General features: G+C 36.1%; 1 protein-coding gene across 5 annotated transcripts; it reads left to right on the top strand.

Annotated features, from left to right (window-relative positions):
- Window positions 1–4,492: 4,492 nt before the first annotated feature.
- KCNJ3 (potassium inwardly rectifying channel subfamily J member 3) lies at window positions 4,493–155,355 on the top strand. 5 transcript variants are annotated; one of them, XM_036080510.2, is made up of 4 exons: window positions 4,493–6,010; window positions 7,119–7,876; window positions 17,196–17,412; window positions 152,009–155,355. In XM_036080510.2, the coding sequence occupies exons 2-4, from the start codon at window positions 7,175–7,177 to the stop codon at window positions 152,593–152,595; spliced, it is 1,506 nt and encodes a 501-aa protein (XP_035936403.1). In that variant the 5' UTR covers window positions 4,493–6,010; window positions 7,119–7,174; the 3' UTR covers window positions 152,596–155,355. The 5 variants fall into 5 exon arrangements, 4 of the variants coding, with proteins under 4 accessions (XP_035936403.1, XP_035936404.1, XP_077926935.1 ...); XR_004913523.2 differs by lacking the exon at window positions 4,493–6,010 and adding an exon at window positions 64,189–64,300 and having other exon boundaries at window positions 6,688–7,876; window positions 152,009–152,125; XM_036080511.2 differs by lacking the exon at window positions 4,493–6,010 and adding an exon at window positions 148,853–149,025 and having other exon boundaries at window positions 6,688–7,876; window positions 152,009–152,106.
- The last annotated feature ends 133,003 nt before the right edge of the window (window positions 155,356–288,358 follow it).

Consider the following 288,358-nt stretch of genomic DNA (forward strand, 5'->3'; position numbering starts at 1 on the left):
ACTGATAAATTCTATTTCTCTACTCTGACTGGCAGCCATGGAGTTGTGCTGCTTGATCTCCCTTCAAGAAGAACTTGCCCTTCTGCTGGCAGAAGTGTGTTTAGCTGATGGTCTCCAGCTATAGCACCTTTCCAAATCTGATGTAGAATTCAGCAGAAGTCATGTCCTTCTGAGAGTAGCCCCCAGCCAATGACAGCTCAGCAGGCCCATTAGGACAGGGCCATCCCTGCGCAATATGGTACTACTCCAATGGGTGACCTTTGCTCTGGAGCTCCCCATTGGGTTGGCCAAGACTTTATCAAATTGGCACCATAGTTAGAGCGTCACTCTACTCAATTCTGCCTTCTCCGGCCTTTCCTTTCATTGGAGTCCAATCAGAACCACAGTGTATGGGCTCTTTCTACTCTATCCGGTTCCTTCCCTTTTATCTTTCATGGAGGTTCCTCCCTAAGAAAACTTTTGCCCTCCTAGCTTTGTCTCAGTATCTGCTTCCAAGATAAACTGTATTGACACAATCTGTCAATCTTTTTTAACATTTAAAAATAAAATTACAAAATTTGCATTTTTATTTTCCAACCTTGGAAAATAATTCCAATCTTTTCTGTGTATACCAACACAAAAAATTAGAGTGAAAAATCTACTCTACCCACTCGAAAATGTTACTGGTTGTATTTTTTCTTCCAGTATTTTAACCTATGTTTGTAAGTTTCTATAAAATGAGTACAAATTATTTCTCTTCTTGGAAATCTTGTCATTAAAAACAAATCTGCAGATTTCTAAAATAAAGTCATTTGGACTGCGTTAATTTAATGCTCCACAAAATGTGAGTAATGCCAGTTTAGTAGTTTTGGAAAATTCATATTAGCTAGAGAAGTATTTCCTAAAAAGAATTGTTTCTCTGAATGTTAACAGCAATCCTCTTCAGGCACTTGCCACGTTGTATTAACTATTATTGTTGTTGTTAATATTTTTGTTGGCATGATGTTTTCCTAATTTCTGACCTGTACAACCCTTGGCATGGTGCTAGGCACATGGTTTGTGCATGTTGAGTATTGAACTAAGCAACATTCTTGTACATATTTTGATACCTGGGACCTCACTGATGTTCTCAGGGAAGAGATCCTTAGAAATAGAACTTTGACTGACATGGATAAGGACGGGAATTTATTATTTTTCCTTGATGCCCTGCCAACAAACCCTTGGGGCTGACAAAACAATCATCATCATAATTTTTTTTTTTTTTTTTAACAGATGTTGAGTTCTGGAAGGCTCTTTTAAAAGTCCTTATTCTTTCATAAACAAGAGTACTCCTATGTACAGGGTTGGAGTAAAGAGAGGGTTTAAATCAGGAAAACCTTGTTAAATAAATGGCTTCTAAGTGACAATGGCGCTTTGCCTTTCTCTGAATCCTCAGGCAGAGGCCAGGGTTTGGAGCCAAGATTAAGGGCTAGATGAGTCATCCACCATGGTATGGCAATGCCTCTCTATTCCCAAGTCTGCGCAATCAAATCTCCAACTGATTTCTCCTTTTCATTTTTTTCTCCTCTTTTTGGCAAGAGAGAAAATAACTTCAGTATTCTTTTTTAGGAGGGTTAAAAAAAAAAAAAAGTAACACCATTCTATTGCCAGAAATTGCATATAGAATTTCAAAGGGTGACCTCTTCCCAGATATAGCAGAACTTATGGTGGCAATGGAATGTGTCACCTTTTGAAGCATAAGCACTTCAGATCCCCAGGCCTGCCCATGTCTTCATTGTACCTTGGAGAATGATAGGATTAGGAGTAAAGAGATACTAAATACAATGTCATTTTCACCTGAGAGTAATTAATGTTTCTGGCCACGCAGACTATCACATGGTAGGAGTCACAGTGGCAATAAGTGAGTGATGAGAAGAAGGATCCAGGTATACGGAGATGTTCAAAGCCTTGCTTTTTTCACAGTTGGCCGATTAAGTCATTTTTAGAATTTGGACTTCTCAGGGGCAGAGGGTTTTTTTCCTTTTACATTAAATATACTCTTCCCTACACTGTTCAGTTACATAATAGGGTGAATGCCTGTGCAAAGTCATGCCTTTTTAGTATTAAGACACAGAATCATATCCTTTATTTTTGAAGGTCTAGTTCTTGGTGATACTACTCATTCTGGACACAGCAAATGAGATATTGCCAGAAGCACTTTCTGGGCAGAATAAGTATGAAGCTTGTTCTTAACTGAGTTTGTTGTTAAATATAGCCTTGATTCCCCTTCCCTGACCCGTCTCCTCCCCCCAAAGAACTGTATGGTAGTCTGTTTATAACCTACCACCCTATCTTTAAATGTTAGACTCCAAATGATTGTGTATTCTGTAGTTATATATTTTCCAGATTTTTCTGGCCTTGTGGCCTTGGCTGAAATTGTGTGCCTCTCCTTCCTTTGACCCATTCTGTTTACAGTGTTTCTACTTCAGTTCATCAAACAGCACCTGATTAGGTGGCCTTCTGTCATCTATTCCCCACACATCCTGCCTGGCCTCAGCACAGTGGGGCTGGCTGCCCTCCAGAACGTCATCACGGAAGCAGCTATCCTGACAGGGGAAGATGAGTTTGGTTCATCTTTAAACATTTCCAAGGAGTGGACTCAATGTCACAAACAGGTCAAAGGCTCAGTCACATTTAAAGTGGGATGTGATGGCATCCCGAAAAATATGTAACTTATCAGGCAGTACTGTTCCTCTAAGAGAATAAGGACCTTGAAAATGGGCACACATGTTTTGAAATCCCTACTCCACCATCTTTCTAGCTATGTAAATACTAACTATAACGTTCCAAGCACATTGCCTGACACATTAAAGTAGGCTAAACACATTGCAGTTCTCTCTAAAGTTTTATTAATTATTTACCACGAGCAAGGAAAAATTGGAGAGCCAGAGTACTGGGCAGTGTCAAAATATTAAGAGGTGGATAGTCAGGGTGCTTGCCATTTTATGGGGGAAATCTTGGTGAATTTTGAGCTCAAATACAGACTAGAGAGTAAAAAATAAATAAATAAATAAATAAATGCCACATTGCAAATCTAGGGGAATGAGAATTCAGAGAAGAGGTAGATTACTCTTAGGGGCAGAATAAAATAAAGCTTCATGGAGGGGGTGGCCCTTGAAATAAAAGCTGAAGAAATCCTTCCCTTCCTTGCATGCTAGTGATGGGATTTGGACTTCGCAGGGATAGAAAAAAGGATATTTATGTGACAAGAAAGAAGGTGAATAAATGAAGTTAATGTAGAGTATGTTTGGGAAACTGCTAAGAGTCAAAGTTGGCTGGAGCAGAGCCCACATTAAAGGGAAGGTGGGAGATGATTCTGGGAAGATAGATTAGGCCATATTTTGGAGGCCCTTTGATTTCAACGCGTATGAGAAGATGGCAGAGTGGAAGGAGACCCTGGTTGTCGAGCAGGAATCCCACACTCCTTTCTAGGCACCCGGTAAGGGATGGCAGAGCACCCAGATTCTGGAGATGCATTGTTCTGGGTTCAAATCTCAAGGTTTCCACTTATCCATACTGTGACATTGAGCAACTTTATTTTCTCTTTCCAGCTTCGAGTTGCTTCTTTGTTAAGTGAGAAGATTAGACTAGACCATGTCTCTCGAAGTATAAAGTTATTTGTTTATAAATTTGGTTCTTGGAAAATGACAAAGGGTTTTTCATAGAGAAGTGATTTTTGAAAAGTGGGAATGCATAAAAGTTTGGAAATGAAATAATCAAATGAAATAATCAGAGAACTCTTTGGTTTCCATTCCACTGCTAAGCTTATATGATTCTAAGGAGATAGATCTAGTAATATTGTCTAGGACAGTTTGAAGGAGCAAAAGACTGAGGACAAGAAAATCATTGTCCTCAGTCTTTTGCTCCTTCAAACTGTCCTAGACAATATTACTAGATCTATCTCCTTAGAATCATAGGAGATTTTTTAAAGAGGGAGAGGGAAATCATGAGAGATATTGCAGCAGTACAATCAAAAGGATTTGGCAGCTCATTGAATATCAGTTCCAAAGCTAATAAGGATAGAAAATATTGCTTTTTAAAAATTGACACATTCTTTTATATTAAATCATATGGTTGATTTGGTGATGACTTTTAATTCTGTATTATTCAGAGAGAGTTTCAGTGTACATGGAGTTTCTAGTGATACAGATTGGTACATTTGTTATAGATTGGTATATCTGTTGTTGATCCAACAAATATTTATGGTGGCCCGAGTATGAGACTGGTAGTGTCCCAGGTGTTGGGGATGCAACAGTGCACAAAATAGACAAAGTTCTTGCTCCTGTAGAGCTTACATGCCAGGAACTGCGATGGAGGGGGGAGAGAAACAATGAACAAAGAAAACAGCAGCTAGGAAAATAAAATGAAGATGAACCGAGCTGTGTGATGGGGGTACTTGGGGGGCAGCCAAGGCCTCTCTGAGGAGGATGCTTTCAGGTTGAGAGCGGACTGACTGAAGGAGCCAGCAACACGGAACAGCAGGGCAAGAACACTCCAGGAAGAGGGAACAGATAGGGCAAAGGCACAAGGATGGGGCCTATGCCTCTGTGGGTTTCAGGAATTGAAAGAAGCCAGCCTGGCAAGGGCAGAGGGAGTTAGGGGGAGAGTAATCAGGAATGAGAAGGGAATATATGTGTTAGTAACAGCATGGGGCCAACCCCCAAAACTCATTCCTAATCTCTTGGCCTTGTTGCAACTTTACAGCCCAGTATATAACATCCTTCACAGCAAAAATAGTTAATAAAACCAACATTGGGAAAATGTTAAGACTCTGCTTTTCCAGAGCCAAAGACTGGGGCTCAAAGATGTTTAGCTACTTGCTCAAGGTCACAGAGTTTGTAAATGGCAAGGCCAGGACTCAAATCAGGTCTTATGATTGCAGACCCACAGCAGTCTCCACTTCCCACAGTGTCACTTTCCCTTCTTATGTAATCCTAAAGAATAACAGAGTTACTGACCTCTTATCAGAGAGCCTGCAGGAGAACACTCTGTAACTCGGGATAGATGACAAATGACAGTGAGAGACCAAATGACAGTGAGAGTTCTCTACTTATGGTTGACAAGGTGCAAGGCTTACCTGCAGTAGGGTTTAGGGCTAGAGAGGTAGAAGGGGCTACCTATTGGCAGAGAACTAGTAGAATGATTATGTACTAATTTTCATTTGCATGGGAGTCTTACAGCAGCCCTTTGCTTTTATAACACCACGATTTGATGATTTTCCAACAAAATCAATTTCACGTATCTGAAGGGAATATGCCATAATATACAATGGCATTTTAAAACGAACATGAAATGTGGTAAATAAGCTGGTATTGACACATGGGCACTATATTAACTATTTCTGCACTTTGCCCCTCCATTAAGTTAACTGCCAGGCCCCGGGTCATTAAAATCCAGCTTTCTTCCCTCCTTTACAGCCACACATTAACTGTGTTCATTCTGAGCATTTCGAATAGGATTGTGAATTTTCCTATTAGTGTCTCCCCTCCCTTCAGTTCCCATCCTAAGGCCCCCTCTGCTACTTGCAACTCTGAGTTCTGAACATGCTCATTGTGGAGCCAGTTGGTTTTTCTGTTTATGGTGCATCCACGCATCGGTTTAAATGAGAGCCCCAGTTACAGGGACGTATTGTTACTTCTCTCGGAGGGCAGCATTTGCTGCTTGCTGGGCGCTTTCGGACTCGAGGCAGGGGGGCCAGGAAGGAGAGTTGGCTGGCGTTCGGGAGCGGATGTAGAGTTGCTCCTCATTGGAGGGGTTCGCTTTTTCCTCAGCTGTCAGACACTGCGGGCTCAACTAAGGCGCGGAGGTGCAATTCAGGCTGGTGGAACAGCGGGGGAAGGCAGGGACAGGCGGGGCTAGCGCGGCTCTGCAGCTGATCACACGCACCAGCGCATACACCACTCTCCCGCCGCCCCTGCTCGCGCCTAGCATCTTACCCGGAGCCACCGAGGCGCGGACAGGGAGTGGGGGACCGAGGAGGGAAGAGGCAAAGGTAGGCACCGTGAAGCAGAAGAAGGGCTGAAGCGGCGCTGGTATTTAACCTGAAAGTCTGACCGGCAGCTCGAGGCTCGAACCCCTTACAGCAGCGCAGCTGTCGCCTGCTAAGAGAGCACGGCGCCAAGGAACCCTCAAGTCCCGCGCCCAAGTCAGTCCGTGCGGGCGCTCCAGGATCCTCCTGGTGGGGGCAGCGTGGTGCCCTCAGGGAGGTGCGGAGCTTGGGGGACCTGCATTGGTGCCCACCGTGGTACACCAGGAAAAGTGGGGGTGAGGAAAACAGCCTTGAGCGCGGAGTGCGAGGCCAGGGTGCCGCTGCCGCCCGCCGCGCCGCCTCCTGCCCTCTCCCGGTGGGTGAGTGCTCGGGTTTCGCTCATCGCCGCGTCTCCGCTGGGCGCGGGGGCGGCCTGGGGGCCCTTGAGAGTCGGCGGGAGGGCCCTGGGGGCGCCCGCGGAAACTCTGCGGCCCGCGGACGCCGGGCGAGCGCGTCTCTGGAGTCCGGAGCCGGGGACTCTGAGCCCGGAGGGCGTGGGTGGGGGGTGTTGCACCAGTGCCCGGCAGACATGCCTCTGGGCGGGATTTTGGCCAAAAGATAGGAGGCGGGAGTGCCGGGGGGGAGCGGGGATCTGTTCCGGGGAGCGGGCGATCGGGGAGCTGCGGGGAGGGGGGGGGAGGGTCTGGTCCGAGCAGGTAGCGCAGTTTCGGCAGCCTGGCGAGTTGGCAGGTGGGGTGGGACTCGCCCGTCAACTCGTTAATTTTAAAAGTCAGTTTGGGAGTGCTGCAGCGTAGTCAGGAGGGCTGTGGCGAGGCGAGAGGTGGCCCGGGATGCCGTTGGTGGGGGAGGAAAAGAGAAGCCTCGAAAAGCTTGGAGGCAAAATTGCGCTTGGGTTCTTGGTCCTTGCATCCCTCTTACCTTGAGTGCGGGAGAACACTTTTTTGTTTTAAGACTCAGCTTGGAGAGAAAGCCTCCGTCCCAGGGGAAGAGAGGAGTCAGCAGGGGGCAGAGACCGCAGCTACCTGCCGGGTGCGCCCCCCACCCCGGGCGCGCTCGCTTTTGTCCCCCCTCACTCCCCCGCCCCCACCTCCTTATTGGTGCTGGTTTGCAGCGCTCGGCCCCTGCGCCTCCGCTTCGCGTTTTGAATCTGGCTCGCCCCTCCGTATTATGTCTGCACTCCGAAGGAAATTTGGGGACGATTACCAGGTAGTGACCACCTCGTCCAGCGGCTCGGGCTTGCAGCCCCAGGGGCCGGGCCAGGGCCCGCAGCAGCAGCTTGTGCCCAAGAAGAAGCGGCAGCGGTTCGTGGACAAGAACGGCCGGTGCAATGTACAGCACGGCAACCTGGGCAGCGAGACGAGCCGCTACCTCTCGGACCTCTTCACCACCCTGGTGGACCTCAAGTGGCGCTGGAACCTCTTCATCTTCATCCTCACCTATACCGTGGCCTGGCTCTTCATGGCGTCCATGTGGTGGGTGATAGCCTACACTCGGGGCGACCTGAACAAAGCCCACGTCGGCAACTACACGCCCTGCGTGGCCAATGTTTATAACTTCCCCTCCGCCTTCCTCTTCTTCATCGAGACCGAGGCTACCATCGGCTATGGCTACCGCTACATCACCGACAAGTGCCCCGAGGGCATCATCCTCTTCCTCTTCCAGTCCATCCTCGGCTCCATCGTGGACGCCTTCCTCATCGGCTGCATGTTCATCAAGATGTCCCAGCCCAAGAAGCGCGCGGAGACCCTGATGTTTAGCGAGCACGCGGTCATCTCCATGAGGGACGGAAAACTCACGCTCATGTTCCGGGTGGGCAACCTGCGCAACAGCCACATGGTCTCCGCGCAGATCCGCTGTAAGCTGCTCAAAGTAAGTGTTACCCGCCCCTTCCCCTCCTGGCTACCGCCAACCCTCAACGGCGGAAGATAGCTCACCGGAGGACTCTCCCCCGGCTTTTAGTCTAACCTTACTCACAGGTAAACGTCCCTGAGGGCGCGGGGGGGTGGAGTGGAGTAGGGTGGTGTGGAGGATTGGGCAATGAGAGGACAGCTGACAGTTCTGTTCCTTTTCCACTCACTCTCGTGCTCTTATTTATATTAATTATTCGAATGTGCTTGTATCACTTTCTGATTAGTAACACTTACGGAGTGGTGTTGGCTCCTGGAGCCTTGAGGTAGAGTGCCTTGTTCTCCCTACCCTTGCTGCTTTGCTCTTTAAAGAGTTTCTGATTTGTTGTCAATACACTGCTCCACTAATCTTGAAGTACTAAAACTGAGCAGCTTTTATTTTGAAGAAATAGGTGCTGAACTTGCCTTAACTTTCACTTAGGGTTTTACTTTTTCTTTATTTCTTTTTTTCCTCCTAACAGTATTAGCAGGTGGATGATTTCTTTAGACTCAATAACATTAACTGTATGGTCATCTTTTTAACAAGCGCAGTGACCCGAAAAGCAGTTAATAATGTGGAAGAAACAACACCTGGTTCTTTTAAATTTTTATTTTTACTAAATATTTTCCTAGAGAAGTATTCTGTGAAAGCTTGAGTGCTTTTTCTGTAAAGCCTCTTGTTACTTTTATTCTTAATTGCCAGTTACTATGAAGCCTTTGTCAATTACAGATTTCACTTGAAGCTTTTCAGCATCCATTAAAGAAGATTGCTTCTTACCATCAGCAGTGTAAATGCTAAGACAGCTTGCACATGGAGTGGTTATTAAAGCAAGGTCCATCTAGTCCTTAAAGGGCACCACTATAAACAAGAGAAGCCCACCCTAATCATTCACCCAATTAGAGCCTGGGAATGAGAAATAAAAAGTTCAGTTCTCTATGTGTCATTTACAATTCAACTTTTTTTTTTTTTTAATTCAACTTTTTGAGGCATTTGCCTTAGGTAGTTTTCAAATGTTCATAAATTGAAAAAGATGACCTCAAATAAAATCTTAAAAATTTATCTGAGGTTGCAAAGAGAACCATAGCCATATTCAGAACTTAGCATTAATAAAATGAAAATCTGATGAATATTTAAGTTGAGATTTTGCCTTTGAAATTTCAATTCCACTCTGCAAGTATATTGTCTTTCACAGCCTCAACTTATATTGTAGTTAAAAGTGCTTTAAAAAAGTTTGGCTCTTCTGTCATTTTCATTATTTATTTATATGATTTTACCCTAATTACTCTTCATCATGTTGCTCAGTAAAGTGTTAGACTTAACATAATTCAATTGTCCTGTCACTCCACATCATACACTATAGACAGGAAGACACACTAACTTCTGTAGAGCTTAGTGGCAAATTTTCAACTTAGTTTTGATGTGCATGTTCATTTAGATAACTATGGATAAGTAATTTGAGGTCATGTTCTTCATAATTAATTTCAATGAGCTGCATACTGGTTTTTATGTAACTTAGCACATTGTGTTATTGACCACTATTTGAACTAAGTGAGTTGTTTGGATTAGGCTAAGCAGTTGTGTCGTGGACATGTTTATTGCTTTGGTGCTAGTTGTATGTGCCTATTTCTATGAATAGATCAAGATATATAATCTCTCTTTTTAGGTCAGGCCTACGTGAAGGAGAGGAACACCTCGTTAATATAGTGCAAACATCTTTGTCAAGGAACTCATGTTTATGTGTTACTTTGAGATTCTTACTGAAGAATAGTTTACGATAGTGATTGGATATTGGAAATTTAAAATTAGGCTTTAAAGGTCATTTATTGCTGTTCTCTAGTTTTTCAAATATATAAAGTCATTTATTAAAACAAGTATCTTTTGAGGCAACATATTCTAGATGCTTCTAGACTTTATTAAATTGTGTTTTAACAGAGCCAGAATAATTAGAATTAATCTACATATCAGTTTTTTGTTTGTTTTGTGTGTATGTGTGTGTGTGTGTGTGTGTGTGTGTTTTGTTTTGTTCTGTTCTTTACGAATGTACAATGAATCTGAAGTATCCAGTCTAGTGGTTCAGGACACTGATAATGATTTTTATGCAAAGGCCATGTACCACATATACCGTAAGGAGTGTCCTGATTAAAAACAATAAAAGATTTATGGTGTTGACAAATTTGGAGCAGGGTGCTATATTAACACAAGGTGTTAAGACAACATCTAATTAAAATGATATATATAATATTCTTATAAAAGTCTTTACTTTTGTTAGAAGATGTCAGTGCTAGGAGTAAAAATAATTGACATGTGGTGTCAATTTATATTTAAACAGAACTATGGTGAAATGATGTCCTGCTGTCTGTGAGGTAAGAGGGTTGGTCAGTGGCAGCCCTTCACCAGCCAGTTGTTTGTTTGAGTTGATTTTTCCTGTAGCCATAGTAATTAAAGTGAATTCTCATAGCTCTTGTCATTTCCTTAGACTTCATTAAAAAGGAGTCCTGTTTTATTAGGGAACTAATAACATTCAGCAAAATTAGAGGGGAGATCTGCCTTTAATAAGTTACTCTCATGTTCTCTTAGGGACTGAGATTGAAGTGACCTGAAACAGCCACCTGTATTTTGAAAGAGGAGCTGTACCATAATCTTAAAGTAATAAGTGGAATGTTTTGATATCAGTCTTATGCAGTCTTCTTGTTAAATATTATTACACATAGTTAGCTCCCTCTTTTAACCCCTGTTTGACATTTTAAATCTAAGATTGATGTATTTTTAATATAGAGAAATATTTGGAATTTTATGGCAACAAAAACATATTCAATGATAAATATAGGCTATGTTCTTCCTATTATCTAATTTAATTTCATTTATATTTTTCTATTATTATTTTCTTATTTTTTGAATAAAAGCTTATCAGTATTAATGTAAGAGTTCTATTTAATAATTATAAAGTGCTTTCTATTCTTGGGGGGACAGTAAGAACATGGATATGGCTTTCTTATCCTTGCTACTATGAATTTTCATGCATATTTATTTTGAATTCTCTAAATTTTGCTAAAAGTTTTTTTTATAACTTCTCTGCCTTATTTTTAATTATGTTATTGACTTATGTGAAAGCAAAATTTTTTTTTTAAGGAATCTCTACAGCCAACATAGGGCTTGAACTCAGGACCCTGAGATCAAGAGTCACATGCTCTACCTCCTGAGCCAACCACACACCCCTATGTGAAGGCAAATTTTATTTCAACTCTATTCCTGTCTTTCAAGCTTGCAAATACTGAAATTAATTTCGATATTCAAATATAGATCTTCCAACCTTATGCCTGGAGTGGTCGGTCTTTTTTCTGCCCAGAAATAAAAAATTAAAGGATATAATTGGAAGTTATTCTTTGAAATTTATAATTTGATTATAAATAAAACTACAGAAAACTCTTTTATTAAAATGAATATTCTTTCTCTTTTCCTCTTCTCATCCCCATATCGATGTTTTATTTGGATTTTCAATTTATTTTAGTTACCTTCTTTTTTTAAAATTCTAGATGCTAGGAACTAATGAATAGCATGGTCGTGTTAAGTTAACGTATCATCTAGCTGAAAGTTTTAATAAAAATGCCTGAGACATGAGGCTAATGGCTCAAACTCTGGACCTTGTCATTTAGTGGTGGGTTTAAAGGATCTGGAAATCTTACTCCTTTCTATAAATCTAACAGGAATGGTTGACTGCCCTAGATATACATCTTGTTAGGGAAGATTTAAAGAATCTTTCTTGATACATTGTTCACGAATTTAGAAGCTTATTATCCAGAAGCCATCATGTATTTATATAGGCACCCAGGCAAACTATAGTTACTTACATAAAATAAATTTAAAATCAATTATTGTTGGATCCATATTTTAAAAGATAGAAATAAGGATAAATTTTTCTCATGGAAGTATAATTGTACTTCTTCATATTGCTATTCATTGCAAATAGTTATCTTTCCTTCCTAGGAGTGCAGCTTTGCAACCCTTAACTTTCACTTATTGAAAGGTAATGGTGTGCAGTCACCTTTTGATGTATCATATATATTCTTTTCGTATTCACGTCTTTTATTTTCTGTTTATATGGATACTCATTTTGGATGCTATCTGGTTTTCCCATATGAATGTGAGCAAGTGCAGAGGCAATAAAAAACAAAATTATTGTTTTTGAAACCAATAATCTCTTCATCCTCTTCATATGTCCTAACCTTTTGTTAATTTTTTAACCACAGTGATTTCTGGACCACATGATTCCTGATTTTTTTTTCATATATTTGTTTGTCTTCATTTCATACCATGCACTGAAATGCAGTTAGGTGTTTGATTCTATGTGACTTTACTTTGTATGACTCACTCTTTTTACCAATTGGTCTTGGCCAATTTAGTTTTGATCTTGAGATAATTAGTTACCTCCTTAAAAAAAAATTAAATCCACAAATGGATACTTAATAAACACCTGTTCTCAGTATCATACAAGCTGTCAGTAAAAATGTTCAAGGAGCCTAAGACTGAGTTCCCCAGAACTCTTGGGGCTAGATCCTATAACGTTCAGTGATTTTTCAGGTGGATTCATTATGTCTTTAAAGAGAAAGCACAGTTCCTACTTAGTCTAGCTTTGCTTTCTTTGACACAAGTACAGTTCTCCAGTAGGTACAGAAGTTTTTTTAAAAGTAGAATTCTCATTCTTTTAAAAAATCATAGTAACATTTTTTTTTTTTTAATATGGTTCCTGAAAAATGCAGGGTGGCTTGTGCTCAGGGGAATACAGTGTGAACAGAAATAAGGGACATAAAGACCTACTAATAAACAGCAGTAGGTAAGAACAAATGATAAAGAGAAGTAGGAAAAAGCATTTGATGGATTTGAGGGTGTTTGGTGAGTAGGAGGAAAATGTGCACGTAGGGTTACAAATCCTGTCCACAGTTATTATAAATTCCGTAAAAGACCCTCAAGGAATTATAAAGCTGTTCTTTCATTTGAAAAGTATAAAAGCCTTACATAATTTATTACAAGATAAATTACATTCCATTCTATAAGGTACTTTGTTTTCATAAAAATAAACATATTTTTATGGGATGATTATCTTAGCATTACATTTTTTATTTTAGACTTGATGTTGGTCATATTTTTTCTACCTGAGTATTGACAGAATTTCAAACTTATGGAGTCAGAAGAAATGTACAATTTAATTAAAGACAGCCCAGATAAAATTCTAGGTCCATACTCTCCTCTACCTAACTTGAATTTTGGTCTGAGTCCCAAAACCATTGGCAGAACTGCTTTGAGTCACAGGGCATTTCTTGTTCCTTATTCTAGTACCTGCTTTTGACTTATTTCCTAATTTTCGCTTGCAGATAGCACTCCAACCTCATTTCATTTGTGATTTTCTTGGTGACTTCAGCATATATTCAACACACACACACACACACACACACACACACACACACTGCACATTTAAAGAGGAGAAATGAAATTACAGATAAATGTAAAATGGCGGGAGGTGGGAGTCAAGGAGGGCTTGCCCTCTCCATCTTAGTCTCCTTTCCTGTCTTTTCCTTTCCTGACCACTGGCCCTCAGCACCCTTTTCCAGTGGACACTAGTGGGAGGTGGTGGGGCACAGGACAAGCCTTAGAGTATGATAGAGGAACATCTCATGAATCAGATGGTAGTGATTAAATGTTCTTTTCAACATTCCCTTAGCCTCCCTCCGAGCTAGGAAAGAGCACAGTGGTTATAATTAGAACACCGTTATGGGCTAGAGAGATGGGAGAAAGGCTGCAAAGAGATTGATTGTATTGGTAGAGTGTGTTTCTGTTGAATGAATGTGGACAACTGGTCACAAATCTCAAAGAAGGAGCATATGCCCGGGCAGTTCTATATGTGCATCCCAGAGGGGTGTGTGTGTGTGTGTGTGTGTGTGTGTGTGTGTCTTTGGAAATGTACTCAATAGTCTTTCATCTGTAATATGAAAGCTATTTATCTGTAAAGTCCATGACATTGATAATCCCTTCCAGGCATCTGTGACTTTTGAATCTTTTTCCACCTTTAGTCAGAATTTGTAATTGATTATCTGGTAGGCCTCTTTTAGACTTTAAGGGAGTTCAAAGTCATCTGATATTAGCTGCTTCTTTGAAATCAGTACATGCGACTGTAAGATGAGGCATAAGCCTTAAGTTTTACACATATCCACATTTACATATAATTAAAATGTATATAATTGAAATACTACTTTTAAATAGCAATATTTTTATAATGAAGAATAACTTAGAAATTATTACCACATTCTAAATTGTACAAAACCATTTCAAAAATCCATGATGTTCTACTTATAATTTTTTATACAGTAAATTTAAATTTTAAGCCTTAGGTTTTTAAAATTGTTTTTTTATCTCCCAGGAATTGCTATAATGCTATCAACCAGAAAAGTCCTTATTTCCTTCTCCAAATTCCATACAATTGAAAATAAAAGTCGTATGGAAGTCATTCTCAGGTCCTATTGTTTTTAAATTGTGTGCTAAATTTTTAAGAATTACCAATTTTCCATAACTCTTTTGTTTTTGTGCTTCTTTCTCACTCTCTTATTCATTCAGTCATTTTATGATTCTAAATGATTATTTCGCCAAATAAAGTCAACCTTAGATTTTTGGCCTAACATGAAGGAAGAAGACCCAGAAGATAAAATTGTGGATATCTGTAGTGTCTCAGAATCATTTAAAGAAAGGTTAAATTATATGGCATCCACTGGAAAATAATTTTCAGTGAATATGCAGAGAATTTTACTCATCTGAAAAATATGTAAGCATGGAAAACATCTTTTAAAGTAATGAAAGTGTTACTTTCCCCATAGTGTCACATAATACGTATATGTTTCTGCTAAGACTTGGATAGGGTATAAAGCATTTTTGGGAGGAGGAACATAGGTATAATTTTGAATATATAGAACAAATTTTTAAAATCAGAGGATGGAGTCTGAATAGAACAGATTCATATATATTCAAGTCTAAGTTACCTATATATGAGTTAACTGCTTTGCTAAGAATGAAACGTTTCTTATTCTAGGTTGGCATTCTCCTGATAGCTTGTTTCTAGGCCACTTCTCTTCATGGTTTGATGAATGATCAGGAAATATGAAAGTTAATAGATTACAGCCTTTTAGAATGAGGCACAGGTATAAATAGCAAATATATAAAAAAGGAAGATTAATTTTAGTTTTGATGTGTGTATATATATATAAAATTAGAAAAATACATCTTTTGGGGGGAGAATTATTTTAAAATAAATGGGAAATTGAGTTTTTAAGGAATTACTTTTATCATTTTCATTTAGTACAGAAAAAGCAGACCTTAGAATAATTAGTGAAATGACCCAAATTCTGTTCACTAATTATAAACATCAGAATACCACCTTGTGTTTATATAGCACCTGTTTCTTACTAGGTGAGAGAACAATGACACAGGGTTTTTGTTTTTATTTGTTTTTGTTTTGTTTTTGGCTTTTATTTTGTAGTATTAATCAATACTTGTTATACAGTTTTCTAGTTGGAAGGATGCTGGTCTCATCCATATTTTACTAATTTGAGAATAAGTTATAAATATAGGTTAACTTCTACTGGCTTCGAAATGTCTAGTTTTCTCCAACATTGGTTGTTAGAGCTACTGTTTTTATTTTTGGACCATCAGGTTTTTCCATGGATTTTTTTTTTTCTTGTCACTAATCATTGTTTTCTCTTCCTCCTCCTCCTTCTTCTCCTTCTTCTTCTTCTCCTGCTCCTTCTCCTTCTCCTTCCTCTATTTTCTCTTCCTCCCCCTCCTCCTCCTTTCCTTCCTCTTTTTCTTCTTACTCTTTTTTAGTCAACTACTCACAAGAAGAATAGTCTCAACATTTTCATTGGATTTTTTTCTACACAAATAAAATCCCTGAGTATCACTAATTACAAAGTAGCCTGCCTAATTGATTCTGCTGTTAAGACTCTGCAGTTGCTGCCATTAACAGTCTACCACTAACTTGGTTCAGTTTTGCCATAGAGGACAGCTTACTAAACCATATTTCCTAGTGTTTTCAGACTCATTTACTCCACTTAAAAAGCCAAGGTATTTCTTGGAACCCTAACCTTACCAAAAAGTAAGGAGTTTGTCTTTAAACTATCACTTCATTGGACAGACCAGTGTTACAGATTCAGGTTTTGTTTATTAAATGAACTTTGCAGATTCTGTTAAATATATTGGATTCTACCAAGCCCCATTTGAGCAGCAACAAGCTCCCACCCCTGCAGATTTTTCTGTATGCAATTATTTAACCCTTATTTTACCAGCACCATCATTTAAATCAAACAAATATTTGCTTATATGATCCTTATGAGGAACCGATATGGAAAATAAAATAAGAATGAATAGAAAAGAAAGAGGTTAACTTGCATGGTTTGCTAATTGTTAATAGTCATTTTTAGGTAATTGTTCAGAGTTTTAGCATGTAAGCAATTTAAGTTTTATAATAATTTATACTGATACCCAATGCCACTACCTTATGAAAGTTTTAGGAAACTGAAAGTTTACCCAGTATAGATTCTTAATTGTATTTTGATTAAAAAACTTCGATGTAGCACAGTTTTTACACTATGTTTTAAAATTCATGAGATAAATAGAGAGCTAAACAACTTTAATGCAGTTTATTATTGGGAGTTTGAAAGCCATCAGCTAACAGCCTTTTCTTTGTATTATGTGAACTGTTGTGTACATAACATAATAGGATATCATCTTCACTTTTATATTAAAGTTTATATCTATCTGTTACCTTTCAAAAGCCCTAGAAAAATTATTGGTTTGCTTTGTAACAATGCAGTAAATCTTTTCTGAAATTAACGATCAACCTTTTTCAGCTTTAACAAACTCCCTAAGAATTGCCTGCTTATTTGCTTTGTGGGGAAAACAAATCTGGCATGCAATGAGTTATCCTGAAGTGATTTATGTCAAGCAGTAGCACATGTACACTCAGTTCCACAGTTTGCGCTAACAGCCATTGTTGGACCAGGCATTTCTCCAAAGCTCATGAGTTAGGGAATGCTAATTATAGTAAGTCGTATATTATAAATAATGCATGTATGTTCCCCATGAGCTATGTGGGATTTCGGCCCGTTTGCTAGAACATAGCTGCATAATGATTTGTTTGGATTTTGTTGCAGATGATTGATAGTGCAGAATGTTGGCAATGATGTAAATTACTGTTGGGCTGCCTTGAAAATTTCAGTACAAGTGGTGATTTCTTCTCTTTTTCTGTGTGCTTGTCTAGTCTCGGCAGACACCTGAGGGTGAGTTCCTTCCCCTTGACCAACTTGAACTGGATGTAGGTTTTAGTACAGGGGCAGATCAACTTTTTCTTGTTTCCCCCCTCACAATTTGCCACGTGATCGATGCCAAAAGCCCCTTTTATGACCTATCGCAGCGAAGCATGCAAACTGAACAGTTCGAGATTGTCGTCATCCTAGAAGGCATTGTGGAAACAACTGGTGAGTAAAAACATAGATATGTCATCAAGTTTCTTTATTCTATAATAACATTATATTACATGCACAATATCTTTCGTGAATTGGTCGAAATGTCTCAGTTCACAATATTGAAAGTAATGACTTATCTCTTATTTCTTTGTGACATTAAGTTGATAACACTTTGAAAATGAAGATTACTGTTGTCATAATTGCATATGTAATGTTAACTCAGGAATACAGCAAAAAAAAAAAAAAAAAGAAGAAGAAGAAGAAAGGAAACCCTAGAAATGATTATGATATTCTAGTCTAATTGCAAAGTTGGATTTCCTATAATCATATATTTTATTAAAGATTTAAGGTTAAAATAAATTCAGGGTAATTAGTGAGCTGCCTAAACTCAGCGTGCGTATTCTTGCCTTGGGGATGGTGATTTGGGGTGTCATTGGGAGAGCTTTGATATGCTACTATGTGCAGCCTCAGTGGAAAATTCCCTCCTATGTGTGTCTGTGCTAAAGCAGCATTTTAATTTCAAAGTGGGTCAGTAGATTTCCTCAGCTGAACCTTGACCAAAAAAATGTTTTAAAGAGATTTTTCTTCTCTTTCTGCTTCGGTATAGCTATGTGCTCTATGTTATTCCTCAAGATGCACTATAACATTGGTATGTTCCAAATATTCACAGTTTGCTACACTGGGGGGAGATTAAGGTTACAAAGGAAAGAAACAATAAATCAGAGTATATTATTTGGGGTCTGAGTATTGCCCAGTTGGTTTGGAACCTGCTAGATACTTGAGACCAATATAATATCTATACATCTCTACTCACGCGTGCGCACACAAACACACACACATATATATACAATAAATGCATATATAAATGCATGTATGTGTATCTTGAATTTTGCCCTTTCTGCGAGGAATGAAAAGCAAGAAATATTTTAGCTCTCCTTTTTTTCTACCAATATCATTTCAATCTTAAAATGCTAATTATTATGTAAAACTATAGCAATTTTGAAAGTAACATTGGCAGTAACATGGACACGTTCAAGCTTTATACTAAGATGGGAGATGTTACATAATGAAAAACCTCCCACCATGGTATAAAGTTTTGTCTAAGGAGCAGGAAAAGGCAAGCCTTTTTAATCTTTGTACATCTATCACATACCAGTGTTTCAATTTGGGGGAAGATACTTAATCTCTATAAGGTTCTTTTCCTTCTCTGTAAAGTAAGAATGATGTAATAACCACCTCAAAGCTGCTTGCTGTATTACTATTATTTTTATTATTATTAGTGCTTCAGCTTAAAAATTAAGATTTTTAAGGACAGTGAGTAAAGATTTAAATCAGCAATCTATATCTGGAATTCGATTTCTGTGGACTATTTTATGGTTTAAATCCTCCAATTATATTTTTAACAAAATTGAAATGATGTCATTGTATATTTCTAACATACCATCTATTGATAAGTAATGAAACCAATTACAAAAGTTTTTAGTTCAATAAATCTTTACATTTCATCTTTAATTTTTATTCATCTCATTTAATGAAGTAATAATATATTGTTAGGGCTTAAACAACAGATGTAATTTTTATTGATTTATTTCTTATAGCATATGGTTCTATCTTTGACACATCTGTTTACTAGTTACTTATTGTTATTACTAGTTACTTATTGTTAAACCTCACATGAGTGAGGTTTCTGTTTCACTTGATGGCCTTAGAAATTTTTCATTAGGCCAGTCAGTCGATAGATTGATTCATCTATCTATCATCCATCCATCCATCCATCCATCCATCCATCCATCCATCCATCCATTAATTTTTCCTCTTTATCCCTAGTTTGTTTTTCTTAAGAATGAGAAAATTTTCCTACAAAATCACAGTGCAATTAAGAAAAAAATTAGGAAATTTAACAATGATAGAATACTACCATTTAGCTCACAGTCCTTGTTCAAATTTCATCTGTTGTCCTAGTAATTTCCATTGTAGCTACCCTCCACCACTACCCTGACCCCACCAGCCCCATTTAACATCAGTTTAAGGATTATGCCCTTCACTTGTTTACTTGTCTCCTCAGTCTCAAGATGGAATAGTTCTTCAACCTTACTTTGTGTTCTTGACCTTGATGTACTTGAACAGCATAGGCCAGGTATTTTGTAACGTCTCTCAATTTGGATTCACCTGAAGTTTCCTTATTCATTAACCTTTTGATTTTTGGCTTCTACATGGGCATCTTAAGAGAATTCTGAAGTGGGCTATTTTGAAAATATACCTGTGTATGGACTTAATTGATACATCTTCATCAGATTTCAGAGGATTTTGGTTAATAATGTCCTACATAAGGTAATTAGGAGCTTTGTACATAAAATTGTTCATTAAGAGTGCAGATTTTAACATTTCCTACCCCCTCTTTTTTTTTTCTTTTTCTTCTTTTTGTTTTGTTTTGTTTTGGTAATAATGAACCAGCAGAGAATACTTTCCACAGAAAGTGTGAAAACTTGACTGGGGACTGAATGTCTTATTTTGAGATTGCCATTTATGGAAAAAAGATTAAAGTCTGCTTCTTCTTAACCTCTTACTTAAGCCTGTTTCTAGCTATAATATAGCAAGACAAACAGCAAAAACATTACTCATAATTTATAGAATTATTTTGTGGAAAATTTATCTGACATTTTGTTTGTGTATGTGCCCTAACTAATTAAATCCCATACTGTTCAAATTCTGTAAAATCTGTCTATATTTCCAGACCTCTCTCAGCCTGGCAAAAATAGCAGAAACATTTTTTTGTCCATTTGATCATTTATATCTTTACTGAGATATATTTAGATTCATCTTCAGGGAGGTTTCCTCCTTTATCCTTCCATTCACAATTAAGTTTTCTTTCTCATAATATTTATTGCTTATAGGGGCAACTGGGTGGCTCAGTTGGTTGAGCGACTGCCTTCGGCTCAGGTCATGATCCCAGGGTTCTGGGATCGAGCCCCGCATGGGGCTCCCTGATCTGCAGGAAGCCTGCTTCTCCCTCTCCCACTCCCCCTGCTTGTGTTCCCTCTCTCGCTGTCTCTCTCTCTCTGTGTCAATTAAATAAATAAATAAAATCTTTAAAAAAATATTTATTGCTTATAATAAGACAGATATGGTATTTGGGGATGTTTTGAGATAGCAATAATAACCATTTTTAGCTCTCATGTTTTTTGGTACACAGTCTTATGAATGAATATATACACAGTGTAACTTTCCATCATGTTTAACATTAAAATACTAAGTTCATTATCATTCATTCATTCATTAAAAAAATAATTGAATGTATGCTGTGTGCTTGGTAGTATTGGAAATGCTGACAATATGGTGGTGACCAAGACAGCCAGAATCCCTTTCCTCATGGAGGTCTTATTCTAAGTGGAGGAGGCAGATGGCAAAACACGAAAAATAAATAAGCAAGCTATTATCAGGTAAAATATGTCAGGAATAAAAAGCACTACAAAACCAGGTGATGGGATAAAGAGTGCATCTCGGGGCACTTTAGGTTGACAGAAGAGTTCTCTCTGAGGTGACATGTCTCTGAGGTGACCTGACTGCCAAGAAGGTCCTCCTGGGCCTGTCTGGGAAAACAGCATGGCCGGCAAGGGTCCCAAGTTGGGAATCAGCTCGATTGATTTCAGAAACTAAAAGAAAGCCGAGGTGGTTGGAGCAGAGTGAACAATGTGGAGAGTGGAGTGAGAGGTCCGAGAGGTGGACAGGCCATCTCTGCACTACAGAAGACTCTATTGAGCCAATGGGAAGCATTGGGATTTGATTCAAAAACAAAGCCTGTATTTATATGGTAGAAATCTCAAATTGTGTATAACAAACAAAATACAGTTTTTTTCTTCTAGTGGGTTGCCTTGTAGTTTATTTATAAATGAGTGACCCTAATGCCTTAGAAATGCATAAAACTTTAGACAATTACCAATTTTTTTGTATTAGTGGTAATATCCATCCCCCCCTTCCCCAACACACACACACACACACACACACACACACACACACACACAAACACAGAGTTGCTCACTTCACAGTAGTCCTCTGGAAAAAAAAAAATTCCTATCGATAGACATAAAAAAGAAAAAAAAAGAATCTTCTGGTCTCTTAGATTTGCTTCTTCCCATTCCTCCAGTCTCAGCAGGAGTGATAGTGGTAGTGATGGGAAATGAGAAGCTTTCTAATTTCCTTGAAAGTTTTAGCTTTCAGCTCAGAACTCACAATAATTACTTTCCCTACTTCCTTGGAAATACTCCTCAGTGATTAGACTTCGGCACTGGTGCCTTCCTTGCTTCAGATGATTTTGGATTTTCACTCCCAACAAGGAGCACAAGCTTTGCCTCTTCATTAATAACCTTTGCTTCTTTACCGGTCCAGCAAATTCCTAAACCTTTGTTACCTCTAACTCTGGCTCCCTTTGCTTCTTTTCCCCGGAGAGAGAACACTGCTAGAGGCAAACAGCATTGCAGATTTGGCTCATTAGAACTGGATGCTTTCAAACTTCAATCTGCTCTCTGCTGCTATTTGGCAGTCTTTTTAATTGTCTTTTCTGTACTCCCAGGCTCTCTCCCTGTGGGAGCTATTTTAGACCTTTTCTCTCTTTCCATGCCCCCAGTCCCAGCTGTCCTATCCTTTCCTTGGCATATCATCTCCACCTATCCTATCAAAAAGAATGTGACACTTCAATTTTTATACATTTTTTTTTTACTCTCCTTATCCTTTTCTCATAATTATCTTCTCTTTCCCTTTCCGGGTGTCTGTGGGGAGAAAGTGTCCTTATTCTTCTCCAAACCCATCTCCTTTATAGCTAGTTCTGTTTCCTACCACCCGTGGCTTAAGCTCCTATACTTAACATACCTAATACCTAAAATCCTGTTGACTGTATTTGCTCTCAAACATTTCGAGCTCTTTGAAAAAATACAAAACCTATTATTTGTCCCTTTATACTCCAGGTTCTTCCCTGGATTCGGAGACATCACGTTCTCCCTGTCTTTCTTTTTCTGCTTCTTCTAATTTATGTTTTGCAAATGTTCTTTGTATCCTGCATCACTGCCTCTTCCTCTTTCCTGTAAATGTAAATCTCTGCCATTGCCTTCTTTCTTTTCAAATCTAGATATCGCCCCCCCCCCTTTTTTTAATGAATTAACAAAATACAAGTCCACCATTCCTTTTATCTTCGGCTATGAAATCTCTCACCAGTTATGGTCTTGGGCACTTTCCTTATTCGGATACCACTGTTTCAATTCAGAGTCAGCTTGTCCAAATACCCAATCATCATCTTACATTCAGATTACATCCTCATTTTGGAAAGTTTGTCACTATTAGTGTTTGTAGTTTTAGCTCAGACTCCCCACCTCTTTCCCTTTTTAGATCCAATTGTTCATTCCACAAATTCCTATTGAATAACGATTGTAGGTTAAACACTATTCTGACCCTAGGGGACACATTAGTTAACAACAACACCAAAAATTCTGGCCCTTGTGGGTACATCTATTCTTATGTAGGAAACAGAAAACAAAATGAAGTGTTTCATCTGGAATGTCGAAAGTAATCAGTGCTGTGGAAGAAATAAAGCAAGGCAAGAGGGATTGGGAGCCTAGGCCAATCAGGGTGGGCTGCAATGAGAAGGTGAACTTTGAGACCAAACACCAGATCATAAGTAGAACTTAAGAGAAGGGCATTCCGGTTATGGGTATTAGTAAAGGCTCCAAAGGAGCAAGATACTGGCTGCCCCTCTCTCTTACTGATGTCTCTCAATTCAATTCTCCTTTAAGCCCAGATAATAATACTTCTAAATCACAGTACTTGTCTCAGGAATGGATTTAGGATCTCTGCTTACATGCAGATTACACACTATTGCCCAGTAAATTTGCTTACAACACTACTTTCATGATACATCTGTGCTCAAAAATCCCTAACGACTGCCATATCAAAATGCGTGTATTTCTTCCTGAGAAAATTAGGCTGCTCTTCTTTACTGTAATGTCCGTATACTGATGCTCACTCTTGGCTCCCATGTCTGCAATAATGCAATTTTCACTGCCATATATATTCATTCTTCCCTGTATGTGTTTTTCTTTAGTCTCTATTTTTCTTCAATAATTCACTTTAAAAAGCTATTCTTGGCTATGAAAGGGCTATTAAATAAAGCTCAATATAGAACAAATAAAAACCACAAATATGCAAAATAAAAACTACTCTTAATTTCAACCACTATACTGTTACCTTATTGGTCATTAACCTTTCAAGTGTCTGCATTCAGCTATATTGTTAGTATGCTACATGTGCTGTTTCATAGCTTACTTTATTGTATATTATTAACACCTTTCACATCAAATCATAATTCTACACCATTAGTTTTAATGGCTTTATTATATGCTGATCTATGCTAGTCTGGGATTTTTAGGCATTTCCTTTTAATAATGTAAATATTTTATAGTTCATAGTTCTAATTTATTTACCACCAACTTCCTATAAATTCCTAGAGATAGGATTCTTAGATAAAGAGGCATATAAATCTGTTAGTTTTTAATGCATATGTTAAGATTGCTATCCAGAAAGTTGGTAACAATTGACAACTGTGAAGGTGCCCATTTCCTCATACCCTTGCCAACGATGGATATTACAATTGATTTTTTTTCCCAATTTGACATTATTTTATTCTTTTGGATTACTAGTGAGGTTGAAATTATTGTATCTATGGGCTACTAGTTTTATTTCACGAATTCTCAGTTCATATTGCTCATTTGCCTGCATTTCCTTTTATGTATAAGTTGCTTGCATAACTAGAACATTATGAGCAACCATGTCCCCCGTATACAGTAGTCTGTGTACTATTGTAAAAATATTTTCTTTATATATATATATATATATATGTATAATTTTTCACCTTCATCACTTATGTGCTTTACTATATCTACAGAGACTGATTGAGGACTTTTTTTTATGGCTGTTTATGTTGTATTTCATAGATCCCAGTAAACACTTCTGATCTGTTTGTTGTTATTTTTAACTGATTTTAATAGAATTGCTCTCTTTTTATAAGCTTGCTTTCTGGGTCACAAATTGTTTCTTATAGGAAATCAATCAATGCATGCTTGTTGATTATCCATGTTATATTAAGTGTAAGATAGTATAGAAATGATTAAGGGAGAAGCCCACATCCACAGGGAGGAAGAAGTTGAGTAACACTGAGTATTAACAATGTATGCTCAAACAGATGTGTGTCAGGCCTGTGTAGGGGCCTAGAATAGTGATCACTGATGGATTTGTTCTTAAGAAGGTCTGAGAAGGCCCTCCCTAGAGGACATGGCATGAGCTGAGACAGGAAGCGCAAGCAGAGGTCATCAGGAGGGTAGACTGCTGGGCATTCTGGCCAGAGGGAGAGAAAGTGAGACTTCATTTTGTTGAGTCAAGTAATTTGGTATGGTCAGAGTATAGAACCGGTGGAGGGGAACTGGCTGGAGAGGAACATATCTGTGAGTTATAGTTTGGGCCTGATTCTACAGGCAATAAATCCCTTGAAAGATTTTAAGCAGTAAAATGCCATGATCATATTTTCATGATTGAAAGGTCCTGGTTGCAGGTGGAGGATGGATTGAATGGGGCTGAGACCGGAGACAGGCCAGTTATTAGTTACAGTAGGGCCAGACCAGAGGTAATTGGGTCCTGCATGAAATTGTCTGGCTCAGGCAACTATGTGGAAAATAATGGAAAAAAGCCTCTGGTTTCAAAGCAGTTAGTTGTGATTAAAAGGAATGGGGAAAAGAGCCCCAGGATCCTTACCACTGAAGTTCTGCAGGCTACTTAGAAGCCGAGGCACCCAAAGAAACAAAAAGATAAATGGAGAAAAATAAATAAAACAGCACAAATAAGACACTGACTCTTCTCCTTACTAGTTAAAAACAGTTTGAAATTTTCTAATGAATAAATCACAGAGCAGAAGTTCAACTTTGAATAATTGAGATGTGCCTCTAATTTTCCCCTACACTATTTAACTTTATTAATTGTAATTAATCATTGCACTATTTAACTTTATTAATTGTAATTCATCATTACTCCTCAGTGATCTGTCAGAAAATAGTGATCAGCAGCCCCCCCTAGTCGTAACTGTAAATGAGGTAGCTCTCTTCTGACCATTGGAAATTTTATTTCTCCTTCCTCATTGCAGGTTCTAAATCATTAGCATTGAGCTCTTCATAACTGTTGCAGCCAGGACCTAAATCAAGGGTGATTTGTTTAACTCTTTGGTTTTCTTGTTCCTGCCCAGATTGCTGTTACCTTTTATTTTTTTATTTTTTAAGTTTTTTTTAAATTTTTTAATTTTATTATGTTATGTTAGTCACCATACATTACATCATTAGTTTTTGATGTAGTGTTCCATGATTCATTGTTTGCACGTAACACCCAGTGCTCCATGCAGTATGTGCCCTCTTTAATACCCATCACCAGGCTAACCCGTCCCCCCACCCCCCTTCCCTCTAGAACCCTCAGTTTGTTTCTCAGAGTCCATAGTCTTTCATGGTGTTACCTTTTAAAGTAATTGTTGGTGTTTCAGAAGACTTTCTATCTTATCAGCTAAAAGTCCATGATATTTTGGATCTGTATATATTGGAAATGTCAAAGTACATTCCTCCTAGTAACTTCTATGATTATATATTTGTTAAGTATTTATTGCTTCTTAATTGTGATTTTTTTTTTCTTTTTTAGAGACCCTTTTTCAGTGACCCTTTTTTGTTGAATCAAAGTAAAGCTCAAACTTTAGGGGTGCCATGGTTATTTTTTAAATCTAAAGCCTTAATTTTCATGAGTAATTCCTCAATAAAATCTTACTTTATCAGGATTTTCTTTTGATAGGCCATTGTAGGGATTTTTAATATGCTTTACAAATTTTATGCCTAAATACTGAAGCATGAAGTAGAGTGGCCAACCAAGACAATTGAAAGCTTTATGAGGTATGGGTCTTTCAGTGCTAAAACCAGGAGTCCTGGGATGCCTGGGTGGCTCAGTCTGTTAAGCATCTGCTTTCGGCTCAGGTCATGATCCTAGGGTCCTGGGACTGAGTCCTGCATTGGGCTCCTTGCTCAGCGGGTAGCCTGCTTCTCTCTCTCCCTCTCTGACAAATAAATAAATAATATCTTTAAAAAAATTAAAAAAAACCCGGAGTCCTGAACAAAATGGGGTATTTGGTTATCCCAGTTAATAGTCAGGAATGTTAGTTAAGCCCTCCTAAATGCCTGCTTCAATTGAACTGAGAAGTTTACTTTATAATTAGTGGAGTAGGTCTTTTCAAACTCATGATTGGACTTACTCCACCATTTTCCTTACTCCACCTTTGTCAACACTGGAGTCCCAAAAATACTTAAAAAGGGTATTTTCACATATGTTCTTTTCTTGAGTATTTTCACTGCTGTATTTTATAGAACATTTCATTAATACAATCCTAGCATCTTAGGATGGAAGTTTCTCATTTGTTTTGCAGGAGGTTGGTCTGGGTCAATTACTGGGGGTGGGGTGGGTTAGGGAGGGTAAGACCAAATTTGTCAAAATCTGACCTTTGACTGATATGAATAATGTAAGTCAGCAAACTTGATAGATAATCTAGCTAATTGTTAAATATAGGCATAGGAGAATTGTAATTAGGTAAAGCAGTTTTGGATAAGATGTGGCATAGTCCGATGACTGGGAACTTCACAGTTTAAATATTAACTCATTCTCAGAGATTTTTCAATGTGAAGTTTTGGGACTTTGTGTGTTGAAATCCCATGGTATACTTATTAAAATACTGACTTCTGGGCTTTTACCTACATTTGCAGTGTTAAAAATGTCTGGTGTTTGTGGCTCAGGAAATTTGCATTTTTAATAAGCACCCAGGTGATTCTTATTAAGACCATTACAGTTTGAGGATACCTCAATCCAGCGACTAGAAAAGCCACTTATAGCTACTGAATTAACTACTCAACTACAATATCTTGGCCTAATCTACCACATCGATATGTTGTAAAAATGAAAGAGAACTTAGCTCTTTGAATTTCTGAAGTCTTCAGAGATGAAGCTTTGTGTCAATTCAGACTGTGCCGATCAATGTAGCCAAATGCAAATTAATATGGGTAGAAAAGCAGCGAAAATCAGGAGTATGAATTAAAATGCATTGCTATTCATCATCATAAGCAAGAACAAGATGTGATAGCTATTGTGGAACATTGTGTGAAGATGTAATATAAATGCCAAGCAAAGATGTTAGTGCCACTCACTGATGGAGAGAATTCTGATCACTGAAATTGCAACACATGCATTATGACCAGAACACTGTCTCTGGTTATTTATTGTTTCATAGGAGAGAATATCATTATGCTTACTGTAAAGCTCAAAAGAACAACTTCACAATTGTGTACTAAGACTAACACTGGCTCTTAGTCCTTAAAGCTAAAGTATTTGAGAGTTTTCTTTTCTGGGATAAATTTTGTAGAGATTGCAGAGATTAAACATAAATGTAAATATGTTTCTTAATAAAAAGTGATAATGAGAGAATAAGACTTGAGATCCAGATAGACTGAGTTTATTTTGACAAATCAGGATCATAAGCGCAACTTGACCTTGCTTCATTTTGATTAGTTGTTACTTTGTGATTTCTATGCCATAGGCTCTGTCTGAAAAAGAACTAAGATCATTGGCTCATTTAGCTCAGGAGAGCTTAGAACTGAAAATCAAGTATAAAGTCATTGTTGCTGTTGAAAATAAATGTTGAATGAGCTAAAAATTATATAAAGTTATTGTATAAATGATGGTATTTTAATATCTATTAATGATGATACAGAGTGCCGTCACAAAATTGAGAAGGTCCTGTATGGGGCAGAGGAGTAAGAGGAAAATAATTGTTTTGTTTTGTTGTTCAAAGGTGACTTACCCTTGGAGCATTAATTGTGTTGATTATGTATGGGATGTATTTGCTGAACCTCCTGTGCCAAAAATATACTCCCAAGCCTGAGAGTAGCTCATGATCCATTCCTGCTGCCTAATTCAGAGACGAGTGATGTCTAGACCATTTCAGAGAGATAATCAGATCTTAAAGGCTTTTGGAGAAAGAGCATCTTAGTCTCCCTTAAATTACTGTCAAACAATTTTTGTATGTCTCTAAATTAATTTTTAATATAATATAAGCCCTTTATTTTATTTTGTTTAATTTTATTTTTATTTTAGATTTCTTGTCATTTAAGATGGAAAATGTCCTGCCATTAGTTTTCGGAGCCATCTTTAGTCACATGTAGTACTGACTCTGTGCTGTACCTCAATATTTAGGTACAGGTATAATCTGGTTTCTTGGAAGGACAACTTTCTTCCAGATACACATAATATGAGGGGATCGTTTGGGAAGGGAAGAGTGCATGGTGCTTTGATGACTAGAGAAGGTTTGGACCTTATGAACTGAATGTCTGTTTGCGTATGAGCTCTCAACATTTTTTTTTTTTTTTTTAGTACTTTCTCTGTGCTGAGGGTTTACTTTCTGACTCAGGCTCCTGATTCAGCAGTTCCCCAGAAATGGCTCCAATCCTTCCATATTTGGCAGCACTACTTAGAGAATGTAGAAAGAAAATGATGTAGCCTCTTTGTATATGTGTATTTATTCAGATTAGCATTATCGGTTCCAAAAATGTCTTCACATGTGTTATCTGTTTCTTCCTGGTTTTGCTTTGCTCTACATTTCTCCCAGTGGCCTTTTTTTCAAATATGCTTCATTACTTTCCATTTTGCATTTTTATACATGAAATGCAAAGCTTTCTTACACGTATATGGCTTATTTTCTTCATGTAGTTAAGATTTTAATATGTTATAGCCTGTAAATTGTAGACTGGTAATGCTGCACAATAGTCCTTTATGATAAAGTTTAGGTGTCTTTTTTTCAGGCTAACTTGCTAAAATTGGGGACACACTTTGGTCCAGAGCTTTTTATGTCCATTCTATGCAGTATACTGATGTTTTTTTGTTTTTAAGTCAGTTATTGAATATTGTTTAAATTCAGTCTAGCCAAGCTGAATTTTGCTTGTCTTTAAATGTGTCTAAAATGTACTATGGGAAGGCACCGAGTGCCTTTATAGAGTGCCCTCCTTATCTTCCAAGTTCTACTAGACCAGTAGTACAGATACCAGTTAAAATATTATTTCTTATTCGAATTGGTCATTTAATTATATGTGCCTGATACGATGTCTTCCCTGGTATGGATACACTTTGGAAAATCTAATATGCTACTTTTAGCTTTGAAGAAGCATATTTCTTCCTTTACACTGGAAATCATAATATCATTGGAACCAGAAAAAGTTGAGAGGAAGAAGAAAAGAGACACATTCATGATTTTTGAAACAACTGCCATATAATTGAATAGTAGAATTAGAATGATCGAATTATAAAGATAAAATGCTTCTTAGTGATAATCTAGTTAAAACTTTCCATTTTAGGGAAATGGAAAGCATGATTCAGGGAGGTAAAACAACTTGCTTATCTTTTCAGAAGCAGTTGGTGGAACAGTCTGGAATATGCTTTTGTGCTTTGACTCTTATTCTGGCATTCTCATTACTAACAATGATTCAGTTATTTAAATGCATTTCTGGCTTCTCTAATTTAACATAATTTATAATGATGGAGACTATATTTTGTTAAGACATGTCAAGGATTTTGGGTCGAAGTTTTTGATCAGATCAGCTAGTTGCTTAGCTGAGCAGAGGGGAAGGGCAATCAAGAGATTTATGCCTTATAAATCGGCCTGGGCTTGAGCAGCATTTCCAAGTCCATTTTTAGTCAAATACAGTAAGAGAAAGGTAAAACTTGCTATGTTTCAGGTCCTGAGTAATATTCATATGGCTAAAGACAGAGTACATATGGGGTAATGGGAAGAAGAGGTTTCAGATGATGGTAGCAGAAAAGTGAAGGCTGGAAAATGTAGTACCTTTAAGTCATGTGTGTGTTGGCACTTAATTGTTATGAGTAACTGGGAGTCACAGATGGCTTTTAAACAGGAAAGTGACATGATCACAGTTGTGTTTTAGGAAAAATAATCACTCTGACTGACCATGGGCAAAATCAGAGGTTGGTGGATCAGTTACGGTGCTATCGCAGTAATTCAGATGAGAGGTGGTAATCTGTCACTTAAGGAAATTTGAAGAAGCATCCACTTTTGGCTGGATTATGAAGGAAGATTTGTTGAAAACTTGAAGTATGTAAACTTTCCTGTTGCCCTTGATGAAGTTTGATGCCTCAAGGTGAAGGAGAAGTTACTTATGAAGAAAGAGTCCAGGCCTGGCGTGTGAAGGTGGAGGGACTACCGAGCAGAAGAGCTTCTAAATTCATATTTGGACTGAAGTGTGTGATGTAGGAAATGTGGGTTAAAGGTAAGGCCAGAAAGGTACTGAGAGAAGCTTGTGGATGGCCAAGCGTGCCAGAACTTTAATTTATCGGACAGAAAAGAAGGTAGTACATGTTTCTGAGCAGATGATCCAAAACTACAATGAGATTTGTACTTTTATAATGTATAAAATAAATGATACTGTATATAATATTGTCTTTCTCACTTCATTTAGCTTTTGAAAAAAACACTTCACATCAATGTGATAGGTACATTTTACATATCAGATGAGATTTGCTAAATTATGATTTTTTTTTTTTTAAAGATTTTATTTATTTATTTGAGAGAGAGAGAGAGAGAGCACATGAGAGGGGGGAGGGTCAGAGGGAGAAGCAGACTCCCTGCTGAGCAGGGAGCCCGATGCGGGACTCGATCCCGGGACTCCAGGATCATGATCTGAGCCGAAGGCAGGCGCTTAACCAACTGAGCCACCCAGGCACCCTAAATTATGATTTTTTTAACCAGCATTTGTTGCACAAATTTATTCTTTTAAAAAATGTTTAGATACTTAAAATGAATTTGTCTTTAACATGATCTTTTGAAGATCCTGTACATAGTGATATGAAAAATAGTGTTAAATTAGAAGTGGAATTTAAAAACATTATTTAGAAGAAATCTGTGAAGATACTTGAATTCATTCAATTATGCATTTGTACTCTAGTTTAACATGAAGTTCTAGATGGTTTTGAATCATGCCCCAGTTGTCTTTCAGAGTTCTTTAAGAAATAATATTATGACTCTGTGAAGAAAAAATCTCAGAAATTTGATATATGTTAAAATTAGATGAACACTTTGAAGATAAAATGACAAATTTTATCGTTATGGAGATTAGTCTATTAGTGATAATATCCAATTAAAAGATACTATGAGTATCTGAAATTACAAAATGTCAATGTATGTGTACATATATGTCTTCTGATGAACACACCTGAGGTTAACCAAGAGTTGCTATTATGACTATTATTGCTATTATGTTATTATTATTTTGATCTGTGTTGTTATAAGAGTAACATTTCAGTAGGTACTGAATATAGACAAATTCTGCACTATTTTTGAAACAAATACATTTCAACTTGATTTTGGGGAAAAAAAGCATAGGTAAGTCCATTTTTTCAAGGGCTGAAGGATTTTCTTCTGATGTGTTACCAAGGTCAATCTAAGTTGTTGTACAATTTCCTGGTCATGCAGTGGCTTTTGCTCTGCAAGCAAAAGTTAGAAGAGAGCATAACCTGTTGAAAAATGCCTCTTCTCTGACTCATTTCATTTCCTGAAATAATGCCAGCAATTATGTGCCATAGGAATGGGTTGATTGCTTTTGTGCGTTAACTTTGCTATGCTCCTGTATAATACTGTTTCAGATTGGAAAACCAGGATCTTAACTGGTTGGGAGAATAAAACTAATGTAATGGGTGAAAGTAAATTCTATGTTACTGTTACATTACCCATGAAATGCTTTACTTCATATTCTTCATAAATATAAATAAAGTGTTACTTTTTTTTAAACATATGTGTATATTTTAATGCAGAGCTGAGACATGGAGAAGTATTATCTTACTCTGAAGAGTTTTTAATGACTCATCTGGGCTTTTAATGTTTCCCATAGGAGATTGTTTTGCTGCTTAATGGTCCATGTTTCAAAATAATTTTCTTTCATTTAAAAATCTCCTTTGAGAAATGTAATTTCACTGGTAATAATATCCTCTATAGTCTTTTTTTTTTCCAAAAATCAAATCTTTCAAATTGTTACTAGTTTGATCACATTCCTGCCCTGTCATTCACTAGTCACACAATATATGTTTCTTGTTTGTTTTGTCTTCAAAATTATCTTCTGCTTGTTTCTACTTTTTATATCTTGCATCCTCTATCAACTAACTGGGTGTTTTGGGCAGATACTTTTTTTCTTTGAAAGTCTCCCTTTTATTTTGGAAATGATAATAATACATATCCTCTCCTCTCCACTTACCACTTAAACTTATCCTAAGAGTTCAAAGACCTGATGTATAGACCATGCATTGCAGAATTTAAGCCCTGTAATAGGAAAACATCTTCAAACTCACTGTGTCTGCTATTTTTCACTCCCCCCCTCCACCCCTGTGCCACTTATTTAAAGACATGAATTTTCCTGGTTCTGTTTTCAATATTTTTCTTTAGAAATATTTAATTAATTTTCTGTGTCCAACTATTTCACTAGCTCTTGGCAATACTCTTGACTTTCTGTTTTTATTAACTGTTTGTTATTATCTACAAAGATCTACCAATAATCTGAAAATTAATGTATGGAAAGGCATAAACTACATTTATTCAAAAGCTGTATCTTCCAGTGTTTAGAGAATATTATAGGTCTTTTTATATGGTTTCTCACCTTGAGAATTTGGTTATATTGAAAACTTCTGGGGTACAGAGGTTATACATGGTACTTTGTAAAATAGCATTTCGAATAGTCTTATACCTACATGACTGGCTACTGTGGTAGAAAGAACTCTGAGTTAGAAGCCAGTTCTGTCCCTAACTGGCCATGTTATGTTTACTAAGTCCCATAATATTCTTGAGTAAATTCTTTTATTTATAATCTATAAATAATATTCCTTGTCTGGGTTTTGCTAAGGCAAAGGGAAATTAATATTTTATGAAATCATAAAGTTCCACAATATGTAAAATACTATGATTTTGATGAATGAAAATGACTTAAATATCATTTTTTCATGTCATTTTTTCAACTTATTAGTATTTCATTTATGTCATTATTGTTCAGGTGTATTTCTTTAACTCGTTTTGTTGTACCAAAATTTCAATAGTATTTGTCCTTGCATATATGTTTAGTAAAAATACAGTCTTGGTTATTTATTGTGACCTCATTTTTTTTTTTTTAACGACAGTGTAGTTATAGCCAGTAAAACCAATGGTGCCCTTGACATTGTTTATTCTCTATAGAAATAGCCTTGTGGCTTACTTTTGTCTACCATGTTATATGCTCATCTTTATCTATTTTTTTTAAGATTTTTTTTATTAATTTATTTGAGAGAGAGAATGAGATAGAGAGAGAGAGAGCATGAGACGGGGGAGGGTCAGAGGGAGAAGCAGACTCCCCGCTGAGCGGGGAGCCTGATGCGGGACTCGATCCCGGGACTCCAGGATCATGACCTGAGCCGAAGGCAGTCGCTTAACCAACTGAGCCACCCAGGTGCCCCAAACTCATCTTTATGTATTTTAAAACACTCTGGTCTGATGTTGGAGTAGCCATATAATTCTCTGGACCACTTTTTATTGATGTCAGTTTGGAAGGAGAATATAAAAAAGATTATATATTTTCAAAACTTTGGTGATGTTACAGTAAACTTCTTCTCTATTAATTTACCACAGGTTTAACTTCACTTTCTGGGAACTTGTATAGTGGGTTCCTGAAACCACTGGAACAAATCTGTCATGCTTAGTAAAAAGATTCAGTATTTGAAGAGCTGATTTACTATAGAAGAAGGTGTTGCATGATATTTCAACCTGCTGATTTTAAAATATGTCAGGTGTTAGAGGAGATTGGGTTATTGAATTGAGAGAATAAGTGTACACAGTGATTACAGGTATAGACTTCAGAGTCAGATTGTCTGGCTTTAGAGTCTATACACCATGTATTTACATGATTCTGGGCAAGTTGATTAATTTCCCTTTCCTCGGGATCTTCATATGTAAAATTGTGGTAGAAATTATTTCTATATCTTTTTTGGGGGTGGGGATTAAACTAACTATATTAAAATAAGATACTATAGTGAGTGTGCTTAGTATATTATCTAGCACTTAAGGGTCACCCAATAAAATTAATAAGTGTTATTGATATTATCAAAAGCATTATTAATAGAGAGTTCTTAGTTGAACATGTTTTTGAAGAATAATAATGCATTAACATACGTAATATATACCAATATCATTGGACTAGTTCTCTTAAACTGTTGACCAAAGATTGGCCCTTATGTGAATTACATTGCAGTTTTATTAGTAAGTACCAGAAATGAAGGCTTCCTCAGTTCCAGCAGGTTTTTAATGGACAAGTGCAGGTTTAGCATGACTAGAATAGTTGAAAATTGTATTTGTTTATACCAGGAAGGATTGCATGCAAAATTTGTAGTTTTTACAATTACCTTTGCCAGCCAGACATAGAGGAATTTCACCTGTCCTTTAATTAAATGCTATAAAATGTCATAGAGTGCTAACGAGAGTAAGGGCCTTTCCTTTAACTAAGTCATGGTCATTTAATTAAGTTCCTTTAGAACTGGTCCATGAATCTAAATATAGTGTCCAACATTCAGAATATTTCTCTGAGATCTTATTTTATTTTATTTTATTTTTTTTAAAGATAACAGACTTTTATTGTTCTTATCAGAGCAAAAAGACAAAAGTTAAAGTTCCTGTAATACCATCACCCATAAATAACCTCAGCTATGGTTTTGGTGACTAACTTTTCCAATACAGGCCCACATGTGTAGGCTTGCATGCCCTTGCGCACACATGCACACCCATGTGCACAGATACACACATCTGTGGTAAAACTAGACATGCTTTTAGTGCCCTTTTATTTTTCCTTAATTTTCCTTAATTTATTTTGTCTTTGTTTTTTACTTAATTTATTGGTGAACAGCTTTCCACATTTTTTTAATTTTTAACAAAATAGCTTCATTTTCAATTGCTGTTTAGGTATTCTTTCCCCTGGACCCACCATAGTTTGTCTATTACTTAACCTGTCCCTCTGTGGCTGGACATTTCCCCTGATCCCTCACTTTTATAATCATGTCACACTTAACCACATTGGGTAAACTGTTAAGTCCATTTTTAGTAATTGCGTTAAGATAAATTCCTAGAACAGTCATCTTAAAGGTATTACCAAATGGCCTCCCAGGAATCCTATACATATTTTGGAATCTTTTTTTTTTTTGTCTCTTAAGTATTGTATTTTTTTATTTTATTAGGTTATGTTAATCACCATACATTACATCATTAGTTTTTGATGTAGTGTTCCGTGGTTCATTGTTTGCGTATAACACCCAGTGCTCCATTCAGTACATGCCCTCTTTAATACCCATCACCAGGCTATCCCATCCCCCCACCCCCTCTCCCCTCTAGAACCCTCAGAGTCCATCGTCTCTCATGGTTCGTCTCCCCCTCTGATTCCCCCCCCTTCATTTTTCCTTTCTAGTTTACTATCTTCTTTTTTTTAATATATAATGTATTATTTGTTTCAGAGGTACAGGTCTGTGATTCAACAGTCTTACACAATTCACAGCGCTCACCATAGCACATACCCTCCCCATTGTCTATCACCCAGCCACCCCATCCCTCCCACCCCCCACCACTCCAGCAACCCTCAGATTGCAAAGAAAACAGTCAACAAAACCAAAAGACAACTGACAGAATGGGAGAAGATATTTGCAAATGACATATCAGATAAAGGGCTAGTATCCAAAATCTATAAAGAACATATCAAACTCAACACCCAAAGAACAAATGATCCAATCAAGAAATGGGCAGAAGACATGAACAGACATTTTTCCAAAGAAGACATCCAGATGGCCAACAGACACATGAAGAAGTGCTCAACATTGCTTGGCATCAGGGACATCCAAATCAAAACCTCAATGAGATACCACCTCACACCAATCAGAATGGCTAAAATTAATGTCAGGAAACGACAGATGTTGGCGGGGATGGGGAGAAAGGGGAACCCTCCTACACTGTTGGTGGGAATGCAAGCTGGTACAGCCACTCTGGAAAACAGTATGGAGGTTCCTCAAAAAGTTGAAAATAGAGCTACCGTATGGCCCAGCAATTGCACTACTGGGTATTTACCCCAAAGATACAAATGTAGTGATCGAAGGGGTACATGCACCCTGATGTTTATAGCAGCAATGTCCACAATAGCCAAACTATGGAAAGAGCCAAGATATCCATCGACAGATGAATGGATAAAGAAGATGTGGTATATATATATATATATATATATATATGTATATATATATATATATATATATACATACATACATACATACATACACACAATGGAATATTATGCAGCCATCAAAAGGAATGAAATCTTGCCATTTGCAACGACATGGATGGAACTGGAGGGTATTATGCTGAGTGAAATAAGTCAATCAGAAAAAGGCATGTATCATATGATCTCACTGATATGAGGAATTCTTAATCTGAGATCTTATTTTATTAGCAGCTGTGTGTTTAACTCATAATTGACTTAGGCCTTTTTTTAAAAATTCTGTTATACTATGTTTTTTAAAGTATTTTTTGATAGCTTAATCCTTTTATCAACTATCACCCATGAAACAGTATATTGGCTTATAATGACTGACAAAAAAGGTTAATTATTGTGACTTCTCATCATCCATGAGAAGCAAGGACTGGGTACTAACCCACTACATATCTGGAATAATATGCACTATATAAATTGGTTTTTAAAAACAGGTTGAATAAAAATAATATTTTATTATAAGGCATATCCTAATGAAATAATTCTAATCAGAATAACTTTAAATCAGAAAGCTTGATTTATATTTGCAATATGTTTCCTCCTAAATAAGATTGTATGAATTAGGCATGCATTTGATTGCAAATAGTAGAAAATGCAACCAACAGTGACTTCAACAGTTAGAACTTTATTTTTCACCCATGACAATACGTTCAGAGCCGGCAGTCAGGCTGGTCCAGCTGCTCCAGGATGTCATCAAAGACCCTCCTGGAGTACTGAGATGCCTCCAGTCTTCCTGCGCTGCCATCTTCAACATTTGTTTTTCCTACTAGTGGTCGTGAGGGCTACTCAACCTTCAGATGTCATTTTAATTTCAAGTGGAAAGAATGGGAAAGAGGAAAGGGCAACAGAGCTTTCTCCTAGGGAGGTTGCGATGTTGTATTCAAGAAAGACATTTCCTAGGAAAAGTTCTCTCCATTGCATTGGTCTGAACATCCTCTGACTCCCTTGCCCCAACCAGAAGAGTTTTAGGAATTGATAGCTTTTAGCTGTACATAATTTCTTGATTTAAGTAAGGTGGGTTTGTTTGTTTGTTTTTTCTTTTTGGTAATTTTTGGTAAGAATGATGGGATGGGAGAATGGATCATCTCAAAAAAGGAAATCCTTGCTTAACCAAATTTTAAAGGTTGTATGAATAGGCAATATAATGAAAAGTACTGATTTTAAATGATACTTCTTCTACTTAAAAATGCAAATAATCAAATGTAAGAGTTTTATATTTTTCCTGTAAAAGCTAATGCAAAGTAAGAAAAATTAGTGGTAGAGGAGTATTAAAATTATTCAGTCTAGTATTTTCATGTTACCCTACAATTATTTTTTTAAATATGAATAAGGCTAAGGTCTAAGGAAAGAAAAGTAGCATAAACTTTTTTTGCAGTCTCATTAATTGTACAGCAATAAATGTTAAAGCCCATATAAAATATTATGGAAATATCCAATTTTATGTTATCGTTAATTGTGCATTCATACAAGGAGCTTTTCCCCCTTAAACATATTCTAGTTTGAATCTCATCACAGATTAAAAATGTACTTTCAGTAGATGGTTCTTTATCTATAAGGCATTGTTAAATCATATCCTCCAATAAGCTGCAATTACTCCCTACTTGAGGTGTGGTGCAGTGGGTCTACTAAAACTTTAAATCATATTTAAAAAGTAATTTAGCATTTTTTTTTTCTGCAAAGGGAAAAATGTGTAATTCATTTAACTCTGTGGTGTGGTTCATATAATAATAGGAGGACATGGAATAAAGAAGTGTCCTGTAAAGGAAAGTATGATTAAAAGCTCCTGAGAGTTCGAGGTCAAGGCAGCCTATTCAGATGAAGTGTCACTACTTCACTAGGATTTTAAAAGACGAATAGGATTTTACCCAGCACCAAAAGCAAAGGCTTAAAGGCCTGAGGCAGTGTGGTATCATTTGGGTAGCTATGTGCTCTTTTGTAAGGGACACGAAATAAGAGATGGGGTTGTCAGATAATGAAGCCTATTCAAATAGCATCTTTGGGATTAGCAGAATTCTGGACTATTTTAAAAATTCAAATGTATATGGTAAAAATTTTTATCTTAAAATTACTAGCTTCTGTTGCCTATTTTCTTTGTGCTTTCTGCCAAAGTTCCTATACTAGTTTAGCTATTTTGTGAATAAGAGAATTTACCCAGTTAATTCAAGAAAATTTGTAAAAATACTTGTTTTATATACATACCTGACTTGTTCTGAATAAGCCAGATAACTTCTTTGGGTATCTTTTAAATATATATAACTCGTACCTCTTGTTTATAGAATTAGTGATCATATTTATGCATTACTGTCTTAAATAGTTGTTGTCAAATGAAATTACCTTTTCAAACAGGAGATAAAGATCTTGCTCTGGGGGGGAAAAATTGTCTCTCAGTACTTTCTCAAACAAAACGATTGAATTCTTTTTTTTTTTTTTTTTTTTTAGTGAAGGGAATTCCTGGATCACCCATGCATTCTCAGACAAACATTTTTTTTCCCTACTAAATGAATTGTCAAGATGAAAATGCTAATTCATTTTAGGGAGTCTTTGTGTGCCAAAAAGTCAGCATCATTCTCTTCAGACATGTAGTGCTAGTACAGTTATAGTATATTGATTATAATGTGCCAGGAAAGAGGTTAAACACATCAAAATATGCCTTTTGTTTACTCAACAACCTCCACATGAGTTAGGCAGTATTTTTCGCATATCTGTAGATGAAGAAACAATCTGAGAGTATTGGCCTTTTTTATGTCAAAGTCTTCATTTATACCTTGTGAGATAAGCCAAGATGCCTGCTCAGTAGGTTAAAAAGTGCTAGTCGTACAATTTATGCATTTTCTCCTACCGTAGTGAAACTATTTGTAGAGGCACAGCTTGTTAAGAAGTAAGTTTTGCACCTTTTCTCGTTCTGCATATCTTTGTATTTTACATTTCTAAATGTCCTAGCTATCCCAGGACAATTTTGTTGCTATAAAATTTGTCATTGTTTCCTAATTAGCATAGCATTTATGTTTTGTTTTTTTCCTCTTTTTCAACCCTCACTTCCTTTTCTTCATGGCAGTCCATACTTTGCTTACCCACTGGTGTTTAAGTAAATGAAGGACAATTCCAGACTTCAATGGACTCTTCAGAAACATAAAAACATCTTGCAGGGTCATATTTTAGAATAGGATTCAAAAGATTTGTGGCTTTAATCATTTTTTTCCTTTGTATCACCACTTGGTTTGAAGTTTTTCCTGGACAAAATGCCAGGTTGGCATCCCAAGTACCTCATTAGCTGTTCATCTTCACATTGTTTCACTAACTGCCCATCAAAATTCAGTGTGTGGCTCTGGGCCTGCTAAAAACAAAAGGGCAAGATATCATTCAGAAGCATTATGTGATCTGTATTATTTACAGATCACTTGAAAGCACTAGGGATTAATCAAGGATGGAAAGTACAAAAACACATTTAGCTTTTATCAGTAATTTATTTTAAAAAGTGGAAAATAAATCAGATGTTTAGTGCATTTCCAAGAAATAGAGGCCTAGTCTGCCCAGCACAACATTGGAAAAAGCAAACAAATGAAAATTTCAGTATTGATTTTTGGTTTAGCCTGTTACTGGTATGTATGCATTTTTGGTTTTCAAAATCTGTTTTCCTTTATTCAGACTTAGAGATTAAACTAGCCAGTTTACCTGTGGTAAAAACCCATTTTGAGTACTGAAACAGATTTTATTTTTAGCAGATTCCACTTTACCTTTTCTTTTAATTGTAGAATTAATTTTATTTTTTTAGTTACTGTATTATAACTTTTATTGAATTGGCTATTTCAAACCCAATTCTTAAGTGATTTTGTCTTACTCTATATTAATTATAAATTTAAATTTAAAAACCATAGATTCTTACCGTCTGCAAAATAATCTACAGTGTTTTGCTTTTCATTGAGATATAATAACCGTTTTGGCGAACTGTCAGCTTTGTTTCCATTGTCCCTTAAAGAGAAAGTGTTTTTTCTTTTTTATTCAGGAAAATAAAATAAAAAATGAAATATAAATATATCCTCCTGAATAGTTTTATCATTTTTATTTTAAGTGGAAGATGTTTTAGATGGCCGAGGAAGCTTGAGTCAGTGCTATCCACCCGTGCTCTCAGGTGAATGCTTATGTAATAGGGAATTACGTGGACATTTCCTTATTGCCTTGCATTTTAAAGCTGAAGCTCCAAAGCTGAAATTTACTAAGTGATATGTCCCGTTTATATATAAAGGAGGTGCTCCATATATTTATGTAGGATTTAAAAAAAAAATAACAAAACTGGTTCAGTTACTATTAAAGCCCATTGCCAACTTCCATTTTGAAGAGTAGTATTGAAATTTATTAATGTAGAGTGTCAGCCTCCTGGGGAGTTTGTTATCCTAGGGCATTTGGCCACCCCTATCCCGTCGAAGGTTGATGAGGAAAAATCCTAATGAGAGTTCCTAGAGAAGTTGATATGTGTTTGTCCCTCTTGCAGTTCAGTGAGCATAAATGAATATAGAGAAGACCCAAGTTTTGTGGGACCTGGAGCTTATTCAGTATGCAGTTTAATTATATTACTCTTTACATTAGTTTTGCAAATTTTACAAACCATTTAATCATACGAACACATTGTTAAGGCCCTTTCCAGAGATTTAGATAGGGCCCATGCTTGGGGGCGGGGGGTGCTAAGCTTAAACCTCCTTGTTTTTATGATAAATCCACCTCTAATATAAAGTCATACTTGCTTCTCACTTACTGAATTCATGGGAATTCTTGGAAATTTCCTGGAGATGCTTGAGGTGACAGAATCCTACAAGACTGGAAAGAGCTAACGTATCTAGCATGTTGCATGGCAAGGATGCCTTAGTTTGCCATAAGCTAACTGCATATCAGAGGAAGGAGCCAGGCTGCAGCCGTCCTGAGGGGAATCCTGCCCAAGAAGGCTGCCTGCTGGAGGGGAGGAGACTCTAACATAAGAAAATCTGGGATGATTCCCCATGGTCTGAAATTACTCTCTTTCTTTTTAAAAGATTTATTTATTTATTTGAGAGAGAGTGTGTGATGGGAGGGAGCGGCAAGGAAAGAGGAAGACAAGCAGACTCCCCGCTGAGTGGGGAGCCTGACACAGGGCTCAATCCCAGGACCCTGAGATCATGACCTGAGCCGAAACCAAGAGCCGGACGCTTAACTGACTGACTGAGCCACCCAGGCGCCCCGGACTTCTTTCTAAGTCATTATATCCCACCTGTCTGCCTCAACAAAGAAAGGGAATTAGTGAAATACCAATCATAAGAAATGGTAAGGTGCCTCAACCTGCCCCCCCAACATACACATACATGTGTCCTATAAAAGAACCAGCAGCTAGTGGTTGCCAGAATGGAGAACGTGCTGTACGAGCCGGAACCGGAGTTGCCAGGGTTTCACTCCTCTCCCTCTGATCCCTCCTCCCACCGCCCTTTCCAGTTCCACAGAAGCAGCAGACGCAGAGGGTGAGGGAGGAGACAGAGAGTGCAGGATCAGACCACATGCCCCTGCGGATGCGGACTAAAAAGAATTATGTAGGAGATGGAAGTTTGATTTTAGATGAGACCGAACCATTTAGTAGTGAAAGTGAATTGTAATGATCAGGAAAGGACTGCTCTTTACCCAAAGGCTACCCAAAAGCTGAGATGTTGTTATTTACTGAAGAATTGAGATCCCACCGAGTGAATTGAAAGGCGGTAAAATAGAGAAAAAGAAGGAGATTTTTCCTATCCACAACAAGTTCAGGCTGCTCTAGAAACAAGTTCCATGTACGTTCAGTCAAGGAATAGTGCGGGCTTTAGCTAGCTGCGCTTTGCGTCCCTGTTGTGGGCCTGTCTCCAGGTCACTGGTGTGAGCATAAGTCTGTGTTCCTGGTGACACAAACCACCTGAGATGGCAAGACAATCCGCCTCCCGGGGTAAGAATAGGTTAATTATGTGGCAGCTTTTCTCCCAACATGAAGGGAAAACCCTGGAAATACACTTAGTAAAAATCCTACATTATTCTGTTTTCATCTGGGATGTAGTTAATTAAATTTGCTTGAATTATTGATGTGAGTACAAACTGTTTTTGAATATTAAGAAGGCCAATTTAAAAGTAGAACTAGGCATCTATAGAGACGTTGCCAATTGTTCTGAAGATTTAATTTTTCCTTTATATCTTATCATAGATGACTTCATTTAATTACCATTTTAATATTTATTTCCTTCGGAATTGTCAGAATTTCTGAAGAAAATCATCCTTGGTGTATATTTCACTTTTTATCTCCATTAATATCCTTGAGAAGAAGCAAAAGAGAACAGAACTGAGAAAATTTGATTTTGAGTGATTGGCTTTGGTCTGTTTCATAGAAAGATGCTATGGTGTGGCTTAAGCAGTTTTAGCTCTATCCTTCTAATTTGATACAATAAAATATGTAGTAAATTCAACTTTGAATTTTATGTTATAATTCTTGGCTATAAGAAAAAGGCTGCTATGTTTCTGTTAATGCCCCAGGGCACAGTATACAATGTATTATTATGACATTAGTTTCTGGAAACTCAGTATCTCCTGAATCCTTCTTGGAGTTTGTTTTCTTTGTTCCTTCCTTTTTTCTCTCATTGCTGTAGACTATATATGGTTTTCCTGAACTTGTCATGCATTGGTTGGTATAATAAATCACAAATGTAAGTATTTTAGCTCTTGATGCGGTCATTTTAACATCTAGAACCTGAGTCTGTTTCAAAACAGACATCAAACCCTTAAGAAGTCTCTTACCTTCTTGCCATTGTTTCTTGCCTTTTTAGTGTGGGAGAAAGTGACAGGGAGTCACTAGTCCTAGGTAAGAAGCAACAAAACAGAAACAAGAAGACCTAACATTGTATTCTGCTGTGGACACCCTGGTTTAACTTCTTCTAGTACTACTTCCCCACCCTGAAGGTTTACAATGTGCATATTTAATGAAGCAATAGGAATTATAAAGGACAATGAATGTGGGGAGAAAAGAACAGATCTTACTCTTTATTCCTATTTTTTTAAAGATTTTATTTATTTGAGAGAGAGAGAGAGAGCATGAGCAGGGGCTGGGGGTGGGGTGAGGGAGAAGCAGACTCCCTGCTGAGCAGGGAGCTCCACACCAGGCTCCACATGGAGCTGGATCCCAGGGCCCTGAGATCATGACCTGAGCCGAAGGCAGACGCTTAACCGACTAAGCCACCCAGGCGCCCCTAGATTCTGACTCTAAATTATATATCCGTGAAAGAAAAAAATTCCATGAAGCAAAGATGGCATAACAGGGACAAGGTATACTCTCTCACCTGACACATCTAAAAAAGGACAAGCTGTATTAAACAACAAGTTTCAGGACTTTGGCTATCAGAAGAGGAAGGGCAATGATCCCTAAGAGACAGGAGACAAATGAAGTGAGCCCTACGACTGCCCCTAAATAGCATTGTGTCATATCAGTATGGTGTATATGAATTTCCTTTCCTGTAAATAGAAATGAGAAGCCGTGAAGTATAGAAATGGAAAAGTCTGGCTGAGGGTAAGAAAATTTCCTTATCACTTTTCCTTAGAATGAAATGAAGCGAAAGTGGGTAATAAGGGTTTCCTGGAGTGAAGTAGCAGTTGAAATTGATAAAATATTCACCTTTGGTAGTCCTTATATTACTTTTTTCCTTTGGTATGTTTTTATTTGTGGTTTTTGTTTTTACTTATATATTAAAAAGGAGAAAAAATGATATATTTATTTGAGTCTCTTTCATTAGAGTTGTATTTAGTGGTTCATATCTCATTAAAACACAGTCATTATTCATGATTTTATTTTCCTCTGAAACACCGAATAAGCCAACCAACAACCAGACTGGGTTACATTAGTGCTTATTCTTACCTGAAACACAAATAGAAATTTACATTATTCTTTTTAAAAAAAGATTTTATTTATTTATTTATTTGAGAGAAAGAGAGAGAGCACGAGTAAGGGTGAAAGGCAGAGGGAGAAGCACACTCCCTGCTGAGCAGGGAGCTCCATGCGGGGCGCAATCCCCAGACTCCAGGATCATGATCTGAGCCGAAGGCAGACAGCTCAACCAACTAAGCCACCTAGGTGCCCCAAATTTATATTATTCTTTTACCTTTTAGAAATAAAGCAAATAACTGCTATCTTTCTCTCATTTTCTTTTGATTTCTTGAGAAATCTAACATTACTTCTGATATTGGGGTGCTGAATAAAGCTTTATAATCTTGTTTTTCTTAGCCAGTTTAGATCTTTTGTATACACACATGCCAAAACTGAACAGAATTTGCAAATCACAGGCTTTATCTTCGTTTAAAAAGTCGTATGATTTTTTGGGGGCATGTATGGTTAAATCATCATACTCCCCAAACAAAGTAAAACAAACAAAACAGCTATATTTACCCTTATGAGCTTTAATTATAATGGAAACCCTTCTGAGATTACCGTCTGGTAACCTGTGTGTTGGATTTAGTTTATTGTCGTATTTGGCACCCATAGTTTTAAAATAATGCATAGTTTTAAAATAATTTTTCTTTCTTTCTTCCCCCCTCCCTTTTTGTCTTTCTTTCTTCTTTCTTTCTTTCTTTCTTTCTCTTTCTTTCTTTCTTTCTTTCTTTCTTTCTTTCTTTCTTTCTTTCTTTCTTTCTCTTTCTTTCTTTCTTTCTTTCTTCTTTCTTTCTTTCTTTCTTTTTTCTTCCAACACTTACATAACTTGGAGATTCAAATACAAGTGTGGATTTTAAAACTTTCGCTTAGAAAATGGGATTTGACAATACCAGGCTTGCTTTCTAGCATGCTGCTAAATAGCATCCATCCCCTGTGCTTGTGGCACCCTCTCTCTGGGTTCCCACAGTTCTCACACAGTTGGCTTCACTCATTCATGTTACCTGTCTGGCACATGCTTTGAGCTTGCAGCCTCTGCTTTAGATAGTAAAGCTACAAGTACACTTTCAGATTCAGCCTGGCCAGAAAACAGTTGAAGACTCTCAAATCTTAAAAGCCAAATTTCTTCTCTGATAGAAGTGAAAGTCTAATGGGAGTGAAAATCCAAATTCAACAGTTCTTGAATGAGCACGAAATATGTTTTGCTGAAGGATATCTGTTTTTCTGGACCATTGATTCCCCATGTAATGTTGTTAATTATAGATTGTTTTCCATTTTTGATGCTGAATGCAATCTCTGAGTTATCAGTTTTCATTATCAGGTCTTAGCGTATTGTTAAAACAGCAGGAGAGATTTCCTTATTGTTTTTCTTAGACTCTGCACTGTCATGGAAATTATTTTTGGTTATGGCTTCTGTTATTATTTTCCTTATTGATCATATGTTCCCTGTTGTTGCCAATAATTAAAAAAAAAAATACCTCCTGGTCTCTTGGAAACTAGCTCAATACAGATTTTACCTCCCATCCCACAAACCAGTATGTTCATTTTTGTTAATAGAATTTTAGTAGTGTATCTACTTAATGGAAGCCATTCTTCGTTAAGGAGGGTGGTTTTGTTTTCTCCTTAATGCTTTGTTACTGTGTTGGTGACTGATGCTTTTTTAGAGAGCAATTATAAAACTCTGATGTCACGCCCTAGATGAGACTTTCCAATTTTAGCATCTGTCCCCTTGGCACATTTCCCGGTGTTGACAGTTGGGTAAGAAGACACCCCTGGGTTTTATGAAGTCCTCCTGCTACAGATGGTGGGTTTTTGCGTTTAAAGAGTCTGCTTTAGCACTGACTCTTTTTAATCTTCTTCCTATATTTTTTTGGTGAAAATTTTATATAACAAAAAATGACAAGTTTCTCATCTAAAATCATTTTACTGTGGTACATGATATAAAATCAAAACCACAAATTTTGTATTGGCAGAGTCTACAAGTTCTGGCTCTGCATTCTGCCAGACAGAAAATAATACAAATTACAAATAAGACCAATACAAAACACTTCAGTCATTTTTCTTGAGCTTTTGTACTAGGTACCGCATAGCTGAATATTTTACTCACTACAACACAGCTTTCTAGAGAATCTTGTAACTGGAATTAATGTTGTAGTACTGTTTCGAGGCAGGACTACATCCGTACTTTCTGAGAGAAACAGCTTTAATAATCTTAGGAAGTCTTAGGGTATATTTATTGAGCAATTATGTACTAGTCCTTACTTTAACTGTTTCATATATTATTTAAACCTCTCATCACCTTGTGAGGTAGACACTGTTATATTTTACAAACAATGGATGAAACTGATTATCAGAGAAGTTAAATACTTGCTCAAAGCCACACATCTAGCTAGTGGTGCATTTGAGCTAAGAGCCCTTCCATTCCGACTCTAGGCCAGGTGCTGGTAAGCAGTGGTACTGCACTGCTTGATTATCTCCAGGAGACTCTACGAACCCATCTCGTGCCACATTTGCCCAATAAGTTTAATTCAAACTCTCCTACAGGGAAATAAAAATATACTTTTTTAGCTTTGCTATATCATTTTCCAATTTTGTATTTTAATAGAAGTTTTGCTTCCTCTGCCCCCCACCCCGACTCAGGCTTTTTATTTATTTATTTGATTGAAAATGGGTGGCAAGGAATTGATTGTGTTAAAAATTATGAGAATTGAATTGTTTTATTGATATTGGGACATGGAAATTTCTTCGTTAAAATCTTCTGGGATATGGAAGTAGTTAGAATTGGATAAATTTGAGCAAAAAATTTTTTATTTCCCAATATCTATGTGGAAAATCATAGCTGAAAATGTAATTTATAGTATTGACCTGAGGTTCAAAAGGGCATGTTACACGTATGAGTTTAAGCCCCCACCCTTCCCCGAATTTCATTGAAATGACACAAAAATGTATGTGCAGAGAAAGGAAGCTCTAAGAATCTTGGTAAGCCAGAAAGGATACAATCAGAAAATAAGACAGTTTGACGAATTTCTAAAATGTGTTAAACAAATGGGGTGAGGGAGAACTCAGAGCAGAAAAATTTAGAACACAAAAATTGAAGCTGAAATTTGCTTCAGAGCAAAGACATTACTCACTATGGAACTCACAACAGAATTCTTCCCCCCAGAGAAGAATCTGCTAAAGCACTGGTACACTTGGACCCCTCTGCTGGTTTCAGTGTTTGTAACCTTGGTAAACCTGGGAGAACAGTTGTTAAGGTTAAGCGAGAAATTCCTCATTGGAGATTGAGGGAACGATGATATTAGTAAGGACTAAAAGAAGAGCAAAACAAAGCCCATTGAAACCTCAGTACTTGACATCTGATAAATCAAATCAGAGGTACATTTTCTGTTTGAATGGGGTTCTTAGATCAGTTCATAACCCAGCGCTATAATGCTTAACATAACAAAGAAAGGTCAGTTAGAAAGATGAAAATATAACAAATGGATAGACAAAGAAATACCAGGCAAAAGGAACTCAATGATTAGAAAATACCAGATAATATATAGAGACTAGTGCATTCAATAGAAAAACAATTGTCAAAAAAAGGTACAGTATATTAGATGATAGTGCTGTTACCTTTTAGGTGATAAAATAGAAGAGACTCAAAAACAAATAGAAAAGAATAAAAAGTATGGAAATACAAGGGCAATTTGACAAATCTACAATGATACAATATTTCTGTCCAAAGTAATAAACAACAACAACAACAAAATCTAAGTGGGATATAAAAGATATTATTCACAAAGTTTAGAAAATTTGGTTTATTAGATACATTGTAAAGTGACTGCTATGCCCTACTGAGAATAACTAATTGCAGACATCATACATACATTAGGTCATGGAGAAAATCCCAATATATTTCCAGAATTGATGCTCATTGGCCGCATTTCTTGCTACCATGAAATAAAAATAAAAATTCAGAGCAAAAAGATACATTCTTTACCTACCTAACCCGAATCTGTATCTCAGAAAGGAAGCACTGAACTGCAAGCTTGATTTGTTCAAATGGGCAAGAAAACTGACAAATTATTGGCAAGCCTAAGAGAGAGGTGGGGAGGGAGAAAGAGAGAAGGATGGGAGGGAGAGAACACACTGTGCAAAGTGCTCTTTGGGAAGAAGGGTGAACAGCAATCTCGACATCAGCAACAAATCAAAGATGAAGAATGCATAGTACAATTTTGGAATTAAGGTTTGCTAGTCACAAGATGCACTTACATGTCACCTGTTCGTTTAACTTACTTAGAAGTCTCTTAAAATTGAAATCACAAAGGATTTACTGAATTACTGATTTCAGATTATAAAGCTTCCTAAGGAAAAATAAAGACATTTCTGTATGGCAACATAATATCTTCAGATGACTTTGTTTTCTAAAATAACATTGCATTGGGGCTCCTGGGTGGCTCAGTCATTAAGCGTCTGCTTCGGCTCAGGTCATGATCCCAGGGTCCTGGGATCCAGCCCCGCAGCTCCCTGCTTAGCAGGAAGCCTGCTTCTCCCTCTCCCCCTCCCCCTGCTTGCGTTCCTGCTCTCGCTATCTCTCTCTCTGTCAAATAAATAAATCTTTAATAAAATAAAATAAAATAACATTGCATTAATGAAAAAATACTTGAATATATTCAGATTACCAATTAGAATCTTTTATTTGTGGTATTTTTGTCATGAGATGAAGTTTCTGTGTGCATTAAATTATTGATAACTATATCCTATAGTTATTTATAATTATAGATTTCTAGGATAGTTTTATTTTTGCTAAAGTGATCTATAAAAAAGTACATGTCTATAAATAGAGGCTTATGTATATGACAGTAAAAGTCTCATGATTTTTATAGCAATGAACCTAAGTACCATAAATAGATACGTAATAATAGTGTAAGTATGCCAATGAAAGGGCTTAGAAATTAACATGAATACCTCTTTGGTTCTTTATAGTATTGAGCTAGAGTTAAAAAATCAAAGACTCAGTCAACTGCTTTATAATCATGATTCCTCATTAAGGACACTTTTCTCTTTAAATTTCTTATTCAAATTTGTAGTGGAAGTATATTTGATATTTCCATCAGGAAGTCCAGTATATAGTTTAGGTTCAGTTCAGCCAAGTCCACAAGATCTGGATCTGGGCAAACTCATGAATTTCATAAGCATTAATTAGAACACTCATTAAAGAAAAAAGTGTATTTACTGTTTTCAAAAAGCACAAAATCATATTTTAGGGTAGAAATACGATGAATGTAGTTGTTTATTTTTTAAGATTGTAAGGCAATTTAAATAGATTTTTATTCATTTTTTTACAAGCAATCAATGTCTGTTATCTCATTTGATCTTTATAAAAACACTATGTTTACAATCTTCTAGTTTTATCAATGGAGAAGCTATGTGCAAAGGTACATAGCTAGTAAATGTTGGGACAAGTCCTTGTGTATGCGGCTGACCTGTTTACTCTTGAGCTTAATGTTCATAATGGTATCATTTATGCACTTTCTTTTGTAATTGTATCCTTTTTACATTTTTAAATCCTTCTGGACAGATTTGATGCAAGGTTTTTCCCAAGTACTGAATATTTCTTATGAGTCCTCCATAAATATTCATCAGCTGATTTCTGGTCCAGATTGGTCCCTGGAGGGAGAGGGGTAGCTTTGTCATGTGGGAGTTAACCATAGAACCAGTGAAAATGCAGAAGTGCCATCAGGAATAAGGTAGCCAAGTATTTGAAACTCCCAGGCAATTTTCTCTTCCTTATTGTCCACTATTTTGGCTTCCGGTAGTCTAGGCAGAAATCTTAAAAATTTGGTTTGACCTTTTGATGATCTATTCTTGACCTTGTTTCCAACTTGGATTTTTCTCCTGATCTGCCTTTTTTAGAACCAGTCAGCCCTTGCTTTCTGATGACTTCTTTCATTTCAAGCATTTATTTTGATTCTATCCTATCTTTTTACTCTGATTAACTCAGGCAGAGTGACTCAGTAGAAAGGGTGTGGGCATATTTCTTGCTGATTTCAGGGCCAGTTAACATTTTTGAGCTTTGATTTCTTAATTAAACTTTTTATTTTGAGATAATTGTTGATTCATATGCTCTTACAAAGACATACTAGAGATCCCATATACCCCTGACCCATTTCCCTTAATGGTGTCCTCTTGCAAAACCACAGTTCCGTATCACAACATACTGACATTGGAACAATCAAGATACAGAACGTTTCCATCACTACATGGCTTGCCCATTTTGCCCGTTTAGAGCCGCACCTACTTCCCTCCCACGTTCTCCCTTTCCTTAACACCTGGTAACCACTAATCTGTTCTCAAAATCTCTAATTCTGTCATTTCAAGAATTTCATGTAAATAGAAGCTACAATACATAACATTTTATGCACTCAGCATAATTCTCTGGAAATTCACCCTGATTGTTTTGTGTATCACTAGTGTGTTTTTTTGTATTGGGAGTACAGTTCTATGGTATTGATCTAGCAGACTTTAACCGTTCACGCTTTGGATGATATCTGAGTTTTTTTCTATTTTTTGGCTATTTTGAGTAAAGCTAATAAATATTCATGTATAGGTTTATGTCTGAGTATGTTTTTATCTCTCTGGATGACCAAGAGTGCAATTGCTAGGATAGATGGTAGTCATATGTTTATTTTTTTTAAGAAAGTGCCAACATGTTTTGCATAATGTACCATTTATATCTTTGCATCTTTGCTAGTATTGGTGTTGATGAAATTTTTTATTTTAGACATTTCTACAGATGTCTCATTGTGGTTTTAATTTGCATTTACCTAATGGTTAACTATATTGAACTGATTTGCCATCTATAAATCTGTATATCTTTCTCAGTGAAATATCTATTAATTTCCTTTCCCCGTGTTCTAATTGTATTTTTTTAATTCTTGAGTTTTAAAAGCTCATTATCAATTCCAGACACTAGTCTTTTGTTGGATACATGGTTTGCAGATATTCTCACCAGTCTGTAGCTTATCTTTTTATCCTTTTTACAGGGTCTAAAATTTTAAATTTTGATGAGGTCCTATTTATCAACTTCGCCCTTCACAAATTGTGTTTTTGGTGTCAAGTAGAAGAACTTTTTCCCTAGCTCTAGATCCCAAAAAGTGTCTATTTTTTTCTAACAATTTTTAGCTTCATATTTTACCTTTAAATCTTTGATCAATTTTGAATTAATTTTTATATAAAGTGTGAGATTTAGCTCAAAGTTCATTTTTTCGTGTGTGACAATGGATATTGAATTGCTCTAGGAGCATTTGTAGAAGAGGCCATTTTTCCTACATTGAATTACCTCCATACCTTTGTCAAAATCGGGCATATTTGTGTGCGTCTGCTTCCAAATTCTCTATTTTATTCGACTGATCTATGTGTTTCCCTTGACAATACCAAATAATCTTAGTTCCTATAGCTATATAATACATCTTAAAGTCAGGTAGACAGATTCTTTCCACCTTATTCTTCCTTTCAAAGTTGTTTTGAATATTCCAGGTTTGTTCGTTTGTTTTTTGCCTTTTCATATAAATTTTAGTGTAATCTTACCATGTCTATAAAACATCTTGCTGGGATTTTAATATAAATTGCTTTAAACGTATAGTTCAATTTGAGGAATAATTGAGATCTTTACTATTTCAAGTCTTCCAATTCAGGAACAGGTATGTCTCCCTTTATGTAAATCTTCTTTGATTTATTCTATCACATTTTGTAGTTTTTCAGCATACAAATCCTGTATATGTTTTGTTAGATTTACTCCTAAGTATTTTTTAATTGATCATAAATGGTTTGTATTTTTTATTTGGGTGTTTATGTGTTCATTGCTAGTATATAGAAATAAGATAGGTATTTTTATATTTATATTCTACCTTGATATAGACTGAATGTTTGTACCACCCCCCATGTTGAAACCCAATCCCCAATGATATGGTGTTTGGAAGGGGCCCTTTGGGAGGTGATTAAGTTATAAAGGTGGAGACTTCATGAACAGTAGTATCCTTTTAAAGAGACCCTAGAATGCTCCATTGCCCCTTTTGCCATGTGAGGACACAACGAAGAGATGGTCATCTGTGAACCAAGAAGTGGGTCTGCACCAGACAACAAATTTGCTAGTGCTTTAATCTTGGACTTCTTAGTTTCTAGAACCATGAGAAATACATTTCTGTTTGTTTATAAGCCACCCAGTCTATAATAATTCTGTTAGCAGCCTGAGCAGACTATGACATACCTGTAACCTTGCTGGTGTGGTTGGTTCTAAGAGGTTTTTAATTTTTTTTTGATTTGTTGAAATTTTCTACATAGAAAATCATGTCATCTATGAAAAAATAGTTTTATTTATAAATTTCTTTCTGATGTGAATGCATTTTATTGCATAATTGTACAGGCTTGAACTTCTAGCACTCTGCTGAATACAGGTTATTGGTATGGACTTTTTCTTTTTTTTTTTTTTAGAGAGAGAATGCACATGAACAGTGGGGGGAGGGGCAGAGGGAGAGAGAATCTCAAGCAGACTCCCCACTGAGAGGGGCCCAATCTGGGGCTTGATCTCAGGATGCTTAGAGCAGCATTTAGTTGTTTTAACATTAAATATAGTACTACCTATGGATTTTGTAGACATTCTTTATAAAGCTGACAAAGTTCCCCCTGAGTGTTTACTGAGTGTTTTTATTATGAATGGGTATTTTGTCAAATACTTTTTCTGTATCAATTGATATGATAAACTGACTTTCCTTTTTTAGTAGGTTAATATGGTAGATTATATTGAATAATTTTTAAATATTGAACTAGCCTTGCATTCCTAGAATAAACCTCACTTGGTCATGGTTTAGAGTTTTCATTCTTTTTATATGTTGCTGAATTCTATTTCCTTATATTTGTTAGATATTTTGGCATTTATAGTTATGAGGGATGTTAATCTGTAGATTTCTTTTGATTATACTGTTTTTGTTTTGCTTTCAGCATGATACTAACTTCATAAAATGAATTTTTTCTTTCTCTTTTATATTTTGGGAAGGGATTATTTGGATATTGGTGTTAATTCTTTTTAAAATATTTTGTAGAATTCTATAGTGAAACCAGCCTGAAGATGTCTATTTTAGGGGTTTTTAACTAGGAATTCAGCTTCTTTACAGCTATACTACTACTCAAAATTTCTATTTTCTATTGTATGTTATTAGTTTATTTTTTAAGGAATTAGTCCATTTTATCAAAGTTGTCAAACATTTATGTGTAGAATATTTGTAGTATTACCTTACTAGCTTTCTAATGTCTACAGGGTATATAGTGGTATCCCTTGTTTCATTACTGATATTGGCCATTTGTATCTTCTTTTTTTGTTAGACCTTGATAAAGATTTGTCAATTTTATTGATCATTTTAAACAACCAGCTATTTGTAACATTTATTTTTTTGAGTTTTTCTGCTTTCAGTTCATTGACTTATGCTCTTATCATTATTATTTCCTTCCTTTTGGTTTCTTTGGGCTTTTTTCTTTCTTTTCTTTCTCTAGGTCCTTGAGGTAGGGTTTTAGTTTATTCATCTGAGAACTTTCCCCTTTTCTAATGTGTGTGTTTAGTTCTGTAAATTTACCTCTAGCATTGCTTTAGCTGTCTTGCACTCCATAAGATACATTGTGTTTTCATTTTCATGAGTTCAGTGTACTTTTTTGATTTTCCTAGAAATTCCACTTGACCCATGAATTATTTAGAAGTGTGTTGTTTCATTTACAAGTGTTGGGAAATTTTCTTGTAATCTTTCTGTCACTGATTTCTGGTTGTGGTTAGTGAACACATGATGCATGATTTCAAACTTCTCAAAGTTGATGAGGTTTGTTTTATGGCTCAGTATATGGTCTATATTGGTATAGGTTCTGTGGGTACTGGAAAAGAATGCATATTTTGATGTTGATTAGTAGAATATTTACTAAATGTTGATTAGATCCTGTTGGTTAATGATGTTTCTTTTTGTTCTCTATCCTTCCTACTCTTCTGTGTAGTTGTTCTATCAATTGTGGGAAGAGGGGTTTTGGAGTCTCCAACTATACTTGTTAATTTGTGTATTTCTCTTTTCATTTCTATCAGATTTTGTTTCATGTAGTTTTCATCTATGCTATTTGGTACATACACATTTAGCATTGTTATGTCTTGGTGGATTGGCTCTTTTATCATTATTTGATGTCCTTCTTTGTTCCTGAACATTTTTATTTCAGTTAATTGTGTTTTTCACTTCCAAAATTTCATTGTGTTTATATTTTCTGTATGTTCATTGGGACTTTTTTTCATTTTTTCAAGAATGTTTACAGTTGGTCATTAAAGCATTTTTAGGATGTCGGCTTTAAATTCTTTCTCGGATAATTCTAATATATTTGTTTCTTGGTTTTGGTATCTATTGGTTGTCTTTTATCATTCAGTTTGAGAACTTCCTAGTTCTTGGAATGACTAATGGACATTTTATGAGACTTTGGACCTTACTTAACCCTTCCTCTTTAGTGGGCCTCTTCTGACACCATTTTGGTAGGGGAAGGTAAGGTGGGAATTAGAAACCTGGGTTCTCACTCAGCCTCCATTGACATTGGCATGCCCTTCTGCTAGACAGGGGTGGCATTTCTGTCCCCTGCTAGGCCTCCACTAATGCCTACATGGCTGGGAAGTGTAGGAATGCCACTTTATTGCTCCCAGGTGGCTTCCACTGACTCTATGAGCTGAAGGGGTCATCATGGTTACTGATGAAAATCCTTTCTTTTGAGTAGGCCTCCCCGACACTATGACACACTTGACGCTATCACAACAGAAGGAAGGAGGGCACCTTTTTACTACCAGTTGATGATAAAGTCCAGGCTCATCATGTGATCTCCACTGACACAGCAGAGGTGAGGGTGGGAGGCATCTACTCAGTTTTCTCTGAGACTTCTCCAGCAGTAGAGTTAGGGGTACCTTGTTAGAGTCCAGTGAGGACGGAAATCTAGGTTCCTCACTTAATATTTGTAGGTGTGGATGGGGCAGGGCCAAAGTTTTTCTGTGGAGTTTGACTTGTGTGGAGTGATTATTGCCTAAAACCTTTCTATCTTGGTGGACTGCCCTTCTCCTGTCCTTTGGCTAGAGAAAGCAGGCTTTTCTATCTGTGCCCATTGGAGTTTCTCTGTCACCAGTTCTTTGCTTCAAGTCTGGAATAGATGAAGCAAAAACAAAACCCACTGAATTGGGGCGCCTGGGTGGCTCAGTGTGTTAAGCATCTGCTTGTGGCTCTGGTCATGGTCTCAGGGTTCTGGCATCCAGCCTCACTGAGCTCCCTGCTCAGCGGGGGATCTGCTTCTCCCTTGTCCTCTGCCCCTCCTCCCACTTGTGCTCTCTCTCTCTCTCTCTCTCTCGCTCACTCTCTTTCTCTCTCAAATAAATAAATAAAATCTTTTAAAAAAGCCATATCACTGAATTAATTTCCATGTCTTGCTTTGGTCCCTGAGATCCACTGCCATTTTCCCTTTTTCAGTTTCTCTAGCTTTCAGTTTTCTTATGTTTGCTTTATATATAGTGTTTAGAGTTTTCAGTTATACTCAACCAGAAGAACAGAAATAAATATATCTAGTCTGTCTTCCCAGAAGTGGAAGTCCCTCTGAACTTTTTTTTATTTATAAAATGTATTTAGTGTAATCAATTTGCTGGCTGCCTTCCAGGGAAATTTATGAAATTTTTGATTCTTAGGCAAACATATACTAAAATGATAAAGGCATGTACTAACATTACTTCCATTATCATTACTGGTGGTAAGGATATACATACATACATTATATATATATATATTTCTGAAATTTATTTATTTTGAAGATGATCACAGTGGATACAAGAATGTTCATAAAGGGTTCTGAAGCATTATAGGAAATTAATAGGCCACAGACTCTTCCCTTGGATATTTTCTTGGTATAACTTCCTGGAAAATCAAAATAAATTTCCAAAGTAATTACACCATAATTTTTATGAGCAAGTTTTTATCTAAATGAGCAATAATAGCACATTGCTCAGATCATAACAATAAAATCTAGTCTGTCTATTGTAAAATGACAGTAAGAGCTTCTAACAGGCAAACTACTTCCTGCTGTTGTTATTGAAAATCAGGGAAGCCCCAGAATATTACTTTTTGTACAATAAATGGTATGTACCACACTTGTAGTACTTTTTCATTCCTACTTTCATTGGTACCACTTTGGAGTTGTTCTATATAGTCTATGAAGTAATAAGTGAACTGAAAATAATGTCTCTCTTGAGAAGTCAGTATTATACTTGTCATCAAACAAACCTTTTGAGCTATTAACAGTTGTTCCTTTTACTCATTTTTCAGTGTGATTAGGACACTATTCTCTAGTTCTTATAGAATTATTTGCAAAATAGAAAAGTTGTAAGAGATAAGACTAAAGAATTCTTGAGGGGGAAATTGAGAAAATTTAATTAGTATTCTACTTCACTTTTTATCTTTTGCTTATTTTTTAAAAATAAAACTTATGTAACAAGGTATATTTTTAAGGAGAAAACTGGCGTACAGGTTTTTTTTTTTTTTTCTTTTTTCTTTTTGCTGTGGACCATTAAGCAAGAATGAATCTAATCTGTTTTCTACTACTATTCTGGAAAATGGGGGTGGAGTGAGGTGATAGGGCACAACATTAGTGTTGCTAAAAGCCTGAGCTTTCTTTATACTACTCATCTGCCCTCCTACAAGTAAAAGGCTTTACAGTTTCATTCCTGTTTCAGAGAAGAGAAGGGAGAGGTTATTGCTGTAATTTGAAAAGGACAAGTAGCCCAACATGGAGTAATTTCCCAAGAGAAATGGGCTTACAGCTGTAGGTCATAGCAGTGGCAAAACTTTGAGCCCAGAACCCTACAGAGCCCCAGAGGAAGGCTAGATGTTTGATGGAGTGATATGTAGCTACTGGGAGCTGAATACCAAGGCTCACGGCTTTGGGAAATAAAGTGAAAGATTCTAGTGCCCAAGTCAAGAAAGCAGTTCATCTTCAAATGAACTGCATGAACATAGAGAACATCCCCACAGTGACCAATTCTCATTAAACCCAAAGTTATTCAAATTTTTCTGGACAAAATATGCCTCCCTGGGACTTTAGTAAAACCCTAGATACCATTGAGGGTCCTTAGCTCTACCATCTCCTATCCCAGAATACAATGCATGACTAAGAATTTCCTGTCATCCCTGTGTGACAAGAAGAAATAAACCATATTAGATTATTTTGATCTCTAAAAAACTTATGAAATATGGCTTTTCTTCCACTTGATTGCCATTCATAAACCAAATTCATGTTGCACACATGCCTATTAAGCAATATTCTTTAAGTGTAACGGACCTCCTGTTTTTAAATCAATTTAAAGTAGTTTGATTCCCTGTTTTTTTCCACGTTCTCTTTTATGGGCTAGAGATATAGCACTCTTTCAAATAAAAATTTGTAAAAAATAAATTTGGCTCTTCATTTCAGCTCACGTCATGATCTCAAGGTCCTGTGATTAAACCCTGAATCTGGTTCCACATTCAGTGGGGAGTCTGCTTCAGATTCTTTCCCTCTGCCCCTCCCTGAACTCATGCACACGCTCTCTCTCTCAAATAAATCAAGAAATAAAATCTTTAAAAAAATAAAAATGAGTGCATTGAAAACTATCAGTTATACAATGATTGACAAATTTCTTAGAAACCTGTACTTTTCTTCAGTCAGTTGTATTAGGCAAATAGAATAGGTAATAACATGCTCAAGAAGCAGTGATAAAATCCAAATTTTCTTTTCCTTTTTTTTTTTTTTTTTACCAGACTGTCAGAGGAACACTGGTAGACATACTAAGAAAACACAAATTGCTTCATATGATCTTAAGAGATTAGACATTTGATAAATAGACTACAGATATGAACATATTAACAATTATTTGTCAGCTACTTGATTTTTCCCTAGCTCAATAGTGAAAAATGAAGTAACTTGCAAAGCGCTTTGCAAGTTTCAGCTGACCAGATTCACTGCAGTGGAGAGCTATTAATATTTTCATTGTTCAACATTAGCAGAGATCATTCCCATTTCATTTTTAAAGGTACCAGGTGTATCACATAATGAGAATCACTGCTTTTATTTTTAAGTGGAATGGGCAGTTGGTAGGGTGAATTTGTGTCAACAAAGAAATCAGGCTGTTCTTATAGAAGCTATTAATTTTGTGTAAATTATCATTTAGGAATTTAGCCACTGAACAGTAACTACTAGATTCACCAACAAGTAAGAAACCTTTCAAATGCATTTAGTTGAGATCAAGCAACCCTTAAACATTAAGGTTTTTCTCAGATATTCACTTTTGTAGCAGGCTCATCTCTATCTCCATGGAAAAGTTGGATTTGCGCAGAAGTTTCAGGAGATCTGCCTCATCATGCTTCATGAAGGTAGTGAGTTTGCCAACCCCTAGGATTGTAAACCAGTTCTCTGTAGATCTCAGTGTTCTACAGGTGTGCTATGGACAAATAATCAGTGCAATTTTTGGTTGTATCTGTCATATTGCATAAACGTAACTCAAAATTGTTGAACTGTGTGACAGTGTAACTCATTTCAGAGGGTTGTAACTCAAGACATTTTGTCTTTTGCTTTTCTGTATTTTAAACTGTGCTTGGGTACTGGTTATATCACTTAGTTTTATGACCTTGGCAAAGAAATGTGACTTCTCTGATACATCTCTCATCTGTAAAATGGGAACAGATTATTTCTGAGGGAGTGGTAATGAGTGTATATTAACCACTAAATACTTACTCATTTACATTTGTATAGACTTGAAACTGTAAATTATGCCCTCCAATTAAGATGGTACATTTCCAGAGTTATCTTTTTCTCATATTTCTCCCATCACACAATATTTTTTTAAGATTTATTTATTTATTCCAGAGGGGGGAGGGGCAGAGGGAGAGGGCGAGAATCTCAAGCAGACTCCCCACTGAGCAAGGAGTGCAAAGCAGGGCTCTCAATCCTACAACCCTGAGATCATGACCTGAGTTGAAACCAAGAGTAGGACACCCAACCGACTGAGCCACTCAGGTGTCCCTCTCCCATCAAAAAATATTAAACTATAGACCTATATAAACATTATGTGCAACTTATAAATGAAATAGGCCCATGTAAAGGGCTTTTTTATATTTTATTTGAACACATTTATATTGTGGTGCTATAATCAATCAGGTGATTAATTAACAAAAGCTTTTATTTTAGTTTCAGTAGTTATAGGTTTTGGTCATAAGCTTTGCTAATTCATAATAATATTGTACTATTAACTATTGTTAATATATTTAAAATATCAACACTGAAAAAAGGTCTTAGATAAAGCAAATATATGTAAACCATGGAACTTTAAAAAATTTGATGTTTTGTGGTTTATTTTGTTTTAAAGATTTTTATTTATTTATTTATTTGTCAGAGAGAGAGCACAGGCAGGGGGAGCAGCAGACAGAGGGAGAAGCAGGCTCCCTGCTGAGCAAGAAGCCCGATGTGGAACTCGATCCCAGGACCCTGGGATCATGACCTGAGCCGAAGGCAGACACTTAACCGACTGAGCCACCCAGGCGCCCCATGTTTTGTGGTTATTTAATACAATGGTGACTTATTTCAAAACTGATTAGAATTCTTTATCTATGGCTGTCTATCAATTTTTATCTTGAAATTACACCATTTATTGGAATAGTTTCTGAACTGTGGCATGATTCCATTATTTCATGTCATTCATAAACAAATAGATGAACACATAAGCAACAACAAAAACACCACTTTATTAACTTATCCTCAATCTTACAGGCGCTGTGTCTCCTATATACAATCTTATTACAAGATGGAACTAACAATGAAAGATATGGTTTTGTTTTACCTTACAGATTTTTTTTATCAACTAAACTTTTGCTAGTTCCCTCTTCACTGCAACTCTTTTCTTCACAGGTCATGAATAGAATGAAAAAAATGTATAAGTTTTATAACTAGAAGGACAACAAAAATCTTCATAATTGCATGTATTTTCCAGTAAGAAATTATATTTCTTATATATATTTTATATATATTTTGCCTTTAGTCATAAGGAATTATTTTCCTTCAAATAAACTGAAAAATTGTATTTGGGATTTGGCAAATTGAGCTTTGTCTATGATCATTATAAAGCAAAAAACTTTATTATCTATATCATTTTAAAACTATAACACTTGGCTGAATTTTTATTTTTCTAATTTTTTTGAAATAGTTTAGCCTATTGGCTTTCAGCCCTTTTTCTTTTCAGATATATGCAATAAGTTTCCCCCTAAGATACAAATTCCCTTAATTAGCTCTGTCTCATAGGATAGTAAGTTTTTATTAAATATAAAAATATTTTTTTCTTTTTAAAAAAATCTTTTCCTTTATTCAGTCAACAAACTTTTTAAAAATGATTTTATTTATTTGAGAGAGAGGGAGAGAGAGCGCATGGGGTGGGGGTGGGGAGGAGGGGCAGAGTGAGACTGAGAAAGAGGAAGTAGACTCCCTGCTGAGCATGGAGCCAGACCTGGGGACCTGGGGCTTGATCCCACAAGCCATGAGATCATGACCTGAGCTGAAACCCAGAGTCGGGCACTTAGCAGACTGAGCCACCCAGGTGCTCCTAAAATTATTTTCTAATTACTGTTTTAAACTAAGGTATTGAGAACTTTATTGCATAATTTCCCCCAATTTGTGACAATTTAAAGCTCATTATTAATGTTTCCCTTAACTGATTTCCAGACAAAGAATGTGCCCTATATGATTGGTATCCAGTATATTACAGTTTATTATTATTATGTGATCCTTTTTGCATATTAATTACATTTCACTGTAAAATGTTAAAAGACTAAAATGATCTCTCAAAACATGTCACAAAATCATAGAATTATACCTTCCAGAATAAAATAAGGGACTTCATTGTTGCTTCTATTATATTAGTTTGCTAGGTTTGCCTTAACAAAGGCCAACAGACTGGGTGGTGGAAACAACAGAAATGTATTTTCTCACAGTTCTACAGGTTGGAAGACCAAAATTAAGGTGTCAGCTGAGTTGGTGTCTTCTGAGTTCTCTCTCCTTGGCTTACAGATTGGTGTCTTCTCTCTGTGTCTTCACATGGTCTTTCTTCTGTGTCTGTCCATCTTATCTCCTTTTTTTATGACAGCAGTCATATTGGACCAGGGCCCACCCTGATGATCTCATTTTTGCTTAATTACCTCTTTGAAGGCCCTATCTCCAAATACAGTTACATTCTGAGGTGTTGGGCCTTAGGATTTCAGCATATGAATTTTGGAGAAGCACAATTCAGCTTATAACATCTCTTAAAATCACTTTTGAATCATTTAAAGAAATGTTGCTTCTTTTATTTTCATTTCAATTAATTTCTTCTTATAACTATCCAGGTAAGTGAAGTGGCTTGATGTTATCTTGAGTGCAGAACAAAAAAAAAATATTACTGAATACAGAAAGAACATTTTGTGTACTCAAAGTGATAATGTTTTTTTCTTTTAAACTGTACAGTTGTCATTATAAAAGTAATACAACAAAAATCATTACTTTTCCTTTGCAACATCAATAACCAGTTAGGAAATGTGATGGGAAAAATTAAATCCATTCATAATAACAACATAAACTATAATACAAACTACAAAATACATATGAATAAGTCTAATGTAGAAGGTACACAAAAAGCATAAAGCTTTATAGAAGGATATAAAAGACTTGAAGAAATGGAGGAAGACATGTTTCTAGTTAAATTAAAATTCTATATGTAAAAGAGTAGTTTACTAAAAATATTCTATTTGGTGCATCCTGAACTATAATGTTAGTGATAGCTTACTGCTAGCTTTTCCTTAAATATTTACTATTTATTAGTTTCTAGAGTTTCTCAAGTATGTATTATTTGTTGGGTCTAGACGTTTCTCAATTATTTACTTTTTGTAAGATCTTTTGTAATCCTTTGTACTTCTCTATACCTTGGTCTTCTCAACTGTAATATTGGGATAATTGTTCCAATAAGACATGAGGGGTTAGGAATTCTATTAAACTATTGAACATAGAGATATAAAACTAAATAAGTAAAAATAGCTATTGATAATATAACTAGATGCAGATTAAATCTTTTGTAACCTAAAAATGTCATGAATAGAGTTAAAGAAGAATGGCAGGCACAAAGAAAGCATACATGAAATGTAACAAATTATCATGTCTAAAACAATAAATAGATATAACAATCAGTGTATGAGACAGTCTAGTAGAAGTAATATTAAACAATTTTTATGTACCAGTTATTGTCCTAAGACAGCAATCCTATTTGGTTGGTATTATTATTGACCTCAGATGAAGACCCTAATCCTCTCTACTGGACAGAAATTTTGTCTAGTGAATTATAATGTAATAACTATTATTGTAGCAAGCTTTTTTGGGCTATTGAAATACTTCTTTGTAATGGATTGCTAAAACTATAATTATGAGATCAAAGGCCCATAATATGACAACTCCCTATTGCTTTCAATACAGGTTATACCAATTATGCCCCTCCTCTGAAGTATAGTAATGTTTATTAATAGCAGCATTTATGACTGATTTGAAATTCAAAATGACTTGCCATTTAGAAGAAGCATGGCATGTTGGTTTATTCAAATTGTGTTGATGCTAACATTAGGAAAATTTTCTCCTTTATTTCATTTATTGTTTATTTTTGCCTTCACCCAGATTTAAGATGGTAAGAGTTTATCTTAATTGTTGAACTTGTTCTGGGTCTTAGCACTGAAGCATAAATGTCTTGTCCTTCACCCAAGTTTTAATTTCCAGTGGGAATTTCCTTATTCTCATACTTAGTCTGTTTCTGCAAACTGCAGTCCACAGTGTAAATAGTTTTTTTGGTTTGTTTTAACCATGTCACTGGCTTTTACTCCCAGTTTTTAAATTGCATTTTGAAAATAGAGTGTATCTGAAACTCTGAAAGAATGCAAGTGGGAAACGTTTCCAGAGGCTATGGTGGGAGTGCAGGAGAAGGACTTTTTGGCATTAATATATGACAGATTTTAAATATCATTCAGATGATATTTCAAAAAAATTCTGTATTTACTTCATATATAAATAGATTTACCCATAAAATTTGCCTTATCTTTTCTTTTAAAAACCTTATTATTTTGAAATAGTGTTATATTTATAGAAAAGTTACCATAAGTAATACAGAGAATTTCCACTTAAACTTCACCTAACTTCTCTTGATGTTATTTTTCATAGCTATGGTATAATTGTCAGAACCAGGAAATTCGTATTAACTCAATAATTCTTTACTATATACCTTACTTGAACTTTCCAAGTTTTCCCACTAATATCTTTCTTAAAAATAAACTTTTAAGTTTATAGTAGTGTTGGATTTATAGAAAAATTGCAAAGATTAACAGTGTTCCTTTCTATTTTTAGTTTCTTTCATGAATAATTGTTGACTTCTATCAAGTACTATTATTCCATGGATGTACTAAGATACATTGATTTTGGGGTATTTAATCAACCTAACATTCTTCAACTACCTTGAGTAAGCATTCCTTCAGTAAATGCTTCAATATCCTTTTTTTATATAATGGTGAATTTGATTTGGAATTAACTTAGGAGTCTTCATCAACTTATATAAGATATATTAGTCTACAACTTGTTATATCTATGTAACAAGTATATATGTTATATACTATATTGCAATATATATATATATTGCGCCTGCCAAGTTTAAGACATTTTCTCTTCTTGAATGAATTTAAGATTGATATTGTTTCTGCTTTCAACATTTGATAAAATTCATTAGTGAAGTTATCTGGATCTAGAGTTTTTATTGTAGCAGGATTTTCTTTTTTTTTAACTTTTTGAGGAATACAGTTGACCCTTGAACAATGTGGAATTAAGGTCATCGACCCCTCCCACAGTTGAAAATCCATGTATAACTTTTAACTACCCCCAAACTTAACTGCTTACAGCCTACTGTTGACTGGAGCCTTACCAATAACATAAACAGTTGGTTAACACATATTTTATATGTTCTATGTATTATATACTATATTCTTACAATAAAGTAAGCTAGAGAAAAGAAAAGGCTATGAAGAAAATCATCAGGAAGATAAAGTACATTTACAATACTGTGGTTTATTTATCAAAGAATATCCACGTATAAGTGGACCCTCACAGTTCAAACCCATATTATTTAAGGGTCAACTCTGTAATTGACAAATATAATTGGGTATATTTGAATTGTAGAATGGGATGATTTGATATAAGTATACATTGTGGAATAGTTACCAAGATCAAGGTAATTAGCACATCCATCAACTCACAAAATTAACAGTTAACTTTTTTTTTCCTTTTTTGTGGTGAGAGGGCTTAAGATCTATTTTTAGCAACTTTCAAATACACAATACCATATTATTTTCTTTAAAGGTTTTATTTATTTTTTTGACAGAAAGAGACACAGCGAGAGAGGGAACACAAGCAGGGGGAGGGACAGAGGGAGAAGCAAGCTTCCCGCTGAGCAGGGAGCCCAGTGTGGGGCTTGATCTCAGGACCCCGGGATCATGCCCCGAGCTGAAGGCAGATACTTAACGACTGAGCCACCCAGGCGCCCCCACAATACCATATTATTAACAGCAGTCACCAAGCTGTACATTATATCCCCAGAACTTCTTCCTATAACTGAAATGTGTACCCTTTAACCTACATCATCCCATTTTTCCCTCCCACCTGCCACTGGCAAATACTGTTCTAGTCTCTGTCTCTATGAAATCTGCTTATTTCACTTAGCATTAATGCCCTCCAGTTTCATCCATGTTGTTGCAAATGGCAGGATTTCCTTTGTTTTTATGGTTGAATAATATTCCTCTGTGTGTGCATGTGTACATTTTCTTTATCCATTCATCCATTGTAGGACATGTAGTAGGTGTTAACTGCAAATATAACTTCTTTAACAGATATAGCACTATTCAGATTTTGTTTTTTCTTTTATCAGTTTTAGTATTTAGTATTTAGTATTTAGTATTACTAAGGAATTTGTGTATTTATTTTAAGTTGTCAAATTTATTGATGAAAAGTTTTTGTAATATTTTTGTATTATCTTTGTAATATCTGTAAGATCTATAATGATGCCTTTCTTTTCCTTCCTGTAATTGATATTGTGTCTTTTCTCTCCCTTTTGTTCATCAGTCTTGCTTGAGGTTTTTCAACATTTTTAAAGCTTTTCAAAGAATAAACTTTTGGCTTTATTGAGGTTCTCTATTGTATGTCTGCCATCTTTGCCATTGGTTTCTTCTATTAACATTCTTTTTTTCTTCTAATTTTTCTTGAGGTTGATTTGTCATATTTTTGTACATTCTTGAATTGAAAGCTTAGATTACTGATTCTTGACTTTTCATTAAATTCAAAATATTACATAGTTTTTATTCTGACAAATTTTGTCACATAGACTTTTTTTAGAGTTTTGTTGCTAAATTCCTGATTAGTTGAATATTTTACTTAATCTGATATTTTATGTATTTAAGAACATTATTCTGTCTAAGAAATTCATATCCAAAAGATGAAGAATCCCTGTGAATATATGTGGCCATTGAAAGTAGTCAAATTCAAATAATTTTGATTTTTATTATAGTATACTAAATTGTTTCTCATCATGCTCAGCATTTTATGTTCATAAAGCTTGTGAGGGCAAACATAGACATTTATTTCATCCTAAGATTCTCATTCACATTTTTCTCACAAACCTGCTTTTCTTTATTGTTTGATATTGAATCTAGACTGACATGTTCTTTATTGCACTTAAGTTTAACAGAAATGAACTTACACAAAAAGAATATAAAAATATAACAAATAATTCCATCTAAAGGTTAGTGTGTTAGATTGGACAGTTGGGTTTGGAATTTGGTTCTGGCTTTTACTAGCTTTTTTATATTAGGTAAGTTAATTAAACTTTCCTGCACTTTATTTATTTATGAATTGGTGATAATTAATATAGATGGAGATATCTGGAAGATTCTATCACTAGTTTTGTTACATTTTAAGTATGCAGGTGTTTTTCCCTACCATCTGCCCTTGAAGATGCCACTTTGAGGCCATTCTCTTTTTCCTTTCATTCTGATAGTCTTCATCATTTTACATTATGGTTCCTGTATTTCTGGACAATTTATATAAATCTATATAAACAGCATATGTGGCACACTTTTTCTTATTATCAGCATTTGACCAATCCTAGAATCTAATCTCTGTTGTCCTCAACTGAAATCAATGGGAATTTCATGTTTAGATATGAATGCCACCTTCATTCTACAAGTTTCTTATTTTCCTCATTTTGTGTAAATGCAGTAAGACTTGATACCAATACCAAAGGGAGTTAGTGATTATCCATGAATATAAATACTAATGGTGGTGACTGTAATTATCAAATGTATATTAATTACCTCCTATTTGGAAGGTTCTATTTTAAGAACTTTATGCATGTCATTTTATTTTTCAGAACGACACTGTATTATGTACTCAAGCACTGATATCCTCTAGCCTAGTTGTGACTCATGTTTGACAATTCAATGAATATCAAATTCATATTTTTGTATATTAGGAATATCTATATTAGATTTCTATAAAATTGGTGCTCTAAGTAGCTATATTTTCATAATGCCATTTTCATTAAATATGATATGTGGTATAAGAGAACAAAGCCCTTTCTTTTCAGTCTAATTTAATATTTAGGACAAAAGTAAATTTGTGAATTTTAACATGTAAGACATTTATAGTAGAAAGTGTTCAAGATATGTGTGAGAGGATTTTGATTCAGATCCCCTTTGGGGAACTACATGATCTTGGAAAAAATTACAGAACTGAAGATCTCTAGGCTTCTATGTCCTTCCAAGTGAAATAGGTAAAAAGAAGAATGATAATGATAACTTCATAGGCCATTACAAAGACATTAATAATGAATTTAAAAAGTACTTCCAAATGTCAAAATATTATATAAATATTTTCACAGCAAGTATGGATTTTTCAGAGTGAACTACAACATATTAATAGATAAAATAGTATAAATCAAGATATATTTAAATGCAACAGAATGTTCTTTCCATTCCTCTTTTTTTTTTTTTTGGCTCTTTCTAGATGAGCAACTAAGGAAAGCTGCTGATTTTGTATTTGTTAGCAGTAGAGCAGTATTATAAGTGAAGGGAATATTTTTGGGAGGAAGGTTTAGTATTACGACAGCTGGTTCAGGCTGTTCCCTTATCAGAAATAGTGCTTCTAGACTATCAAAAGTAGGAATAGGAGCTTAAAATATAATTTTCACTCAACCAAGTAAACTCTTTGCCCCTTTTCCCTCCTTAAATTCTTCTCTGTATCTCCCAACTTTGTGAATACACACATTTTGACTTTTCTCTCTCCCTGTGAGATATCATTATGGAGTATGAAGGAGAAAAAAAAAATTAGATACTTTGCTCTATTTTGTAAACTTGGTTTTAATCTATGATTTTGATGACATCTTAAAAAATTATTTGCTTAAGATTGGAGAAATACTCAGCATTTCAAGCCTATTGAACATAATCTTAACCAAGTGACGTTCCTATAAATCTCTTGATGATAGAAAATCTCTTGACAATTATTTTTTTACATTTAAGCTGAGTGTATTTACAGGACTTTTGGTGGAGAATCAGAATTCCAGAATAAGGATTGTTTTTAGTGTGGTAAGTGAGGATGGCACTTGGTCAGCCCATTGTTCAGAGTTTATACCCAGTGTTGACTTCCAAGGAAGTGGTAGATTAGGGCGCCTGGGTGGTTCAGTTGGTTGGACGACTGCCTTCAGCTCAGGCCACAATCCTGGAGTCCTGGGATCGAGTCCCACATCGGGCTCCCTGCTTGGCGGGGAGTCTGCTTCTCCCTCTGACCCTCCCCCATCTCGTGCTCTCTCTCTCAAAAAACTAAATAAAATCTTTAAAAAAAAAAAAGAAGTGGTAGATTAAATGCGATTACTACACAGGGTAGTGATGTAAGAGCTGCGCCGAACCAAGTACATTTGCATACTAATGTTGGGTGTCCCTGGAGGAATTGCCATCTTGGACAATAGGTAAGATGCGTTAAGGAGAAAAGCTTCTTTTTTGATGTGAAACAAATGCTGATCCCTTTATTGGATTACATAATAAGCTGGATATATTGGGAGCCCAGTTTAAAGCAAAAGGGTGCTTTGAAAGTATTTGTCATGACAGTTCTTTTTTAGCTTTTTCTTCAGGGCATTATGCTTAGTGATTTTAAGTTTGCAGTTTACACTGTTGATTGGACTCTTGGGTTTGCCCTAGAGGCCTCTGACAACAGTAAAACAAGTTTCATAAATAAAGAATTAAAATGCTTGATAGAAATTCTCTGTTTTTGCTGACTCATGAACAGATGGTGCTCCTAATCCTTCCATTAAATTCCCTTTTATAATGTTTGTATCTGTGCCCAACCCAGAATGAGTGTCAGGGCTGTAAAGCACAGGTTTGTGTGGAGTTGGATTGAACCTTGGAACAAGCTCACAGTACTGGGACATTATTGTCCATTCTTAGTCCTTCGTGGAGTTGAACAGACACCTCAGTCCAGTGTTTGAACTGAAGATGACTTTCAGATATACCAGGATTTTGCACTTTTGATATCAATGTGGTTCTAGAAGTCTGCTTATTTGCCATTTGAGCTAGTTCTTTTTGCAATATACCTAAAAGGGCCTTTCTTCATATTGGTTTTAATTCAAGTTAATTTAATTTTAAAATATTTCAAACATATGGGTAAAAAGAAACATCTGTGTATCTTCTATTCAGAATCTAACAGTTGTTTACCTTAGGAAATATTTGTTTCAGGTTTTGTGTTTTAAGAACACAAATCACTGAGACCTAACTATACTTTTCTTTCCATTTCTTCCTTCCCCCAAGGAAATTACAATTCTGAAATTACGTGTATTAATACCATGAACAGTTTTAAAAAAATGTCCATCATATTTATACGCATCCTTATAAATAGTGGTTTTTCTGTTGTTAAAATGTAGGCAAATTATATCATTTGCAACTTGCTTTTTTTTTTTTTAAACTTTGTTGTATGTTCTGGAAACTTAGATTTTGTTCATGCATTTAACAGCTCTGTAGTCTTCCATGGTATGAATAAAATGTTCATTCATCAGTGTTTTATTGATGGATTGTTCATTTCCAGTTTCATGTACTATAAGCTTTGCTGAACTGAGTATTATTTTAGAAAGATAAGACAGTTGTACAAGCTACAGAACTGTGGAAGGAAATGAGGGGTGGTAGGGAGTGCACCTCAACAGATTTTCTAAATACTGTAACACATTGCCAAAATTGCCTATTATTTTTTGATTTGCAAGCATACTTTGGATATAACCTTTTATGCAATATGTGTTTTATAACTATTTTCTTCCAGTTTTTGGCTTTAAACACTTATGGAGGAGTTTTTGTTATACAGTAGGTTTCAATTTGTTGTTAAATTTGGTCTTTTTCTTTAAAGTTAGTTTGCTTTTATCTTTGGAATCTGTTCTCAATCTAATAGTCTAAGGGTATTCTCTTTTATTTTTCTAAATATCATAAAGCCTTATTTTTCATTTTTGGTCTGTAATCCCTTTTGAATATAGATAAATGATTATCTGTATTATGTGAAGTAATGATTTAACTTCATCTTTTGTCCATGTGGATGGCTGACTTTGATCGAAGAAATATCAGATGTTTTCTCCACCAAATTGAAATGCCACTTCCTGCTTCATAAGTTTCTGTTTATACCTGCATCAATTTTTAGTCTTTTAGCTTATTTCAGAGTTCTTTCTATCCCTGTACCAAATCCCCACTATTTTAATTACTAGAAATTTAAAATAAGTCATGAAATCTTTTAAGGCATGTGTCCCTATGTTATTTTTGGTTGTTTCATCTTTTCTATAATTTCAGGATCAGCCTATCAAGTTCTAAGAAAAAAAATTTTATTGGAATGGTGATCAGAATTTCATTGAACTTTTAGGTTTATTTTGGGAGACTTGCAACTTCATAATCTTTCCATCTTTATATGGTTTACATTTTTCTTGTTTTATTATGCTTTCTAGGACACCCATGCATATTGAATAAAGTAGATGACATTCACTGACATTGCTATTATTCCTATTCTGTACTTTAAAGGGAATGCTTCTAGTTTTTATCAAATATGAATTAGATTAGTTTTGTTTTTGTTTTTACTTCTTGAAGTGACTATGTCAGAGCCTGTGAGAATTATGTAAAAAGTGATTATTTTGATACTTGCATTTTAAAATTTATCTTTGGTGGTAGGCAGAAAAATGACCCCTCAAAGATATCTGTGTCATAATCCTCAGAACCTGTGAATATATACTTTACATGGCAGAAGGGACTTTTCAGACTTATAAGTTAAGGATCTTGAGGGGGGAGATTATCCTGGCTCATCCAGGTGGACCCAGTGTCATCACAAGGGTTCTTATAAGTGAATGAGACAGGTAAGAGGCAGAGAAAAAGTTGGAACTGATGCAAGTAGAGGCTAGGTTGATGTGGCCACAAACCAGTGTATGTGTGTAGCTTCTAGAGGCTGTTAAAGGCAAGTGATGGCATCTCCCCAAGAGCGTCTAGAGGAAGCTCAGTTCTACCAATACATTAGTTTTATACTTTGACCTCTAGAAGTGTAAGATAATAAATTTGAGTTGATTTTAGCTACTAAGTTTGTGGTTATTTGTTACAGCAGCAATAGGAAAAAAATACGCCTTCTGATGAAATTGTTTTGCAAGGCTCTGATCAGATTCAGGGTTAAGAAGAAAGTGTCTTTAATATTATCTATCAAATAACAAATGTATCTATTTTAAAAAGTTTGTTAATTTAGTGAAGTTGATCAAGGAGTTTAGGCATATAGAGATGGGTCATCATTACCAATTGTTCATCTGTGATGGATCCACAGGCCCCTGCAGAGTAGGCCAGGGCTTAAGCCTGTTTGAAAATATGAAAGGCAGTCATTTGTAATAAGTGATATCTGGAGTAGATGTTTGAAGACCTGATAGTCACTTATTTACAAAGTGTTCCCAGCCAGTTCACCTCTTGGGAGCGTGTGTGTGTGTGTGTGTGTGTGTGTGTGTGTGTGTGTGCACATATGCAAGCAAATTTATAACATCCCTTACCTCTGGGAATTGTTAGGAAAAACAAGTCAGATCTTGTATAGAAGCTGTCAAGTGATATACAGAGGCATATGGTAAGAAAGACTCTATTTCCCAAGGCCTATACAAAGGGAGACAGTAAGAAAGAGGAAACAAACTGGTAATCAAAATAGAATAGATCCCTTTTAACTGTGGCCATTATATTACATTGGATATTGACTTGAAAATATTTTAAGTAACCTCTCTTGATTATTGCGAGGACTGGGAAGCTTTAAGCTGTTTGACCTAGAGAAAGATAGGGGTGGGATATTGAGTGGGGATTGGGGATGGGGAACAGTGGCCCACAGGTGGTTTGCAGGAAAGTGCAGAGAATTGTCCATTTTACCATCCATTATCCATTCAGGCCAATTACTTAATTTCTCCAAGACTTAGTCTCTTCCTCTGTAACATTGAGACAATCCTAAAGCTTTGCAGAGCTGTTGTGGTAATAAAATAAAGCAATATAATGAAAATACTCATCAGTCCAGTATGTTTGTATTTGTAACTTTGGGATTTAAATTTCTGACAACAAATTTTATGAGGATTTCACCTAGTTATTGAAAGTTCAAATACATTAGAGTATACCTTTTTAATTTGTTTTATATATGCTATCAGAATGAATATAGTCCCTTGCCTGTGGCTACCTACTAAGGCTTAGAAGCCAGTGCAGTGTGGAGAAGAAATAAATGGAATCTTTTTCACCCCCATTCGACTTTTTCTATGTAGCCCTCTTATTTTGTCCTTTTCAGGTGATTCTGCACAGGTCTATGCTGCTAGGAGTCCCAGTATTTCTTACCAACATGATTATATATTCCTTCTCCTCCAGCCATTTCTTCTGCTTCTGAGTTATCCAAAGTTATCACTCAAATAATGAGCTTTTCTCCCTCTCCTCAGTTGTGGTATCAATCTTTGTTGTCAGCTTACTACATCATTGACTTGTTTAACTATTAAAAATGCTGTAACTATCTCAATTATATGCTGGGTGAAAAGAAATGTCAATGTCAAAAGTCATGGAAGTAATGTATAGTGCAAGCCAAGGAATGAAAACATCTCTGATTATAAAATGCCCTCTCTTTTCCCCTTCAAGTTTTTTGGCTTGATCAAGTTATACTTGATCAACCTGCAGAATCTTACAGCTGTTCAGTAGCCAACACAAGCCATGATGCAGCCATTTAATGACTACGTAGGCCTTTGTGTAGATCACTTACTTTGCATGCTGTGTCACAATTTACAGCAGAAGGAAAAGTTGAATACTATATATAGGCATTTGCTTAAATAATTAAAATAACAAACACTCCTCTTTGTCCTTCTACCCTAAGGATTATTTAGGTGAAATCTCCTTTTTGATTACATTTCCTTCTAAGTTCCTTGAGTTACTTTTGAGAATTATTGCAATTGTCTACACTAGCCTCCATCTACGGTAGCTTTCTGTTGGTGCATTAGATGTACTGTATTCTTACCCTTTAAGAGTCTTTGCATGTGTGGTTCCCTTTCTTGGAATGTCCACTGATGCCCCCTACCTGCAAATGTACACCCACATATATACCTTTGCCTATTTAAATCCTTCTCAGTATTATTAATACTTTGGGTCAGAAATTATTTGTTGGGAGTGGTAGTGCTTGGGGACTCTCCTCTGCATTATAGGATGTTTGGAGCATCCTTGACCTCTACCCACTAGAGTGATTATAGCATACTTCCCATTCATGACAACGAAAATGTCTCCAAACTCTGCCAGATGTCCCATGGGGGACGAACTCGCCCTCGATTGAGAACCACTACTTTAGAGTTTATTGCAAATATTATTTCCTTATTGAGGGAAGACTTATGTCCTAAAATAAGTTGGTTCCTTCCACCCATTATTCTAAAATCAGTCTATCCTATTTGTCTATTGGTTTCCTTTGTAAAACTTATCACAAATAAAATTATGGAATGAATACTTATTTGCATATTTTGCATTAATTGTTTTAATTGCTATAATGTAAATTCCAGAGAGGAAGTAACTTTTGCTGCCTGGTTCTACCCTACATTCCTAGTGCCTAGCATACCACCTTGCATAGATCTGGCACTCATTATGCATTTGTAAACTTAATGAACTTTGATTTGGGTTCTCTTTGTTTTCTACTATATAACATTAAAATTTTTTGAAATTAGTTATTCTTTGCAATCATTAGGGTCTCAACATTGAGTTTTGTTGTTGTCATTATAATAATCTTTAGCCCTGTGGTTCCCAAACCATGTGCTAAGGTGGCCCAGGGAACTCACAGAAGCTGTGGACTATTTTAAATTCTTTTTCAAGGAAACTAGAGTAATATTTGCCACACACCTTGCAGACTACTAGCTCAAGCTAGTTCAGTTTCAACATTAGATTGTATTACATTACTATTGATAATGTCCTATTTGCAAAGCTAGGTTTTTGACAGTTGCTGTGATACAAAGCAACTACCATAAAAAAAATCAATATGGAACAGATTATGAGGGTCATGATCAAACTGATTCTAGGATTTGAGAAATGGTTTTGTGACAACAGGTGCACACATGCCATTAGCAAGTAACTGTGGTCATTTGAAAATGGAATAAAATGCCATTTCTCTTTTGATTTCTGTTACTAGATTTTAAAATGACTACCAAGTTGTTAAGGACATAAATAATTAGTAAGTTGTTTGAACTAACTCTCTAATGAATAGACAGTTAGATAATTTCTTTGGGGCAAGGACTACAGAAGACAATGGCCAAGGCAAACAGGGAGTGACCAGGAGAGACAGTTTGGAAATCTCAGCATTACCCAGTTTAACCATTTCCATGCGAAATGCTTTCTTTTTATAGACACTAGTTTCTAGTTCCTTATATAAGCAGTAACATATTTTAAGCGGTCTGACTGTAATGTATTTATGATGTGATGCATCATGATGATTTGGAAAAGAAAGTATGATAAGAAACTTAAAATGGTTGTGGGCTGCAGGTCTTCTCCTGCCATTATGTTGAAGCTCAATTCTCAAAGAAAATAGGGTTGATTTTAGAGGATTTTGGGGTTACTCAAAACAAGAAATTTTAGTTAAAAAACCATTGTTATTTATATTTTCATTTTCACAGTGTCTGTCTGTCTGTTAAGACTGAAACTAAGCTATTGTCTTTAGTTAGACCTTAGCACTGTATCTACCAGAGGGGTCCTGAGGTACTCATAAGTTATTAATACCTTGGTTGTACTGGATAAGGCTCTCAGAAGAATTCATTGAAATCAGCCTTAACTATCACTTTTCATTAAACTCCAAATCTCCTTGCTTTTGCTTTTTCAATAACTTTCACTAAATTGTGCCATAGATGGAGTAAATGTCATTAATAATGAAATCAAATTTATTAGCTGAAAATCCAGCTCTTGAGTTAATGCTGGGACATTCTTTACATTTGTAATGGACTCTGTAGACCAATCCCAACATCCTGGGGTGATATGAATTACTGTAGAGATGGGTGAGAGGGAAACTATATGAATCTTGAAATTATTAATAAACTTTGCTTATTGATATCCTTTCCCCATTGATATATTTAATGCAGAAATTTTCAGTAATAAATTCAAACCTTTTAAAAGACTTCTTTAGTAAGGTGATTATATCTTCAAACTTGTATTATTACTAGTTCTGGGAAAGTACTACAATGATAGATTAAATTTCAGAATGAGTTCCACACCTTAACTGTGTCATTTAGAGAAAATTCAACAATCTGCAATTCTTAGTATTAAACATACTTACAAAAAATACGTATAATAATGAGCTTTCTTTTGCTTTCTCATGCCCTGTCATATCTTTGCATTGCACTGCTCTCCTCAACAATTCTCTTTGAAATTCCAGATATTGTGTACCAAACCAGCTAGTTAGGAATCTGTATACCAAAACTTCTTGGAAAGATGAATAGAAGTCATGTGGGTAGAAGTTGTCCTAGTCCTCAATTCTGTTCCAGCATAGCTCTTGGAAGCGGGATGCAGCATATTTGGCAGACTGAAGAAACTGAGAAATAGGATTTTTTGCCTCAATTTTTTTTTCTTTTTCTCTTTCTTTCTTGCCTGCAATGTTTTGAAAATGTATTATTGTGTAGTATCTTGATCATTTCATGCCATTGCTAATGAGATGATTTTCTGATATAAGGGATTGTCTTCTGTTTCAGTCATTCCATTGCTTGTTATTTTTAAAGTATTTTTTTGGTTATTTTCTTGGAGTACTGGGGAAGTAGTGAATTGGAGGTAGGTTAGGAATCATAAGAATCAATAAAGATACTATAATTTTCATTAACTAGTTTATCAGAAGCAGTTTTGTTATTCCTTACTCTAGTCCCTGGATGTGTTCTCTTAGAGCAAAACACGGAAACCATTATTTTGAAAGTGCCAACAGAATTTGATTTATGTAATTTTGTAATGGTTAAAATATTAAATTTCCTTTCATAAACAGTAAATTTCAAAAAGATGATTTTTTTTTTTTTTTTAAGATTTTATTTATTTATTTGAGAGAGAGAGAATGAGTACATGAGAGGGGGGAGGGTCAGAGGGAGAAGCAGACTCCCTGCCGAGCAGGGAGCCTGATGCGGGACTCGATCCAGGGTCTCCAGGATCATGACCTGAGCCGAAGGCAGTCGCTTAACCAACTGAGCCACCCAGGCGCCCCTCAAAAAGATGATTTTTAATAGTTATTTGTTAAAAATAATTTGTTCAGAAGATGGAAAAAACATTAGTGATTCTATCCCCCACGAAACAACAACAACAACAACAACAACAAAACAAGACTTTTTGATAAATAATGTTGAGACAAGTAAGCAGTCATGTGGAAAGAAAAATAAATTTAGACCCATACCTCACATTACATGAGATAAATTGTAAAACTATCAAATATTCAAATATAAACACTAAAACATTAAAATACTAGATAAAAACATTGGGGAAATTACTTTGTAAATATGGAATGGTACTGTGAAAAATTAATTTGATGGTAGTGAGAAGGAATCTATAGGAAAGTCTGGAACTACTGGGCTGGGATAGTTGAAAAGATAAGGGTGAAAGGGCAGAATAGGACAAACCCAACCACATGGTTGATAGATTCTGTATTTTAAAAGGGTAAACCCATTATAACTTGGGCCAGCTATCAAGAAGTTGTGCTCTATGAGTCCAATGGAAAAAGAATGGACACTGGTCAAAGGGGAAGTAGATTCTAGGTACCAGGTGACAGGACCATAGGCTTAGGTTGAGGTCAGGGGTTGGACTCCAATTCCTTAGAGGAGGAACTGATATTAGTGAGGTGAGCTATGCATGTTACTAGATCAGGAATTTGGAGCCCAATATTAGTGGTAGCTTTACACAAAGGGTGGCTTGTTACTAAATATCTAAATAATATAGTAGCTTGAATTCCTCTTGCTTATGCTTGGAATTAATCAGAGAAACCACTTGGTGTTTAAAAGTTTAGCGCCACCTGTGCTGGAACAGATGCAGAGATGGAAATGGAAGATCTGGTGTCAAGCTGCTAAAAATACACAAATCAATACTGGGAAAGGGGACTGGTTCTGAGTGAGGCCTTAAGCTGACACTGACATTCAATCATCTGTAATGAAAGTTTGAATTTAAGGAGAAATCTAAACAGTGATAAATATTTTTCTGATCATTTGCAGAGATGCAGGATATCTTTGTAATTTATGTAATATACTCAGGGGATCAGTCTCATCCTCCCATCTTCATTGCCTTACACTTATTTTCTCAATGGGATTGAGAGAGAGAGCAAGAGACAAAAGATGAGAATGACTATGGATAACAGTTTCTTATCTCAGTTCATTTTTTAAGTTTGTTACCAACTGCTGGAATAAAGAAAATTCTAATGTGCAATTCATGGGTATTAAAAATGCATCATGGAGTTTGGAATGGTTGTAACACAAGTAATATAACATCTACATCTACATTAATAGTTGGTTTTGTTCTCAAAGTGTGATTTTTGACAGTATGATACTGCATGGTCACCTCAATCTAAAATATTTTCAATTTAAACATCAACTCAGAAAATCAGAGCAATTTGAAATCTGAGGTTCATTATGAATTATTATCCTTAAACTTTTGCTTTTAGAGGCCATTTCTTATAAGCTGGATCAGAAATGGCAGTGGCAAACTTTTCAAGGCTTCTTGCCTTTACCAATCTCAGTGTGACTTGGATGGAGCTACAGAGTATTATGCTAAGCGAAATAAGTCAGAGAAAGATAAATACCATATGATTCCACTCATATGTGGAATTTAAGAAACAAATGAGCAAAGGCAAAAAAAGAGAGAAAGAGAGAGGCAAACCAAGCAATAGGCTCTTAACTATAGAGAACAAAATGATGGTCACCAGAGGGGAGGTGGGTGGGGGGATGGGTTAACTAGGTGATGGGGATTAAGGAGTGAACTTGTCTTGATGAGCACTGGGTGATGTATGGAAGTGTTGAATCACTAAATTATAAATGTGAAACTAATGTTACACTGTATGTTAATTAACTGGCATTTAATATAAAAATAAAAAAATAAAAAGCACAGAAAGTTTTAATAATTCAAGCTGTGCAAGTTTGATGAATTCTTTTTCACAAAAGTGTTTTCACTAACCCAGTATTGCCCTAAAATAACAGTTGCAAATTTAAATTCACCTTATTATTATTCCATGAAAATCATTGGAATCTTTGTTTTCTTTTTTTTTAAAGATTTTATATATTTATTTGTCAGAGAGAGAGAAAGAGAGTACACACAAGCAGGGGGAGTGGCGGGCAGAGGGAGAAGCAGGCTCCCTGCTGAGCAAGGAGCCCAACTCTGGACTCAATCCCAGGACCCTGGGATCATGCCTTAGCCTCAATCCCAGGTCCTTGGGATTGATCTGAGCCCAAGGCAGATGCTTAACCAACTGAGCCACCCAGGCATCCCATCATTGGAGTCTTTGATGCTTTGTAATATATAATCCATTAGTCTTTAAGAAATGGGTGACAAATTCCAACAAACAGATTAGGACAGGGCAGTTAAATGTATTAAGCATGGGACCTAAGAAGAGACCCTGGATTAAAAGTTATCACATTTAATATGGGGGGAATGGCATATTTTAACTATTAAAATTAACTTTTAATTTACATTAATTGTTTAATTATTTTAATACATTTAGTCTTTGTTTTTAATCTATGAACACCTCCTTGAATGGCTTACTGTATTTCCTCCAAGCATGATACCATGGGATTACTTTCTTCTTCATAGCTGCTGAGATTAGCACCAAAATATGATTTTTAAGACTGTGTGTGTGAAGGGTGGTGTTAAATCTGGGATATCTTTGGACTATGGCTGTTTTACTAAGTGGTTGGCTTAAGTGTGATTTTGAAAATAGGAATTTGAGGGTAGTTTGAGGACAGCCTGAGGATATGAGGTACGTAGAATATGGGGACAGATTTTATGATCTGGAGATGATTTTTGCCTTTGCAATATTTTTCAGTTTTGAGCAGATCCATGGTGCTGCCAAATTGATTTTTTTCTCCCAAATGTCAAGAACTGTTGAGCTATAGTCATGTGAAATTGTGTTTCAATTAATGCCTTTTTAAAAATTTTATTATGTTATGTTAATCACCATACATTGCATTATTAGTTTTTGATGTAGTGTTCCATGATTCATTGTTTGCGTATAACACCAAATGCCTTTTTATTCTGACTTGGATAGCACTAGTATTCTTTTTTTTTTGATGTTATTTTAGTAATTCAGACCTATCCCTTTTTTGGTTGCACATTTTTCCTTTATGCACTTTTAGAAGTTTTAAAGAGTTGTTAAGGTGATTTAATATCTAATATTCATACTTGAAAGCATGTCTGAATATGTAAATTACACCTGCTAAAAAGATTTGTGGAATCATTATGATATTACATTATTTCTTAATACTTTGTTAGAGAATAAGTTTTTAGATACAAATTCATTAGTCTTCAGCTATTTTTAAACTTACTATGCAACTATTAATACCACCAATACATGATTGCTAGAATGTTTTTCTTTAACTCTGTCCTTTCTTATGAGTTCGTATTTCTATTTATGGCATCGCAGTGGGCTGCAGGAAAGGTCATCAGATGTAGTTTTGACAAATTAAGTTGGCCAAGGATGGATGTTGATCTCCTATTTTATTAAATTAAAAAAATTAGTCAGTAATGCTTTAAGATTTTAATTACCTCCAAGTAGACTAACTTTCATTTGCCAATCATAATTTGCTTCCAGCAAATAAGGTTTAAAATGACACATATCTTCCCAATGGAAAAAAAAAACAAAACAAAACTCGCTGGTCCAGGACAAATGCTTTAAAAGAAAGTAGAACTAGTTCCCTCAAATAGAAACTAATTTCCATGCCTGTAAACTCTGTCTCATTTCATCTCCAAGAATGGCTTAACAACACTCAAATAAAAGAAGGCTGCGTTCCTGTACTACCTCTTGGTTACATGCATTGCTTCAGCGTTTCAATTTAATGTAGTGATTTGTGGTCAGATGAGTCAATGTAATATTTTACATCAGATAATTTTACACATAACAATATTTATCCTACCCCAGTAATACAAGTATCCAAAGTAAGATAGTTGATTGCCTTAGTGTTTTATATTTAGAACTGACTCATGTTATAATTTCTTGCAACATCTTCAACTTACTTTAGGATTTAATTATTTAAATTCATCATTATAGGGGCACCTGGGTGGCTCAGTCTGTTAAGCATCTGCCTTCAGCTCAGGTCATAATCCCGGCTTCCAGGATCAATCCCCCACGTCGGGCTCTCTGCTCAGCGGGGAGCCTGCTTCTCCCTCTCCCTCTGCCTGCCGCTCTGCCTGCTTATGTGGGCTCTCTCTTTCTCTGTCAAATAAATAAATTAAAAATAAATAAATAAATAAATAAATAAATAAATAAATTCATCATTATAGTGAAAATATTTTTTTAGAGCAATAATGTGTTCTCATTGGTTCAGAGATTAATTAGTAATAATGAGGCAAGTATTTTGATAAAATGGTTAAAACTATAATGAGCAGTTGATGGAAACCATGCACTCCACTTAAAATGATCAGTATTTTTGTAAGTAATGTTTAGAAGCAATTTTGTATTCATGGAAAAAACTTAGAATTATGAACTTGTTAGAAAAAGGGAAAAAGTTTTCTTAAAACCGTGTTTAACCTTTTTGGATGTCACTTATTTTAGCTTTCATAATGACAATATAATAATTGGACACTTTTTTTATTTATTAAATTCAGATAAACAACCACATGTAGTTATTCCTCTATTTTTTTAACCTCTTCCATTGAATTTTATTTTTGCTTTTATTTTTTTTTTCAAGATAGAAGAATGGCCTTCTTCATAATATTTATGGAATATCACAGAAAATTGTATTTCTTTCTAGTTGGGTAAAATTTAAAAAAATCATGAAGAAACTTGACCAGTTTATTTTTGCTATTCAGGAACCGATATTTTGCAGAACAGTTTTTGCTAGACCACTCATCTCTGTTTTTTGTATTCTATTTATGTAATACAGTGCTGTTTGCTTCACAGAATTTGGGTATCTGTCTTATTCTATGTTGAATGTTTCCCTAATATATAATTTGTTTTGTTTTCCCCTTTTCTAAATATCACAGACTGCTAAAGTATAAAAAATTGAGTTTACAGCACATTTTGTGAGATAAGTCAACATCAAAAACAATCAAATAATACTATTTAATTAGATACATTATTGAATTTAGAACACATTTTTACAAATGTCATTATGTGACAACATTCATTTTAGAATCAAGGGAATTCACTGTACATTTTAGAATCAAGGGAATTCAGTATACAGTATACTGCTTTTTAAAAAGTTTGCTTTTCAAAAGTTCACTTTATACCACTTCACTTCTGTGAAAAACCTACGTTAGTACCTGTTTTCACTGAAATCCAAAGAGGTTTTTCTCTTTTACTAAAGAAGGCAAAAAGCAAAGACAACGAAAAGCAAAATGCTAAGCATAGTTTGCAACAAGCCTTTACAGAGGCAGCACTCACCTGGAGCAGGAAGAATGGCGCCACCCAGTCCCGTCCACAGGAACTACACTCAGCATCTGAGCATCAAGCCACCATAGTTTTTGAAGTGTATCTGTGACCATCTTTTTTTTTTTATCTCAATTTATTTTGTGCATCGTTAGCAAGATGTGTCCTAAGGTATCAGAAAAGCCCAAGAGAGTTTATTTTTTGGGTCTGAGAATGCTCAAAAATTTTCAATATAAATTAATGATAATTGCTTCTTTGCTTTACACCATTTTGGCTTATGAAAGATTTCATAAGAATGCTTTACTTTCAGATAGCAAAGGACACCTGCCTGTCCCTTTGAGATTTTATAGAACAAATCAGCTAAATGATTTGGGCATAAGTAATTTCAATGAACATTGAAAAAGCAAGACCCAGGCTAAGGCAAACTTGGGAGATAAAAGTACCAGGAAGGAGGGAGAAACCAGAGTTTAGATAAACCCAGTTTGTCTATGAGACAAACAAAAATTCCTTCCAAAATACTGAGCTTGCTTTTTTCTTATTTTATTTTGTGTTCATAGTAGCATCTTTATTTGTCAAACCATGGGTATTATACGCAAACAATGAATCATGGAACACTACATCAAAAACTAATGATGTAATGTATGGTGATTAACATAACAAAATTAAATTAAAAAAAAAACCCATGAACATTTTAAAAAGAAATTCAGGAGAAGGGATACTTGGTGCTCTGCTCTTTTACTCTCATGGTTCCCTTTCTCACCCTCCCTATCTGCCTGAAAGTTTGGAAAATAAATAGGGAAGGACCTTAACAAAAGCGGTGGTTCACTATTGGTCATGATAAAGACTTATAGGTACTGTGGGGGAGGAAATGTTTTCTCTATCCTTCAAGATTCTTCTAGCTGAATTAAGAATTGGCATGAGGGATTAATAGAAGAAAATCAAATTTCATTCCGTAGGTATGGAAAATCCACACAGACATGAGATTCCAAAGACAATCAAACAAAATGAGGTATATATGTCATCCTAAACTAAGGAGAAGAAGGGTAGTGGTCTGGAACTTCATGGGGAATGACTGCAATTCATGGGAAGATGAAAAAGAGTAAATGTTTGGTTAACAAATGTTTGCTGGTTCATATGGAAACAAAGGAACAACAAAGGGGACTTTGATTAAACAGGCCGTGGGAAGTTCCTCCCTGTCTACCAGACCTAGTTCATATTATAATGTAGTTATCTGTGTTGATAGCTCTCTTCCTGAAGCAGGTTCTTTATTTAAATCTTTTGGGCAGTTGTGGGGAAGAGAACAGTATCAAGAGTTTCTTCCTAGGACTTCTGGGCCTTGATTCTTTTCAGTCAGCATAGAGTGCATGCCAAAGTGGCAAATTTGGGAGTGGCCTGCCTTGGCCCCTAGAGTATACATAATATATTGATATACATATTAATGAATTAATTCATAAACTATTTAATTAAATTTAGTGCATTTGAAGCTGAAGATTTCAGACATTTCATGGTAATTTTCAAAACACAATATTTTGTAAAACAGGTCATTTCCATTGTTGAAATTGTCACATAACTAATATATGAAACATTCTTTCAATGGCATGGTCATATTTGTACAATATGATTCAATAAGGACAGATAAGTACTTTAAAAAATTTATTCTTGATTACATTGAATTAATATCTTAGTTCCACTAAAGATATATATAATATCAACTTAAAAAATTATTATAGTTAAATGATGATAATGAAAGAAAAAGATGACGGTACTAAACATTTAGCAATGTCCCACAAGATTATTGATATTTTATTATTGTTTGTCTTGTATTTTCACATTTGTTAGCAATCCTTTGGCAATAAATAGAAAAAAAAAAAAAACTCTCTATATTTAAAAAAAAATTCCACAACAGTGGAATTATATTCTAGTATTCTTTTTTAAAATGGCATCATCACATATATCAATCACTTAGTTTCTAAATGTTCTAAAGAAATCTTTTTGAGAAATCTCTCACCTGATTTTTCTCCCTACCCTTCTCACTGCTCCCTGCCCCCCCACCCCCAAACACATGTACACACACAGGTCATCAAATTGGAAAGATGCAGTTGAAGCATGAGCTAATTTGTCTGATGGAACAAAATAGTAAACCCATGCTAAAAACATCTATTCATACACAGCACACATAAATAAAAATGTTTTGTGTAAGTAGGGTCTTTACAAATAGTTTTCCTTGAGAATGTGTGGATTGAATTGCTATAGCCCTTGTTAGTTCACTATGACTACATCATATTCCTGTATATTCCTGGGCTTTTTTTAAAATATATGGATGTGGGTGTGTATGTACGTGTGGGTATGTCAGACATACATACATTGTCAGCAAGTGCTTTCTTTTTTTTTAAATTTTTTTCATTGTTAGTGAACGTTACATGCATTTCTTGGCTTAGCCGGGTTGGCTTTGTCTGACCTGGTGCGAGCTATACAGCCATCAACAGTCCTGTGAAATTCATAACTTATCTTCCTTCTTTTCTATCAAATTCTATTTTTTTTTTTTTAATTTCACCCTTTTCCCCTCTTCCATTTCCTGCCAGTGAACTGATACTTTTTATAGTTTTGCATAGTGTAGAATATCAGAAACTGGTAATTTCATTAGTTGAATCAGCAACCACCCTTCTTCTGAACCCCACTGTTTGGCATATTCTCTTAAAATAGATGTGACTTTGGGAGTTTTTTAACTTTTATTTTATTTTTCTTTTGAAGTGCTGTTTTCAAAGGCTTAAAAAAGATTTTTTTGTATAAACCTGCTGATTTTTTTCAACTTCATCTACTCTGAGTCAATTGAACCAATTTAATTTATAGACTAAGTTGACAGAAGAAAACTGAAGGGATAAAGGTGACTGGCTTTATGGTACCATTAGGAAATAAAACAGCAACATGAATATGGAGCTCTGATGGTGGAGCTTTAATGACAAAGAGCCAAAAACAGAGTTAATGAACCACTGCACCCACAAACTCTGCATGCCATGTAGTAGATATTCCCTAGTGTGTTCAGTGACTTATTCTTTCTTACTTATTCTTCACAAAGAAGAGGAATAAGCAGAAATCATAAAGGAAAGACACGAGGCGTGATACCTATAAAGTTGTGTTACCTTCTGATTCTTTATTGAAGAACCTTTATGTTTATACAGTATGATTACTTGAACACTAAATCCTTCTTCAAAATTTTTACAACAAAGGCTTATTTTGTATTTTCACTGAGAGAATTTGTATTTTGAAAAAAAGTAAATTTCAAAAGATTAATATAAAGAAACAATTCATTTAAAAAAATGAAAACAGAGTTATTGATCAATCACAGCTTCTGGTTAGTATGCTGTTACCAAGATTACTATATTGAATAGTAATATAGATTACTATATTAATCTGGGAGATTGAAATCTCTAGAATAGGAATTGTTTTCTGCAGTATCACTCAGAGAGTATTGTTTTTTGACCTTTAAAGTGTTAATCTTCTCATAGGGTCCCAGCCAGGGCGACTCCTTTTTTTATATGTTAATGAGCCATTGTTCTATTTATCATTACTTGTCTCCATTCCCATTTTCTTCCTTTCCTAGTTCCATGGCCTCCGTTTGTCCTTGTAGGCATCCAAAGTGCCCCAAAGTATGAATTTCACAGTAATGTCTAATGTTAATCTTCTTTCAAACTTTTAGCCTATAATGGGATTTATTATAGAGTTAGGCATGGATAGTTTTCACTTAAAACAGTTAAGTATGTAAACATGTAAATGATATAATAGCTTTAGGAACTGAGATCATTTTATTTGATTGTTAATGATTTATTTAATCATCATAGTATGTATGCATAGGCCTCTTTTGGAGACTGTATAGTTGAGATTGGGTATACTCTCCCTTCTCTTCCTTTTCTGATGTCAGAAAGAGGTTTATCATTTAATTTGTTCAGGTTCATGGGAAATAGATAAGCTTACTGTTTAAGTGCATGTGCTTAGTCATCGGAGGGGGCTAACGCTTTGTGACCTTAGCAACAAGGGGCTGGTGTAATACCCTAAACTTTAGTTTCTTCCTATAAAATAGAGATACTAGTGTGCCTCTCATTAAGCTGCCATAAGGCATCGCTTCTCGGCCTTTTGGCTAAGATCAAGTGTAAGCTGCCATAAGGATTAAATGTGTGTAAATTCCATAGGAAAGTAATAGACATCAAATAAAACAGAATTATCTCTTCAAAAATGAAAGAAAACTTATTACTAATCTATCAGTAGTTTATTTTACTTTTATGTGGTACAGAGGAAACTACAGTATGTTGACCATTCATCACATTGTCTAATTTGGAGATTGATTGAATTCAGGATGATTTGAGATGTTTAAGTATGTCAGTTTGAAGTTACTTATCTCTATCCTGGAATTGGTGTCTGTGAACCTTGTACAAAGTCATTGATAAAAGAGAGCACACCAGGCGATGCCTAGAAACCTGAAGTTGTTGAAGATACTTGCTTTCTACAATGGGAGCTCCCACTACCAACCCAATGGGCTTAAATACTTGGTGACTTATCAAGCCAGTTCTTAGTGTGATAGTTGAAAAATGCACTGGTTAGGAAATCTCCCAAATTAGCTCCCAGAGTCAGACTCCCAAATAGTTTAACTCTTCGTGTAGTCTTCTAGTTAGGATTATGATGAAGTATGGGAATTTTATTTTCTATGGGCTTCAAAATATGCCTCAGCACTATTGTCCTGTGAGGAAAAGTCAGTTTTCTTATGCTAGGGTAACTAAATACTAATAATAACAATATGATAAGAATTATACATAATATACATATATAACATTATATAATAATATATGATATAATAAAAGAGTAACTTGTATTTCACAAATATTTAAGTGCCACCAATAAGTGTGTTACATGTTGAACAGATTGAAAAATGGCAACTGTACAGCCCTTGCCCTCAAAGGGATTAAATCCCAGGCAGAGAGGAAGAGAAAAGAGAGAGTAGCAGAGAGGAGGGAGAGAAGGGAGTATGTGTGTGTGTGTGTGTGTGTGTGTGTGTGTGTGTCCCTGTGTGAGAGAGAAAGAGATGGGAGAATACATATTCAAGAGTAATCTGATAAACTCACTAGTAGAGTAGTAAATGTATCATTTTATTTAAGGGAATACAGAGGAAGAAATATCCCACTTTGGAAAGGCCAGGGAAGAATTTACTTATGAAGAAATATTTGAGCTAAATGATAAAGAGGAACTTCTCTCAGGAAGTTTGTGGTTATGATGTCCTTGTTTTATACATATATTACATATTATGCATATGTCATACAAGTATATGATATGTATCAATTTAGAAACTCTATCTCAGTCTTTCCTCTTGCTTTTAAAGAAAGATTGATAGGAATGATTTCTAAATATCAAAGAAAGAACGGCTTCTTGCAGTAGTCAGGGTATGGTCCCCCAAAAGATGTTCACATATGACTCCCAGAACCACTGATTATGTTATACCACATGGCAAAGGGGAATTAGAGTGGTGGATGAGATAATGTTGGTAATGAGCTGACTTTAAATTAGGGAGAGTATCCTGTGTTATCTGGGTGGGCCCAATGTGACCACAGAGGTCCTTAAATGTGGAAGGGAAAGAAAAGTAAAAGAGTCAGTGTCAGAGTAATGAGATGTGAGAAAGACTCAACTGGCTATTGCCGGCTTTGAAGATGGAATTGGGCCATGAGCCAAATATTAAGGTAGTCATTAGAAGAAGAAAAAGCAAGGACATGGAGCCTGCCCTAGAGGCTCCGGTAGGGACCGCAGCCCAGCCAACATACTGATTTTAGCCCAGAGAGACCCATTTCAGATTTCTGATTTACAAAACTGTGAGATAATAAATTTGTTTGAAACACTAAATTTGTGATAATTTGTTAAAGTAGCACTAAGAAATTAACTAACCCCTGGAACATAGATGAGCCTTAAGACTTTTTTTCTATCATCCGTGCTCAATTATTTACATTAAGATTACAAGTAACACATTAATACTAAAACATCATATACAAACTTTCCAAAGAAGTTTTACCTTTGAATTTTAGTCTTTTGCTAGTAGAAGAAACAGTCTAAAAAGGAAAAAAGAAGCAGCACCCAATGAAACAAAAGCACAGATGCAAAAATTAGCCATGAGGGTCTGTTTAGAAATTTGTACTTAAGTAATGTGCATTTTAATTACTGAATGATAGTAGAATTCAAAAGCATGTAAGATCTTGGCTTCTAATTGGTTTGCTTCTTGGCTACTGATGATATAGTAAGATAAAAATGGATCTTAAAGGGAAAAACATCAATATTTGGTTAATTCTTACTTGCCTGAACTGTTTGATAATTTATACTATTGCTATATCTAATCCATACAGAGATTGATGATGTAAATGTTGGGTACATCTGTGACTTTTTATTTCTTCCACTATGCCTACTTCTACTTAGTAGGAGCTCAGTAGACCCTAAATGAATAAAGTTGCTTTGGTTCAGTGTTGAATTGGGTCAGACGAACGGGTGAGTGCCGAAACAGTATGTCCTGCTGGACAGAATGTTCAGTGGCTTTGAGTGCTGAGAAATGTTCTGAAGTGGGTATATAATTCTCAGTGCATTTTCAGCTCTTCTTATAATTATTTGGCCTGTCAGTGAAATTGAAGTATCATTTCATTTGTCGTTGTTTAAGAGCTTCATTTTGTTCATGCACATCGTGGTTATTAGGAAGCGTTATTTGATGAGGTAGTTTAAAGAAGTACTGGTAGTGCTTGAGAAGAACTGCAGAATCAGCATATGGTTACATGTGGTTCTCCTGCCTGCCCATCATGTGATTCTGGGCAAGTTCCTTATCCTTCCTTATGTGTAGAATGGAGATAGCAATATTGCTTATCTCATTTGCACGTCAAAAGGATTAAATAAGTTAACATAATGAAGGTATTCAGAACAGTGACTGGCTCATAGTAGGTGTTAAATAAATGCTAGCTATAATTATTTACTTTACATGTGATTAAAAATGATTGAAACATACATTTTGAACTGTTATGAAACATACATACATCATACAGATATACATATTCATTTCCTGACAAAGTACGTGCACACCCACACACAGATACACACTTTTACCTCCAGCATACGATTTATAAATCAGAAAATGGAGGCAGACTGACATGATAAAATAACTACTAGTAAAAGTATGTCCCCAGCTGCCTGTCTGGTACCATGCATGGGAACTAATAAAGCCTTTCCTTGCAGTCTGCCTCAGTGAAAAGATCTGGATAAGAGATACAGTTTCTTTGTAGTGTTTTACTCAGATCAAAGCACAGAGCATTCCATCCTTACTTTGTTTACTTTCTCCATTGATCAGGGTATGTAAAGATACAAAAGGAGAATAAGGGTTAAAATTACATTGCTTAAGACATAATTTCATAATTCCTTTGAATAAAGAGCTCTGCATTTAAATCATGAAAGAGTACTTTTAGTATGTTTTTGGTGAAGAAACATCCAGAGGTGACATTGGAGCAACAAAAAGTAGCTTAGATTTTAAGTGTTGGAATAGTCAAGGATGTTTAAAGTTTTTTATTTGCATCTCTTGGTGCATTTTTCATGATTCAGATATTTTTATATGAGTTTTAGTAAAGTTCACAGATCTAGTCCTTGTTTTTTGGATTCTTTGTTTCTCTTGGAATGATACAGAGACAAGGAAAGATTGGGGATGTGGTTTCCTCATGACCATAGTAAGGAAATGGTTCCTTACTACATGTGTTTCTGCCACCACTAACATCTTGGGTTAACTACAAAATTAAAAAACGTATGTAGAAGATACTGTGGCCAAATTATAGTTTTAAGTGACTTATAAATATTAACTGCTTTAATCCTCATAAAAACTCCGAGGTACGCATTACGATTATACACACAGAAGAGAAGACTGAGGCAGCAGGAGGCTAAAGAACTTGCCCAAGATCTCACAGCTACAAAGTGGTAGAGTCAGATTTCAGTTCAAGTAACCTTTATTCTACATTTCTGAATACAAGAGACAGTGTTTCTTTTCCATACAAGAAACTCAATGATAACTATTTCCATTACAATGTCTTTTTTTAAATGCCCTCTTTAAATTCTATGTGTGCTGCAACCTTAGAATGTATTTGGATCACTGTTATTTGATTGGGTTAGATGTCAGAAAACAATTTCTCAAACACATATCATAATGAAATTTAACATTGATTTATAAGTGTATGATGGAAGAGTTTGCTACTCTTTTCATTTAATAAACTTTAAAGAAAAATCTAATTTAAATTTTTGTCCTGCTGGGAGATAAAATTTGAGGTTTATAATATACCTGATTTATATTTTAAGGTAGTGCTTTAATGATATATCAATAATTGTGGCAAGGGTAAATTTGGTTTTCCAATTGGTAGATTTACCAAGGATTTTCAAACAATGTTTAATACTTAAAAGTTATCCTGTATCACAGAAATATTATTTATGACCATTTCTAAACTGAACAAAATTTAGCTTTAGCTTATTTATCTATCTCAGCCAAAGAGCTATTGAAATTATATAAAAGAGAAAAGTCTTTGTGTAAAAAGTAGACAAGACTTGAAATAAAGATTCAGGTTATCCAAGGAGAGTAATTGAGCCAAAATGGAAGACAGTTTCACTTTCTAAATGGCAGAAAGGTGTTTTTAAGCCCTATAAAGTCGTGATTAAGGAATGATCTGTGGTTGGGTTGCTTGGATTTCTATCCTAGCTCTCTGTCTTTGGCCAACTTACCTACCTCTCTAGGTCTGTTTCCCAATTGATAAAATGAGTACAGTAATTGTAGAATCATGAGAATTAAATGGTTTCATATATAAAGCATTTAGAATAGTGCTTACAGCATTCTAGTTAGATTCTGGTGTTGTTGGGGTGATGGTGATAGTGAGGAGGAGGAGGAAGAAGAAGAGGAGGAGGAGAGCTTTACTGGACTGTGATCTAAATATGATAAATAGTAGGTAAGACAGGGCAACATTATGGAAGTGAAATATTACTCCAAATGTTGCAGCTATCAACCTTTCTCTCATAGAGAACTTACGATGACTAAAGAAAATGTGCAATTTTCTTTCATGTGAATGGTGACAATGTGTGGTGAAATCGTTTATTAGTTTGCTAGGGCTACCATAACAAAATATCACAGGCTGGGTAGCTTAAGCAACAGGAAATTATTTTTTTTTAATTTTCTAGCAGTTCTGGAGACTAGAACTCCAAGATCAAGGTGTCGGCATGATTAGTTTATTCTGAGGTCTTTCTCTTTGGCTTGCAGATAGCTCCTTTCTCACTGTGTCCTCACAGAGGATTTCCTTGGTCTGGGCTCATCCCTCGTGTCTCTCTGTGTGTTCAAATTCCCTCTTCATATAAAAACATCAGTCAGATTGGAATAAGGCCCACCCTAATAGCCTCATTTTAACTTACTTATTTAGAGTCCCTATATCCATAGACAGCCACATCCTGAGGTAGTGGGGCTTAAGGCTTCAACGTAACAGTTATGAGAGAACACAGTTTAGCCCGTAACAGTTATATTTGGAGCAAAGGAATTGATGACCAGTGACTAAATGTCTGGACCAACTGGAACAAATGTCATCATCTCTTTTTAATGCCTCAATCTTGAAATTGATTGATATGTGTCTTTTAGGATTGCCTGTTGTGATATGAAGGTTATCCCCTAAGGTAATGTATTGATTATGCTATAATCAGACCAAAACTATTTTAAAGAGTTCCAAATCTGATAGAAACTTTTGAAATGGACTTTTGACTCCATATATTTACAACAGAAATAATCACCAGTTAGAAAATTCAGTGTTCCCTTCAGTGTTCAATTAATTTCTGATGAAATTTTTATACTGTCACTTTGAGAACCGAAGGGAGAAAGTTATAAAAAATTTCCCTTCATAGACCTGTGGGAACATAGCAGACACTGAAGACCAAACATTTCTTGAAAAAAAATTACTCGAGTTTATAAATATTTCACTAATTTCTGGGAATTAGAAATTGGACCTTAGGAATGTTTTTCAAGATCAATGGTGTTATCCACCAAAGCTATATAATTAGCAATTGGTTATTGGACATGTTTGCATGAGGAATGAAATGTCATCCCCAGGTTACTTGCAGTCCAGTTGTTCCTTAGTACTTGAGGCTACTGTATTTTTGTACCATTGGGATGCATATATCTATACATATGTACGTATATATGGAGAAAGAGAGAGAGGAGTCAATATAAATAATAAATAAAGAGAAATATATATTCATATGCATACATACATAAGACTTTGTTATTATTTATTACTTTACTCTGGCCAAAACAAAACAAATCAAAATATTTTCTGGTAACGTCAGGATTGCTGTAATAAAGGTATCATCATAAAAATAACTTCATTTTAGTCAACTGAAAAAGAAAACAAGGCAGTATATATACTCCTTTGTTTAATACAGCATTTTCCAAAAGCTGAATTATGAATTTTATTGTTTGTAATTGAAGAGCAAACCCAGAGTGAAGTAGCCAGAATATATCAGAGGATAATGTCCATGTTAGAGGGGAAGCAGAAGATTTAACAGTTATGTTTGCAAATATACACCAGAGAATATTATTTTGTTGTTTTCAAATGTAGTTTACTATACAATTTAGAGGAATCTTGAGTTATCAAGTGGAGACCTGCTGTTAATGAATGATATTGGTTGGCTTTTTTAGTTGGAATCGTCTAATAAGTGTTTTCTTGTTTTGTTTTGTTTTTGCCACTAGAAAGAATGTGTGCCAGTTGAAAAAAAAGCTCAAAAGTAAATTGAGATGAAAAAGATTTCTTTTTAGGGGCGTCTGGGTGCTCAGCCAGTTAAGCGTCTGCCTTCAGCTCAGGTCATGATCCCAGAGTCCTGGGATTGAGCCCCGCATCAGGCTCCCTGCTCAGTGGGGAGCCTGCTTCTCCCTCTCTCTCTGCTGCTCCCCCTACTTGTACTCTCTCTCTCTCTCTGCCAAATAAATAAATAAATAAATAAATAAATAAATAAATAAAATCTTAAAAAAAGGAAAAAGATTTATTTTTATAATTGGAAAATGAAAGAACACAATGTTTTTTCTTCTGTTTTGGAATTAAGATTCCATTTCATTTTCCTTGTGTTTCTATAACATTAGGTATTACTGACATGACCTTGTCTTCCTCTCATTGATCTTTCATTCATTCATGTGCCAATGGCTTTTTCTCCTAGTATTCTTTCTAAGAAATTGATTTTAAGTGTATATATTTTTTTCTTTTTTGCCATTTCACCCTCTTTTTGAATAAGAACTTCAATAGAATTTCAACATATCTTTATGGAACTTCTCTGCCCCAATGATTGGGTCAACCCTGTGTGCTCTTCCATCCTTTTCCACCTCCCTCGCACCACAACAGCCACTGGGGGCCTCGTGGAAACCCTAGTGAACCAGGAGCCACATAGGAATGTGACTGCTCCAAGCATTACGGAGTTGTTTATTTACCCCTTGTGATTCTTCCTATTTTCTCAAACTTCCCAATCCAATTCTCATAACAAGCAGCAGTAAATAGATGGAAAAGCCATATCTGGGTGGATTTAGATGTAGATAGTTTTGGGTACCATACCCACTATTCAACCTGTGCTTCTCAGCTTCCTTAAACCTACCCTGTGTCCTTCTGCATTCATGATGTTTTTTCCCTATGATTTTCCCTCGAAGTGGAACACAACATCTTTCATCTTTGCCTTTTGAAAAGCTGTCCATCCTTTGCTAATCATTTCAAGTATTCTAACTATCATTCTCTGGTGCTTTCCAACTAAATGAGATTCAATACTTTTTGACAATAATATTACCCTTCTTTGTAATATAGTCCAACATACACTAGTGTTAACTGGCCCAAAACTCCTTGAGTGGAGGGAAGAGTGTTCAGGAAGATACCTAGACATTCATCCACACCCATTTCTACAGTTTGGAAATTTAAGAAATGGAGTGGCCGATATTGCTACAAAATGCATGAAAAGCTAGATGAGAGGTGCTTGGGCAAAGCCTTGAAGATGACCAATATTTAAGATACAGAAAAGGAGGCCAGTCAGAGAGAGTAAGAAGAAACACACACTTATCATGTATCTGTAGTCTTTACCGTATTATAAAGTAAATGTCATCTACATAAATATAGTTTATCCAAAATGTGCACCTGGCAAAGTAGAACTATTGAAATGTAATAAAGAAAATAGTAAAACTTATTTCAAATAATTCTATACCATTGCTTTTTGATAGTAAGGGGCTGCTTCAATGTAAACTTATGAACTGAGCAAGTGCTTCTGGTGTGTACCATAGGTTGCTGGTATTCTCAACTCTGAGCTCAGGTGCTGTACTGCAAGAACTGAGAAATGTGGCAGTCTTTTCCCAATTTGCAGAAGAAGCAAATTTACTGGGTAGAGTTTTCTTGAGCCTAAGTGGATGTTTTGTCATTTTCTCTGTTCCTTTGATACCCACAGCTGCTTGTCTGCTAGCAAAACTAGTCTTTTAAATAAATGTTGATGGAAAAATTTAAAATAGCTAGTAATATTTATTGTAGACATATGGCTTCCATAGTCATCCGTTCTTCCTATTTTTAAAATCTTAATTTCAAATATATTTATGTTTCCTGCAATTAATATTGCTATAGTTTTTAAGATGAATGAAGAAATATCACTATTTGAGTTTGAAATGTTTTTCAACTCAAGTATGAGAACTAGTAACTAGTCAAATGTATTTGACAGCTGATTTTCAAGAAATGAGGTAACATGTTGCATGAAAAATAAAGATGTACTGGAGAAAAAAAAAACATTACCCTAAATTTGTCTTGATGTGGATATGAGAGTTCTGAACAAACCTATGCAATCTGCTCTTGATTCAGACTTATTTGTGATTTTCACTCTGAAGTGCAGTTTTAGGGGGTGAGAAACCTTTACCAGGTGGTCAATAACTTTTTGATATGAGTGTTAACTTTTGCTATTATTGATTATCCTGTGTTATATTAATTCCATAATCCTTAATTTGCTGAGGACTCAGAGATTTGGTGGCTGATATTTTTCTTAGCTGTATAATATTGCAATAAGAGAAAGCACAAGGATCTTTGAGTATTAGATTTCCTTCTAACCAACAAACCCAGAAGTTATGTATCTAGGGCCTCATAGTAATCAGGCTAGGCTTAAAATGAAGACTGTACCCCCAGGGGAAATTAAACCGCTATCTCTTTGAATTTACTTTGTTTTTTTGGAATATCGTGGGGCTTTTATGCAAAGAAAACACCAAGGAATCTGAATTGTATGAGTTTGCTTTATGGAAGGCTTTATAAGGAACTAGCAGGGCCAAGGGAGCTCAGAAACTAGGGTTATTTTCTTTGGAAAATACTAACTCTACATGTTATGCTTCTAATATACTTCACAGAATGGTGTTGACGTCCACTCTGATTACTGAGGTAATACAGTCAAAAGTGCCTTAGCATGTACGAGGCACCTTTCAAATGTTAGATATTATTAGTTTATTTTAACATAAACTCTTCCTGGCAAGACAAAGAGATATCCACAAAGAATATATAGAGAAATTAATTTCCCTTATCCTCTGTCCTCAACTCTATAGATGTGTATTCTCACCCAGGTATTTTGGATTATTATCGAGAATCTAAAATCGTTGACATTCTATGGGGAAATGTGTAACATTGATGCCGAAGCGCCCAAATAAGGAAGGCTTTGGCTATTCGAAGATAAACAGGTAGGTAGGAGAAGAAAGTTTAAAGAAGTTGTGAGGAAGAGAATAGAGATTTGCAACCGAGAGCGTTTGGAGCAAAATAAAGGAATATAAAATGAACATTAATATGATCAGGGTTCTCTAATAAGAATATTATTAATAATACTTTATGATGTTTGAGAATTCATAGAAATCAGGTTCCATCAAGTCTGATCCATAACAAGCAGCTGTTTTATTATATGTAGGGAAAGGGGAAGGCCACTGATCCGATATGTATCATAAATACTACTCTCATTTGGGGGGCAGAACTTTGTTCCCTTTCATGACAGATAGATAACAGATACTGTTTTAACAGAAGTCCAAACATAGCACAACTTTTAAGACATGTTGACCAAATTGTTCAAAGTAATACAGAGAACTGAAAAGATATCCTAGAGTTTGTGTTTTGCCATCACAGGTGAGACAGTCATGTGTAGAACAAACCTTAACTTTAGTAAGTCTTACTCTGACAACCAAATTGCTAGGGAAATAGAACAGCAGATGCCAAACATAACTTGAACCCTCTTCTGACACTTTCAATGATTCCCTAATTATACTGTTGCATGAACTTCAGTTATCTCCTACACTTGCTTTCATTACTCCTCTTACATGCTTGTCCTGAATCTGACACTCTCAAATTACTCTGAGGCTTCCCAAATGAATGACTAGTGAGTATGATGATAGATACATTTATTTATTTATTTATTTTTTATTTTATTAGGTTATGTTAATCACCATACATTACATCATTAGTTTTTGATGTAGTGTTCCATGATTCATTGTTTGCAGTGCTCCATTCAATACGTGCCCTCCTTAATACCCATCACTGGGCTAACCCATCCCCCCCCCCCCCAGAACCCTTAGTTTGTTTCTCAGAGTCCATAGTCTTTCATGGTTCGTCTCCTCCTCCGATTTCCCCCCCTTCATTTTTCCCTTCCTACTATCTTCTTTTTTTTGGATTTTTTAAAATTTTATTATGTTATGTTAATCACCATACATTAATCATTAGTTTTTGATGTAGTGTTCCATGATTCATTGTTTGCGTGTAACACCCAGTGCTCCATTCAGTACGTGCCCTCTTTAATACCCATCACCAGGCTAACCCATCCCCCACCCCCCTCCCCTCTAGAACCCTCAGTTTGTTAGATGATAGATACATTAATGTTTAACGATTTTGTTGTCTTTCCTTTCTCACTGCAGTTTTGTTGTGAGGTTGAAGTGCTTTGAAGAAAGTTGCTCCTCCCCTCAAAGAAATCAAACAGGTTTATTTTTTATTTTTTTTATTTTTTTTAAAGATTTTATTTATTTGACAGAGAGAGACACAGCGAGAGAGGGAACACAAGCAGGGGGAGTGGGAGAGGGAGAAGCAGGTTTCCCGCCGAACAGGGAGCCTGATGCGGGGCTCGATCCCAGGACCCTGGGATCATGACCTGAGCTGAAGGCAGACGCTTAACGACTGAGCCACCCAGGCGCCCCTCAAACAGGTTTATAAAGATTATTGTAAGATGTAAGAGTGTTTCCTTTTTGTTGATGATCAAGATCTTGGGGTTTTTTTGGATGTGTTCTCAGTGGGAAGGCATATGTTTTCAAATCCATGCACCTCCAACGGCTGAGGTGATTCTAGCTGAAAAAAACTATAGGGAATATACAGCAGGAGTTGAGGGAGAGTCCTGAGGAGTCTGGCCAAAGGGCTTTTGCCCCTTCTGCTGAGGAGTGGATAGTGGGAGGACCCCGTGAGAGGAGAGGGAGGCCTTTGAATAACCCAGAAAAGTATCCCTGTAGAGATTACTAGTATTTGGATTTCAACAGCCTTAGTTGAATAGACTTTGATTTTATCCTCACATTTCTCCTCTTCTCCTACAATCTGGAGAGTGAGAGCCAGAAGACGTTTAGAGGTAGAGGCTCAGACAAAGAACTGGGGCTTAAAGTAGAAGCATAGTGAAAAACAAACAAACAAATGAAAAAAGCAACCCATAAGTCTTGTCCCCACTCTTGGCCTTTGGAATTTGTTGGTTGTGCCTGAGCTAGGGTAGTGTGTCAGTTTTAACTGGTTAAGATAAAAATTTTGCAGCTTAAAATACATAGCATAAGATCTGTTTGTTAATTAATTTCTGAAAGTCGTTAAAAATCTCAAGGTTATGCTCCAGATTTTGTCCAGGGAAGAGAAGAAATGGTGCTCCAAAGTGAATTTTAGAAGCCTATAATGTTAAAAAAAAAAAATAAGTGTTTTATTCTTTGTTGAATCCTTCTGAGTCCAGCCTACTCTGCAGACTGGTTACACATGCTTTACCTCATTTGATTCTCATGAAGTGGATTCTATTATTGTTACCATTTTAAAGAATGTGATTCCAAGAGAGATTGCAGAGCATGACATAGCTCCTGCAGCTAGCGGATGACTAAGCCAGGTTTTGAAACTAGATTTTGACCAGACAATCTGCCCTTTTCAGCAGTATGGTTGGGTGTCAGAACCAGTAGAGTAGGAGGTAAGGATGCACAACCGTGGAGAACAAAACCAGGCTAGTGATGTAAAAGCTCCGGGGTAGATAAAGGGCAGGAGAATTAGAGCAAGGGTCTGGGAGCAGAGACTAGAAAGCCTTTAGTGTTAGCTTACAGGAACAAGCCACATTTCTTTTTTTTACAGCAAAGGACAGCAAAGCAGCAAATATACTAGATCCAAGTGATCCATCAGCAGGGTGTCTAATAGAATGCGACAAGTTCACTGGCAAGCAGAATTCATTTATTCATTCAAGAAAAACATGTTAAACCCCTATTATGGGCCAAGGTCCGTATTAGGTCCTGAGCTTACATTGGTCTGAAAAGCAGATAAAGGCCCTGTCCTTATACAGCTTCTTCAGAGGGCAAAGCGGAAGTAGAAGTGGACGGTTTGTTTTTAACTGCTTTTATGTTTCTAGTTAGGAGCATGGGACTTCCCAACTTTGGGTACATACGAAATATTTTTCAGATCTGTTGCAAGACAGTCCACCGTGGTCCACTTGTGCTTTCATGGGTTTTGTAGAGAGTGCCACGTCATTCCTTTGCCTATGCCCCTCTCGGGCTTTTTGTACAGCAGGTGACTCTGGAAGGTGAGGAAATGCATCTCAAGAATGCATCCTGCTTAATATGGGTCTCCCTCTGAGCAGAACAGAGGCTTGCTTACTGCTTGCTGTAAAAGGAGCAGATTCCCTAAACTCAGGGTTCCTCTCTGGCAGCACAACCCACTGCACTTGCAGCCTCCACATAGATCTCTGGGTTATCCTATGGCCCTGGGGGCTCAGGGAACCAGCACCACTATGCTGATGACATCTGTTTCTGCTTTTGCTATGAGAATTAAGTTTCAGTGTCCCTGATCCAGGAGTCCTGTGTTTTCTGTGAGAATCCATAAAGCTGTGACAGGCTAACTTATTAGTTCATGTATGTATTTCAGTATGGATTTTCCTGCTTCTAGCTCTCCTTCCCATAATCACACTTATTTATTTATTTATTTATTTATTTATTTATTTTTTAAGATTTTATTTATTTATTTGAGAGAGAGAATGAGAGACAGAGAGCACGAGAGGGACGAGGGTCAGAGGGAGAAGCAGACCCCCCGCTGAGCAGGGACCCCGATGCGGGACTCGATCCCTGGACTCCAGGATCATGACCTGAGCCGAAGGCAGTCGCTTAACCAACTGAGCCACCCAGGCGCCCAATCACACTTATTTAATTAGTGTAAAATTCCAAAAAAAATTCTGTTAGGAGCAATGCACACTTTGTCTAAATCAGGGAATCAGTTATAAGTGATTGTGTCAGCCTGGAGAATCGTCCTCTATTTTGATCATAGCCAAGGCCAAAAGCAGAGATCTGCAGCCTCACAGCATGGTTGTCCTTGTTTATTTATTTCTCTTTTAGGTGTTCGTGTGGCTTTTAGAGACATGATTATCCTACTTAAAAATATTAACTTAGTTCATCATGCTTTCAAACACACTTCAACCCACTCAAATGGAAAACTGTCTCTCAAACAAAATAAACTTTTATGATTATAACTAAAGATCATAGAAGTAGGAATGAGGTAAAGGAAATCTTTACCATAAACCCCTACCATAAATCTTCAGAAGGGAGATAAAAATAAAAGTTTTATTTGAAATGAAAACCTGGAGTTGTACTAAATAGAGCATTGGGAAGTGCTTCTTAAAATGGTCAGTTTTAAGGGAACAGAATAGATTTAGACACCAGGCTGATTCAAGGTATTTTTTTCCCTCAGAATCAAGTGTAGCTTCTAAGGGTTTATATCACGGCACTTGAAAGGAAAACACTTCAAGTTCTCAGGAAAATCAGTGAGTTAACGAAAACAGCAAGTTAGCGTCATAAGCCTTATATTGGTGAGTTTGCACTGTATTTTCTTTCTCTTTGAGGAAGTCCAATACCTTTAATCTACTTTTTGCTCACTGGAAAATATCCACTCAAGACACTGACCCATTTTTGAGTAATCAAAGCAACTGCATAAACTCTGTCAGAATTGTGCCTTGTAGACACCTGATCGTCAGTGGATGGTGAACGCGGGAAACACAGGCGTATATCTGACCGCAGTGTTGTCGTGTCCTGCCTTTTAACGTCCTCCTTAAAAATATGATTTCCAGAACCATACCACACCACAAAAACTCAGAAAGATGTGATTGAATCACTTTACCGTGACTCCATGGTCCTTAATCCTGTTTTATATTCCTTACCCATATGAATTTTTCTAAAGTGATTTCATAATGTGGTATCTGTGGGTTAAAAACTATGAACAGACATGTTCTGAATGAGAGCATTATATAAGCTTCCCAAATTTTATGTTTGTCTTGTATTAGCTACTGGATAGTTCTTTTAAATACACACCACACACACGCACACACACACACACACACACACACACACACAGGGCTGGGATCGAGATTTTCAGGGATTGCTGACTAACCTTCAGTACATATGTCTGTGAAGTCAGCAACTGACCCAGGGGGCCTGGCAGTTCACAAATACTTGTTGGTTGAATGAGTAAATGAGTGAAAAAGTACCACAAGAAAAATGGCTATGGATTGAATGTAGATGCTTGATTTAATGCCTCTAGACACTCATCTTGCTGATTCTGAGCCCAAACATTATGGTAATTCTCCCCCCCCCCCCGCCCCCCACACACCCCCCCAAGCAAATGCCTTGCTATAGTCAGGGCTTCATGCATTCACTTTCAGGAGTATAAGGTGGAGGAGTCTAGAAACTCCTCAGAGCCAATCTATGAAGAAAGTTTGGTTTTACTGAATTAAAAGCTGACATTTCAAATCGAGCTGGAAGCCTTGGATGAATATATTCTGTAATTTTATATCTTGGGCTATTGAGTAAGAACTTCTGTTGCTTTTTGGTAGGAAGCTTTTGTTCAGATAGTGTTGCTTTTGTCAGATAGGAAATAATATATATTTTGTTGTCATTTCTCTTTGATGTTTTTATTTCCTTTAAGAGAACTGATTTTACTTTAGAAACTTTTGTTCTTATTCAGTATTTTTCTTTCAATGTTCTTTAAAACGTATCTGCCAAGAAAAATAATTCACCTTCTTGCAAAATGTTAACATTTTCAATTTTAAGTAAAAGCCACCTTGCCAACAGTGTTATTTCAAAATGTTTGATTTGTCATGATATGTTCAGTCTATTTTTAAGGTTTTCCAAATTGAATTTTGAAGTTGGTGCTTGTTCCAAGTTAAAGCAGTATGCAATATGTTGCAGTATGACTGAGTGGAGGAGAGAAAGAGATCCAGGAATAAATATATCTAGAAGAGCACTAACAGCTAAATTCTCCTTTCGTTTCCCCAGCAAAGGGGATTAACCTGCCAAATGGCATCTTGCCCTCAAAGTCATAATGAATCTAATTTATGAACAAGTGTGATCATTACTTTTGATGAATATTTCCACTTACGTGAAGCACTAAATGTTGTTGAATAATAAATGAGTCATCTGACTCCTCATCGTTTTCAATCAAAGGTAATTTAGCTCCCAGTTCAGTCCACATAAGGATGTGCACAGTGCTCAGCACATAGTAGGTATTCTAGTAAGTATAAGTGAATGATGACATATCGAACATCCACAAACATTGCCTAGTACTTTCCTTATCAAAGAACAATTACAATGTATTGCTTTCTTTTCTAATACTCAAACTATATGCCAGCCACTGTGTAATGAGATATAAAAATGAGTATAAAACAGTGGGAGTGCCTGGGTGGCTCAGTTGGTTAAGTGTCCAGCTCTTGATTTTGCTCCGATCATGATCTCAGGGTGGTAAGATCGAGCCCTTTGTCGGGCTCTGCACTCAGCATGAAGTCTGCTTGTCCCTCTCCCTCTGCCTAGTCTCTCTCTCTCCCAGATAAATAAATAAATAAATAAATAAAATCTTCCAAAAAAGAAAAAAAAATGTTGTGGCCCTCAGGAAACTCATAGTAAGGAACACAGATCTGTAATTCTAAGAGAGAAATTAAGGAAGCTTCATCAAGAAAAGCTATTTGCTTAGTAACATTTGCAGATATCTTGGAATAATCTGATTAAAGCTCCACTTTTGGACAATCTACCATAATTTCCTTTTATCTTCTCTGTGAAGCTTGTATTTTAAATTTAGCAAATGAGTATGCATTGTTGAACTGTAACATGTCCGTTGTCACAAATCAGTGCTCTTCAGTAAATAACTTTGGTTGACATCATGAATCTTTAGTAGATTATATTCAGACTTACAGTATTAAAAAATAGATATGCTGGTTTCATCTGTGCAGAGCCTCTTTCAGTTTTGCTATTTTTTTTTTCTTACGTTCTATGCCTAAGGAAGCCTATTATGTTGACTTTCTCATTTCTCCTTTAGATGGGCTTAGTGTACATTAATGACGTATTTTCCATAATTTTAAAGGAAAATGAGTTTTATAAAATTGGAGATCACAAATCTGTAATCTGTCACCTAGAAAAACAAAAATCAAGTAAAATTGCCTCTGCAAAAGTGCTGAAGTTATATTTTACTGCCTATAATATGTATGTATATTATATATGTATTCATGTACATATACATATATGTATACTTACACATATATGTGAGTGTATATATATACATTTATATGTATATGTATATAGTGCTTCTCATTTAGTGGACAATCATTTGTTAAAATTAATTACCTTTGGCTATCTCACTATTGTAATAGTAGTTATTAATTTTTATAAATGTTTTAGAAAATTTCAATGCTAAAACTCATTTTTTTACTATATTCATACATAACTTTTTCCCTACTTAAAAATCTTCAAGTCTTTTAGCTTATTAAGAACACCTAATGGGCTAAAAATTTTTTCTTTTAAATGTTTCATTTTGATTTGCTACCTTATTTCTAAATGAAATAAATTATGAACAGTACTTTTGTCTAATATACACTTGAAAAGTAGGCCTTTCTGAGGTCATAAAAGAATAGTTTTAGTTTTGCATTGCTTTGTGAGGTGCTTTCCTTTTTATTCTCCCTATTGAATTGGTGTGGAGCCCAAGGCATCATTACAGAGTAGGAGAAGACTTAGAGAATTAGATTGCTACCTGAGAAATTGGATTGTGAGGAATTGGATTTCCCCATTGGAGTATGAAGGACAGTAACTCAAACTCTAAGAGAAGGGTGTCCTTTGGAATATCCTTGCAGACCAATTCACGAAACCCGGGACCATTGTTATTCTTACTAAATTGCAGCTTTCTTTCATTGGCGTCTCTCCTGCTATTGCTTGCGTAACATGGGTGTTGGATTAAGCAGCAACTGAGTGTCTAAACAAAGGTTGTGGTGGAATGCTAAATTACATAATCCTGTGAGGTTATCTGAAGAAATCAAAGTCTATCTTTAAGGTACAGGATCTACAACAGAGGGATTCATTCTAGGAATGCCACTCAAGGGATACATTCAGAAAAGAAGAGATGCCAAGTAAAGTAGCACTCAATAGAACTCCTGTGGATTTCTGTGGCTTTAAAAAATCTGGCAGAGGGGCGCTTGGGTGGCTCAGTCAGTTGAGCATCTGGTCTTGATTTCAGCTGCAGTCATGATCTTGGGGTCATGGGATGGAACCCTGTGTGGGGCTCCCCCGCTCAGCAGGGAATCTGCTGGAGATTTTCTCTCTCTCTGCCCCTCTGTCCCTCCCCTTGCTCATGCTCTCTCTCTCAAATAAATGAATAAATAAATCTTTAAAAAAAGGTCCCACATAATGTCCTCTTACAAAAGTGAAAAATGCAGTTTTTCCAATTATGCTGTCTAGACAATGTTTAAGTATTCCCATCACCTGCCTTTTTCATTTTCTCTTAGAGATTTCACTGATATATATTGATATAATGATTTGTTTTGTGTTTTTTGAATACTAACTACCTTGTTCAATGAAGTGACACCCTTTGGCTATTAACTCAGTTGAGGCTCCTGGGTCATGTTTTTCTATCAAACACAGACATAGCATTCAACATTTGAAAAGCTAATACAGAAGTCTCTATTGCTCATTAATGTTTGAGTCACTGTATCCAAATCATGTTTTAAAGTTTTCCTTGTGATAATAATTATGTAAAAAAGATACTGTATTACAGAGTTGAATGGTTTTATGCAGGCACCATTTAAAGTAGGTTACTAGGTTACCAAATGATTGTCAGTTTTATTGCTGTTTATTACTTTAAATTTGGAAGGGTATTTAAGAGTTGCAGAATATATTTATTAGGAGGAGCCATAAATTCAATTGTGTCAACTATTCTTTTATTTATTTATTTATTTATTTATTTTTTTAAGATTTTATTTATTTATTTGAGAGAGAGAGAATGAGAGAGAGAGAGCACATGAGAGGGGGGAGGGTCAGAGGGAGAAGCAGACTCCCTGCCGAGCAGGGAGCCTGATGCGGGACTCGATCCAGGGACTCCAGGATCATGACCTGAGCCGAAGGCAGTCGCCCAACCAACTGAGCCACCCAGGCGCCCCTCAACTATTCTTTTAAAAGCAGAAAAGTCTTTTTTTTTTTTTTTTTTAGCAGAAAAGTCTTTTTAAAAGTTCTTGCTTCAGAATCTGGGGCTCTAGCTGGCTGAGTCCTTTCTATCTTTTAGACCCATTTTTGAGCCCATTCAGTGGTAGCATTGCTGACCAAAAGTCTGGCACGTTGCCATTCAGTAGTGTCTAGCAAGGGCCGTAACCTGTTCAGGGAGTGGGAGAAGGAAGAGTCTCAGTCTTGGTGTTCACAGTCCTGGCTTTTAGAAACAGCCTATCTCTTATTCATGTCACTGAGCATTTACTAAGACATATAATGCATCACTTAATGTTCTAGCTGCTTGGCATACAAAGGGGGTTGTCACTTTTCCAGTATATAAGCATTCCGATTTCATTTTATGGAGCATCTCATTTTACTTCTTTTCTTGTTTGTAAAATTGAATATTAATGTATGGTTGTGTTTCACAAAGTTGATGTAAGATAAATTAGATAATAGATATTTTTTTAAAGCCTGAAATTTGATACATGATACATGCACAGATATACATTTAATTACAAAAGATATAATATATAATATGTTCCTTATTTGAAATTTCCAATAATATAAAACTCTAAAACAGAAAGTGAAAAATCTCCCCTTCCCAAACCTCATCATTCAGTTTTAATGTGTTCTCTGATGTTTTTAGCCATGTCCATGCATACAGGCAAACATTTTGTTCTGTTGTTGCTGTTTTTAGTATTATTTTATAAAAATAGAAGCATATTTTATGTGTGTGTATATATATAAATATATATACATATACATACACGTATAGGTATATAAAATATACCTATACACACACACACACACACACACTATATCTTTCTCTTTGTTTTTCTGAAAGTTATATTGTTGACATTCTCCCCTAGATACCATATCTTATGGAATATATGATGATTTATTTAACCATTCTTAAGTTGAACATTTAGGTTGCCTCTATTGTTTTTAACACTAAGTGAAGTTGCCCCAAATGTCATATAGTTCATTTATCCTAAATCTCAGGTTCCAGTATCCACAGACATTATTCTTTTTCATTGAGGTATTCCTGCACTGAAACCATGCTATCCTAATTACTGCAACCTTTTGTATGTTTTAATATCAAGAAATCTGGTCCTCCCTTATTATTCTACTTTTTTTCAGAAATATCTTGGCTGTTCTTGCACAATTTTTCTTCCAGATGGACTTTAGAATCAACTTGACAAGATCTACTCAGAAAAAAAAAAAAAAAAACAATAACAAAAAACTTGTTGAGATTTTGATTAAGATTGCAGTGAATTTCAGATATATCTGGGAAGAGTTGATGTATTTAAAGTACTAAACTTTTGTCTAGAAACCTTTGAAGTTTAACCATGTATCTTGCATTTGGTATGTGGTGAGCAAGACTGCTGTGGCTGAGGAATAGGTTATGGGTGTTGTGGGTGTGCGTGCGTGTATGGGTGTGTATGCGTTAGGGTGGGGGAGAAGCAGGACTGAATATGTACGATGGTGAGTATTTGAGGACTCTGTGTATGATTCTATGAATTTGTGGTAGTTTGGCAGGGAAAGTGAAGAGGGATGGAGAAGCCAGTGGTCTACTCAAGTCCCAGATGTTTCTAAGTCTCTGTCCATTGGATTCAAACACAGCTCAAAATCTAAATCCCATTGTCTCTTGGCCATTTGGATGTCGTCTTCGGAAAAATATCTGTTCATGTCTTCTGCCCATTTCTTGATTGGATTATTTGTTCTTTGGGTGTTGAGTTTGATACATGAAAAAGTGCTCAACATCGCTCGGCATCAGGGAAATTCAAATCAAAACCTCAATGAGATACCACCTCACACCAGTCAGAGTGGCTAAATTAACAAGTCAGGAAACGACAGATGTTGGCGGGGATGCGGAGAAAGGGGAACCCTCCTACACTGTTGGTGGGAATGCAAGCTGGTGCAGCCACTCTGGAAAACAGTATGGAGGTTCCTCAAAAAGTTGAAAATAGAACTACCGTATGACCCAGCAATTGCACTACTGGGTATTTACCCCAAAGATACAAATGTAGTGATCCGCAGGGGTATGTGCACCCCAATGTTTATAGTAGCAATGTCCACAATAGCTAAATTATGAAAGAGCCCAGATGTCCATCAACAGATGAATGGATAAAGAAGATGTGGTACACACGCACACACACACACACACACACACACACACACACACACACACACACACTGGAATATTATGCAGCCATCAAAAAAAAAAAAAGAAATCTTGCTATTTGCAACGACGTGGATGGAACTAGGGGGTATTATGCTAAGCAAAATAAGTCAATCAGAGAAACACATGTATCATATGACCTCACTGATACGAGGAATTCTTAATCTCAGGAAACAAACTGAGGGTTGCCGGAGTGGTGGGGGTGGAAGGGATGGGGAGGCTGGGTGATAGACATTGCAGAGGGTATGTGCTATGGTGAGCGCTGTGAATTGTGTAAGACTGATGAATCACAGAACTGTACCTCTGAAACAAATAATACATTATATTTTTTTAAAAAAAAAGAAGATAGTAGGAAGGGAAAAATGAAGGGGGGGAAATCAGAGGGGGAGATGAACCATGAAAGACTATGGACTCTGAGAAACAAACTGTGGGTTCTAGAGGGGAGGGGGGTGGGGGGATGGGTTAGCCTGGTGATGGGTATTAAGGAGGGCACGTATTGAATGGAGCGCTGGGTGTTATACACAAACAATGAATCATGGAAGACTACATCAAAAACTAATGATGTAATATATGGTGATTAACATAACATAATAAAATAAAATTAATAAATAAATAAATCCATAAATAAATAAATAAATCCCATTGTCTCTAGAACTATCTCCAAATTTCTTAGAATAAAACACCCTTCTTCATGATTTGACCCCAGTCTGCCATTCCAATCACCCTTCTGGTTTTTCTCCCAAGTGTAGGTACTTGAGGCCTGATACTTTTTCTGTGTATGTAGCCTGCCCTCTGTCTCCTTCCTGGGCACTTCACTCCTTAATAAAACTAACCATATCTAATATGTGTCAGGCACTGTTCACTAAGGATTTATCAATAAAGCACACAAAAATGTTCAATTCCTCAATGGGCTTATGTTCTAGACATAACATATGAGAAATTATATGACATATTAACATGTGCTAAGTGCTAAGGATAAATAAAAACTGAAGAGAGGGATTAAGTTGGGAGTGGGTTGTAATTTGAAATAGGATGGTCAGAACAGAGTCAACGAAAAGGTGATATTTGTGCCTGGTCTTGAAAGAGGCAAGAGGACTAGCAGTGCATATAGCTGGACTCTACAGTAAAAAGTTTGTTTTCATTACTCTTGAAACTCCAAAAAAGAAGTCAAGAAAATATGTCCACGTTGGCTCCTTTGTGTTACATTTGTCTGGTCTTCCGTGACTTGTTTTGATCTAGAGCTTTAGATCCTCTCTGCCCCCAGCTCAGGAGAGTTTACAATTCTTATCTTTGAATATAGCTTAGTTTTTTTCTAGTCCTTTCTAAGAGAACTCTTGGAATTTCATCACAATTCAAACAAATAAGTGTGAGAGGTCAGCTTCTCTCAATTTATGAAATCTATAAAAATATGGACATGATTTTATTTTTTTAAACAGATTTTATTTATTTATTTATTTGAGAGTGAGAGGGAGTGCCTGAGCTGTGGATGGGAGGAGGGGAGGGAGAGAGGATCTTCAGTAGGCTCCCCTGCTTAAGCGTGGAGCCTGATTGTGGGGCTTGAGATCTTGACCTGAGCCCGAAATCAAGAGTCGGACACTTAAATGACATAGCCACCCAAGCACCCCTTTATTCTTTTCTTTTCTTTCTTTTTTGGACATGATTTTTGGAAGCAAGAAGTTTTGGGTTTTGAACAGTCCTAGGAAAAAAATAATATTTGTTGAATGAAGGAATGGGGATGAATGTATAGGTTTGCTCTCCATTCTTTTCCCTCACATCTGTCATATTTTTGTAACTTTTCTTTCAGTGATTTTTTTTTTTTGTTTTATTTTCAGAGTACTTCATATGTTTTTCCTCTCCATCAGTAATTTTCAGTGTTTAATTCTGCTTTTCACTGCTTTCAAAACGATTTTTAATTGAGCATCAGTGTCTAGGATATTTTGCATTTTTTTCCTTCTTTCTGCCAACTTCTTTATAATATCTTGTTCATTCTAGTTTGTCTTCTCCTTCTGGCCCGTTGTCTTGTTTCATAGAGCTTGACACTTTTTGATGATACCAAATAATTATTTTCAAAAATGTGTTTTGGGGGTGCCTGGGTGGCTCAGTCGTTAAGCGTCTGCCTTCGGCTCAGGTCATGATCCCAAGGTCCTGGGATCGAGCCCTGCATCGGGCTCCCTGCTCAGTGGGAAGCCTGCTTCTCCCTCTCCCACTCCCCCCTGCTTGTGTTCCCTCTCTCGCTCTGTCTCTCTCTGTCAAATAAATAAATAAAATCTTTAAAACAAAGTAAAAAATGTGCTTTGAATCCTATTTTTAAAATAATTTTTTACTGTTGTGCTTTTCCATAGTGCCTTTAGGACAAAACATAGGAAGGTTTTACTTGTTTAGATTCTGTTTTAAGTAGAAAATATAAAAGCCTAATTGGAAGGTGGCTGTGTGAAAGCAGGACACTTGGTGGGATTCTTCCTCTCAGAGGAACAAGCTTCCATGACATTCCTGCCTCCGGAACCCTCCTGCCTATCTGGCTCCCCCCTGACTTGGACGAGGTGCCCGCTAAGTGTTTTAGAATCTTAGACATTCTCACTTCCTTTTTGTTTTTTGTAAGCCACTGATGTAGAAGATAAAGAAAGTATTAAGCCTGTGTCCTCTGGAGCCAGATGCCTGAGTTAAATTTCACTTTTACTCACTCAGGTCTGCTGCAGGACCCCAGGCAAATCACTTACCTTAATTTGATAAGTTACTTGGCTTCATTTTTCTGATCTAAAAAAAATGGAAATAAAGTGCCATCTGACTGTAGAGGGTTATTATTAGGATTAAATGAGAAAAAACTGTTAAATATTCAAAAGAATGTTTGACAAATAGTAAGAATGATATGTGTTAGCAACTTGATTCTTCATTTTATTTATAATTATTTACAGATCCCAGGGTTTGTATTTATTTGTTTCTGTTTATTCAACTCTAAAAGAGAACACATATATCAGTTGTTAGCTTTGGGTACTGGGAAGGAATTGTGTTTACCTCCCTCAGGTTTTCCAGGCTCCCCTTTTGTGTTACACCTAGAATTACAACAGAACCAAAAAAGGAAAAAAAAAAAAATAGCCTTAGCCCCATTTTCTTTGTTTTTTAATCCTCATTTTCTTAGTATGTATTAATGTAGTTTGGACCCATATGCTGCTGCTTTGGGATTTTCTCCAGTTCTATTGATTCTGACTGTAGTTCAGTGAGGAGTAATGTATAGCTGCTTAAGTGTGTCTTTGATGAAAGAACCTGCTACCAATTTACCCATTATATGATGTTTCCAGGGTTTTAAAGATTTGTTTGTTTGTTGGCAACAGCTCCTCTCTCTCTAGCCTTCTTGTCTTTCAGTTGTCTACAGTGATATAGAAAGTGCTGCTGGGGGGCGCCTGGGTGCCTCAGTCGTTAAGCGTCTGCCTTCAGCTCAGGTCATGATCTCAGGGTCCTGGGATCGAGCCCCACGTCAGGCTCCCTGCTCAGCGAGGAGTCTGCTTCTCTCTCTCCCTCTGTCCCCCACTCCAGCTCGTGCACACTCTCTCTTCTTTCTCTCTCCCTTTCAAATAAATAAATAAAATCTTTTAAAAAAAAAAGTGCTGGTGGGAACAAAAGAGGAGTCGTAACATGGGGAGGCTTGATTCAGTGTGCCTTGGGTGAGGGACCCTAAACAGAGTTGTGGCTGTCTGGTCTTCTGGTCCCTGCTGTGACTTGGTTCTGTCATCTCAAATATAGTTTCAGTTAATATTGCCAGTTTTTGCAGCTGTATATCTACATGGTATTTTTGAGCAAATAGCTTCAGAGAAGGACTAAGAAAATCTAGATTACATATTCTTAATCATGATTGTATCCTTTAGTCTTGAACTAAATTATGTATCTCTCTAATCATAACTCCAGAAACCTAGGATTTAAATCCTGGCTATTAAAATACATGTGTAGACTTGGGGGTATGCTGACATTGTTTTCTCTGTCATGGATTTGAAATCAGAATGAAAAGTTAATTAGACCATCTCATTAACAAGCGTCTATAAAAATAAAGATACGTTGTGGTATGGAAATGAAATGTAGTCAAGATTAATACTGAATTTGAGCCGGAGTGTAATAAAAAATGAGTAATGTTGACTACATTGTACGTGAATTATAATGGTGTTCTTGCTACAGAAAATTGTGCTACTTTAAGTACCATTTTTGAACAGAAGAAAAAAATTAAAAAGAGCACACGAAAGATTACAAAATCTAAGTTGTGAGGGTATCTAATTAGTATTAAAATGCATTCTATATTAAGGTATTCAAGCTTATTTTTAAAAAGCTTTTATATTTCTAAGAAAGATTTCAGGGTTCTGAGGGGCTGTTTCAAAATTTGGAATCCTAGAATTTTATTAGCTATGATTTTTCTCAAGACATTTTATTTTTTGAGCATTGGTTTTTGTTATAAAATAGTAAAAATAGGGGCACTTGGATGGCTCAGTTGGTTAAGCATCTGACTCTTCATAACTAGATTTAAATTATTTTTTAATTGATATTGAATCAACCTCCTTTTAACTGCTCGTTATATTGAAATGATAGTTATGGTGTGAAACATGGGCATGTTAGAATTAGTTTGTTTTGAAAATGTTTATCATACACAAATTAAAGAAAATGATCAGATTTGTCAAATTTAAAGTGATTACTAACTTAGAAAATAGGACTTTGAAAAATTTGATGATTGATGAGTTATAAACAGAATCACATCAAGGAGACATGGGAAAATCACTAAATAAGATGCAAAATGTTCCATTGCTTTTAAACCACATCAACATATAGAGAAATATAGGAGAATAAAAACACACTCTGCATCCATATTGCCTAATTCAAATCCTAGTCCAGCTACTTGCCAGCTAATGTGCCTTTTATTAATTGGAAGGATATATTTAAAAAATTTGGAAGATGATTAAGAGATGTTTAAATAGAATAGAATTCTGTCCCATTCAAAATTCATGTTGTTTCTCTCAAGAACTGTAAAACATTCTAAGATTTGATTTTACCCTACTTGTAAGCCAACAAGTGAGCCAGCCATCATTCCATGCATTCTGGCAGAAGATTCAGGACTCCTGGGTCAGAGACAAAGAACTTTATCACTCTTGGCACAGCCAGAAGCATGAGCATCCCCATATTTGCCGGTCCCTCTTCCCTCCCAAGTCCCACTGAGGCCTTGCCATGGACCCAGATAGATGCTGCACATGCAGTGGGTTTGTTTCACAACTGAGGGACCCAGGGCCAAAGCACTTTTTGAGCAAGAAGCAAACATTATAGCAAATGGCAAAAATACCAGATTCCCCTTCCACAGGAAAACAAGCAGTTACATGGTTGTCACACTCTAGTGGACTTGGCCTACTTAGTTGCTTATGTGACAAGCTAGAAAAACTGCTCAGTATCAGGAGACGGGTAAGCTTTCCAATTTGGCTCACTCAGCAAGAATGTGCAGGGATGCTCAGAGCCCTGGCAGACTGCCTTTCCCAAAAACCACCCCTTAGCCCTACACATTCTTAGCCGAACTCAAATTTTCACATGAGTGTGCCGCTCTGTGGGCCATTCTGATTAATCTTATCAATAGGGACTAGACCTATATTTGTTCAATTTGTCTCAGACAACATTTCATTAAAGCTGCTATCAGTAATTCTGCAAGTGGCAGGATGGAGCCAACCTGCAGTATTGACCTCAATCATGACCCCCAGGGCCCAAGACAAAGCAGGCTGAAGAAATCCCATAAACATAAAGACATAAAGACACGTGTCTTTCTATTTAAGTCTCTGCACTGAACTTGCCGCCTTTTCAGATGAATTAATCCAGGTGTAGCAATGTATAAGTGATTGCACCGGTTTCACCTTGGTCTTGAAAGAGGGATGTGGAGGGCAATTCTGTCTTCCATAGCAGTCTGGCCAGTGAGTTGAAACTCACCTGAATGCCTTCTGTGTCCAAATGGTATCATTGATAATTTCAGCTGAAGTCCGGGGACACATTTCCTACCACATTTTCTGATTGGATGGTTCCTACTGTATGGATACCTACCCAATGAGTGCATATACAGTGAGTGATTTATCCCTTTTGGAACTCCCCACATAACCTAAGGGTACCAGAGGGATCTCCACAGTCATCTGGGAGCCACATGATCTGCTGGTGGTGTTTTCTTAAACACTTGAAGAGCTCTTATGATCACTCCTTAGCTACAAATCAAAGCAAGTGCATACAAGTTAATGTCTAGCTTCCACAGAAGAAGTTCAGTCCCTAGTTCAGTCCCAGAGGCAGCTGGGTGCCCCTGGAAGGAAAGCGTTAATTGCAGTTGTTGTTCACAGCAAATACGACCTACATGAGTCAGGGGACACAGGTTAACAGTCTCTAATGTGCCTTCCTGGCCAGCTGGTAAATATTAGTTTTCCTAATTCTGGTCCAGCCTGTGTCTTTGATGGGATTGCATGAGGCCATCAGTCTGATATACAGTATTTGTTTACACCACCTGCTAGCTGGTATTCATCCATCCCATGTCATGACCCAGAGATAGAGATAGGAACAGAGGTAGAAAGACATTTAGAGGTGCAGATAGCCATTTTGTATGGGAGATGCAGGAACTGGGATCACCCCCTAATATTTCTGATTGGCTTCTCAGTAAAGTTAGAGACTGGATATCAAGTCCTGGTCACCACCATTTGGTGCAGAGTGGCAGATCTAGGTGTCAGTTGAATTAAGCAGCCTGCTATCTTTTGTGAAAGCTGCACCAGGATGTTTTTCTTTGTGAAGAAGTTTCCAGGGTGGTTCTAAAAGACAAGAGATCATTAGTGTCCCTCCCTGCTCTGCACCCAGATTCTAAGGTGTTCCCTCCCAGATGTCAGAGTTGTTGCTCTCCCTATATTCCCCCAAATTAGTATGTCCAATTCTAGTAGCTATAAATACACCTTTTCTCCCTCATCATCCCCCTGTACCCAGACCTCTCAGCTGGAGTGTTACATGCAAAGGGGATAAGAGCGTCTTAGTAAAATCTCTTGAGATGCATTATTACCCTCCCTCCCACCTTACCTCACATGGGTCTCTGTCATGCACTTGAGAATCAATGTACACAACTTAATAATTATTATCTATATGACTGTAACAACCCAGCAAGAGAATTCAGGTGGCTGAACTAAAATTAAGTTTGAATTCTGTCCAGGATGCCACCCATAGTATGTGCCAGGCCAACCTGAGGCCGTCGTTAGGGGATAAAAAGAAGTGACATGGCCAGAAATGGTAGAGTGGAATCCCAAATTTTCAAAATAGGTCAGTACAACTCCTCCACCCTGTGATCCTGATCATTGCTCAGGAGATAACCAGGAAAAGAACCATTTTGGGGAACTGCCACATTTAGTGAACAAACTGCCGTAACTAAGGTATGTAGATCAGGAGAAGGTGAGGAAGTTGGGGTTAGAAATCTTTTCAGTGTGTTTTTGTTTTTGTTTTTAAACCATGCCTCTTCTTAATGATACTGACATTTCAGGATGAAAGAAGTGTAGAATGTCCATCGACTACCTTGACTGTTAACCCAATGCTGGGTGACCTTTGTGACAAAAGGTGCACCATTGTCAGATGGTTAATGGGTAAATGATCTTGAAGGCTGAACATACACATAATTTAGTTTCACAGGCCACAGTGATGTGGCAGGAGGGTGGCTGATGAGTCTGGAATAATAGCAGCTTACTGCTGCCCTCCCTCCAGCATATTCAAGCAGCCCCGCACATCGTAGGTAGCCATGTCCAGGGGTGGGCACCTTAGTGCCGAATAGGGGGGTAGCAGGAAGAATATCTGCAATTCCTGATAAATCCTTCTCCTGATCACACCACTCAGAGAAGTAAGACCCGTGAGAGTTTTCCCAATACCTTTGAGAAATCAGAACTTCATTTTGATAGGCAGAAAACTAGGAAAAGGAGGGCAGGATCTCACCTACAACTGTGCCGTGAAAATGACTAGGCTAGAGTTAGCTAATTACATAAGTTAATCAGGTTAATTAACCAAATTGAGAGGCAAAGTGAATTGGCGACAAAGCAATTATCAGAAACACTCATAGAGAGCTGAGAATAAGTAGCATTGGATTGACGAAATAGTCAGCTTTTTTTGTTTGAACTTCTTATACCTTAGCTTGGTGTTTTTCCTTTATTCACTGGTTTTCCATCAGAAGTATAAAGGGGTCAATTGTGTCTGTTTGTTTATGAACTTTAAACTGAAACCCAAAGCCATGTTGACGATGTCCTCATACAGAGCGGCAACATACTTTGTAGAATAGTGTCTTATCCACAATAATATTTTATTTTTGTCTAGTATTCAAAGAGCCAGCATTGCATACCAAATTTATACATGCTTTATACCTTTGTATAAATCTTTATAAAGAAATAACATTATATATTTCACATAATGCATATGAAATTACACATCATTGAAAATTACAGATATACACACATACATGCATACACGTATTTATTTTACTTACATTTTCCACAATTTAGTTCAGTACCACATATATGGAGCATTTATATGTGCAGGGCACTAACTAGGGTTTTTAAAACGATTAGATGTGTTCTCCACATTAAGGTCAGGGAGTAAGAAAAACAGGCAAGACAAGGACACATTAAAAATCGTATCTTATTAGATAGGATATAATAAAGGCAATTATTAAAGCAATTTATGAGATTAAGAGATTATGTACTTAAAAAATACAATCATAAGACTAGACCAGACAGTTGATCAAAGTAGGAGACTGAGAAACAGATTCAGCACATCTTAAACCTAGTTTCCCAGATCAATTTATATTAATAAAATCATTAAATGATACTATGACAGTTGGTTTACTCTTTGAGAAATATCCAAAAATGTACTAAATTAAAGTACAGATGAATTAAAAAATAAAATTTAAACCAAAATTAACTAGATGGGCATCTAATTTAAATATTTGAGTTTAGTGTGGCTAGGCCATTTACTAGACCAGTGAAAAGAAACTATAATAGATACAGATGGAGATTTAAATACATAAAACTTTCTTTCCTGGCCAGTGCTTTGGTTTCAAACTCTTACAAAACTTTGTCAGAATGAAGACATTTTATTTGCTATTGCTCATGGGTGGCTTTTTCACTATTCCAAGTTCAGTGTTATTTTAGAAGATTTTGTTGTGATGCCTTTCATTCTCTTGTCCAGAGTAGAAATAGGATGACTGGGTTTGTTCCTGTGTGAGATAAAGCCTGGGTAATTTTCTTCACTTTTATATATTCATTACATTTAGTGTATATTTAATAAGTGCCAAACACTACTGTAAACACAGATAAATAATAACCCATTTAAACCCAGCCATAGTCCTATTCAGGTGAGGGACCTGAGTGGGGAAAGGCCATGGTGTACTCATTCAGAGTCTTGTGGTTAAAAAGTGTGTTTTGGGGACATCTCCTCTCCCACCCCTTCTAAATCTGCTGGAATTCATGGTCAAAGGAGAGATAGGAGATATGATAGGCGTTAAATAGGGGGTTTATATATAACACAACAGGTTATGTTAAATGTGAGAGGAGTGAGAGGGTGGTGGCTCTAAATTGGTTCTGTATGTGTTTGGAGTTTTTGCCAATGAAGTAGCTTCCTCAGGAAAGATAAGAGTGTTTGGGGGACAGTTCTGAACTTTATTTCAAGTCCCTCCACTTTCTTGGAGAGTAGCAGCCTTGTCTCCCTTTGGCCCCTGTCAGCTAAGGTGAGATCCCATCCACCACATCATTGTCCGTTCGCATCCTACCAGCGTGAGTCACTCCAGCAAAACTTCCTTCTTCAGAAATGTCCAGGTAAGAAGCGATTGTTAGTGTGCTTTTCAGCCATCTTAGAGAAACGGGATAGTGGAAAGAGAACTGTGGGCTCACAGGAGAGACCAGTGCTATCTTATCCACTTCTGCCACACTTGACTAGTCTGGGGGAAGGATCTAGCTCTGTTGCATGAAGTCCTCTTTAAAACAAAAAATATTTACAGCTTCCTTTGGGTTTTCATAAAAGTTACTCCTCTGGTGTCAATTGTTGGGCAAAGGAAAAAGTTCTGCTCAGCATCTTTTATACTGGTAAATAGTGACAATTAAATAGAAAATTCTATAAGAGGAGAAAAAGATTTAATTTACCAAAAACACAAAATGCTTTGAAATAACCTTGAAGAGAAATGTTAGGACCTTTTTTTAAGAGCACTGCAAAAAATAATTGGGTGGCATTTATTTATTCCTTTCATAAATGCTTATCGACTGTTTATTATCCAAAATATGAATGCCATTGTCCTGGACGAGAAGAATCAATACTAAAAAGGGAAAACTTTGTTCACATTGATCTCAAAAATTAATGCAATTCTAATCAAAAGCACAGTAGAACCAAACAGGCGCTTATATAATCAATGAAATTTTGACAAACTGCCTTGTCCTAGTGTGTAGCACATAGAGTATATCCAAGTTGTTAGCTGAAAAAGAAGAGTAAGGACAAAAACTGTAACAAATAGGTTACATATCTATATATAGTATATATATTTATACTTTTAATTTTAAAGCAACCTTAAAAAAATCTCTAAGCTTTCCTCGTGTATCACGACTGTTGTACTGTGAAAGCTGCAGAATCATTTGAATTCTGTTGAGAAGATAAATTAGAAATTTTCTAAAGTTGTTTCATATTTTTTGAAGGACCTTGATTTCACGACGAGACAGTGGTTCTCTAGGGTAACTGTGAGTCTCCAGGGTAACCCCCTGTTTCAGACTAAAGAATCTTTTTTTTTAACAAAACATCTGGGATCTTTCTGTTTTCTCATTCCTATAGGCACGGTACAATATTGGAAGTTGATGTGAACTCCTGCAAAATGTTGTTTTGATTTATTATGGTTCTCCATAATCTGATGAGGAGATATTAAAATAGTTTGTCTATAATGTACTTTGCCAGATAGTACGTTAGATTGCTTGTCATATGACATAGTTAGTGAAGCTAGAAAAAGGGCAATAAAAGCCTCATTATAGATGTTATGGATATTAATAATAATCTTAACCAATATTTATTGAGCACTTCCTGTGTGTCTCGTATATTTTGGTGCTTTACATTCAGAGTCTCCACTAATCCAGGCAGTATCCACAAAATAAATATTATTATTATCATTCCTGTTTTTCAGATGCAGAAATTGACGTTAGTAAGGACTGGATGTTAACTTATTAACCCAGGTTACATAGCTAGTAAGTAGCTGGAACTCACACTCCTAAGTGGTGTGTTGGATAGCTATGTTTAGTAGTTGGGAGGGGCAGTCCACCCTCTTTTTGTGAGCCTATTTGCCCACATTAGTAACCGCCTTGCAGCCGTGCCCCTCTTTCTGCCTGGCACAATGGTCTTTCCAAGCACAAACCGTGGGAAGCCCTCTGAAGCCTCTAGCCAAGAACAGCTGCTAAGAACCCACTGCCCATGACCTCTCCAAGATAGAGCATGTTGTTCATGGACCTCTGAGATCTGCTCTACTTGTTTCCCCAACAGGCTTTTGCACCATACTTGGAATCATGACCAGAGTCATCTTTCCATTGTCTGATACTTTCTACAGTCTATTTGGCAGAATTTACTTCTTTTAAGATCCGATGTTTAATTCATTTTTTCCCCTTTTTCTTACATGTTTTTGCCTACTGGTAGAGTGTAGGTTTAGATATATAATTAGCCACTCTTCAAGACAAATTTGTTATAATTTGGGACAAGTTTTATAAATTGCTCAGCAAAATATGAAATAACATGTATTTGGTTTTGATATCATCCAGTGAGCTAATCAGATTTCACATTAGAGATTGAAATATGTAACTCCTCCTATTGATCTTGTAAACTCAGCCTTTTTGCCCTAAGGACAAGATGTTAAGATTTGGAGAGGGCTTGAGTTATAAACTCTGATGTTGTCAACATCTTCCTCATATAGAAATAACATAAATGCATTGTCCCTATAATATATTACAAAATTGAACTTACTTGCCCTAGAGGAATACTCACAACTTGTAACCTTTAAAGATGTGTATATTAATTAACCGGTCGTACTGCTGTCTACGTAGTTGCCACTCACTGGGCAATGACCGCATGTCTCTTTAACTAAACTATGTCACGAATTCTGGTCTCATTACAGTCTCTCCCACACTGTCATTAATGCTTTAGCACTTCTGTCAAGATTATTACCTCATACACATTTTTTTTTAACTTGTAGCTTAACTTTTTAAATTAAATGATTTAACTTTTTAAATTTAGTGATTTCTCTTGTTTCTTACTTCAGTGTCTGACTTTTGACCAAAGATGTCATAGCTCCATTCCCAGGGGACAGATGCAATTCCATGCATTACTGGCAAAGCTTTCAAATGTATGGTTCCTGGTATAATAGTAGGATAAGTCACAGTGAATTTGTAGAATATAAAAAATAACATCTGCTAAGGGAGGAAATCCTTCAGTGTAAAGTTGATCAAAATTATTTTTGCTTCCTTTTCAATCTTTTTCTTTTATAATGATCTGAGTGGAAATGCCTTCCAAGGCCTGCAGGTGAAAATTGATAATCAGTGATGGTATGTGCATTATTGTGAAAGATGGCCACCCTGAAATGTTTTGGAATCTTTGTTAAATCCTAAGTGGTAACAAAAGGATGTATTGTAAGGTAGACAATTTAACAAACTACTTGCAGGGCCAGAAAGCCATTCTGGAAAAGATCACAGCCATAAATAGGTAAGAGAGTTAAAGCAGGCACCGTGACTTCGCCAGAAGCGAGGCTTGTGTATTTATGGCATGTTGAGTATACAAGAATAGCTGCAGCTGCCCCCCAGAGTCAGGCAGATAGGAGAGGAGAGTGGCCTGATTTGACTTCTATTTGATATAAACATTTCCTTTAAAGCCACATTTCTATATAAATTATTTCTCTGTATCATTTTTTTTCTCTTTAAGAAGAGATTCTTCTTAGCTTCTTCAACATATGTTTTGAATTTAACTCAGTCCTAAAAAGGTGAATAGACATGGTTCTTAATTCTGCTATAGAGAATACGCAGGAATTAAAAACAAAAAAAAATCTCAACTGCTAACTCTGTTCAAAAGTCAGTGTTAGTAACTGGTGATAGCAGACAGGTTCTGCATCTTTTATTCAGGTCTTTATTCTTCCTCCTCTTTTTTCTTTTAAAAATTGCATTAGATATTAATATTGATTATATATTGTCAGCTTTCTACAGTGTTCCTGTTTATAATTTATTTATAGGTTTATTACAGATGCCTATGTTCATCAGAAAGAGTCAGTGCTGGATAGATGCAAAATGTATGAGTCAACCCAGTATTGACCTTATATGTACTTAGGCATAGGCATATATGAAGTGCTCATACATTTTGACCAAGGAGAGATCCCCTTCCTGTCTTCCTTATACCCTGCCCCTCCTTGCTTCAGTCTAAAGGCCTCTCGAGCAGACTCCCTGATTCAGTTCTTAGTATTCATTGCCTCACTCCCTACCTGTTAGTCACACTGAACTCCCTACTGTTACTCATACTTACCAAGTTTGCATCTACCTCAGGGCCTTTGCATTTACTGTCCTCTTGCGAAAACCCTGTTTTGCCAGATAATTTCACAGCTTCCTTTGCTCATTTTATTTACACATCTACAGGGAGGTGTTTCTTGATGCCTAATATGTGAATGCATTCCCCATCACACTGCTTTATTATTCTTCAGAGAGCATATCACTCCCTGATATGATGTTATTCAATTATTTCTTTATTTTCTGTCACTTTTCCCATTAGAATATCAATTTCATGAGGTGTTCTTTTTCCTGTTACAAAGTGTATTCTCAAAATTATTTATAATTGAAATGATGAAGCAATTCTTTATGAGAAATTCAGAATACTTTTAAATGGAGTAAATTAGTTAACCTAATCAAACAAAACAATCTCTTATGAAGAAGCTACAATGAGTAAAAATTGCTGTCTGTTACGATATGAAAGGGAATATTGATTGTTGGGACTTGAGCAATATTTTTCAAAAGCTGTGCGTTTCTAAAAATAGTTTGCACACTATAGTATGGTTGTCACTGATGAAAAAAAATCATAATTTGTTTTTGGTTTTGAGTTGTTTTTAATTTTTTCCCTTCATGCAACACCTATTTTGGAGTGCCTGCTGTATATACATCACACAATGTGGTATTTGGATGAATGAGATCCTAAGCCAAAGGAGGTCATTTTCTAGTTGGAAATGAAAACACATCTACAAATATTAAGGAGATGTGAACTGTTGAAAACATAAAAGCACTGACAGTGTACTATAATATGTTATACACATACTTTTTAATAAATGTAAATACTTACAAATTGGTAGACCCTCTCCACAGATATGTTTATAACTTTGGGTTAAAAATATTAGAAAATTCTGTATACATCAGCAGATGTCATAGCACATAATGTTTGCCGTTAAATGTTCAGTTTATGTGAGTCTTGGAAAAACAAATTCCCCAGGGATGACATTTTCATATAAGTGTGAATAATTATTCTGTAGGAATATTTGGAAATGTGGATTTAAAGTGTAGTTCCGAGTCCGCCCTTTTATCTGTACTGCAATTTCTCATCGGCCTCTACTTTAGTCACTAATAATAGTTTCGCATGTAAAAGATGAAACCTATGAGAGAGACAGATTTTAGACTGCTCAGGACTTTGTTTTTTGTTCTGCTGGCAAGTCACTCGGCCCTGACGCATTGTGTCATACCCATGCCAGTCCTCGGTTATAAAAGTGATTAATGGGAGGAAACAAGAGAACACTGCAACCATTTTAGTGCATTAATTGCATTCAAGACACAATCTTTTTCTTTTCCCTGGTAATAAGAACCTATGTTTGGTTTTCCTCCCATTAATTTCATATCCCTTTTGCATCCTAATAATAACCTGCAATCTGCAGGCTTAATCATGATAAGCAGTCTCAAATCACTTTATCTCATCACAGTGTTGGATAAACACTTCTGATTTAAATTTCAATAATTCTACATTAGCAGTGCTGGTATGAGCCTTAGATGTCTGATGGAAATTCTGCACAGGGATTACTTAGTAATTATTGGTTTCATTGAGGTTTATGTTAGAGTTGTACTTAGTGCTGTGCCAGAAATCCGAGCCCCAGAGAGCAAGCCAGGCCAAGCTTGAATGATCACTGCTGTTCACCTATTAGATATGTCATAAAAAATGAAATTAAAATCTCTCTACTGGGTGATCAAACTGTCTAAAAAATCTCATAGAATTTTAGACTCAAGGAAATTTAAAGATGAGACAGCTCTATTAGATTATCTAATCAACCTCCTACCCCTGTCTTTCTCTTGAGGGACTGTTCTCTTAATGCCATTTTTGATTATTTTGTCTAGTCTATTTGAAATGACTTGGTCCATAAGACCTCTATACTTCCCCCAGGAGAACTTTCCCTGCTCTAATAGATTTCATTGTTGGGAAGTGCTTCCTAATTGCTACATCTTTTCCCCTTTAATTTCATGCTATTCTCTTATTTTAACCTTTGTTTTACTGTCCATTTGTTTCTGTGCCTTATATTCAGCCCACATGTCAAATAAGTTTTACATTTAACCAATTGAGATTCAAAATGTGGGCAATAAGAAAACTTATGAAGGGTAAAAAACTTGTCCAACCAAAGTCATATTTACTCATCAACTAAGAAATATCCTGATTTCATGTGTGGTTGAAACTGAGATAATAATTTTTATATAATTGTCTCTGCCTCCATGTCCTTATATTAAAAATCAGAGATGTTCCCCGCCCCCCACCACCACCCAGCTCCTCTTTGTGGTAGAGAGAGAGTTAAAACAAATATTCCAGGACATGTGCTGTGCACTGAGTTTTTCCCCCCTCCCCCAAACTCGTATGTAGGAGGCCTAATCCCCAGTGTGACTATGTTTGGATATAGCCTCTAGGAAGTATTTAAGGTTGAATGATGCCATAAGGGTAGGGCCTGAATCCAGTAGGATTGACGGCTTCATAAGAAGCGGAAGAAAGGCAGATCTTTTTCTCACCCCATGTGCACTTAGAGGAAAGGCCCTGTGAGGCCTTGTCAGGAAGGTGGCTGTCTACAAGCTGGGAAGAGAGCTCTCCCCAGGAAAAGAATCAGCTGATGCCTTGATCTAGGACTTCCGGGTTCCAGAACAGTAGAAAATAATTTTCTGTTGTTTAAGCCACCCAGTCTGTGGTCTTTTGTTGTGGTAACCCAAGCCGACTAAGACAACAGATATCAGGAAATGGAGTATGTTTTTATCATACCACGTATGACTTTGGGCTCCTCTAGGTTATGGGGACCAACATATCTTTCCCCAATCTCAGAAATCCCCCTGAATCATGGGTCTTGGATTAGAGTTAACTTTGAAAATATTTTCTGACAGAGATGGCTACTGAGGGAAACCACATACTTTTTTAAAAAAAAGTGAACATAAATTAGCTATCTATATCCTATTATATGACCAGCATTGTTCCAACAGAAACATTTACTTTTCTATCTTGAGAACAGAATTAACATAGCTCATTATTAATGTTACTAAGTATGTAGATGTTTAAGAAACTGTACTTCTTTAATTACTCTAATTCCATGCATGGAATGTTCAGACTTCTGAAAATCATAATGGTGGACAAAACACGGACACATTTGACATTCTGGTTTTTTTTGTTAGAATTCAGTAGCATACTAAATGTAATGGGAATCCTGTAGCACTTGAGCTTTAGTTGCACAATCTCTCTTTGTTTTGTGAAATCCTCCTGCAGACCGAAGAGCAGGCCCAGAGGGTACCAGGCAGCCCTCACCTTAGCAAGGTCTCGAAGCAGTTGTCCCACTCAGCAACACAGAGCAGTGAACACGGTGGGTAGACACTGAGAATAGGCCCAGAACTCTGTTGTAGTGGCATGGCCAAGCAAAAGTTATAGAAGACATACTTTTTAGTAGCTTTTTCTTGTTTGCAAACAAACACAAATGTGAAAAGGATGTTATAATGAACTCTGATTTGCCATCCCCAGATTCAACCCTATCAGTGGAAAATAGCCAACGCTTCATTTTCCTTTTTTTCTTCCTATAGAATTTTAAAGTTAAATTCTTGGCATCATGATATTTATCACTAAGTGCTTTTGTATTTTTTCCAAGTAAGGAGTTTTTCTATAACCACAGTACCATTTTCATACCTACAAAATTCAGCATATCTCATACTAAATTCATATTAGAATTTCCTAGATTGTCTTTAAAAACTGTCTGCTTGCAAGTTGATATGTTCAAATCAGGAACCAAATACGCTGTGCACTTTTGTATTTCTCTCTTTTTTTATACTTTTATTCAAAATAATTTCAATTATGGAAACATTGCAAAAATCATACAGAGTTCCAGAAAAGCCTTCATGTACCCTCCCCTAAGTTTAACATCTTATAACCATGATCAAAATGAGGAAATTAGTATTGGTAGAATATTATTAACTAAACTATGTACTTTATTCTAATTTCACCTGTTTTTTTGTTTGTTTGTTTTGTTTTTTTCCTGGTGCCCTTTTTATTCCAGGATTCAAAGGACTCCTGGTTTAATTTATAGTCCATATTTGCCTGCCCTTATAAACTTATATATAAAAAAAAATGAAGGGTAGAATGTCCTCCATTTTGAACTTGTCCGACTGCTTCCTCATGGTATTTATTGACTATGTACCTGGATCCAGTATTTTTCTTGAGAACTGGAAGTTATATCAAAAGGTTTGATTCATTTAAGTTCATCTTTTTCACAAAAATACTTCAAAGCCTATGCTGTGTACTTAATATCGTATCACATCAGACACACTTGTCCCATTTAAATGATGGAGATAGGCTGGGGCTGCAGGTGCTCGCAGTGAGGTTATTATGTTGTAAATTCCCCCATCAACTTTTCATGTTTTAATTTCATATCCATTGATAATCATTGCCTTAATCATTTATTTTGTTTGGGATTTCAAAATGCTGATATTTTTCTAATTTTTGTGTTCCTTTTATAATTTATTATCTGGAATCACACTGTAAAGAGAAATTTGCCCTTAACAGCTAGAATTATTTAGTTACCCTGTGTATTATCCTCATTTATCAGATAAGGATAATACACAGAGAGCCCTCGGCTCAGTTGACAAGTGCTGCCCTAATAAATTACCACAGACTGGGTGGCTTAAAAACAGCAATTTCTCTCAGTTCTGGAGGCTGGTAGTCGGAGATCAAGATGTCAACAGGTTTAAAAAAAAAAAAAGATGTCAGCAGGTTTGGTTTCTCCTGAAGTCTCTCTCCTTGACATGCAAATGACAGTTTTCTCATTGTGTCCTCTCGTGGCCTTTTCTCTGTGCTTGTGAATCTCTGGATTTTCTTCCTCTTCTAATAAGAACACCAGTCATATTGTCTTAGATCTTCACCCTTATGATCTCATTTAATGTTAACTGCCTCTTTAAAAGACCTGTCACCAAAAACAGTCACATACTAAGGTACTGGGGGTTAAGGCTTCAACATATGAATTTTAAGGGAACCCAATTCAATCTATAACACCGTGAAATTTAATTTTCTCCCTTTAATTACTAAGTTTTAAAATAAGGGGTTGGTGCTCTAGCTACCTCCAATGAACACCAGAGATTTTATTTTTCTCTTTTATTTTGTTTCTTTGAGGACTTTGTCTCTCTTTATATCTATATCTATAGATATGTTTTTAAATATCACTGTGAGTTAATAGATTTGTATACATTCGCTGTTTCCATTCATTGTACCCATTATTCTTTTTCACATTGAAATTCCCCATCTCTCATCAGTCCTAGCTCATGATCTTGTTCTTGTGTTCTTTCCTTACAACCCCATTACACTCCGACACTTTTTTTGTTTTTCAGGGTAACAAAATGTCAGAATCTCATCTTGTGCATTTCTTATCTGAGACCTCAAATGAGCCAATTCTTCAAAAAGCCCAGGATCCTTGTGTGTGTGTGTGTGTGTGTGTGTGTGTGTGTGTGAAATTGGTATTGAGAATGCATAGCCTGGACACCAAGAGTCAAAAACATGGACACTGTTTCCTTAAAGTGCATGATTTTCCTGGGCAGAACACTAGGCGATTGACTATTAGAAAATAACCTACTTCAAAGGTTTAGAGGTTAGAAACTGTGTTTAAAAAATATTCTCCCCGGGGGGCGCCTGGGTGGCTCAGTCCTTAAGTGTCTGCCTTAGGCTCAGGTCCTGATCTGAGGGTCCTGGGATCGAGCCCCACATCGGGCTCCCTGCTCGGCGGGAAGCCTGCTTCTCCCTCTCCCACTCCCCCGCTTGTGTTCCCTCTCTTGCTGTGTCTCTCTCTGTCAAATAAATAAACAAAATCTTAAAAAAAAATATTTTCCCCAGGTGGCTCAGTCAGTTGGGTGTCCAGATGTGATCTCAGGATTGTGGGATAGAGCTCCATGTCAGGTTCCACAATCAGCGGGGAGTCTGCTTGAGATTCTCTCTCTCTCTCTGCCCCTCCCCCTGCTCATGCTCTCTCTTTCTCTCTCTCTCTCAAATAAATAAATAAATAAATAAAATCTTAAAAAAAAAAAAAATTCTCCCCGACAAGGATATATCACCTTACATGTGTCAAAGTGGCTATTATCAAAAAGACACCCTCTAAGTGTTGGTGAGGATGGGAGAAAAGGGAACCCTTGTGCACTGATGAGAATAGAAATTTCTTGTAGCCATTGTGAAAAAGCGCATGGAGTTTCCTCAAAAAATTAAAAATAGAGCTACCATATGATCCAGTAATTCCACTACTAGATATCTATCAGAAGAAAATGAACACACTAATTTGAAAAGATATATGCACCCCTATGTTCATTGCAGCATTATTCACCATAACCAAGATATGGAAACAACCTAAGTCATATATACCCACACACTCACAATGGAACAGCACTCAGCTGTAAAAAAGAATGAAATCTTGTCATGTGCGATAACGTGGATAGACCTTGTGGTTATTATGCTAAGTGAAAGAAGTCAGATGGAGAAATACCACATGATTTCACTTACATATGGAATTTAAAAACAAAACAAAACAAAAAACAGAACAAAACCCAGACTCATAGATACAGAGAACAGATTGGTGGTTGCCAGAGGGGAGGGAGGTTGGGGGAGAATGGGTAAAGGGGATTAAAGAGGTACAAACTTCCAGTTATAAAATAAGTAAGTCCTGGGAATGTAATGTGCAGCATGGGGAACATATTCAATAATAGTAATAACTTCATATCAGGACAGCTGGTCATTGTGATATTGTGGTGACCATTTCACAATGTATACAAATATGAAATCACTGTGTTGTACACATGAAACTAATATAATACCATATATCAAATATACCTCAATAAAAAGCACTGGGGAAATATATGTGTGTGTGTATATATTCTAATATGTAGCTATTTATAACGTACCCCCTTGCTTAGATTAAATGAATTTGTATACAAAAAATAAAAAATTTTTCTCCAGCCCTTCAAAAATCATGTTATCTCCAAATCATTTTCTGCACAGTAACTTTAACAAGATTTTATGAGTTGTATCTTGCACCTTTCTTGGGATGGCCTTCCAGTTTCAAGAAAGCAAAACCTACCTCAGAAGCCTACAGTGACTAAATGGGAATGCTAGCACCAAAATCTTTCCAAAAAAGCAAAAGAGAATATGCTAATTTTTTCAAACAAGTGTGCATCTGTCTGACAGCAGAACTACACCAAAGACTGCTGTCATGCTACTTTCTTATCTTGGACTCAGAATACCTCAGCAGGCCACTGTTACTGCTCACTACCTACAATACTCTTGTCAAGCTTAATGATGATGTTCTACACAAAAACATGAAAAACAAGTAGCAGAGTCATATTTTCCTGACTCCGGTATTTAGGTTTGAAGTATGATATCTGAAGATGTTTGCAAATGAGACTGAGCAGGTTTTCAAATATCTGAGGTGGAATAAGTCATATATACATGATCACTTAGTTTTTTTTTTTTTTTTAGATTTTATTTATTTGTGAGAGAGACAATGAGAGACAGAGAGCATGAGAGGGAGGAGGGTCAGAGGGAGAAGCAGACTCCCTGCTGAGCAGGGAGCCTGATGTGGGACTCGATCCCGGGACTCCAGGGATCATGACCTGAGCCGAAGGCAGTCGCTTAACCAACTGAGCCACCCAGGCGCCCCACTTAGTTTTTTTAAATATGCAAAATTTTAAACTACAATACTAACAGGTATTCATCATGTTTTCATCTTCTTCATCATCATCATCATCTTTGTCATTATGTGCCTCATAATTATCTTGAACCACTGGGGCATTTGAGTAGCTCTAACTGACCTAGGATAACATTTAAATCTGTTTTATTTAGTTTCTGTCATTGCAAAATGAAATAGTGAGTGTGGCATATACTAGAAGGATTGGGCCCATGACAACCTGTCCATTCATTATGATACGGGAAATAGATATCCTTACATTTGCCTTTGCTTCATTGACAAGATAACTGTAATCAGTTTAGCCTGTGTAGTTGATAATTCATGTAGTGTGGTTTCTGAACTTTTTGGTGTAATAATGGACTTTGTGTTTGAATGGGAACAGAACATCCCTAGGAGATTTCAAGAGTAAGGTTCTAATTGTTCCAAGTAAACGAATCTTTATTTTAATTAATATGCTAATAAGATATTGTTAAAAACATATTTTAAATTGCTCAAATTATTAAAATGAAATGTATTTTCTAAAAGCATCAGCATCTGAGTGTACAAGCATACCAATAAAGAGTAGGATAAAGTAATCCGATGTAGTAGTAGATAGAAAAACAATTTATATTGCAAAATAATATTGACACAACTCTAACAAAAAGTATGGTGTATAAATCATGCATATGCAACTTTGAGTTGATTTTTACCCATTTACCACTGTACATTAATGTAATTATATGAATAATAATTGAAAGATAAAAAGACAAGGAACCGTTAATGCTGATACAGAATTAGAAGATAGAAGGAAAACCAAAGGCCAAGGTAAATAAAGACAACTGAGATACCATAGAGATTTCCCACATTCTCTCTTCCCATGTCTAGTCAATGACCAAAGTCCAGTGATAACTTAATGGTTTTATTTAGTCTTTTATTACCTCAACAAATATTTTTTAAGCATATAAGGTGGTGATCTCATAGATCCTAATGCCTACATTACTCACATGTGGCCTCCATCTCTCATATGTAGTCTCACATCTCCCTGCCTTCATTAGTCCATTTATCTATCCCTTGTCTCCTTTTGCTCTTATCAATTATATAAGTTGATTTGTATCAGCTCATTTACTACCTCCTCTTGAATAGTGTCCCTGCTCTCACTCATAACGCCCAATATTAATTAGTTCTTTTTCTGTTATCTTAATATTTATATGAACATTTCTTGTTTTATTCATATTACTTTTTTGCAAGGAATTTGTGTATAATTTTGCCTTTTATATAAGGCTCTGATATGCATGGAGTCAGGGGTTTTGTGTCATTTATTCATCTCTGGTCTATCATTTAGTGGTTGGCATCATGGAATTCTTGAATGTATGAGTAGATTATTAAAGAACTGCCACTTCCTTCAAGTAAAACTATTGGTGGGCAATATTTGTCTTTGTTTTTATTTAAATTTTAATTCCAGTATAGTTAACATACAGTTATGTTATATTAGTTTCAGGTGTACAATATAGTGATTCTACAGTTCTGTATATTACTCAGGGTTCTTCATATTAAGTGTACTTTCTTTGCTTTGGTTTTAAAGGGGTGTGAATTTGAGGAAAGTCTATTTGCCTTAAATTATCCTACACTTGGGTTTATATCACTGTAATATTGACATTAATGTCACACTATAACAAATTTGATTTCTTTCAAAGTCATTTAAAGTCTAGTGTTCTTTGAGGGTCTACCACTGAAATGAAACCAGTGAACAATCTATGAGAAGCTTGAGATATACCTATTGCTTGCAATGGTATCCTTTCTATTGAGAAAAATGCAAATGCATTTGCAATATAAGAAAGCTGTGTATATTTTTAAATCATATGGCATAGGCCATATACACATTTTCATGCATGGAAACCAAGAAGCAGAATCCAGCCACAAAGAAAGGATGTTGCCAAGGGCCAGATGAGGGATCATGTAGCTACAAGATGGCTTATAACAAAAACACATTTATAGTTAACCTTTCAAGGGATGCAGGCCAAAGCAATTACTATAAACTAATGACCATAATGGGGTCTTTTAAAAGGGTTGCTGTGAAGCACATGTAAAACTCCTTTATGGGAAGATAGTCATATAATGTGTTTGGTCCTAGTAGTGCTATACAGTCTGTATTAGGGAGACCTTTGAAAGGGAAAACAAATCTGAAAGGGCAGTGATCACTTGCTAGATATGTGATACATTTAAAATCCTTTGATGCTTACATAGTTCTCTTAAAGTTCAGTGTGATTACTCTGGTTTCATCATTCCCTGTGGCCTGGTCACTGTCTAGTTGGTGTCTCTTCCTTTCCTTCTTTTTAGCAGCCTGTGCTTTCTTTGTCCATGACTGGTTTCCTTCAGCATACTTGAGGTGCCTTCTAGCTTCCCCTCTGGGCATTCTGGTATGCAGGTCTCTTGGGCTGGACCAGTCTTCCTCCAACTTACCTGTTCTTTATCATCCTTCCATGTACTACCCGCCTTGGGAAGCTCACTTTCCCTGACCTCTAATAACCAGGGTGAATGCCTCAACTTTGTGTTCCAAAAGGGCTGGGATGGAATTCATCACACTTCAGTGAAATGTTGTGTTTAAAAATCTACTCTTTGCTAGACTCATACATTCACTAGAGTGGAGAACAAACCTGTTTTGCTAACCAATTTATATTGAGTACCTCGTATGGTGCTTAATACCTACACGTGTGAATGAATATATTGATGACATAACTAAAATATTTGGAGAAATGTTAAGGAGCAAGTGGTAGTTTTGAGAAGTTAATCTCAGGAATGAAGCCTCAGGGCCCCAGGGGCCCATGCAAAATTTTTCATTAGCGATCACTTATTACAAACAAGCTTAATTGTACATTTGCACTCCACCAACAACACAGGGCTGGGATAGAAATTGTATTAGTCAAAGATCAGTGGTGAAATTAACTGACATGAACTCACTATTTGTTTTATTGAAAAATCCTCAGCAATACTTCTCTCCCATTTATTAATCTTACAGGGTAGATATGGTACATATTTGGCTTAGAGGGGAGAATGAGGAAGAGAACTGAGGCCCTGTCTTCCTCTTGTTATCCTTGGTCACTTGGTAGATTGCTACTCAAGATTCATGAATTGTTTATTGAGAGCCAAGTATGTACCAGCCTCAAATAATCATTAGAAAGGGCACAGATGAATAGGAAATAGTCTTTGTCCAATGGGGTATGTCCAAAAGTCCATAAAGAAACAGTTTAGAGAACATAGCATTTTGGCCAGAAACAGTTTTTTTTTTTTTTCTCTGAAATGTTAACCTTTGTATTTGAAAATTTTCAGATACTTATAAATATTTACAGATTTTTTAACCCTTATTTTCTTTTTACTTATACGAAAGGGAATTTAGTGAAGATGTCAGTCGTTTGTAGTGTCGGCTCATGGAGTTTTGCCCATTTAATCTAATGTGGGAGAAACCTTTACTGTTTCCACACAGATGATTTGTTAAGAATTGTCACTAAAATTTGCTTTTCAGACATAATGCTAAAGCTCATTTTATATTGAACTAGAAATAAATACACATGGGTACTTTTGAATAGTTGTTTCTGTTTGACAAGAGCACCCTGATAATCGTGGTAGTTAGATTGGGTAGGATGAGTTCGGGCCACCCACCCTGCGCCAACGTGCTGCAAAATGCTGCATGTCGAATCCAGAGAGCACCGGTTCTGTGACGCGTATTTTGACCAAACATTTTATTTTTTGAATAAAGCTACCTGTATATTTATATGTGTGTGTGTGTGTGTGTGTGTGTGTAGGGGGATATTTTCTGCAGCTTCATTTTCACTGAAAGCACGTGCACTTCATTTAACAGGAATTTGAACTTAATAAATTTGCATATATTTCTAGTGACTGTTCACAAACAGCATACATGGTTTGGGGGCCTCCAGTCATCTTGACAGTTTCATGTTCAAGAGCAGGTTAGAGGGTGTACATCTCCATTGTCTTTCTGTGGCTGTTTATCTGAGCCTCCAAGATCCCCATTTCCCTTTCTTATTGGTAGTGTCTGTCGCTAAGATGACAAATCAAATCCTTCATTCCTCTAGCTCAATAAATCTGCCTTTATTTCCCTTCACTTTCCCATTCCGCTGGTATGACATAAGCATGTTTTTTAACTAATTTATATTCTCTTTGATTTGCTGAGAAAATCTAACTTTTGGAGGCAAAATGTTCTAGGCATAGGCTTGCAATAATTTTTTTTGGGGGGGGCTTGCCGTATTATTTAAAAATATATTTCAATCAAGAAGTTCTCTAAAGAGGCCCTCGTTCCTTTTGATGTGTGTTGATAAAAGCCATCACCATTTCTGTGGCTTAGTGCTATAACCTAAAAAGTCCCCCCCTAGTTCTTCTAAAGGATATTTTTACTAAATTAGCTTAACAGATGTTCTTACTAAATGGGCCGCCCCATGTTGATGAAACTGTCTCTGCTTGGAAAGTATGAAGAGACTGTTGCCCCTTTCTAGTGACGGTCTCTGCTTGCAATACAATTTACAGCAGGCTCTAAATCTCTAGGAGACTCACAAGTTAGTGAGATTTGTAGAACACGGGATAGATGGGGAGGGGTAAACAAACTGAAGACAGGCTTATAAAAGTGCTTTCTATAAATATTCAGAAAATTATCAATTTTATTAAACATGTGCATTTAAAATATTTCCTTCTCAACTAGGCTTTTATTATATTAGCTATATCTGATATATTCACCAGTGTGTATATACACTGGTGTCTATATATTGTATCAGTAACAGTATATATGTATGTATACATACATATATACACACACTAACATGTTATATGTTAGTGTAGTCTAATAATATGTTAGATTCAAGAATATGATTTTAATGCATTTCTGTGCTCTATTACCTTCATATTAAATAGGTGCTACAGTTTTGACATTTGCATTGTAGTTATGCTCAAATTAAATCCTGGAAGATTAAATAAGCAGCCAAAATACAATGAGTCACTACTTAAAATCCCTACTAACTAGTTATCTACTATCGTCTGCATTTAAAAATTATAAAGCATGGCTTTCACAAGATCACTGGATGTGTAGATTTCATTGACAAGAGCCATCATATGAAAACCTGATGTACCTGAACCTTGGACAGCCTGCCCAAATGTTTAGAATAGGTTATAAAGAGCTTTAGATAGCCTACTAGGACCCGTAGTGATCTCTGTCTTGCCCACTTCCTACATGCAAGAACAACCAAGGCAGGGAAAGGTGGATTCCCAAATGCTGGGAGGGAGGAAGGTTGAGTTTGAAGTTTCTAATATGTTCAAGATCATCAGTTTGCTGGATGAGGGAGGAGTGTTGGCATTTCTATGAGGTGACTTGTCAAGACTAGTCAGGGGATTTGAAGTAATCAGTTGACTTAGGACCACCAGGGTTGAGAGACATCAACAGGGAATGGAAATGAGAAGAGCAGATAAACATGGACTCTTAGCTCAAGTAAAACCAGGTTATTCTACTCCAGTGTGGAAAACACAAGCTTTGCACCTAAGCTGTTCTTTTGAGTGGTGATCCTTCTGGCAATGCTGGAAGTTTTCTTGTTACTCTCTCTTCTTGTCCATACTTTGGACATGTACAATTTTATATCCTTCAAAATCAATAAAGTTTGCTCTATATTGTTAGATAGATAGATTTAGGAGTAGAATATTTAGTTTAAGTTTTTTAAACAGAAGACAGTGGAAAATAGATTTTTTTAACCAAATCACTATATCAAAAATATTATTATGCTCTCTCATATAGTAGATTTTATATAATACTTAGGTCTAAAGTAATAAACTAAAAAAAAAGCATCTATTTGATAGTATATTTTCATCCACCACACCATCTTGGTTCTGTGACTTGCCTCCTTTCCCTAGTTGAGTAGGGATTGAAAGGAGCTGATTAGGACCTCAGAATAGGTATACCAAGAACCGAAACACAAATATTATTTTAAAATGACAGTAGAGAAAGAGACAGATGGCTATTCCCTTCATATGTTCTAATAGCAACTAGAGCTGTTAATCAAAATAAGGGGCAGCTCAGAATGTGACTAAACCTATACAGAGAATTAAGTTAATATGGAGAATTTAGACAAAATAACCTTTCTCATTTTAGAGGAAGGATTTAGATTGTGTTCAAATCGTCTTGTCATTGAGCCCATGTTCTCCTTTCACCTCTCTAGTGTTGACATCATCTTTAAACCAAATTGTGCTATAATAAGTGAAAGTAGGTAAAAAAAAAAAAAAGTGAAAATAGGTAAAGTCTGTTACTCCTCTGTACCTCAGTTACCCTCTTTGATACAAGTTAGTGTTTTAGATTGTTTCCTAAGGCCTCTCTAACTCAAATTATTATGTGTTTCTTTAATTGCACTATTCAGGCAATAAGGTTATTTGATTTACAACAGACATAATTCTTTGTCTCAACAAAGCTCTTAATAAAGTACATTTTCTTTGCCTATTTTGCTCTTATATTCCTGAAGAAGAAGTAGTGAATTTGGCTGTACTCCAACAGACTCCTGTTGATTATAAGAAAGTTAAAGCCTTCCATTAAAAACATATTTTAATGTCACCAAATCGCCATAAGATTATTGATACCTGTTTGTTTAGAAAGGAGCCTAGGAAAAACAGTTTCATTATTGATACCTGTTTGTTTAGAAAGGAGCCTAGGAAAAACAGTTTCATTAAGATGCACATCGTACATTTCAAAGACAATGTATTTAATCTGATTAGTTGGCTGAGACCCAGCCAGTGCTCTGTCAGCAGATCAGGAGTAAAACAATGAAGCTATAATTAATGAAATTAATGCCAGATATAGAAACTTGAGATTTGAGGTGACATTTCGGTCATAACATTTCCTTTGAGTTTAGCAGAATGGAGAGACAGTTTAGTTGGAAGTAATTGTTCTTAGTTTAATGGCACATGATTAGAGGAGAATGGTTATTTTTCTCATGCTACGGGCTGCTCGGACTATAAGTTGGCAAGCACGACAGTACAAAACTGTCAGACGAATTTAATCAGAAAGTTCAGAAAATTAAAGGGTATGATTTAATTTACTATTTTTAGCTTCTCTTTTTTATGAGTACAAGTAAACTTTCATGGCATGTCCATGTTCATCATTTTAATAATATGAAATTGTTGGTCGCCAGTCTTTCTAACCCTCTCCATCCGATCAATTGTCAAGTCTTGTTAGATTCGCCTCCTAAAGATCTTTTAGATCTATCTCCACAGCCGTTGTTTGGCCGTCGTCCCTCACCAGAGCTTCCCAGCTGGTCTGCCTGCTTTAGTGTTGCCCTGATCAGATACTTTCTTCATAGAGCAGTCGAGGTGATTTCCAGCAAACACTGTCAGACTGCGCCACAGTCTTTGATAAAACACACCGGTTACCCCCCCAGGGAGTGGACTGATGCATTTTTTCAAGTGATAAGTACAATTTCCCCTCAAGATACAACACCAAATACTCCTTATCCGATAGAGGTTTTCAGCATTATAGTTCTGTATAATAAGATCTTGGTCTTGGTCTCTGAAAGTAGATATTAAAACATAAATAAGAGTAATAGTAATCACAGCCAACACTTACTGAGTCCTTTCTGAAAGACAGGAATGGAAATTGTGAGCAAGAGTCCATAGTCAGGATCATTGTCAGGTGCTGTGGAAGGCCGATTCTTGCACGGCTTTGGGGTGGGAAAGCATGATGTTAAGTTAAGACCAGTGTTCAGTGAGCAATTTGTATGGATGAGATGTGAGTACACACTTGAGGTGAAATAGGAAATGCCTATAAAAGGTATGCTGAATGTGTACTCTCCTTCTGGAGTTAATAAATATTAAGGACAGATGAATTATAAAACGATATCAGCAAGGGAATAGCAAATCTTTCTAACTGCATGCAGTCTGAGTCACTGAGCCTTGTTTGGATTACATGTTATAGCACTTTGCAGGTGCAAATCTATATAGCAGTGGACGCTTACATAATTTGGGGGCTTCTCTTTAAGATAAAAATAATATAAAATTATGACATCAAATGTACGAAAATGTGCTTCACTGTGCTAGTGAAGGTCTCTGAAACCTAAGCTTTCTAAGTGTCATGTTAATTCCACCTCTGGCAGTTTGAACCTTTGAGTGTTTACTGTGTTTGTCTTGAAATATAGTGTATGTACTTTTCCCTTTCTTTTATGGTGATAGGAACATTTCTGCATTAAAATCCTACCATATTCTAATAACGGTGCTAGACTTAGATCTTGTGGTAGTTTATAGTGAGCTCTACTTCTTCCACAGTTTATTAGATATTATACACACTTAAAAGAATTGATGTCTCAAGAAAGATTAAGAAAACAGTATATATTGCTGGAGGCAAGAAGTGGATTTAAAAGAGCATGATAGCAGCCTACACAGTAACTAGGAGCTGTCAGCCTCAGCGAGAATGGAGCCCTCAGAGACGGTGTAAGTAATAATGATGGCTTCGAATCACAGAGGGGAAATTGTCTTTATATTTTGAAAGAATAATTATGTAATTTTATCTTTGTTTGTGGAAACTTTGACATTAGACATGGGTTTTGGAAATTATTTTAGCCTACATAGAAAACATACCTATTTCTTGCCTCCATTCATTTCGTGGGGGTAAAACATAGGTACAGCAAAACAAATGTGCCTACTTATACATATATGAATAGGCTAGATATGGTCTAATACAGAAAGCAAGGTGTTTGGAATATACACATTTGAGAACGACAAAATAGGGTGTTTGATTATATGACTTCTCATTTTAACCTCAAAAGCAATTTTTTTAAAGTAAAATTTTAAAAGTTTTTAAGACCTCTTTATTTATGGCTTCCTAAACTATAATAATCAAAATTTAGAACTTGTTAGAGAAAAAGACAAATTTGGTGGCTAATTTATATGTTAATTGTCTTTTTTTTCACCATATGCATCACGGTATATAGGTCCACATTTATGGCTTAGTGGAATGGTTGAAACATAGCATATAAGCCTGGATGAGGGCTCTTGAGATGCAGCATAGTGAACACCAAGAACAGAAGTAACCTGGCTCCATCACTTACAAGCCATGAGGCCCTGAGCAAGTTACATAATCTCTCTTAGGTACTGACTTCTTTGTTTTTGTTTTAATTTTTTTAACTTTTTAATTTACTTACTATCAATAGACCTTATGTTTTAGAGAAGTTTTAGGCTCACAAATTGTGCAGGAGGTACATACATCCCCGAGCCCAGCAGCAAGCACCTCCCCTGCCAGCCTCATCCACCATTACCATAGAGGCCCAGCGTGGTACCTTTGTTACAATCAATGAACCAACATTGGCACATCATTATCAACCTCAGTCCAGAGTTTACGTTAGAGCTCACTCTTTGTGTTGTACATTCTAAGTTTTGACGAATGTATAATGACATGTAGCCACTATTATTGTATCATACAGAACAGCCTGGCACCTACTCATCCCCAAATCCTGGTAATCACTGATCATTTTACTGTCTGCATAGTTGCATTTTCCAGGATGTCATGTGATCGGAATCATACAGTATGTAGCATTTCATATTATCTTCCTTCACTTAGTGATACGCATTTATGGTTACTTGTGCTTTTTTGTGGCTTATTAGCTCATTCTTTTAATCACCGAATAATATTCCATTGTATACATATACAGCAGTTTATTTATTCATTCACCAATTAAAGGACATTTTGGTTGCTTCCAACTTTTAGCAACTATGAATAATGTTACTATAAACATTTGTGTGCAGATTTTTGTGTGGACATAAATTTTCAGCTCATTTGCGTAAATACCAAAGAGCCCAATTGTTGAATCGTATGGTAAGAGTATATATAGTTTTGTAAGAAACGGCCAAATTGTCTTCCAGAGTGGCTGTATTATTTTATATTCCCACCACCAGTGAGTGAGCAGTCTTGTTTTCCTGTACCCTCACCAGCATTTGATGTTTTCAGTGTTCCATATTTTGGCCATTCAAATAGGTACCTAGTGGTATCTCATTGTTGTTTTAATTTTCAGCTTCATAATGACATATAATGTGGAGCATCTTTTCATATGATCAGTTACCATCTGTATATATTCTTTGATGAAGGGTCTGATCATATCTTTTGCCCATTTTTTTTTTAGGGACTGGTTTATCACCTGAAAAAAAGAAAGGCTAGTAACTACTCCACAGGGATTTTGAAAATAAACTAATTCATTTAGATATCTTAATATAGGCCCTAGAATATAGGTACAGTAAATATTAGATGATATTTTTGTTATGAACTATCTGCTTAACTTCATAACATGTCTGAAACAACATTCTCCCCACTCCACCCCACCAACCAGCTTCTTTTCCCATTAAAAAAAAAATTAGTCTTGGGGCGCCTGGGTGGCTCAGTCGTTAAGCGTCTGCCTTCGGCTCAGGTCATGGTCTCAGGGTCCTGGGATCGAGCCCCGCATCGGGCTCCCTGCTCTGCGGAAAGCCTGCTTCTCCCTCTCCCACTCCCCCTGCTTGTGTTCCCTCTCTCGCTGTGTCTCTCTCTGTCAAATAAATAAATAAAATCTTTAAAAAAAAAAAAATTAGTCTCTCAATATTCTTCTTTTTGATTTGGCTTAAAATATTTCTATTATTCCCGACTCATCACCTAAATGCAGAGAAATTTTGACATTTTTTTCCTATGGAATTTTTGAATTAATGAATGAAACATTCTCAGAATGATACTGGGTACTTCTCTCTCTCTCTCTCTCTCATATATATATATAGGAAGATTTAATCAGACACAGTTTATATATCTTGCATGTTGATCAAATGAAGGATTGCCTTATTAACTTCTGAAATGTTTATTAGGCAGAGAAAGCAACTCCATCATTAAATTATTTTCTAATTTTTTTTTTTTTGGTGCTTGTTCAGAAGTGGTATATCTAAGAATAAACACCACTAATTCAAAGTTTATTAAAATCGGTACAATATATAGGAATGCAGTTTCTGATTATGAATGACACGAAAATTGATACCTGTGGGTATGTACGGCCACAAAATGCAAGCTTCTTCACCAACTATTTATTCTATCTTATGATTCCTTTGTGGGCATCTGGCCAGAGAGCTTGATTTCTATTATTCCAAGTAGATTAACTCACTTGTCTTTTCTTCCTTCTCTCTCTCTTCCTTGTTTAGACCTTAGACATATTGTTTTGTAATATTAATAAGCCTTTGAATATTAGACATTATTATATATTGTTTCTCTTAGTATTATTTATATGATATAAATAATTCTGTTCACAAGTGTCAAAACATTCTGCAAAGATACATAAGATAAAATTTCCCCCAAAGATCACCAGGTCAGATAAGAATTTTGCCAGTACACCGTGGCTCTCTACCATTAACAGAATGTTTGTAGACAGGTCATTTTTCACTTTAAAATCTGGGAGAAAATCTAGGCTGCCTTAGGAGTTCAACTATATTTTAAGATAAACTTTAGGGAGTTCAGTTATCATTTCCTTTTAGAAAATGTCAATCTTAAGGAAGTTTCTGATTGCATCCCATATGCTATCTGCTTCAGCATTTTTATATTGTGGCTTTTTTAAAGTGATTTTCTTTTGTTAAAAAATTAAAGTGAATTAAAATGATATCAAAGAAGCTGAGAAACCATGTGGTTTAGGGAAACTTTTTAAAAAATCCTAGTATAATTCACATATAGTGTTATGTTAGTTTCAGGTGTACAATACAGTGATTCAGTAATTCTCTACATTATTCAGTGCTCATCACAATAAGTGTACTCTTCTTCCCTTCACCTCTTTCACCCATCCCCCATTAATCTCCCCTCTGGCAACCACCAATTTGTTCTCTGTATTTGAGTCTGGTTTTTTGTTTGTCTTTTTTTCTCTGTTCATTTATTTTGTTTCTTAAATTCCACATGAGTGAAATCATAGGGTATTTATCTTTCTCTGACTGATTTATTTCACTTAGCGTTAATACCCTGTAGATCCATTCATGCTGTTGCAAATGGCAAGATTTCATTCTTTATTATGGCTGAGTAATATTCCATTATATATATATATATATATATATATATATATATATATATATACACATATATGTATGTATGTATATACATACACACACACACCACTTCTTTATCCACTTATCTATTGGTGGGCACTTGGGTTGCTTCCATATTTTGACTATTGTAAATTATGCTGCTGCAATAAACATAGACGTGCGTATATCTTTTCAGATAGATCTCTGTTTTTTTCGTATTCTTTGGGTAAATACCTGGTAGTGCAATTATTGGATCATGTGGTAATTCTGTTTTTAATTTTTTGAGGAACCTCCATACTGTTTTCCACAGTGTCTGCACCAGTTTGCATTCCCACCAACAGTGCAGTAGGGTTCCTTTTTTCCACATACTTGCCAAAACTTGCTGTTTCTTTTGTTTTTGATTTTAGCCATTCTGACAGCTATGAGGTGATATCTCATTGGAGTTTTGCTTTGTATTTCCCTGATGATGAGTGATGTTGATAGGGAAACTTAATACTTTAATTTTTAAACACCTGTTTACGTCATGGCAGAAAATGAAATGGTATCATAAGACAGGTATGTACATGTTAAAGCCAATCATTCAGTTTTCTTTTAAAATACATGTGCTAAATATCATATGTTTGTGATTATTACTTCGAAGTGACATTTTCACATCTAGAATAAAAAGCACTTGGTAATAGTGTCCATAAAATTATAGAGACTTTATTTTACATTTCAATAAGTTTCTATAAATAACTTCAGAGCAAAAATTAGAAGCGAAATTCTCTTTTTATTGCAAAGCACGGAACCAGAATAACTGTTGAATTGCAAATATTTATCCAGGTTCTGTTCTAAGCCTGCAAGCAAACAAAAAAAATATTTGAATTTCTGCCAAAGGAGATGTTAAAAAATAGCTATAGTTTGAGACTGAAAAAGATATAGCAGCCTATACAAAAAGTAAGCCTTACAACTTTGGGAGAAAACAAGTTTTCAATTGTCAGGTAAAAATGGATATACTGCATTTTCTAAAATGAACAGTTACAGTGGCATGAGGGATAGAAATTTCACCAAAACTTTAGATTTAACTAGAGGTCAAGTATTCAAGTGTATCAAAATATCCAATTAATTTAATTATGTGGCTTAATGGTTAAATGCAAATAAATCTAACCTCTCTAGAAAATAGATCTAGAAATACATCTGTCCATTATATTTTCACAAAAAGGTGAGGGAAAAACTAACTGGTTACCACTGAATGTGATTTATGAGCAAGTGTCTCTTGCTTCTTTGTGGCAGAAGAGTCATTCATATTTTATATAGTGATTATATATAATTTATTATTATATTCTCCCCTGCCCCACTTCACTAATCAAAATAAGAAGTTCTTAGTATCATTATGTCCCTTGCATTTTTGTTAGTGACCTCTTCTAGTGGATCTGGCAATCTAGTAGATTACTGACCAGTATGAGAGTTCTGTGTCATTCAAAAAGTTGACTTCTCCAGCACCGACATTTTTAACTTTCCTATTCTTCCTGTTCCTCCATTCCTCCTAGTATCTCTCCTGAAGAATGCATTGAGCATCTAATACCTGGCACAGTGTTGGATACTAGAGATGCCAAGGTAGATAAGAGCTCCCTTAAGAAGCTTATTCCAATCTGATATGTGTTTGTAACCGCAGCGAATGGACAAATCGAAACTGTGTCTTAGAGGCGCCTGGGTGGCTCAGTCAGTTAAGCGTCTGCCTTCGGCTCAGGTCATGATCCCAGGGTCCTGGGATCGAACCCCGTATTGGGCTCCCTGCTTGGCGAGGAGTCTGCTTCTCCCTCTCCCTCTCTCTGCAGCTCCCCCTACTTGTGCTCTCTCTGTTAAATAAATTAATAAAATCTTAAAAAAAAAAAAAAGAAACTGTGTCTTAAATTCCGGTGCAGCTGGTTGTGCTTTTGCATATGCTCTTTACCCAGCCCACAATGTGTCTTTCTCACACGGTAGACAGGGACCGTGTAACAAACTACTACTCGTTTTTCGAGACTAGGTTTAAACATAGAGGTTGAGTGGGTTGATCCTTCATTCCATTGCCATAGCATCTTGTCTTTCAGCATGTAGAAGAGTACCTGGCAGAAAAGAGATGTTTAATAAATTAATAAATGTTAAGTGTTATTACTGAATGAAGTTAATTATGCATGTCACTGAGATATTTATAGTACCTAGTGGCTGAGAAATGTGGGTGTATGTGCCTATGCACACATGTGTGTGTGTGTGCATGACAATATGGTATATTGCAAAGACAAATAAATTAAAGTAGAAAGATCAGGGAAGATTTCATACATTTAATGGCATTTGATTTGAGCTTTGAATATGAGGAATTATGTCAAGAGGTAGAGACATGAGAGAGGACATTTCAAGCATTTGATACATGGACCAAGTAATATGTCTGGAACATTGTAATTTTTTTTAAAATTATTTATTTATTTATTTGACAGAGAGAGAACCCAAGCAGGGGGAGTGGCAGGCAGAGGGAGAGGGAGAAGCAGGCTCCCCGCTGAGCAAGGAGCCTGATGTGGGACTCGATGCCAGGACCCTGGGATCATGACCTGAGCTGAAGGCAGTTGCTCAACCAACTGAGCCATGCAGGCGCCCCTAGAACATAGTAATTTTTAATGGGAAAGCCATCCATTCAAGAAAATTGGAGCAAAATAACGTACAGGTTAAAAAGAATAGCATGGAATTGGAGGGCATGACTTTACACCTTGACTACCACCGTGTCTTGTCATGTGACATTGGACAAGCTATTTCCCTTCCTAATACCTCAGTACCATTATCTATCATATGAGAAAATGAAGACTACATACTTCATAGAATGGTGGAGAGAATTACAATATACATAGAAAATACTTTGGATATAGCATATATCTTTTACTATGTGTTGTAGTTATTGTTAAGAGTTTTTAAAGAGATAAAACGATAATGGACACTTAGTTTTTGAAGGAGCTAGGAAGATATGCTGGTAAGTTTTGGGTTTGTTTCTTATTTCTTGTTTAAATTTTATTTATTTATTTTGTTTAAATATCACATAATTTAAAAGTTACTAGGCCCTGCCTCCTAATACTATCACATTAGAGGTTAGGATTGCAACCTGTATATTAAGGGGACACAAACTTTCAGTTCATAACCCCATACAAAGCGGATATGAATGACATTTTAAAATACAGTTCTAGGAATATCTTTTAAAAAAAAACAGGAAATAATATAAGCATTTAATTATTGTAATTTATATGTAACAGTTTTTAAAAGCTGACATGTGTGTTATTGCTTTAGACAATATTTCAAAAAGTTTTCTTCCCTATGACTAGAGATAATGTTCTTCAAAATAATTAAATTCCAGCATTATCTGAAAAATGTTCTTTTTTTTTTTTTAAGTGATAAATGTATTACATTTGCCCTTTGAAAAACATCTTTTCTGATATCAGTCTTATAATATGGGGTGTTCCCCAACAGTAATTTGGTTCCATTATATTTACATCATTAAGATGTTTTAGAAGCTAAAAATCCTATTTTAACAGGAGAAAACTGTAGAAGGAATAGATTTAGGTAGTTATTGTTCTGGTTCTGTAATGGTCAGTGTAAGGAAACATGTTTTAATTGGTGCCATACAGGAAAAGAGAAAGAGATAGTCTCAGAATGGAACATTTCCACTGTTGGGTTAAGGAAACAATAGTCAGTTGAAAGTGTATTGGTCAAATCCTGTAATGCTTCTGTATGAAGTGGGAGCGGATAGCTGAGTGTAGTGCCTTGTCAACACGGCAGAGAGGTTAATTGTATTTCAAGGGAAGTATTTGCTACTGTAAAGCCAGTCACATTTGTGCAGGGTACACCACGTTGACAGTGCCAGGCATTACTCTGTTTATATTATAGGTGCTAATGGGCCTTCCTCTTACTTCAGATATATGTGGACAACATGGTCTATGTCAAATTAATAGAAACCAAATATGCAAAAATTATTTCATTTGCTTGGAGTTATTTCTGAGAAATGGGGTGATCACTAAAGAATCAAAATATATCTAAAATGACCTTTTAGCTAATTGGAACCCCAATAATGATAATGATTGATAATAGCTACCAATTACTGAGCTTTTATTATTTACTAGGTAATATAGTAGACCCATTAAATAGATTATATAATTTGTAATTGCAATAACCTTATAAATTATATATCTTTATCCCTTGTAACTGTCCACGTTTTATAGCAATTAAGGTTCAGATAATTTCAATAATATGCCTAAGGTCTTACTAATTGTGTGTGGTTAAAACCACAGCAACCTCAATATTCAAAGCCCACGTTCTTTGGCTTAATATAAGCTTGAGTCTCTTAAATATGTTTTCAGCAGTATGACCATGAATTATCTGTCATATTTTCTACCTGCCATTAACTGTTCACACCTGCATTTATATTCCTTTCTGGGAGTCTAACATTTTCTTTGTTGTCATTAAAAATCTATTTTCCTTTCTTTTGTTCTTCTGGAAACTGAGAAACCTGAAGTATTACATTTGAAATCTTTGTTGCTAAGTTTCTTATTGACATTTTATTTTCTAACAAATGTAATTGGGTTTTTCTTCTTCCTTTTATCTTTTAATCTTTTTAGAATTTTTTGACCTAGCTTGAGCAATAATGGCAAGCTTATGTCTGCTAACACATTGTAAGACCAAGTGCTGTAAATAATAGAGGATAATATTGGGTTGAATGCATGCCAGAAACTTCTACTCTTCTCTAAAAGTGTCTGAGCAGAATAGATTGTGCTTTAAAGGGATTCCATCTACTTGAAAACTGCAGTTTCTGGAAGCAATTTATATATTCTTAATAGCTTTGCAACCTATATCCCAGAGGAGCCTGATGCCATAACCTTAGTATTATTGAACAGTGGTGTACAGTGTCTTTGTTTTATAAACAAGATAAAAAAAAAAACCCAAACATCATATACTTCCTCAGAAAGTTTATAGTTTAAACTTGGGTTCAGCTCAGTGCACCACAACAGAGAGCAGGCAAAGAATGCCAAGTAAGCCTTACAGTTATGGTAGCTTGGGAGATGGGCAAAATTTGGGGAGTACCACAGGGAGGAGGTGGCTACAGACTTTATTTAGTAATCCTCAGAGCAATAGCGTAGGGCAGTCTAGGAAATTGCTGGGGATAATAGCACATGCTGCACATGCTAAGCTGTTAGTCGATTCATTTATAAAAACTACTGCCAATTTGGAAAAAAAAAAAAGACAAAAAGACAGATTTGATGAAGAAAAACTATATTATTTGGCTAAAATTGCAGGTGTGTGTGTGTGTGTGCATATAAATGAAACTTGTAGCATATAGTCAGGTAACCTCGATTTAGGGACTCTTCTGGAAGAAATAAGCAATATTTATTGCACATGCAATTTATACATGTCACTTAATTTTATTTAATCCTCACAATATCCGTGTAAAATTAGTAGAGTGGGCCTTAATTTACAGCTGATGAAACTGAGGATTAAAGAGATTTAATAGTTGTTTTCAAGGTCACACATTAATTAGTAGCGGAACTGGGGTTCAAGTACTTCCTCAGAGTTGTGAGAAGTCGAGATAACATGTACAATGTGCTTAGAAAGACTCTTGGACCCAGTGAGCCCTATAGGAATATTACTTGTTATTATTGTCACCTATCATTATTACTACAGGCTTAATTAGAAGAGATTTTCTCTTTTTCTCCCTTTTGTTTAGTGCACACATAAAACACAGCCACCCTAATGGGAGTTTTCTCTTTCTCTCTCTCACTGTCTCTTTCTCTCTCTCAGCAACTTCTATATTAAGGTTTAGATAAATCCTCCGCTGTGCAGAAGTTATTGATTACTCGATGTTTTCTGTGTCACAGCATCCAGACATTCCCCTTGGCCTGTGGTTATATTGTGTTTAACCATCTCGTACCCACCTCATGTAGGCGACCGTTTCTGACTAGCAGAAACAATAGAGAATAACTGAATTGGAGGCATTCTGAAAGTTTCATTAAGGACTTGTCAAATAGCAACTCGCTTTGCCATTTTCACTTAAAAAGCTCTCAGACTTGTTATTTGAATGAGTGTTCAGTTCAGTTAAAGAGAAACTTCCAAGTAGAATCAGGAAGGGGGAAAGTCAAAAGGAAAAAGGTTAGACTCCGTTGCCTCTATCATTTTAGATCAACACACCAGTGCTGGAATACAGTAAGCAGCAATATATAGCTTTTTTATCTAAGAATTAATGCAGAGAATAAATCTTTTTTTTCACAAAATGTTTTTCATCTGAGGATCAAAAGTCCCGGCTATTTCCAGTAGCAGCATCTGTTGCTTTACCAGTTTCCACAGAGATGAGCTCGTGTTGATTTTCATCACATTTGTTCAAGTCTGGAACCTGGTTAAAATACACAAACAGCCGCACTGCCGGTTAAGAGTTGCAATCATATAGCACCCTGTGAATAATGCTATTTACCTACCTGCATTTATTTCGATTCAAATGGCATTTGCAATTATGAATCTAAGCATGGATTATTTAAAAATGATTTAGAGTAAGAAGCATAAGGTGAAGCAACCTACAAGGAAGAATACTATGCTACACACATATTCTTAGGAAACATAATTATATTTACTTTAAATCTTTTCAATTGTATTTTATTTTTTTAACATCATTTTGGGAAAACTTTTGTAAAAAGAGGTAGTCTGTCAATTATGTGTTATCTTAGAACATTGTCTAAACTGCAGATTGACCATCAAAGGCATTTCTCTGTTATCCAACTTATAATGCTTTAATATAATTATCCATATGTTAACTTCACATTAATATTCTGAGTTGAAACCAGATTTAAAAGCTATGATGCTGGATACAAAAATACTGATTCAAAGGAGGGGCGCCTGGGTGGCTCAGTCGTTAAGTGTCTGCCTTCGGCTCAGGTCATGATCCCAGGGTCCTGGGATCAAGCCCCGCATTGGGCTCCCTGCTCCGCAGGAAGCCTGCTTCTCTCTCTCCCACTCCCCCTGCTTGTGTTCCCTCTCTCGCTGTGCCTCTCTGTCAAATAAATAAATAAAATCTTTAAAAAAAGAAAATACTGATTCAAAGAGACACATGCACCTTGATGTTTATAACATCATTATCAACAGTAGCCAAATTATGGAAAGAGCCCAAATGTCCATCGACTGATGAATGGATAAAGAAGCAGTGATGTGTGTGTATACATACATATATATATATATTTTGGTCATTTCTGGATTGTATTTTTTTTCAGGGGTTGGGGGGTAAGTGAGGAGTATGAGCAGAGGCCTCAGTGTCCTGGATGCAAAAGGCACCACAAAGAACTGGGTGGAGGAAGACTGCTCTTTCCTGTCTGTCTTGGTCAGTGTCTCCTTGTCCTGGGAAGGGCCTCCCCGGCTTTGACTCTTGCCCCCTCCCTGTCAAGTCCACAATGTCCAGGTCACGTAAAAAGAGGAGCCTGAATGGGGATTAAACCATGAGCAGTTTTATTTTATTTTATTTTTTTAAAGATTTTATTTATTTGACAAAGAGAGACACAGCGAGAGAGGGAACACAAGCAGGGGGAATGGGAGAGGGAGAAGATGCGGGGCTCCATCCCAGGACTCTGGGATCATGACCTGAGCCGAAGGCAGATGCTTAACAACTGAGCCACCCAGGTGCCCCCCACGAGCAGTTTTAATGGTCTGGTTTTCTCCCCCCCCCATTTCCCCACTGTTAGTATTATTATTACTACAAGAATAAAGGATCCCTGAAAGCCTATCCCCTCCTCTCCCTTGGGCCCCCCTTGGCAGGACTTATCCCTACCAACCCCCTGGATTTCTGAGTAAAAAAAAAAAAAAAAGGGTGAAAGGCACTGCAGGGGTGGGGGTGGGGGGCTCAAGTGCCAGGGAGTCTGAGGGGTGGTGCAGGGGCAGGGCCAGGCCCTTGGGGATTGAGAAGCATCCTGAGGGCTGGGGCTAGAATGTATTATGCTAAATAAGTCAGTCAGAGAAAGACAGATACCGTATGATTTCACTTATATGTGGAATTTAGGAAATGAAACAGATGAACATGGGGGAATAAAAAGACAGAAACAAAGCATGAAACAGACTCTTAAATATAGAGAACAAATTGAGGGTTACTAGAGGGGAAGCAGGCAGAGGAATGGGTTAAATGGGTGGTGAGGATGAAGGAGGGCACTTGTGAAGAGCACTGGGTATGTAAGTGATGAATCACAGAATTCTACTACAGAAACTAACATTATATGTTAGGTAACTGGAATTTAAGTAAAAACTTAAAAAAGAAAAAAAAATCTTAAAATAACTATGATGCTGTTGAATTGGAAATGTTTATATTTGTGTGCCTACATCTAATGAAAGTGTAAAAGAAACAGCAGAAAACAAACGAGGGTTAAAGTGCTGGCAAATGTTCTTGGTATAATTACTAAAGTATTGTCATGGTTTTAGTCACCTTGCTGCAGGCCTTTTTAATACCACCCCAAGTTTCTACACTCAGTCTCCCAAGCTATTACAGATACTTAGGTAGAAAATAAGAAACCCTAAAAATGGGGAATGTGAGTAATGCACGTTTTTCTATATTTTAAAACATTTTGAATATTTAACTGACATTTCCAAAAAGGGAATTGCTATCTGATATCTAGCCATTTTTGAATTTAACTTTCTGTATTGCTAATATGGCACAAATTACTAATATGTCAAAATTTCCCACTTATGTTAATGCAGTAACACTAATTTTCAGGGACAACAGGAAATGCAAACGATCACTACAGAACAGTAAACCCAGCAGTCATTATTAAGCACTGCCTAAATACCAAGCACTGTTTTGTGCCCTGGTCCCAAACTCTCTATGCTTTTATGGGAGGATACTACTCTGCTTTGTAGAAGAGAGAACTGAAGCTCAGGGAGTTTCAGGTAATTTTCACAAGCTACTTAAGTAATGGAATTGACAGCCAAAGTTATATACTTTTCAGTTTTATAAAGATGCTGCCTCACAAGTATTACAGTTTGCTATGGAGGGAAGTTAGTTAATTTCATATAGTAGAATAAAATCTCCCCACCATACTTTTCTGTCAGAATCATCCACTGGCTTTGAGTAACAATGCTTACAGGTATTTGTATGTGAACAAATGTTTGAAATACCTATTGACATTGTAGATATCATTGTGCCATATGCACCTTAATAATCGATGGCTTGTTTCCCCAAAGTGAAAGTTTTAAAAAACTTTATTTCCCCCACTTTTCCCACCATTTAAATTTCTCTAGTGTTTTTTCTATGATTTCTGATAACTTCACAGGAAACAACTCAGGGTAAGAATCAGCAATGTGGTATGTTATAATGACAAATAATGGGGACAGAATTTTGATTTCTAATTTCATCTTCCTTTCCCAATGTAAAAAAAGTCACTAAAATGAAATGAGCTAAGATGGTGATAGTAATAAAATTTTGTTTCAATATTTACTCACTTACTGTTACAAGTAATTGAACAAAGTTTAGGATCTGAATTTACTTCAACTATTAATATATACATGGATTTATAGTGACCAAAGGACAAACCTACAGACCTATGTTATACTGTGTTATATTGACTGTGTTTCCTTACTTCAGATAATTCTCTCCACCATCAATTTTCAGTGGAATAATATTTAAAAATTAAAATGGGGTTATAAAGGAAGTACTACTACTTAGCAGTAAATATATATTTATGATTTTTTTCTTAAATTTAAATTAATATCCTGGGCTGGAAAGATCCATAAAGAATTTATGAGAGTGATTGCTTTTGGAGAGAAACAAAAGGGTACTTCTTTAAACAAATATATGGTACTTATTTATTTTATTTTTTGTGACTTAATGGGTAGGTACATTGATAGTTGTCATTTATTCTAGGTACTTTGCTAGATCTTTAAACTATTCAAAATAAAGTCCAGTAACTATATCAGGAAATACATTTTTGAATCTTTTCTGAATAAGTATTGATCTGTAACTTTTTTCATGAAATAGATGCTAGAAAATTGTTTGAAAAGACAGTTGCTACTTTCTAAGACTTACAAATTACTTTTTAAACTAATTTTGTTATCTCATACATAAATGTTTCCGGGAACAATTCCTGATAAGATGTTGACTGTGAAGACTGGTATTTGGCCTGTATCAGATTTTCACTGTGACAGCTAATTTGATAGGTTGTTTCGAATGGGGTTCCTAACTAAAGTAACAGAGACATGATGGCAAAGTAAAAAGAACAACCAAACCACCAGAAATTAGAATAATACGGTATTTTTCCTACAGCCTCCTAGAGCTGTGCCCAAGGAAGGTCAAGGGGTAATCGTTTCTCTGAGCGCTATGTTCCTTATCTTTAAATTGGACATGGGAATATTTTCTTGTTAGGATGATATTGAGAATCAGAAATAATATACAGATAGCACCCACCCCAGTGCCTGAGGTATGATCGGCATTCAGCTTCTACATCAATTTTTTTTAAAACATCTGGAAAAGGATGGTATGTAAGTGTAATAACTGCTTCCTTGGTGATGTATCACCAGTAGTCACAAGGCAAGAGTTTGGAAAGATTCAAGGAAGAAATTATCTTCAATATTGCTTTTCAGTTATGCATTTATCCTAATTTCAGAAATTCTTTGTGTGATCACTAGTCGGGGGAAAAGACAGAATATCCCTTTATCCAGACTATTCCAGGCTTAAACACAATAGAAATTATTTTTTATAGAATGACAGAGGGAGAATAGAAATGTAAGCAGAAGGACTGTCATCGTTTGGTTAAATTATACTTAATTTTACAGAGGTGCATTTTTACAACATGTCTATTATTTTACGCTTTAATAGGCTCTACTAGAAGTCTGATAGTAAAAGTAGAAGAAAGTGAATTTTACAACTTACAGAAAATTATATCTTTTGGCTAAAATAAGACTGAAATTTGATAATATGTTTTAAGTGTATTCATTTATTTCCAGTGTTCACGTCTCCAATGAATAGCAGAGGTTGACTGATTTAATAGTAACCCACTCTAAATATATAATTTGTGAAGAGAATATGGTTGAGTAAAAAAGAGTAGCATTAGGTAAATGGTATCCAAATAACATGTAAATAGCAAAATTTTAGATCTGATATCCAGCATCCAGTCTCAGAGATTCCCATAGCAGGAATACAACTGGAAACATCACATTGTCACAGATTACTGATTTTAGCATATGGATTTCTAAGACTTGAGCAAAAGTTCATTCTGGCCTTAAAGGTCCAGAAGAATAGAACCACCGCGATGACCTTCCATTATCCGGTATAAAAATATTTTCAACTTTCATTAATTAAGCAAATACTTGGGATAGTTATATTTGCTCCCCTTTAATAAGACATTATATGACACATTTTACATTTTTGTATGTTATTTGATTTTGTACTCAGCATCCTGTGATGCAGGTATATTCATGCTTTACAGAAGAGCAAAATGATAGTTAAGTATCTTTCTTAAGTTTACACAGTGGTAAAGTTTGGCTGCGAAGTCAGGTCTGTTTTGTATTATCACATGGCTTCGTGAACAAGGGAAAATGATTTTGTGATTTCTCCACTTCTTCTAGAGACACATATGTTCTGAAATTGGTCTGTGCCATTTTTACTTTTGGTTCATGGATGCAAAGCAATTAATTAGGCCTTGATGTACCGTCCCCCAAACATGTACAGTAAAAGTTCCCTGCGTTTTTCATTGGAAGAAAGTATATGTATCAAAACTATTAACATGAAAACTTTTAACATATTCTTTTATTCAGTCTACTTAGACAAGCAGTTCAAAGCTTAAATAAGAAAGCAAAATGAATTCCTTAGGTCAAACTGGCTTTGTATTTCCTTCTACTATGCATAATTTATCAAAGATTTTCTTTTTGCTTATAGGGATGACTTGTCAAGCTCGAACATCTTACACTGAAGATGAAGTTCTTTGGGGTCATCGTTTTTTTCCTGTGATTTCCTTAGAAGAAGGGTTCTTTAAAGTTGATTACTCCCAGTTCCATGCGACATTTGAAGTCCCCACCCCACCTTATAGTGTGAAAGAACAGGAGGAGATGCTTCTTATATCATCCCCTTTAATAGCACCAGCCATAACTAACAGCAAAGAAAGACATAATTCTGTGGAATGCTTAGATGGACTAGATGACATTACTACAAAACTTCCATCTAAGCTACAGAAAATTACCGGAAGAGAAGACTTTCCCAAAAAACTCTTGAGGATGAGTTCTACAACTTCAGAAAAAGCCTACAGCTTGGGAGATTTGCCCATGAAACTTCAACGAATAAGTTCAGTTCCCGGTAACTCAGAAGAAAAACTGGTATCGAAAACCACCAAGATGTTGTCTGACCCCATGAGCCAGTCAGTGGCCGACTTGCCACCAAAGCTTCAAAAGATGGCTGGAGGAGCAGCGAGGATGGAAGGGAATCTCCCGGCCAAATTAAGAAAAATGAACTCTGATCGATTCACATAACAAAACACCCCCATAGGCATTATTTGCTGTTTGATTTAGTAATAGTCCAATATTTGGCTGATGAGGTAATTCTCGAAGGAATCCGAAAGGTACATTTCTCACCCCCCCAGTCATATATATGCATATTTGAGAACCCTTTCTTCCCAAGTATTGCCACTGTGCAGAAAGCAAAAGTTATGTAAAGGGAGGACATCCTAAGAAAGTTCTTATTAACGGGCATGTATTATCACATCAAGCATGCAATAATGTGCAAATTTTGCATTTAGTTTTATGGCATGATTTATATATGGTATATTTATATTGTATATTCTGGAAAAATACATATATATATATATATATATATATATTTAAAGAGGTGGTACTCTTCACGACATTTCTAACATATGTATTAAGCCAAACATGAGTGGATAGTTTTCAGGGCGATAAATCTATATATGTGTGTGTGTATGTGTGTGTGTGTGTGTGTGTGTATACGCACCCATATGTGTATACACACACACACACACACACACACACACACATACATATATATCCGATAAAATTGTGATGTTTTGTTCAAACTTGTAGTTCTTGTGCATGTTTACTTTATTAGGCTAGGAAGGCTTCTGGCATTAATTATTAATACCAAATATTTTAGCCTTAAATTATTTGTCATTTTAAAATCTGATTTAATGTTTTCTGCTGTTTAAGGTCCTGGGAGGTTATCAATTGTACTTTATATGAGGGAGTCACACAAGTCTTTGCTATTTATGGCCCCGCATAAATATAACCATTATATATTTAACTTGTAAATTTTAGAGCATACCCAATATGCTAAAAATTTCTTACGATTTTTAAAAGTTGCTAGTACTAGGGAAAAATTGGTTAATTTGAGAATTGGTCCTTTTCTGGACTACTTGAAGTCTGGAAATCTGTTTTGTATATGATCTAACACAAACATGAGCTCTGAACAGATGCTGAATCATTGTAATCATCAGTAGCCAACTTACATTGAATATATCAGAATCTGCTTGAAATTACATAATTAATGTTCCCTGTTTCAAACTGAGTCAATTGGTAACATTTCCACTCTTTTTCTGAAATTTCTGTCATTTTAAAAACCAATAATTTATTCTTGAGGAGATACAACAATACAATGAAACAGATGATAAATATTTCTGCTTAAAATGTGTATGTCTAAATGAGTCTCTTTTTTAATGCTGTTCTCTTGTTTGTGGCATTTATGTATCAGGACAGACCTTTTCCCCCATCTGGGGAACCTATCCCACCCATGCCTGTCACTCCATTCAGGAAGAATGTTCTGTATATACCTGAGAGAATTTTAAATTAGATGAATTGAAGATATTTTACCCATGTGGGCTTTTTTGTTTGCTTGTTTGTTTGGTAAACACTGATTTTATGGGTGTCTTGGATCCCTGGCTTACCAAAGTAATTTTAGCAGTACTATTTTTCTAACCCCAAGGTCTGATACTTATTACTCATTAGTGGAAATAAAAAAAAAAACTATTGCTCAGAAGAACACCTACAAAATAAAGATTTGGAATGCAGAGATTTTTATGAAAATTTATAAGTGCTCCTTATCAAAATATCGTGGATTTTCCTATAAAATTTCTTTGGGCATTGCATTGTAAGCCTCTCCAGAATTAAGCTATTTCTCCTTATTAATATCTAAATCCTTAATGGCTGGTTTGGGCTCCCATCATTTCCCATTTTTTAGCAATCCTGTGATGATTTTCTTACTGGAAAATTATTCCATCAACAATTCTATCATAACTTCAATGATACCTTCTGGCTACCTCCATATCAACCAAATTCTGTAGGTGCAGACATATCCCAGGGAATTGTTACTGGCAAAATGATCAACCTTGAGCATTCATCCACTGTGACTAGAGCTAGTTGCTCTACCCCTTGATCCCATTTGCTGGTTATAGAAAATGAAATAATAGCAGAGAGAGAAGGGGGTCTAGGGGGCATGAGACATTTATTATCAGTGGAAGAAACTCCATAGATCATTTAGTCCAAACACTTAACACTAAATAGAGCCATAATTTAATTTGAGGAGTCATTCTATTGTCTTTGGTACCAAGGAGAATATGGGACCAAAAACAAACTCTCTGAATGTATTCACTCATTCATTCAACAAAATTTTTGCATGCCTTTTATGTCCTAGGCAGTTTTAGGTCCTGGAGATTTGGCTATGACTAAGTCAGAGGAGGTCGCTGCCCATTTGAACACTGCATATTGGTAGGAGAGTGGGGAGGGGCCCTGTGGAGACAACACAAATGAGATCATTTCAGATACTCAAAATATCAGTTTAAGGTAAGAAAAACAGGACACCAAAATGGAAAATGACTAGGTGGACTAAGAATTGATTATTTTAGAAGAGGTGACTGGCTTAGGGAGCGAGTGATATTTCAACAGACATCTGCATAATGAGAAAGAACCACTGTTGCCAAAATTAATTTTTCTCAGTGATGCTATTCCTTTATCTTTTCCACATATGTATGGGAAAGGTATGATTTCTGCATGTAATTGCAGTTTAGCGCGTATTGCTAAGTTGATCAGAGGTCCCAGTTTCCTCGGGAGAGGTCCAGTTTATACCTGTTGTACCTGTGTAATTAATAATAGCACTCCCTTTCACTCTTCGAATGTCCTGGTTTGGATGATACATTATATGGTGACTCTATGTTTTTGTTGAAACTAACTAAATTATGAAGTCTGATATATTTGGATAAAAATAAAGAATTGCTTTTTCTTCTCTTTTCGCTGATTTTTTTGACGCCGATCATTCCAAGAAAGATCATCTCCATTTCATGTATTTCAGCCTGCAGGACTTCTTATCAAAGTGATCTCATGTAACATTTGTTCAATCTGTATATGACATGTTTTCTCAGCAGTGAAAAGTAATGAATTTTATTGACTGCATAAAACATAAATCTCTGGTATTTCCATTTCAGGAAGTTATAAGAACTCAAATCAAAGAGAATAAAAGTCAACAGAAGCCAGGATAATTGTCAGCCCACCAATGTGGTGACTATTGGAAAGCAAAATGTAATATGTTCATTGAACTGAGTAACTCCACTTAACAACTGGAAACTAGTCCCTTTTGTGGGATTTTCATAGTATAGCTCCTGTCAGGGTAAAATATTTCATTCTATTTATCAAAATGATGTGAATAAAAGAAATATGATTATTTTAATAATGCCTATCTTCAATTAAAATATTCTTCTCAGCAATATGTGAATAGTTTTGTAAATATATACAAATTAAAAATAAGGATATTTTATCATTAGTTATTTCTGAAAAATCCTTATGTGGTTTTAAATCCATCCATATATAGCTTTAAATCCTAAGAAATGTATTTAGTTGTCTCGGTACTGAAGAGCCTATTTGTATAGAGAGGACGGGCCAAAATGGATTATTTCTGTTGCAGAAAGAATGAGATTATGGAGAAGGTGGCTTATATTCTTTTTTTTTTTTTTTTAATTTTTTTTTTTAATTTTTTTTTATTTATTTGCGAGAGAGAGAATGAGAGACAGAGAGCATGAGAGGGAGGAGGGTCAGAGGGAGAAGCAGACTCCCTGCTGAGCAGGGAGCCCGATGTGGGACTCGATCCCGGGACTCCAGGATCATGACCTGAGCCGAAGGCAGTCGCCTAACCAACTGAGCCACCCAGGTGCCCAAGGTGGCTTATATTCTATCTGTATATCTGTATTATGAAAAATTTCTGCAATTCCATACTATGAAGAGAGTTCAGCTTGACTGCACAGCACCTCTGTGGACTCTACTTCAGAATTTGTGCTTGAATTACATTGTACATAGTATGCAAATTAGAATCAAGCTAATTGCATTTTCTGGCATGCAATTAATTATTTAAATGTGCAAGGTCATTTAGGTTACAAAAATATAAATTCATGTATTCAATACTGCAAGTTCAGTTTTATAAAAACTATATTAAACTTTCAAAACATGATTAGGTTTAATTTTTACAGCGTGCTCATCATTTTTCCACTTTCCAACAGTGAATTACTCTTAGTCCTCGATTCAGTTTATCACGAGACTCTTAACTCCTAAAAGACGATTCAATCCATCACAACTCATTCTTTGAGGGTTACTTTTATTTTTATTCTTTATTGGTGAGATGCTTCAGTGATATGGAACCTGCACATAATAATGCAGACTATTTCCGACCTGCATTTCTTAAAGGAATCTTCGTGACCATCCTGTCCTTCGGTGAATCAGTGTTTCAAAAGTCATAGTAAGTAAAGCAAATACATAGTTCTCCGAATTTTGTTTAAATATCAAATCACCTTTTTAAAAAGTGTTGAGTTATTTTTCCTAAAAATGTTCCTTAAAAAAAGCATGTTCCTAATTTGGCATCAGACGAGATCTGTGGTATGTAATGTGTCCAGCTCCGTGGCACCCCATAGAAGTAATTTTAAAAAGCCAAGTACCTGAAGCTTCTGGCCTAGTGGAGTTCAAAGAATGTGCTCCTCATCATTCAGTAAGTAGAATTTTTTTTTTCTCCAAATTCTGATTTTTTTTACCTGAAAAGTTGCCTTGAAGTCATGGCTGTTTCAGAATATTTGGGCTGCACATGATCAATGGGTGCTATAAACAGCATATACGGTAAGGCCCATTAGCTCCTCACTGCTTATTAAGAATCACATCCTTAGCCCCTTCTTATTCTTTCCCAGCTCCCTGTGTAAATCACTCGCATGGCGATTTACACGCATTATTTGAATCTTTACAATAATTCTGCGGGGTAGAGATTATCCCCGTTTTACGCTTGAAGAAACTGATTCTCAGAGAGGCTGTTGAGCCAGTTTTTAGTTAAATTAAATCCACAAACACGAGTAGTCCCCGCTCTCTGGGTGGTGCTGTTGTTATTTATATGCAAATCTCTAACCACTCTTATAATGTTTCTTCTTGATTTTCCGTTGGGGGGCATTATCTATTTACTTTTTAATGTGGTAGATAAAGATCTCCTTCAGTTTCAACTCCTGCTACCAATACTGTACTGCACCACATCCACCCTACCCTAAATTTCCAATATTGTTATATTTTTTATTAATTATCAGTGTTTTCATTAGTGCTATCGCAATTGAACTCGTGTTTTGATCCTTTTTTTCACCCTTCACAGCATTTTCCCCCATAGGGTTAATAATTGTCTTTTTTTTTCTTTGCTTATTTATATGTGTACTTGCCATTAATTCAGCCACAGTGTCTTTCCCAGTTAGAAATACTTTCCTATTAATTCATCAAACACATTAATATTTGAACAATTTTATCTTCTTGAGGAAATCTCTCCCAAAGCATTCTGACCTCCTCAATTATGTAAATTTAAGTCTACTGTGCTGCTTTTGTCTTGGGATCTCCTTTTATCATCCTTTCCTTACACTCTCTGTTTCATGGAACACAGGTTTTCATCTTTCTTGGTTTCCTCTTTTTAGTGCAGCACATTTTCTAGGAGTTTCTGAGAAAGAAAATATGGCAGTAAACTTTTTGAGTCCTCAAGATCTTGAAATAAATTAATCTTTTCCTCATAATTAATGTTAATAGTTTGACCTCATGTAGAAATTTCTTTCCTTCTGAATTTCAGTGACAATGTTGCTATTAAGATGTCTGATGCCATTCCGAGTTTCAGTCCCTTCTATGAAGCATTCCTCTCCTTCAAGGTTTTAGAATATGCTGGTCTTCCACAGTGTTCCAAAATTTCAAGATGATCCGCCTCAGTATGAGCCCATTTTAGTCCATTGTGCAGTGCCCTTTCAATCTGGAAACTCATATCCTTCAGGGAAATTTTCTTAAGTTGTTTCTTTATTTATTCCCCTCCATTTTCCTCTTTCTGTCTTTCTAGGGTTTTCCTTATTTGGATGATAGAATTCTTAGAATTATGTTCTAATAGTCTCATAGTTCCACTTTTGTTATCTCTGCATTTTTTTCTCTACTTTCTTGAAGATTTTCTTAATTTTATCATCTATGACCATTTATGCCCATCTATTTGATTTTATTTATCTTCCAAGATTTTAGTTTATTGTATAATAACTTTAATTATCAAGATTTTTAAAAATTTTTGGTTCTCCACATGTTTCTTTTTTTAAAGGTTTTTTTCCTTGTATCATGGATAAAGGATCTTAGGTCTTTCAAATTATTAATTATAGTGTATTTTAAATGTTTTCTTTTCTACATTCTGTTTCTACTATTTTTTAATATGTGTTTTTTAGTGTATTTTCCAGTGGACCAATTACAAAGATGATTGAGGCTCTGTGCAAATGTATGGGGTAAGTCCAACCACCGTCTTCACTGTTGAGTGACAGGTTTGTACTATGTACCTGAAGTCAGAATCTTTGGGCTCCGTCTTTAAGGTCAATAACATTGCCCTGATAAGATTCTTTTAATCACCTCTTTGCAGAAGAGGTACCTGGTGACCAATGTTCTGAGAGCCACGTGAGTTCAGGAAAAGATTATCTTTATCCCTGGATTTCAGAACAGCATCCTCATCCTTAATTGTGTGTAGGGTCCTGAATTCTAAATACTGTCTTCCCCTCAAACAAAAATAAATCTTCAGTTTTTTTACCAGGGTGCGAAGGGGCAGCTAACAAGGTGACTTGATTAGAACAAAGGAAAGTGTGCCTTTTCCTCACATCTTTGCTCTGCTATGCCTTTAAAATCCCTCTAAAAGCCTTCTGTTTCAGTGTTTCAGGAAGCCACAGAGATTAATGCTTATATTTGATCTGCCACTTTGAGAAGAAACCCTAGTTAACTCTATTAGTTTTCTATCACTGTTATAATAAATTACCACAAATTTAGCAACATAAATAATACAAATTTATTATCTTATGGACTATCCATAGTAGTCTAGCAGAGGTCTCACTGGGCTAAAATCAGTATGCTCCTAGGGATGCTTTTCTTTCTAAAGGCTCTAGAATAGAATTCATTTCTTTGATCTGTCCAGTTTCCACAGGCCACCCACAGTCTTGGCTGGTTTCCCCCTCCTTCCATCATTAAAATCAGAAAAATGGAATCTCTCTGTGCCTTTCCTCCATGGACACATCTTGTTCTGACTCCTCTACCTTGGTCTTCTACTTTTAAAAACCACTGTGATTACATTGGGCCCACCTAGATAATTCAAAATAAGCTTCCCATGTCAAGGTCCTTAATTTAATCATATATGTCAGTCCCTTTTGCCAAGTAAGTTAACATATTCATAGGTTCCAGAGATTAGGATGTGGACTTGAGGGGTTATTATTCTGACTACCTCACTTTTCTTATTTATCCTCTTTTATATAAAGAGAATATAATTTGAACAAAAATACTTTCCTCCTCAAATCTAAATATATTTTTATGTAGATTTAAAAATAAGGGCAGGCATTTATTTTCATTAATGACATCCTTCCCTGTGAGGAAACATATTTAACAAGACATTATTTAATTATTCCCTTAGGAATCTATTTTTGTCATAGTCTGTGAGCAAATGTCTGACCAGGTATTATTTTATAGTTCTTAATAGAGGAGCAAAAAACAAAAAACAAACAAAATAAAATAAAACAAAAGCAAAATGGTTTCATGAAATAGATTGAAAGTAGCACCCATAACTTCAATGTCTTGAACATTGTATGTCAAGCTTGTATTTGACATCAAGGCCACTGTTTTCTTGGCTGGCCACCCCACCCCATGATCTTCAAATAATATAATTTTAAGGGTTTATTTAAGTTTCAGTAGATCAACCTAAAAGCTGGTGTCAGTATTTGTTGACAGATAAATATTACTATGCTACACAGACCCTTAAAATGTCTGAAAGCTTGTAACCTAGAAATTAATTTTAGAAATAAATCCCATTGTATTTTAACCAAATGATCAATGAACTGCATGCAGAGACTCTGGGTGGGCCCTTGGGCATTGGCACTCTGATCAAGGTTTAAATTTTAGTGGCTAACCAAATAAGAAGGGCAAAATGGAAAATGTCACTTAGATGCAGGTTTATTTTTGTAAATGAAGCAGATAGCCTGTCCTCTACCCTATATCCCATTGTGAAGTCTAATGAGATTTATGGCTTCCTTTCTTATTGAACGTTCCTAAATAAATAACTGTTATTTTTATTATCCACTTTTATTTCTTTCCCCTCTTCACTGCTAAAGTGACTTCTCAGTTTTATATAAAAAGCTATATTAAGGGCAAATTGTGCACAGAATGAGACAATTATGTTAATAGGATCATATTTTTATAAGCCTGTATAAGTTTGACTCTACTCGCTCTCTATTTTCCTACACATAAAATTTGTAGTACGATAATATGTTAACATTACATTCTGGATTCATTTTTCACATTATCCACACCTTTACCTAAAATATCTAGATTTGGATATGTGACTGAACTCTGTCGTCCAACCAGTTTTTTGTTGTTGTTGTTGTTGTTGTTGTTGTTTTAACTAATATAAGACTCATCAATGTTTAACACAGGCATTTTCCATTCTGGACCACTTACAGAGTCGATATTCAGCTATAAAGAAGACATCAAGTGCCAAATATTTGGTAAATTGAGATCTATACCATGATGGGAATATATAGTTTCTTTTAAAAAGTTAGAATTAATTATAAGCTCTAGTCTTGTTAATATCTGGTTAAAGTAATTATTGATGACCAAGCTGGAGGGAAAAAACTGCTTCAGGAAGTATGCATTATATATAGTCTTGAAGAGGGCAGTTTTCTCCAGAGATGAGAATCAAAATGTTGGTTGCCGTCAAAATGGAGCACAAACTGCGAATGACCAGTATTCATATCAGTAATCTATTATTAACCAGTAAGTTATGTTTTAGTCACTAGTTACATAATTTATTTGGTTTCTTTCCCTACTAAAACTTGTCCTACTACACTCTCCAATGTCCTACTAAAACTTTCCAAATTGTCAAATAGGCTTTTTATATAGGGGGAGCTCTTGCTTGAGAGTTATGGACTGATAATTAAAATATAGTGTTCTGAATGTTTTGAAACATAACTGCACAGGATACTGTGGGGGCTCTAGAAAGAAGGTACACCAATTCAGACCTGTGTGGGTGGGATTGGGTGAGGTTAAAAAAGGTGGGAAGATCTTCGAAAGTATTTTGCTGTAAGGAATACTAAGACTGTTTTCAGAGATTTGAGGAAATTACATAGATAATGAAAAGGAGAAGTAAAGGAAGCCGTGTGTACAGATTCATAGGGTTTAGAAACCATATTATGTTTTCCAAATGTAAGTAGTTCAGAAAGACTAGAACATGGGATGTGAGAAGTGGATTAATATGGAAGATAATTAGAAAGGTAAGTAGAACCCATTCATAAAAGATATTATAAGCCACAGAAAATAGTTGGGTTTTTATGTTGAAAACAACTTCTAAAATTTTAAAAGGATGATGGAATCAGATATGTATTTTAGAAAGTTGGCTCTTCCAGCATACACTATGGAAAAATGAACTCCAAAATTTCCATTCCCCTGGGACCAATATATTTTTCATTAAACTTTATTTATAGCTTATATCCTCCAGAAAAAGAATTTATGAGGCTTACAAAATGTTATAGGAAAATATGCATAAAACCAAATACACAAGGGAGATGAGAAAAAAAGCAAAAAATATACTTTAACTGCAAAGATTAATATAGATGGTATAACTGAATGTAATATTTCATTCCTGGCAGGTAAGAAAAAAAAGGAAATCATTTTATGTGGTTTTCCTTATCTGAGAAGGAGAAAACCAACAATTCTCCAAAGAACCAATAATTTCAGATCTTTTTGGATCTCATTAGACTTTCACACAATGTCTCTTTATTCAAGCACTGCAATCAAGCACTCCAAATTACCTGAACCATTCCCCAAAGGAAGGTGTTATTTGAAAGTTTATTTCCTCTCTTTCCTTCTTTTTGTTACAGTTAAGTGCATTAAGTCGATTTAAATAACAATGCTAAAATGTGAATTGTAAAGAAACAAAGATTGAAAACAATTCTGATATTGGAACACTTGCTAATCAGGAGGTGATTTTGAATCAGGTACAAAAACTAATGATGTAATGTATAGTGACTAACATAACACAATAAAATAAAACTTAAAAAAAGTGAATCAGGTACATGTTTCAGAAAAGTAACTCCTATTCATCTCTGCTACAAGATGGAATAAAAAAATACAATACCCAATGTGGGCAAATAAATCGGAGTCCTCTGACATAATATCATAGGTTTTCTATTATTTATATTTTAATAATTAATGATTCACTGGTTAAATTACTAGAGCTTAAAATGTATGCAGTAAAATATATTTTTCCAGTAACTACTTGCATAGACATAAAAACTTGTTATCAGACATCTCACTAAGTAATAAATGTTTACACATTGACCCTTTCCTTCACCTAGGGGTTCAGCATAGTGACCCATCAATGTAGACCACATGTGGACTGATATTCATATATAAGCCACATATATTTTCACCCCTGTAACTGTGTGAGCTTTGACGAGATGAAAATCAGAGTTGCCCCTTTACAATTTTAACTTATAGCTAAGTTCTCACATCTATGGAAAGAAAAATGAAGGCATAGCCAATCAATGGTGTAGATCTCGATCTCATCAAAATCAGACAGATCATTGGGAATGTCAGTAGAAATTGAATTGAATTGACCACCCTAATCAATATCTGGAATAATGAGCACTGATACAGTGTATATTCTTTGAGTTGGTTGGTTAGGTTAGACATGTGCCAACCTCTATTCATTATCTCCATATAACTCAAGTTTAATTTATATCTAGTAAAAAATTAAACATGGCAGATGCATTTTGGTATGATTAACAGGTTTGTTTTCAGTTCTCTCAAAAAAAAAAAATTCCTCAGTATAGAGGCTTTCTTGGAGGAAATTCATTTCTGGACTAACCTGAAAATGCTTACTGGCAGCTGACTTGGCAGAAACCAAAAAAAGAAATAATACTGAAGAAGCTAGTCAGCCAAACTCCATCTCAAAACAGTTTTAAAAAAATCTAAGCTGCCAAATCACTAAGCCAAGTATTTATTTTAATTAGTGTTAGAATTCATGTCTATTCAATACACAAAAAATAACTAGATTATAGTTTCAAAATAATAAATGACCTAATATCTTTTGGTATACATATATTTATATACATTTCCAGAAAGTTTGAAATGTGAAAATTATGCTCTTTGTTTGAGAGGGAAGAAAGAGGCAACAATTATTATTTTAGATGCCTGCATTCACATATATGTGATTTCAAAATAAATATGCAAGTGAAAAGAGGATATGAAAAATAGATAAAATACTCTGATCCTTTTTTTAACACATTAGGAGGACTATTTTGTATTTATCTACAAATGAGACCCTCGGATCATAGAATAATTTCAGTTCAGTCTAGAGGAGGAAACTAATATTGTAATGGAGAAAATTCAGTGACTCTAGTCTGCTCCAGACCTCTATGTAAACAATCTGGATGGTTCAAACCGTTCGCTTCATGCTGTGGCTTAAATTGTCAATAATTCTTTTCGGTAAACGGATGACATCTTATTTGCCAAACTGTAGAACCATTTTCTTTTCCATAATCATTTTCCAAATAGAAGTTAATGTCATGCCAGTGAGGATATATCATATTTTCTTCCAGAACTATGGTAAAAGGAAACATTCCTCAGGTAATAATGGGTGTGTGATTACAGTTCCACCCACCCTGCAGAAGGTTTTAGATACAAGCCCACTGAACTCTTCCTTAATCCTCATTCCTTTCATTATCAACACAATGGTGGCTTCTAACAGAAAATATTCAGTGTAGTTGCTGAATGCTATTTTTCTGATAAAGTTTAATTAAAATGACTCTTGTGATCTTCCATTCTTGGGTGAGAAATATATGGCCCTGCTTATCTTTGATTAATAATTAAGTTATGCATTATAATAACTGTCCTACTTAGAAGTAATATGATCAAGACAGGAAAGAAATATTACTTTCCTTGGGGCTATAGGATTCATGGCAGCTTGCTTCTTTAAAGCCCGGAAAGGACAGAGAGACAGGTGCCACAGTTTTTATGTGTCACATGTATGTAACCATCTAAATCCCATCAGCTTTCCCACACTCATTCTGTTTAACCAGCCACAGGTCCTGCCAACACTCGAGTCTGGGGATTACATAAAGGCATTGATAATAGGAGATGGGGATCACATGAAGAATTTTTTTCTGTCTGCCTAGGAGCCTATGATAATTCTGAAAATAATTTAACAATTTGAGCAGATAAATTCCTCAAGTTCTAGGCCAACAGGAAATTGCCAGAATATGTCCTCTGCTCTTCTCTCCATCTTTAAAAAAATATCAAATATGAAATGTGTAGCACTCCACACAAACCTCCAGGTAGCTCAAGAATTACATTGTTATTCAGTAGTATAGAAGTTTTGAGATTTATAAAATGACTTGACTAAGAGACCTATACCTCTGAGTCAGATCTTACCCATGATGGTAAGTGAGACTTTTATTGGAATACAGACATACATTACATATATATAATATTTCTATATATAGATATATAGATATATATAGAAATATATATATTCACCTAATCACTGCTAAACAGATATACATATATAATTTTCTGTTTATTCTCAAATTAATATGTTCCCTTCCTTATATCCCTTATGAATATCTGCCCCTTTTATTTATTGTGTATTTATTAATTTTTTATTTTACTCTTTCTTCTGCTTTTCAGATTCTTTTTTTTTTTAAAAAAAGATTTTATTTATTTGACAGAGAGAGACACAGCGAGAGAGGGAACACAAGCAGGGGCAGTGGGGGAGGGAGAAGCAGGCTCTCCGCTGAGCAGAGAGCCCGACGTGGGGCTCGATCCCAGGACCCCGAGATTGTGACCTGAGCCGAAGGCAGACGCTTAACAACTGAGCCACCCAGGCACCCCTGCTTTTTAGATTCTTAACCACAAAGACTCTGAGGTAGCCTTTTAAATACAAAGAATTGCAAAATTTAAATAAAATTATTTTAAAAATCAAACACAAGAACACGACCAAACTAAAAGGACAGAGAAATGAAACAGAAATATGTGACTTAAAAGGTCTTACCTTGTGTTTTAACTGGGCTGAGAATTTAGGCTGACTTTGCAGGCAAAATGATATGAGGGATAGTTATTTCATTTATTTTTGTACAGAAAAACTCACAGGAAAATATGGCCTTATGTATTAAAATTAAAGGTATCTCCATCGGCAGTCAGCGTTTTCACTCCTCCATACATACACTAGAGAAACTCAGGCACATCCATGCCAGGATCCATGAAAGAATATTCACAATAGCGTTGTCCATAATGTTGAGAAAACAAAAACCCCACATGTCCTGCAATGGTAGGAAGGAAAAATAAATTGTAAGTCTATGTAATTGAGTTCTATAAAGCAATGAAAATAAAGGAACTAGACCACAGATAACAATGTGGATTAATCTGGCAAGCGTAACATTGTATAAAAAAGAAGAGAAAAATGAAAATTAACTTCCCACATGCATTTTTGCAAAGGACAGCTTGACAGATCCCATAGATGAAGTCGTCAATCATAGTCTGTCTACAACCGGTTACTGAGTAACTAGGCTCACGTAGTTTTACCCCATAGCCCGCCTCTGTAAGTCAGAAAACACAACAGCCACCACTACCCCTACCACCACAAGACCTCACAAGCTAAAATATGAACATTTTAACACCCTTATCCGGATAACAATTGTGATACTGCTTTTCCCATAAAAATAGCCAATAAGATGACAATTTTTTTTAAGATTTTATTTATTTATTTGACAGAGAGAGACACAGTGAGAGAGAGAACACAAGCAGGGGGAGTGGGAGAAGGAGAAGCAGGTTCCCTGCTGAGCAAAGAACCCAAATGGGGCTGGATCCCAGGACCCTGGGATCATGACCTGAGCCGAAGGCAGACGCTTAACCAGCTGAGCCACCCAGGTGCCCAAGAAGATGACAGTTTTTGCTCACATTCATAGGCTAAACATTATCCTGTTTCCCAAAACAAAACGGCATTTATCTTCTATGCTTTGAATTTGTTTTTGGCATCTTCTGTGTAAGTACGTAGATTATACAATGCCTTCAATGATTTTTTCCAAGAATTATCTCTTTGATAACTTAGGCTTTTCATTTCCCCTTAAAATCATACCCTATAGAAGAAAGTCCAGGATCAATACAAGCCTGTGCATACACAAGTCCACTCTATCATGGAATTCAATAATTACTTTCAAACAGCGAGCACTTTTAAAATTGATTTAATCAACAGACATGTCTCTTTGTGGTAAGGTCAAAGCACAATTAAACTTTAAAAGTTCAAATAAGAACAATGTTTAGTTCACTAGTTTTTTTAATGTTATGTATTTCATTTTCAATCTTTTTGAAGTAAAATTGGCACACAATATTATATTAGTTTCAGGTTACTGCATAGTGATTTGACAATTATATATATTACAAAATGCTTACCTGTGAAGAGCGTAGTTACAATCTGTCACCAGACAAAGTTATTATAATATTATTGGCTGTATTTCCAATGCTGTTTTTTTTACCCCTGTGACTGACTGACTTTATAACTGGAAGTTTATATCTCTTAATCCCCTCCCCTATTTCACGCATCCCCCAAACCCCAACCCCCCTGACAACCACTAGTTTATTGTTTATATTTAATGAGTCTATTTCTGTTTTGGTTCTTTTTTTTTAAACAAAACAACCTATGATTGTGGCCTTAAAAATCTTCATTTTTCTGGGTAATAACAAGGGAACTTTTTTTGGTGTTTATATTTGAATGGTGTTGAGTAAAACTGTTGAAATAGGCCATATACATATTTCAGCTTCTGAGTTCAATATTCAAATCTGATATTGAAATTTTAATTTGCAAAATTAAATACAAAAATGTGTATGGAATATATTTAAGATGATGTCTTTTTTTTTTTTAAGATTTTATTTTTATTTATTTGACAGAGAGAGACAGCCAGAGAGGGAACACAAGCAGGGGGGAGTGGGAGAGAGAGAAGCAGGCTTCCCGCGGAGCAAGGAGCCCAATGCGGGGCTCGATCCCAGGACCCCGGGATCATGACCTGAACTGAAGGCAGACACTTAACAACTGAGCCACCCAGGCGCCCTAAGATGTCTTTTATAGTATACCTAAAATCAGTGTGTTCTTTAGATAAAGCTGATTGCAGAATAGTAATACCAGATAATTTTGACATTTGTGTTCTTAAAGTTTTTGATGAAGTAATAATAGTATCACTAAATTGCTGGTAAAATAGTATTCAGTTCTCTAGGGAATGACATTTTAGGCTGTGTGGCAAAAGAGTAAAAGCATACGGTTAAGGATGACAACAAGAAAGGGTGGGTACATACAAGTAACATTCCAATATTGTAGAAGAGAAAGTGGTTTGTTGTTTAGCGGAAATGGAATATATTTAAACAGAAGTTATATTAAAAAGTGAAATGAGGGACGCCTGGGTGTCTCAGTCAGTTCAGCATCTGCCTTTGGATTAGGCCATGATCCCAGGGTCCTGGGATGGAGTCCTGCGTTGGGCTCCTTGCTCAGCGGGGAGCCTGCTTCTCCCTCTGCCTGATGCTTCCCCTGCTGTTCTCTCTCTCTCTGACAAATAAATAGATAAAATCTTAAAAAAAAAAAAAAGGGAAATGATTTGGGATGAATGAATTGGAGGCTGCAAGTCCCTCTGAGAATTAAATCCTTGGGAAGATGAAATGTTTGCCTATACGTTTTGGACTGCACAGCTTGAATAATAAAACCAGTGAAAAGAGAATCCTTTGTTTCAGAAGATGATTTTTGGTTGGATGGTATATATTGACAGGAAAATTATAATAAAGTGAATCAGCAAGATAGAAAAGGAGATGAAATTATAGATTTGAAGTGTACTGTCCTGGCGAATGCAGAATGGCAAGCAAATGCTAATAAACTTCTGAGAACATGAGTCTTCGCTGGCCAATTAGCCTTTGGTTGGCTAAACTCTTTAAGGAATAGGCAGTTGGGTTTTGGTTTTGGTTGTTTTTTAAGAAACCAAATCCAACCAAGTATTCCCTGAATCATGTAGCAAATCATTATCATTCACCATAATTATTAATGTAGTTATTATTAATGGAGCCTTGCTATGTGTCTGGCATAATAACAACTCTTTTTATGTGCATTTTCTTCTTTTTAACCATCAAAGGAATTCAATGGGATAAATGTAATTATTACACTCCTATTAAAAATGAAGATATTGGGGTGCCTGGCTGTGTCAGTCGGTAGAGCATGCGACTCTTGATCTCATGAGTTCAAGCTCCATGTTGGGAGTCGAACTCACCTTAAAAAAATGATGAAAATGAAGATATTGACACACAGAGACATCAAGCAGCTTGACCAGTGTTCTTCTACTGTGGGCAAGGACCTGGTCAATGAGTGAAATGAATGTATTTTCTGAACAAATACATGTTACAGAAGACAAAATGCTCAAAACAAAAAACATTTTCTCACAGAGCCTATATTGCAGTGTTGCAAATATAAGCAATAAATAAAACACATAGGTAAAATATATGATATGCTGAGAGTGATGTATGCTACCCAGAAGAATGTCAGAAGGATGAGATGTGCCAGGGCAGGGACCCAGACGGCCTGAGAGCGTGTGATTTGAGAAGAGCGGTCTAGAAAGTGGGTATGTTTTCTTTTCTTTTTTTTTCTTTTCTTTTCTTTTCTTTTCTTTTCTTTTATTATTATGTTATGTTAATCACCATACATTACATCATTAGTTTTTGATGTAGTGTTCCATGATTCATTATTTGCATATAACACCCAGTGCTCCATGCAGAACGTGCCTTCTTTAATACCCATCACCAGGCTATATATTTTCAAGGCATCAACATGTTTGATGATTTGATTTCAAGAAACAGCAAGGACAATTCAGCTAGGGATAACTGAGGAGGGCGAGATGAAGTAACGGGAGGTGGTGGTGAGTGGCAATGTGTAAAGACAAGTGGATTCATCCCTAGGAATGCATCCATTTCTTCCAGATTATCTCATTTGCTGGCATATAGTTGCTCGTAATATGTTCTTACAATTGTTTGTATTTCTTTGGTGTTGGTTGTGATCTCTCCTCTTTCATAAAAAAAAAAAAAAAAGACGAGTGGAATCTCTCAAAGAATTTACTGATGTGGAATGAGAAGTTATTGGGAGAATTATCTCATTTGCCTTTTACCAGGATCACACCAGCTTGCTTTGTTTAGATTGATAAGAGGCTTCACGAATGACCCGGTGAGATAATTTAGGAGGCATCTGCAAGAATCCACACAGGAGATGTTGGCAGAAGAACAGAGAGACAGCTGTGGATTTAGTGAGAAGTGGTTGCGATCCAAATATTTTTCAAGATAGCTGACTGGATTTACTGGCACAGTAGAATACAATGGCCTTTATAATTTTCACACAGCACATGACAAATCAAACTGTCCATACATATTGTATAACCCTAGCTCTCCCACCAAGGCATCATCTAAATGATAAATATCAACTAAGACACAGATATGAAAAGAAAAATTAAAAAAAAAATGTTTACTTGCAAAGATGAATGCAAAAGACGTATTGGCTCACCAAATACAAATACCTCAGGTATTAATAAAGGGGAAAAAAATCTACAAGTATAGCAAGATTATTGACGGAAACCAGTTGCTGATGAAAAGCTATTTTTCCACATAATTATCATATTTGCAAGACTTGTCAGATTTTCAGACATTTGCCCCCCAAAATCAGTAAATTGTTCCCCCTCACTCCGGGGGAGGGTTCAGGAAAAGCTGAAGGTGTCGTTGATTTAGAGGGCTGGAACTAAGTGGACATAGGGTGGCTCTATTTGGAGGAGAAGTTTATTTATTTATATTGATTTATCTGAGAGAACAAAGTTCTTTTTCCCCGACATGAGTTCTAATACACAGCTCACTCTTAAGTGGAGGTGGGGCAAGATGTCAGTTTTCTTTGACATAACTTATATTAGTTGATAGGAAGTAAACCAATAGTCCTGAACTGTACCTGGAATTTGTCTCCATCCTTAGGCTGGTCAAGGCAGCTCTCCCCACGGTATTGGGTGGTTTGTGCTTTGGCTGGGGGGCTAATGTCCAACCTCTGCACAGTTCACCAAACTGTACACTGTGCTTCTGTATATTGTACATTGTCCACTGTGCCCCAGATGGACATCTTTTTTGTCTAATTGCTCAGTCCAGAGAGGAAATTTTTCTCTAATGTGTCTTTACAGAAAGAGTTCCTTTATCTAATTTTTACAAGGGTGCTGTAATGCTGAGCTTTTGAAAGCAGTATCATATGCTGCAATATGACTGATCTAAATAAAAATATTCTTGTCTACCCGTTCATTCTAACATTTGATGAAAGAAAAAAAAGTCCTATACCTGTGATACCCTACAAAATAATTAAGAGAAACAGAAACGTTAGTGATAGAATTTTTTAAAAATGATAAAGGATGTCATAGCTGTTAGCAGAGGCCATTTTTTTGAAGTTTTATGATTTATTTCAATATAGCATAAACATTTTCCATTTCACTCCATAATGTTGTTGTTTGGTATATTTTTTCCTTTGGTAATATGAATAGTTTTACAGGGGCTTAACAATCAAATAAAAATGGAAATAACATTATATTGGAATAAAAGTTTCAAATGGGCCAATTTTCTCATTAATCTAAGTATCACTTGAAGAGTCCTTTTGAATGTTTTTTAAATGTTCCCTTCCGGGCGCCTGGTTGGCTCAGTTGGTTAAGTGACTGCTTTCGGCTCAGGCCATGATCCTGGAGTCCCTGGATCAAGTCCTGCATCAGGCTCCCTACTCGGCAGGGAGTCTGCTTCTCCTTATGACCCTAACCCCTCTCATGTGCTCTCTCTCATTCTCTCTCTCAAATAAATAAAATCTTAAAATAAATAAATAAATAAATAAATGTTCCCTTCCCCTTCCCTTTCCCCTCCTTTTCCTTCCCTTCCCTTCCCTCCCCCCTCCCCTCGCCTCCCCTCACCTTTCCCTTTCTCATTAATTGAATATTATATACCAAAACGGACTGATACTTAGGTAGACGGGGAAAAATAATAGTAGTATCCCAAAGTAATTAGTTAGGCAAAGAAAAAATTATGAAAGAAGGAAGGAAAGGAAAGGGAAGGGAAAGGGACAGGGAAAGAGACCATTGTTGTGTTTGTTTGTTTGTTTGTTTTAATGTTATGTTAGTCACCATTCATTACATCATTAGTTTTTGATGTAGTGTTCCATGATTCATTGCGTATAATACCCAGTGCTCCATTCAATAAGTGCCCTCCTTAATACCCATCACCAGGCTAACCCATCCCCCCACCCCCCTCCCCTCTAGAACCCTCAGTTTGTTTCTCAGAGTCCATAGTCTCTCATGGTTCGAGACCATTGTTTTTCAACTTATAATTATTGTAAGGATACCTAGAATTGTTCAAAGAAAGTCCAGAAAAAACTGAGCACTTGAAAATGTCATATTTGATTTAAAGGGAAAATAACTGTCCATCTCCTGCTAATGACCTGAAGGTAACTGTTTTAGCATATTAGATACAACTTTGAGTCTCAATATTTTTGGTTAATATTATTTTTCAAGTAGCTGACATAATTTCACAGTATAAAATTCAGAATTTACAATCGACTATATAGTGAAAAGTGTGTCTTCTATACTTTTCTCACTGAACTGCTTTGTTCCCAGCTCCAGAGGCAAAGACTATGGCCAGTTTATTTTTTATGTATCCAGAAATATTCTTTATACATACACACATGTTAATCACAATATTCCAGAGATATTTTATGCAGTTCTAAACATAGAATTCATAGAAAGTTGTATGCGCTCACACTCTCACACGTATTTGTGTTTACATAATTATTTATGACTATATATATTATATAGCTGTCTTTTTCAGTGTGAAGTGATATCTTATTGTGGCTTAATGTACATTTCCTCATAACTAATGACATTGAACATCTTTCCATGTATTTAGTGTCCCAGCATATATTTCCTTTTTTTTTTTTTAAAGATTTTATTTATTTATTTGACAGAGACACAGCGTGAGAGGGAACACAAGCAGGGGGAGTGGGAGAGGGAGAAGCAGGCTTCCCGCCGAGCAGGGAGCCCGATGCGGGGCTCAATCCCAGGAGCCTGGGGTCATGACCTGAGCCGAAGGCAGAGGCTTAACGACTGAGCCACCCAGGTGCTCCCCAGCATATATTTCCTTTGATGAGTTATCAATTCCAAGATTTTTGTCATTTTATTGGGCTAAGATTATTTTATATATTTAAAATATAAATATTTTATTATATCTGAATTGTAAATATTTTCCCTCAGTATATGGCTTGCTTTCCATTTTCTTAATGGTGTCTTTAAAAGCAAATGTTTTTAATTTTTATGAAATTCAGTTTATCATCTGTATCTTTCATGGATCATGCCTTTAGTGTCACATCTTTGAAATCTTTGACTAATTCAAAGCCATGAAAATGTTCTCATGTGTTTTGTTATAAGTTTATAGTTTTAGCTCTTGCATTTAAGTCTGTCATTGATTTTAAGCTAATTTTTGTGTTTGGTGTGAGAGAAGGATAAAGATCTGCATGTGTATATCTGATTGTCTCAGGACATTCTGTTAAAAAGTCCATCTTTTCCCTACCAAATTGCCTTGACACCTTTGTAAAAAAATCAATGTACCACAAATGTAAGGTTTATTTTTGGATTATCAAATCTGTTCTATCGATCTACTTGTCTATCCCTATGATACGACTACACTGTCTAGATTATTGTAGATTTGAAGGTAGCAAGTCCTCAAAGTGGATAAATAATTTAACACAAAGCAAATAGATATTAAGTCATCAGAAGAACACAGATAATCTTTCTACCATTAAAAGGAATGTGAATTAAAATAATGTTAAGATTCAAATAAATTCTTATTAATTAGAACAATGAAATAACGAGTTTTAAATTCAAATATAAACTTAGACTTTACAATTTCATGTTTGAGTCCATACCCTGGAAATATATTTGAAGAAAGAAAAGATTTTTTTTTTTTTTTTTTTGGAAAGAACACAATACCATATACTCCATGAGAGTTAAAAAACAAAAAAAAACAAAAACTGAAAACAAAAACATCTCCCAAGCAACCAACAAAATGAGGATAAATTAAAACAAATACCACACTATCGATAAAATGAGAAGAATGCATACTCTGTCCTAAGTGGAAATACAGTATAAGAACTATATTAAATTGCATAAACAGAACTGAAAATAAAACAGCAATAGTGATTAGAGCTTTTTACCATAGTGCTTTGGATAGATAACAAAGATCAGATATAAATTTGGTATGATTTAATAGCTTTATTTGCCGCCTGTTTATCTTTGTAAATTTGTCCAATTTTCATTGGATGTATTTTTTCTGCAAAACTGTCTAAGGTCATAATTATTACACACAATACATATTTTAAAATAGTAATATAACTTTATGAGAAGTTCTTGTGTGTGTATGTGTGTGTGTGATAACCAGCAATAATGTGTGGGTGATGGAAACCACAAACAGAATACTTACTAATCTTACTTACAGACCTCAGCATTTGTGATACAAGAATTTGGGGACAGGAATACAGATGTCGGGTGATCGCTCAGATTTATTGAGTCAAGAAGACAAATCAATAGCCACAAGATTCTAAAGAATTTTTCCTCAGCAGAAGCCTTTACATTTTTTAATGGTTTCATTATTTTTTCATCTTCCATTTCTTGCACTCTGTGTCACTCCATTTCTTACCCTTCCATTTCCTCTCACTTCCACCTCACTTCCACCACACCGAGTCTCCTACATTTCTCCTTCCCTGGTCTTTCTTATTGTCACCGGACTGTTATTGCTGGAGTCTGGTTGTTTTTGAAGTAAAAGAAGTCACCACAGATCAGGCTCTCAGCACCACAGAGCATCTATTGGGAAGAAGCACAAGAAATAAATAACAAATAAATGGCGTGTTCTGTCTGTTCTATGAAGCGAAGATAGCACTGTTAGCAGTTTTTCCTACTGTGAAAAGAAAGACGAAGGACCAAGCCGGGATGCAGGACAAGAGATTCTAGATAAAATGAGTTCTGTAGCAATGCAGTTTACTCTCCAGCATGCCAACACACACCAAATTCTGACGTGCTCTGTGCAAAAATCCAGCGATCTGATATAAAGAGTTTCCAGAAAGATGCATTGAGATATGAAAACAGGTAGTCCTTTACTGACCAGGGTGAATATCTGCATTGCTCTCCTAATAATGGGCTGCTGCTACCAAAGGGAAAGCAGGGGCATTATTTACTGCTCATGAGATGACCATTATTTAAACAGCCTTGTACAAACAGGTGTGTTCATTGTTGTTTGGCGATTATGATGCGTTTTCTTTTTTCAGATCTTTTTTTTTTTCCCTTCTGTAATCACCCTCTGGCCTGACATTTTAGCACAGTCTTGTGCATTGTTCTAACATTTAAATGCAACCTATATTCCTTTTCCATTTAGGTCATGCAGGTTAATTGGCATCGTGCCTGCTGAGCTATTAACACTAGCTAACATGCAGAGGAGTCTTTGTATGAAACCATACTGCATTCAACTCACGATGCCTGTGGTTCATTATGAGTTTGTAATGAATTTATAAATGTAGGAAAAAGGACTTAATGATCTTGGTTCGGTAAAAGGAAAAAAAAAATATTGCTTAACTTCCTTATGTCAATAAAAAAGCATAATGAGTCTTCCAAATGTGGGCTTTATAATATATTGTAAACCATTGAATCTTTAAATCAATGCCTCTGTCCACGAAAAACTGTAATTGCCTTCTCCTAGTAAATTTAACAATAACCACCAATTTTCATTTTTGGTTGTCACCCCCCAAAGTAAGGTGAGATCCCTGATGGCACAATTCTGGAGTTGTCTTAGAGATTTGGATGTTTGTTTTTATAAAATAATTTAAAGTTTATAAAAGGTATGGTTTTATTGATTGCTCTTGCTGATTACTTGGGGATAAATTCACTGCTTTCAAAAAAGGGTCATTTGATAGACATATTTTTCCACTCATGTATAAATGTTAATGAGTCAAGCGTAGTCATTAAAAAGATTTAATTATAGCTATATGAGTTTATATAGAGGCACTCCCTGGATGTATTTTTGAGAAATTGAGCAGTCCCCCTTCTTCTGCATATGTATACATGAGCATGTATGTATGTGCACATGTGTGTGATACACGTATGACTCTAGGTATGTTTCTATTAGTACAATGAATAATACAGGAAGACATGTACTTATTTTTTAACAAGTACGGTGGGAATGGGGCTCAAATACAGAGTGGAGAAGGAGAAGAGGAATAAGGAGGAATCAAACAAAAAAGAAAAGAAAGAAAAATACTGTCTTAAACTAAAAACATTTTGGTATATGGTTCTATTTATTTGTTCATGTAACTTTAAATATACATGAGTATATATGTAAAAATAAAATAATTATATTTTTTATTTAAATGGCTAAGATAAATCAATTAAAAAACACAAATTAATTAAATGGTGCTTTAAAAACCTTGGTGAGAGGCAATTTCTATGTAAATAATTAGTGAAAGCCAGTGGAATTCCTTGCAAACCTTAATGACACACATAGGATTGTACTACCCATACATTTGACAATCGATTAAGAATACACATTCATAGGGGCACCTGGGTGGCTCAGTCGGTTAAGCGGCTGCCTTCGGCTCAGGTCATGAACCCAGGATCCTGGGATCGAGCCCCGCATCGGGCTCTCTGTTCAGTGGGGAGCCTGCTTCTCCCTCTGCCGCTCCCCCTGCTTGTGTTCTCTTTCTCTCTCTGTCAAATAAATAAATAAAATCTTAAAAAAAAAAAAAAAAAAGAATACACATTCATATGTAGTAGGGTGAAAAAGTTATTTTAATTTCTACCACCAGGAATTCTGTAAAGAAGGAATTTTTAAATATTACCTTGTATTTTTTAGTTTGGGGAGGCTTCTTTGAAAGGCAGCCCTGGGAGGGGATGTCTCCGCTTTGGATAGCTTGGTCTATGTAAAACAAAGAACAGCTGACTCTTTTTTTTTTTTTTAATATTTTATTTATTTATTCATGAGAGTCAGAGAGAGAGAGAGGCAGAGGCAGAGGGAGAAGCAGGTTCCCCGCCTAGCAGGAAGCCCGATGTGGGACTCGATCCCAGGACCCTGGGATCATGACCTGAGCCGAAGGCAGACGCTTAACCATCTGAGCCACCCAGGTGCCCAAGAACAGCTGACTCTTGAACAATGTGGGGGTTGGGGGGCTGACCTCTATGCAACCAACCTATAACTTCCTACTCTTGAAAAACTTAAGTGTAATTAGCCTCACATTGACAGGAAGCTTTACCAATAATGTAAATAGTCTATTAACACATATTTCATATGTTATAAGTATTATATACTGTATTCTTACAACAAAGTAAGCTAGAGGAAAGAAAATGTTATTAAGAGAATCATAAGGAAGGGCGCCTGAGTGGCTCAGTTGGTTAAGTGTCTGCCTTCTGCTCGGGTCATGATCCCAGGGTCTTGGGATCGAGTCCCACATCGGGCTCTCTGTTCAGTGGGGAGCCTGCTTCTCCCTCTCCCTCTGCCCCTCCCCCTTGCTTATGCTTTCTCTCTCTCTCTCTCTCAAGCTCTCGCTCTGTAACACACTCTCTCTCTCTCAAATAATTAAAAATCTTTTTTAAAAAAGAGAATCATAAGGAAGGGAAGATTTACATTTACAGTGCTGTACTATATTTATCAACAGAAATCCACATATAAGTGGACCCACGCAGTTCAAACTCAAGTTGTTCAAGGGTCAGCTGTAACAGCCATACTGTTATTCATAAAACTGTAAAAAGGAATTTGGAATTTGCTACAGGCTGGGAGAAATGGAGTGTGAGAAGGGAAGTAGTCATGTAGTAGGACACATGAAGCTGGGTTTTATGGGGAAAGTTGGCAAGAGAAAAATGCCCAGAGGTGAGGAGGCCAAAGAACTTTTACAAAAAGTAGTAGATGCACACTTTTCAGATATATAAAAAACCTTCACTGTCCCATAAGTGTCACTGAAAGTTGCTGTGCATTAAAAACTTTGAATTAGGGTGCCTGGGTGGCTCAGTTGGTTAAGCGGCTGCCTTCGGCTCAGGTCATGATCCCGGAGTCCTAGGATCGAGTCCCACATCGGGATCCTTGCTTGGCAGGGAACTTGCTTCTCCCTCTCCCTCTGCTGCTCCCCCTGCTTGTGCTCTCTCTCTCTCTGACAAATAAATAAATAAATAAAATCTTTAAAAAAAAGAAAACAACTTTAAAAAATAAATAAAAACTTTGAATGCAATATTTTGGGGGGGAGGAATGAGAAAAAGTGCTTCCACAGTCCATCTGGGTCAGAATTGTAAAGCAGAAAACAAATGCCTAGGGAAGGAGGGGTTGAAGTAAGAATTAGTTCAGCAGAGGCCAGAATTGGTAATTCAAAGTTGCCATGAAAATTTAAACTATCAGAATTTTGCTTATGTTTGAAGGAGGACTTCCCACTGCTGCTAAATGACACAGGGAATCCAGATCATCCCAAGCTTCAATCAGATAATTTTGTGTTTGCAGGTTGCTTCACATGGTCTTTTTCAGTCTTCCCCCATTTTTTTTTGTTTTTGTTTTTGTTGTTGTTATAGCTCCCTTGTTGGTTACCACAGCCCGCAAAACTACCAAAGAGAACTTCATCACTATTGCAGCTACGAGGTCCATATGTCCCTGCTATTGACCAAGGATTTCACAGGACAGACCTTAAAAGCAAGGTCCCTCAATTTGTCCTTGGAGCCTTCTCATTGTCCAAGTGCAATCTCTCAACCAGCAGCATTAACATTGCCTGGAGCTCATTAGAAAAAAAGAATCTCAGGCCTCCCCTAGACCTCCTGAATCAGAATGCATGTTAACAACCCCACAGGGGTTTCTTACGTACATTGAAGTTTTAGAAGCACTGCTCTAAGTGCTGAGAGGCCAAATCCATGCTGTGCTCTATGCGGAAGTGAGATAAATGCTAATCTCCCCAGAGTTGTCATCTGGAATTCTGAGAGCTGTTTGTGTCTTGTGCTTCTTGTGCAAACAGCTTTTTTATTTTCAGTTGAGAATTACTCTCTCCTTAAGCCTCAGGCACAAGTTCATTGTCCCTGCTGGAGAACTATTACCCAAGACAGGTACCATGCTATCTTCCGCAGTCCTTTCCAATTCTCCCAGGCACCTGCACAGAAACCTTTTCTCAATTTTTTTTCAGGTTAAAAATAATGCTTTTTGCAAATAACTCCTGGTGGACTTACCAATGGTTCATCAGACAAGGCTAGAAATAGACTGAGTCAAAATTTTTGGCACTATAGTCAATTATAAGGTTATATAGTATAATGCTTGGGAATGTAGACCTCTAGAGCTACACTGCCTGTGTTTGGATTCCTGCTCCTTCACCTACTTTCCATAAGATCTTGGGTAAGCTACCGAACATGTCTATCTCAATTCCCTCATCTATAAAATCAAAATAATTTTAGCACCTATACATTAATTGAATTAACCTATGAACAATTTTTAGAATATTTCCAAGGCTACAGAGCATTAGATAATATTAAGTATTAGAAATATTATGTATTAGAGAATGTTAAATGATAAGCAGTTGATAATATTAATGTTTCTCTAGCATAGGAACATGATTTAGGCACTAACAGTGACCATGTTTCCCCTTTCCACTTTAACTTTCTGTGGGTACTTCATACTAACTGAGCAGGAGCGGGGTGGCAGCTGTTTACAGGAAAACCAGGTGATCTATGTTGAGCTCCCCCCACCAGATCCATGAATATTAAAAACAAGCACATGGTTGATTAAGGAATGGGCTAGCCATTAATGTACCCAATTAGGATGTGAGTGATAGCCCAGGGCCTTCTTGCATTCATACTCAACAAATATTTATTGAGTTCCTAATATGTGCCATGACTATGTCGCCGCCTGGGAACACAGTGGTGACAATAATTAGTCTCCATCTTCAAAAAGTATGTAGGTTAGTAGGAAGAAAATCATGCAAATTAAACTTGTAAAAACACTAATAATAATGAGTATCACGTACAAGATATGGTGGGAGAATAGCTGATGATTTTAGATTAATTTGTAAAAACCACATAGAGTATCACCAAACAGACAAAATGAATCTAAGGCTTGAAAGAAGACTAAGGTTTTCCTGGCACTAAGTCAGGTTGAATATTTCAGAGAAAAGAGCAACAAATGCAGAGGTGGTGTTCTGGTTGTGCATCGTGATTTGGAGACTGCAAATAACTCAACATTTCTGTAGCGTAGAGTTCAGGGCTGGTGGTGGTGGAAAAGTGGGCCAAACAACAAAGGCCCCACATGTTGTGTAGTAAACATGAGCATTTATCTTTCAGTTGATGAGAACCAGTGAGGAATTTTGAACAAGGTCATGGCATGACGTGATTGCATGATGCGTCTCCCTGACAAGTGATGACTAGGATTCAGGTACTAGGATCCCGAAAAGCAGCTGTTGGGTGTTCGGGCAAGGGATGATGAGTTCCTCAGATAGAAGGAAGCTAGTGGGGTTGAGGGAGTGGTTAGGGAATGTGTAAACAGGAAAATTGTCTCTTGGATGCTATGCATGTGGACGCATGGAAAGAAGCTACTAGTGTGTTTCTAGATAGCTGATATTGACATAAAGGTAACTTCACTTTGCTTCTAGCCTGAAACCTTCGGCACAGTGGATGGGCTTTCCTCTAAAAGGTCACTTCAAAAATGCACAGAAAGGACCTATATGGGGAGGATCGTTTCTGTCCTTTCTCTATCGGAACACGTTAGTATGGCATATCATGGTAACCATCACACTCAAACATACCGTGATGGCAGGATGTTAGAAGTAGAAATCATACACGTCCATTTGGGTTTGGAAGGCAGAGTGTGAAAACTCTGTTTCAGGAAAAGCAGCTGGCTCTACTGGAGGTTGGGGCAGGGGCGCAGATAGACAAGTAACCGCACAAATAGACACACACACACACACTGAGAAAAGTTAGGAATGAAATGATAGCAGAACTGATGAGTAAATTAAAACTCATAAGAAAGAAAACGAAGGTCAAAAAGATCTAAAAATGTCCATACTTTGATTATGGGTCCATGCTGAGTATTCAGGCAAGTGAATGGTAGGCAATGTATAAAAGTAGTAAGAAATAACATGCACTTGATAAACATACAAAACATTTTAATACTGCATAATATTAGTACAATAAATATATGTTTATAATATGTACTAAATATAGTATGATATGATATAAATAATAGTAAGCAATAAGACTCATAGAATGTAGTTATGTTAATAAGACGTAGATACAGTTGGCATCAGAAGTTTGTTAATCAACAGGATTTGCATTTGTACTAGGTCATCACCAAAGAGAAACACAAGGAGATCAAGGTTGACTTCTTTCCCATGATTCTCAATAACCATTTTTCTCTATTCTCTTGGGATATAGGAAGTTTTAAATATTCTCCTTTTATGATTTTTAATTTGCAGTTTACCTTCTTCCTGATACATGACAAAGTATTTCAGGAAATTATTGAAATTTTTGAATAAATTTGGCTATACATATAGAATTAATTTCAGAAACATTTATCAAACCCTAGCTTATAAAGCTTCAGGATATTAGTAACTACATATTAAGAATGGTGATAAGGAATGAACTATAGATTTTTAGATGCACTGATTAGCTTTAAAAATATACTCAGTAGTGATGACATGCATAAAATCCATGTGGTCTACTTTAATTATTCACATAAACATTCTATTCATATCCTTAAAGTTGATTATAGTAATCCCTGTATCTGGCATGAGATGGTTTCAGGAACTTGAGGAATTTTTCAGTTGATCCCAGCAAACATTTATGTAGCAACAACCATGTGTTAGATAATAGGGCACAGAGATAAGACATAATCACTGCGCACAGAGAACTCCCAGTTGAGTTGGCCAATATAGATATGCAGTACCTAAGTATAATTCACTGTGTTAGGTGAAATCTCCTGTAAGGCACCAGCTTTATGATAGTCACCATAAATAAGAGTTATTGATTAGCAGTTTCTGTATCAGGCACTGAATATGACATTATCTCTAGTTATCACAAGAACCCTATTAGGCAGGTTTTCTTTTGCCTTTTACAGATAAAGAAAAAGGAAGATTAAAGAGGTAATCGCTTGTTAATGTCATATACCGGGAAAGGATGGGTGGAGTCAGCATTACATCACAGGGCTAGCTGACTATGCTCACAACTTCCTAAGCTACACAAAATCTCTATTCCATGAATCTGTTTTTCTAAGCATAATGATATAAAAGCAACTTATATGTTTTAAATTCATTTTCTAGGATTATCTAAATAGTTTCTATATAATTAATTCATTAAAACAGCTATGTCTATACAAAATAATCAACTCTAGATTGTTTATCCATAAATTGTCTACTACATATGAGGAATCAAAGGCTTTGTTTTGATGACATTTTTTATGACATTTTTTGAAGCTGGGGAGCTTATTTTCATGTCTTTCTGTCTTCACTGGGATTTGATGAGCCGCAATTAAGTCTATCGCTTTTAAAATCTCTTGACCCTGGGGAGCCTGGGTGGCTCAGTCGGTTAAGCATCTGCCTTAGGCTCAGGTCATGATCCCGGGTCCTGGGATTGATACCCCCACAAGGGACTCCCTGCTCAGCGGGGAGTCTGCTTCTCCCTCTTCCTCTTGCCCCTCCCCTCCACTCCTGCGCACACACTGTCTCTCTCAAATAAATAAATAAATAAAATATTTTAAAAAATTAAAAAATAAATAAAATCTCTTGACCCTAAGAAAATGTGGATCAAAGCAGGACACAAAACCTACAGCTATGTGTAGCCAGGTCTAGGAGGAATGGAGAGGGATATTGGCCAGTGTTAATGGGCATCTGAATCATTTGGCGCTAAAATTAAATTTGTCAGAATATGTTCCCAAAACTATGGGCAGAAAACGTACAATACATTGCTAATTTGAAACAGTAGTACACAGATTGTTTTTTGTTATAATAATGTACCTGAAGCAATGCAATCATTTCTTGCCTTCAGAAAGGCAATCCTATGATAAGCAATATTGATTTTACCCCATTTTGACTTGAATTCCTTCTTAGGTATTTAAACAGTGTAAAGTCTCTCTTTCCATCTCTCGGCTTCACTCTGTGTTGTTCAACCTTGAATAAAAGTTTTCACTACTTGAGTACCCCCTTGCCTCTTTCACAATAATAGCTAGTAATTTAGCTCTGGGATTGTCAAAGTGAGAGTTTCCTGGCTAGTATCCATTCCTTGAGGTCAATTAATATTGGATACGTGGGAACATTCATACAGTCTTGATGAAAAGGTTTTATGACACAGCGTTTCTGGAGGGTAGTTTTGCATTATACTTCCAAAATTAAAGCATACTTATCCCCTGAGAAATTTTCTTTGTGGGGATACATCTAATGAAAAATATGAAAGAAAGCATGAATAAATATGGAGAGACATATTCATCAAATAAATATTGGTTTTTGTGATAGTAGTTGGGAAAATAATGTTTATTAAAAATTGAATGGTTATCATTAACGTAAATGATACTATTAATAATATTAATAATGTCATATACAAACTAGCACTATAAACATGATGTATCTTCTAGGCCTTACAATAATATTATAAGGATCCATGAGGCAAATATCTATGCAGTCTAATAACACTTATAGTTGTTTAATTTATACTTGAAATATATATATTTTTTCAATAAACAAATGTTACCAGTATATTTCCAAGTGCATAAGTTAGATTTCATTCATACATCTCTATTGAGAACATTTCCATCCCCACAGGGATCCCTCATGTTGACTTCTTAGAGCCTCATCCACATCAGTTTTGCCCACCCTGTCCCTGACACCTGGTAACTTCTAACCTGTCCTCCATTCCTATAGTTTGTCATTATAAAAATGTTACATAAATGAAAATATACAGAATGTAACCTTTGGGGATTGGCTTTTTCATCCAGAATTCTCCGGAAATTCACTTAATTATTTGTTGCTTGTATCAAAAGTTTGTTCCTTTTATTGCTAGGTGGTATTCCATGTATGAATATTAACACGGCTTAACTATTCTCTCCTTGAAACACTTCTGAGTTATTTCTGGTTTTAAGTTATTATAGATAAAACTGCTATGAATATTTGTGTGTAGATTTTTGTGTGGACATAAGCTTTTATTTCTCTGGGGTAATTGTCCAGGAGTACAATTTTTAGGTCTTATGGTAGTTTCATGTTTAGTTTTTTAAGAAGATGTTAAACAGTGTTCCAGAGTCGTATTATTTTATGTTCCCACCAGCAATGTATAAGTTAACTAGGATTCCCTCCCAGCATTTGTTTTTGTCCCTATTTATCTTTGCCAACATTTTTTTTTTTTTTTGGTTGTTATTTTTTATTTTAGTCATTCTGATAGGTTTCACGTATCTCATTGAAGGTTTAACTTGCATTTTCCTAATGGCTAAATGATGTCAAACATCTTCACATGTGCTTATTTGCCTTCTGTACCTCTTCCTCAGTGAAATGTCTGTTCAAGTCTCTGTCCACTTTCATATTTATGTTTTTTTAATGTTCAAGTTTTTATTTAAATTCTAGTTAGTTAACATACACTGTAATATTATTTTCATGAGTAGAATTTAGTGATTCATCACTTGCATGTAACACCGTGCTCATCACAAGTGCCCTCCTTAATACCCTTCACCCGGTTAGCCCATCCTCCCACACAGCACCCCTCCAGCAACCCTCAGTTTGTTCTCTATTGTAAAGAGTCTCTCTTACAGTTTTTTTCAGTAGATCTCCACTGGCTGAGAAGTAGAGAAGTGCCTCATTACTACTCCTCATGTACCCTCACTACCAACCAGTGGGAAGTGGCCTCATTACCATTGTTGAAGAGAAAGCTCTGACTTTCTCTAGGATTCCACTAACACCAGTGTCAGAAATGTGGTGCCTCATTACTGCCTGCTGGGGCTTGAAGCTCAGGTTCCCCAAGTGGTTTCCACTGACACAGAAGGTCATCATTTCTACCCAGTGTGGATGAAAGTCCCAGCTCTCTACACATCCTCTTCTGACATCATCCTCCCCCAGACCCCTCTGTCTACCAGCTGGAGGATTGGATTCCCAACAGCCTTCTCGGGGTAGACGTCTAGGTTCCCCACGCAACTTCTGTTGTCATGCATGGGGATGGGCCACAGTTTTTTCTTTATTGTTTGGTTGAAATAGAACAGTTGTTTGGTATTGTCTAAAACTTTCTGTCTTACAAAAATGCTCCTTTTCTGGTCCTTTGGCTGGAGAAAGCAGGCTTTTTGTGGGTCTTTGATTTTCCCTTAGTGTTTGGCATTTCTTGTTGCCAGCTTTTTCATTTCCATGTCTGATACGCATGAGGTAAAAAGTAAACCCAGTAAACTCACCACTGTTCATTCTTTAGATCCCAAGGTCCCTCTCCCATCTACCTTCTTCCGTCTACCTTTGAGAGTCTCCTTACGTCTATTTCACATATAATATCCATGTTTTTTAGTTATATTAAGTGGGAGGAATAAGCAAAATCCAGTCCATCTTCCTTGAAACTGAAGTCCTCTACAGTTATTTTATTACATATTTCAAACAGAATTGGTGAGTTAAAATATTATCATCACCTTTCATGATTAAGTATTGTTCTTTAACTTTTTTTAAAAAGATTTTATTTATTTATTTGAGAGAGAATGAGTGAGAGAGAGAACATGAGGGGGGAGTGGGTCAGAGGGAGAAGCAGACTCCCTGCTGAGCAGGGAGCCCCATGCGGGACTCGATCCTGGAACTCCAGGATCATGACCTGAGCCAAAGGCAGTCGCTAACCAACTGAGCCAGCCAGGTGCCCTGTTCTTTAGCTTTTATGATGGAGATTTCCCGACATCTGCAGAAGTAGAGAGAAATCTGTAATACTCTCCATCACTAAATATTTGTTTAGCATGATGTTTAGCTAACACAGGAAAGTTAGAATAAATAGTTGAGTCCTTCCTTAGATTTACAAGTTTTCAATGTGATGCCTTGGTCATCTAAGACCTTCCAAAAGGAAAACTAAGAGTTTAAGGTTTTTTGTTTTGTTTTGTTTTAAGATATTATGGAAAAGAAAAAAACATAGAGACAGAAATTAGATCAGTGATTTCCAGGGTCTTGGGATGGGCAGAAGGGTTTGATTATGAAATGCTTGGAAATTTTGGATGAAATATATTTTATTATTATATGATTTCACCACTGGATTCACTTTGTAAAACTTGTTGAACTATGTACTTTTAAAAAGGTGATTTTTATCAAATGTGAATTATATGCCAAGAAATATGACTAAAATGCATTAAATTAAAATAATCATAGTCGTATAAAATTGGGAAAGGTGTTCCAAACACTGCATTTGATATAGCCTTTCTTGTTGCTAACTTATGATTATCAGCTAATTACCAATGGTACTTCATACAGCAGGGGAATTGGAAAAGTAAATAATGTATTTTCTATCCCTTAGAAACACACGATATAACAGATGTTGTTGTAACTGAAGACACTTTATTGTCAAAGCTTAAAATAATGTCATGAACAATCAGTGGCATAATAAATGCTTTGGGGGTGGTAGTGCTATATATGTATTTGATATTTAGATTTCTAAATCAGTATTTGCATTTCATTATTAGGATTCTTAAAATTAATTGTATAAGGCTTTCTCATTTTAGATTCCCTTTTCATTTGTGCGATACAAGCGGTAGAGAGCTTTCTAACAGGTCTTATTCTAAAATTTAAATAAAGAACAAAATGCTTATTTAAGAAGTAGATAAGCATTTGTTCTGAAACCAAATTTAATTTAAAGTTATTTTTCTGTCTGTATTAATCTGCAAGATACAGGCTTACTATACATTAAAATTCAGATCATGTTGAGTAAATAAATAAGAATGACCTGTTTTTATTATAAGGGGAAAGTAAAATGGGACTCTTCTTTGAATGGTCAGTATTAACTCCACTATGTATATTAAAATTTAAATCAAAATCAAAATACTTCTTTCCATAAGCACATCTAGGAAGTGCTGAGGTGATGTTAAAGCCAAGAAAATATTCCACTGTATAATCAAAAGACTTTTCAATTTTTTTTTTTGAATCTGCAATGCATTTTATCAAAACTAAACACTTAAGGGACATTAGGAGTTAGAAATGTTTCTAACCTTTTCAACATTAAGGGAGGCAATCTGTTCACCTAGTAATAGACAGATACATATTTAAGATCACCTTTCCGTTGACTTTCTTTCTTGCATGTATCAATTTACTGAATCAGACACTGCAGATTCAATTGATTCTCTGTAGATTGAATAGATTTACCATAGACATTTCCCTCCTTCTGGTTTTCTAGATTGAAAAAAGTTCTCTTTTTTATTTGGTTTTCTAATATGAAATTTAATGATTAAGTAGTCTCAGTGCTTTGTTATTCATGACTATGGTAACAAAATGCCTCGTATAAAATTACTGCTTTTTGTCTCATTAACTATGATGAGATATCGAAGTAAAACATCAAACTACATTTACCTATAGTTTTAAACAAAATTAATGACTATATCAACTATTACTGAATGGTGAGAAAATGACTCACTTCTTGTTCAGGATTGGACTTATTCTCTGAGGTAGCTAGACTGCTCTTTGGTTTTTACCCTTTTGGGCCCTGCTTGGTGTTTTCATTAGTAAGGATTGCGTGAGAACATGTATATTCCTGGAACATTGATTTTCGTTAGTAGTTCTTCAGATGAATAAGATATGAAGGATTAGAGCTAGTCACTCAATTTCCTCCTAAACACTTCCCCCAAATGTGAAGGAGAAGGGATTTTTGTGATTAAACTAAATATAGGAAGGCAACTATCTTCTCTTAGCTTATTAGACCAAGTACATAATTTAGAATATTTGTTTCAAGTGACAAGAAACACAACTCAAACTAGAAAAATATGAAACATATAATCGGACATGGTCTTAGTTCGACTAAATAAGTATTAATAGTCTATTAAATAACTACCAGTAAATTTCATTTGGCATTTTCATAATTTATGTAAGTAAGAAGAGAAGAATACCTGCCTCATTTCTAGCACCTCTCCTTGCTTTTCCCCCACCCCCATTCCCTTCCCTCTCATTGCCTTTAGTTGGACTATATGCCCATCCCCCATTAATCATATAGCTAGGGGAATGTGTTGCTCTAATCCGTCAGGCCTAATCCAATGCCCACTTTTAGTGAAAGGAGTGGAAACTTCTCTTCTAGAAGCACAGAGACTACTGGTGCTCCCTCAACGATATCAGTGGGAGGTTACCAGGAGAAATGTAAAATAAATATCAGATAGTGAAACGTCAAACAGTGAATGATTCTGATAATTACCATGTGGCAGGCACTATTATAAGTGCTTAATAGGTATTAATTTACTTAATATTTGGAAAAACCCTATGAGATACATCTTTATTATACTAAGGAAACGGAGAATCTAAGAAAGTAATAACTTGCCTGAGGTTATATGGATAGTAACATAACTCATATTCCAACCCAGGCAGTCTGGCTTCAGAGAAAACATATTTTTTTACAAAGGTATAGAGTCAAAGTTATATGAAAAGAAGAAAATATTTATTTCTAATGTAAACCAAAAAGAAGGTGGGTAGTGAGAGAATCAGGGAAGATTGCGGGAGAACTTTTGAAGGCATAGGGAGTGTCCAAGTCAGATATAAATTCAGAAAAACCCAGGAAAAGGGAAAAATCCAGAAATCAAGCACACTGTGGCTTCACTTTTCCAAGTCAATCGCATGTTACTGTTTTGGAATAATCTCCAGCTCTTTTCATCAGGAAATTATTAAACCTTCCATTGAGATACAGACTGTATTTTTAATGCGAAGAGGCTTGGGGATAGAAAGTTAGGCAAGATTTATACCATTAAAGGGTAGAAGCATCTTTGTCATTCTGGACCATTCTATAACTGGTGATGAAGTGGCTGGAAGCCAACAAATTAATACCAGGATTAATCCTCCCTAGGAGATAACTTGACATACCCATTGTGGAACCAACCAAAAAAAGTCCAATTATAAAGATTAAATCTGTTCATGTAAGAAATATATACATCAACTACTAATGTCTCTGACTCGTTTCAAAGGTCATCATAAGCTAATACCATTTTCGAAATCCCTAATTATCACTTCAGCCCAGAATCTAAAATCTGCTCCATTTAGATCAGGCTCCTCATTCACCCTTCAACATACCCTAGTAATTATCCACGTTGCTGACTTGCTTCTTTTTCTTATACTACACTCTCTTGCTCTTCCCAAATTCTATGATTTTTGAGGCCCATTTGCGATTATGAATTCTTTTACATTTACATTGTCTTCCCTTGTACCTATTCCTTTTGTCCTATTATATTTACATATCATGTCATCACATCTACAACTATAACATTTATAAGTAAAGGGACATTAATCATGAAATGCAGCATGTCTTTTGAAGTAATTTTATTTTTATACTTTGGAAATTAATAATAATAATAATAATAAAATACGAATAAAATATAAGTGAATCAATGTATGCCTCACTAAGATTTGTCAAAGTTAATACCTAATTTTGCTTCAAAGTTTCATGAAAGTAGAACATTATGCATGCTTTTATTTTTTATTTATATTTTTATGATTTTATTTATTTATTTGACAGAGAGAGAGTGAGAGAGCACACAAGCAAGGGGAGTGACACGCAGACCAAGAGGGAGAAGCAGACTCTCTGCTGAGCAAGGAGCCTGATGCAGGGCTGGATCCCAGGACCCCAAGATCATGACCTGAGCCAAAGGCAGACATTTAATGCACTGAGCCACCCAGGCATTCCCATTATGCATGCTTTTAAAATCTATTCTTTTTCTCTCCTCGTTTCGTTGCCCTTTCATTATGTTTTCAGTAAGTATCTTTGTAGATCATGAGTATTATCAAAACCAGATTAGTTAATTCATATAGTATTCCACTTTATGGCTTTTCAACAAATATACATAAATGAATATAATTGTACATATGTGTGTATGCATATATATGTATATGTGTGTTTACCCAATATGTACTTCAACAAAGAGAATACATACACATATATACATATATGTATATATACGAGAGCAAGGAAGAATCAAGTATATTATTTAGGAAGCTGAGAAGTATAAAGCTGAAGATGAAAAGTAGTGAGACAAGGTGTTTTCAAAGAATTTGCTTGAACACTATGCATTCAATATGAAAGCAACTGTTGAAGGCAAGATCAATGATGAGGACAAAGAGAAGATTCTTGACAAATGTAATAAAAGCATCAACTGGTTTGATAAGAATCAGACTTCAGAGAAGGAACATCAACAGCAAGAGCCGGGAAGTCTGCAACCACACCATTACCAACCCCCAGAGTGTAAGAGGCAGGCCAGGAGGAATGCGTGGGGGCTTCCTGGTGGTGGAGCTCCTCCACCTGGTGGTGCCTCCTCTGGGTCCACCATTAAAATGGCTGATTAAGTCAATCTTACCATACACTAGCATTATTCTACATACACACACACACACACACACACACACATTTGAAGGACCCAAATTTGTAGCAAATTCCATGGCAGTTTTAAAGTTGAGATGTTATAGTAAATACCTGGCCATTCTTGATACTTGAATATGAAATATGTGCACAGGGGAAAAAATAACACTGCACTTCATGAACACTGTATTGTAAGGGAAAAATGCAATGCCTTAATACTGTATTTAAAATTGGCATCCGGGGCACCTGGGTGGCTCAGTCGTTAAGCAACTGCCTTAAGCTCAGGTCATGGTCCCAGGGTCCTGGGATCGAGTCCCACATCGGGCTCCCTGCCCCGCGGGAAGCTTGCTTCCCCCTCTCCCACTCCCCTCTGCTTGTGTTCCCTCTCTCACTGTGTCTCTCTGTCAAATAAATAAATAAAATCTTTAAAAAAATAAAATAAAATAAAATGGGCATCCAGGCGCCTTGGTGGCTCAGATGGTTAAGTGTCTGCCTTTGGCTCAGGTCATGATCTCCAGGTCCTGGGATCGAGCCCTGCATCGGGTTCCCTGCTCAGCAGGGAGCCTGCTTCTCCCTCTCCCTCTGTCTGTTTCTCCCCCTGATTGTGCTCTCTCTATCTCTCTCTTTCTCTCAAATGAATAAATAAAATCTTAAAAAAATAAAATAAAAAAATAAAACTGGCATAAAAATAAATAATTAATAAATAAATAAATTGGCAACATGTAAAATCTATACATATATATATATGTATTACTTATGTATACATGTGTATACTTCCAAATTTCACTCTTCCAAACAATACTTCATTCTTCGAAACAATACTTCACCTAAAATTCTTTGCAGTTCTTCTCATGCACACGTTGTGTTTCCAGAAGAATGACCACCAAAATTCAACTGGTTATATGCATTGCAAATATTTATCTCAGACTATGGATTTCCTTTCAACTTTACAGGGATAATGTTGTCTATCTTGTTGTTGTTGTTGTTTTCTCTCTCTGCATTGATGTCATAAAGATGCTTTCACATATTTTCTTATAAATGTTGCAATCTTTTGCTTTTTACATATAGGTATTTAATTCACCTGGAATTTATTTTTGAGTGTGTATGAGGTAGGCATCTAATTTATCATTCTCCATACGGAGAGCCAGTTGTCCTAGCATAATTTGTAGGAAGAGTGCATCTTTTCTTTGCTGATGCATAACACTGCTGCCAAAACCACCTTCCAATATATTCAGAGGTCTGTTTATGTGACATTCTCATGATGTTTTTGTGTCTTTTACTAGACTCTCTGTTTATATATCATAAATATATTTGGCTAACATTACTTTGAAACCACCTAGTTTTAATTATATGGAAATCTGATGGACAAGTTCCTGTTACTTGTTACTTTTCAAAATATCATGGCTATTTTTGTTTTCCTTTATATGCCTTTTAGATATCTAGGTAAGTTTCATGAAAAATCATGTTGATATTCTTTTTAGAGGTATGCTAAAATTTATTAGTCCATTTGGGGAGAATTATTATCTCTAAAATGTTGAATTTTTCATTCAATGTGGTATTTCTCATTCTTTATTGAGTCTTCTTTCATGCCCTTTAATGTTTTCTTAATTTATCTTTTAAGATGTTGAACAACGTCTCTTTCTTTTTTTTTTTAAGATTTTATTTATTTATTTGACAGAGAAAGACACAGCAAGAGAAGGAACACAAGCAGGGGGGGGTGGAGAGGGAGAAGCAGGCTTCCTGCTGAGCAGGGAGCCCCATGCGGGGCTCCATCCCAGGACCCTGGGATCATGACCTGAGCCGAAGGCAGACGCTTAAGGACTGAGCCACCCAGGCGCTCCTGAACATTTCATATCCTTATTTCTATATTTGTTATAACAATTTGGATATTTAGAATAGAATTTTATTTTTAAAATTTATTTTATTTTAGGGATGCCTGGGTGCCTCAGTAGATTAAGCGTCTGCCTTTGGCTCAGGTCATGATCCCAGGGTCCTGGGATCAAGTCCTGCATGGGGCTCCCTGCTTGGTGGGGAGCCTGCTTCTCCCTCTGCCTGCCACTCTCCCTGCTTGTACTCTCTCTCTCTGACAAATACATAAATAAAATCTTTTAAAAAAATTTTTATTTTATTTTAGAGTAGAATTTTAAAGGTTATATTATCTAACTAGTTCCTGGTATATGAAATTATATCAATATTTGCATGTAGATTTTAGGGTTGACAATATTGTTAAAACATCTCATAAATTTTCAAGATTTTTTTGTTAATTGTTTTTGGATTTTCTGTGCTTAAAAATGTATCATTTATGAATAATCACAGGTTTTTTTTCAGTCATTAAGTCTCATTTCTTTCACGAATTAACTGAATTGACAAAAATATCCTCTTGGTTCAATCATAAAAATGTATAACTCTTTGGATTAATTAAAGAACTAATTTTTTTCAAATTTATTTTCATAATGTAGTTTATAGTACTTTCCTATACTACTGTCTTCTCTTATGTCTTTCTTATTTCTACATTACTTTTTAACTTTTAATTGAAGAATGACATATACACTAATCATAAATGTATGGCTTGATAAATTTTTACATATAGATATACCCAATTTTCCAAGCAGTTGAATCAATGTCAGAACTCTATGAGAGTTCTAGATGTCTACATCCTTGATATATACTTGATATCACTAGTCATTTTAATTATAGCCGTTGTGATGGGGTGTATTTGTTTCCTGGTTTTACTTGTCATTTCTCTGATGACTAATGATGTCACACATATTTTCATATGCCTGCTGGATAGTTTATGGATATATTTTATTCAAGTACACTTATTGCATGGCTGTGACTTTTCTTTTCACCATCTTACTTTTGTCATTTGATGAACAGAGGTTATTTTTTATTTTTCTTTTATGGTCAGTGCTTTCTGTATCTTATTTAAAAAATCTATTACTGGGGTGCCTGGGTGGCTCAGTTGTTAAGCATCTGCCTTTGGCTCAGGTCATGATCCCAGGGTCCTGGGATCGAGCCCCGCATCGGGCTCCCTGCTCGGCGGGAAGCCTGCTTCTCCCTCTCCCAATCCCCCTGTTTGTGTTTCTGCTCTCACTCTCTCTCTCTTTCTGTCAAATAAAAAATAAAAATCTTAAAAAAAATAAAATAAAATAAAAAATAAAAAATCTATTACTATCCCAAGGTTATGAATTTATTGCCCTAGATTTTTCTCTAGCAACCACTTGTTTTATCTTTAACATTTAGGCCTCAGATCCATCTCAAAATAATTTTTATGCATGGTTTGAGGTAATGGTCAAAGTTTTATCTGTTTTTTTATATGAATATTTAATTGAGTACCATTTTTTGGTTGAAGACTATTTTTTCTTCACTGAATTGTAGTGGGGTTTTTGGTTATAAATCAAGTCACTGTAGGGGCACCTGGGTGGCTCTGTCAGTTAAGCGTCTGCCTTGGGCTCAGGTCACGATCCTAGTTTCCCTGCTCAGTGGGGAATCTGCTTCTTCCTCTGCCTCTCCCCTCCATTCGTGCTCTCTCACTGGCTCTCTCTCTCAAATAAATAAATAAAATATTTAAATAAATAAATAAATAAAGTCACTGTGTGTGTGTGTATATATATATATATTTAGAAACTTCAATCTGTTCCAATGTTTTGTTTTCCTAAATATGCCTCAATTACCATATCTTAAATATAATAATATGGAATAAATCCAGATATCAATAGTGTAAGTCTTTAGTCTTGTTGTTCTTATCTTTCTGAAATAATTTAGGTTTCTTGTTTTCCTTTCTGTATTTTTTTCTTTTTCCTGAGTGTTTTCAAAGAGCCTCATTTTCCTATTTTTGGTCATTTCTTATATTTTGCCCTTTTCTATTGTTATTATTCCTGCAATTATCATAATTCCTCTTCTTCTCGCCTTATATATTGCATTTGTTTTCTGTTGCTCTGTAACCAATCACTACAAACCTAGTGGCTTAAACCCACTCACATGGTCTTACAGTCGTATAGTCAAAAGCCCAGATGAGCTTTACTGATTTCTCTGCTCTTGGTCTCACAAGGCTAAAATTGGGTGCTCTCTTCTTCTCTGAGGGAGAAATCTGTTTCTAAGCTAATTCATGGCATTGGCACAATTATGTCTCTTGTGGCCATAGGGCTGAGGTCTTCATTTCTTTGCTGTGTGACCCCTAGTAGCCTCTCTCAGCTCTTTAATGCCACCTGCATTGCTGACATGGCCCCTCCATCCTCACACCAGCAGCAGCGAGCCATGTCCTTCTGGTGCTTCAAATCTCTGACTTCTCCTTCTATCACATCTCTTCTTCCTCCAGAAAGTTCTCCACTTTTAGGGACTCAGATGCAAAAGAGCACATGTACAATTTCATATATGAAACATTAGAAAACCCCAAACTACAGCTCTACTGATCAGATAAGTGTTGTCCTGATCACAGGTAGAAGTTAAGATTGATTGGACAGGGTTATGGAGGAACATTTTGGGATGATAGAAATATGTTAGTGGTTAAAAGGTGTATATATTTGATAAAACTACTGAACTGTTCACTCAAAATTGTTCAATTTATATTATGCAACATATATCTCAGTAAGTTGATTTCACAAAAATACGGTTCTCTGTTTTTCAGATGAGGAATGTTAAATTCAGTCATTTGTTTCAGGATATGTTGTCATAATATACTAGAAAGAAAAGGTAGCTGACTATTATGTTCTAACTTTGTTCCATCCAGATATAAGTTACAAATCTTTTGGGAGAAATGGTATCAACAGAACAGATTTATTTTTTTTCAGATTATAAAACTGAGAAATGTTCAGAAAAGAAAAGATTTAATGTCCTTGAGAGCCTCAGGCTGAGTTCCAGCAGAGAGAAAAGACATAAGAGGATCATTCCAGAAATTTGAAGTTCTGAGAGTTACAAATGTCTAGATTAGACTATGCTTTTGCTGTGCCTTTCTATCTAAAATTAATTATTTGGACTGTGCATTTGAAATATCTCTTCCTCAATTTTAATAACTTCTATGCCAAGAAATGCATAACATGTTAAAACAAGAATAGTCTCTGAGAGGGTCAATTTCAAATCTATTTTGTATGTACTACAACACATTTTCTATTTTGTGTTAATGACAGTATTAATGATTATCATGGCAAATAGCAACCCTGCCCAAATTAAAATGTCATGTTTTAAGAAATAATTGTCTTAAGGAAGTTCCCTTGACTTGATGCTTGTAATGTTTAGACAGCTTCTAAACAGCTATTTTTTTCAATTATTAATTTTAATGTTAAAATTTATGATCCATGACATATAACATACAGTTTACTATTTTAACAATTTTTAAGTGTATAATTCAGTGACATTAAGTACGTTCACCTTATTGTGCAACCATCACCACTCTCCATCTTCAAGTCTTTTTTATCTTCCCAACTGATACTTCATATCCATTAAACAATAACTCACCATTCTCCCCAGTCCCTGACCTCCACCATTGTCCTTGAATCATCTCTGTGAATTTAGTTGTTCTAGGCATTTTATAAAGTAGAATCATACAATATTTGTCCTTTTTCACTGGCTTATTTCACTTAGTATAATGTTTTCAAGTCTCATTCATGTTGTAGTGTGTGTCAGAATTTCTTTCCCTTTCTAGGCTGAATAATTTTCCATTGTAAGTATGTACCACATTTTGTTTGTCCATTCATCTATCAATAGACTCTTGGGCTGCTTCAACATTTTGGTTATTGTGAAAAAGAGCTCTGTGAAGATTAGTATATAAATATCAGCTCAATCCCTGCTTTCAATTATTTTAGGTATATACCCAGAAGTAGAATTACTGTATTACTTAGAAATTCTGTGTTTAATTTTTTGAAGAATGAGCATACCATTTTTCACAGTAGCTGCATCATTTGTCATTCCCACCAGCAAAGCACAAGGGTACAAGGGTTCCAATTTCTGTACATCCTCATCAACAGTTGTTATTTTCTGGGGTTTTGTTTGTTCGTTTTGCAGGGCTGGGGTTATATGTTTTTTTATACCTGTCATACTCGTGTGCATGAACTGTTATCTCATTGTGGTTTTGATTTGCATTTCACCAATGATTAGTGATGTTGAGCATCTTTTCATTACTTGTTAACCATTTGTGTATCTTCTTTGAGTAAATGTCCATTCAAGCCCTTTGCCTGTTTTAAAATCAGGTTGTTTTTTGTTGTTGTTAAGCTGAAGAAGTTTTTACCATATTCTGGATATTAATCACTCATATATGGTCTGCAAATATTTTCTTGCATCCCTTGAGTTGCCTTTCCACGCTGTAGCTAGCGTCCTTTAATGCACAAAGGTTTTTTATTCTGATGAATTCCTATTTATCTGTTTTTTTCTTCTGTTGCCTGTACTTCTGGTGTCATATCTGAGAAATTCTAAAGTTTTTTTAAAATCAAACTGAAAAACCTATATATATATATTTTTATGAAGCATTGTGGAAAACATTTTAATTTCACTTGCACAAATGTAAAACTTAGGAGTTGAGTCTGAGTCCTTTCCTCAACAGTCAGGGACAAGTAAAAATGTGTTGTCTGCTTTTAAGTCTATCCTGAACTGAGATGTAGGCATTAAAATCAATTGGTAATGCCTGGTTAAAAGGTGATTATCAAGATAGTATAGAATGTGGGGTGTGTGTGTGTGTGTGTGTGTGTGTGTGTGTTGTTTTAAATTATTATCAAAATGTAGAGAGAAAATTTTTTAAAAATCTTAATAAAGAATTGGCAACTCCAGGAATATATTTGTTCATGTTCATGTTTAAATATCTTATTCTAGTTGATTAATTATATGCAAAAGAATTCCTTAAGACAAAGTTTGTTGACATACCTGAACACTGATGGAGTTGTCAAAAGCATATTTAACAAAAGGCTGTGAATATATTCACTATAGTCTCTTTCAGACAAGACTATTCTGTGTTCAGAGAATGAGAGTAGTGTTGTAAACATGTTCCTTACCTTTTAAATATGCTATGGAGCAGTAATGGTGGCTTAGCATATTCAACATTGTGTTAATCATTCAACAAATGTATAGCAGAATCACACATTCCTCGTAAATGACTTTTTAATTTTTCTCATCATAATATTTGTAACTTCCTTAAAAATCGTTAAATGTTACTAAATTGAGATATGGAAGCAACCTAAATTTCCATTAATAGATGAACTGATAAAGAAGAGGTGGTATATATATATATATATACATGTATATAATGGAATATTGCTTAGCCATAAAGAATAAAATCTTGCCATTTCCAACAACATAGATGGGCCTAGAGAGTATAATGCCAAGTGAATTAAATCAGTAAGAGAAAGGCAAATACCATACAATTTCATCCATATGTGGAATTTAAAAAATAAAACAAGTGAATAAATAACAAAAAAGAGATAAACAAACAACAATAAAAAACTAGAGTTTTTTCTTCTTTTTCTTTCTTTCTTTCTTTCTTTCTTTCTTTCTTTCTTTCTTTCTTTCTTTCTTTCTTCCTTCCTTCCTTCCTTCCTTCCTTCCTTCCTTCCTTCTTTTCTCTCTCTCCCTCTTTTCTCTTCTCCTCTTCTCTTCTCTTCTTTTCTTTTCTTCTGAGTAAAAAAACAGACTCTTAAATACAGAGAACAAACTCATGGTTACCGGCGGGGGGGGGGGGGGGGGCGGGAAGGAATGGTTGAAATAGATAAAGGGGATTAAGAGTACACTTATCTTGATGAGAACTGAGAATCGTATAAAATAATTGAATCATTATTTTAAAAATGTTATTAAATCAGCATTAAAAATAAGCATCAGGGCTTTAATTTATTATATGATATACTATGTGTATATATAATATTTAAATAAATTCATGTAACTACTTCATTAAGTTTAAAAAAAACAATAACTTGGGGCGCCTGGGTGGCTCAGTTGGTTAAGCGTCTGCCTTCAGCTCAGGTCATGCCTGAGGATCCTGGGATTGAGCCCCTCATCGGGCTCCCTGCTCGATGGGGACTCTGCTTCTCCCTCTTCCTTTGCAGCTCCTCCTGCTTGTACTCTCTCTCTCTCTCTGTCAAATAAATAAATAAATAAATAGATAAATAAATAAAATCTTTAAAAATATATAAAATTAAAAAACATGAACTTAGAGTGTTAAATTTAAAAGTTAGTATAGAACTTAATGGAGGATTCTGTGCAAATAGAATTATAGCCTCAACTTTTAGCCCCTTCAAAAGCAATGTCCTAATATAGGTATATCATATCAGCGTGATTGAAATCATGTATTTTGGTGTAAGCATAACTCACATTTATGGTATATATGTACTACCTAATAAAGATATTAATATTCTAAATCTGATTATTTAAAATACTGGATATACAGTCTATAAATGACCAGTGAATAGTCATTGTCATTTTCTAAGTGTGTATTTTTCTCTCAATTGGTTATTCAATTTTTATCTCATTATCATCCATCTGTTAAATTAGACTTACTTATAATTAATGTCATCTTCAATCAAACCTACACTTAAATAGAATGATGTATAAAAAAACCAGAAGTTCTTTTTTAAATACATGGAAAATACTTCAAGTTAAAATTTGAAGCAGTATGCAAAACATCATTCCTGTTAGTAGGTTGCATAAAAATTATATAAAATGAATCAGAGTGGCTTAAATGCTCTCCATGCTTAACACCAACGGCGGAGTGAGAACTCTACAATCACTATGTTAATGCTGACTTGCAGCTCATAGCTCTGTTTGGGACAACTCAAAACTCTGTGACTGTGTTCTTATTAGCGAGAGAATCCAAAAACATACTGGTTAGATTCTTCTGAAGTCTTACACATGAGAGTGAGAATATGGTTTTCCTGCTCCTAGCTTTCTGATTTCTGGGATTTACTTTCTACTAACAAGTTCCAGTTTACCTGTTAGGAAAATGTGGATGTATAACCACATTATTTATTATTTATCTTCTTCCTCTCTACCAACCACCTTGTCACTCTGAGACAATGAAAATAATGTTAATAAAGGAAAGAACTAGGTTAATGACAAATGTTTTTCTGAGCTCTTAATATGTAAGAGGCATCATGTTAAACAGTTTACCTCCATCATTGCATTTTGACTTGAGAAAACTGTGGCTTAGAGTGAATACACATTAGAGCCATGTCTAAATTCAGGAGCTAAATAAACCTGATTTTGTTACTCCGTTATAAAAAAATGTAATGAAAATCAACCAATTAGTATAGAAAAGTTTATGGTTAAAATCATGTCTTCAAAACCACCCTTCCCAACTCTAGTGTTCCTATCCTGGGCAATGTTCCAACAGTCTTTCTGTTTTTGTTTCTTTTCATGATTTTTTTCCTACAATTATAAAAATAGTATTTTACCTCAATTTCTTAATTCATTAACTCGGGAAATACTTATTGACTGCATCTTAAAAAAAATAACAATCTGGCTTATTTTTCCCCCTCCTTTCCTGTGCTCTTATTTTCTCAATATTTGACAGTTATATTATTATTTTATTGGTACTGATTGCTTACATAATTTTAAATATTATCTTGCATTTTTATTTCTTGTTTCAGCTATATTTTACAGTATTTATTGACTCCCTGTTTTTGAATATAAGAATTATAGTGCCTCTGAAATTCTTTCTCTTTTCCTTCCCCTTTCCATGTACCATTTATATTCATTTTAATTTTACATTGTCAAGGTAATTAAGATTATATTACATCCTTAATCACATCTAAATCTTTGTCTACACCTTGACTCTGAAAATTGAGAATCTTATGAGAATATTTTTATAATCATTTTGATGAGGCAACACTTGTCCATCTCTAGTATGCTAAAGTTCAATTTCATTCTAACATAACTCTCCCTGAGTAGTGCGGTTAATCCACAGACAGACCTTCAATTTACTGCATCCCTCATCCCTCACTTCAAACTGCATATACCTGCTGATTTAGAACCTCTATCCTCTCCTGGGTTCTCACCAACAGTTACGTGCTTCCACGTAAAATACTTCTTTATATTTTATCCAAATGCCTCATGCTGCTACTTTATTCCAATTCTTCCTTTTAACCTCTCTATTGCAAATTCAAAAGCTAATCCTTGACCATGCAATGCTTTTCAGCAGGGATCCACAAGGACAAATCAGACGGCTTCATGCTACATGAACACTGTCTGTAGGTAGATATAATGTTGAATTTGGCACAAATAATCCTCTCTATTTTCTTACTTTTTTCCACATAACACGTTAAGGAACATCCAAAAGCATCACTAGAAAATTTACAACACTAAGGAACAACCTGCTTCTTTAATGCTGTGAGAATCTATAAGAAATAGAAAGCTAAAGCTAGAAATCCAGGATATTTTCAGTCTGCTGAACACAAAAGACTCAACCAGTCTTCAAGAACCAGACCAATCTAAAAATTTATCTAGAATCACTTGGGTCCAAGCCATGATATGACTGGATGTATTATCTGGTTATATCATTCAATTTTTTAGTATCTCCTAAAAATGGACTTAATTATGTCAAAATAGGGTTGACAAATGTAAAGTACCAGATGTCAACTAAAATCAAAAAATTCTATGGAGCTTGGATAGAACACATACTATGGGACAAAAGCACATAATGTAACAACACATTTTAAAATATATATAATTTGATTGTTTCCATTTAAATCTAGCAGCATATGTTTATGAGCCAAGTAGAAAATATAGACAGAAAGAAAGTCAGAATATTTAGAACCAATAAGAGAGGTTTTTTTTTTGTTCCTATTTCTTTTGTTGTTTTTCAAACACCCATTGACAGGCCCTGGGGAAAAACTTGCATTGTGAAATTTTGCAAAGAATTCCACTTCTAGGAGGCAACCTACCTACATCAGGACTAATGTTTAAGAACAGCTTGCATTTTACAGTCTAAGGGTGGCAAAACTACTTTAATAAAGCTCACCCCTGCTGTTCTTGCTGATGGTACTTCCTGCAGTGCATTAAGCCTTCGCTATATGCCAAATGGCTGTGGTTTTAATCCACAATCATTAAAATACCGAATCATTAAATCCTGGAGGCACAGAGTTTATAACTAAGGAGCACTACAGAAGAATAGCGGCGTTCCAATAGGGAATCCAGATATCTCAAAGATCACCATATAATTACGTCTAATTGGTCAGCCTGTGGACAAAAATAAAACCCTTTTTTTTTCCTATCAATGACTATTTAAAAAACAGATTTTTCTAAATTGAGTTTTAAATTGTTCATTAATAAACATTTGTGGTAAGTACTTAAATAAGCATGAAATTTCCAGATTTGTCCTATAGCAAACTGCCAGAAATTTATAAACAAGCCAGTAGAAACTCTAATTTTCCCCATTAAAAAGTCAAACTAAGGATAATGTGAGCTGACCAAAGTGGACAGAGTTCACATTTCATCGTCATCCCACTGTTTCAAATTTAATCATTCTCACCACAGGATTTTTTCTTATGAATTTATTATCTGTCACAAGTGACACTTTCCCTATTTTCACAGCCTTAAAACTGGAGACCAAGAAACACCATCGGTTTAAACACATACATGCATTCGAATGCCCCATTCTATAATTAGACAGTTGTTGCACTTCAATATGAGAAAAATACATCAATCATCTAACATTTAAGATGGTTTTATATGATCATGAATGGCATGTAATTCTGTGCCCTTTGATGGCTCCAAATATAAATAGCAATGCATCTTTACTTGATTCAGTATTTACAGTTTTTTAGAACATAAGGCTCTTGAGAGCAAAATACAGTTCTTTAGTAATTTTAACCAACAAATGACAAATTCACAACTTATTGGCTATTTAGAATCGTTCCTAGTACTTCTATTTTCAGAGGTATAGACAGGCAATACTGCGGTATAGTGTGTGCTTTTATTTACCTAGAATATGATTTCTTTTGGTCCAAAGCTAATTTACGTGAATTCCCCATCCCGGGATCCTATGCTAATCAGAGATCAAAAAACAGCTTGCATTATTCTGTCACCAACTGCTCAAGGTGCTCTTAGCTTTCACTATAACTCTGTGTTGAGGGAGTGTGGGGGGAGCAAATATAGAAAAATCAAGCCAAAATACCAAAAATAAAACAAACTTTATACCTTTCTTATGCCTTATATTTTATAATTTTTTAAGGTGTGGGGCGCCGGGGTGGGTCAGTCGGTTAAGCATCTGCCTTCGGCTCAGGTCATGATCTCAGGGTCCTGGGATCGAGTCCCGTGGGCTCCCTGCTCAGCAGGAGCCTCCATCTCCCTCTCCTTGCTGCTCCCCCTGCTTGTACTCTCTCTCTCTCTCTGTCAAATAAATAAATAAAATCTTAAAAAAAAATAAAGGTATAAACTCAGATATTGCCTATAAATCTTGAGTGATTATATTCTATCAGGTATGAGAAAGCACTGCATTTCCATAGTCATTTTTCATTGCTCAAACATCCAATTATACATATTATGAGAGGGAAACACAGTTGAGAAGTATTATATATGTAGAAGACGTAGTATTACACAAATAATTTGATTTGCTGAAATATGTGTATCATCATCTTGTGCTTTCTTTTTTCTTTTCTTAGCAATATAATTTGAAGTGAAGGTATTATTTACCTACTATTGATTTTATAAAATTAAAGACAATTTGATATTTAATGAGAAGATACATCATAATACAGAAACAGATTTCATTAAGTTTAAGTGGATTTCTATCTGGAACAGAGGTGGCAGTCTGCATCATGGTAGACTTCATTTATGGTATCAAATTGTACTTATGGAACATGGGTCTTAGTAGTCATGTTTTGGTTCTATTACTGAATTTTTAAGAAAAATTTGACAAATCACAGACATAAAGAAATTTATATTTTAATTAATAATTTTTAAAAGGACAGCTCTCATTATTTTTTTAAAGGCAAAGCAGTATAAAGTCAAAATTAATAAATTAGGTCAATGTAAACACCACGATTCTTGAGCCAGATTGCATGGGTTTTAATCTAACTATACTATATAATAACTATGTGACCCTGGACCAACTCCCTACTTGCTTTGTGACTTGCCTCTAAAATGGGGATGAAATAGTATCTACTTTGTGGGTTATTATATGAATTGAATTAAACAATATATAGTGATTAGTTCTTGGTGTAAGTTAGTATTATGAGGGCACCTGGGTGGCTCAGTCGGTTAAGCGTCTGCCTTCGGCTCAGGTCATCATCCCGGAGTCCTGGGATTGAATTCTGCATCAGGCTCCCTGCTCAGTGGGGAGTCTGTTTCTCCCTTTGCCCTTTACCCTGCTCATGCTCTCTCTCTCTCAAATAATAAAAATAAATAAAATCTTTAAAAAAAGTTAATATTATGAGTGTTCCTTCTTATTGCTATTATTTACTTAAATAAAAATAACAATATTTTCCCATATTACTATATAAAATGATCCCCCATTTTAGTGTTCAGCAGACTGATTATGAATCTAGCTGCAAATAACAAATATGAAAGTCTTCATTCAAATAATTAGCACTCCCTGTTATTGAATACCTAGCCTGATCCAAATGTTTGGACACCCGTGTGGCCCTCGCAGTCCTTTAATTTTATTACGTGATGCTATGGAGAGAAACTTCTACCCAGATCAATATTCTAACATGTCAAGAGGCAGAATTCTAAAGTTTTTTCAGAAGATGAGAAGTTTCAAATCTCAGTCCTCCTCCCCTGCATACGTGTTGATTTACAGATGCCTCTCCTTGTCAATGACTATTGAGTCTTTGTCACATCCAGTGTGGGTTTTTGCACTATCTCTCTCTAGTCTTTGCCTGAACCCTAAGTGTTCTCTGTACTGTAGCAAATTGAGAAAAGACATTTATCGTTGGAGTTGTTGGCTCACTTTTCATTCTCATACTCAGCTCACAGAAGGCTTCCTGTTGTACACCCCACATTATAGTTTATGTGCTCTTGATAATTTTTATTTGTATATTTTGTACTTTATAACATAGTATATGTTTTATTTCAAAAAGAGACATTTTGATGTATGAGAAATTGGTAATATTTCTAAGTATCAGTCTTTAGGATAGACGAAAGCTATAAAAAAGATGAACTTATGTAAAACTGTCTATTGTCTAAGTGCATTACTCCAAAGAGAAGTCTTAAGGAACAATAACAAATTTTCTTTTAATAATCACAAAAAGAATAATTATAATAACAAATAACTTCATGATAGGTATATTCTTGATAGATAAAAGAGTTTATACTCTAGAAATTATAATTTTGTAATTGAATTGAAATAATCTTCATTTGGTTCAAAACAATGTTAAATGGAATCACATGAAAATTAAGTAGCCCCTTAAGAAAATTAAATACCCCCTCATCCCAGCCAGTAATTCTTGCTTTGTTTTGTTTTGCTCTTCTTTTTTGGTTCACTGAAGAAGCAAGGGGTCACACTGTACGTTTGAGACTCTGTTCTGTATTTGTCTGGGATGCAAAGTTTGAGTACTATTGATTTAGGGATGAAAATTTCATCAGGAGCCAATTGCATACAGAATACAGCAAACCAGACTGTATTGAAGTTTAACCTTAAAATGACAAATCCCGGTGGCATCAAAATTTCTCTGCTCTTCCCATTCTTGTTTTCCTTTCAGTATGCCTCGGCATAAGGTAAAAGTAAACTTTACTCCTCTCAAATTCAAGGTTCATTTAGGCATAAGGGTAACAAACACCTTTGTGACACCTAACTTATTTCTTTGAAAATTTGTCCAACTATTTTCTTGTGGAATAGTAATAAGGTAGAGTAAAAAAAATAAAGGGCTTGTAATTATGGGGGCATAAAAACATGCTGAGACTTTAGTTTAGCTTTAAGAGCCCAAATTTCATTAGCCACAATATCAATAGTCAGACTTCACACATAGTCTGCATCTATATGTATGGTCTTTAATTCTTAGTATTTATTTATCACTTTTCTGCATAATGGAGAAACTGAAGACAATCATTAACTATGTGAGTAAGTCTATAACAAGAATATGAGAACTCAGTAATATAAGCAACAGTAGGAAAGGCAAGAAAGTTAATGATGTGAATGGGATACATTTTAGGTAGGGCTTATTTTAACTAGAATGCAGCTGTTCAAATGTTTTATAACCCATGGTACATAAGCTTGAGAATAAAAATAGATGGAGATAGAAGATATTGAGTTAGCTGGTTATTTTATGAAAATCCGAATCGAGGAGGGTACTTAAAGAGAAAATAGTCAGTCACAAAATTGTGTTGCAGGGGAAAAAAATCACAATTCATATATTAGTGGCTCAGCAGGTGGGATCCACATCAGAATATGTGAGTTGGAATCCTTGTTCTGCCACCTAGTAGCTGGATCCTTCTGGGAAAATTATTTCACACCTCTGTGCTGCATTTTTCTCATTTATACAATGGGGATGATAATAATAATAGTACTTTTTTCCTAGGGCCCTTTGAAGATCAAATGAACTAAGATCTGTAAAGTGTTAAAATATCTGATCCTTGTGGGCACTCAATTGTTGATTGTTACTAATGTGTGAAGAAAAAAACTGAAGAACTTGCTAATGAGAAAAAGAGTGAGTATGTAAGGCATAGGAAAAACTTAAGTGACAACATGATCAGAGCATATAGCCTTGTTTTTGCTTCATTTAAAAATCACCTTTAAAATAATAGATGACAACCATTAAAAAAAGTCACATATGCTATATTCAAAGTGAGATTTTTGTCAATCAAGAAGATTATTTAGTTCAATACTTATAGTATGTGCAAATCAGAGATACAGAAAATGTATTACCTATTTCAAAATTTTGGGATGTTTATATAGTATACCTTTCCTCTTCTGTATCCCTTAATCTTCTTACTTATTTTGCCTTCTTTGTTTCTCAGTTTATTATTTTTAATTTTTTAAAAATTTTAATGAATTTTAACCTTCTCCAAATCATCTCAACATCTCACACTAACGAAATTATTTATTCTTGCAAATTGCCCTCAAGATATATATTGTATTATTTAATTTATTATTATTATTTAATATATTATTTATTGCCTAAATACTTGGTTTTATTTTGGTCAGTCATAGATGATTTCAAAAGTTGCCTCTAGGTTATCATGTAGCTTATTCAAAAAGTATCAGGTAGATAGAACCTGCTGGGTTATGGTTCTTTTTTTGGGGGGGGAGAGCTCTATTTGCATCAACATTCATTAGTTTTCATACAGAACTACAAATTTTCTGGAACAATTTTAATATAAATTTTTTCCCATTTTCTTTTATGATTTCACATTATGATCTGCATCATTTAAACCAAGTATAAATAAAGCAACTGTTCTGAACAAAGCAGACAAAGGAAGCGGTTGCTTAGCAACAGAAATCACAGAACAGATCCTGAACTCCTACTCAGATGGAAGCTTCCTACCTCAGCTTGGTGGAGAAATCGTTTCTGAGTATCCATTCTTTAACCGTGCATGCCCCTCACATTCAGAGCACAGGCAGCTTTTGATCCTGCTATTAAGAGGAATTGAAAATTAATAGGCTTCAGTAGAGTTTGTACCATTTCTTTAAGGTTCATGAATTACTGTATCGAAGATGATGAATAAGTTATACGCCTGACATGCTCATACTTTTGTTTCAGAGCTGAGTGACTATGTACCTGAGAATTATTCTGAATGCTCATGGGGTGACCATATGGGATGAGCTGGAGATTAAAATGCATCTGAATCTGCGTGTGAACAAATCCAAAACAAGCACTGGGACACCCTAGAAACCAAGTCAGCTTGATGAGCCCATATTGGGAATGCTGTTGTATACAGCTCTGGGAATTGCATATGAGGATTTGTGAACCCATGCAAATTACAACTAATTTAGATTTTAATTCACGTCATAATTCCCCGTGCTTGAACATAGGAATCTTCATAAATGATGACAGATTTTGTCGTTTTGCCTCGTGTGTATGTTTTTAAAGTTTCTCTCTGAAATTATTATATTAAGGAAGATCAGTATATTTTGAAATTATTTTGAAATTATTTTGAGGTTGTAAGTTAACCTTCTTATTTATTTTAATGTTAGGTGCATAGAATTACATCAGTCTTAATTTCTGTTGCATTGATCCTTGCAAGGCGTCCTGCATTTTAAAAATTAACTCAGCCAGCAATATTTTTTGAGTGCCAACTAAATGCCTGATTATCATTCATGGGTAAGTCAAGCCTGGTCACTGATGCCAAATTCATGGGCCAATTCATACAGATTTAGGGTGGATGATGTTGGAATGCCCTCCCAAGCGGGCAAACTCAACCTAATTGAAGCCCTAAGTACTAACTTGAATGGAATATAATTGAAAGAGATCATTACTGGTGCCACATGGAGTACCACTTGTTAGTAAATGAAGAAGCTGATTCTTAGTGGGGACTGTCTATGTAGGCGGGTATAGGGGGAAAGTCGGTGGCTGAAAGTACTATGTTCCAGTTGTGCCACGCCTTACATTTTGAGAATGAAGTGAGGAAATAAATAAAACATGGTCACTGCTCTCAAAAGTTCATAATTAAATAGGGGAAAATGAGCATATAAATTCCTATAAAGTATGGCAAGCACAAGAAGAGAGATGTTGCAGAAGGAAAGGGAGTGGTGGGGAGTAGCTCTGCAGCACGGGGGCATAGTCAGAGTAGGCTTTGCCTAAGTAGACAGCATTCCCCATCAGTTCCAGGAAAGGTGAGTTCTGCATGCAGGCAAGGGATGTCAGGTATCTGGCCACCGAGATTCGATATTCACTGCACAACAGCGGCTACTTTCCGTCCGCATGGCTTCCCACAGTTTCTAGAGTTCTATCAGCTACTGTCCACTATAGACCTTTTGTCCCCTGTACAGTCAGGACTAGTTTAGGACTTGCCCTCTCAGAGCAGTTGCCATCCTCCCTCTTTAACATAAATGCCTGCATTTCCCTCCCAGAGGTCTCTTTCATTTCAGTAAAGTAGGTCCCTTCTCTAAAGACCGACAGTTAACTGCATAAAAGTAATGCAGTTTAGAGACACCTATCTATATGTTCTTTCTGGTTCGTTCTGTGATTGTTTGCACAGTTTCAACTTGATGTGACATGAAAACATACATAGAGCTAGACAGAAAAACCTACTGGAAGCGGCCAAAGTAATTATTTATTTCTCTCTCTCCTCTCTAATTTGCTCCGGGGAAATGAATGGGATCAGCCTAGGGATTCATGCATGGTAGCTGGCTCCTTTGATAGATTGTTCCAAACTCTGCCTATGGAAGTAAAATTCTCTACTTACTTTATAGACCCGTCCTACTTGCACTTCCGCCTTCCATGTTGTTTTGGAATGCAGAGTTCGTTTGGATTGATCATTAGGACATTTTCCTATGCATAATTGTTTCTTCTTTTCTGTATGGCATATAATATTAGAAGGCACCGGAGGCTCTGTAAGTAGAATGAAAATTCAAACTAAGACCAGTGACGCCAGAAATTATTCAGATGGTGGTGAAACCATACTCATCCTTGAGGGGCAGCAGAGTGGGAAGAAAAAGCATAGGAAATTGAAGAATTAAAATAGACATATTGACCCTATCGTTTCTTTACTATATAACTTTATTAGGTAGGTGAGAATATAGGAGCTCAATTTCCATTGCCAAAAAATTAAAGTAATAGCTAGCTCTCAGTGTTGGTATTAGGATTAATTGAGATAAGCAAAATTAAAGGGTCCGGCATATAGCAAGCCCTCAACAAATACTGGACCCCTCTCTTTAGTTTCCCCATTAATATTGTCCTGATGCTATCAGTCTTATTTCTGGATGGTTAGGACATATTAATAATTAGTGTTAATTCACAAATTTAAGCACTGAGTGTCGCTAGACCTTCGCCCTAGTGAAAAATCACCTGGTAAAAAATTTTCATCCTGTCATTCTAAATTTGTGTAGTAGTGGATGTGACACTGAGTGAATTATTTTAATTTCTCAGGCTCCACTCCCATAGCTGGCAAATGGAGGTTTTGTTTTTTCTTTTGTAACTTTTTTGTTTACAATAATCTTCAGCCTGTGCTATAGTATTTACACATAGTTGTGTCTATGACAATTATATTTAACATTCAGAATTCTTCCTCCCGCAATTATAGGGAGTGGCTGTTGATAACTGAGAAGAAACGTTTCATATACTCCAAGAAGAGAGCATTGGTAGTTAAGGGATGTGTCTTCCCCTGAATTTTTTTTTTTAAGATTTTGTTTATTTATTTTAGAGAGCCATAAGAGAGAAAGTGGGGGGAGGGGCAAATGGAAAGGGGGACAGAGAATCCCAAGCAGACTCCACACTGAGCAAGGAGCTTGACTCTTGGGCTCCATCTCATGAGCCTGAGATCATGACCTGAGCTAAAACTGAGTCTGATGCTTAACCGACTGAGCTACACAGGCACCCCTTTCCCTTGAATTTTGATAGAACTGTTTAGCTACATTTACATTTGTTCATTTGTTTACTCACTAAAAATTCATTTATTCATCAAATGTTTAATGGATGCTGAGTATAGTCCAAACGCCTTTCTATTTGTTAGGCTTTATGTTGCAAGGCACAGACCATGACTTTTGCTTTCCTATAATAATGTATTTAGTAAGATGTCTTACACATTATGATCACTTAATTCTACTGAAGATGATTCCTGGGCGAGAATTGCTGTGACACACTTACTTTAACATTTTCTGTCTCCCTATGATGAGATGAATAAATTAGGGGAATGAGATGAATGGCTGGATTTTGTTAATATAAAGACAATAACTTTATTTTTTCTGTGTCATATGTGTTGATCTTTTATTATTAGAAACCAATCATGTATATTGCAGCATACGCATGCCACATCTTTGCCCATTCAGTATTCCATTGACATTATTTAATAAATTGCAAAGTTCAGTTATTAACTTTAGAATGCAAGGTCAGATTGCTTTGGGCTCTGGACATACCCACGTATAAATTTTGCAAATAATATCGGTAAATGCCAAAGGACAAGAAGATCAGTAATTGACAATGTAAAAGCTAATATAATATAATATAATATAATATAATATAATATAATATAATATAAATCTCTCTATCAATTAGGTGTTATATTTACAAAATATCAACCCCATTTCAATGTTTTGAAAGGTTTCTTGTGTATGATCTGAGTCAGAGAATAAATATCAGAATGCTGATGAATTTCTTAGGTTGTATTTTTTTTCCAAACTACAATGAAGGATATCTACTGGATCTTAACAGGTATTCATCTATTTAAAGTATCATTCATGTATAAAGTTTAAAGAATAACAATATTTACACCAATTTTTAGTGATGCAAACAATTCTCTTTCATTATATAGATGGTGAAACTGAAATTTCAGGAATTAAAAAAGACTTGTCATTTTCAAATGTCATTTTCAAACCCAGGGTTTTGAAACCTCTGTATCTATCCACAGTCATTCCATCTCTGATTGGTTTCTATACCTTAACATGACACTGATTCATGTCAGGGCTGTATAAAAAAGTTGATAGTTTTGTAAACAAACACATAAAAATAAGATCTGGGTTCTGATAACTGACATCTATACCATTTGTTAAGACATTTATGTTCTTGCTTCCAGATGCATCCACAGCCCTTTGTCTAGAGAAATGCCTTCGAAAGGGAGGTCTATCTATAGATAGGCTAGCTACATCAGAATTACTAGGGAAGTCTGACAAAAATGAACATTTCAATACTATGCAGACTTCCTGAGTCAAACTCAATGGAAGTAGAAAGCTGGGAATTGATCGTTTTCACAGGCTGCCCTCATCGTCGTTACGGACATCAAAGTGTAAGGACAGCTGCTGTTCACCGTTCGATTGTGACCTTCCTCCAATATAAGATTGTCATTCCAGACACCTTTGATTACTTGGAGAAACTGTCCAGTCATTCAGAGCATCCAGGTGTTGGGAGTCTGCAGCAAAAATAATCCTCACAAGAGCAGATGATACTTGATAGTAGAGCACAGTACAGTCCTTGCAGACACACACACACACACATACATACACACACACAGAGCAGATGATACTTGATAGTAGAGCACAGTACAGTCCTTGCAGACACACACACACACACACACACACACACACACACACACACACAGAGCAGATGATACTTGATAGCAGAGCACAGTACAGTCCTTGCAGACACACACACACACACACACACACACACACACACACACACAGAGCAGATGATACTTGATAGCAGAGCACAGTACAGTACTTGCAGAGAAAAACACACACATACACATACACACACACAGAGCAGAGAATATGATGTTTCTCCAGGTTGAGACTGGGAAGCACATTCTTGGGAAAAAGTGATTTTCTTTCAAGGGTATTCAGCATTTCTGGTACATATAAATAAGAAGCATATATGTACTTTTGAGGCTAAAATCACAATCCAATGTTTTAAAAAGTTTTATTTCTCTTTAAATGCTTGTAGGTAATCAAAAGAAAATTTTCTTACAGAGGTGTAGACAGTATGGCTTAATACAGTGCTGTCCAATACAAATATAATGTGAGTCAAAATGTGAGCCACATACAGAATTTCAAATTTTCTAATGTAGCTACATTGTAAAAATGATAAACAGGTGATATAAATTTTAATAATATATTTCATTTAAACTGCATTTAACCTGAAAATCATTTCAACGTGCAATCAATATACAAATCATTGAGCTATTTTACAACTTTTGTTTCATCTCAAGTTTTCAATGTCTGATGGACATTTTGCCCTTGTAACAAATCTCAATTCAAACTTGCATGTGTCATGGGTTCAATAGACACATGTGGCTAGTGGCTCTCCCACTGGACTGTGTAGATCCAAGAGAAGAGTTTTATTTAAATCTGTGCTTACCACTTCTATACTCACTGATGTCCATCATGTTACATAACTTTGGAGCTGCAATTTTCTCATCTGAACAAATATAAGACAGGAATGATATATAATATATACCTTGCAAGACTGCTGTGTCAGTCACCCTGCAATCTGCAAGGTACGAGTTATATGTATGTATGATATGCAGTTATGCTGATTATTAGAATGACTAAAATCCAGAAATTTCTTCATCTTTGAGTTTAGTAAAAAGATGCGGTTATGTGAAGATTTTCTAGGTAGCTAAGGACACAGAAATGCTCTTTGCTGGGCATAGAGATAAAGGTTATGAACCTAATAACAGAATTATAACTTTGGCTTTTTGTGCATGAAAATCCTTTATTCTCACATGGGGTATAAATGGCAGAAAAACAGTATCTGTTGCACACTTATTCACACCATCAACCTGTGCTTTTGCTCATAAAGGAAGATAAAGATAACCATGAACAACCTGATTTTTACTGACTTACAGGGAAACATAGCTATCTATCAACTTCTCAGATCTATAAAGTGAAATGCTTCTGTCTTAAATCACTTCACCTGGAAAAAGCCTTATCTAACATGTCTTACATTTTGGCTACATAACACTGAAGAAGCTCACCAAATTATTTTAGGTTCTGTAACAAGAATGGAAAGGGTTGGCCTTCTAGAAGACATATCTGAGCAAATTCCATTTCTTTGCTTTAAAAGATGAGGCTGTATCTAAATACAAAGGGATTAGCTATGCTTCAGTGTGTTCTGGGATTGTATCATTTAGAGCACAGTTCGTGGCCCAGTATGAAATGACAAAGGGATAAAAAGGAAAAATCTTTTATTTAGATATTTCATGTAAGGAGAGAAGTATAGATTCTAACATGGTTTATTTGTTTATTTATTTAGAATATGTGTAGTGAAGCAAAATTGTACAAAATGAAATATTAAAGCAGTTTGAATAACTAATTAATTTGTGAACTCTAAGGGGATAGAAAAATAAGAAGACACTAAGAGGGTTGGGTTTTCTTACTTTGACTAGAGGAAAATAATTTAAGGCAAAAGTTATAAATGGCAACTTTTCTTACACAGAGTCTACTGAAATTCATGGCATTTTGTTTGAAAAATATCTCCCCTATTATTTCTTTAATTAATGCAGGCTGATGTAAATGATTAACCACTGAACTCTACTCCTGAACCAATACTGAAATGTATGTCAGCTAACTAGAATTTAAATAAAAAGTAAATAAATAATAAAAATAAAATGAAAAAAATAATTAATGCAGGCTGCAGTTTTCTGAGGTTTTCAGAGGCAGTCCAGCCAGGAGTTTGTATTCTCTAATCCCTTCTTTTTAGAATCTGAACACAGAATGTTCAGATAATTGAAATTACATGTTCATGGTTTGCCATAGTTTTGCTTGCTTATTCAGTTTGCAATGTTCCTTTTGGAGCTCTGCATGTCCAAAATAGTAAAACAAATTAATGTGTCTTTTGTGTTCAGCAGAACTCTCTCCAGAGGCATTGCCTTTACGTTAATGATTTAGGTCCTTCTTCCTACACATATCATGGGGCTGGGGTTTGGTATGATTTCATTTGCACTTCTCAGAGTATGCAACCCAGACAGGATGTATGATATTCATGGCAAGGATTAGAAGACACCTTGCTGAAAGCAAAACAAAGAGCTGAAAATAGCAAAGCTCACAGCCCACTTTTTCTTCACTTCTTTTTCTCATTAGCACAGATTATTTTCCAGAAATGGCTTCTTACCAGATGATTCTCTGGCAAACATCTTTTTAAAGTTCACTCTCTCTTTCTCTCTTCAGCTAGGTCTAATTTAAGATGGTTGAAAATGTTGATTATTAACACTGCCCCATTCAGATGCCCCAGGCAAGGTTTCTGGTCTTCTGAGAGTCAACAGGAATCTGGTACTATGGGAGGGTCTGTGTAAACAAAACAGTTTATCCTAATAGACTAATATTCCTAGGAAGCTTAGGCCAGTAAGAAATTAAAATGTAGAAATTCATAAAGGAGATCCAAAAAGTAATTGAACAATACGTGTGATTAAAGAATATCAGCCCAGCTTAAAAAGCCACAGTATCTGCAAAACTATCTTAAATTTTCATAGAGTTCAGATAGCACTCTCAACAAATAGTTATGACATCCTTACTGTCCACATGAAACAATGTGTTAAATCACAAGATAAGATGTGGTCCCTAAATTTCTATAGCTCGAGTCTGGGGGAAAGAACTTTACATCTGAAAAATTTAACTAATACATGGGAACCATTTAATAGAATCATGACTGTGAGTCTTGGGAAGCCAAGAAAGGGTATCATTTTTCTCTGCCTCTAAAGAACTCATTCAGGAGAAGGATTAACTGGAAAAGTGATACCTGAGATGAATCTCAAAGAATGAGTAAATGCATGCTAGATGGACAAGAGCGAGAAAAGTATTGCCGGCAGAAGAGTGAGCAAAAGAGAAAATGACTCATTCAGCAACATGTGGGATGTTAAGGCATATATAGGGGTATGTAAGGTTGTTTATAGGAAATAGAAACAGGCCAGATCCTGAGAGGACTAGATTTGCTTGCTGTATTTTAGAACTTTATCTCTGTGGCTTATTTAAAATAAGAGATTGCTACAAATTAACTTCTTTCTTTGAAAAAAAAATTCTGGTAAGCAGTGTGAAGGTTATATAGGCATAGAATGAGACTGGGAGGGAAGGTCTAGTTAGAGAGCTATTAAAAATAATCTAGGTAAATTAACATAATAATAAAAAAATAATCTAGGTAAGCAACGATGTGGGCACAAATTAAAGAAATGGAAGTGAAAATAGAAACGAGGATGGATTCTGGAAGTATGTAGGAGTCAGAACTGACAAAATTTGATGTATGAATGGATGTGGGAATTAAAGGGAACTAAAAAATTACAGATAATTCCTATATTTAAAAGTTGGGCAAATACATGGATGTCCGTTCCCCAAACCAAAAACCTAGTGTATAGGAATAGAGGCAAGTTGAGGACTTGAGGTGGTTGCTATAGTTTATATTCAGCTTTGTGTGTAGGTCTTATTGCAGGAGGAAACTGAGGCATGCACGGCTAAGATTTCACAAGGGATCTTAGAACTAAAGACTTAATGGTTTATGTTCCAATCTGTTTCTTTTATGCTAGATTCTCCTGTATTATTCTATGCTATTGCCGAGCTTATTTCTAATGGATTCTTGATTCAAGGCTGCAGATTCTTTCTTCCCCTGGTAACCTTCAATTATTTATTGCAGGTTCAAGCTCCTTTCATTGGAGCTGTGAAACAACCGACTGCAGTCAGGTATCTCACTGAAGAAATGGAAAATTGGAGTCCAGCAGGTGATTTGACAAAATCATTGGAAGGCTGGTAGAACAATGAATGTGGGAGTAACTCATTCTAGAGACCCAGAATCTGTTACAGTTGAAGGGACAAAGTACTAACTCGATTTTAAACTGCAGAGGATTGATAAAAACCACTGAAACAATAGATAACCCGGTCACTGAATCCAGTTGATTTGGACTATGGTTTCCACAGCTCTTCCTTCCTTCTGGAACGGGGAATGAATTAATGCCATTGTCCTGTGTCCTTCTGACTAGTTCAGTAAATTTTATGAATTTGCAATAATATAATCTTCAAATTTCTGCAGACAGGGTCAGAGAATTGGGGGGATGAAATCTTGGCTCTGCAAGCATGCCATGTAATAGGTATTTTTTAAACAGAGCCTAGAGACAGTTAAAGAAAAGACCCATGGTCCCCTAGGATAGACAGATTCAACAACTGTAGAATGATAGAAATCTTTTTCCAACTCTGCTTAGCACAGAAATCCCTCTGTCTTTTTCAGACAATTTCTCATCTCAAGGTGGTCAGTTGTTGCATGTGCTTGGGATAAGGTTTTATTATGTCATTTTAGGCAAAGTTAGAAAGAAGCCAATTTTATTTTTGGCCTCCAAATTTGTACTTTTCTCTGTCTTTCTCCCCAGCCACATTGGTTACCTTCCCACTTCAAACTCTCCCAGACACTCGGTATTATATTGCTTTCTTATTTTCTCCATCCTTGGTCTGCCAAAAACTTCTTTTCTCATCCAGGAGGAACTGGATGGAATTCTCACACTAGGATATGTATTTCTGATGAGACTTCAAGTGTTAATTCTTCTCCTTCCTTCCTTCCTTCCTTTTTGATCAGCTTCTCCTTCAGCTATAGGAATTAAGAGCAAGGTGCCAGCGAACAAAGTGGGTGATGGGAAGAGCCCTTTAACCATCTCTCTTGGGCCACTCCACCATCACCACGCTCCTAATAACTGCAGCATTGCAAGACAAACACTCTCTTGGACTCTCTGCTTCTGGACCTAGAAAAAAAGTAAAGTATGCTAAAAGTGATTCAGATATCCAAACTCTCTTCCTCGCTCCCTGCTCCTTACCACTGAGTGGCCGATGGGGATAGTGACCTGGGAGATTTTCTACTGTTAGCTCAGCTCTCCCCATTGCTTGTTTGTTTGATCGTTTGTCTTGTTTTACTTTGTTTTCTTTTGCATTTCTTCCCTTGGCAGGCCTAATGACTCAACATGTTCTCCTTTCCTCTTTATATGTGCTAGTCCATTCTACCACTTGGGATTCTTTTTCCTTCTAAATCTGTTTCTTCTTTCCCCCATGCACTCCAGGCTCTGTTCATTAAAATACAAATATATGTATGTATTTTAATGTTGATTTCGATGAGGCATCATGCAACTGTTAAAGAAAATAACCAGCAAAGGTAAGTTCCAAAGAATAACCTTTTTGAAGCCAGGTAAATGGCTTCCTGTTATTTCTAATCTCTGGGTGTCTCACCATCTGCAGTTAGTATCTATTACCCTACAAATAGTCCTTTCATTAAATTATTTCCAGTCAAAGTCTTTTAAACATGCCATATATTCTTTTAAGGCTTTTTTTGAGTATAGTTGACACACACTCTTACATTAGTTTTAGGTATACAACAGAGCAATTCAATGTCTCTATGCATTTTACGCTATGCTCACTGCAACTATAGCTACCATCTGTCAACCATACAACGTTATTACAATACCATTGACTGTATTCCTATGTGGTGCCTTTTATTTCTGTGACTTAATCATTCCATAGCTGGAAACCTGTATCTCCCACTCCCCATATATTTCTTGACCAACAGTCAGAAAATTATGTTTCATGAGATGTCTCAAGCATGTGACAAATCCATGGCATTCACCATCAGCCCTCACTGCACAAAGGTAGCGACCCTCCAATGAAGAAGACTATTCAGTTTCTGCTGTATAATCCATAACCATCTTTATTCTTCATTCTGGGTTTCTCCCTCCTTATTTCCTGAGGCTTCTCATAATCAGTTATTATAAGCCAAGTGAGGATGGGTGGAAGATGGCCATTTCCCCCGAACCATTTTATAAATGAGATCTTTGCTTGTGATTAAGTCCACAAACTGTTCTGCTAAAAATCTCTGGAAAGAAATTAGTTTTAGCTAAACTCTCAGGAGTAAATTCTTTGGAATTTTGGATGATAATTTGCGATTGATGATCATAGGGGAAAGATAACCTGGCATAAAAATGTTCAAACATTCCTCTATCAAGACAAATGTTAAGTCTCCTAGGTATGCATTTTTAAAATGAAAATAACCGCTCAAACTCTCCTAATGTCAGCCTCAGAGAAGGCAAAATGGGGTACTTTGTATTTTGATTGCACTGATACTGTCCCTCCTATTCACCATGTGCACTGTCTTCCCCTCATACCTGATTTTTTGAGGAAAAAAAAAAAGGCTCTAAGGATGAATAATTGGAGAAGAATAAAACCATTGACACTGATAGTTAATGTACTCTAAATAAATATCTATTTCTGTATTTTAAAGACATCAATATAACATGAGTTTGTAGTGAAAAATCTTTGGGAACTAAAAAGTGAATAAAAGTATTCATCTGTTTAATGATTGCTTAATTATTTTTGGTTGAATATATACATTTATCCATATGCATGTTCCTCTGAGGATGTCTCTGTAAAGATTTTAGACTCTTCTGTGTATAGACACTTAATCAATCTGGAAAACTAGATTGATATATTTCTTAAATATAAAAAATATGTATTAATTTTATTTATAGAGGTTTTAATTACTTCCTCCCTTAAAAATTTACCACTTAGTGGGGGTGGAGCAAGACGGCAGAGGAGTAGGAGACCTGGATTTAGTCTGGTCCCAGGAATTCAGCTTGATAGGGATCAAACCATTCTGAACACCTACGAACTCAACAGGAGATCGAAGAAAAGAATAGCAGCAACTCTCTGAACAGAACAGCGACTGCTTTCTGGAAGGTAGGACGTGCGGAGAAGTGAATCCGAAACGATATTCGGGAGGATAGACGGCGGGGGAGGGGGCCTCCATCCGCTGCTTCTGGCAAGTGATAGAGCAGCGGAGCACAAAATCGGAACTTTTAGAAGTCGGCTCCACTGAGGGACGTTGCTCCAGTGGCTAAGCGGGGGGTGGAACCCTCGCTGGGACAGTGTGGTCTCAGGACCCTCGGGGTCACAGAAAGACCGGGGGTGCCTGAGTGTGGCAGAGCTCCCAGGTATCGGAGTGGGGAAGCCGGCTGCAGAGACAGAGCTGAGGAGCGGGCTCACAGCTCGGGGTTGCCATAAACCATGATCCGAGGCACAGTCGGGCCACTGCTCCTCCAGCAGGGACCCAACAAATGGCAGATCTGGGGAGACTCCCCTTCCTCCTCCAGGAAGAGTGGTGCAGGAGCGCACTGCAGGGATCTGCTGGGTTTGGAGACTCCACACGGGGTCGTGTGCCAGAGGTAGAAATGCTTGGTCACAGGCTGGGTGAGCATGGAGTGCGGCAGGAGACCGGGGAGACAGGAGTGATAGACGGCTTTTCTCTGGGGGCACACTGAGGAATGGGGCCCCGAGTTCTCGGCTCCTCCGGGGCGGAGATTGGGAGGCCGCCATCTTCACTGTCATCCTGGAAAGCTGTGCGGAAAGCTTGCAGGGAACAAAAGCTCCCAAGAGCAAACCCGAGTAGATTACTTAGCCCAGACAGGCAAGGGCGGGGCAATTCTACCTCTGGCAAAGACATTTGGGAACCACGGCAACAGGCCCCTCCCCCAGAAGATCAGCAAGAACAGCCAGCCAAGACCAAGTTTACCCATCAATGAGAACGGCAGAACTCCAGCGCTAGAATAATGCACATAGAATCCATGGCTTTTTTCCCATGATTCTTTAGCCTTTCAAAGTTAATTTTTTTAACTTTCTTTTTCTTTTTTTTTTAATTTTTCTTTTTCCCTTTTTCACTCAACATCTTATCAATCCCTTTTTAACAAAATTTTTTTTATTTTTCATTTTTAGAGTCATATTCTATCCCTCCTTAGTAGTTACCCTTATTTTTCGTATATATTTATAAGTTGTTTTCTCTTTAAAATTTTGAGATACAGTTTTTCTAACAGATCAAAATATACCCTAAATCTCTAGTGTATGGCTTTGTTCTAGTCTCCTGCCTGATCACATTTGCTCCCTGTTTTTTTTTTTTTAAATCCTCTTCTTTCTTTCTTCAACCAAATTCTTATCATATCAATTCCTTTTATAAAATCTTTTATAATTTTCATCTTTACAGTCATATTCCATCCCTTCATCGCATTTACCCTTATTTTTGTACATATATAAGTTTCTCTTTCTTTAAAATTTTGGGAGGCACTTTCTTCTAACAGACCAAAATACACCCAGAATCTAGTATGTGGCACTGATCTATGCACCAGATCATATTTGATCATATTCTGTTTTTTGTTTTGTTTTGTTTTGTTTTTGTTTGTATCTTTTTCTTTTTCTTTTTTTTTTCCTTCTTTCCCTTTCTTTTCCCCTGGTTTTAGGTCTTTTCTGATTTGTTTAGTGTATATTTTCTGGGGACGTTGTTACCCTGTTAGCATTTTGTTCTCTCATTCATCTATTCTCCACTGGACAAAATGGTAAGATGGAAAAAATCACCTCAACAAAAAGAACAAGAGGCAGTACCGACTGCCAGGGACCTAATCAATACAGACATTAATAAGATGTCGGAACTAGAGTTCAGAATGATGATTTTAAAGATACTAGCTGGGCTTGAAAAAACCATGGAAGTTATTAGAGAAACCGTTTCTGGAGAAATAAAAGAACTAAAATCTAACCAAGTCAAAATCAAAAAGGCTATTAATGAGGTGCAATAAAAAATGGAGACTCTAACTGCTAGGATAAATGAGGCAGAAGAGAGAATTAGTGATATAGAAGACCAAATGATGGAAAATTAAGAAGCTGAGAAGAAGAGAGATAAACAACTACTGGATCACGAGGGCAGAATTCGAGAGATAAGTGATACCATAAGACGAACCAACATTAGAATAATTGAGATACCAGAAGAAGAAGAAAGAGAGAGAGGGGCAGAAGGTATATTGGAGCAAATTATAGCAGAGAACTTCCCTAATTTGGGGAAGGAAACAGGCATCAAAATCCAGGAGGCACAAAGAACCCCTCTCAAAATCAGTAAAAATAGGTCAACACCCCGACATCTAATAGTAAAACTTACGAGTCTCAGAGACAAAGAGAAAATCCTGAAAGCAGCTTGAGACAAGAGGTCTGTAACCTACAATGGTAGAAACATTAGATTGGCAACAGACTTATCCACAGAGACCTGGCAGGCCAGACAGGACTGGCAGGATATATTCAGAGCACTAAATGAGAAAAATATGCAGCCAAGAATACTATATCCAGCTAGGCTGTCATTGAAAATAGAAGGAGAGATAAAAAGCTTCCAGGACAAACAAAAACTAAAGGAATTTGCAAACACAAAACCAGCCCTACAAGAAATATTGAAAGGGGTCCTCTAAGCAAAGAGAGAGCCTAAAAGTAACACAGACCAGAAAGGAACAGAGACAATATACAGTAACAGTCACCTTACAGGCAATACAATGGCACTAAATTCATGTCTTTCAATAGTTAACCTGAATGTAAATGGGCTAAATGCCCCAATCAAAAGACACAGGCTATCAGATTGGATTAAAAAAAAACAAGACCCATTGATATGCTGTCTGTAAGAGAGTCATCTTAGACCCAAAGACACCCCCAGGTTGAAAGTGAGGGGGTGGAAAACCATTTACCATGCTAATGGATACCAAAAGAAAGCTGGGGTGGCAATCCTTATACCAGAAAAATTAGATTTTAAACCAAAGACTGTAATAAGAGATGAGGAAGGACACTATATCCTACTTAAAGGGTCTATCCAACAAGATCTAACAATTGTAAATATCTATGCCCCTAACATGGGAGCAGCCAATTATATAAGGCAATTAATAACAAAAGCAAAGAAACACATCGACAACAATACAATAATAGTGGGGGACTTTAACACCCCCCTCACTGAAATGGACAGATCATCTAAGCAAAAGATCAACAAGGACACACTGGACCAAATGGACTTCACAGATATATTCAGAACGTTCCATCCCAAAGCAACAGAATACACATTCTTCTCTGGTGCCCATGGAACATTCTCCAGAATAGATCACATCCTAGGTCACAAATCAGGTCTCAACTGGTACCAAAAGATTGGGATCATTCCCTGCATATTTTCAGACCACAATGCTTTGAAACTAGAACTCAATCACAAGAGGAAAGTCAGAAAGAACTCAAATACATGGAGGCTAAAGAGCATCCTACTAAAGAATGAATGGGTCAACCAGGAAATTAAAGAAGAATTAAAAAAATTCATGGAAACCAATGAAAATGAAAACACAACTGTTCAAAATCTTTGGGATGCAGCAAAGGCAGTCCTAAGAGGAAAGTATATAGCAATACAAGCCTTTCTCAAGAAACAAGAAAGGTCTCAAATACACAACCTAACTCTACACCTAAAGGAACTGGAGAAAGAACAGCAAATAAAGCCTAAACCCAGCAGAAGAAGAGAAACAATAAGGATCAGAGCAGAAATCAATGAAATAGAAACCAAAAAACAGTAGAACAGATCAACAAAACTAGGAGCTGGTTCTTTGAAAGAATTAACAAGATTGATAAACCCCTAGCCAGACTTATCAAAAAGAAAAGAGAAATGACCCAAATCAACAAAATCATGAATGAAAGAGGAGAGATCACAACCAACACCAAAGAAATACAAACAATTATAAGAACATATTATAAGCAATTATATGCCAGCAAATTAGATAACCTGGAAGAAATGGATGCATTCCTAGAGATGTATCAACTACCAAAACTGAACCAGGAAGAAATAGAAAGCCTGAACAGACCTATAACCACTAAGGAAATTGAAACAGTCATCAAAAATCTCCCAAAACACAAAAGCCCAGGGCCAGATGGCTTCCCAGGGGAATTCTACCAAACATTTAAAGAAGAACTAATACCTATTCTTCTGAAATTGTTCTAAAAAATAGAAATGGAAGGAAAACTTCCAAACTCATTTTATGAGGCCACCATTACCTTGATCCCCAAACCAAAGACCCCATCAAAAAGGAGAATTACAGACCAATATCCTTGATGAACACGGATGCAAAATTCTCACCAAAATACTAGCCAATAGGATCCAACAGTACATTAAAAGGATTATTCACCACGACCAAGTGGGATTTATCCCTGGGCTGCAAGTTTGGTTCAACATCCGCAAATCAATCTATGTGATACAATACATTAATAAGAGAAAGAACAAGAACCATAGGATCCTCTCAATAGATGCAGAAAAAGCATCTGACAAAGTATAGCATCCTTTCTTGATCTAAACTCTTCAGAGTATAGGGATAGAGGGTACATACCTCAATATCATAAAAGCCATCTATGAAAAACCGACAGTGAATATCATTCTCAATGGGGAAAAACTGAGAGCTTTCCCCCTAAGGTCAGGAACACGGCAGGGATGACCACTATCACCACTGCTATTCAACATAGTATTAAAAGTCCTAGCCACAGCAATCAGACAACAAAAAGAAATCAAAGGCATCCAAATTGGCAAAGAAGAAGTCAAACTCTCACTGTTTGCAGATGATATGATACTTTATGTGGAAAATCCAAAAGACTCCACCCCAAAACTGCTAGAACTCATACAGGAATTCAGTAAAGTGGCAGGATATAAAAGCAATGCCCAGAAATCAGTGGCATTCCTATACAACAACAACAAGACAGAAGAAAGAGAAATTAAGGAGTTGATCCCATTTACAATTGCACCCAAAACCATAAGATACCTACGAATAAATCTAACCAAAGAGGCAAAGAATCTGTACTCAGAAAACCTAAAATACTCATGAAAGAAATTGAGGAAGACACAAAGAAATGGAAAAACGTTCCATGCTCATGGATTGGAAGAACAAATATTGTGAAGATGTCAATGCTATCTAGAGCAATCTACACATTCAATGCAATCCCCATCAAAATACCATCCACTTTTTTCAAAGAAATGGAACAAATAATCCTAAAATTTGTATGGAACCAGAAAAGACACCAAATAGCCAGTGGAAGGTTGAAAAAGAAAAGCAAAGCTGGCAGCATCACAATTCCGGACTTCCAGCTCTATTACAAAGCTGTCATCATCAAGACAGTATGGTACTGGCACAAAAACAGACACATAGATCAATGGAACAGAATAGAGAGCCCAGAAATGGACCCTCAACTCTATGGTCAACTAATCTTCGACAAAGCAGGAAAGAATGTCCAGTGGAAAAAAGACAGTCTCTTCAACAAATGGTGTTGGGAAAATTGGACAGCCACATGCAGAAGAATGAAACTGGACCATTTCCTTACACCACACACAAAAATAGACTCCAAATGGTTGAAAAACCTAAATGTGAGACAGGAGTCCTTCCAAATCCTAAAGGAGAACACAGGCAGCAACCTCTTCGACCTCAGCCACAGCCACTTCTTCCTAGAAACATCGCCAAAGGCAAGGGAAGCAAGGGCAAAATGAACTATTGAGACTTCATCAAGATAAAAAGCTTTTGCACAGCAAAAGAAACAGCCAACAAAACCAAAAGACAACCAACAGAATGGGAGAAGATATTTGCAAATGACATATCAGATAAAGGGCTAGTATCCAAAATCTATAAAGAACTTCTTAAACTCAACACCCGAAAAACAAATGATCCAATCAAGAAATGGGCAGAAGACATGAACAGACCTTTTTCCAAAGAAGACATCCAAATGGCCAACAGACACATGAAAAAGTGCTCAACATCGCTCGGCATCAGGGAAATCCAAATCAAAACCTCAATAATATACCACCTCACACCAGTCAGAATGGCTAAAATTAACAAGTCAGGAAATGACAGATGCTGGCGGGGATGTGGAGAAAGGGGAACCCTCCTACACTGTTGGTGGGAATGCAAGCTGGTACAGCCACTCTGGAAAACAGTATGGAGGTTCCTCAAAAAGTTGAAAATAGAGCTACCATACGATCCAGCAATTGCACTACTGGGAATTTACCCCAGAGATACAAATGTAGGGATCCGAAGGGGTACATGCACCCTGATGTTTAGAGCAGCAATGTCCACAATAGCCAACTGTGGGAAGAGACCAGATATCCTCAACAGATGAATGGATAAAGAAGATGTGGTATATATACACAATGGAATATTATGCAGCCATCAAAAGGAATGAAATCTTGCCATTTGTAATGATGTGGATGGAGCTGGAGGGTGTTATGTTGAGTGAAATAAGTCAATCAGAGAAAGACATGTATCATATGACCTCACTGATATGAGGAATTCTTAATCTCAGGAAACAAACTGAGGGTTGCTGGAGTGGTGGGGGGTGGGAGGGATGGGGTGGCTGGGTGATAGACATTGGGGAGTGTATGTGCAATGGTGAGCAGTGTGATTTGTGCAAGACTGTTGAATCAGAGATCTGTACCTCTGAAATAAATCATACATTATATGTTAAAAAAAAAGAAGAAGAAGAAGATAGCAGGAGGGGAAGAATGAAGGGGGGGAATCAGAGGGGGAGATGAACCATGAGAGACGATGGACTCTGAGAAACAAACTGAGGGTTCTAGAGGGGAGGGGCTTGGGGAATGGGTTAGCCTGGTGATGGGTATTAAAGAGGGAACGTTCTGCATGGAGCACTGGGTGTTATATGCAAACAATAAGTCATGGAACACTACATCAAAAACTAACGATGTAATGCATGGTGATTAACATAACATAATAAATAAATAAAATAATAATAAATAAATAAAATAAATAAATAAAAAATTTACCACTTAGAATTTTCTAATTTATTTTTTTCAGTTAACTAGTTCTTTGTTAAAAATAAAACGATAATTTTTTTATTTTCCACATTCAGCTTTTATTATAAGATCTTTTTTGTTGAACCAGGAAAAAAATAATTCTATGGTTTTGTAAGTGGGTATATGAGACGTTGGGAAAGCCCTTTACATGGAAAGGACAAGGAACAGAGAATCCAGAGGAATGTGGGTCTATAGAGGAGGGGCAGGCCCACTGCAGCTTTGGCTACAGAGGGATGCAGCCACTGATGCTACGGGTACCCTGAGTGGAGATGGGGGGACCGGGGTTACCCTCCTCATGCTCTCTCTTCCTTTTCTCTGATTTCTTATCCGTGTCTCTCATTTGTGGAATCCAACTGGAGCCCCTGAAAGTAAAAAAAAAAAAAAAAAGTGAAAGCGACACAGTCCACAGAATTCAGCCTCTCAAATTAGAAAGCAGGGCATGGAAGGGCAAACTTTGGATTATGAGTCTGGGGAGAAAAGACAGTAAAAGCGAATGACTGGCATATTTGCACAGCTGTTATTCTCATTTTGAGTCACCTGAAATGAACTTCAAGGTTGAGGGCAGTATGTTTGTGGCAAAGAAAACTGAGAAGTGGGAAAGACATCTTAAACCACATGCTTTCTCTTCTATAGGAAAAAACAACAACAAAACACAGATACTCCTTATTTTCCTTAATGTTGAAATTAATTTTCTAAGCATTATGAAGGTAACAAGGAACAACATGATCATCATAAAAGAATTAAGGAGGGCAGTGAATAAATGAACGTCCTCTTTCCCCTATACTCTTCATTTATTTATTCATTCATAAATCCATTTGTACTTTCATTCTCTTAACATAGGTTAGAAATAATAATAGCTGACATCTATAAGTGATAGATGCCAAACAGTCTTCAAAGAGTTTTATATGTTTTGAAACATCACAGCATTAAAAATAGGTGCTACTATTTTTATCCCAATTTTGCTAAATGAGTGGCGTGCAAGTTAGGTAAATTGCTAAAGACCACAGAGCTGCTAAATGGCAGAAGTGGAATTTGAACACAAGCAGTTTTATTCTAAAGCTTTAAATCTTAACCACTCTGCTTTGCTATGATAAACAGTTACTTATTGAGCACCCACTGTGTGCCAGGGACTTTTCTAGGCATTGAAGATGCAGGGATAAACACAATAGACAAAGTTCCTGCCCTATGGAACATATACTCCAGTTATGGAGAACAAAGATAACAGAATAAATCAATACATTTATAATACAATTTCAAGTTGAAATAGATACTACAATAAAAATAAAGTTGGATAAAGAGAGAGGATGTGGGACTATATCTTAGACATGATGATTAGAGCTGCCTCACTGAAGAGATGATATTTGAACAGAACTGAATGATGTCAGAAGGGTACCTCAACAAACCCTAAGCTTAACCTTAAACCTTTAAAGGAAAATTAAGATCACTGAAGGTATAAAGGGACACCAATTTGTAATAAACATGATATACTATTTATAACTTATCAGGTTCTGTTCTTGGAGTTTTGCTAATATTAACATTTAATTTCTTACAATCATATGAGGAAGATCCAACTATTATCCCTAATTTATAAATAAAATAGCTGACTGCCCATGTCATGTAACTAGTGAGGTAAGTCTACTGGTAACTTAAGGATCAGGTTTCAAACCCAGGCAGTATGGCTGTTTCCATGGTGCCTCAGCTATCCTAACATTGTTCTTACGGATTGATCATCTAATTTGTTCATGTTTTCTTTTCAACTATCTATCACTTTGTAGAACTTTAAAATTTTTCATAAAGATTTTCTGAGTGCTGTTTTATTAGCCTTCAATTTTTAAATTTTAATTATCTATATTTTACTTTTTTTGTTTTCTGCCCCCCTTTTTTTCATAAGCATCCTTACTTTATTTTATGGATGGATTTGGAGACAGTGTAGATTTTTGAAGTTTTCTTTTGCTCTCTACATGGCCTATGCATCTTTTTTCCTTTTGTCTATGCACCTTTCTTTCTTTCTTTCTTTCTTTCTTTCTTTCTTTCTTTCTTTCTTTCTTTCTTTCTCTCTTTCTTTCTTTCTTTCTTTCTTTCTTTCTTTCTTTCTTTCTTTCTTTCTTCTTTTTCTTTCTTTCCTTCTTTCTTTCTTTCTTCTTTCTCTTTCTTTCTTTCCTTCTTTCTTTCCTTCTCCTTAATTTTTGGAATCTTCCACATGGATTTCTCCAAAGTCAGGTGCAATTTGACTGTGTTCATTTTGATAGGGGGGTACCAACAATCTGATTGGAGGCTCTGGGGTGAGTAGTGGGCTTCACTACTCACCAGGTTTTGGAGGAGGTAGGCTAAATTCTTCCTTGCAAGACAGCCACATGTCAATGCATAGTATTTTTTAGTTTGGGGACATTCAATTTTTGCAGAGATGAATATTTCAATTTCCTAATTGATGGTAGTCATGAGGGAAGGATGGATATTTGGCATTCCTGAGGAAGACTGAGGGAAAGATGCTGTGGTCTTATTGTTCAGTGTGTAGATTTCCACAGCTCTTTATTTTCATTCCAGTATGACACTAATCACTGTGAATGTCCCCAAGTACAGAGAATCTTTGGTTCAACTTTCATAGTGAGAGAAAAGATTTGGGGTACAAACCGACTGAAATCAAGGTTTGTAACAAACTCATTAACTCACTTATTATTCATTGAGCACCTATTGTTTCTGAGACACTTTTCTAGACACTGGGAATTCAGCAATGAAAAAATGGATACACTGTAATTGAACACTCTCTATTGCTTATATAATTTACTTTTTAAAATATATTTTGATCAACATTCTATCTGTTGTGTTGGTTGTCATGTGAGGTATGAGATGCAGATCTAACATCTTTAAAAAAAAATGTGTTGAAGATTTTGTCTTGTTTTGCTCTTTTTGGATTTTGGAATCTGGCTTTAATTTCAGAATGTGATTCCTTCTTGAATCATTCCAGGAATATCTATTTTATTAATTTTAACACAGTCTTTTCTATATTAATTCTGTTACTGTGGAGTTACTTTTTCAGTTTATTAATATCGGTTAGTCTCTTTTATTCTTTTGTTAAGAGAGAGAGAGGGGTGGGTGGAGGGGCCGAAGGAGAGGGAGAGAGAGAATCTTAAGCAGGCTCCACACCCAGAGCAGAGCCTGATGTGGAACTCGATCTCATGACCCTGAAATCATGACCTGAGCTGAAATCAAGAGTCGGAGGCTTAATTGACTGAGCCACCCAGGTGCCCCTAGTCTCTTTTATTCTGTTGAAACTTTTTCTCAAAAAAGGGTAATTGTTTTTGTCTGTGTGTGTTGTGGAGAAGGAGGTAAATTGAGACTTCTGGACAATGGGGTCTATTTCTTAATCTGTAATGAGTCATGTTCTTTCTCTGACACAGTTTTTGATTATAATAAAGTAATTTACTGTATTTGAGAGAGGGTCTGGAAGTGAGACAGTGTATGGGATGCATTATCATGAGCACTGCCCTGATTCTCAAGACCTAGCACCAAAGCTTACTCTGGAAGTGTCCTGGCAAACTCACTTTAGAGAGCAGGGCTAACTCCTTTAGCTGGTTCTTTGCTCTCAAGTCTGCTGCTCTGAGAGTAGGAAGAGTTACATTTAATTATTTTTATTTTGACATCTCATGATTGCCAGGCTTCATTTCCTCTGTTCCTGGTTCTCATTAGGTACATGCTTCAACTTTTTAAAACCAGTTTCAAAGCACACAGATATTCTTTCTATAGTATAGCAATTTGAACGGAAAATGGTTTTTCTTTTTTTCTTTTTTTTAATGAATAAGAAAAAAACTTCTCTGAGATGCATGGGGACAGATATCCCAAGAAAAAACAATTTGGTTAGTTACTGTTGCATTGTTATTACACAAACAGTAGGGAGTTCTGAGTGGCATAAATAAATAAATACAAGGACAATCTGGTATTATGAAAAGACTGGAATGCAGATGTGTGCAACCTTTCTAAGAAAAGTATGGAGTTTCTAAGTGTCGTAGAATCAAGTACAAAAAAGCTTGAGCAGAATTTGCAAATTATAATACTGATCTAAATGTGTTAATAATATCTGTCATTCACATTCAATATTCTCTTTGTGTCATGAAAATCTTAAGTACAAAGTAGAGACTCAAACAAACAAAAGTATTTGTTTGAGTTTCTTTAAAATGGTTTGTAAAACATTTATATATGTTGAAAGAGTCAGTTAAGTAGCTGGAATGTAATATTCTTTCAAGGCCCACAGTGGATGAAACAATCTTCATCTTACAAAAGCAAATTCCACTCAAAATCTAATATAGAGAGAGGTGGTTTTCAAATCGAATAATGTTTAAGATATAGTGGAAGGTTTAACAACTCAAGGCAGCATTTGAATCTATCTTTATAAACTCAAATTTATATTCTGCACTAATTCTATTTGGAAATCTGTTTTTCACAATGGACATTACCATGGTAAATGTATTTGCAATGAACTTATTTTATGTTATTCTACATATAAATTTTTAGTCACTAGGCATGCTGACTTTTCAGTGCCTGCATATAGAAAGAGAACAAACATCAGAACAAAAGGGCTGTGTGGTTTCCATTAACGGTTATACTTCTCATTGTAAACTTACAAATGGGTATTTTATTTTTGCATGTCAGTGTCCATGCCTAAAACTGGTGTTCAATATACATTTCTTTATTTCATTTTTGGCCTTTGTTTAATTTGTTTACTTCTTTTTGTGTAGAATGCTCTAATTCTTTAGCTGAAGCTAGGAATCTCAAGTATCTATGTGAAGGCACACTGACATGATTCATTTTCTGAGTTGCCAAGTAAAGAGACTGATTTTAGGCAGTACTGAGTTCAAGTTAAATGCCATCTTGGGGAGATGTCTTTTGGTTGTCAGTGATCATTTTCTGGGTGATACTACCCAGTTTTCATGATGACAGGACACCTGGACACAGTAAGTAGAAGGAGCATGGTTTAAAGGTTTTATATGAGTATGCCTCCATAAGAAATTTGTTACTCTTGGGCAAATGGAAGATTCACATCAATATATTTAATTATATAGATAAGAATTTAAAAAAATAGAATACCCTTGCAACTTATTAAAAGTCATGAGAGATTGAGAGTTTTAAACTAAAAATGTGAAATTGAGCTTTTGAAAAACATGAAATAAAACATGACTGTAATTTACTCTTTCCCATTCTGCAATGACACAAAAATGGGCAAACTATATGATACAATGGTCTCCAGAAAAAGACCCTCAGAAAAAGAAGGACAGTGATCTCTAGGTAATGGAAACAAACCAATGATGCCCTACAATTTTACTAGCTTACTCCCTTGAGTTGCCAGGCTGGGGAACAGGGAGAGGAGACCCTGACAAAGGCCAGAGGACACTCTGAGTTGAGCAGATGCAGATAGAGTTGGTTCAGGATAGCAGAGATCTACCCTTAGAAAGAATTCCAGGGTGTTCGGATGGCACAGTTGGTTAAGCAATGACTTTTGGTTTCAGCTCAGGTCACAATCTCAGGATTGTGAAATTGAGCCATGTGTAGGCTCTGTGCTCAGCACAGAGTCCGCTTAAGATTCTTTCTCCCTCTCCCTCTGCCCTCTCCCCCTGCTCTCCCTCTTTCTCAAATAAAAAATAAAAATCTTTAAAAAAAAAAAAAGAATTCCAGAGAAATGTAGAACATTCCCTCAAGTATTCAGGTAAGTACTAATCAATAAATATATGTGAGAAAACCACCCAAAAGGATTAGAGGGAACAATAACAAGACATCCCACAGGACTTAGAACAGTGCCCGTTCTCACCAGGAAGATTGGAAAACTCATGATTCGCAGACCAAGGGGTATAGTGCTCAGAAAGATTTTGTCTCAGTAGTAGTGAATAATTACCTCTAAACTGACTACTACTTTGTTTCTGACTAATAAACCTTAAAAGCATGACTCAAAGGTTTAAACTCTTTCCAAAAAACTTAATTTTGTCCCAAAGAAATACCAAGAATATTTATAGAAGTACAAAAATGCTCAAAACCCATTAAGGTAAGATTAATGATTTATGACATTCACTCAAAAATTACCAAAGATGTAAAGAAATAGGAAAATACAAACCATAGTGAGGACAAAGACTGACCCTTAACTGACAGATGTTAGAATTAGCAAAAAATGGCATTAAAACATTATAACTGTATTCCATTTCATCTAAAATTTAAGGATGCATAAGAAAGATATGAAGAAAAAATAAATCAAACTTCTAGAAATGAAAATGATACAATGCAAGGTGGAAAGTATACTGCATTAATAGTAGATTAGCTATTGCAGAAGAAAAGGTGAGTAAAATTGGTGATATAACAATAGAAATAATCTGAACTGAAACAGAGAACAAAAAGAATAAGAACAAATAAAATGATCACAGTGCCAGTGAGCTGTGGGACAACTATAAGAAGCCTAACATATATGTGTTTGGCGTCCTTGGAGCAATAAGAAGGAAGGAGACAAGAGAGTGAAGGGAGAGGAAACAATATATTTGAGGAAGTAGGGACAAAAATCTCCCCAAATTTGACCACAACTATAAACCCATAGATCCAAAACTATCAATGAACCCCAGTTACAAGAAATAGGATAGAAACCACATCAAGGTAAATCATAATAAAATTTCACATACCAGTAATAAAGAGAAAATCTAAAAGCAGTCATAGATAAATTATGTACAGAAGAACAAAGACAAGAATGACTGATTTCTTGTTGAAAACAATGCAACAAATACTGTATACACATATTCATAGAAACTTACTTACAATATCCCCAAACTGGAAAAAACCCCAATGTCTGAAAGAAGTGGAGCATGGACAGAAGAAAGCCATTCAGAGTCCCAAGGAAACTTCCTAAGGTAATGGATATCTCATTATCTTGATTGTAGTAATGGCTTCATGGATATATAAATTTGTAAAAACGTATCAAACTATATAGTTTAAATATGTGCAGTTCATTGCATGTTAACTATAATGTGATGAAGCTGTTAAGAGGGAGATGATTGAATTTAATGGTGGAAAAAAATCACCTCATAGCATTTTCCCAAAATATGTATACAACCAATGAAATGCCAATTAAGGTTAATCCGATTATTGGTAAATATAATTATAGTTAAGAAAACAGGAGATTTTTTTAATTTTCAAAACATGTAAAAATATAGATTTATGGAATAATATAATTTTATAGCTGGGAAAAATCTTAGAGAGTATTTAGTTTGAAATCTCCAATTCTTGAGTCATAGGTGATAGGGTTTAAGAAAACTGGAAGGGGCCATGCAGGACAGCATATCTGCACTTATTATGATGTAGTTACAGAATTGAAGTCCATGGAAGCTTAATGATTTGTGAAAAAATGTCTCCTGACTTACAGCCTAGAGCTGTTTCCATTTTTATCATAATTCTCATTTGATTTGTATATAATTTTCTTGTGCATCTTTAGTTGTGTTTTTCTCAGAACATAATAGTATACATTGACATTGACTTTGCCTAAATTTTTTTAAATATTTTTTTAAAGTTTCATCTATTTATTTGAGAGAGAGAGAGAGCAAGAGAGAGAGAGAGAGAAAGCTCGAGCAGGGGGAGAGGGAGAAGCAGGCTTCCCACCGAGCAGGGAGCCTGATGTGGGGCTCCATCCCAGGACCCTGGGATCATGATCCGAGCCGAGGGCAGACTCCCAACCAACTGAGCCACCCAGGCGCCCCTGACTTTGCCTAAATTAATGCCAATTGTTGAATTACTATTATTTGGGGGTTGGCTGACACTTTAATGCTTCATTTGGGGACACATCATAATTTCAGTAAATTTACGAAATTTTATCTCGATTTTCACAAGATCTCGAGCCTCACATTTCTAATGAGAAGTTTTTTGGGAGTCCTTCTGTCTTAGACTATTTGAACAGCCACAATTCTTGGTTTAGCCATTCTTATCTGGCTCTATTACTTAACCTCCAGACTTTCTAAAAACCTCAATTCTCTGTTTCCGGTTGCTTTTCACTTTAATTTATAGCTGTGACACAAATTTCACTAAAATTTTAATTGTGTCAATTTATTGCTCAAAACCTGGCAGGGATCCATTATTTCTTATTTTAAGTGTTACATTTTCACTTGTTATTAAAGATCTTCCATATTTGGACTCAAATTACCTTTATGGCCTTCTTTATTCCTACTCTTCTTCATGTACTAAATTAGATGCTTGTATATCCCTGAGGGAAAGCACCAGACATTTATCTCAAGTATTCAGAATATCCCTCATCTTGACATACACTTGATGAGATCTCACGAGGCTTGACATTCCAGATTAAATATCACTGTCCATCATCTCTAACATGTGTCGCCTGTTCATACAAACCACAAGTGATCTCTCCTTTTCTTGGATTTAATTATGCTTCCTCGCCTTAGAATATGCATTTAATTTTGACTAAAATATCTACATCTGCCAACATATAAATAGAAATAAAAATTTAAACTCGAGTTCCTGAATGTTCTGGGATGGATAGTGAATGTTGCCTGTGATTGTAACACCGGAAGCTACCCCCAAAAGGTGCATACTTCATTAATGCTGAGTCCCAAACCCGTAAGTTATTCTCCGGTCTCCAAAAATCCAAATAGTTTATGCTATTCCTCTTATTTTCCATCTTCCTGCTACAGAATGTAAAATAGAGAAAAGTGCATTTCTGGTGCTAGCAGATAGCAGCAAGAGTTGATTGCAGAACTAAAGTGAAGTTGAGATTCCTGATCATCCATAAAACTGTATGATAATCAAAAGGTAAAACAATACTCTGTGTATATTTTTTTAATGGAGACTCAGTAATAAAGCCCAAAACTTGAGAAAGTGTGGACAGATATTGAAAATGTTCAATTTTTCATATATTTGTACAAGTATGAAATACACAATGGTGTCAATTAGTTTACCAAAGAGGATGATCCAGACAAGGTCAGAATGGAAGCAAGTATGTTATTTTAGTGAGCCTTTTCCTCACTAAAAGACATTAGAGGGAACGGAACGAGAATGTGTTTCATTTGTGTGTGAAATAGTTCAAATTAACTGGCATTTTGCTCTGGACAATGATTTTTTTTCTATCTGAGGCATGAGAGTTCAAGGCGGGGGCGAGAGGTGGCGGTGACAAGCAGTGGTGGCTACTGGTCTTGCTTTGATTCCAGGTCTCGTCTCTTTCATCTTCCTACCTCTCACCACAAGAAAAGTATTCTTCATGTGATCCTGGCGTTTGTTCATGATTGGACATTGTCATTTTAAGAGAAAGACCAGAATGATAAAGCATATACATTTATTGGTCCTTGTCCTCTGTGTGCTTTGTACTTCACATTGGGGGGTTGGTGGAGAACAGGTTGGAGATAACTAATACCTTAAACTTATTCCTCAAAATAAGTGTAACACCTTAAATTTCTCTACTCCTGTACGTTTGTGAATCTTTTATACATAAATAATCTTGTTTAATCATCATAACAATGTTCAATATAAATAGATGAATTATTTTTATCCCCATTTGGCCAATGTTCTGAGTCAGGCCTTGTGATTAGTGTCAGGGATACAGTGGTGAATGAAATGGATATAGTTCCTGGCCTCATGGGCATTATAGTCCCACACAAAAACTACAATTACATACCTACAAACTGTGGTGAATTGGATGAAAAAAGGGATAGGGTTCCAGGAAAGAGAAAAATAAGAGTGAATTATTTATTTTGGTGAGTCATGGAGACCTTCCCTGAGAAGGTGATAAAGAAAATGAGACATGAAGGACAAGAAGGGTCATAGGAAACATTGGGGAAACATTGGGGGGAAAAGCTTTCCAGATCTAACCAATCACTTGAAGGATGTTTCAAAGTCATGCATCTAGTTAGGGAGCAGAGCTGAAATTTAGAAAAAAAAAAATTCTGGAAATGGTAATTAACATTTGTGCAGCTCTTTTCAAAGTGCTTTCATGTGTATGATCTCATTTAACAATCACACCTTGAGGTGGAAAACTTGGAAAATGATTGATAGCTAAAAAATATGCCACCCTCCGTTTGACTTAGATTCCATTATTAATTGTTAGAGAAAAAGAAATATGAGATTAGGTTAAAGCCATCCTGAGTGGCACATGAATTGTTTGTAGGTAAAATATTCAATAAGATATTTCCCATTTGCACAATGTTGAGAATGAAAGCATCATCCAAATAGTCAGAAACATGTGATTAGAGACTAATCATTTACCTTTATTGCACCTTCGCTGTGCTTGGAACTTTGTGTGAGATATTTTAAGAAGAAAAATGACTGCATGGAGAAATAAGTTTTAAAAAATTTTACTTCTCTCTTTCTCTTCGGGTCCAAGGTGTTTCGGGAGCCATGGGCTTTGGTGCAGACAGAGCCAAGTCCAAGAGCCATACCACGCACAATCAGTCGTGAAAATGGCACAGAAGCAACCACAAGAAAGATACGAAGATCTGAATCTCTTAAGGGGTTAAACCCCAATTTCCTGAGGAACGTGCACTTTGCCAAGAAGCACAAGAAAAAGGGCCTGAAGAAGATGCAGGCCAATAGTGCCAAGGCCATGAGTACACGTGCTGAGGCTATTAAAGCCCTTGTTAAGCCCAAAGAGGTTAAGCCCAAATCCCAAAGGGTGGCAGCTGCAAGCTCAGTTGACTTGCCTATATCGCTCACCCCAAACTCAGAAACATACTCGTACCTACATTGCCAAGAGTCTCTGGCTCTGCCAGCCAACAGCCAAGGCCCAGACTTCTGCTGCAGCTCAAGCTCCCACGAAGCCTCCAGGGTAGAGGCTTCTGTTTGCTGACATGAGGATGGAAGGTATGGTTTGACCCCTGGATTTCTGTCTGCATGGGGTGGCTGTCTTCCTGTGCTACTTGTACAAATAAAACTGTAGCAGGATATGTCAAAAAAATTCTAAAAATCTTTCAGTGAGGACTTAGTATACACATGCATATTTAAATATTTCTAGGCAATGTATATGTGTGTGTGTGTATACCACTGTGTATTTATACATTTTTAAACCACTCTAAGCATTGCATACAATATATGTGCAAATGTATAGGAATATATAGTATTGCTTCCACTTACCTAAAAATGTATCTATATTCAATTAATTATAAATATGTTTTAGTTCATATATTCTGTACCAAATTTCTCTCCATCTATTAAAAATGACAATACATAGTAGTTTATCTAAAATGTTGCTAATTAAATTAACAAATTTTAGTAAAAAACTCTTGACTAAAGAAAACACCATTAAAATACATTATTATGCTGGAACAACTGGACATCCATGTGCAAGAAATGAATCTAGATGTAGACCTTACACCCTTCACAGAAATTAAGTCAAAATGGATCATAGATTTTAATATAAAATTTGAAACTCTAAAACACTTAGATGATACCATAGGAAGAAAACCTAGATGACCTTGAGTATAGTGACCTTTTTATATACAACACCAAAGACACAATCTGAAAAATAAATAATTGATAGCTGGACTTCATTAAAATTAATGAACTCAATAAAAACTTCTGCTCTGTGAAAGACAATGTCAAGAAAATAAGAAGACAAACTTCAAACTGAGAGGAAATATTTACAAAAAACATATCTGATAAGGACTGTTATCCAAAATATACAAAGAACATTTAAATTCAGTTATAAGAAAGCAAGCATCTAGATTAAAAATGGGTCAAAGACTTTAAGCTATATCTCACCAATGGAGATCTACAAATGGCAAATAAGCATATGAAAAAATGCTCTACATCATATATCATGGGGAAATACAAATTAAAACAACAATGAGATACCACTACACATCTATTAGATTGGCCAAAATCTGGAACACTGACAATAGCAAACACTGACAAGGGTGTGGAGCGACAGGAACTCTCATTCATTGCTAATAGAAATGAAAAATGGTATAACTACTTGGGAAGACAATTTGGAAATTTCTTACAAACGTAAACATACTCAGGGCACCTGGGTGGCTCAGTTGGTTAAGCGTCCCACTCAGTTTTGGCTCAGGTCATGGTCTCCTGGTTGTGGGATCAAGCCCCACATTGGGCTCTGCGCTCATTGCAGAGTCTGCCCAGATTCTCTCTCCCTCTCCCTCCCAGTCTCTCTCTCTCTCTCAAATAAATAAATAAAATCTTGAAAAAAAAGTAAACATACTCTTACTTTATGATCCAGAAATCAGGATCTTTGTTATTTGCCCAAAGGAGTTGAATACTAATGTTCATACAAAAATCTTCACACAGATGTGTATAATGCCTCCTCTGATTATAATCTCTTAATAGTTGTGTATAATGAAAACTAAACTTTTTAAAAATAAAATGTGTGTATACCTTGAAAAAAAATTTTTTTTCATTATGCCAAACTTTATTCATAATGCCAAAACTTGGAAGCAACTAATATGTCCTTCAGTAGTTAAAAGGATAAAAAGACCGTAGTACATCCAGAAAATGGAATTTTATTCAGCACTAAAAAGAAATGAGCTATCAAGCTATGCAAAGATATAGAGGAAACTTAAATGTCTACTACTAAATGAAAGAAACCAAGTCTGAAAAGGCTACACACTGTATGATTCTAACTACATGGTATTCTGGAAAAGGCAAAACTATGGAGACAATAGAAAGATCAATGGTTGCCAAGGATGTGGTGGCAAAATGAATAAGCAGAGCACAGACGACTTTTAGGTTAGTGAAAATACTCTGTATAATATTAAAATGATTGATATATTTCATTATCCATTTGTCCAAATCCATAAAATGTACAACACTAAAAACGAACTCTAAGGTGGCTATGGATGTTGGGTGATTATGAAGTGTCAATATGGGTTCATCCTTGTTAAAAAAAAAAAAATGTACGATCCTGGTGAATAATGTTGAAAAGGAGAAGGGTATGCGTGTGTGGATACAGGGAGTATATGGGAAATCTCTATGCCTCTTTCTCAACTTTCTTGTAAACCTAAAACTACTCCCAAAAAATGAAATCTCTAAAAAAATACATTACTGAATTTCAAAATCATCAAGCTGTGTATTTTTCTGAAGTTATTCATGTACTTAGGCTTTCAAAATGTTATTTTTGTGTGAACATTCTGTGTATTTTATGCTCAAATGTAGAATGCACACCTATCCATTAGATTGCATATGTTTCTCACATACCATCTGAATAATCTCCTCTTCTACAACCTTGAGCTTTTATGGTCTTTTCTCCACTCAGGAACTAGAGTGGTCTTTTAAAACATACTGAGCTTACAAATCAAAACCACAATGAGATAACACTTTACAATAGTCACAATGGCTAAAATTAACAAGACACGGAACAACAAATGTTGGCGAGGATGTGGAGAAAGGGGAACCCTCTTACACTGCTGATGGGAATGCAAGCTGATATAGCCACTCTGGAAAACAGTATGGAATTCTTCAGGACATTAAAAATAGAGCTACCTTATGACCCACCAATTGCAATACTGGGTATTTACCCAAAAGATACAGATGTAGTAAAAAGAAGGAGCACATGCACCCCAATGTTTATAGCAGCAATGTCCACAAGAGCCAAACCGTAGAAGAAGTCCAGATGTTCTTCAGTGGATTAATGGATAAAGAAGATGTGGTTCATATATACAATAGAATACTACTCAGCCATCAGAAAAGATGAATACCTACCATTTACATCGAGATGGATGGAACTGGAAGGTATTATGCCAAGTGAAATAAGTCAAAAAGAGAAAGTCAATTATCTTATGGTTTCACTCATATGTGGAACATAAGGAATAGTGCAGAGGACAATAAAGGTAAGGAAAAAAGCTGAATGGGAAGAAATCAGAGAGGGAGAAAAACCATATGAGACTCTCGACTCCAGGAAACAAACTGAGGGTTGTGGAAAGGGAGGTGGGTGGGGGGATGGGGTAACGGGGTGATGGGCATTAAAGAGGGCACGTGATATGATGTGCACGGGGTGATATACTCAACTAATGAATCATTGAACATTATATCAAAAACTAATGATGTACTATACCTTGGCTAATTGAATTTAATAAATAAATAAATAAATATAAAAAAATAAAACATACTGAGCACATGTATAAAAGGAGTTAGAAGAATACCTGCATGCAGATATATAGAAATGCTAAGTATGATTGGTTACTTTAATTGTCCCTGTAATATGTAATTGCAAAGTTCAAAATACTGGACTGACAGCCCATCTCCCTCAGAGCAAAAGCTGTGTTTCAGGGGCCCATAACATTATGTTCTTTGTACTGGTATTTCATCTCTCATTACTTCCCGCTTGCACACTCAAGTACAGCCAAGGATGGCAGCTTGCCATTCATAGAACACACCACAAGTACTCGTATCTCAGGGACGTTATACCTGCTCCCTCTGCCTGGCTTGAACCCTCCTTCTCTTCAGAACTCTGGTCAAATGCCATCTTAGCAGAGATTTTCTTCATACTCTTTAAAAGTTAAACTCACACTCTCCCAGTCTCTTCTTTTATTCTGTTTTATTATACTTCATGATGTTTATCGACATCTGATAAATAATTTTATTATTGTTGTTGTTATTATTGGTTTTACTTCTACTGTAATATAAACACATGAAGGCCGGCTCTTTGTCTGTGTGTGTGTGTGCACGTGTGCTATAATCCTAGTCTAGGGGAAAGTGGGTGCTCAATAAATATTTGTTGAATGGCCAAATGAATGAAACTATTACAACAATGTATTATAAAGAGAAATCCTGATAAGTTTCAATCTCATAGTTGATACCTCTTTATATAAATAGCTTTTTTTACATAGGACTAAGACCATGCTAGCAGTTATTCTAACACTTTCCCCTGGGGTAACAGTGTTATAGTCAGCATTCATAGTGCAGAAGCAAACAGTGAAGTAAAGAGGTAAAGAGGATTTTACCTAAGGTCTTCTTTTTGGGTGATTCATCTTAATGGTGTTGAGTTTTAGAAATGTACTCAATGTCTTATAGAGAGATACTCATACTATGCCTTTTTATGCATGAAAATAAAATACAGTGTATTCAAGGTAAACAGAACAAAAAGACATGACAGGGAATATTTCAAATGATAGGGAAGAAGCATAAGATACCAGCCTAGAGCAAGAATGAAACCCTCATTTGGTCAAGATGGCGATCTTTATTTAAATATCATTCATCTCCTATAACAAGGAGTTGCAAACACTAATAAATACAAGGGGAACAGCAGCCTATTTTTAGAGAGGTACCCTCATTCATTTACATTTTAATTCCCCAATAAAGGGGAAAAATCAGACTGTAAGTTTCCTAAAGGATCTGTGATGTCAGCTCCAACTCCTCACGAGCAGAACAGGATGCTGACACGTAAAGAGATGAGAAAGACATGTGGCCACTGAGTGGGGGGCCCAAGGCTAGCTCACTGTTTGCTGCCGGTTATCGATCCCAGCCACACCACTGAGCCCTCGTTCTCATCAGAACGCAGAATAAAATTACAAATCAATCGAAATAAATTTGACAAGTGATAAATAAGTATGGGCAAGGACATAGCAGTTTGTATCAGGCAACAAAAAGATAAACACAACACATCACAATAAACGGAATAATAAGAGCTGCTTAGAAGGAATGGCGATAAATGTGCACATTGAGAAGTGCCAAAAATGTTCTTGTTTGGGCAAGTATCTGTTGATCCTAATCATTTAATCATCAAAAGTGATTAATTTTTACAGTTTCAGGTGGCCCAAAAGCTATCTTCATATTTGGATAGGCCTGTGTGCTAAAAAGCTTATGGTGAACTTCATGGGATTTTTTGTTTGCTTTTGGTTTTTTTTGGTTTTGTTTTGTTTTTTACTTTTATGTGTACAGTTAGTTTATAATAACTGACATAAATATTTATGCTAGAATTCACATTTATGGAAATGACTCCAATGTAATTGGAGATAAAATTAAGAATCACAACAATGTAAAGTTCATTTTTCAACAGACCTTTTACCAGTATATCTTGGAAGATTTACACTGAATATTTCCCTTGATTGTAACAGAAAGCTTGTGGTTGGATGATCCTTTAGGGCTAATCATCTCTTCTTTAAACACGTGAAAGGGCACCTGGGTGGCTCAGTCATTAAGCGTCTGCCTTCAGCTCAGGTCATGATCCCAGGGTCCTGGGATCGAGCCCCGCATCGGGCTCCCTGCTCGGCGGGAAGCCTGCTTCTCCCTCTCCCACTCCCCCTGCTTGTGTTCCCTCTCTCGCTGTGTCTCTCTCTGTCAAATAAATAAAATCTTTTAAAAAAAAATAAATAAATAAACACGTGAAGACAGGGGTGCCTGGTTGGCTCAGTTGTTAAGCGTCTGCCTTTGGCTCAGGTCATGATCCCGGGGTCCTGGGATCGAGCCCCACATCGGGCTCCCTGCTCCGCGGGAAGCCTGCTTCTCCCTCTCCCACTCCCCCTGCTTGTGTTCCCTCTCTCGCTGTGTCTCTCTCTGTCAAATAAATAAATAAAATCTTAAAAAAATAAATAAATAAAAACGTGAAGACAGACGAATCCCTGTTTCTCCCTGTGTCAGCTGTTTGACCCCAGAGAAGTTACTTTGTTAATCTCTCAGCAAATCAGTTTCCCCACGGGTAAAATGGGGGTAATGATAACATCTACCTCAAGGAGGTGTGGTGAGTAATAACTATTACCGTTACTACTTCTCTACTATTACTGTTGGAGTTCTTGTTTCAGAGATTCCCAGTACCGGGGATTATGAGACTTTTGTTCAAAAGTTTTGTCCTTCTACTTTGCCTTACTCTAAACCGAGACTCTCTCTTACGTCAAAGACAGGGAGCCAGAAAAGAGAAGAAAGATGAGAGTAAGGGTATAAAGAGAAGGAAGAAGAGATGACAAAGAGCGAGAGGAGGTAGAATAACTGCAAGATGAAGAACCCAGGCAAGAACTGGGAGGAGAGGAGGTGCAGATACAGAGGAGGCAGGAAAGGGAAAACCCAGGAAACGCATCCGGCGAGTAGCCGGGTCTGTCTGACTGAAGTAACAGGAGGGGTGACTCTTGGGCATCCCCGTGGGTGGAAACTCAAAGCAGCTTCTCTGGTTTAGCATGGGTTTGATCCATATGGGCGCACATTGGTATCTTTAAAAAATGGGCTGCAAAGTCCTCCAACTTTCAATCCCTGGAGGAGGTGACACTAAACTCTCACTTCCCAGGACTGCAACTGAGGCTACAAGTCCTTCCCTTCTGATGTCTTGGATGAATGTCAGTGCAGACCAGGAGGAATGCAAAAGCACTATCGCGGGATTCAACTGCATGGTTAATTATTTTCCAAATTGCTATGCTAAGTGAACTGTGCTTACTTGGAAGTTTTATCAAGATTTGCAAAATCATGTGGTATATGGGGGGGAGTCATAGATTGTATTATGGTTTAATAGCTGGAGCCATAATTTCAAGAGTTACTTGCAAAATGAACCCAGATGCTAGCAGGAGGAATATTTGAAACATCATGTAATTTTTAAATAATTGCATTTAATCTGAGATAAAAAAATATGTCACATAGTAACATAACAAGAAACATTCACATACCTTGGAAAGAGATGATGAAAGCAGGAAATGGAGGAGCTTATTTGCAGGCTTGTTAATTCATACAGATGAGCTACTGAATATAATTACATAGAAATTTAGGAAAAAACATAGGCATTGTGAGAAGCTGAAATTTTGACATAGACATACATTTTAAAAGACTGACATCTATTGCAGATTAGAAATATCTATAAATGAATTAAATTTGATTTCAACAAAATTTTGGAGGAGATGAAGAACTACAGAAATAAATACCATGTTAAATCCAGAACAAGTTTTATTTTTTAACTCTTTTATTTTTATTTTATTTTTATTTTTTACAGCCGAGAGTAGGAAGCAAAATTGTAGTTCACTCTTAATTATAGAGTTGCAAAAGCAATGCTGTAATTAGAGCTGTGAAAATTGTCTGGCGATAGATTTTCTTTGTAGTTTGAAGGAGTGAAAAATCCTATTGATAGTATTTGGTACGAGCTTCATCAAAGTGCACTAAAGAGATACACTAACTTCTTAATACTTCTCCAACACTTTGAATGTGGCAGCTGCTAATTGTCATCATTTTAGTATGTGGTTGCGACTTTTATTTTTATTTTTTTAAAGATTTTATTTATTTATTTGACAGAGAGAGACACAGCGAGAGAGGGAACACAAGCAGGGGGAATGGGAGAGGGAGAAGCAGGCCTCCCACGGAGCGGGGAGCCCGATGCGGGGCTCGATCCCAGGACCCCGGGATCATGACCTGAGCCGAAGGCAGACGCTTCACGACTGAGCCACCCAGGCGCCCCTGGTTGCGACTTTTAAATATTCAGGCTTGCATTTATAAAAGGTTTACCACTTTTCTTTTTTATATCTAGAATTTCACATTTAGATTAGAGAAGTGAACAGGGTATAAATAGCAACTGATCCCTAGAGTCAAAACCTATAGTCCCTAATTTTTATATCTCATCAAAGTTATTCGGTGCTTGTAGTAGACATTAAATGATTTGTAACTAGTTATCATCCAATCAATTTCCTGATTTCAACAGAGTTTACCCAAACAAAGCAAGATAGATAGCTACCCTGTGATCTAAAAATCTTTCAGAATGTTCATGGTAGCCTGTTCCGGTGTTGATTATTTTTGAGAGAATGGCTGATTCTCTAATTTATTATAATATTCAGTGAGTCAACTAAGTGAAACTCTAGAAATAAGAAGATGAAATTAATTTTTGTTGAAAATGAATTTAATTTTGATTTAAACATTTTGATTCCTAGTTTTATTAATTTAAACTTAAAAATATGAAGATACATTTTTTTCCATATCTTCTCAGCTTATGATGAAATCAGGAGGATATTAATTTAGCTCTGGTCACTCACTACAGTTTCTGAAAATGAATGGCTTGTTTTTTCACTTTCTCTTCAATGTTGTTTAAGAAACCAGGAAGAATCAGTGAAGGCATATTTGTTTCATATTAAATAAAATTAACTTGTGTTCTATTGGAAAGGATACATACCTACGAATTTTGTCTAACTGGTCTTATCATCCTAGTCAAATATATATATATATATATATATATATATATATATATATAATTTTTTAATCAAAACAACCTTGTCTTATATAGAAAAAGGCAAACCAGGGGCGACTGGGTGGCTCAGTCGTTAAGCGTCTGCCTTCGGCTCAGGTCATGATCCCAGGGTTCTGGGATAGAGCCCCACATCAGGCTCCCTGCTCGGCGGGAAGCCTGCTTCTCCCTCTCCCACTTCCCCTGTTTGTGTCCCCTCTCTCGCTGTCTCTCTCTCTGTCAAATAAATAAATAAAATCTTAAAAAGAAAAAGGCAAACCAGAGAAAACTTATCAAGTTTTCCCTTTCAAAACTTTTTTTTTTTAAGATTTTATTTATTTATTTGAGAGAGGATGAGCATGGGAAGGGGGAGGGGCAAAGGGAGAGAGAGAAGCAGACTCCCCACAGAGCTGCGAGCCTGACGCGGGGCTCCATCTCAGGACCTTGGGATCATGACCTGAGTCGAAGGCAGATACTTAACCTACTGAGTCACCCAGGTGCCCCTCAAATTTTCCTTTCAAAGCACACCTATTAGAAAATTATTATGAGGGGACAGATATAAGTAACACCACATTAAACTATTCCAATAAAAAGATATCCCAAGATATATTTGATAATATTTATTTATTTTATTTACAGAAATATGGGCATGGAGATGTCTGTGCTGCAGGTAACCTGATTTTTCTTCCCCTGTGGAATGGTTATATAGGGATTTTTTTAAACTGTGTTAAACTTCATCAAGCTTATAGTTTGTGCATTTTTCTCTATACTTCAATAAATAGTTTTAAAATCTTAACAGTGTTCAACATTGCTGCTTCTACACATTTCTATGTAATTATAACCACAACCCCAGTTATTTTCTGGAAATAGTTCTTAAGCCTGTTTTATTTCTTTGCTTATTTTGTGCCATTGCTTCTTTCTCTGCCTGCTAAATGGCAGCTACCTCGAAACCATCTGAAACCATAAGATTGACTAAAGAGAGCATGCTTTTCTTATTTATTTATCTATGTATTTGTCACAAAACTGAGGGCCTTTTGTTTGCCGTTTCTTCAGGGGCTTTTATTGCTCAAAGTCCCCCCTATGTTTCTCCCCCTTTTTTTTGGTTGTTCTCTGGGGTCTTTGTTGTTCAAAGTCTTTTTCAGTTTCATATTTTGCTGTTTGGGCTTGCAGGAACAATTGGCATTTCCACCAGGGAAGAGCTTAAGTTCTGGGTTCTCTATATGGTCCTCAATTTGTTTGCAGAAGAGCTAGTTTGTTCCCCACCTCATTGCTTTCCTAAATATCGTGCTGCAATCAAGAAGAAGCCAACATACACCAAATGTTGACTCTTTTCTCCAACATCTAGGATTATACACTCAGTAGGGAGTTTGTGAGCCTTCCATTTATCTAAAACTTATCTGTTATCTTTCTGCTGTTTTTCCAAATGTTTTGCTATGGTGTAAAAAGGATTTTCAGCTTTCCTGTTGACTAAATCTATTTTCCAGTTGCCCAGTAACTGACAGCTGAGCCAAAGTCATGACTTTTATTTATTCATTTTTAGCTCTACAGCTTTAGCATGGCTTTTAGACTTAAATTTCTCATGTAAAAGAGGAATCTTTTTCCTCTTTTCCTTCTATTTCTTTCCTAGTACTTAGCAATAAAAGTTAAATAGAGCATAAATTCTTATAATATTTTTAGGTAGTTATTTGAAAAAAATGACATATAGTATCTATTCAGAGATTTTTTTTAAACCTCACGTTTTAATGCTAAATATCCTACCAGCTGTAGTTTAGGAATGTAGTAGATGTATAAAGGAAACTTATTTTATTTTTAGACAATAGTGATTAAGATCTTCTTGACATTTTCTCTTAAAACTTTTAATTGTAAAAATACTCTATTTTTGTCTTTTGTGTTTAACAAAATTAAATTAGTCACACATATTAATTTATGTAAAAGAAACTAAGAATTTATTTAGATTTATCCACTTAGGAGGCAGGGTATACTTATACTGTGTTAGAAAGAAAATCTATATGACATTTTTAGAGAAAATCCAATTAAGTCGATAAAGATGATTTTGCAAAACTTATCCCACAGAGAAGCATATCAAGCCTTTTAAAGCAAATGTCAGGATTAGTTGACAGAATGAAAGATGTCACAAAGGTGATTTATTATTTTTTTCCTTCTGTTATTACAAATAAACCACCTACAATTACTGGGTAAATTAAGCAGGTAAGGGAAATCAAATACATTTTATAATTGAGAAACCAAGATGATTACTCTGTAATGTTACTTTAGAAATTCTCAAAATCTATTCCAGGTGCCTATTTTTTTATGAAAATAAAAAGAAATTAAGTTAAAACTTCTAAAGCAACTTCACAAGTTTAATGAGCTTGATGCAGAGTTCCTGGAATTCAGTGACTGTTGGGGGCTCGTTACTATTAACCACGGGCTTGAGGCAAAGGTAAGAAACAGAAATAATACCCAAAAAAGGGGGGGGGGGGATAAGAGAAATAAAGCTACAAGAGGAAGGAAATAAAAGAGGGAGAAGATTTTTTAGAGAAATTTAATGTTAGCCACCCAAAATTTCAAAACTATCAGCAATATTTTGAATTGAAGATGACTTTCCAAAATCTAGCCTGCTCTAAGTTCGTGGTGCCTGGGAAGCGCCTTCTTCTTCAGCGCCCAGAGCACTGCCTTTCACCCCTGTGTCTGTATCTCCGCTCTCAAGAAAGCACTTTACGGAAGTCAAGTGCACCTTGTATGAATAAGGGCAAATGTGAATGCTTAAGGAATATATGCATTCTGTCTTTTGGCACTAATTTTTGAATAAAAATCTACTCAAATAGCCTTTCCAACTTGGAAAGGAAGGATAAAGAAGCTTAACGGCATTGTCTGGTGGCCAGAAATTGTGTCATTAAATTACACCACTTTGGCTACAAAGCATGTGAGGTTTTATTAGGCTAAATATCATATGGAAATCATATATCTCTTAGATATACACATGATCGTCAAAAAAAAACCCACATTCAATGGCAAGTTATAAATGTGGAGAGGCCTCTTTAAAATATAAAGTTATTATGTATACTAAATATAGGGAAAGATATTTCTAAAAATTGAATAAGAATTGTTCAAAAAGGCATCATTAACTAGGTCTAAATAGGCGAGAAATATAATATCCCAAACCTAAAAACCATGGTTAAAGAAAGAAATACAAAAGACGTTTTTAAAATTCTTTATTTAATTTTCTTTTTAAAATTTATTATTTTAAAAAAATGTTCAATGGCTGGATTTCAAGAATGAGTCACCATTCTTATAGATGCAAGGCTGAAAGCAAAGGATTTTCCCAGTTGACAGCAATAGTATTCATTTTAATAAGGATCTTAAATACAAATAGGCATGATTTCACAAGAGGCCATTCTCACTGCCTGTCCTCTTCCCTTGGAATGCTGGGAGAGGACATGCCTGAAGCCACAGCTGATGAGCAGGCCTACTACACGACTTCGGAGGGAACTCTTGGACTGTGCGTTCCTATTCTTCAATTATAAAATTTTGGTCATTAAATTTCCCAACCTTCAATTTTTCTCAGAAAGATATTAATGACTACACTACTGGGTGTTTCTGAGAACCAAATGGACAACTTATCACTATACCTGGAACATACCAGCTGTAACCAAACTCATAAACAAGTGAGACTCATCAGATGAACAGAAAAAGATTTTATCCCCTGTCCGTATCAACACAATGTGTCCTGACCCAGGGGTGAAATCTAAGAAAGCCTTTCTGGTCATTCTCAGGTAAATGAAAAAAAAAAAAATCCCCATCAGAATTTCAAGATGCAAAACTACTCTCATTTCCACAATTAAAATGTGTCTTCCACACACAATCGCCAGAGTTCCAGAGTTTCCTTAGAGTTAAAATCATCTTCCTTCCCTAGCTCAGACTTGGTTATGGCAGGAACTTGAGATGGAAACATGGCAATGGGGTGGGGGTGGACGAAGAGTGCAATAGGCACGTTCTCTCTTGAGATGGCCCCGCTCCTCCTTCACCTTCATTAGCTATTATTCCCCACTGTGTCACAGCAAAAGTGAGGAAAAAGGCCAGGATACCGAGACATAAAGGGTTTTTTATTGGCTGTGGTTAGTGGAGACACACTCTGGGCTTGGCAGGCATTTATGGGACCAGCTCCATTTTTTTAGCGAGTGTCTCACTCTCTCTTTCTCCATCCTGCCCTTCCTCCAGATATTCAGACATCGAGTGCAACCGAAACACAAATATTCTACTTCTTGTTGGTCAGAGGATAGCTGTTTCCCTTTCACAGTCCCTTACTCTGCTGTTATAGGCTACTTCCTCAAGCTGCTTGGTCCTTAGGATTTTTGCTCATACTGAGGTAGATACCTACCTCCTTCCTATTGCCCACAGCAAACTCCTGAGAATACTTATAAAGTCCTCTCAATGGCCTCTTTGGAGACTTCTTCATTTCTTTTCTGTAAGGAGGAAGCACACTGACAACTCTCTCTACGAAAATTCCCTCTCTTATTTCTATTTCCTCTCTTCATTTTCCAGAATCTTCTATAGGCTGGACCTATAGGAGTTAGCTGTAGGTAACACATTTAGTTGTACACATTTGAGTAATGTCTTTGGAGGCAGTGAGTATGTTCTAGTTACCTATTATAGTCTAACAAAACTTAGTGGCAATGACAATTTATAATTGTTTCTTAGCATTCTGTGATTTTTTGGCTCAGCTGGAGAATTGTTGTTTGAGATCTCTCATGGGTTTGTGTCAAGTAACAGCTCAGACTAGCATTATCAGAAGGCCCCACCAGACAGGAAGCAGAAGCTGCCAGGGCTGTTAGGGACCATATCTGGAACTGAGTGATATTTTATTGGTTATAGCAATAATAAGGCCTGTTCAGGCTTGATTAAGGGGGTAGAGAGATGGATGCCACCTTTGCATGCAAAAGTAGCAAGTTGAAGAGCAAATGACATGGGACATATTGTAGCCATATTTGGAAAATACAATCTTCCATAGAGTACTTGCTGCTTATATTCTTGAAGCATTACTTGGAACAGAAACTTTTCAGTTTAAGTTCCTGATATGTAGGCATTCAGAGGATGTTAGTTACCTACTCGTCCACACCATCCACATTTTACTATATTATCTTTCATGATGCTAAGATGATTAGGTTATCCTCCTAGTTACAAACCTTATGAGTGTCTCAATGTGTAGAAGTCAAATTGTTCACAATATTTGAAAATAAGTATCCCATGAAACATTATGCAGGAGGAAATCTTTTGGAATGGAGGAGAAGAGAAATTTATTTCCCTTTATTCTCAGAGTTTAATTTATTTTCTTGACAATTAACATGTACTTGTTGGTGCAGAATGTTATGAATTTTAACATATACATAGGTTTGTGTGGTCATGACTACCACAATCAGAATTCAGAACGATTTCATGGCCTCCCCTGCAGAACTGTCTTCTACTGTCCCTTTGCAGTCACACTCTCCCTCAACTCCTCAATCTTAGCAATCCTTAATTCCTTTTTTGCCCCTAAATTCTATTTATTTATTTGAGAGAGAGAGCATGAGCGGGGCAGAGGGGCAGAGGGGCAGAGGGAGAGGGAGAAGCAGGTACCCCTCGGAGCAGAGAGCCCGACCTGGGGCTCAATCCCAACACCCTGGGATCATGACCTGAGCTGAAGGCAGCCGCTTAACCAACTGAGCTACCCAGGCGCCCCATCAACCCCTAATTTCTTTTCCATCATTACAGTTTTTTCTTTTTCAGGATGTCAAATACATGGAAGTATACAATATACAACCTTTGAGACTAACATTTTTACTCAGCATAATTCCCTTGAGATCTATCCAAGTTGTGTGGATGCATAACTCACTACTTTTTATTTCAGAGGATTAGCCCATTGTATGAATATAGCACAGTTTATCCAGTCACTTGTGAAAGACCTTTATCTTTTCCAGTTTTTGACAATTGTGAATAGAGTTGTTATGAACATTAATATACAGGTTTTTGTGTAAACATTGATTTTTAATCCTTCTGAGTAAATTGCTAGGACTGAGATTGCTAGGTCATGGAGTAAGTATAGATTTAAATTCCTAAGACACTGCCAATCTCTTTTCCAGGATGGCTGTTTCATTTTGCATTCCCACCAGCAATATAAGAGAGTTCTTATTGTGAATCCTCACCAGCACTTCCTGTTATCAGCAACATGTATATTATACTTATATATATATATATATAAGCAATATAAATATATTATTTTAATGAGTCTATTAGTCTATTAGGTAAATAGTAGTAGTATCTCATCATGTAATGTGTAATTCTTGAATATCTAATGATGACGAATATAATTTTAGGTTCTATTTTACATTCATTTATTCTTTTCAGTCAAGTGTCTATTCAAGGCTTTTGTCCATTTTTTAACTGAGCTATTTCTTTTCTTTTTTTTAAAAGATTTTATTTATTTATTTTAGGGAGAGAGAGAGAGAGCAGGAGGAAGAGCAGAGGGAGAGGGACAAGCAGACTCCTGGCTGAGCACAGAGCCCAAAGGATGTGGGGCCCAATCCCAGGACTCTGAGATCATGACCTGAGCCGAAACCAAGAGTCAGGCGCTTAACCGACTGAGCCACCCAGGCACCCCAAGAGCTATTTATTTTCTTAATGTGGAGTTTTAAGTATTTTTTTATATATACTAGATACACATTCTTCATTAAATATGTGATTGGCAAATATCTTCTACCAGTTCCTGACATTCTTTTTATTCTATTAAGAGTACCTTTAGCGGAGCAAATTTTTTGACTTTGTCTAAGAAGTTCTTGCCTAACCCTGGGGCATGAAGTTTTCATCAATGTATTTTTCTTTAGTTTTATATTTTAAACTAAGATTTATAACTGATTTTGAGTTAATTTTTATATAAGGTATCATGTTGAAATTGAGGTTCTTTTTTTTGCATACATTTAACTTTTTTTTTTTTAAAGATTTTATTTATTTATTTGAGAGAGAGAGAGCACATGAGAGGGGGGAGGGTCAGAGGGAGAAGCAGACCCCCTGCTGAGCAGGGAGCCCGATGCGGGACTCGATCCTGGGACTCCAGGATCATGACCTAAGCCGAAGGCAGTCGCTTAACCAACTGAGCCACCCAGGCACCCATACATTTAACTATTTTAACATCATTTGTTGAAAAGACAGTCTTTTTTTTTTTTCCATTTATTTGCCTTTATACTTAAAAAAAATCACTGGCCATATTCGTTTGGGTCTGTTTCTGGACTCTGTTCTGCTCTATCAATCCATGTGTTTATCCCTTTACCAGTTCTGTACTTTCATATTCACCATAGCTGTACAGTGAGACCTAAATCTAGGTAGCCTGATTCCTCCATCTTTGATCTTCCTTTATTAAAATTGTTTTGGCCAGTCTACGTCTTATACTAGTTCATTGGTCTTTCCATATAAATTTTCAAGTGACCTTGCCTATATTTACCAAAATCTTGATGAGAGGGAGTTGATTACAATTGTGATAAATCCCTAGATCAGTTTAGGGAAAATTGACTCCATTAGCATGCTGAGTCATCTGATCAATTTCAAATTGTATCCTGCCACCTGGATCCAAAGTATAAAAATTTAAGAAAAATGACAAATAATATACTAAGTGAAGTAACTAGGAAGAAATTAGTTAGTCCTTAACTCTACTTGGTTTAGTCCTAAATGTATGTTTGGTGCATATGTCATCTATATATTTAGATAACCTGTCATGCTTTCTTCTTTTTAGGATCTTCCTTACAAGGAGGATTATAGGAGCATTGTTTTTACTATGTAAATTATAAAATTAGATACCTATTAAATTTTTGTTAGAATTAATGTACTGTCTTCTTGTTATAGCCTGGTGATTGATATGAACCTCTGGCCTCTGCAACCACCACATCACTAATAATTGTAGCCAGTAGAGTATAGGGAGGCTTAGCTGTCTTCATTTTAATTTTACTTCTAAACTTTTATCATTATCTCTCATCATGTCAAGCAGGTGGAATGAATAATAGCTTCCATCTGCAACATTCAGTGGCTTATGAAATTCTAAGGTTGGTTTAGAGTGATGCTATTGGCCCACATCCCATATGTTATTGTGTGGTTCATAATAATAACACTGGCTTATCATTTCTCATCCCCATACAAGATTTAATCTTATAAAATCATATTGCTGCTGTGCCATATGGACAATATAATTATGCACATTTCCATTTTTTATTTCAATTTGCAACTGTGAGTATTCTAAATTGTATACTCTTCTAATCTGCATGTGTATCCCAAATATTAGTAAAGCTATGTTTAAGGTGCATTTAATAATGATAGCAGGTTTCTATCTTTAGTGATGGTTCATGTGGGAGTATTTGAATAAAGCTGGCATGATTTTGCTTCAAAGAAACTAACAGCAGTTAGTAAGTTGATTGATCAGTTTCTGGTTCCTGACATTTTGATCCATGATGTGAGCACAGGATGCTTACTTACCATCTGAATCTCCTGGGGACTTAGAACACTACTCATCAATGCATCATTCTGGTGGGAAGGGGAAATGAAGCAGAGGAATAGAAAAAAGGTCAGTTAATTGTGGGCTCATAAAAAGGTTTAAACTCTAAATTCTTGGCAGGGAATTAATAAGAGGAAAGAGGAAAACAACAGTGGATCTGTGTTTCTGAATAATCATATTCTGCTCATCTTGATTCAAATAACACACAATTATGGATTTCCCTTTCCCTAACAAAATGTGTGCACACACATAAAAATGGATGCATCTGAAAATTTAATTCATGCAGAATTTTGGTGTACTTTCGTTATGTCTAATCACATATTGATTTAAATAAGTCATATTAGGGTGCATAGCACAAGACCCAAGGTTTCTTCTTTTTGAATTTTTAAGATGCTCTTTGATCTTTGCAGGTTATAAAAATCTATGAAAATTCTTTGGGTCTCACAGAGCCTTGAGAAACTGGTTATCTTGTACTGTTCCACTAGAGTTTTCTTTGATGGCTTTCATGTCTGGGTTCACAAAATGTTTCTGTCCAATTTCTTCCTTTAAACATGAAGTTTTCAAATTTATAATGCAGCTGATTGGTATTATCCGTCAGAGAGGAAAAAAATATATAATTCAAAATTGCAGTGAAAAAAGCTGTGGTTTAAAAATCTTTTAAATTCTTTTCTTCTGATAAAATTTGTATAGTTTAAAGCTTTAAAGTTTCTTAATTATCATTCTTTTTCTCTTACAAATTGATCCATATTTTTCTTACTTTTTCTTTTATTTGATTTCTGTAATGCTACTGTCCTAAAATTGTCATATTATCCAACCATTGACTTGTTTATATCTTCTCTGTATTTGCAATTATCTACATGGAATTTAATTTTTAGTTAATGCTCCTCCTTAATATGTGAAGGGGAAATAACTTCCATTTTTCTAATTCAAAAAATGTATCAATTCCTGCTAATGTCACTATTATCTTTTAGCCAGCGCCTTAGTTTCTTAAGTATTTGTGTGTGCACGTGTGTGTGTGTGTGTGTGTGTGCGCGCACATGTGTATGGTTTACAAGTGATCCGTTTCTAAGGGGACTTTAAGTAACCCATGCTTAAAACACATTGTTGGTGGGACACCTGGGTGGCTCTGTCTGTTACGCTTTTGCCTTCAGCTCAGGTCATGATCTCAGGGTCCTGGGATTGAGTCCTGCATTGGGCTCCTTGCTCCGGGTGGGGGGCTGCTTCTCCCTCTGCCTGCCCCTCCCCCTGCTTGTCCTTTTTCTCTCTCTCACTCTCTGACAAATAAATAAGTAAAATCTTTTTTAAAAATTCTTAAAAAAACACATTGTTGGAAGAATAAATTAAGGGGTTAACCAAAATGAAATACATTTATAGAAAACAGAAGGAGTAAATGTTTTTAAACACTTGAAGATAAATTGATAGCTACAACATGGCACTGAAATTTATTCTTAGTTTTCTTGGAACAAAGGAAAAGAGAAAACATATTGGATTGTAACCTTTCATCTGGAAGCATATGTATACATCCACAGACAAAATATCTCTAGATCCAAATCCAAGGGAAAACAATATCCATTCAACAAGCTTGTGATAAGACCTTATTTTTAAAAGTTATTTGTCACCAAAGTACAGATCTGCCTCTCAAAAATAAGACACTTGAGGTAAGGCCAATGTGAATGATAAAAATATAGACTTATTTGAAGACCCTACATTCCCCTGGCGAAAATGAGGGGTTTTGGCAATCTTGATTAGACCTAGAATATACCAATGTTAAGATTAAAAAGAAGAATAAAAGCAAAACACTTAACAATTATAAAAATATAGATAAAAGCTATTCTAAGTCCTGAGAACTCACATCAGGATTGTAGAAAAAGTACCCAGTTGTGGTAGTAAGAACACACATTTTAAGGACGTTGAACATTACTAAGCAGTCAAAACACAATGGTACCACTTAAACAGACTTTTTGGACCAGCCCCAGTGACATTCTTTAAATTCCTCAAAAGAGAGAAATATTTTATAAGTTTGGTTGAAAAAGAGAGTACAATTAAGAATCATCTATGTACAAATCGTCTGAACCCAGTAGAAAGTGCCTCAGTTGAGTAAGGGCAGAGTAAGAACAATGGCTGCCAATGTGGGTACAGGTCATTGAACAGAGGGCCAGGATATCTGCAGAGCAGAGCCTGCCGTGGTGTTCCTAGCTATTGGCATGCTATAAAGGTGATGCTTCCAAAAGCCTATTAGAGAATAGTAGTAGCATATGCTGGAGTATTTCTGTCTCCTGCCTGCACTACATAAAGGAAATATGCTTCTGGTTCACACACTTGTATAACGGGAGTCCTAGGAATATAATTCAAGGTCCTCATAACCATGGAATATGGGAATGGGGAGATGGGAGGGGAATTTGAACAGTAGATTGCTATGATTTGCAGCAAGTTTTGATTATTCTCATTGCACCTGTAGTCTGTTGGATAAGGGTTCAACCAACTTTAACAGGCATTATATTTATTTTAGTTAAGAAATATTTATTGAGTAACTCACATGTACCACGTACTGTGCTAGAAAATGCACAGTCTCTACTCTTACAAGGCTTCATTTTGGAATGTGGGACAGATAAACAGATTTAAAAAAAAACATAATTGCATGATTTAAAAATGTGATAAATATAATGAAGGCAAAACCGAGTAAGAAAACAGGGCATAATGATAGAAATAATGCAGTGGGAGATTACTTATATAGGTTTGTCAGAAAGCAATGGCAAAAAGGAATCACCCTTGTATGGGAAATATGTGTTTGTGTACATGTGTATGCAGGTAAGGTTTGGAACAGAGGACTGAGAAAAGAAAGACTGCAATTTGCTAAGGTAACACATGTGTGAAGGCCTGAAAGTAGGCACTGCTGTGTGTGAGGAACTGAAAAAGGACAGTGGACAAAGAAGGACAGAGGAATGAAGTGGTGCAAAATGAACTTGGATCATGTCCGAAGGAAGGCATCACAAAGTTCATGATAGGGCATGATCATTGTCAGTTTGTTCAACTGCAAAAGATACTGAAACATTATGAAAATGATAGTAGTATAATCTGATTTTTTTTTAAAATATTATGATGGGATTTTGAGAAACAACAGCTAACCCAGCATAGTTTTCTTTCTTTCTTAAAAAATTAATCAAATTCCATAATAAAAAATACAGAGCAAATAAAATAGCAAAAAAAAAAAAAAACAACAACACATGGACAACATGGATCCAAAATTAGTTCTGTCATGTGAGCTTCTCTATACTCAACATCAAACACAGATAATGAATGAAGAGAAATGGAATAAATAATCCTAAAATTTGTATGGAACCAGAAAAGACCCCAGATAGCCAGAGGAATGTTGAAAAAGAAAAGCAAAGCTGGTGGCATCACAATTCCGGACTTCCAGCTCTATTACAAAGCTGTCATCATCAAGACAGTATGGTACTGGCACAAAAACAGACACATAGATCAATGGAACAGAATAGAGAGCCCAGAAATGGACCCTCAACTCTATGGTCAACTAATCTTCGACAAAGCAGGAAAGAATGTCCAGTGGAAAAAAGACAGTCTCTTCAACAAATGGTGTTGGGAAAATTGGACAGCCACATGCAGAAGAATGAAACTGGACCATTTCCTTACACCACACACAAAAATAGACTCCAAATGGTTGAAAGACCTCAATGTGAGACAGGAGTCCATCAAAATCCTAAAGGAGAACACAGGCAGCAACCTCTTCGACCTCAGCCGCAGCAACTTCTTCCTAGAAACATCGCCAAAGGCAAGGGAAGCAAGGGCAAAAATGAACTGTTGGGACTTCATCAAGATAAAAAGCTTTTGCAAAGCAAAAGAAACAGTCAACAAAACCAAAAGACAAAGCGACAAAATGGGAAAAGATATTTGCAAATGACATATCAGATAAAGGGTTAGTATCCAAAATCTATGAAGAACTTATCAAACTCAACACCCAAAGAACAAAGAATCCAATCAAGAAATGGGCAGAAGACATGAACAGACATTTTTCCAAAGAAGACATCCAAATGGCCAACAGACACATGAAAAAGTGCTCAACATCACTTGGCATCAGGGAAATCCAAATCAAAACCTCAATGAGATACCACCTCACACCAGTCAGAATGGCTAAAATTAACAAGTCAGGAAATGACAGATGTTGGCGGGGATGCGGAGAAAGGGGAACCCTCCTACACTGTTGGTGGGAATGCAAGCTGGTGCAGCCCCTCTGGAAAACAGTATGGAGATTCCTCAAAAAGTTGAAAATAGAGCTACCATATGATCCGGCAATTGCACTCCTGGGTATTTACCCCAAAGATACAAATGTAGGGATCCAAAGGGGTACATGCACCCCGATGTTTATAGCAGCAATGTCCACAATAGCCAAACTGTGGAAAGAGCCAAGATGTCCATCGACAGATGAATGGATAAAGAAGAAGTGGTATATATATACAATGGAATATTATGCAGCCATCAGAAGGAATGAGATCTTGCCATTTGCAACGACGTGGATGGAACTGGAGGGTATTATGCTGAGTGAAATAAGTCAAACAGAGAAAGACATGTATCATATGACCTCACTGATATGAGGAATTCTTAATCTCAGGAAACAAACTGAGGATTGCTGGAGTGGGGGGTGGGGTGGGAGGGATGGGGTGACTGGCTGATAGACACTGGGGAGGGTATGTGCTCTGGTAGGCGCTGTGAATTGTGCAAGACTGTTGAATATCAGATCTGTACCTCTGAAACAAATAATGCAATATATGTTAAGAAAGAAAAAAAAAAAAGAAGAAGAATGTAGCAGGAGGGGAAGAATGAAGGGGGGGAAATTGGAGGGGGAGACGAACCATGAGAGGCTATGGACTCTGAGAAACAAACTGAGGGTTCTAGAGGGGAAGGGGTTGGGGGGATGTGTTAGCCTGGTGATGGGTATTAAAGTGGGCACGTTCTGCATGGAGCACTGGGTGTTATGCACAAACAATGAATCATGGAACACTGCATCTAAAACTAATGATGTAATGTATGGTGACTAACATAACAATAAAAAAAAGAAAAAAAAAGAAATGGTGAAAAAGTAAACTCCACTAAGCCCAGGTGTTTAGAATAATTATAAAGAAACTGAAAATATTTAAATGCCCTATGTGAAAGGTTATGTGCAGTAACCCAATGGCTAACAATTTCTTAGTAAAAGTATTTTGATTGTGCAGATACTTTATATATAAATTTTACTGGAAGATTTTTACATCAAAATTTGCTAGATCTTTGGATTTCATAATCTAAATTAGTTTTGTAGAGATAACTTAAGCGTATCATTTAAAAATAACTGGAATTTTAGGGACCAATGTGGACAGATTAGTAGAGAGGAAATCTTGTCATTCGGAAGATTGCATATTAATTAGTAACTTGTTAGCATGTTCATTTTGTACTTTGAGCATGCCTGGTACATTTATTATCAGGCGATACCGTGATTCAGCTCCTGACTGGAAAAAGAGTCATTAAAATAACTTAATTAACTGAATGTTAGGAGAAAGAATAATATCCAAATTTAATCAAGGATTACAATCATGTACCTCATACTGCAATGTCTATTTTTAAAATTTTTAATAAATCTTTGAGTTTCTTATATGGACAATTCTGGATTCTATATTGGATTAAACATTTTTAAAATGAAATGAATAAAATGAAATGAGATAAAATTTTAGATATAAGAGTACTGTCATATTTTTAGGTGTTTGGGGTGCCTAATAATAAGTGGGCACTGATTTACATTTAATGGATGAGGTTAGTCCGTTTACATGCTTAAATAAATATCTCTGAACATCTGTGTTATTGGACATAACCAAACCCAGAGTGTTTTGTCTAATATCCAATTCCATTGATCATATCCACTTATTTAGATCACTGCCTAAAAATACAAACACATCACAGATTAGCCCTCAGCACCCATTAACAAGCCTTATTAATCACATTAGCTAGCTACAAAAATGAAGATCATTTGGAAATAAAATTGCTAAGCACTTAATTTTTGCTCCATATAATACTGGTTGATTGATGAGTCAGAAAAATCTTACTTTGACAAGTCCCCATTATTTCTTTTGGCTCTCTAATGCTCACTTCCTCCCCCGCCCCACATCCCAGTTATTTTATCATTCTTCTAAATACTCTTTTCTCCACTTATATAAAAGACACATTTTAATTTCCACCTCCTTTATTATGGTTTCGCCCTACTCTTTCCTTGAATAACTATTGTTTTCCCAGTTAGATTGTGAGTTGTTAGGACATACTAATCACAGTTTCTATAATTTTCATGTACACCTGTGAGCTTAACTTAGCTATGTATCCTTATGTAGATGAATGTTTTTGGAAAAATTGGAGGAGGGTGATGGTGTTGGGACATGTTTGCCGCAAAGAGTGAATGTTCTTGGCCCAGCCTAGAGGTTCAGAAGCTTTAGGTTCTTTGAAAGAGAGATTGAATGAGGATAAAAAGCATCAAAGAAAATATTTTCCTGGTTCAAATTTTTCTTAAGGAACACAAAGGAAACAAAATACATTAATGTTAATAATATTGATTAGATGTTATACTAAAATTAGCCTAACGGCTTTATTGACTTTTACTTTATTAAAAACTAAATAGAAACTTGCTCTCCCTTTTCATCAATCTCCTCATTGTAATAATAGAATAAAAGCAATAGGACTTTGAGAGTTCCTCTAAATCTATTTTCTTACATTTCAGTGGATCAGATTGTAAAACTACTCAAGAGAGATGCACGAGGAATTACAATGAAATTGATAGGTAACTCATGGTTATACTAAAAGAATACAACAGTATCAGCATTATTGGCTCAAGAATGAAAATTCATTTTATTTGTTACATAATTCATGTTGCCAATCAAGAAGTGGCACGCACTATAATGAAAAACATTACTTACACTAACCATAATAGAGAAATCTGACAGATATCACCTTAGCAAAATGATTAAGGTTAAAATTACCAGTAATAAGTCATATTGATACCATGTACTCCCTGATACGATGGGATGAGAAGAGTTCTTCTCTGTCATATTATTCCCAGTCCAATCATGAAAAGCAATCAGACGAACTGGAATTCAGGTCTACTTTATGAAATACCTGCCCAGTACTCTTCAAAAGTATTAAGGTCATGAAAGACAAATAACAACTGAGAAAAGGGATATAATGGCAAAAAGCAATGTAATATCCTGCAGGATTTAGTTAAAAACTAATGTCTGCATAAAAACCTGCACATGGGCATTGATAGCTATTTTATTCATAATTGCCAAAACTTGGAGGCAACCAAAATGTCCTTCAGTAAGTGAATGCATAAATAGACTGTGGCACATCCAGACAATGGAATATTATTCAGCGCTAAAAAGAAATGAGTTATCAAACCATGAGAAGACATGGAGGAAATTTAAATGCATATTACTAAGTGAAAGAAGCTAATGTGAAAAGGCTGCACACTGTATATTCCAATTATATGACATTCTGGAAAAGGCAAAACTATGAAGATAGTACAACTATTAGTGACTGCCAGGGGCTAATGGGGAGGAAGGGATGGCTAGGCAGACACAGAGGATTTTGAGAGCAGTGAAACCAGTCTATACAATACTACAGTGGTGAGTAAGACATACATTTGTCAAAAACCATAGAAATGCACACCAAGAGTGAACAGTAATGCAAACTATGGACCTGTGTGATTATGATGGGCCAGTGTAGGTTCATTGATTGTGACAAATGTGTCACTCTGGTGGGGCATGTTAATAATGGGGGAGGGGGGCTATCCATGTGTGGGGGCAGGGAGTATATGGGAAATCTCTCTACCTTCCTTTCACTTTTGCTATGAACCCAAAACTTCTCTAAAACGTTAAGTCTTAGAAGAAACTGGTAATATCTGCATGAAGTCTGATTACATAGTTAGGTGTAAAATGCTTACATAAAATTTTTCATCTTAATAAATGTATCATGGTTATGTAAGAAAATAACATTAAAAGAAGCTATGGGAACAGGATACAGGAACTCTGCCCTATCTTTGCAATGTTTCCATAAATGCAAAATTATTTAAATATAAAAACTTCAAAAATAAAAAAGCTTTAAATAGACAAGAAAAGGTATTATTTATAACCCTGGTCTACCCAACAACAAGGATATCATTATTATAATAAATGCCACCCGTATTGAACTAGAGAATATTTATATAGAATGAAAACTGTTGTAATCCCAAGAAATGTTTTGTTAAAGAAAACTCATACAACTTCATAAAGAGTCCCATGTTACTATAGATATCTTTGGAGAGCTGATTTTCACAAATTCTTCCTATATTCAATATATATTGATTTTGACAGCAAGAAAAGTTTCTAAACTTTTAAATATTCATGAACATAAAATGTTATGAAGAAAGGAAATAAATAGATACCCCAATTAAGAATTGTCCAAGAAGGGGCACCTGTGTGGCTCAGGGGGTTAGGTAGCCGAATTTTCGTTTCAGCTCAAGTTGGGATCTCATGGTTGTGGGTTCCGGGATCTGGAGGGAGACCCAGCTCAGCTCCGTGCTCAGCGGGGTTTCTGCTTCAGAATTCTCTCCCTCTGCCCTACCCCTCACTCTCTCTCTCTCTAAAATAAATCTTTTTCAAAAAAGGAATTGTCCAAGAAATTTAAATAAAATAAGAATTTTTTAAACAGATGCTGAATCTTATTAAAAGAATATATTTAGCAAAATATTTATTCACTTATCATTCATTCGATATTACTGAGTATCTAGTTTGTATCAGTCACTGTTCTAATTTCTGGAACTCCAGGGCCAGAATCAAATATGAGAGACAAAATTCTTGTGGGCTTTTTAAAATTTTTATTATTGAAGTATAGTTAACATGCAATGTTATATTAGTTTCACGTGCAAGATTCCTGTTTAAGAGAAAGTACATACTAGTAAAGAATAAAAGGAGAAGAGACATAACAAGTAATCAAGAAAATAAGATAATTTCTGATAAAAGCAAGAGTTGTGAAGAAAGCACATTTCTATAAAAAATAATAATGTGAGGTTTTATGAGAAGGTGATTTTTTTGAGTGTGACTTAAAGAAAAATTTTCAGTCAGTGACTATCTGAGGATAAATATTTTAGGCAGAGGGAACAATGAGCACAGATTTCTTGAGGCATAGAAGAACATGGCAAGTATACCATGTGAGGATCCTGGAAATATTATTCAAACTTTTGTAGGTTATCTCATGCAAAGCATCTACTGTAGGACAGTAAAAATGACATAGGCTATCTTTTGTGGTTCTATGCCACCATATAGGCAAACTTTTCCTTCTACGAGGCTTTTGGTGTCCGGCATTGACTCAGTCTAGTCAGACTCAGTCTAGGCAAGGGTTGAGCTATGGTTAGGGTCTGTTGTTGGAATACTTCCCCACACTGCAGTTCAAGCATCCAGTTCCTTTTGTGATACCTTGTGTTTGTGGTTCGTGTTAGTTTGCAGAGGATCTTTTTCTCTGTCTGCTTTACACTGAGCTTTACATTTTCCCTTTGTGGTGCACTTTGGAGACATCTCTACAAGCTCTAGTATCCTCTCAGTATTTCACTGTTACTTGTTACTCAGTGTGTTTACACTAGTGATGAGGATGGGGAGTATTCATTCACTCTTGTGGCTAAGTTTCACTCCAAGGCAAGCCCCGTGTTTCTAGACCTTGTAAATGTGCTCATGTCAGTGCTGTTGCCCATTGCCCACCTGTACTTCTGTGCTCAGCATCCATTTCTTCACTTCTCCTCAGATGCAGAGGGTATTATTTTGTTGTTGTTCCTTTTCTAGGTAGGAAGGATTTTGCTAGTGCCATGGGGGAAACAAAAGGGTATTTCCCTCCCAGTTTAGATATTTGTCTCTGGGGGAGTAAAGGGAAAAAGAATGTGGGGAGAGGTATTGCTTTATTTTTTCCCCCATAGCAGCCTATTCCTCTCCCAAGGCATAAACCACAAATGACTCTGTATGACTACAGTTACCAGTATTTTTTTTTTTTTTTTTTTTTGTGAGCCCCTGTGAGGTTTGTGGAGTGGAACCTATGAATAGATATGCATTCTCCTTATATCTGTGGCCTCCAGGGTTTCTATACTCTCTTGCTGGCTCACACACTACATTTACCAACTCATTGCCATTTTTGCCTAAATTCTTACTACTGTGTAGCTACATTTGCCTGAGGGATGTAAATGCTCATGTCTTGTTTTTCATTTTTGCAGGCATTTGCCTTTCCTTAGATTTCAGGTTGGTTGTTTGGCCTGTGACTTTCCATCTATGACCAGTTTTAGAAAATTTGTGACAATGCAGGTTGTTTCAATTTGTTGGTTGGTTGGTTGAAAAATACAAGCAGTGCTTCTACCAGCTTCCTGTATTCTAAGCAGGAACCAGAAATAATAGCGCTCTTTAAATAAAGGGAATAAGTATTAATTAACAACATAATATCCACAATTTCTTATGAATATTTCAAGAAACATAATGACATAACCCATAACTAGGTATATTAGAAATCAATAAAAACAGATTCAGAAATGACACAATGTGGAAATTATCATAAAATATTAAAACAGCTATTATTAACATTATTTAAAGGAAAAGATGTACATAATGAGTGAGCACATATAGAATACAAGCCCCAAAACATAAACTTTAAAAAATGGAATTCTTAAATTCAAAATACAGTTTTTGCAATGAAAGTTTCCTTGAATGGGCTTAACAGCATATTGGGGCTTCAAAAAAAATAGTCTATGAACCTGACGTTTTTCTAGTCAATTTCAATGGAATACAGTCTTCAATTTTATAAATTGAGTTTTATAAGTCATTCATTTAAAAAATAATTTTAGTCTATTATTTTCCTAGCACTGGGCTAAATTTAGAATGCATAGAAATAAAGGAAAACTTACTTATTTAAAGTATTAATAGTTTCTTTGTATAGTGATGAAATGTATGAAACAATTAGCAAATCACTAAGTACATGAATGTGATATTACCAAAGTGCTTTAGAAATTCAAAAGAAATCAAAGTCTGAATAAACTGTGGTAGTTAGACAAAATTGTTGCTCAAGTTCGCACTTGAAAAGCATAAAATTGGCACTTGAAAGATGGAAAAGACTTTGAACAAAGAGTTGAATAAATACTCATACAGCACGTACTGTGGGTCGGATCTTATTTTTAAATTTTTACATATATTATATATTAATTTTCACACTAACCTTGTGAGAAGGTAATATTATTTCCCCTGACGATGTGGATGCAGGCTCAAAATATGTGACTGCCAAAGTATAGTAAGTGGCAGCCTTAGGACTCGAATCCAAGCTGTCTGGCTTTGGGACTAAGGCTCTCAAGTACAGAGCTGGGCATTTATCTGGCACATTTGGAAAGAGATCACTCTGACTGTAATAAATAATTGCAGTTTGGACTTGTTGGGAAATATTAGCTGCATAGGATAAGATCAGACTATTGTAGACCTTCTCTATTGTTTGTTAAAACTGCTGAGTACCTTCTATAGGCACAAATAGAATTCCTTGTTCCTTCAATCACTTCCAATTGATTTCTAAGCTAGGATAGAAAATGGAAACTGCATTAGTTAAGAGATGGATGATCCCCTTTAAGTGATGGACTCAGAGCTAAAAATATCAGCAAGGAAGTTCAATTCACAAAGCACTACTTCACATGACACAGAACAAGCTATTAGCCCAGTTGGTATTTTTAATAGAGTTTCCTTCTGTGACTCCATTATTGCTTCTCAGAGGTCATCTAAATTACTTGTTTTGAGGCAAGACCAAAAAAATATCTGTGTTTGAGAAACAAAGCTTTTCATAGGGAAGAGATTTTTTTTTTTTTTAAATTGTTGTTGCTCTCCAATTGCAATAATGTAAGAGCTTTACCTTTGCTTTAGAGCTCTGAGAATGTCCAAGGGAAGGCACTGCTGATCCACGAGACATCAGTTGATTTCTGATGGGCATACGTCCTAGTACGACCTAGCCTTGTTTTGTCTGCTATCAATTGCTTTTGACACACTGAAAACTTCAACCCTATACAAGTATTATGCATTTTGTATATATGCGTATAGCCAGTAGAGTATACTTACATGGCATTGCTACTAAAAATAAGTGTAATCATCATAAACACTATCGATTTCTCAAGAAAATAATTGTCTGATTTCCTTTTGAGAAGTTGTAATATGTAGTGAGGGCCCACTAATTTGCCCAGCAACACACTGTACTCAGCAGTAAACATTTGTATTAATGCCAATTATTTGAAACGGTGTGATGGAAAATGAAAAGCCATCCAAGATTCTGGGGTTTTCCAACTGTTTCTGAATGCTATTTTGGATAAATTAGAAGGTACATGTTATTTCAATAGATTGAGCTTAAAAACTGATGAAAATAGTGAAAAACAGTATCATATAAAAATCTTAGGTGAGAATTCATCTCCCTTTGCCAAAATCAGGAAGGCTTTTTACTCTATTCTATAAAACTAAAGTAATTTTATGTATTTAGCATGGTGTCAATCTTAGAACAAGAATAGAACAAATAATTATTAAACAAATATATTGATGGAAAAAGAACATATGAAAAAATTGATGGGCCTTCAGTTATAAATTCTCATGCTACTAATATGCAATTCTTATCAGACCTCAGGGTCAGTAAAACTGCTTGTGCTACAATAGTGAGGGACATAGGGCTTAGCAGCATCAAATTATTGCTCAAAGCAATATTCACGATTTTGCTCAAGGCAAGAAACATATATATATATATATAATCAAAACTGAGATACCTCTTTTTCCTATAGAATGAGAACTGTAACACCTGTTGGTTTTCTTTTGGCTTTGACCCATAACAATCATATTAACTTAAAGTGTTGATATGTTTGTTTCCTCTGTATGTACTTATTTGTATTTTTGCCTTGTAATTTAACTATTATTTACACATATTTCTTTTATTATAAGCTAATTTGGCCAGTGCTTACTGTGTTACATTATCTTGGATCTAAGTTATTCAATGTTTTAATCAAGTGCTCCTTAGGGCCAGAGATGGAAACTTGATTTACAAGAGATTCTGTATTATGTAAATAATTAATTTCAGTCATTTTATGATTAATTTAGCTATCTTATTCTAATCATATGTAAAATCTGGAGAAAAAGAAAGTCCAGAATTATAATATTTCCAGGGAGCTTATATTTATATTTATAAGTCAGATTTTTTTTTTTAATTAAGTAAACTCTATGCCCAACATGGGGCTTGACCTCATGACCCAAGATCAAGAGTCGTATGCTCTACTGACTGAGCCAGCCAGGCACCCCTCATATTTATAAGTCAGACTTGATTTTAGTCATAAAACTGTTCGTATGCTGATTGAGTTAAATTCAGTAGTTAGTAGAAGTTAGTTCCCTCTTGAGAACCTGAATTATGGTAGCTACTATGAGTTAGCCCTTCTGATTCAGATTATCTCCTTGTGAGTAGAAATGCCTCTCCAGAATCAGAGTATGTAACCATTTGAGTTGGCCTTCTGTCAGTTATCAGAGTTCATTTCCATGTTCTTCCATGAATCAAAAGTTCATTGGTTCTTATTGCTGTGTAATATTCCATTGCAAAGGTGCATCTAGTTTATGTATCCATTCACATGTTGGAGGACTTTTGGGTTGTTTCTAGGTTTTGGCAATTATGAATAAAGTCTATATGAACATGTACATTTGGTATTTTATATGAACATGAGCTTTCATTTAGTTTGGATAAATCATACCTAGGGATAGGATTGCTGAGTCCTATGGTCTGTGTATGATTTATTTTATAAGAAACTGCTATTTTTTTCAAAAGTGGCCACAGCATTTTCCACTCCCAACATCAGCATATGAGAGGTCTATTTGATGGGTCCTCAGACTTGCTAGCATTAGGCATTGCCAGTTTGTCTATATATTAGCCATAGTAATACATATGTAGTGGAATCTCATTGCACTTTTAGTTTTCATTTTCCTAACAGCAAGTCATTTGTCAACAGAATTTGGTGAAATATTTGGGACCTTTTTTTTTTTTTTTTCATTGAGGGGGAAAAAGACTGCACTGAATCTATATATCTACAGAAAATTTTAAAGAGAACTGACATCTTAACAATGTTGATTCTTGCAGGAAGAAAACTACTCTATGGAAATTTGGATCTCCACAAAGAATAAAGAGCACTAGATATAGAAAATATGTGATGTGATAGTTAATTTTATGGGGATCAAGCTGCTTACAGGACATAGCCATTCTTTTCTATGACTCTTGGAGCAAGGCCACATCTTGAAAGCCATACCCCCATCCAGTATTACTTAGGGCTGAGTAAGGGGATAAATTTAATTGTACCCAAAATAATTAATCTTCTGTAATATCTAGCCTTTAGTGGTAACAAGGATGATATTTTGACCTCTATTTGTCATACTCCTTTGTCTTAGTTAGTGGGTACACAGCTCAGATTGATAAATGGAATACTATTTTGGGAACCTTCATAAAACCCAAAGCCTCATCCTTTAGTCTGAGGGCTAAAAATAATATGTAATTCATCTTTTACATTTTTTTAGTCGGTCAGTAAATGGGTCAACAAATATTTATTTTCAGAATCTAAAGTGGGTAAACTTTCCACCTGCTAATATATATTACATATTATAGAATTAAAAATGGGCAGAAGACATGAGCAGACATTGCTCCAAAGAAGACATACAGATGGCCAACAGACACATGAACATAATGCTCATCATCACTTACCATCAGGGAAATGCAAATCAAAACGATAATGAGATATCACCTCACACCTGTCAGAATGGTTAAAATAAAAAACACAAGAAACAACAAGTGCAACAAGTGTTGGTGAGGAAGTGGAGAAAAAGGAAAGCTCGTGCACTGTTGGTGGGAATACAAACTGGTGCAGACACTGTGGAAAACAGTATGGAGTTTCCTCAAAAAGTTAAAAATCGAACTATCCAATAATCATACTACTGGGTATTTACCCAAAAAATACAAAAACACTAATTTGAAAGTATACATACACCCTTATGTTTGTTGCTGCATTATTTACAATGGCCAAAATATGGAAGCAGCCCAAGTGTCCTGCGATAGATGAATAGATAAAGATGTGGTATATATACACAGTGGAATATTACTCAGCCATAACAAAGAATGGAATCTTGTCACTTGCAACAACATGGATAGTGATGTGAGAAACAAAGGCAGAAGAAAAATTATTAAATTTCCTTACTACCTACAGCCCATTGACAAGTCCTTGGAACAGGCAGAGTGACATTCCTCTAGGGACTCAACTGCCTCAATGTTAGTACTTTGCTAAGGGCAAAAGGCAATCCTAGCCTGTCCACCCCCACCCCCACCCCAGGATCCTGTAAGTCTACTTTAAAGTATAAGAATTCCATTGGAAACTTCCTCTACGTCTAAACCCTTCAGGATACATGTTGACGATCATCCCCCAAGCATATGGCCCACCGATACACATCTGAAGGGTCTCATGACTAAGGTTTTATTAGTTGGTAATAAAAGACCATTTCCCAACAATAGCTAGCCCCCTCAAGGTCCTGGAAACCTCGCTTCCAAAATTCCTTAGAGACTTCTGCTATCCCTAACCCCCTCCCAACTTGAAAGTATATAATGGACCACTCCTCATGACCCCATTGCAGCTCTTTCTGCCCACAGGTCCTGTCCCCGGGCTTTAATAAAACCACATTTTGCACCAAAGACATCTCGAATTCTTTCTTGGCTGTCGGCTTCGAACCCTAATAACGTCTTTCCTACATCAGACAGAACTAGAGAGGATAATGCTAAGTGAAATAAACCAATCAGAGTAAGACAAATACCACATAATTTTGCCCATATGTGGAATTTAAGAAACAAAACAAACGAAGGAATTAAAAAAGAGAGACAAACCAGAAAACAGACTCTTACCTATAGAGAACAGATGGTTACCAGAGGGAGGCGAGTGGGAGGTGGGTGAAATAGGTGATGGGGATTAAAGAGTACACTTATTTAAAGTAATAATAATAAATTTTATTAATCAAATAGTAGTATCAATTACATGTATATATTACAGTTATATATAGTTATAACATATATTCTATATAATTATAATACACGTTATTACATATTGTACATAACATATATTATTACATATACATATAGGTTCCATTCCATCAGTAGTTTTTGTTCTTCCAATTTTATTCTCCATAAATGTCCATAGTGGCTGCTTTGGTGGCATCAATTCCTGAGGTAGAGGCCTAAGCAGTTACCTCATTAGCAGGTATTTTTTAAGAACTACAGATGCTGCTAGATTGATTCAGAATTCTCAAAAGGCTTAGGTCAACAGATAAAATAATGTTATTAATTCAAGGGAAGCACCATTTGATATTTCACAGTTCTGTTCCTGTCGGATCTTCTAGTATCAGCTACAATACGGCTCAAAGAATTTGCATACTTCAGGAGTGACTCAAGTTTGTGGGAACCACAGAGTGGCACCTTTCTTCCTCCTGCCCTGGCCCTGCTTCTTAAATTCCAAGAGGAGATTTTACCACGGTGATTAGAAAGTAAAAACCCCACGTGTTTGCAGTTTTGGAATTTCCAGGAAGCTTGTCAAAAACCTTAATTTCTTTTTCAGGACACATCTGTTCACAACATGGTATCCAATCACATACATTTGCAGTAGTTGGTTTAGATACTGCAAAATTCCTCAAGCTAGAGAGTAATGCTAAGGAAGAATTTAGATTATACTAAATTGGCATTTACCTCAATAACAATAGAACACTTCCCACAGCACCTGCTGTGCGGAGCAGGTATTTGACACCTTTGTTTCAGCTTTAGCAGTATTGGGAACAGATTAGCAATGCAAAAGATGTTGAATAGGCTTGAAATGAAGGCCAAAAGAAAACCAGAACTCAAGAATTATAAAACTAATTTCAAATTTGCAGTAGGTACATAAATGTTCAGTATTGTGCATAATCTTAGGTTTTTAACTGTTGTCATGGCAGAACATAAAATTATCTCATTAATAAAGAAAGTATACATATGTCCCTCTACATAGAAGAGAGGAGAAAGAAAAACTCTTAATAAGATACAACTAAGATAACTCAGATGTGCACTCAGGAGTGTACTGACATTAAAATGCAAGCCAGGAAGTGGTATCAATCTGGTCTTCATTTATAGAGTACACAGCTGGAATTCTATTACTTTGTTGATACTTTCCATGACACTTGATAGCCTTTTATTTCTCTTCACACGGTAAAAGTGTAATTCATTTCACATTATATCTCTTGGTCTGAACTACTATTTTCCCCATTATTTTCTATTACTCTTGAGTTTGCTTTTTACCTCCAGGTTTTCCGTAGAGAAAGTGGAATTGCACAATATTCACTGATTTTTGGGGGGCGGACACGGCAATCACAAGCTTCTTAAGCTAAAAAGGGGGTCCCTGCATTACTACAGGGTCTGCATACAGGACTATCTTGGAACCTATTTCTCTTTAGAATCGTCCTACTTTAAATGACAGGGTTTAATCATCCAGGAGACTCTTCCTTGGGGACCCTATTTATTATGTAGAGGTTAAACTAGTCCAGAATTGGCCTCCTGAAAACTGAACTCATCTTGAGAGAGTTTCAACCCAATTAACGATATAGAAAATGTTCTAAATCTCTTTGTTTCTTATACACACCTACATCAGATCAGAACTACAGCAAAATCCTCTGTTTATCTAGAAATGACTTCCACACCCTTGGACAGGGATTTAAGTAGTACAGAAAGGCAAAACTAAAACCCCCTTCCTTAAAGTATTAAATCTGTGTATTTTTATATATTGGTCACAAAATGCAAGGCACTGGTTAACGTTATTTATTTATTTATTTTTGCCATTTTACTATTTATTTTCTATCATATCTTTTCTTGTATTTTTGATGTATAACTGACATACAATGTTATATTAGTTTTAGGTGTACAACATATTGATTTGACAATTCTATTACTCAGTGCTCAACACAATAAGTGTAGTCACCATCTGTCACCAAACAATGGTATACAATATTATTGATTATATTCTCTGTCCTGTATTTTTCATCTCCATGACTTATTTATTTTATAACTGGAAGTTTGCACCTCTTAATCCCCTTTATCTATTTTGCTCATACCACTGCCCACCCGCTTGCCCTCTGGCAACCACCAGTTACTTCTCCGTGTTTAAGAGTCAAGGTTGACATAATTTTTTTTTCAGCTTTTTTTTTTTTAATTTTATTATGTTATGTTAGTCACCATACAATACATCATTAGTTTTTGATGTAGTGATCCATGATTCATTGTTTGCGTATAACACCCCATGCTCCATGCAGTACGTGCCCTCCTTAATACCCATCACCAGGCTAACCAATCCCCCCGCCCCCCTCCCCCCTCCTCTCTAAAACCCTGTTTGTTTCTCAGGTCCATAGTCTCTCATGGTTCATCTCTCCCTCCAATTCCCCCCACCCATTTTTCCCTTCCTTCTCTTAATGTCCTCCATGTTATTCCTTATGTTCCACAAATAAGTGAAACCATATGATAATTGACTTTCTCTGCTTGGCTTATTTCACTTAGCATAATCTCCTCCAGTCCCATCCATGTTCATGTAAAAGTTGGGTATTCATCCTTTCTGATGGCTGAGTAATATTCCATTGTATATATGGACCACATCTTCTTTATCCATTCATCCATTGAAGGGCATCTCGGCTCTTTCCACAGTTTGGCTATTGCGGACATTGCTGCTATGAACATTGGGGTGCATATGGCCCTTCTTTTCACTACATCTGTGTCTTTGGGGTAAATACCCAGCAGTGCAATTGCTGGGTCATAGGGTAGCTCTATTTTTAAATTTTTGAGGCACCTCCACACTGTTTTCCAAAGTGGCTGTACCAACTTGCATTCCCACCAACAGTGTAAGAGGGTTCCCCTTTCTCCACAACCTCTCCAACATTTGTTGTTTCTTTCCCTGTCCATTTTTGCCATTCTAACTGGTGTAAGGTGGTATCTCAGTGTGGTTTTGATTTGGATTTCCCTGATGGCTAATGATGATGAACATTTTTTCATGTGTCTGTTAGCCATTTGTATGTCTTCTTCAGAGAAGTGTCTGTTCATCTCTTCTGCCCACTTTTTGACTTGATGATTTGTTTTTGGGGTGTTGAGTTTGAGAAGTTCTTTATAGATTTTGGATACCAGCCCTTTATCTGTAGTGTCATTTGCAAATATCTTCTCCCATTCTGTGGGTTGCCTCTTTGTTTTGTTGACTGTTTCCTTTGCTGTGCAGAAGCTTTTTATCTTGATGAAGTCCCAAAAGTTCATTTTTGCTTTTGTTTCACTAGCTTTTGGAGATGTATCTTGAAAGAAGTTGCTGTGGCCGATGTCAAAGAGGTTACTGCCTCTGTTCTCCTCTAGGATTTCAATGGATTCCTGTCTCACATTGAGGTCTTTCATCCACTTTGAGTTTATCTTTGTGAATGGTGTTAGAGAATGGTCGAGTTTCATTCTTCTGCATGTGGCTGTCCAATTTTCCCAGCACCATTTATTGAAGAGACTGTCTTTTTTCCATTGTATGTTTTTTCCTGCTTTGTCAAAGATTATTTGACCATAGAGTTGAGGGTCCATATCTGGGTCCTCTATTCTGTTCCATTGGTCTGTATGTCTGTTTTTGTGCCAGTACCGTGCTGTCTTGGTGATCACTGCTTTGTAGTATAGCTTGAAATCGGGCAACGTGATGCCCCCAGCTTTGTTTTTCTTTTTCAACATCTCCTTGGCGATTCGGGGTCTTTTCTGATTCCATACAAATTTTAGGATTGTTTGTTCCAGCACTTTGAAAAATGTCATTGGAATTTTGATCGGGATGGCATTGAAGGTATAGATTGCTCTGGGTAGCATAGACATTTTAACAATGTTTATTCTTCCGATCCATAAGCATGGAATATTTTTCCATCTTTTTGTGTCTTCTTCAATTTCTTTCATGAGTGTTTTGTAGTTCCTAGAGTATAGATCCTTTACCTATTTGGTTAGGTTTATTCCGAGGTATCTTATGGTTTTTGGTGCTATTGTAAATGGAATCGTTTCTTTAATTTCTCTTTCTGCAGTTGCGTTGTTAGTATAAGAAAGCAACTGATTTCTGTGCATTGATGCTGTATCCTGCCACATTACTGAATTGTTGGATGAGTTCTAGTAATTTGGGGGTGGAGTCTTTTGGGTTTTCCACATAAAGTATCATGTCGTCTGCGAAAAGAGAGAGTTTGACTTCTTCTTTGCCAATTTGAATACCTTTTATTTCTTTTTGTTGTCTGATTGCTGTTGCTAGGACTTCTAGTACTATGTTGAACAATAGTGGCGAGAGTGGGCACCCTTGACGTGATCTTAAGGGAAAGGCTCTCAGCTTTTCCCCATTGAGGATGATATTCGCTGTGGGTTTTTCATAGATGGATTTTATGAGCTTGAGGAATGTTCCCGCTATCCCTATACTCTGGAGAGTTTTAATCAGGAAAGGATGTTGTATTTTGTCAAATGCTTTTTCTGCATCAATTGAGAGGACCATATGGTTCTTCTCCCTCCTCTTATTAATGTGTTCTATCACATTGATTGATTTGCAAATGTTGAACCACCCTTGCATCCCGGGGATAAATCCCACTTGGTCGTGGTGGATGATCCTTTTAATGTATTGTTGGATCCTATTAGCTAGGATTTTGTTGAGGATTTTGGAATCCATATTCTTCAGGGATATCGGTCTGAAATTCTCCTTTTTGATGGGGTCTTTGCCTGGTTTGGGGATTAAGGTAATGCTGGCCTCATAGAACGAGTTTGGAAGTTTTCCTTCTGTTTCTATTTTTTGAAACAGCTTCAGTAGAATAGGTATTATTTCTTCTTTGAATGCTTGGTAGAATTCCCCAGGGAATCCATCATGCCCTGGACTCTTGTTTTTTGGGAGGTTTTTGATCACTGCTTCAATCTCGTTACTGGTTATTGGCCTATTCAGGTTGTCAATTTCTTCCTGTTCCAGTCTTGGCAGCTTATAGGTTTCCAGGAAAGCCTCCATTTCATCCAGATTACTCAGTTTATTGGCATATAGTTGTTGATAATAATTTCTAATAATTGTTTCTATTTCCTTGGTGTTGGTCGTGATCTCTCCCCTTTCATTCATAATTTTATTAATTTGGGTCCTTTCTCTCTTCTTTTGGATAAGTCTGGCCAGTGGTTTATCAATCTTATTAATTCTTTCAAAGAACCAACTTCTAGTTTCATTGATCTGATCTACTGTGTTTCTGGTTTCTAATTCATTGATTTCTGCTCTAATTTTAATTATTTCTCTTCTAATGCATGGCTTAGGCATCGTTTGTTGCTTTTTCTCTAGTTCTTTAACGTGTAGAGTTAGTTGGTGAATTCGGGATTTTTCTATTTTTTTGAGTGAGGCTTGGATGGCTATGTATTTCCCCCTTAGGACCGCCTTTGCAGTATCCCATAGGTTTTTCACTGATGTGTTTTTGTTCTCATTGATTTCCATGAATTGTTTAAGTTCTTCTTTGATTTCTTGGTTGACCCAAACATTCTTGAGCAGAGTGGTCTTTAGCTTCCAAGTGTTTGAATTTCTGCCAAATTTTTTCTTGTGATTGAGTTCCAGTTTTAGAGCATTGTGGTCTGAGAATATGCAGGGAATAATCTCAATCTTTTGGTATCGGTTGAGACCTGATTTGTGACCCAGTATATGGTCTATTCTGGAGAAAGTTCCATGTGCGCTCGAGAAGAATGAGTATTCTGTTGTTTTAGGGTGGAATGTTCTGTAAATATCTATGAGGTCCATCTGGTCCAATGTATCATTCAAAGCTCTTGTTTCCTTGTTGATTTTCTGCTTAGATGATCTGTCCATTGCTGAGAGTGGAGTATTGAGGTCTCCTACAATTAACGTATTGTTATCAATATGACTCTTTATTTTGGTTAAGAGTTGGCTTATGTAGATGGCTGCTCCCATGTTGGGGGCATAGATATTTACAATTGTTAGATCTTCTTGTTGGATAGACCCTTTAAGAGTGATATAGTGTCCTTCTGTGTCTCTTATTACAGACTTTAGTTTAAAATCTAATTTGTCTGATATAAGAATTGCTACCCCAGCTTTCTTTTGAGGTCCGCTGGCATGGAAGATAGATCTCCATCCCTTCACTTTCAGTCTGGATGTATCTTTAGGTTCAAAATGAGTCTCTTGTAGACAGCATATACATGGGTCCTGTCTTTTTATCCAATCTGCAACCCTGTGCCGTTTTATGGGAGCGTTTAGGCCATTCACGTTGAGAGTGATTATTGAAAGATATGAATTAATTGTCATCATGTTGCCTGTGAAGACGTTGTTTTTATAGATTGTCCCTGTAAATTTCTGTTGTAGATCACTCTTGGGGTCTTTCTCCTTTTATAGAACCCCCCTTAATATTTCTTGCAGGGCCGGCTTAGTGGTCACATATTCTTTCAACTTCTGCCGGTCGTGGAAGCTCTGCATCTCTCCATCCATTCTAAATGACAGCCTTGCCGGATAAAGTATTCTTGGCTGCATGTTCTTCTCATTTAGTACCCTGAATATGTCTTGCCAGGCCTTTCTGGCTTGCCAGGTCTCTGTGGATAGGTCTGACGTTATTCTGATGTTCCTCCCTCTGTACGTAAGGAATCTCTTCCCCCTAACTGCCCTTAAGATGGTTTCCTTGGTTCTAAGATTTGCAAGTTTTACTATTACATGCCGGGGTATTGGCCTGTTTTCCTTGATCTTAGGAGGGGTCCTCTCTGCCTCTAGGACTCGAATGTTTGTTTCATTACCCAGATTAGGGAAGTTCTCAGCTACAATTTGCTCAAATACATCTTCTAGCCCTCTCTCTCTCTCCACTCCCTCCGGGATTCCAATGATTCTGACATTGGAATGCCTCATGGTGTCACTTATTTCTCTGATTCTATTTTCATGGATTCTGAGTTGTTTTTCCCTGGCCTCCTCTTTTCCCTTTTTATCTATTATACTGTCTTCCAGATCGCTTATTCTCTCTTCTGTCTCAGTTACCCTAGCTGTTAGATTATCTAGATTGGATTGGATCTCATTGATAGCATTTTTAAGTTCTGCCAATTCCCCTTTTATTTCTGTCCTTAGAGACTCTATGCTGCCATTAATTGATTTCTCCATTCTAGCCATTGTCTTCACAATTGCTAGCCTGAATTCCATCTCTGACATCTTGGTTATATCTGCATCCATTTGTAAATCTGCAGCATAAGTCATAATCTCTGAGTCTTTTCTGTTTTGGGGGCTCCTCCTCCTAGTCATTCTGTTGATGGGTGTTTGAGGGAATGTATAGAGTCCAAATTATCGACCAGAACCCAAGCAAGATGCACCTGTTTTCTTGGGACCTTAGGGTTGCTGGCCTCTTGTCTTCCCAGCCTGTCTTCTGCGGGAGGGGCCTGCCGCGCTGTTACTCAGGCAACCCTGTTTGGGCGGAGTTGCCCTGTGCCCCTGTGGCGGGGGATGGGCTCAGTGGGAATCAGTCTTTGGGGCTTTTGTTCTCTGGCGGCTTTCCCTGGCGGCTTTCCGCGTCTCTTCCGCGAGTCAGAGCAGAAGAGACCGTTTCCAACCCTCTGCCTCAGAGCAGAGAGACCTCAGTCTGTTCTTCAGTGAGCTCTCCAGGACACACCGTCTCCGTTTCTGTCCATGCTGCTATAAACTGCGGCGTCCTGGGTTGTGCGCCCCTCGGCAGCGCTCCCAGTCCTGCATCCAGGTCGGAGCACGTCTCTGCCCTTTGTGCTTCTAAAACCGCCAGCCGCTCCCAGTTCGTGTGCGCGTGACTCTGCAGCTTGGGGTCCTGTCCCAGGGACTGCAGTTCACGTGCGCGCAACTCCGCCGCTCAGCGTTTCCACCCTGGAGGTTGCAGTTCACCGATGGGACCCCGGCGCACCGGGTTTCCGTCTCGGAGGCTGCAGTTCGCGTGCGGGCGACCGTCGCTCTGGGTTTCTGTCCGGGTGGCTGCAGTTCGCGTGCGCGCGACCCCGCCGGTCTGGTCCTCCACCCCGGGAGCTGCCCTAAAGTCCTTTCCCGCCGCTACCGGTCTGCGAGTCTGTGCCTGTCCGCAGCGCACGAGGCTGTCACTCACCGGCGGTGTAGGATCCCCACCTCCAGGAACCCTCCCGCTGCCGTTTATCCTCCGATATCTGCCCGCAGAATCACGGCTCTCCGCTTCCTACCTCACAACCAACTGCCTGTGATACTCTGTTTGTAGAGATCCAGATCTTACATCTCAGGCTGGTTTCGTGGGTGCTCAGAGTGGTCTGGTAGATATCCAGCTCAATTCCGGGGACCAGTTGAAATAGGGTCCCCTACTCCTCCGCCATCTTTCCCCCCTCCTTGACATAATTTTTTCACAGTTTCTTTATATACAAGTTCACTTCCCCTTATATTTCATTTACTCTTTACAACTGACTCCACTCCCAGTAGCATCAGGAAAAACTGGAAAATAAGGAGATCACCTTTAGATTATTGACAACCATTAAAATGTTTTACCATCATTTATATTCTCCACAATTCAGAAAATAACAACCCACAGGTTTTCGTGGATGCTTGAGTGTGATTAAGAGAGCATGAGGGTGAAGCGAGTAGGGGAAGGAGGTTGAGGAATAAATCTTTTGTAAGAACCTTTGAAAAGACTAGGGGCGCCCGGGGTGGCTCAGTCTTTGGGCTTCTGCCTTCAGCTCAGGTCATGATCCCAGGGTCTTGGGATCAAGTCCCGCAATGGGCTCCCTGCTCAGCGGGAACCCTGCTTCTTCCTCTCCCACTCCCCCTGCTCCTGCTCCCTTTCATGCTGTGTCTCTCTCTGTCAAATAAATAAATAAAATCTTTTTTAAAAAAAAAGAACTTTTGAAAAGACTCAAACCTTTGAACTACTGATCTTTCCAGGATTCTAACTAAGCCAAATAGAGAGAGCCATGACCTCATTCTGTTTACTAACTTTCAATAATCTTCTATTTTTGTTAGACTCATTGCTCTATAAATCCATAGTAATAAAAAAAGAGAGAGTAAATCCCCTAAATACATTGGGAAAACTTCCTTAGATAAGCATCTTCCTTAAATACTTCACCCAAATTAAAATTTTTGTTCTCTGATTTCATTATGCAAAGTTTTTAAATGGGCTCACACAAATATATTCAGTTCCCATAAAATTATCTTATGAACCAATATGAAACACACGCACACGCGTGCACACACAGCCGCATACATACATACACGTGGGTGCAATTGTTGGTATTTGGGAGAAAATTGATGCATAAGAGCCTGAAAAGCCGTTGTTGCTATTCCGGATGTTTCCTTCTGTCCCCGTGTGAGTGCCAGCTAGAATCCACTAGCAGATAATGAAGTCTTGCAAGGCAGAAACTCTATTTTTGTTTTGATTTTTTCAGTATACTTTTCAGTAATAATTGTGAAATATTTATAGCAGTATTTTGATTCAAGTGAGCTGAGGGGAAACATTTGTGCTAGGGACATCTCTGTAGAGTCTAGATCGCTTCTCAGCAAAACACCTACCTGGAAACTAGGTCATTTTGGGAATTGCCATGAAAAACACGCTGTTTTCTCTGAAGATTGATGTGGTTATATTTATGACTAAGGAGTTTATATTCAATAAATAAACTTTGAAATTGATTTAAAATTAATATACACAGACTCTTAAATGAACTACAGAGCTTAATGGAAATTCCAATGTGCTATAGACTATATACTTGTCACAAAAAATAAACCTGTACTGCATAATATATGTAACTAAAGTAATGTTATTCTACTACTCTAGGCATAAAAGGCACTCGATAAGTATCTATTAATCATATTAAGAGATTTAAAAATATTTTTGCCATGTCAGATTTAGATAGCATATTAAGATGTTTTTGATGATAAATTCTTGTTAAAATTTTGCTCAGCCAAGTCAGAACGGATGGTTTCATTTTTTATAAGTGTATTTCAGCAGATTCATAGATTACAGAGATCTACCAGCTCTACCAGCACATTGATTTTAGCCCCATAGGACTCATTTTAGACTTCTGACCATCAGAACTGTAAGAGGAAAAAAATAAGTGTTGTTTTAAACCATTAATTTTGCTATGATTTGTTAAAGTAAAAGGGAAAATTAATACAGTTACTATACTGGGATTTGGCATTTGTTTATTTTTTACATCGGTTTTCAGAATTCTTTGATTTGTTGTTCAGGGTCAGATCCATGTATGTACAACTTGGAAGTGAGTGAGAGTGCTCACACACAACTTTATGAGGTTATTTTTTTCTTCTCCATCTCAGCAATCTCCCTGATAGTTCCTGGTTCCTTGTAGTCTTTTGGTCAGAAGGTGTGTGCTTTAGTTATCTTGCTCTGCTGTGTGATTCCAAAAATGCATGCATATCTTTAGGCCAAGTAGCAGGGGGACGGAAAGAGAAAAAGGCAAATGGATGAGGGGGTTGCCCCACACTCTTGAAACTACAGTTCCACCAACTGGAGAGGAAGATTACCCTTCCCTGGATATTGCTCTGCACTTAGCTGCTGAGGCCACAGTCTCCATAGGATTGCTTGGGAAACGGGACTGGACAGAGTGGCAAAAAATAAGGAATTTCACACTCTTGAGTGTTAGGAGCTCTATTGTCCTCTTCTTGAACCACAACTAGAAGGGTGCTCTTAGAACTGTCTATGTCTTTGCACTGCTGGCCACTTCTAGATTTTAGTGTCATTTGAGATCAGGTGGGGGTTGGGGATAGGGAAGAAGAAAATAAATCTTAAACCCATTCAGTGATACTCCAGATTCTGGTCTTCTTCCCTGATCTACCTTACCACTTTTTTTTTTTTTTTTCCAAATCCTCAAATTGCTGCTCTGTCTATTCTCTCCACATTTAGCTGCATTCAATGAGAGAGACAGAGTAGAGAGTGCTCTTTACTTTTTCTCAGTCCTAATACATATTTTTATCTATATTCCATTTTACAAGGGGCTATCTATTTTATTGGTTTTTATTAATTTCAGCTTATACCTCTACTTAATTTCTTCTCTTAATGTGTTTTATATGTTATGATTAATTTATTTTGATTAATCTCCTCCTTTTTTACAAAGTTCTTAGGCGAATGTAAACTTCCTTGTTTTCATTATTTTAATTAAAAAAGTTTCCTCTTAAATATAGATATTTTGATGTTCACAAACTCCATTTTATTACTTTCCATATCTTATTTTACCTTGATTTCTTTTTTGATTAAAAGGTTATATGTGTGTTGTCTAATACCAAATAGCTAAGAAATCTTGTTTACTTTAAAAATATTTATTTATAATTCTATTTGTTATCAGAGACAAGCTTTACTTTGTATGGAGTGTTTTCTTAAGACCCAGTGGATCTTGAGCTTGTGATCCAAACAGGTGGTTTTGAGTTGTGGGAGGTGGATGATAATCCATCTTGCTTACTGTAAAGATGTTGGATTGCCTTTAAAATTGGAATCTAAAAAAATCCCTGTTAAGTGTACATTCCATTTCCTCTTTGGAATGAGTTGAGTCCACAAAAGTCTCTAGGAAACCATCCTGCCACCACTGATATTCCTTTAATCTGTCACAAGTTGCCTTAAAAATAATTCAGTTTTTTGAGAGGGTGAGGGATAGACAAGACTATAAAAAGGCTTGATTAGAACCACAAAAATACTGCATGAAGGTGCCAGACACTGTAAGTATTAGGAGTTCTGTTGCCTTCTTGAGCTAAATCCATAAGAATTCTCTCCTGTGTCTATTTCTGGGTTTGGAGGTCACATGAACCCTTCCGTGTCTCAGTGTACAGAATCAAATCCAAGTGAAAAGATTAAAACTTTGGAAATATCCTCCATTTCACAAAATGATTTATAAAAAGAAGCATCTATTAAATTACACTATATTAATTCAATTAACTTCCTTTAGGGTAACACATCTGTATTGTAGGATCACTGTTTATTCAAACGAATGTGACTTTAAACATGCCTGATGTTTTCCAAGTATAGACTACATATGAAATTCGCTTTTGGTCATATTTACTTTTTATAGTTTTCTCAGTTGTTAAACATTTGATTCTAATTTGATCATATTTAAGAGCGAACAGGGAGATTTTCTCGAAGACAATGAGTTCCTTTTATGTACCTTTTTTTGTTTATCACATTCTATATGAGAACTGGATAAAAGCCCAATGTCAGCGTGAACGTATTTTACAATATGAATAGAAATTTCAAAATCAATAATTTTGGTTAAGTGTAATCTATCAAGTGTACTGATGTTCACTTTTCTAGCAATAGGATAATATTTATTTTCAAGTTGTCTATACCTTTTCAGTGTTTGCTAATGTTAATACATAATGAGATTTTAATTTCTTCACATGTCCCCTAGGAATCACCGGGCAGGGATTAGGGCAAGTAGCGCAATGCCTGGCTATAGTGGGCACGAAATAAATGTCAAACAAACATGAATCTGGATCAGTTAAAGGGGGATCACATTGGTATTATCAAAGAGAAGCTTAACGGTAACAGCTCACATACATATATGAAAGCATTTTCTCCTGCCCTTTGCTGTGTTACCTCAGTCTAGATGGAGACTGAGACAAATTTGAAGTTGTATTGGCTACAGCTGAGTTGTTGTAGGAATTGCTCTGCAATTTCTCTACCACTGATTTAAAAATTGACTTTGATAAATTCAAGTCTATTTCATATAAGGACAGTTAGAATCACTTGTATCCTGTTCGGGTGGAGAACTCTTGCAAACATATTTGTAGAATTTTTGCAAAAGCAAATATGTTGTGGTGAATTAGCAGGAAAGCATGTTAAATGTTTAATTAATTAATTAATCCATTTATTCAACAAATGTGTTAAACATTTGTTTATGTTCTCAGTCAATAAGGTACAACCTTCCCTAAAGGAGCCAAAGAGCAGACAGATGACCAAACACATAACTACAATTAATGTGATAAATACCAAAGAGGAGTTAAAAATAAACAGAGTGAGTCATTCTCATTTCAGAGGGCATGGAAATTCTTACAAACATGAACTTTTCAGCAGGGTCTTACATGAGGTGTAAAAGTTTTCTAGGATTATGGTGGGGGAAGAAAATATGGAGGACATTCCAGGTAGTATCTTGAAGAAATATGACACATTTGAGGTATTATAAGTTGTTCACTATGTTCAAAGTATCAGTTGTAGAAAAGGAGCAGAGGGAGAAACAAACAAGGGCCAGATGGCAGAAAGCTTTGATGACAAAAATCATCCTATACCAGGGTGCCTGGGTGGCTCAGTCGTTAAGTGTCTGCCTTCGGCTCAGGTCATGATCCCAGGGTCCTGGGATGGAACCCCGCATCGGGCTCCCTGCTTCGCAGGAAGCCTGCTTCTCCCTCTCCCACTCCCCTTGCTTGTGTCCCCTCTCTCTGTCAAATAAATGAATAAAATCTTAAAAAAAAAATCATCCTATACCTTCATAAAGATAACTCTCAAATATTTATCTTTAGGTCTGGACTCTGTCTTGATTTTCAGACACATATTTTCAACTGCTTTTTGATCATTTCTCATGTGCACTCCGTCATTTTTTTAAAGATAATATGTTCCAACTGGAACGCATTTTCTCTCTTTCTCTCTGTCCCTCTCCCTCTTCCTATTCCAGACTCTTCTAAACCAGAAGCCACTCAACATGGCAATCCATGCTGAAAGGAAAATAGACTAATTCACCTGGTCTTGTGTAGTAGACACATGAATCTTCATCTTTGCACTTTTAGGGTAAAGTACAGTAAATGTTTGTCAGAAATAACAACTTAATAAGGAAAATTTCATTTTTCTGAATTTCTTTTGAAGACACTTGAATTTAATTACATCCAAAAAAGTTTAAAATGTTAAAATTGACATAATACATCTTAAGAAGTTGGTTTTAGTTGTATATATTGCCTTTTCTTACAGTTCAATGTATGCGTAGAGTTAAAAAAAGATAACTGTTTTCAATTGTTTAATGTTTCTCTCAGTCCATGAAATGTTTAATATTAACTGGTATACTCTTCTATATAATAAGCATCTATTAGAATGTTCTATATGAAAAAGATACTCTCTTTATAAAGAATCATCTCAGAATGATGATTTTATAAAGTAAGCAAGAGATTTTTCAATATTTAGTTTTTCTGTAGATTTTGGTTTTCATGAAATCACAATATATCTTTTGTATAAATTACAAGTATAGATTTTTCTTATGACTAGTATATTCTTGCTATTGATTTAATAATAATACATTTTGATGCATTTTCCTCCTTCGTGTTAAATTTAGTTTGACGCGAATAATAAATCTTTATTTTGACTGTGCTTAGGTTTGATTCCCAGCCTTTATTAAATACACCATGGGCAGAGTTCACTTTTCTTTCCATTAAATCATTAAATTCTAGAAAAAAAAAATCATTAAATTCTAGGTCATGAAGCCATAACAATGTTACCCTTACAAGAATTTTTCATCATTTCACATAAACTGTATCCACTTAGACCATTACTAAGTGAAGAATTGCTTTTGTTCAATCCTTCCACTAATATTCCTTGCATATAATGATTGATGTGTCTTAAATGTATGTATACTCTGCTGACTTATTATTTTTATTATTTTGTAGTTATTCTATTTCTTCAATAACACTGAATTTTAAATGTAATTTTTACGTTGACAGTATTGATCTTAGATTGCTATCTTGATGATTATATGGACACATTTTAAACATTTAGCCAGAAACCACAGGTTTAGTTTTAAAATGGTATTTATAAAAGCTGTAGTCGTTCCCCCTCTAGGGAGACAACATCTGCTTGGTCCTAACAATTGCTATGCCATGTGGATATGTGTGTTTTTCCCAAGAAGACTGGACTTTTCTGTGAAATGTCCTGATTGTTATTTATTGATTCAGATACAGTTAAGATGTATGCAAGACAAATTAACTAGTCTGTGGACCAGGTGTCTACTAAGAGATCTGTAGACTCTGAGAAGTGGAATGTATCTTATATGGAATAAGAATACTATGCTATCAGAAGCATAGGTCAAACTTTCTAACCAATCAACAGGCAGAATGTAGAGGTGGCTTCCCAGAAGAGGCAACACTGAGTTGAATCTAAGGGATGAAGTGTAGTTAAGTAGGGGGAAAAAAAATGAGAGGTCATTTCCGGTAGAGAGAACTGTAATTCTGCAAACCACAGAAGTAAGAGAGATTATGATAGTCAAAAACTGCTAAACTTGTAGACCTAAAATTTGGACAGCAGAATTGGCAATAGCTAGGGATTACAATGAACAAATGCATTCTATTTCTTATACTCAAAAGCTATAGCTCAGCATCATTCTGTGTTGAAGGTGTTGCCCGTTCTCTGTTTTATAGGTGGCCATATTCTATATGTCATGGCCCTGACCCTGAGCCTGTTAGGCTGGGCACTTGAGCAAAGACAATTTATAGAATTGATGACTTTTTTGGGTTTTACAATATAGCCTTTCTGGATCTCTGGGAAATTAACATATCTTGCTTGTCTCCTTTTATAAAAATACTTAGAAATTATGACCATATGGATTTGCAACAGAATTTTGAATGTACTGGCCATAGGAAAAAACTCTGAGTCTGAAAATCAATAGCACAGCAAGAAGAATGTGAATATGTATGTAATGGAGAAGTATTATGTGATCAAGGTCAAAAAGTGTATGTAATAAGCTGAAAGGAACATTTTCTACAATTTAATAGTCCTGAAAAACTAGAGATGTAATTTACTTTACATAACTGATATATTTATGAAAACTTGAGAGCTAATTAAAATTTGATTAGTAATATTATGAGACTTGGGTTGATACTGCAGTATTTATGTGTGGGAGTACTTATAAAACAACTCCTTTTGAAATTTCAGTAGTCAGTCCTTACTTTATTGATTTGATTAGTTTGAATTAATTAGTATATAATTACTCGGTGGACTTCAAAGAAGAATCATACATATTTTATTCAAGAATTAAGCTATTTGACTTTTAGTTGTGTGATTAATTTTCTAATACATAAAAAAGTAAGAACACTTTGGGGGAAAACTGGCATTCGCAATGTACGTACTAAATTATTTCTTTGTTACCTTAAATTAATTTTCAAAATGACTATAGTGGATTTTTCTAATTCAGAGAAAAAGAAATCAAGGTTTAAGGAAGGTAAGTAACTGACCCAATATTAAAGCAATAAAGCCTGTGTTTCTGTAATGTCCTGATTTAAAGATAATGTGTTTCAGATACCATTTTGTAGAGTATTTCATTGCCTATAGAAATAGGCAATCGTGCCCTTAAAAAGAAACACTTCTAAAATGTTATGATGTTCCAACTTTTTTGAAATTATTTTTCTTTACCCTGACTTTCTCCCAAATGTGAAGTGCTCAACTGATATCATAGAAAGCCTTTAGTTGGTAACATTCTGCAGGGTCTAGGAATAGTGGGTATAACAACTATTTATTTCAATTGGAAATATGCTAAAAGTAAACACATAACTGACTTTTAAGGCAATGTTGCTCAACTCTGGCTATGTTTTATACTTATGTCAATAACTAAATAAAAAAAATACTCTTGCCCAGAGTATACTCCAGAGCATCCAGAGCATTTATATCAAAATTACTAAAAAAACAAAACAAAACAAAAAAACACCCCAGCCATCAGAATTTTAAAAGTTATCTAGATGATTTGATATATCAACCAGAATTGAGAACCACTACTTTTAAATTTGAGTCTGAAAAATGTCCAAAATCTTACATAAGATGATAATGTAGGCAACTGATAATTTCATTTTTTAAAAATATTTTGGTTGCTTATTGTGGTGTGCTACAGCAAATTTCAACGTAGTGCAGTTGTCATCCGTTATAATTTATTGGGTTCATAGATTCCCCTAAAGGGGAAAATGTTTCATATTGTGTTACTAATCCATCCAGTGTATGACTTTCAAAGTGACATATGGAATTTTGCCACTTTAAAACTACTTAAGTGACAGACACTTCATTTCATTATGATGTAAAGACAAAATTTTAATTGTTTAATTACAAATGCACATAGTTGAATTAACTTTTTTGTGGCTTTTTGTTTTCATAAATGTGTAATATGTATTTGGTGTAATGCAAATGTATTACTGTGTGATTTTTTATTTTCAAAACATTGATTTTAATGGTAAATGAGTGATCTATTGTTGAAAATGCATATGTACTTATAAACAGAGAATTAAAATAACCATGTATGGGGAGCAATCTCATTTTCTCCCTGCAGGGAAAATAACATTCTTTAAGTGAAAATGCACCAATGAATTAGGAAAAATAAACATAATAGAATTTTGAAAAAATGACCATATCAGACCTAAAATCAATGGAGCTATATGAAAAAAACACAAATCTTAAAATCTTATTAGCTTATAAACTTTCCATAAATGCAGATAACGTATATTTGGATTTCACATAATAGACAATTTTTATTCTTATTTGTGCATTAAAAAAATAGAGGGGTGCCTGGGTGGCTCAGTCATTAAGCATCTGCCTTTGGCTCAGGTCATGATCCCAGGGTCCTGGGATCGAGCCCCACATCGGGCTCTCTGCTCTGCAGGAAGCCTGCTTCTCCCTCTCCCACTCCCCCTGCTTGTGTTCCCTCTCTCACTGTGTCTCTCTCTGTCAAATAAATAAATAAATAAATAAATAAATAAATAAAATCTTAAAAAAAAAAATCCTAAATAGAATTGAACTGCAACTTTATGATGTACTGTATAATTTCTATATAGTTTACTATTAGTAATAACCCAAGATGAACTATTAGAATTTATAACTCAGTGACTTAAAACCTTTGCTATTCTAAGATACAACACGTCCAAAAATTCAATATTTGTAACTATTTACATGTATGAAACTCAACATCTCTTAGTATTTCTGATTAACTGAATAAATTTTGTAAAAATAATATAATTATTGGACACTGTCTATTACCCAACTACCACACACATTATCAGCATATTACTCTTTGAGTTATTTCCTATACGTTAATTGCTGTTTACTGTAATTGCTTTATTTGTATTCTTTATTTTCATGAATCTTGAAAATCAAAAACTGGGGAAAAGCATTGTTGCCATTGGAAAACAATCAAATAAATCTATTATTTTCATTTTGAAAATAATGGCACTTTAGAGGCATGAACTAAATATTCTATGAGAAATTGACTTTAAATAATTGACATAAGGGAAGAGGACATCTTCATTATGGCAGAATAAGAGTTTTCTATATTCTTCCCCTCAAAGACTACCCATTTAGACAAATACCTATTGACAAGAGAACTTTTGTGGAAGTCCAGGAGTCCAGCAGGACACAATTGGATCAAAATATTCCTGGATTGAATTCACTGAAGAGGGTAAGAGGGATAGTTTCACTTCACCCATGTTACTCCTTACCCATAGTGGCACATCTCGAAGACAAGGAGAGACCTTCTTGGCCTGTGATTACTCTTATAAGGGAGAGTGAGAGAGGCCCACTTTTTTCTCACCCTATTCAGAATACATCTAGATATGCTATATATCTGGGGAGTGGGTAGCAGCAAAAACAGCAGACAGAGCTTTTGACCAGCATCAAAGGGACATGGATCCTACTAACTATGTCAAGGACTCCATTAGAAAGCATACAAGGCACCAGGGTCCCCTCACTTCCAAATCCCCTCAACTGGCCATGGGCACCCCCAAAACACTATGTACCTCACTCACACACTCATCACCCTGTGCCAACTCCCTGTGTGCAGTCCCATGAGCAGTGAGAGTGAGCCTTTGCAGATGGCTGGTGAGCATGTGCAGAAAGCTGGTCTGACTCTGCAGGATTAGAAGAAACCACACAAATCTGAGCATTCAGCACCACCCAAGGGAAGTTGTCAGCACCAAGAATGGATTTGCAGGATTGAGAGGAGGCATACAGTCTTAAGAATTTCCCCCCCACAAGAGGGAATGAGAAAGAAGCGTGGAGCAGGAATACCCATAGAAATGGTCTGAGAAATCCTCAGTATTTCTAACAGGGCTGGTGGAAAGTGTTTCTCTCACAAAGTCAGAGATGATTACTTCTTCATAAGTAAAAACAGCAGTGAAAGATGTCAAAGAGTATGACAAATCAAAGAAGCATGACACCACCAAAGGTACACAACCATTTTCCAAAAACTGACCACAAAGTAATGCAGATCAGAGATTTTCCCAGCAAAGGATTGAAAATAGTTTTTTTAAGGAAGGTCAGTGAGCTGCAAAGCACACAGAAAGACATTCGATGAAATCAGGAAAACAACACATAAAGAAAATGAGAAGTTTAACAGAGAGATAAGAATCAAAGAAACAAGC

This window comes from Halichoerus grypus, chromosome 4, assembly GCF_964656455.1.
Source record: "Halichoerus grypus chromosome 4, mHalGry1.hap1.1, whole genome shotgun sequence".
Taxonomy (NCBI): Eukaryota; Metazoa; Chordata; class Mammalia; order Carnivora; family Phocidae; genus Halichoerus; species Halichoerus grypus.

Excerpts from the sequence above, each read along its gene's own strand:
- KCNJ3 (XM_036080510.2), top strand. The coding sequence starts at position 7,175 with ATGTCTGCACTCCGAAGGAAATTTGGGGACGATTACCAGGTAGTGACC. Across the intron at positions 7,877-17,195 it reads TCCGCTGTAAGCTGCTCAAA|TCTCGGCAGACACCTGAGGG; the intron begins GTAAGTGTTACC and ends GTGCTTGTCTAG. Across the intron at positions 17,413-152,008 it reads AGGCATTGTGGAAACAACTG|GGATGACTTGTCAAGCTCGA; the intron begins GTGAGTAAAAAC and ends TTTTGCTTATAG.